The sequence below is a fragment of the Prinia subflava genome, chromosome 10, assembly GCF_021018805.1.
Source record: "Prinia subflava isolate CZ2003 ecotype Zambia chromosome 10, Cam_Psub_1.2, whole genome shotgun sequence".
NCBI lineage: Eukaryota > Metazoa > Chordata > Aves > Passeriformes > Cisticolidae > Prinia > Prinia subflava.
In genome coordinates this window covers 4305745-4594102 of record NC_086256.1, presented here as the reverse complement: position 1 = coordinate 4594102, position 288358 = coordinate 4305745, and positions in this window count along the sequence as shown.

Below are 288358 nucleotides of genomic sequence, written 5' to 3'. Positions count from 1 at the left end.
TTTGTGTGTAGAGGCTGAGAGGGCTGCTGCAGAGGCAATTGTCTCAGAATGAGGAGGCACCTTGTGCTGGGAATTACAATACAGGTGGAGGACGAGTTAAATGACATGTCAGGTAATAAAACACAATAGAGATGAGAGGGGAGAAGAGAGGTATTAATCATGTGAATGCACTTTACAAGAATATCCATGTGTGGAGAAATGAGTGAGCAGGACTAAGGATGAAAGTGGAAATTACAGGGTAACTTTAAAGAAATAGAGCAAATACTGTGATCTCTTCAACACTGAGGTGGAAAAAAGAGATACTGGCTGTAATCCAGACAGCTCAGCTGTTTTGTAGAAACACCACATTTTGAGGAGCTTTGAGAGACAATTACAATTCTCAGGACCAATAAAGCACCAGGGGCTGATAGTGTTCCTGCTGCATTATTGAAAACAGGAGGACCTACACAGACTCAAAGGCTTTTGAAACTGATTTGGTTTGGAAGCTCGAAAAAATTCCGAGTGAATATGCCCAGTTCTCTAGAAGGGAAAAACCAGAATGGAAGAAATGTTGCAGCATTTTCCCTTCTTTGTACAGCCTAATATGTCCAAACTGCTTTATAAAAACCCTGTTTTTGTTCACGGAGAGAAGAGAATTCATCCATTAAGAGCTCAGAAAAAGACAGAAATGTGATCAGGATTTATTTATTTATCTGTATGCTTGCTCTCTAGCTTTTAGGGACGTATAAGAAATCTTGTGCATTTGTCACAAATTGACTTCCAGCAGAAAAGGAGTCTGGCACATCTTGGAAAATGAAATAGAAATATGAATTGATTGTAATGGCAAACATTGCACATTCTGCTCTGTTTGGCCTCAGTAAAGGGTTAAGCCAGAGATGCTTAAGTATCATTCCTGTAACTTCTAATATGACTGGGTGGGATTAATACACTCATTGTGAAATTCTCAGAATGGTGTGAATTTGAATGGTTTACATTTCCTTTTTGACCATTGTGGTGAGTTAAGTGTCATGAGAGAGAAGAAATGCAGCTGAGAAGAGAGTTGTAGACCAGAAGGTACTGCAAATGAAAAAACAAACTCCAAACAGTGTTTAAATTTGAAGGAAATAAAGCCCAGTTGTTAGCTTAAGATCATTTTAGGAATGCTTTTCTGGGAGTCAATAAATGCTCTAGATTATGTTGATGTTAAAGGATTTGAACACCTCAGAAGGAACTAAGGCTTGTGAAAAGTGATAATGATATTACTTTTTCTGCAGGTAATATTTGAGTCCAAAAGAGTGAGAGAGACCAAGCTGCAGAGCTTCCAATTGTTGGATCTCTACTTAGATGGAAGAAATCTTAAATAACTTGAACAAAGCCCTGGGACAAGTTTTTGGAGAATGTAGGGGAAAAAGTGTGGAGAAGATTTAATAAAGATTAGCTTGAAGTCTGTAAAGAACCTAATATAGTAAAGGTAATGAAATCCCTGGCCAGTGTGTTGGCAGAGCCAGCATTTAGGGTGATGGAAGACAGAACAGCCAAGCATTTCTTGAAAGGCTGTTCTCATGGTATTTGACCTGGGTGCTGATCAAAGACACAGCATGACTGAGCATGACCAAGGGCCCTTGATGTGAATTAGTAACAATAGAGTAACTGCATTTTTTTATGCCCTAATGGAAAAAAAAAAAAGCCCTTGACAATCTTAACAAACTATGGGAAGAGCCAGGGAATTTTTGGGCCTGTAGAGCTAGTAAATCAGTAACTAGCTAACACTGCATTAAAAGCTGGATGTCATAACAGGGTTTCTGTAATGGCAGATATGATGCAGTTAAAGTGCAATGGGAATTTTGCATGGAGTAGGTCAGAAGGTAGACCTGACCCAAATATTATACATCAATGGAGATGAGAAAATGAGGGCAAATCTGCTTGGGAAGATTTGAAAGAGTTAAAATTATTGAACCAGGAAGTGTGAAAGGAAGCAGTTTGGCTGGAAGTGTGGTTGGTGATTATTAGAAGGGTTCTGATGGCTGCAGCTTTGGCTTTCATGTGAATTCTTACATAAAAAATTGTCTCAGCTGGAGATGAGGAGCTGTAAATGCACCACACTGGGGTAATTCTGATATGACTGTTTGACCTTAATCTGTTTCTTCACTTGCATTTGTATCCTAACCTTCTCAACTGCTAGCACAATATTTTTATGACTTGGACTTACTCTTTATGCAGTTCAGTTGTAGGAGCACTTCTGTCCTTAGCTAGCCTGAAAATTGCAGGGGTTCTGGGATGTGAGCCAAAGTTCTCTGAAGCTCCTGGAAACACTTGTGGATGAGGCTCTGTCACAGGGCTGCTTGTCAGGCCTGAAGGTATTCACGATTCTCTGACCTAGATTGGTAGAACCAACCCCTTTATATTTTCAACTTCTCAAACCTTTTTATTCTACACTGATGTGATATCAAATCAACATTAAATGACTGTTTGGTGTCCTGAGAATATGTGTGACTACATCCTGGGGAAGATAATGGAGACATTTTCTAACTCCAGAAATACTTTGGGTTAAATTCCTTGATGTACTGTGATTGAGTGGGTAAATCTTCCTTTCCAGCACCCTTGCCTGGCAAAACAAACAAACAAACAACTCCTTATCAGATGTATTTATGTATTTATCACATATATATGTATTATGTACATATACAAACATTTTCATACCTATGTACCTGCACAACAAGCTCAGCTCGTTGCTTTGTGATTCCCCTCTCAGCTCACCCTGGCTCTTTGCTCCAGCTCTGTCACAGCCCCTCTTGCAGTGGCTTTTCAACTCAGAACTTTTCTCCACATCCCTCTTCCTCACCACGGATCCAAAGGACAAGCTGTTCTCCCTCCAGTGGCTTTTGTTCCCATGACTCTTTCTCAGACTTTCGCATTAGCCATTAGTGTCCTGCTGCCCCTAATAGCTCACTGAACTTGGTCTTGAGTCAATGGTCTTGTTTTGAGCTGATTAGAAAAGATTTCCTTTCCTTTATCAAAGCTAAACAAAAACAAGGAAATTAAATTAAGTACAGAACTATGTTTGAATAACAGTAGGGCTGTGACATGAGGCAGGAAGCTCAAAGATAAGGCTGATGATCTGCCCAGAAGTGCTGCAGGAATGAAGGCCAGAATGTCAGCCACCAACCAGCATTTTTGTGGGGTTCCATCAGTTGTATGTGACTGCCTGGAGTAAGAAAACAGCATCTCTGGGCTGGGCTGGGAGGGAGGGGATGTGTGATCTCCCCCTGTGCCATTCACCACCCCTCTCTGCAGGCTGAGAGCTGATACCTGAATGTGGAGTGTTGCTCTGGGAGCAAAGGTGCAGGAGCCACAGACAGGAGGTGTAAAGGGACCTCTAATCACTGTCCTCATACTGTCCATCCCTCATGAATTGATGAGATAATTCCTTTTGAGCATTTCAGGCTACTTCTAGTGTAAGAAACATTTCTTAACTGGGCATCCTTTGCTGATGTTGTTCAGCAGCTTTATTGCTCATCCTTCTCTGACATTTCTTTATACAGCCTTGTACAGAGGGAAAATATCTATTTATTCTATCCTTCCTTCAGTTCCCGTGATGAGAACTGAAAACTGTCTTTACACCTGATGCTAAAGGAGTTGGATTATTGCTCTGCTGGAAAACACCATGTTAGTAACTCGAGGATATCTGCTGCAGTGACTTCAGCTGGAACTCAGAGTTATGAAGTGTCCATTCATCCTGCTCCTTGTGGAGACTGCTCACACTTCCCCTCCATGCTGGTGTCAGATAAAATGATAGAGAAATAACTGGGTGTGATAGTTTTAAATAGATTGAGCTGTCCTGTAGCTTCACTTGCTACAATTTCTGTCCTAAGTAGGAGTTTTGATGCTCATATTCTCACCAGCAGACTGAGAGCCAAGGTCAAAGCTGAAGAAGGTCCCAAGAAAGCTCTTCACTCTGCTAGCAAGTACTTGGGCATAGAAACTTGGGGAAGGCAGGGGGGAGTGAGAAATGTAGAGTAAGAACTGCAGGTCCTTTGGCTTCCATCTATTTTCTAAGGCATGTGGTAAACCTTCCCTTTTACAACAGTCTCTCCCATCATCCTTACTTTATGTGAGCTCATTTCAATTGCACTGACTCTAAATATTTCTTTAGGTATTTATTTTTAAGTAGTGTATTTCAAACTCTCTCAAGAAACAGAATATTCAATTGAAATTCAAGGGAGGGCCCTCTGTTGGAACACTGCTGACAGACAGCTTGTAAGGACAAAGAAGCCACAGCTCTGGTAATAAAGATAAAAGGAGCTCAAAACATGAACTAACTTCCCCACTTGCTGTAATTCAGTGTCGTTTGTTTCTTTCAGATTAATTGAACATTGGCAACTTCCAGTCATTTTTGTTAGGAGGCAGATATTGTGGCTGGAAAATCTTTTTCCCAATTAACCATTTTAACCTGAGGGGGACTATGGACAGCTTCAAACCTCTTATAAATGATACATAACGATTTAAAATGTATAATGTGTTGCTGGACTGCTGGACTGCTGGCTGGTGAGAATATGCTGGGGTAAGTTTGGTAAATAAACATCCCCATCCAGCAAAGTTCAGCACCCTGGAAGTGGTCAGAGGACTCCAAACTTCTGCAGCTGGCAGCAGTGTCAGGGCTGAGCCCTGCAGGTGCTGACAGTGCCCAAAGACAGCCCTGCTTGGAGCTCTGGCTGCTCCCTGTGCAGAGCAGGTGTTGGCAGGAACTGGAGCCTCTCTGCCCGTGTTATCTGTGGCTGTTATCAGGTGAAGCCCCTGCCAGAAGGATGGAGAGTGTAAAAGAACACATACCAGGGACCCTTAAATTATAAAGCTGCCTAAAGCTCAGGACCACCTGGAAGATGGTGTTAGGAGGGAAACAGAGATGACTGATGGCTTTCTCCTTTTTTAGTGTCCTGATTGCTGCTGTCACTCCAAATGCCAGCCCTTCACAGCCTTATCCTGCTCCATCTCAGCACAGTTTAACATCACGGATGGCTTCCTCTGCCTGTGGCCATTTAGGGCTCATCCATCTGGGAAAAACCTGTCACAAAGCACTGTGAGAACTCACCTGGGCAGGAAGGAGCAGCAGATTCTTTGCTTTAATGATTGACAGAGTCCCTGTGATCACAGCCACACCGGCTGGTATCCTGTGTGCTTTTTTGTCCTGCCCCCCCGGGATACATCCTGTGTGTTTGTGTTTGCTGTTTTCTGCCTTCACTGGAACAGGGGAGAGAGTTGTTAAAACCCTGGTTTGATTCACCCCCTCCCTGTGCAAACCACTGTCTTTTCCTGTGTGGTGTTTGTTAACCAAAGATCTTCTGAAGCTGAAGGATAGGTGTGTTTTTCAGAAGATAAGGACACCTTGCTTTTCTTTGCTTAGCTGTTTTCCCTGATTCCAGTGCTGGAAGAGAGGTCCCTGACCCCTCTCCCTGATCTCTCTCTCTCCCTGGTGCTTCTTCTCTCAAGATCAGATTTTCTTGTCATAACTTTAAATTCCCCCGTTATGCTTTTTTTAGTTTTTATTCATTTTTTGGGCACATGATGTAAAGAAGGGACCAACCATGCAAAGAGGGGACCGGCAGCAGAACTACCCAGTGGAGAAGTGGAGATCACTGACCCAAGGAAAAATTGTGCTCCTTCCTCTGGCACAGGGAAAAAAAAAAGGGAAAAAAAGAAAAAGGGAATCACATGGGAAGCATCTCAAAGCAAAACCAATGAGAATTTATGAATTAGATTCTCCAGAATACTCTTGCTGTGAGTTGGTGACCAAAAAAGCTTTTTAAACAGCAGTGTCATGTGACAAGTGCAGAGCCTGAGATTGTTCCCCATTTGGTTTTGGTTATTTAATACAACTCAGATTAACAGAAAGCTCTTCAATGAAAGGCCTTAAGGAAGAACATATTGTTGATCTGGAAAAGCTGATAAACAACTGGCAGCCATGCATGGTATTTTCATGCTAAACCAAGATAAAAAGATTCCCTCCCCATTCTCCCCCATGCCCCCTTGTTTCTTCTTGGGATAATGTGAACATGTGTTTTTGTCCCCACTAAAGGGACATCATTTTGATCAAGGCTTTGGCATGCCCAGTGAGCATAAAGCCATTTTTGCTTTGCAAATAACAAAAATTATCTTTTTAAGATTGGCAGCCTCTCACCCTTGCATGGAACAAAGCAACTTTGACTGTGACACAGGCCAGAGAATGTGCACAGCACTGCTGGAACCTGATTGTCCCCTCAACATGAATTTTGTACCCAAAGCAATGGCTCCCCTTCTCCACAGTCACATCCAGGCAGCTCCCATGCTTTACACCAAAGAATAATTAGCCTGCCAAGGCCTGTGTGACACTTGAAAATGTCTGTACCAGTACCTAAAAACCCATCACGGACTTTCCTTTATTTCCAATTAAAATAAACGTCTATTAAACAAATATTCACTGTCAAGTTCTAAATGCGAATTACTGCTGTGTGCTGTTTGTCAGGCCTTGTTCTGGGACATGTTGCTTATGATCTGCCAGGGTGTTTGTTACATTTTCCCCTGCAAGAGTGTTTGGATATTTCATCAATCATGCGTGCAAGTTCCTTTGTCGTCTTTTGAAGGAGTGATGTGGTTTCATTTATGAAAACCATGCTGAGAACATGTTTCCTTTTAAAAAGTGAAACCTCTCCTTAGCAGTGCTTCATCTGGAAGTGGCAGGGACAGAAAACAACTTTAGCTGGTTTTGAGGAGGGTTTCTCTGCTCCAGGAAGTTTTTCAGCTCTCCATGCAGGCAGCCAAGGCAGCCTTCTTGAAGGGGTCATGGTAGTAATTGGGTCACTCCACGTGGATGCCACAAACTGTGACCAGTTCTGACAAAATCCAGCTCTAAACATATGCTTGGACATTTTCCACTGTGCAGAGATGGAAAGAAGGGTTTCAGCGATCTAGAACATTCCCAAAGATACACAAGATAGTTTTAGGGAAGATGTGAAGGAATTCTGGTGTTAGTTGATCATCCCCACACAGTCTCTGTGTGCCTGCCCTCAGGTATTGAGGGGACAGGGTGTTTTTCTGCTTTTAGCCTCAGGTAATTTAATTTCTTCACAGAAAGCGTGGTGAGGCATTGGAACGGGCTTCCCTGGGAGGTGATGGAGTCATCATCCCTGGAAGTGTTCGAGAAACACTTTTTACTTCTTTGGTGAGTGGATTGCAAAGAATGGCTCACAGAGAAATTCTTGATTGAAAAATGAGTTAATGAGTTCATTTGAGCTCACCATGAGTTTATGAACTATCCCAAGCAGTGGCCGTGAAGCTTCTCTGATTGCCCTTCCACCTTGACTGATATTTCAATCCAGAAGTTGATGGAACTCTGGGCAGGACAGAAATAGAAAATGAAAGGTGCTGTGAGATGCCATGTGTCTTGGCACAGGCCTTTGGCACTGAGGCTGGGAGGCTGTGCCTCAGCACAGCTACATGAGCTCACGTCTGTGCAGTTCACATGTTCCCCCTTTCCAGTGAAACAGGAGAGGGTGCCTTGGCATCACATGAAGAAGCTTTTTGGTCCCTTTCAAATGTCAGCTCTCCCCCTGGAGACTTGTTAAGCACAAGATGACAGTGTCCCCTGGGTCATGCATTACTCAGCAGCAACATGAGGCCCCCAGATGTGCTGTGCCTCCAGCCCACAGGATGTTCTTTGTCCAGGGGACACGGTTCCAGTTTTTGGGTTGGTTTTGTTTTAGTGCATCTGGCTAAAAAGGGCAGGAGCCAACGCACTGACTGGACTTAAACTTGAGGCATCACTCTCAAACACAAAGGTCCTCCCATTTCTCATTCCAGCTTGAGCTCTTGAGGAGAATAAGATCTTCCTTCAGTTCAGTTTGAAATTTTTGTAGCATATGGACACGTTTAGGGATCGCAAGAAGGATCACCACGCTTTGTAATAAGTGAAGATTTAAAAACTGAGTGTTCTTCCAGCTGTACATGTGTGAGAGGCAGATCCACTTACAGATTTATCAGGCATGAGAACACACAAAGAGGTGCTTGTACTCCATCCAAAGCTCCTCATAAAGCAGTTTAGTTTGCACAGCTCTGAGTCTTCACTGCGAGTTCATCTTCCTAGAGTGCTCCACAGCTTCACACAGTGCTGTATTCCACTTAACTCCATTGATTTCATCACAGTTTGGTTGCTTTTTCCTGCCCCAATGCATCCATATGGCATAAGTGCTTTTTTTTTTTTTGCTGTCACATAAATATAAAATAGTGAAGTAAGGCTCAGGGATATGACAGAGAAAATACAGTATGCCTCATATGAACTCAAGATGTCAGCTGGCTCTGTGGAAAGAGGAAGAGGGATTTTGGCCCAGATAAAGGCACTCCATTAAGGAACAGATGAGGGATGTTGCAGGTTTACTCTGGGATACCATCAGCAGTAAGAAGAGATATTGATTGTCTTCTGGACAAATGGAGAGAATGAATCCTGAATTCTGAAATATCTTTGAATTGCTTAGAACTTCCTGGGAAGTATTGGTATTGCCATCCCTTCTCCCAAGGCAGGTGCTGTGGTGTCACCTGGTTTGGGGGCTCTGCAGTCACCTCTCATCACTTCTGCTGATCAGATTTTATGATCAAACCTTGGTCTGTGCTGCTGCTCACAGAGGATCTCAGTAACTGCCCGTGGCCAAGGAGAGGGGTAGAGTTACTTGGTTTGTGGAAAAGAACATGGCACCAGGAAGGAGATCCAAAGGTAAGAGGAAAGGACTCAGAATACAGTTAAGTTTACCAAGAATTTGTGATTCTGGAACAATTAACAGAGCCAGCAGGATTTATATTAAATGTATGAAGAAATATATCCCCAATCCAGGTGAACGTTGTTAATTCTCTGGTAGAAAGAGACACGGCGAGGCCTCTTCTAATAAACATGACTGATTTGGATAAAACAAACCATCTGTGGGGCTACAGTCAGTACAACTGGCCTGGTTTAAGAGAGCTCACTGCAACATCGACCCAATGAACTGTGCATCAGGGCAGGAGTCAGGCCCTCCATCATCAACAGGCTCCCAAGACCCAGCATTTGGAAATGTTCAGCTTTCTCAGTGTTCTTGTCTAGGTGACAGGCTTGACTTGTGTGAGCAGAAATTTAGAAATCATCTTAAAATCCTCTGAGAAACCCCAAAATTTTTCAAGGCGTGTCTTCATAGAGACATACATCAGGGATTATGTCTTTGTCTTCCACATAATCTCTGCAGAATGTTATAATGAATCAGCTTTTATCTTTCTTTACACACCCCAAATTTGGGGATTAGCATCCAAATCTAGACTTAGGAAATAAAATGGGCTCTTTCCTGTTGAAATTAATTATTGCAACAAAAACCTCCAAACACATTAACTTCTCAGCTGTTTTGTGTCAGGTCATTAGCTGCTCAAAATCTCGTGGTATTGTCATAGAATTAATGATTGCTCTTGCAGAACACCCGGTCTCAGTGGAATTGCTGTGCTAGAAGAACCCACTGGTTTGAGTTCTTTTATTTTCATCCAGAGCCATCTGTCCCAGTGCTGCAGCATCAGATCTTTTGAGCTATGAAACACTCACTTGGCACAAGCTTTTCCCATTTTTATCAGGTTGATTGATGGCACTCACATCCAAGGGGAAGGTGGTAAGTGCCACCTGATGTGCCTGACATAGGGATCTCCACCAGGAAATCCCAGTGAGGTGACTTTTCAGTCCTTTCAGAGGATATGAAGCCTACAGGAGCAGGAGCTGTGTTAGAGATGGGACATTAATAAAGATTTCCTCTTGGAGAAATTGGCAGTAAGAATTCAGAATGAACTGATCAAGTAAATCCCAGAGGCCACTGGTACAGCCCCAAGGAACATTAAAATAGATGTCCTCCACATGGAAGATGGCTAAAACAGAAGGGGCTGGCTCCTCTATTTATAATGAGTTTAATTCTGAATTTAACCACTATTAGGATTTCCTTGTTTTTAAATTAATCCCATCCCCTTTCCAGATTTTTTAAAAAACTTGTTCACTGTGTCACAGGAGCTTGCTGGAGGTCCATGATTTCATTGCTCCTAGAAGTGGACTAGGGATGGAAATTGAGAGTCAAGGATGAAAACCAGTGCATTTCAAAATCTTTTTGAGCCTGAGCTTTGGCACTGGTGAAGTCATACACAGAGATTTCTATGAAATAACTCCTCTGTGAATGTTGGTTATGCAAAGAAACTCTGATGTTATGTACCAGGAGAAACATACTCAAGCTTCAGTACAGACACAGAAGTTTAGTCTGAAATATATGCTGATATTTTTTTAAAAACCCTCTCCAAAACCTACAGAAAAAGTTAGGTATTTTAAGCAATATTTTAAAACATTTTAAAGGGAAGAAAAGAGCTTATAATTAACATCTCTCTTAGTCTTCTGTTTTTTCTTTTAATTTAAAAACATCTGGAATGCAGTGTTGACAGATAAACCCCTTAATCTCTTTACTTATGTTAAATGTGCTCTCCAAGCCCTATTTTTCACTTCTCATTTAGTGGCATTTGGAGGGGGTGTGTGGGGAGAGTGAGCCAAAGGCTGCAATAATTGCAGGAGGGTTGGTGCAGTGACCTCATTGTTGGAAACACACTTGAAAAAGGAAGGGATGCCCACAGACCAACCTCTTCTGGGAGGAGGTAAAACACACCTGCCTCAGCAGCTGCTGGTGGGTTAAATCTTCTCCACGTACAGAAGCCAGGCTGCAAGAGGCTCTATAACTAAGCTGTGTTCAGTTCATGCTCCTTTTATAGGTTCCTGTGCAAAATTAGAGCTGTGTGGAGGATTCCTCGCTGGCCTTTGGTGGGTTGGAGCTGCTGTGGATGAGCTCAGGGCAGCCCCATTCCCTTGGGAATCACTTGTGAGGCTGCCAGGAAAAGCAAACTGGTTTGCTCAGTGGCAGTTCCCTTTCCAAGGGGTCGTGGGAGGTCGCTTGGCATCTGACACTGTTAATATCTGAGCTTTCAGGGAAGGTTGGGTGACAAAAACCTGGCGTAAAATTGCATTTTGGGCTGTGAAATCCAAGATTACTTGCTAAGCATGAGCCTGTTGTCTGATGTTCCTCCCAAGACAGCAGGTTGTCCTGTTAGGAACCATCTCCTGAGATGGTTTTGTTGACTCATCTTTGCTTTGTGGCAAATGGCTGTCAGAGGTGACTTTGTACAAAGTAAATCTGCTTTTTCCCTTCATTGGAGAGGGGCACATAAATCCCAGATGATGCTGTGAAATGTAAAAGACACACCCCAGTGCTGGTGGGAATGGTTTGGGTCTCCCTGCTGCTGCTGGAGTTTTTTCCTTAAAGCACCATCTCCTGGAACAGAGGGATCCCGTGGTGCTTTTGGAATTAAAAGTTTGTGGAACTGCGAGTTACAGGAAAACTCTTAAAACCTTGTGAGCCACATGTAACAAAAGGCAAGGATTGGGAATATGGAGGTTATTAGTTTTGGTTGGTCTGTACACAGAATAATTTCTTTGGGAGTTGCAGAAGGATTCAATGTCCTGACACTTGGAGTTTCCAAGGCTGAGGGAGCAGCCCTCCATGGAGTGTAGGGAGAGCAAACCCCTGTTCCTGGGGCACGTGGCAGAGAATGGAGAATGTCAAGACACCTGCACTGACATTTTTAAGGCAACAATCTCAATTTTCAGTGTTCTGTCCCACACTTCATAAATGAATAATTGTGGGACATTTTAAAGAGTCTTCACTTCTACTTCAAGTCAGAAGCTATGTCAGTAAGAAGCGGTGACTAGAACTGAACAAATAGGAAAAAATCCTTATGGATGTTATTTCAAATTCCAAAATTAATTTGTTTGGCCTGTGTTCAAAAGCCTCCCATGTCAGCTTTGTGGAAACACTTGGGTGCCAGTGTTTTACTACCAAATGAAGATTTTAAAGCTCCAATACTTCCAGTGAGTCACTGGAAGTGAATTTCATAATTTGGAATATCTAATTCAGATTTTGCACTGTGTTAAGCACTGCAGTCATTCAGGTGGCAGCATCATAAACCTGAGGTTTTTTTCCATTTCCCTTAGAGAACAGTTGAATATTAGTTAATAAACAGACTCTGGCATTCAGAGGAAAAAAACCCTCAGAATTCTCTAACTCGAAACAGTGGAAATTTCAGATACTGAAGCTATTCCAGGAAACAGTGAGCTACTGTGTTTGTAATAATCATAATTTGGAAGGATCCAGAAGGATACTGCTGGTGCATCTAAAGCTGTTCCCAGGGAGCTGACAGAGAGAATGTTAGAGAAGCTACAGGCAGTTCTTGTTTTTAATAGAAATTTTATGTGTGCAAACATTCATCTCTTGCTGGTATCTCTGCAGCTAAGATGTTAAGAACAAAGCTTTGCTCATCCAAAGGCATCCTTCTCAAATATTTAGCTCTGGATGGCAGCAGATTCAGTGGGGAAGTTGGAAGTTCTGACAACTCCAGGTTTATCAAGCAACTAACACTTAATCCATGCCAGCTGCCTGTGGTTTCCTTCCCACCACTGCCAAACCAATACTAAATATGGGTTTCATATTAGAAATAAATCTTCTAGTATGTTACAGCATGGCCATGTTTCCTAAAGTATGTAAAAGAGTGGGGAATCAGACTAAATTGTGGATTGTGGGCAGTTTTCTTTCAGAATAGAATATTGTTTTTCTTAATTTGGGCTATTTTTATAGCTATTGTCACCAGCCATGACTTAATGGGACACAAACTGCGAGGGAAGAAGACTGGAGCAGGGCCTGGAGTGGGGGTAAGGATGTGTATGGATGGGAGGGAGAGCAGGCACACAAGGATTAGGTGTCCAGGAATTTGCTGATGTGGGGATGAACACAGGTGGCTGTTGAGGCCATACTCAAGAATTGCCCTGCCCACTCTCATTCCTTTCACTTCCTGCTCACCTGTGTGCCTGGTGGCCCTAACAATTATTTTGTCTCTATTTTCCATGAGGCATTTCCCCCCTTGCTGTCTCAGGCTGAGCTGAGCTGACCCCAGAGAGCCAGAGCTGACTGCTCTTCCCAAACCCTGCAGCTCCATGCTGGCCAGCAGGGATGAGCAGGCACGAGGTGAGGAGCTGGAAAGAGCAAGAGCCAAGCCTGCTTCATTTTGGGGTTGTTTATGTGAATTCTGCACTGCCCTTTCTGCCAGGAGACAGAGTGTCCATGTGAAACTCCAGCAACAACCCCACCTGTGCTCAGCGAGGGCAGACCTGACACAGGATCTGTGTGATGGCACAGAGAGAGCCATGGAGACCAGAGCCTTTTGCAAAGCCCTCTTCAAGCAGCAGCAGCAGGTTACATAATGGCTGTGAGCAGCCCTGGTGTTTACTCCATCCATTACGGAGCTCTTTGGCAAGTGCCCACCTGCCACAGCTCAGCCAGCACAGCCAGCCAAGGCTGATCTCACATCCCCACAGCCCCACTGACACGGCTGTGCATTTATCTGGGTCTCAATGAGGTCAGGGCCTGGCCCAGCATCCAGGGGAATGGTCAAAGCTGGTGTGTGGAGCTGCTCACAAATCCCTGCCCCTCTGCTGCCCTTGCAGGCTCTGAATCCTTTTAAAGCTGCTTTGCCACAGCTTTTGGGTTGATCTAGCAATTGAAAAATATTATTCCTAGTTATGAAAACAGAAAAAAAAAAGCGCAAAGAAATATGGATTTCACATCCCTGCACAGAGTTTCTGGCAGCTAGTGTTCTTTCTGCACTTGTAATGACAAATAACACTGACCTTAGCCATTTCGCTTGGCACTTGGGATTGTGTTTTCTGCGGCCATTATTCTGCCCAGAACAGGGAAGAGATTTTTAATCACAGTTTTGGTTCTTCACCTGCCTCATGTCCAAAACCAAGGCTAAGAGAGGATTAAAGGGTTTATCTGCATGAGAACAAAAGCCACATCAGTCACAGGATCCTGGAGATCAGAAAACACCTTGTTTTGGAAGGCAGTAGAAAGCATCTCTGTTATCTTGCAGAGTATTGTGAGCTGTGGGAGGGTTCTTGGTCAGCCAAGCACTATTTTTTTTTTTCCAAATTGATTTCTCTTACGTTGTGTCTTTTTTTCACATCCAACCATACAAACTTGGTTCCCCAGAATTTGTTTTGCTAAGGGCCTGAAGGCAAATAAGAGAGAAAAAATGAAAAAAATAGAAAAGAGGAGTTCCTGAGTTCAGGTTCTGCCTGGGCGATACATCAGTGATATCAACACCACAAAGGTTTTAAAATCAGACCAAAGAGATGGTCACAAGGCCAGGGAGGTGGTCCTATGATGACAGCAATAGGTTATCTGCTGCTCTGTCATTTGTCACCTTCCAGAGAGGCTGAGTGGCCTGCTCACCTCAGATCTGTTGGTGTGAAATTTCCAGAGACACACCAGCACTGGCTGAGCCCTGGGGTGTGATTCTGGATGAACTCAGTGAGCAGGTAAATAAATGTGCAGTGCTTACAGAGAGGGGCCTCCTTCTCTGCACACTTCAGCATGGACAGCCACGCTCTGTAATTTCATTCATAAATTCTTCAAACCCAAGCCAGCTTGCACAGTCCAGTGATATCCTGCAATTTCAGCACGGGGTGGTCCTTTTAGTTTTCAGAACAATACTCCAGAGTGTCTTTTAACAAAATGGATGTGATATAAGCAATTGCTGCACTGCATATTTCACTGCTAGACTTGTAAATACTCACACCCATCTGGTTGGACCATATTTTAATAGTATGGATGCTAACTTATGTTATTACGAGGAATGAGAACATTATGATGTGTGTTAAATCAAACAGCAACATCCTGCACAAAGAACTTTCCATCCTGACCACACTGGAGGCCATTTCTAAGAACAGTTTCTTCTGTTTCAAGGAGAAAATGGTACAAAAGCTAAACCTAGAAAATCTTCACAGAGACTGACCCAGCTATCACCCTTCCAGCTCTGTGATTTTGCAATAAAGCAGAAGCTGATCAAACCCCGTGGAGCTGTTCAGGGTGCAGGGAAGTCTCCCACGTACCACAGATATTTACTGAACAACTTCAATATCTTGAATCAAAACAAATGGGGCAGCTTTATCAGTAGACTTTCCCTGCTTTTCTAATCCTGTTTCTCATGCAAGCTCATTGTAATAATCCAGGCTGGATGTTGTCCAGGCAGCTGGTAGATGTTGTCATTCTTCCATTGACTTGACAATGGAGGTGTGGGCCAAGAGTGAGAACCTGGAAGAGTAATTGCCTTGACCAAGACTGCTGGGAAAAGGCATTGCTGTGAGTTTTGGAGGTAATAATTACTAAGAGCCATGCAAGATCCTCTCCATCTCTTTCTGGATGATTGAAAGGATTCAGCTCTGCATGCCATCACTGGGGTTTTTGGCTTGGAGAGGTATTTGGAAGTTCATTCATTACTTGTTATAATCCCTCCCAGTTCAGCTGTGCTGAAAGCGAAATATTTGCATTAGAAATAACATCCTCACTGCCAGTAACTGAGCTGCTCATTGTAGAACCTGTGAGGGAAATGAAGTCTTTATAGTGCTCTTTGCTCTGCCATCCTGTTGATCACTCAGATTTTGCTCCCTCGGTACTCTAATGCATGTGTGACCTTCAAAGCAAACCCCAAGTGTGGCAGCAGAGCCAGCTTTTTGCTATATAGAATTAGAGTTCCAAATACTTCCCTTTTGAACTACCCACCACTTGAATTTGTGACCAGTTTTGGACCTTGGCTACGTCCACTCTATTCAGACTTTCTTGCTTTCTGCAGATTTATTTTGCCCTGTTAACATGATTTGAGTCCAAACACTACATCACAAATGTGGGCTTTTCGGCAGCTCTCCAGCACTGTGTTGAATCTTTCTCTTTTGCCCTGCTTTTAATAATTCCAGTCTATGTGGACAGAGCTGCTGCTGCTTTTAAGGCATGTCTTGTTGAAGCTTTGCAGGCTCCCTCAGATTTGCCCAGGACTCTGTTATAAAAGGAGAAACTAAATCTCTTATCCATTCCACTTCCAAATCTGTGTGTTTCTCTTCTTTCCAAACACTTCATTTAGAAAGCTGGCCAGAGAAGCCTGAGCTAATGCCACGTGCCTCATGCAGTTCTGTTGTTTAGTCCAGGCAAGCTTTGCTATTGTAAACTTTTTTAGAGATCTAGAATTAAATGTGAAACATGAGTCAAACAGTTTTTGAATGTGTTTAACTTGGAACACTTCTTAGTTATGATGTCCTGATTCAATGCAGGAGAATGTACTTTTTTGCCCTCGGACAGCTTTGTAAGATGGTTATCAACTGGATAGATATGGACTTACTCATCTTGCTCCTGATTCATTTGCTTTGGTTACTCCAACTCCAGCAAGGCAAACCAGGAAACTCTGCCAAAGAGACTCATGTTTCTGTGACTTCAAAATGGAAAGAAAGCCTGGATCTGCAGGAAATATTCTCTTTTTTGAAGGAGTTTAGGGCAGACAGGCACAGAAATCACTTTGGCCCACCAATGCAGCAGAAATGTTTTATGCAGACCAGGTATGAGGGAATTGAGCACAGCCATATTCTGGAACCCTTGTTTAACCCATAAACCTATAGACAAACTCCATCACTGTTTGATATCTGAAGGCCACATGGTAATTTGAAAGACCCTTTTGGACCAGGTTTCTTTAGCCTGGTTCTTTCACCTCAAGGGCGTTTTTGTACCAAAGATCTCCCATTCCTACTCAATTATCTGATCTACTCTGTTGACAATTTCTGCCTTTTTACCCCTCTGGCTTCATCAGGGTGAACTTATGTTTTGTCTTCCAGTGTCAGAGCTGTCATGCAGACCAGCAGCAGGTGAACATCAACAGAGTTTACCTCTGGTCAACCCTGCCCTGCAGAGCAGGAGGATGTGCTGACTTTTAGGGAGGTTGGTTTAGGCAAGCTCCACCAAGGGGTGCATTACATCCCTCAGGGAAAATTGCCTTGTGATGGCCTCTCCAGCACCTCTGGAACTGGTCTGTGCTGGGTCAGACAGTGGTGCCAGTCCCTCACGTGAAAGAGATTTGCACCACACGTAAACATTTCTTATCATAACTTCCCCTCTTCCGAGAGCGGCATGGAGAACTCGTTCTGGCATGGAAAAAAGAAAAGGCAATCTGCAGCCACCCTATCTGTCCTGTATCAAGGTCAGAGCATTCCTGACCCAGGTTCTGGCTCTGATGCCTTGGACCTCTGTGTGCTCTCTGGTTTAAAGGTTTTTTGCAACAAAAAGCTATTCAAGACTCGGAATGAAAACACAGAGAAAGCAGGGCATGGTCTGTTATCCGAGGTCAGCTCGTGGAAAATTGATGCTAATTGACCAATATTTTCCACTCATCTGAGATAGTGATGGAAGTCAGTGTTCATTTATTACCTCAGCTGGCCTGAAATGTCACCAGTGGTTGTTTATCTCAGCTATGCACCTCATGCAGCTACAAGCTGAAGCCTTGGCCGCTTGACAGTGCAAAACCAAGAGGGACTCTGTCTGAAGTCATGTTTTATTCAGTTGCCTCTGGCCAGATTCGTTCTGTTACCCTTGTACAGCCACGTTATTTGTAACACTTGGCCAAAGATGGACCCATGTACATCAGGAATGACTCAGAAAGCCACGGTGGAAGCAGGAAGATTAGCAGGGACCTGGTGTCCCCACCAGGAGAGAAGAGGTTGTGTCCATGTGAATGGCTCTGTGTTGGCTACCTGCAGGTGCTGGGTCCTCTTGTGAATATTTCAGGCCTTATCTGTGGTCTGCACTCTCTGTGTGAAAAGAACAGCACTAATCTGATCAGCTTTGACAAGTTATTAAGTGAGACCTCCTGTCATAATCCAGACTTTTGGTTTGGTACTTGCTTGGCTTTCAACAAACTGGTTCTTTTCTGTGGGAACAGAGCTCATGTGCAAAAGCTCTGATTAAACAGTTTTGTTGCTCTTTTTAAAACAACAACCCTGTGTTTGGTTGTTAGAGTAGTTTGTTGACATTCATGTTTCAGCCTAAAAGCAAGTTAAAAAAATCACATTTTGGAATTTCATACTTTTTCTCCTACTGACAAACATTCATATCCCATTCCCCCAGCTTGGACACAGAGAGGTTTTCTCCTCATTTCTGGAGCTGTGGACACACTCTGGACACTGAAAATGCAGGGTTTTTTCTGTCCTGGAGATTTTGTCTGTTCAGAGATGGACAAAAGTTAAGTATGTGGCTCCACCACATTTTGTTGAAGTTTGGATTTATGTACAGACAGAAGAACTGGAATTCTACTCTTGTGATTGGGTACTGCTCTGCATTTGACCTATGCATGTTTTTGAAATGGATCTAATATTAAGGCAAGCAGAAACAGAGACTCTACAGGCTGGGCTGCCCTGAAGACCTGGTTTGAGGTGGAGAGGTTCAAATGTTCTCTTGGGGAGGAGTCCAACGTGTTTCCTGCCTAAGAAGCCTTCACTCTTCAAGCTATGAGCATGGCTTAGTTATTTCCATATATATTTTTTTAGAAATTTGAATGTATGGGAGTAAATTTCCCATTTTGGCTCGGAGAGTTCAGGGTTTTTGCCACTGCTTCTATTATTACTTCATTAAGTTCTTCCTCCTCATGATTCTTTTGCATCATATTGTTGAGTTATGACCCCCCATGTCTGTTCTACAAGATCATTGCTTTGCATTTGTGACCAGCACTCTCCAAATTTCAGGTCTTTGGTTTTAGCAGCCCTTAAATCTCCAGTAGTTCATTACCATGATAATTTTAATGTCTTTCTTGGTTGCTCTATTCTTAATCCCTTCAGAGATTTTCCTTTTTGCTCATGGGAGTGTCACATCATTTTGTGGTCAGCACAGGAGCAGATGAAGCCACCACCAAACCAACCTGTGGTTCTGGATTGGTGAGGTACCTTCACTGTGGAAGGTAAAGATCTGCTGAGCAAGATGCTGAAGGGATTGATGGCTGTTTACCAGATCATTCTCACCCCATAATTATGAAAGGATGTTTTCTTAACCTTGGGGATGGAGTTCTGCAGGGGTCACTGGTGAGGTGCTTGTCACCCATGATGTTTATCATCCAAGGTTTTTCAAAACAGAGTGAGAATTTCCATCATGGGAGAGTTACAATAGTGTGTTTGTCACTCTGTGCTGGCATCTAGGGCATGAACAGGACAGGACATCATGGAAGGGGCTGGGGGGATTTTTCTCTTGCAATATTTGCTGTCTTAGTCTTGTGTGGTCCTTGCCAATGTGTGTTTATTTCCCTCTTCACAGCCAGTGTGGTTTTATTCGTCATTCAGAGAAATTTCTGGCTGTTCTAAAAGTGCCTTTTCACCTGCATGAAGTCAAAGAACAGAAACAATGTTAATTTGAGACAGAAGCAGAAATTTTGGCTCCTCTACCTTTGCTTTCTTCCAACAATCCTGAAATTATTTAATGAATTCTTCCAGCACAGTGAGAAAGAAGACATGAGGCTTAGATTCATGCACACATGGCAAGCATAGATGTGACATTAAGTCATGTAATCTTTTATGGACAACCCCTGATTGTTGGCTGGAATATTTCAAAATCCTGTTATCACAGAATGGGTAAGATCAGAAGGGGCCACAGTGGGTCCTCTGGTCCAACCCCCCTGTTCAGTGGAACTCCATTATCAACATTCAGTCAAAATCATAACTATTTATTTATTTATTTGTGTATTTATTTATTTGTGTATTTATTTATTTGTGTGTTTATTTATTTATTTTTATTTATTAGTTGGTTAGTTAGTTAGTTGGTTAGTTAGAGAGTCAGTTATTGGGGCACAGAAGAGGCAATGATGGAAGAAACCAGAACAGATGCCTCCTGCATTACCTGGTGACCTGGAAAAATGCTTAAGATGTTGTATGGACTCAGGAAATTTCAGGTCAGGGCTGTAGTGCTCCATCATTGTCCTTCCTCATCATTCCAGATTTATCTGCTCCCTCTAACTCCAGCAACAGTCAGAATAACAATTCCTTGGTGACAGCGTAATTTTTCTCCTTTCTTGCTTTCACTTCTTCATTCCCCTGTGTATCTGGACAAACACAACTTGCAACCACGGCCCCAGGGAGCCAGCAAAATGTAAAACATTGAGTGGTGGCTGTGCTTGGGGAACCACAGGTTTGTCTCAGAGCCCTTTGTCCACACCTGTCCTCTAAGATCAGGATTTGTAGCAACACATCCCTCTCCCTAAAACTGTACCTGCCTGGCTAATGTTTGGGACATGGGTGCAAAATGAAAGGGTGGATCTCTCCTGGGAAGCAGAGCTGTATCTGGTAAAGAATGGTAAAGAAAATCTGGGTAAACTGACCCAAATTCAAAGTGGAGCAAACCCCACATTTTCTTTCAATTTACACTGCTGGTATTGAAGTGTGGTCTGCCTCTGCTGTGGTAGTTTTACTGGTGAGGAACTGGGGAAGTAGGAAACTGCAAACCCATTTGGTTCAGATAATCTGTTACATGAACTCCGTTGTTGAAGAGAAGGAAAAAAGATCCATAAAATATTTATTTAGAAAGTGCAGCTTGTTCCCATTTGTGACCAAACATATTAAGAAGACTGAGCTTTGTGGGGGCATTTTTGAATGGAGGAGGGGAGAACCTTGTAATCACAAAAGCCTGTGAAAAGAGATTTTTTTTCCTGAGGAAAAGGGCCCTTTAAGAGATCTTAATGTACAAGCCAGGTAGCACCATAATATTGACATCTCTACTGTCAGCCTGTTCAGCTCCCCTTCTCCTGCAGAGCTTTTTCCTTCAGTGTTTATAGCTCTCCTTTCATGGATTCTCCTCTGTTTTTATCTCTCACCTCCTCTGCCTTTCCTCCATTTGAAGCACGAGGGAAAGGAGGAGTTCTCCTTTAAAATCCAGCTCCCAAAAAACCTGATGCAGGCTCTTACTTCAGGCTGGAAAATAGGCAGCTGTCACTTCAGGCAGTGGGAAGGGATCAGCAGCTGAGTACAGGGCAGGATGGGCTGGCCCTCTGCACCAACAAGAGAAGTCTTAGTCACCCCAAATGTTTGTTGAAGACTTGTGACAGAACAACCCAAATCCCAAAGTTTACAGTAGGAAATGCTAGGTAAAAAATTTATGGTCTGGCTTGTAGAGGAAAATAGAGTTTGACAGACAAAGTGTTTCCTTGGGTCTTAAAAGCTACAAAACTTTTCATTTATTGGAGGAGAATTAGTGTGAGGTAATATAAAAATGCTAACTGCAGAGGCTTTCAGAGGAACCTAAAAGTAGCAACTTAGCTGTCAAATAGCCTGTCATATATACAGCAGGAAAATGCAATGGAAGAATTTATTTTCTGCTGCTAAATGTCACTCTTGCACTTCTGGGAGGGGTTAACATTTTTTATGCTGGATTAAGGTGTTCCATATCTTAGAGAAAAAATTCAAGGACCACATTTTTGGGAAATGCACTCCCCTGTGGCAGTTGTCTTGTACTAAGAGTACAAAAGGGCCCTTGGGTGACTTAAACCCACCACTCAGCAGGAATATGGGATCGCAAGGAGTAAATGTCATATTGAGTAATCACTGCTCAAAGAGAGGGCTCTGTTCTTAACCTAGTTAGGAAAAATTGCTGGTACATTATGGAAGGGGGAAGAGGACATTTCATGAGATACTCCTGGAATAGTTTTGTGTTGGGATGGCTTTTCAAAGGAGCTGATTTAACCAATTCCTTCATCCCCACAAATGTTACATAAGAACCGTTGGCAAAACTAACACACACACAAGCTTCTCGTACAAAGGACTAAAAACCCAACCCAGATGTTTACAAAGCAACCACAAAAGACCGGAAGAAAAACAAACATACAGAGATGTTTTAAATGCAGAGCAACCAACAAACACAGGAAAAAAATATCCATGTTCCTGGCAGTAGCTTTTGAACATACTGAAGCCATTTGGGACAACCCTTCTTTAAACTTCCCCATGGCAGGTTTGAATTATCAGTTATGTTTTCATTCATCACTTAAGGTCAGAGACTCCATCTTTCAATATAGGCCCACTCTTCTCTAAAAAGACAGATAGAAAAGGTGTAGCAAATCTTCATCCATTGCTTGATGATTAGACTGATTTGTTTACCCTGCTTTCCCCCACTTCCCTTCTCCTGACAGAAGCTTTCCAGTGAGGACACAAAAGGGGAAGCTCTCGTCTCCCTCGTGTTCCTCTGTGAGCAGACTGGCACTGCTCCTGCTTCCCTTTGGCCTCCAAGCTCCCTGGGAATGGTTGGAGTTGGAATCTTTGCACGTCCAAAACCCAACTGGACCACAGTGCAGATTGTGTTATGACCACTCACTTCAGGCTGACCTTTTGGGCTCTTTCCTGGGGACTTCTCAGTGCTTTAAAAGGTGAGAGAAGATCTGAGGGGATCTTTCCTCCCAGGCTGAAATGCCTTTTCTGTGACACTGACAAAAAGAAGAGGATTGTTCTGCCAACAACATGGACCCTTGCAAAGCTGCTCCTTTAGTATGGATTGCACTGAGTCAGGAGTCTGGTTTCTGCACCACCTTCTTGGTCTTCTTTGATGAAAGCCACTACTCTTGTGATTTTTAGGTCAGAAAAAAGAGCTTTTTTTTCCCCCTCTGAGGTATTTCTATGTCTCCTTTGTTTCCTCGGTGTGAATAGCTTGGAAGAATGCATTGCATTTGGACAATTCATGCAGTCACTCCTAAAATGCAGCTTACATTTTCCAGATGGCTTCATAACAAACTGATTGAATATCCTTTGCACTTATATAAAAGTGTTAAAGGATCTCACAGATTCTTGAGCCTGGATGAGGAGGTCCTGAATTGAGGATTACCAAATGCAAGGCTAATTTGGATCCATATAAGAACTTCATGGATTTGCTGCAATTAATGTGTTTATTAACTTATAGTGAAGGTATCAGAATTAATCCTGTTTTTTCTCGAAGAAAACTGTGCCTGTTACTCCTAAGCATAAGAAAACACAGTAAAAGCTTTTACTTTGGCTTCTGGTGTACTGGATTTGCTGAAGAAGGTCGTGGCTTTTGTCCTCATCTACCTACAAGGCAAAGTGCTTGAAGAGGAAAAATGCTCCTTCCAGGCTGGAATGTTGAGGTTGCAATTTATCGTATGGGACTTGAAAGAGGAATTTTCAGCTCTAACTTGTTTTAAGAGGAATGGGCTGGTGAAAGAATTTAAGGGCACTTCTGAAATGAATGTTGCCTGTCTATGGAATGGCCCAGAAAGGAAACATCCGAGAGGATCTGTAGCTCAGCTATTCCACACTGCCTGAACAGAATAATGAAACACTTCTCTTGAGATTTACGAGCCTGGAAAATACACTGCAGATTTCCATCAAGGCCTGAAAATACTTCAGTCTGTTGTCGTAGTCTCTAGTACATCTCTTTTTCTACCAACAATACAAGCTGGGAGTATTGGGAAGGAATCAGAAATGAAGTGCAAATGCAAACACAGAAAATAAATATATTCTTTACTGTTGTGAGACTCCCAAGTTGCAATTGTCAAAGAAGTTTTATCTTTCTAGTGCAAATTCCCTGCTCTTTTTTGTTGTTGTTGTTGTTTTTGTAACTAAATATTGACTCCAAATCACCAGCAGGGCAAGGGGTGGTGGGGGAAGCACAAATTGTGTTGAAATGCTCTTTCTTTGGAAAACGCACAAGCAAAGGAAGTGGTGAGTCCCAGCTGCTTCACTTTCCTCCCTGAATGGCAGGGGCTCTCAGGAGTGAGCTGGGAATGCTGTTCCATCATCTGATGGGAATGCTCATCCATCCCTTCCTGCCCAGGAAAGGATGAGTGGGGCAGTGAGTTGTGCAATTCACAATTTTCTGTTAGAGAGTGGAATTCACAGAATCTTAGAAAGCAGGATCACGAGATTGTCCAGAGCAAGGTCAGAGCTGAGAGGTGTGTGACAGTGGTTACTCTTTCCCATTCCAAACAAATTGCAGTGCTTGAGATTCCAACCCTCTATTTGTTCTAACTGCACAGTGGAATTTTTTCCTTGGCTGTAATGCCAATCTCTTTCTGCAAGTGTTTTCTATCACGGTTTGTGTCATAAACTATAAAGCAGATAATGTTCCTTGGCAGCCACATCTGCTGGCAACATTGTTGGTATTACTATTTTATCACTGCTGTGTTTTTAAAATGTCCAACCCACAGGTCTGAGAACGACTTTGGATGTGAGAAAAGCTTTGTCACATGATTAGATGCATCAACTCAAGGAATGAAATCTTACCCACCAGTCCTGGATCTCAGGGCTGGGAATGGGGACCAAACCCTCTGTGTACACACTTAAAGAAGGACTAATTTGTGCTGTCACCTCTCAGCCACCTTTCTCAGTGCCAGACTCTCAGCAGAGCATCAGAGGACCAGCTCTGAGCTCTGCTGAAAGCCCAGCTTGCAACCTGGGTGTCACAGTGGAGCTGAACTCATTCAAAAATCGAGAGATGAAACCCTCTAATAAAAGAACCTTCTCTGGAAGGTTTCCCCAAAGGCATCCCAAAAGAGCCTAAGCAAAGAAAACAAGTCCATCCTGATCCATGGCCCTGCATCCTGATAGGAATTGCCTGTTACAAGCACGTGGTCTTGGCCAGTGATTTCCTTGCAAGGTGATTTCCTTGCAAGGTGCCATGGGCAAGCACAACCCCAGCTGCATCTGCAAGGAGCAATTTTGTGGGCAGAGAGTTGGAACAAGTGCCTTGTGTGTGATGATTGATACTGCCAGGCGGACAATAATTATGATTTACACGTGATTTCTTTATTCTTGAGGGGAAATCCCAGTTGCCAAGTATGTTAACGAGGTATGTAATGGTGTGTTAACGGACACCATTAGTGTGCTGGACAAAACCGAGCCCCCTGCCAAAACAAACCTTCTCCAAGGGTACGTTTTATGGATCAGCAGATTCTGAAAATGCTTCAGAGCGGGACTGGGTGGTGGGGCACATGCTCTGGGAATGGCTAACAGTTTCCTAACCACAAGTTTAAAGGTATCTGTTAGTAATTAAACGCACTCGAGCAGTTGTTAATTCCAGTGTTGTGCAATTTCTCTACGAGGTGCAATAATTGTGGTCCGGAAATAGTTTGTTTTAATGTTATGACCAGATTAGGATGGAAAGGAGTCCCAGCTTGCAGCAGTTTGTGTTAACTCCCATCACCAGGGTCGAGGTGCTTGTCTGTGCTGGGGAATGTGCTCATGGCCCAGGGCATGCGGGGAGCTGTGTCTCCCAAATCCCTCCTGGCATGGACAGCACCCGATGCTGAGCTGGGCAGGCTCTTGGGATGTTAGTGTAGGAAAACATATAACCACACGAAGGCAATCATATGCGGTTCTTTATTCAAGCGTGTGGGGACACAGGGGCATACACTGCCCAAATCTTGTGCCCAAGAATACAGAGTTGATTTGTGATTTTTATAGTTTCAAATTATACATATGTTAACTAACCTCCACCCCTAGATATTGGCTATCCTATTTCTTAGTTACTATCTTAAATCATACCTGCGCTCTACCCTGTGTTATACTTGATTTGGTTAAAACAATGCTTCTCAATTATCTCCCAGGCTGGAGTCATACTTAAACAATAGTATGCAGCTAGTTGCAGAAGCTGACGTTTGTTCTGAGCTATCTGTAAAGTTCAGATTGTGCGTCTTCTACCTTCCCCCAACTACCCGCAGTTATCTTAAACAGAAATTATTATTTTAACCCTCCACCATCAGGGAGATGACTCTGCTGCTACAGAGAAGGGTCTGGCAGAGCCTCGTGGCTCAGGGGGATTGCTGAGCCCTGAGGAAGCTCTTGGTTCTGCTGCTTTTGGATGCAGGAGCAGCTGAAAAACTCTTGCACAGAGGGGACTGAGGTGGCTCCAAGCCTTTGTGAGGAGTGACAAGGTCTGGGCCAGTCTAGGGAGCCTTGGACTGAACCTGAGTCAAAAATACTCATGGATGGAGGGAGTGCCTGCAGCTTGGCAAGAAGAACTTGTCCTGTGGGGGGAAGGTGGTATCACACCCTGCACCCTGCAGTGCTTTCCCTGAGAAAGCCTGATCTCAGTTTTCAGATCGGGTTATTTTGTATAATCCATGCTTCGCGAAAAAAAAAAAAAAAACAACCAAAAAAATTGTGGACCTGGACTTTGGGATTTCCAACAAAATATTCAAATTGTGGGGACTTCTGCAGTACCAGATGTGTTGGACAGCAGGGGACAGGAACATCCTGGAAGTGTTGTGCCATAGTATTTGCCCCAGGGCTTGGATCAATGGGCAGATGTGAATATCCTGAAATCTCAGAAACCTCCGAAGCACATTTTATAAAAACCAAACTTTGTGACCCATTTACTCCAGAGCAGAACTTCTACAGCCTCCCTGTACTTCTTTCTGCTCAACTGTTCAGCAGAGATGTACTCAATAAAACTGCTTAAAGCAGATTATGGCTTCTGTTATGAACTTTCATGTATTAATACAAGAATTTTGGAGCACAAATATAAATTAAATAGGCTGACAAGGCTGGAGCAATCCAGGAGAAATTGTGCTTCTTCCTCTGAAAGGCTTACATTCATCTCAGACATGATAGTCTAATCTTTGACAGAGACAAGAGTGTTACCTGGATAGTTTCCAGTTTTGTTAAAGGGAGCTGTGAAAATCCTGTGCATATCAGCAGGAGAAATGCACCCCCCTTTCCAAAGAGGATGGTTTTGGTTGTCCTTAGTGCATTACAATAACCAGCCACCACACTTAATTGCTTTTTGCACCACTTTCCCTCCCCTCCTCATCTCTTTATCTCTTCATGCCATAAAAATATTGCATTTTAAAATGAAATTAAGGAGACAGAAAACAGAGGAGAAATGTTTTGCATAAAAGAAGGAACATGTGTTAGGAATAAAGGCCTGAAATGGGCAAACATATTGAAGACATCCACGCCTTCCCTCTCCCCCTCTGCCCCTCGCAGGGAAGCAGGAGGGAAGCACCTCTCCTGTCTCTCCTTGCTGGGATGGGGGCTTGGTTTTCCTGCAAAATCAACCAGTTGTCCTTGCAGGAGAGGGGTCAGGTGGGCTCAGAGCAAAGTGTGGAGCTTTTCCAGCTTGTGCTGTTCCCTGTGGATGTGAGCATGTTCTGGTACTTGTACTAGAGCTGAGCACGCTGCTGGCACAGGCAGGTGAAATTCCTCTGGCAGAGCCAGAGATGACTCTGGATGGTTTTTGAAGGGAGTGAGTTGTTCTCAGTGCTCCTGGGAAGGACAGAGAGCACGGATTAATCACGTTCATCCTCCGTGACAGCCCTGCTTAGGACATTCAGGGTATGCTTGTACTGAAATCAGATGTGGGTCAATTTAAGTGAACTGTAGTTGGCACGGCTAATCCAGCATGGATTGCACAACTTTCCCATGAAAATGTTCCAGTGACTCACTCACAAAAACCTTCCTGCTGCTGCTGACCTGCTCCCTTCTCCTGAGCTGGGTCCCAAGCAGTGCTTGTGCTGTCCTGCAGTGATGCCTGGTCAGGCAGAGCTAAAGAATGAAGGGCTTTCAGGGAGTCTGACTCCACCTGGGCTGCTCCTTCTTTTCTTCTTTGCCAAGAAAAATAAAAATATATTCTCCCCACCAACTCCTTAAAAAGGCTGAGGGGGGAAACTGCAGAAATATTTTAAGTGCTCGTTGTTTTTCCTAAGGGGACAAAAATGCAATGTGGTTTTATTCTGGCCATGCAAATATTTATGTGAGCAAGAGAGAAGCAAGATCAGAGAGAATCACTGGGTTTGGTTGTGACACAGGCTTTGGTGCCAGAGATGTGGATTTACTCCAGGCTCTGCCAGAGCTTGCCTGTGTGACCTTGAACCAGTCACATTCACCTCTGTGCCCACAGCTCCTGTCTCTACAGCTGATTTGAACCCTTTTTTGGTATTAACTGCATGATGTTGGGACAGATTTTGGGGGAAAAAGGAGCTTTTCAGCTCAACATGAAGATCTGAGTGCTTAGGTGATGTAGTAATCGTGGAAAATTATGGCAATTTGAGCTCAGGAGGGCACCTCCAAAATTTGTACTGCGCCCTGCACACTGTGCTTGGTTTGCTGGAGTCTGCCCTGAGCTGCTGCAATGCAAACAATGGTCTGCATTCAGTAAGTAGCTCCTCAAATTTCCTGTGGATATCCCCAGCAAATCTGTATTTAAATAAGCAATAGTTTCTTAATCCTGGACTGCAAGTTGCTGGGGCAATTTGTACTCAAGGTGAACGCTGAGGTTAGGGAGATGTTGAGATGTATAAAAGAAGCTTGCCATCGAAATTGTTTCCAGCTGTTTTCATTATGCCCCACTTCTGCAGAATAAACTAAACATTTTAGCTTTCAGCTATTTCCTTCTGGACTCTGTAAAGCTACCTGTTCTCAAAAGCATTATTTGGTGTCTTTAAGTGCTTTAGTCCCATGTTTTTACAGTTGTGTTCAGCCAGTCAAGAAAAATGCCTCTAAATAGATAGGAAAGGCAGCTGAAAAGATGGAAAAGCAGTTTGATTAAATGAAAATATCCATTCAGTTTGACTTGTTGAAAGCATAAAAATATTTTGGTAATACATTTTGGATATGCTAGAATTTCTCAACAGTCTTTTATTCTAGTCTTTCCCTGCCAAACTGGCTAAGGCCATAGAATTTAGTAAATAACATGAGCTGGTGTCCCCTTTCCTCCACACTTCTTGTCATATCTAAGTGGACATTGCAGCCCAAATGACTCAGAGCAGGGTTCAAACCTGTGTTGCCAGGGCCACTGCCAGTCCTAGCAGAAATGGGTACAAATTTGGAATCTTTTGCTAAGATAAATATCCATCTCAAAGAAATCAACATTTTGCTAAGTATTTTTATCCAAATGAGTGGATAAGTTATGTCAAAAGAGTTTGAAAGACATTTTCTTGACTTTTGCACCAAAACCTAAAGCAGTTAAGTGTCTGCTACAACCATCTGCCTTACCAAGATCTTAAAGAACAGATCTTTCATCCAGCAAGATGCCTCTCTGGTAACTGAAAAATATATTCCCAGAAGTGAAAATATAGTCTGTCCTTTTTTTTAAGTGAACCCATTTCTGTCTATATCTGAAGAGTGATTCTTACTTGCTGGTGGCCCACTTGCCCAATATGAATATGCTACCTTAAAAGAAAAGTGCTTGATTTTTGGCCAAACGGACAAGAGAAAGGTTAGGAATGTGCAACAAGGTTTCTCATAACTTTGGAGGAGGCAGATGTTTCTCTTCTGTTTCCAACCTTCATTTTCTTTGCATGAAGAACGAGTTCTTTAAAACCAAATAAATATCCCTTTGAGAAGAGCATGAGTCCCACTGTTATTCTTTACATTAACTCTTTTGCAGCTAAGGCAGAGTTTAGCTTGTTGATTTTTATTGCAAAAAAATGTGAAGAAGAGAGACTACAGTGTGATTTCTTTTTTTTTCTATAAATGGCTTCAATTATGGCTTAAGAACTGGTCAAAAGAGTAACAACAACAATAACAAACGCTCTGACATCTGACATAATATGGATTGTCATTGCTCATTCTAGGTAGTGTAAATATGACTAAAAATGCTTTCTTCTTGCAATTAAGATTTCATTTAAACATCCGTAATTGCAAACATAGCAGCACATATTTCATATTTATACGGATAGCAGAGGGGACTTTTGGAAGCAGTAACCAAGAGCAGACTTCTTGTGGGGCAGGCAGAGAGGAGAGCCAAGGAAAGGTGGTTATTCCTGGTAGAAGTGCACAGGGTGATGCCCCCTGTCCCTGACTGGCTCTTCTGTAGGACATTTCCTACCTGTCTTGGTGATGGAGACCATGGGATGCCCTTCTCCTCCTTGGACACTGAGACCAAAGTGTCTTGGAAAAGTCTACAGCCTAGAGAAAAGGTGAAAAATATCTAATTTCAGGTTAATATCATCCCCTTGGGTATGCCCCTGAGGCTAATGCTGCTAATTCCATGCTCTGCAGCCCCCATTTCCAGGGAAAAGAACTGAAATGTTTCCCAGGACAGAAAGCCTGGCGGGGGAGAGCATCTGTGTGTGGCTGGGAATGGACACTGGGACCTCTGGGGACTACTGAGGCAGGGCCAGAGGCTGGGGGTCACTGATAAGGTAACCTTGGCCACAGTTTGTCTTCCTAGAGTCTGCCTGATGGGAAATGTGGACAAAAGCCTTTGTGGAGGTCTGCTTGCCATATGGAGCTCTAGAGGGCTGCTGGGGAGGCTGGGCCTGTTTACCCACCAGGCCTGGGAGAGGCTTTTGGTTCCTAAGTTTATAAATCAACACGGTGACCCCTTTTCCAGAGGATGGAGGCAAGGCTGAGGAGTTACAGAAGCTGCTGTCTGAAGTCTGGCCATGATGGGACCAGTGAACTCCACAGTCCTTGCTCTGTGTTGTGTATTTAGAATTTTCAGGAGTCCCCACTGGGAAATCTCAGGAGGAAAGAGAAATGTGAAATGCAGAGGCAGGTAAAAAGTGCCAGGACAGAGTGAGACTGTCTCAAAGGAAGCCTGTTGTGGTCAGTGAAGCAGAATTAGGGTGCTGAAAGGTGTGACATCCCTTGCATGGGCTGAGTGTCATGGGGATCTGGGACAGCCAAAGCAGGGTGCAGTGGTGTAATAGTCAGGGGACAAAGTCTATGTGGAGTCAAGACTAAATCCACTAAAACCAAGACAGGACCTGAGGGGTTCTGAGTTATCTCAGACCAATGGGCTTCCCTGCCCAGTGGGCTGTGAGACTCTTCCCAAGAAATCTGTGCTGGGTTGGGAATAGGATGGAAGGCAGAATGACAGAATCAGGAGAAAGAGGGTTTTTCACACGTGAAAATCACAGGTGGCTCTCCAGGGCTTCCTGTGATTTATTGTTTCCACATTGTGTGAGTGGGGGACTCTCAGCCCACCCACACTCAGCTTTTTTTTCCTATAACAAACACAAGAACACTGAACATGTGAGTGAGTTCCACATGTTCACACTGAGCTGACTTCTTCCTTGCCCCTTGCCCCTATTACTGTCCATAGAATCATGGAATAGTTTGGGTTGGGAGGGACCTTAATGATTATCTTGTTTCAGCCCCCCGTTTTCAGCTGCAAGAGCATTTCGTAGCCACATCCTGGGTCTACTGGGACACCTGGGGACGTTTATGTGAATTTGCAGAGATATGTGGCACAATCACACAACGTTCCCCATCCAAATGCACCTTTATCCAATCTTCTTATAGAAAGGGTTTTCATGCTGGTTGTAGCTCTGGAAGTTTTAAGGTGAACACTTGCAGTGTTTTTCGTTGTCCTCTCATTTTTTCCTTCTGGACTCTCCTAAATGCCCAGAATTTGGTACCTCTGGAAGATCCTAGCAGCTGGATATCAGCTGTGCTGATCCAGGGGAACCTGAACTCGGTTGCCCCACTCTGCTCAGTGTCAATATTTTGCCTCTGGGGCTCTCGTGTGCTCTCACCTGAATTTCTGGCATCCTCTGGCTGCATGTGAGCAGAGGCATTACTGTCACTTAAGGATGATATTTTTCATTGAGCCACTTGAGAGTGAAGAACCTGTTTCCTGTTTAGATCTCAGAGAGCTCAGCCCAGCCATTTCCTTGCCAGGCCTTTTGGAAAGGAACACTCTTCATGTCCTTCCAAGCACTCTGAAGAGGTCTGAGTTCACATGTGACAAACGGGTTCAGATGGATCTGCCTGTTCCTGCCCGCGTTCTGCCCGAGTGCGGCCGGGGATTGTGGCCACATCCAGGCTGGGTTGACACATGCATGATTTCACCCCACCAAGGAATGTGGCCTGGAGCTGCTGTTCCTCCATGGAGCAGACATCAGGCCTCTGTTGGTTTACACTAGCCCTGAGAAAAACCAGTTTGGAGTCCTTGCACTCCAGCTCCTCACATGATTAGCAGTAACCCAAGCACAAAGTTTGGGTTCCTGCTCCGTTTGTTTCCGTGCATTTCCCATGCTTGAATTCTTGCTGCTCTGGCAGGGAGGAGAGGGGATGGTCACACCTGAGGATTCTGCACAGGGATGTGCCTGGGTCTGTTTAAGCCTGGGTAATTTCTGGCAGAAAGCCCTGATCTTTTAGCCAGTGTGAGGCATCTCTGCATGTGTTAAAGCAGAGCTGAGCAGCTCATCCAGGGAGGTGTCCCAAGTGCTTTGTAAGGCAACTGGTGCAATAGAGAGAAATGAAAAAGTGCCCAGCTTTGGGCTTGTTTTCCACACTGAGTCTTTCCAGATCACATACTCCTAAGGCCGAGTGCAATATAATGAGATTACCCATTCTGAAAGAGGGAAGGATGTTCTGGCTTCTCCAAGCTGCTGTCTAGAGGTTGTACGCTATAATCTTACCATCAAAAGCTCTCCATCTGCTGTTTGATCACATTATCAGGCAGTGACCACTTCCATTCTCCCTCAGACCCCAGGAAAATCTCTGTGGAATTTAGTTGGACATCTAAATGTGACATTATCACAATTTATTACATCTAATAGGATAAACTTCTGGGTGTTGCCACAACCTAGCTGAAGCAGGGCATCTTTCCTGCTCCAACAACAAAGAGGAACTTTTAAGGTATTTTTTTAGATGTCACTTCTATACAACTCCACCAGTCTGGCTCAATTTCATCCTAAGGGATATTTCTATTTAGGAGAATACTGCTGATGCTCAAGACAGGAACAGGAGGAAGCTCTTTAGCATATAAATACCTTATTAAACCTCAGCACACATCTCTTAGCAGGCAAAAAGCCCATGCCCTAAGATCTGAAAAATCACTCTGTTATGGAGGGAAGGATATTATATTCGATAAATCATATGGAACTATTTATCAGCAATCACTTCTTTAACTTTTCCACAGTCTTCAGTTTCAAAGCGCATTTTGAAGTGACTGAAGTTTGTACAGAGCAGTTTATTTAAAAAAATTATTTTAGGAAAATTACCTCAGGCTTGATTGTGTATTTACGAATGGTTTCTCTTTTTTTTTAAAATATTAACATAATGTAAGAAAATGACTTTATTAAGATCAGTGGAAAAATGTGTAGAGAAACAGAAAAGATTTTGTAGCAGACAGTCTGTAATGGGAAAAGTTTTGCTTGTCATGCAGTCACAAAGGACAAAGTCAGTGGAAAGACCTTGATTTTGATGGGCTCTGGATTAGGCTCGTTACCAGTGTGGGATTGTTCATCACAGGACCTTGAGCTCTTTCTGGTTATATCTACATCCTCCTCAGTAAATGTATTTTGATTTCTCTGTTTTTCTCCCTTGCTATTATGAGTGATTATTTTAATAACTTCATTTACCTACCTCATCCTTCTTGCTGCCTTCTTCTTAACCTGAATCCTGTCTTGATCTTTAGCTAAAAATGAAATCAACATGCTCATAATTCAAACAAATCAATGTTTTTTTGCCCAGCAACCTTTGTTGCACAATCTCTTGCAAATCCACATTGGCCACTTTGTGCTCCTGACATTGTTCATTCCTGGAACAATTCTGGTCTGCTGCAGTTTAATTATGATGTGTTTCAGTACACAGCTCAGCGTGGTGCTCATAGTGATGACTTAGTGATTTTCTAAACCATGAAATAAATCTGATTGTGAGTATTTGGTATGTGCTTTACAATCAGCCGGATTATGACTTCTCCCAGTGGGGTCAGCCTTTCTGTGATGAGCCCACAGGTTGGAGCAGAACTGGAATTTTGCTGTGGATTGTTGTGGACTTTATGGTTTATAAAGAAACACAGAATTACACAGAATTAGTAGGTTGGAAGAGACCTTCAAGATCATCGGGTCCAACCCATGCCCTAACACCTAAACTAAACCATGGCACTGATTTTTATTTAAATGAAACTCATTATTTTTTTCATTACTTGGCATGCTGATACTCCAGGGGTTTAGACTGGGAGCTTCAGAGATGAGCTGAAATGTAAAATTTGCATGAGCTGTATGGGCAGGGGCCACACTCCTGGAAGGTAGACTTCATTTCATGGCTTTGGAAAAGTGCTCTGTGAATCCTGCTGATTGCCCTTGGAGCTGGGAAGGGAGCAGGAAAGAGGTGACTGCTCAGGTCAGTGCACATGCAGGGCTGGAGGGGCAGGTTGGAGCCCTGGACATGCTGGGAATGTCAAGGTGCAGCTTGGATTCCATAGAGACAGACAGGATCCTTTCCCAGGCATCCCTGGCTGATGAAATTGTTTGCAGTGACTTGGAATGGATTAAGTAGACAAAATATGGATGTTTGAATAAAGTAGTAGCCACAGCTCTTGTGTAGACAGTAAACAATGGTTTATTGACAGTAAACTCTTGCTCTTATGGTAAAATGTCTTAAATCACTTATTTCCTGAAAGGCTCAGGCAGGGTGTCTTTGGTCACTCACACATGTTTTGTACTTTATCTCAAATCAAAACATCCTGATTTCCAGTCTCTGGAACACATTACTGGTCCATGCTTCCCCTGTTTGAATAAAAGGTGGCAAACCCAGCTGTGCACTCATCGAGGCTGTTTTGAATAGCATCTATGAGTTAAGAAAAGGCTGTGGATAGATGAGACCTAGGATTTGTGCAGAAACATCCTCAGACTTGGCTTGACTAATGTTGTGTTGTTGGACAACTCCTCTTAATCCCTTTCTGCTTGGACTTTGCTGTGATTGCTCTGAAGGAACAGAGTGTTTTGTGTCTCCACCTGATCTCTCCCTGCTCCAGCCTCCAGCATGCAGATGTAGCTGTGCCAGTACTCACTCTCTACTCTGATACTGTCAAAATGAGTCAGAAAAAAAATCATCCTGCTAGAAGTAGTTGAGGGTCCTGTTTGTTTTGACAGCATTGGCTGTAAGGGTGGTTGCACAAGGAGTTGAGCTGGCCAGTGTGGTGGGAGGGCAGGGGAGTAACCAGGGGTGTACTGAGAGTAAACCCAGGCACGCACAACTCGCTTCTACCCATGCAGAGACAGATGTGACAGATGTGTGAAGGGGACAGGGCTGTGGACACCCTGGACCCTCCCTGGAGTGGGTGACAATTGCTCTGTGGTGTGCTGACTCCTCTCACCTGTGCACAGGTGGGGCATCCATCTTCCACAGCAGGCTGAAATGACCCAAATTACTTCCCAGAGTAAGCAGAGGTGCACATCAGCCCTTCTTGCAGTGAGGGTCATTGAGGGCAGTGTGCTCCTCTGTGAGGCAGTGCTGGCTGCCCAAACACGGTTCTGTGCAGGAGTCCATGCACTGATGGAGCTCCAGCCTGAGCCCATTTGTTGGGAGGAGAGCACAAGACAGAGAGGGGCAGTTGGAGGGCTATACTGGGCAGGCAGAAGGAGATGTGCAGTGGGCATGGCAGAAGGAAGAGGACAGAGTGTGGGGGCTGCCTTGGCTCTTCCTCTCTAGAATGAATCCCTTCATCAGGGCCAGGCTTGGTGGGGCTCTGAGCAGCCTGATCCTAGTGCAGAGTTGGAACTGAATAGTCCTTAAGGTCCCTTCCAACCCAAACCATTCTGGGATTCAATGTCTGAGCTCTTGCCTATGGTCCTGAGTAGCCCAAAGTCTGCACTGGTCATTTCCAAAGTCTCTCTTGCAGCCCTCAGCATCCAAAGGATTCAAATCTGTGATGCTTCCAGGCTTCTTTTCCAGTGGGGGACTGGCTGTGACCCTCTGCCTCAGGCCCTGGCCTCGGGAGGTGAAGATTGCTGAGCACTGTGTCAGCTGTATCCAAAGTGGTTTTTGTTTAATGGTCTCCACTGCTGTTTATATTTTCTAATGCACCACGGCTGGTGTTTGTTGCCATTAAAACTTCATTTGTTTGGAGGATCTTTTCAACAAACTGAAATCCAATAAATCATGAGTAAAATATTTATTATTTCAACTGGATAAGAAGGGCAGGGGGAGTGGACAAATTAGTATTCCTTCAGCACCATGTTAAATGGGAGGGCACTGGGGTGTGTTTGCTATGGGACTTTGTCTCCAGCATAACAATTATTTGGCTAGACAGGACCAGCTGAGTGACAGATTCAAATTTAGGAGCAGAAGTGGAGCAGAAATACTCTGAGTACTCCAGCTTTATCCTGTCTGCCCATGTAATCACACCCACAGATGATGGTAGTGAGCTCAGGGCTTCTGGATTAAAACTGTCAAAAATACAAGCCTCTAATGCCTGAGTTAGAAATCCTGGGCTGATAAACTGGTCCCAGTTCTGCTGGTGGCAAAGCTGCTATTGTCTGAGGTCAGGATTTCATCCCAGGTCTGTTTTAGTTCACAGACAGTAGCAGACTCCAAACTCTTCATCCTGCTGGAGGGCATATTACACCAGCTTGTGGTGGGATAAATGACATAGAGATCTGGAGCAGAATGTGGAAAATATCATCACAAGCATCATTACATTGGAGCTGCATGGCTTTATTTATTTGTTGAATAGTAAACTCAATTAGGAATAGGGTGGGATTTAGGGCTGCTCATGTGCTTTTGCGTTCAGCCAGTGGTTTTGGCTGAAAATGCAGAAGGAAATATGGGAAAGTCGGACTGTGATTTCAGCATTTCACATAGAAGATACATTGCCTATTCACTTGGAAATGATATCTAATTTTTCAACATGACATATTTTTTAATGCCAGAAATAAAAAAATAAAAAATTGCTTTTGGACTGACTCGAACAGAAATAATTCTGAAATCTGTCCATGGGACTAAGGCAAAATCTCTGCACTGTCCAGTTAAGCTCAGGACAGGTGTGAAGTGTGGATCCAAATGACTGGGAGATGTAGCAGGCTCTATAACAAATGTGAAATATATATATAGCATTTCAATGGATAATTTGTATTGCATGTATGACTATGGCAAAATCTGTCTTTCCAGCAAGGAGGATGCTCTTCAGCACCTGTAAACCAGGCCCTGGATGTAAGCAGCTCCAAAATAGTCATGCAAGGATTTGGCCTCAAAGTTTTACATTAAATCCAGTTTCCTCATCCTGCATGATAATTTCTACCCCACAAAGCCCCAAAAGTCATCACCTTCACTCTAAAGGCCTCTTGGTGCTACTATAATGCCATTAAGATCCTAAAAACAATAAATCAGTGTCCCATCTGCCAAAAACAGGACGTGTGGCAACCCTTCCCAGTGAGTCATCTGTTCAGCATTCCCAAGTCTTTGAGATCTCTGCACTCACCAGGGAGCTCTGACATTTACCAATGTTATCTTTCTTATTTCAGTTTTGGCACCTTCTTCCTTTCCTCAGAGACCGTACTGGGCAAAAAACACATGAAACGAGCAGCAGACATCATCTGTCATCTTTCTGAGAGGTTACTGGGCCTGAGTGTGTTGTTTGGCCACAGATGGTGATAACTTCACCAGAAAAACAAAAACCCTCACCATGCAGTGATGAAATCGTTAAATGGGCAGAGTTTTATACGAGAGATCAATTTGTCGAAAAGGAAGAGTAATCCTTATTCCTAGTGACTTTTGGGATGACTAAAACCCTCAAGAAGCAGATTAGAAAGTGCAATGAAATGCTTCTCTTGCTATCATTTGCTGTGAATCAGCAATAAAGTAGTGGCCCCCTTGGCAGCATTCCCACTGGGGTCAAGGGAGCTGGGGTTTCACCCCTGGAAGTCCTGCTCTGCAGGAGGGGCTTGCCATTAGTCTGTGTCCACTTTCCACTTCTGTGAGCCCTTGTGAGTCTACTTACAGTGTTTCATAATACAGGAACAAAGGGGTTATTCAAGGAAAATGAAGGAGGCAGAGATCTAAAGCAGATGAGAGTGAATGCTCGCAGCACAATAATGTCAACACCTGGCTTTTTATGGCTGGTAGATGTCAAAGTGCTTTACAAGAGTCATCAGTGCCAGTGTCTCTGTTTAACAAAGAGATGAAGGAAGATAACACTACCTGTTCAAGGTCACCAAGCAGACAATGCCAGAGCCAGAGTGGGAAATATCCTCCTCCAGTATGCACTGGCTTCTGGTTAAAATCAAATCACTTCTATGCTGCAGGGCTCGCTGCTCCAGGTCAGAACGACACCAGGAATTCAGTGGCATGGACTGTTTGTGTGGAGAAACAGCACATGGCACTGGGAAGATGTAAGAAAGAATTCAGGTCAGACAGCAGCCTTTGTTTCTGTAGTGATTTGTCTGATGCCAGAGGATAGGGGACTCTGGCTGGATGACATGTTTCATTTTAACTCCACTGCAGAGTGCAGAGCCTGCTGCTGGCAGCCAGGGTTGTCCTGAAAACCCTGCAGACTGCCCCAAGTGTTTGCTGGTCCATGTAGAAAGGGAGCTGTCATTTTGGAAATCTACCCTGTCTGAGGGGAGCAAAGGCTGATTGTCACCAGAGATACTCTGCACCAGAGATAAGGGTAAAAAATGACCTGGTTTTCCTGGAGTTATCCAAGAATGGGCAGTGAAGCCTAAGCTAAACATTCTTGTGAGGCTTCAGGGTTTACCCAAAATACCAGGCTGGACTTGTGGGTTCTTGTGCCTCCACACCAGGTGGGATGCTGTGCTTTCAAATGCATTCCTGGAGGCTTTTGCCACAGCCACAGGGAGTGCAGCTGGCTCAGCTGAAGGTGACAGGGCCCTCCACCCTCCCAGACAGCTCATCTTGCCATGCCCATGGCTAGTCCCACAGTGAAACATGTTCTCCATCTGAGCCACTGTCCCTCCTTTACTCTGTGCAGGAAGAGAGCCCCCAGCAGCCCATTAACCCTTTCCAGACTCACATGTGCTCACACATGTGCTTTTTAGTGGCATGATTCTTGGCAAGAGAGACAACCTTAATATTGCTGTTGGACCTATGTGCATGTCTGTTGTTCATCATGTGTGAATTAAATGAACGACCCTGAACTGGAGAGAGAGAAACTAATGATTGCCATATTGTTTCCAGCAGTCTTCAAGCAAAAGAAGCTGTTTGAACTTTCCCCTAAAGATGCTTCTCCCTCTTGCAGTGGTTTTAAAATCTTGGGTTTCTACCCTTTTCAAGGTGATTAATATTGTAATGATCCCTTCTCTACCTTCCCCTTCCCAGGGGAATGGGCAAGCAGGGGGAGGGAAACAGGACAGGGAGAAGAAACTTTCCAAAACTGACTCCATGTGCAGCAGTAAAAGGCGTGATAGCTGCTTCTTTCCCTCTCTCCTCTAGTTTCCAGCAAATTCCCTTGTGCTTTCAGGTATTTCATTATGTTTTGTTTTTCATTCCTCTTCAATGCACATATTGACATGTTTCTTTCTGTCTATTTCTGTCTTCCTTTACCCAGTAAAACGATCCCACTGGGAAGGTGAAGGTCTGAATAGAAGGTGGAAGGAAGGAAAGCATCTTTCCTCATTACTGAGAGCCAGACTGATTGATAGTGTGTGACTGAGGCAAAGACCCTCTTTGGGGTGGAGATCGCAGCCTCATCCTTAACATCAGGACAGGCATGGGGCTGAAACTAAGAGTGGAGACTGCATTTGGAATGTATGACTAATTGTGGTGATTGTCTGGCCCTCTTCCCAAAAATTAGGGGAGAAATGTTGTAGCTGGCATTGTTTTCATCCTACAGGATATTTCAAGGGCTGTGCTATGAGATTAAGGAAGAGACTGCATCCTTCTGCCACTGGCAATTAAAGCTGCCTGTGACCAGAGATGACCTTTCTTAATATTGCTTTTGACATCTGCACCTGGGTGGATATTGCTCCACAACCTTGAAATGGACAGCAGGAAAAAGCAGCAGAAAAATGAGACAATCCCTCACATTGCCTGGATTGTCAGTAATAAATCCTAGGGAGTGGAAAAGGACTTCCTTGTTGGCAGGGTTATCCCATCATCTTGATACAAGGAAGGAATATTATAGAGTAAGAAGAAAAAAATCATGAGGATAATCAGTCTAACTTCACCAGGGGGGTGTTTGATGTGCTACATAGTCTGGTCTGGGCTCCCTTTCCCATCAAAGCTTGAACCAGATGATCTTTTGGGGTCTTTTCCAACCTGTTCTGTGATTTTGTGATCATCATGTTTTTGGCTAGGTGTCACTGCCCTTCAGTTCCTGCTGAGTGAATCTCTGCTGTTTGCACATCATTCCTCCTTTATCTCGTGTCCTTGAAACCCTACATTGCAGTTTTTGGGAGTCCCTTAGGATTACCTGTGTGGCTGCTGTCTGCTAGTCTTTCCTCTGAGCTGTCCCATTTGACCAGAGATGAGGCTCTGGAACCTGCAGAGAGTGGAAAACCTTCACTCCTGACTGAGAACAGACTGTGCAAGCTGAGCTTTGCAAGGAATTTCCCTCTGGTCAATAGTCCTGCTCAGCCTGGTGGCTTCCTGGAGCAAGGACAGCAAGTACAGAGATCTGAACTGTACCTCCAGTGCTGCTGTACTCTGTCCCTCAGCTTAATCACATGCAGAATGTGGGTCTGGGACCACTCTGCTGTTTTCAGTCTGATAATCCAGAATACGCCATCAGAAGTTCCTATGGCAGTTTGGTTCAAAGAAGAAAATTATGAACTAACACACCCACACCCCTCTTTGATTTGAATCCAGTTCCCAGTGGGAAGGTCCCTTAATTTGCTCAATATGCAAAGCACCCCCAGGAAATAAATGTTGGAGAAGGGGGTCATGAAAGCTGAGACAAGATGTAAGGGTGTCACAAACAGAGGCTGAAGTGGAACAGAATAGAGAATTGGCCAAGAAAATGTCATCATTGTGACCCTTGTGATCATTGTTTTGTTGGAATGGGGAGGATGGAAATCAGCTTGGAGAGGATCCAAGATGCTGGAGACAGGGAATACACCTGCTGTGCTTATCTTGCCCCAAACCACAGATGAATCCAGTTCCTCCAGAAGCTTCTGAAACAATGTCAGTCCCAGAAGGCACACCACTGTGAACATTTCAACAAGGACCTTTGTTCTGTAATTGCAAAGAATTTTGAAATCTAACACAGGCAATAAGTCAGCTGCCTTTGTGGGTTTCCAGGGTTTTTTTTGGTGTAGTTATTTGATTTGCTAATACGTATTGTAAAGATAAAACAGGCCTAGTCTCAAATACTGGGAATCCAAGAGAAGGCAGAAATGACAAGGGAGAGCTGACAAACATCATGGGAAGAACCAGATCAGTGCAAAACTGATGGCAACTATAATATGGTCTGATAGCTTAGGTGGGCAAAGTTTGGGCTTGGAAAGGGTCGTGAATTTCCTGGCTTCACAGGAGACTGAAGACAACATCACTCAAAACCCTCTCTGCTCCAGGATGCAATTTCCTCCCGGTTCTACTGACGGATCATTTTCTGCTGTGTATATTTTTCTTTCAACCAGCTCAGCAAAAGTACTGAAAACTGGCAAGGCAGCTCAGAGCAGTAAGAGATCTTGTACAAATTCTTTCTTCCTTCACAGGTTGTTGAGACAAAGTGTAACAGAAGATTACAGATAAAAATGGCATTTTCTGTCAAAGATAGTGAAGTATATCCACAGCTGACCAGCTGCAGTGCATGTGTCCTGGCAGGTCCTGAAACCAGATTTCTGTAGATCTCTCTAGAAAACCAATTAATTTGACTTCTGGCATAAGCAGCACAATAACCTCAATGGTTGCTGTAAATGAAAGAAAGGCTTCAATAAAAACAAAGGGTCAAATTGTCCATCCTGGTGGCTGTATGGTACAAACCTCCTGTTACTTAACAAAATATCCAGACTTTCTGTGTATGAACCCTTGTTTACCCCTGCAGATAACACAGACCCTCCAAAGTGTACCCTACTGATGGTAGGAACAACAACTGTGCTTGAAGGGTGCAGTGCATGGTTGTGGAGAGGTGATTGCTTCAAGAACCACTTTGCTGGCTGTGGACACACCACCCCCGTAGCTCTTTTGAGGGAGGAATCATTGGAATTCTCTCCTGAGTGCTGTGCACAGCAGAGGTTCGATGTAATCTCGAAAAGTGAGCCATGTATAACTCCCCAAAGTCAGGGACTTTGGAACCTAAGGCTCCTGGACACATGGGGTTCCTTTTACCACTTCATGTGGGCAGGTGGCTCATGCCAAATGTCCCTGACTTCCCCCAGAAGCTCTGAGCAGGGGAAGCTCTGCTGCCATCTCTGCTTTGGGTAATTTGTGAGGGAGGCTGTGGTTTCTCCACAGGAACCCGTGGGGTGGTTGTAGGGTCTCTCTCCTGGCCTGGTGTAACCTGTCTCAGGTTTGGAAGAGTCTGTCATGGCGAGCTCATCTAAAAGTGTCAGGCTGTCCTTGTGGAAGGCTGGTTCAGCTGACCTCCAGGGGTCTCTCCTGACCTACATTTTCCTGTGATTCCAGGATGGGATGGTAACGAGCTCAGGACCTCTGCAGCACAGGCTACTTTTATTTTTACTGAATGTGAATAGGAGCATTGTGTGGATCCCCAAGGGCCCTGACAGACAGGCCCTGGCAGTGACTGGAGCTGTCACTGGCCTCAGCTCTTGGTCACTCTCTGACAGAGGATCTGGTGCTTGCAGCAGCAGGGAAGGTGTGACCTGGAGCAGCTGAGGATGCTCAAACTGCGTGTTCCTACGAGCTGCTTGTCATGGGCTACTCATGTTTCAGGCTGTGGCAGCCAAATGCTCAGATAATGGGAGACAGAGCTCTAGCTTTACACAGCCAAGCTTGGAAAGTGAAGCCAAAGTGACTTGGGCTTGATTTGAGTGTGGAAAAGGGATGCTGCAGTCCTCTACACTGTCTGAATGCTAAACAAAGCACAGCATGGCCCAGGACCCAAATGCTTATGCAGTCTCCCACCTCTGAATACCAGCTTGGAATTGGCTTCGATTTTTATTGCATATTTCTCCACAGCAGCTGTCAGAAAGTTTAAATGCTAGAATTGCTGCTGGGATAAATTCATCCTTCCAAAGCATTGCTATGGCTGTCCCCTTTGGGAGTTTATGTAATGCACTGAGTGGTACGAAAAGAATGCAGAGAGAACATTCTGGAGGCTCCAGCTTGGTTTGACAGCTCCGTGCTGACTCACTGGCAGGACCTGTGTTTAAGCTCTGTAGTGAAGCACAGCCATGGACATTGCCACAAATGGATGTGAAATCAGGCTGTTACCATCCTACTAGATGACTTTTTGCCATGGCACTGCAAATGTCATGGCATTCAGCCAGATGCCAGCTTAGAGTAAGGGCTGCTTTAGGTGGAGAACCAGAGAAGGCCCCAAAGTGGCCTCAAAATGCTGGAGAAAGATGAACATTTCTTTTAGTGCTATTTTTGTCCAATATTCTAATTTTGTCTTGTTCCCTTACATAACTTTCAAAGTTACAGCTGAATAAACTTTCAGGGAAGAGAAATATTCCTAACAGAGCTCTAACTTTCTCCAGACTGAGTCTCTGAAATCATCCACAAAAGGTTTCCAGTCCATGTATGTGGCATTGGACCTTTGTCTAAGAAGGAAAGAGTAGAAAAAGATTTAAGCCCTGTAACAGTTGGGTTTACTCCTCCACGGCAAAAGGTGATTATTTTGTTTGGGCTGGATGGAGTTTGATGAGATGGGGTCAGCACAAAAAAAGCCCTTCTGCCCTCCAAGGTGTGCTCCTGGCCTGGTCCTGCTCACACCTCCCTGAGCTCTGAGCACACACAGAGGAGGTTGGGGTGCATCCAGCTCTGACCACCTCCCCTGCAGTCAGTTCAAGCTCCAGCACTGGAGTAAAGGAGATCTGGTTCTGTTCCCTGCCCCAGAGCTGATGGATGCCCTGGGCAGCTTCTCTGCTTGCACTTGGAGCTGTGAGAATTAAGGAGCAGCTAACTGGAGTTAACTGTGCCCTGGCTCCTCCCTGCTGTTCAGGGGCCGTGTGAGGCAGCTCAACATTTGGCAAAACACTGAGGATTTTCTAAGCCTCTCCAGGGACCAGGTGGGTCCCTGGCTGCTGCAGGATATGGCCTGAGAAGGGCCACCTTTTCCCAATTCTCTTTTCATGTTAAATCTGCAGGAAGAAAATCACTAGATGTCTTCTCCAGCCCCTCCCTGTGTCTAAATGGAGAATGCTCAGTGCAGCATCCCAGAAAAGTCAGTCTGGTGGCCAGCCAAACGTGAGGAGTGGGGAAAACAAGGGCTTGAAGAAATGTGAAATCAGGAAAAATTGCTGTAAAGGCAATGCACCTGTACCCCAGCAATTCTTTTCTATAAAAAACGAAGAGGAAACTTCAGTGGACCATTTGTTCAATCTTTTTTTTTAATAACCGAGAACATTTGTTAACAAAAATATAAAGCAAAATCATAGGACTGGTGAATTAGAATGTTTCTTAGCTGTCTGTCTTTTCCCAAAACACAGCCTGTGCTAGGGTGGTAGTTTAAATTTGTCTAATGTTCTCAAGGCAGATGCAAAGCCCAGTGAATCCAGCAGGAGGTTTTTCACTGGTTTCTTTAGACTTTGGATCGCTCCTAACTCTGTAGGCAAAACAACACGCACGAGTAATCAACATTTGCCCCTTTTTGGAAACCCATCAGCCCAAAAGGGCTGTGGCCATGTGTTTGTTATGTGTTTGCTGTTGCATCTTCCTCTGATGCTCTGTGAGGAAAGTGCAGCTCATCAGGACACGATGCAGCAGCGCTTGAGGTCTTGGCCGTGGAATTGTTTATTGAACAGTGACAGACTGCAGCACATCCCTTTCAGGAATGATAAGGAAAGGTTTATGCAAGCCCACATCTGCACTTGGCTGGGCACAGTCATGTCATGTTCCTGATTAGCCATAAATTTCTCTGGAGCACTCACTGAAGTAGGAGTGCCCGTGGTGACTGATCTCTGCTGCACAGCTTGTGTCGTTTCCAGTGCTCCCATCTCAGTGTGCAGCAAGGAAATACAGCCCTGTAGAAGTGCTGGGCCTGGTTATTTCCTGCTCTGTTTCTGCTGCTTGCACTCTGCAAGCATGATGATTTTAGGCCCTGTTAAAGGTAAGTGTTCAAGGCCAGGCTGGATGGGCTTTGAAACCACCTGGCTATGGCAGATCTCTCCCAACCCAAACCATCCTATGAGTGAGTGAGAAATGTTTTCTACAATCTTCTCATCTAGCTCACCTGTGGACAGTTAAATCATCTTTAACCCAGTGATAAAAGATTCCTTTTCTCCTTGAGAAACATTCCTTTCCTGAGCCACACTGCACAGAATTAACACACTGAGGCTCAATCTGGACCAGCTGTGTGGTTTTCCTTGGACACTCTGATCCCATCCACAAAGCCCTGGGTCTTCTGCTTCTGTCATGACCTGCTGCATCTCTGGCTATTGCAGACTAACAATATTTAGGACTTAGGCATCAAAGAAAGGCAGGTTTTTGTCACTGTCCCTGTTTACTCCTCCCATAGTTGCAACAGAGATTTCCAAAGCTCTTGGGACATGTAATCCACAGGGGGTTTTCTGTGTAATGCATGTCCCTGAAGATGAGTAGTGATTTCCTCAGGGTGAGAGGTTAACAAAGGCTTCCTGCTCATTGAAAGCCTTTTTCTGGCTTTGGTATTACGTATTGCCTTATCAATGTAATTGCAAAATACATTGCTAGACATTTACTGATGTGTCTTTAGATTATGTCACTATTCACCTTTTTTTTCATGGTCTCCTAGTCTCTCATTACTGCCCAGGTTTTTTGGGATGTTTAAAAGATGGCCAGGTCTGGAGACAGCAGGAAATAGTGAGCAAAGTGCAGTAGAGGGCTGAGAATAGTGCTTCTTTCCATAAAGTCTGTCTACTTGCCCTGAATCCAGGGATAACAGCTAGTCTGACACAACAATAATATAAACTGGCTTTCTGCCTTTTCCAGAGTTAACTTTGGATCCCAGATGTGAAGGCTGGACAGAGAAAAGACAATTGTCATGTCTGTCCTGGTGTTTTCTGTCATTTATTGAAGCTCATCTGATACAGCTGCAGCTTGGTCTGATATTAATCTTTGATATCTGAAGAGAAATCCCCAAAGAGTCCTTCTGGATGGGAAATGCAGCTTGAGCAGAACCAGCTTCCATCTGGAGAGGGGACACTGAGGCACCAGGACACCGATTATTGGAAGCAAGGAGCAAACTCACATATTCTATGTCAGCACCATCATCCTTGCAAATGGCTCAGGAAACAGCGAGAGGGATGTGCAACCTTTTCTGCATTTGCAAGTAAAACCTGCAACTCCTCTCTATGAATTAGGGCAGCCAGAGAGAAACTATCAGCTAAATCTGAGAATGAACTGAGGATCAGAGGGGTCCTCCCATGACTCCTGTTCAGCAGCTCTGTATATTGTTTTAAAGGACCCTTATGCAAGGAGTATGTTGACTTCTGAAAGAGGAGATTGTTTTGCTTACTTCTTGTGGGAAGGTCTTCAAATTACAGCCCTTCCTGCCTATATTGTGGCATTCTAGGGTTCATCCTGCTGCAGCTGCCCTGTGCTGTGTGGGATGCAGGATCCATGGCAGATAAATCCACAGCCAAAGCCTGTTGGAACAACAGAAGTCTCCCTCTGCCAGAGAGCCTGAGTTATTTCAGAGCTTCTCATTACAGCTGAATGCAGCTAATACTGGTGTGTGCTCTGGAAAGTGTGTGGGAGACAGGTCAGAGTGTCCTGGAGCACAAAGTCACCCTGTGGCTCCACAGCAGGTACAGATGGGATGGAGACTGCTGTGACAGGCGACAGCTCCAAACTAACGTTGGACAAAACCCTCCTACCCACACTCTGCCTGGAAGGCTCAGTTTTGGCTAATTCCACCATCACAGATTGAGCCATTTTCCTGGGAAATTAAGGGGAAAGAGGCAAATTCAATCCAGGAAATGGGCTGATCCCATTGCAAACTATGACAGCAATCTTGACTGGGATGAAACATTTGTGTCTTGGAATTCCCATTCATGGTCCTTCCAGTCTTGACTGCACATGTCTCTGTTCCCAGCAGTGGCCAGGCTGCCTGGGCAGATTCCCAGCCATTCCTGTCACTGGTGCATCACCCTTTTCACTGCTTGGGGAGATCACAGTGTGTCAGAGGAAGTGTAGTTTACTCCTCACCCACTGCAAAAACCGGGATGTGATGCAGAGCTGCATCTCCCACGAGGCATGAACAGCACTTGGGCTTTGAAACAGTTTTGCCCCCAAAAATGGAGTTATTTTGAGAAGAAGAAGTTTCTGACCCACTTTCTAACCTGCTGCATTTGAACATGAAGGTTCATGATCTCAGCAAGGTGGGGGGGTTCAGGCAAACATAACTTCACAGAGCTCTGGTTGTCCAAGAAATAACAGAGAGAAATTATTCCTAGCTGAGAGCAGTCTTAAGAAAGCACTGCAAGGAGGATGAGGCTGGAGCTTTTAAAATCTCCTGGAATCATCTCCTTTGATGATTCAAAGCACAGAGAGAGCCTGGTGATCCTAGGGTGAGGGGCAGAGGAGGTGGGTGCTTCATATCCTGGATCTGGTTTGAAGTTGGCTGGCAGCATCTTTCAGTGGATAAAGGCTTTTGCATGCCTGCTTTGACTGCTTAGCTGCACAAACAAAAAATTAGGCAGTGTGTGCAAATTAAAATGTAATAAATCATATTCAAACCTTTTGAAGCAGCAACTTGAAGATGCAGCTCTTAGGTCTGATTGCAGATCCTGGGCCCTTGTCAGGGCAAGGGGCACGAGCCTGAAGCCTGGCACCCTCTGGCCCTGGCTGCGGAGTGGTTTTTTTGCTGTGTACATGGCATTTCTCAGGCTGTGCTCTGGGCAGACCATGCTATATTTAAATACATTTTGCTGGTGAGGGACTAAAGGGCCTCTAGAGCTGCAACTTCCTAAGGGCTATTCTGCAGATTCCTTTGTTTTCCTTTAAAGGAAACTCTCAATCTTCTTAGGAAATAATCTTTTGTTTATGTCATGAAAAAACCTGTGCTCTCCTGGCTGGGAGGGTGGAAGGGCCAATAGGAAGAAGTGCCACTTGTGCATTTCGACACAACCAAGCGTGTCTTAAATAAACATATGTTTATTTTTCTACCTTTCTGTTGAATTGCAGCCTTGCCAACATAGAAGGTAAAAGTATCCAGTTCAAAGGAGGCAACTGCAAGCGCAGGCTGACATCCTGTTGTAAATATAGAACTGGCCCCACGACAATGCCCTGCTTGGAAACAATGGGAGCTGGGAGACAGAAATGTGTGAATCAACACAGTCGAGGCAAATGATGAACAGCTGATGGAGGAAAAGAGCCGTGGGCCAGGCTGCCAGCTCTCAGGCCTGCCTCTGAGCTGGCCTTTGTCCCCTTCACAGAGCTGTGTGATATCTGCTGGGCTCATGTGCCAGCTGTGATGACACCCTGGGGACACCAAGGACACGGGACACCCTTCTGTGCCAAAAACCTTCCCTGCCCCCTTGCTCAGACTGGGGCAGAGCAGGAGCTTTCATCTGCTTTTGCCTCTGAGCCACCTTGCTGACAGGACAGGTGGCCTTGGGGCGAGGGCAGGTTCCTGCCCTGTCCAGTGCTGAGATCAGGACTGGCAGTGCAGGGGAGCTGCAGCCAGCCTGGTTCCCTGCCCTCAGGACAGTTCTGGACAAATCTCTGTGGCCAGGTTATATCCTCCCTCCATCATGCCTTGGAATGGGCAGTGGACACCCATTTCCAGCAGCAGGAGAGAGCCCCAGGCACTGCTGAGACAGAGATTTATCCAAATGGGGCTTTGCCATGAGAAAACCGAGTTCCAGGGTGATTTTCCCCTCTGGTGACTCCCTCATTATAAATTGTATTGAGTTTAAAAACATCAGCAGAGAGAAGCTTAGTTTAGCTCATGTTCATCCTTGTTTTTCTTTGATTAATTACAGTTTTCTTGTGACTGTCATGTTGAAAATGATGGCTTGGCCTGGTAAGTATTCACCTCACTTTTGTCCTAAGCCACCTTCAGCTCCCAGGCTGAGCCAGCAGGGAAGCAGCCACAGCAACAGCAAGTGACTGTCACCAGTTTATCTTATCTTGCACACAGAGTGTGGCATCCAAGAGCTAAAGACCTGGGTTTTCTTCCCTTCTCTTTCTGTGCAGCACAGGGTGTGCCCCATTTGACCTAAATATTTGTGAAGTTACATCCTTGGGACAGGCTGACAAAAGGTTATAAACTCATTTGTTCTCATCTTTTCCTAAGGCGGGCAGGCTGCAGCGAGCTGTGGGTGCCTCACACCTTCCCCTGACCCAGCTGGTGCTGGCCAGCATCTGAGATGGGGCTGTGGGCCTGATCCACACTAAAATTTCCTGTTTCCTTATCCTGAGAGACTGTGGCAGCAGCTGCCTCATCACCTTCTGCAGTCTTTGCCCTGGAGGTACCACTGGGGATAGGAAGCCAATGGTGTCATGGGGGATCAGGTGTCACGTCACTGTCAGAGGGCTCTGTGTGCTCTTGGGTGTGAGAGAGAGAGCTCAGAGAACCAGCAGAGTGTTGTGAGGGCCAGGGTTTTCCCACTGACATTGGCTTCTTTTGTACCTGCACCATCAGCTGTGCTTATCTTTGGAGGAAAATGGGAAGGAGTGAGTTCTGCATGTTAGTGAAAGGAAACCAGGCAGCTTAATCCCAAAGGTGGAGTATGTGTTCATAGTAACACCAGTTTTTACATCTCCCCAGCATGTTCAACAGCAGCTGCACTGAATTATGGTTGTGGCACTGCTGTTTCTTTTTGGAACGGAGAGGAGTGAGGTGCAGCTTCGGAATTTAAACATAAGGCAGAGCAGAAGGCGTTTTTCCTCTCCACTCTTGGCTTCAGCAGTGGTCAAATTCCACAGCAGCTTCAAGAGCCTCTCCTAATGTGGGTGCCAGCTGTGCCCAACATCTGGGCTCCCCTGGGTGTGAGGCTGGTCCTGGCTGTGCAGAGATGCTTTCGCAGGGAGCAGCCCCAGGTGTGCATGGGGAACAGCGCGGTGCCTCAAGGCAGTGCTGCATTACAGACCCATGGAGTGGGGCAGGAAACAGTGAGGATAAAAGAGAGACAATGGCCTAGAATTGTATGAGTCTGTGAGTGTCTTGTCTTTCACACTGTATTCTAGATTTTAGGCTACAGCATCTTATACTATAATTAGAGAGCTCACTCGTGCTGTCCTTCCAAGCAATCGCTCTTCTCAAAAAGCTGAACAAATCCACAGCCAAAGTGTTTCAGAGTCAGTGCACAGTTTCCACCAAACCTCCTCACTGCTGGAGTTTGGGGTGCCTGCTCTGAAGCAGCCGCTTCCCCTTTTTGTGTGGCATCAGTGGGCAGAGGTCTGGGGGGACAGGGGTGCAGATCTGTCAGGGGGTGGGTGGAAGAGGATCCCAAAGCATTCTCAGGAGTGCTGGGTGAGTTATTGCAGGAGCCAGTGCAGCCCAGAAGCAGAGACATGCAGGGTATGAGGCTGGTACTGCCTGTGATTTGCAATGTGTGACCAGCAGTGCTGTGGGCTTGATCCCACTGTTTGCTATACTCTGTTATCAGAGCTGCTCAAATGTTTTCCATTAGCCAATCCTTAACCCTTTGCAGGTACAGATCAACCCTGCACTGGAACCAAGAGCCAGATCAGAAATAAATTCTTTATATCTTTTCTTTGGAGGATTTTTGCAATCACTGTTTCCCCACACCACTAAAAACCATGTGAAAATCATTTAGAAAGAAACAGCAACCAACAACCCTCTCCTCTCCCACAGGTGATATTTAAGAAGGACAAAATATCTGTGGAACAAAATTATTTGAAAACCTCTAGGAGAGGGGTAGAATCCAAAATTAGAGGTGACTTTCTTTGAAAACTGACCAGGGGGTTCATTCAGTGGCAGAAGTGCCATTTGAAAAAAAACCAAGCAGATTTCCTGGAGCAGGCCATTCACACCTAGGCAGGTCAAAGAGAGTGGAGTGCTTGATGGGTGCAGAGGACCTTTCCTACATAACTGATAAAGTTTCTCTGAAAGAATACAAGGATATAAGATTTCTGAGTCCTTGTCCAAGTGTTTTACCATTCTTAGGGTAAAATTGTCTTTTCTTTGTACCTGATCTGAATCTCCTGTGCTACAACTTCTCTTTAGCTGTGTGCTTTTGAGTGAGCAGGTTTGATGTTCTCTGTTAGTTCACAGTCCCCTGGAAGTTACAATTCCCCATTGCTGTCTCATGCCATGTGCTTTGGCCTCACTGGCTGCCTCCTTTTCCTCAGGGTTGTGCCCTGGGAATTCCAAAGCTGGGTGCAATATCAAGACTTGGGCTCCCCAGTGCTGAATACAGGGGCAGAACCACTTCCCCCAACCTGCTGCTTACACTCTCTCTGTTGTGGCCCAGCACAAAGCTGAATTTTGTCCCTGGAAGGGCACACTGAGTGAAGCCTAGTTGCAATGTAATAAATATCCCTCTCTCCCTCTGGCAGGCAGATCTGCAAAATGTCCCTGCCTGACCTCCTGGGAGTCTATAGAAGCACCAGGGCCACATAAGGACTTGAGCAATCCTGTATAGCTTCTATTTTTTTGTGCAGTTGTGTGTTGCATCCAGCCTCTGATTGACCCTGTCATCAAAGCCTGGATTTAAGTGTTTGTAAGCTCGAACCAAAACCAGCAGCAAAAGTAAAAAATCGTCTGCTCCTTGAAATTTCTGTCCCAGGAACTCCTGTTCCCTGAACACTGGTTCAGGTCTCTGAGAAATGCAGAGGTCTGGGAGAGGTCTCAAGGGAAGCAAGGTCCTGCATGTGTAGTCTGATTTCACTGATCTTAGAAATCTGGCTGTTCTTGATCACTGACTACTCACAATGGTTGCAAATGAATAAATAAACAGGAATGTAGCTGGAGCAAGGACCAAACAGACTGGACAAACTCCTGTGTTCAAGCTTTCCACCCCTGCGCATTGATAACTGATTGACAAATGTATTATTTGTGTTTCCTATGGGGGTGAAGAGCTGAAGTCCTAGGAGGAAAGAGGAATGTGTGGAAGCTCCCAGAGTGACATTGTTATGTCCTGAATTTACAACTGCTGAGCACCAGTGGGACTCCACTGACACACGTTTTGCTCTGTGCTTGGGAAAGTCCATTTTGGGTTGTCCCAAGGCCATCCCTGTCGTTCCTCCTGCTTCTGCCCAGCTGCTCTGCCCTAATCCTGTGCCTGGGGTACACAAGTCGTGCTTTGCTCTTTGGCCTGAGCCTTGTGGGTGCTTCCAGCTGTGCTCTGCCACCACATCTGGAGGCACTGGAAGTCCCACCAGGCACTCCCACCAATGCTACAGAGCCCAGGCTGACCTTGACTCACCTGTGCCAGCAGGAGGGTGAGGTTCTGAGTGTGTGTGAGCCCACCAGGTGTCTCAGCCCAAGCCCTGAACTTTTGCACCATGCTGAGGGCAAGGTGGATCATTTGGGGGTGGTGGGAAGCCTGAGAATACAGCAGCATTCCTGTATCCAGACTAGGTGGGGCAGCAACAAGGGGATATCAGCTCTCCTTAGCAGTCAGTGTCTGAAACTTCCTTGTATTGTTTGTCCAATGTTAAGAGCTTCCCCCCAACACTAAAAATAGCTTTTTGTTTGTAAGTTCACTTTGCATTCATGTTTCCTCTCTTGGTTTTCTCAAGAGGTTCCTTGATATCTTTAAATTTGCTTGACCAACAGGAACAAAAGGCAGCAAAAGTCTCCCTGTGTGAAGATGGGGAGGTTTTCACCTCAGAAAGAGAGAGGGGGAGGCAGCTTTTAATATCTTTTTATATTTAGTGCAGGTTTGACGGGTGAGAGCAAACACCATGTTCAGCCTTTATTCCGTTTACCCAGGGAGAGCAGAAAGGGAATGCATTGTCCTCCTGGGATCCCAGGGAATAGTTGGCAGTGATACCACATAGTGAAAAAAATGCTGCTCTCAAAAATATTCCAGCAACCACCAAGCAACAGCAATCACGGTGACTCTTAGCTCTACCCTTGGCAGCTGTTATCTGGACCAGATGTTGTCTTAAGTAAAAGGGAGATGCTGTTTTCTGGAACAGAGGGATATATATTATTTTCTGACATTATTGCTCGATTGATTTCTTTTAAAAATAATGCATTGTAGAATGTTAATAAATAGTTGTTTATTTTGACAGCAGTGTCAAGAGCATGCTAATGTGTTATTGTTTGGACTGTGGACACTTAAGATGTATAAAGGGAGTTTGTGTTGCTGGTTCCAGGGAAGCAGGAGGGTTTTGCTCATGGTGGACCCAGTCCAGAGAATGTGCTTTACATATGGGTGTTTATATCTTGCTCCGTCTGTAAGAGTTCATTTGCCTGATGAAAGATTGTTTGCTAGCACTCTAGGAGCTGGCAGGGAGGTATTTATACCATTGTCAACTCTGATAAAAGTTTCAGATGTTACAAAAGCTCTTGGATTATATCGGAGGGGGAAAGAGAATTAATTAAATCAGAATTTATTCTTAATTTGTTAGTGCTCGAAAGTGATCTGAAATGGAATCTGGAATGATCTACTTGTTTTCTATTGCAGTGAACCTGACTTGAAGGCAGCAGCTGTGTCTGATGCCAGGAGTGTGGGGCTCCCTGTGGCACAGGAAACCAGGCTGTGCACAGGGCAAGGCAGCTCAGGCAGTGGTTGCTGTCGATGTGCAGCAGGGGAGATGTGTCTGATAACTCACCCTGTCTGCAGGCAGATCCCAAACCTCAGATCCTGGCTGTGAGTGTAAAGTCACAGGGCTAGAAAAGCCTCTCAAAGCGTCAGCTCCTTTCCTTGCTCTCTCAGAAGTGGAGCAAAAGCAGCTGGTGATGGAGATTCTTAGGTAACCCTGTCCTATGCTCACTGCCTGGACAGTGTCCCCCAGGGTACAGGCACAGCCTTTCTGGCTTCAGTTTGCTTCTTGAAAGTGCAGTGGATGTGGTGGTGCTGCAGCACGAATACTCAGTCCTTCTGGAAATACTGCAGCTCTTCCAAATGCCTTCAGGGAGCAAATATTGCAACCACTGCTAGGCTATTTCAGCATCTAGAATCCACATGGGAAGAGAAAACAGATCTATGAGACAGAGGCCTTTATTCATACAAAAAGAAGCCCTGGAGACGGGTGAATATCAGTTCTTTGGGAAGGAACATATTCTCAAATCAACATTTGTGCTGGGGCAAGTACACAGTGCGTGTTTGAAGCAACTCCACCTCTCTGAGGATGAGCCCCAAAGATAGCACGAGTTACAGCAGCAGGAAAAGTCACAGTGCTTTGCCTTTGTGACATATTATGCACTGAAACAATACTTCCTCTGCAAAGGTTATGGCACTGAGCTGTGCAACAAGCCTTATCAACAAGTGGGCACATTATATATGAAATGTGGGCCCTCGTACGTGTGAGAATGTTCCTTGACACAGCATCTGAATTTATGTGGTGCTGGCAATAGGTAGATACATTTTCCACCAGGAATAAGTATAAAAAAAAATCAGATTGCAACTGAAACTAAACACTAAATTGAGTCATAAAATTCAAATAAAAATGAAGTGCTGTTCGACTCCCATCTAAATCGGATTCAATTAGAGAAACTGTTGAGGTCAAAATTGCTTTTGACACAATTGTGAAGGACAGCCCAATAACGAGTCAACATTTGAATGAATTACTGTCCCTTGAAGTCCCTTGAATTCACACAAAGGAATGGCCTTTTCAGCTGGTGTTTCTGAATTATTCTGCCTGTCCACATGCACAGACCCAGGTGATTTTGGGCTGTTTGGGGCTGGAGCAAGGCTGTGTCCAGGGAGGGTGGGCAGCAGTGCCTGATGAGATCACTGGAGCCCCTCCAAGTCTGGGTGCTCTGCTCACTTCCAGGACAAAGCTCCACACAGCAGAGCTTTTTTTCCTCAAGATAATAATGATAAAAAAAGAGGTTGCTGGAGACCAAATGATCTTTAGTCCATCTGGCACATGCAGCTTAGGGATGTGGAAATTTCTTCACTGGGTGCTGTTACCCCTGAACACATTTTTGCCTGGGCTCCTACCAGTGCCTTGAGATGAGTGATCTCTGACTTCCACAGGAGCAGTGTCTTAATGAACTACTGGTTCAAAACATTATTTTTTATTCAGGTGGGAACCTGCCAAGATTTTTAAAATTTATTCTTTCTTTTGGCATTTTTTTGAGGCTGTAATTATGTAAAGTGTTTGGTAAGGAATTTTCTGACTAGGTTTTGTAATCAGAATATGTTAATCTAAGATAACCTGCCTGTGTTTGTATGTACAAGGGCCAGTTCAGTAAATCTCCCAGTCCCGAAAACATTTCCAAGTGGTTTCAAATATGGAAAGCATGAGATCTGGTCTTTTTTTTTTTTTTTTTTTTTTTTTTTTTTTTTTTTTTTTTTTACGGTTTTATCTTGCTTTGCTGTTGCCTGTAGCATTAAAAACAGAATGAACATTTCAGCTGATCCACACCATTTACCCTCCTGAGGTGATCCCTTTGCAAGTATTTTGGAGCTCTGGTTTTCCATTCCATCTCAGGGCAGTAAAGCACTCCCCTGGCTCTGGTCTGGTGTGAGAAGGAAGATTTACTGGAGTTTCCTGACAACTCAATCTGACTTCCAGTTAGGTGGAAGAAATCCTCACTTCAGGGACATCTCAGCTGACTCCAGTGCCATTTACCCTCTGTTTTTAATGCATTTCTGGTTGTCAGAACAGTCACACTGTTCTGCACACTTTCAGACTCTCCTTGTTCCCAGAGGGGAGCAGTGGAGAACTGACCAGTAGAGAACTGACCCTTTTCCCTTTGTCATGAAGCCTAAAACTGGTTTTGATGGACCAGATTTGTTGGGAGGCCATGAGAGCAGAACCAGGAAGAAATAAAAAAGGTAAAATGCGATGTGCTGGGATACCTGGCTTTACCTGTCCCATGAGATCTTTGAACACTGCTTAGTTACCAGGGGACAGAAACAGATATAGAGTAAATAGCAGAGCCCTTGCAAATAACTGGAGTTTGGGGGGACAGGGTTAGAAGGGCAGTGAATGGAGGAGGGAGAAGAAACCCTATATGAAAAAGATTTTGCCAACCAAGACAGGTTTGAATTAAGCCTCAGAGCCGGGTGTTTTCCGGAGAAGCACAACTCCTCTATGCACCTGAGTGACAGATGCCAGCTGAAGTGACTGTCCTATGGAGGAAATGGTTTGCTTTCTGTAAAGGCCTGGGCATTTTCTGCTCTGCTCTGAGTGCCAGCACATGCTGATGATTAAAGCAGTGGGCAACACAAAGCTTTTCTGGGCAGAAACCCTTCCCTGAGTCCACAGAGCCCACAGGCTGTCCCAGAGGGTGGCACAGCTCGCCGCAGCCAGCAGCTCCGGGTGTGCATTCAGGCTTAACCAAGAGGAAAAAAACCCATCACATCTTGCAAAGGGAATTCAGCCCTGGGAGCTTTGTGGGTTGCATCTGCACCCTGCTGAAGCTGGTGGCCATGAGGTCAAGCACGTCTGCGTGTGCTGGTGTGCAGGGGAAGGACAACGCCGCGCTATCCAGCAGGGATAATCACTCGGGTCATGCGGACCATCCCCGGGAAGAAAGATGAACTTGCATTTTTCTCCAGTGATGATGGTGATGTCATGATATGGTAAACAAAGCATTTCATCTTTTCTCCTTTTCTTCACTCAGTTCCAGGAGCTATGCAGGGTTTTCTGCCAGAAAGCTGACTTTTCTCCTGGCTCAGGCTCGAGGGCCCATCAGTGCTGAAACATCGCTGGAATGTTCTGTCCTGCAGACACAGGGGAACAAAAACCTCTCTTGAGGGAGAAACACTAGCCTTAGAGCTACAGGCTTTGTTTCTGTACCTGTCACAGTTATTTATTATTTCAGGCAACTTCTGAATTTATATAGTGCTCCTGAAAAGTGGTGCTGAGCCCTGAATAAGTAGATGAATGGACTCTCAGCACCTCAGTGTTCATTTTGGCCAGAAAATGGAAAGCACTGTGATGGAACAGAAGGTACAGCATCTGAAATTACTGGGTCGTGTAACAACAGCTAGTGATGCTTTTATTTCCCACTGGTACAGCCTTGAAAGCAGCTGGTTTGGGGGCTGAAAAAAAGTGCAGTTTTGTTTGCAATTTGTTGTTATTAACTTTGCTGAAACGTGGCTCGTCCAAACAAAACTGTGGAGCGTGTGCATGTGCACACAGTGCTTGCACACATGTGCACACATGCACTCTAACACACACACACACATTCTGGCACAGGGCCGCTCTGAAATACAATCTCAGTTCGGTACAATATTGTTGCTTTCCGAGAATCCTGCTTGGGTTTGGGTACCAACATCCTTCTCTCTCCTGTCACTGCCTGAGCCTCATGAAAGCTGTGTTCCCAGAGTACTTTTCCCACCAGGAACAGACGTCAGAGGAGCTGGGATGAGGTCCAGCCTGGTGCCCTCTGCTCCTGTTGCTTTACCCTCTGCTGGCTCTGCTCCCTCCTTCTCCTTGCTCTCCTCTTGCTGCTGATGCTTTGGGATAAAGTGACTCAGCAGAGAATGGCAGAGAACAAGGTGACTCAAACACATCTGTCAGCACTCAGGAAAAGGATCAGACTTCTTGGAACCTTCTTCTAGTGTCTCTAAGTATGCCTAATATGGCCTTGAATCTATTTTTTGGTTTTATGGGAAATGTGGGTGGCATCAGGCTCTGTGAGGCTGGAGTTTCGGGGCATCAGTTGAGTTAGTCTTGGGACAGATGTGTGAATGGAGAAGGGATATGAAACTTCTGCTCTGCAGGGCTGTGGAGGTCTCAAGACCCAAAAAATATTCCCAGTATTCTCTATCCCATCTAGAGAGCCAGGCTTTCTGTCCTCCCTGCAGTTCCCAGTTACAAGGGGCATTTGTAAGTGGGGGATCAGGCACAGAAATATTGGTGCTCTGGTGCTGCCTGTGGGTTGTGGGGTGCATGAGGAAGCCAGGGGTTGCTGAGGGATGAATCCCAAATATGTGCACATTTCCTCACTGTGTTTGCTGGCAGCTGTGGAGGTGCTGCTCTCCATCAGGGAGGTGTGAGAATATCAGAAACCAGCTCCTCTTCTGAGTCAGGCAATTGTGAGATGGGAAACCTTGTTTTCATAAAATTCTCTGAAACTGGCTCTTGACGGCTTCAGTTTGGCCAAGAAAACTACATCTACTCACACACCTTCACATCTTCTGCTTCTGACTGTGGAACAGGCAGGTTAAAGATGGAGGTTTTGGTCAAAGCCTCTGTATGTTTGTGCTTTGGGTGGAGAAGCTGAAGCTGTTGACATCTCAAAAGAGTTTTTCATGTTATATAGCTGCAAAGCAGCAAAAAGAAATATATTTCTCTATCATGCATAGAAGACAGTGCTAATTCATCCTTGGGTACCTTCTCAGTTTTGTGCTGGGTCAGTGGCTGGATTTTTGCTATCAAATTCAGACCTGTTCAAAGCACATATCTTGGAGAGAAAAAGTTAATTTACTGGGAAATATGATTTGCCCTAGATTTTCCAGAAAACTCTGATAGTCAGCACAGATTCAACCCTCTCCCCTCGACAACTTGAGGTAAATGTCACACAAATCTACAGGGCCCACTCAGCCAAAAAGCAACAGTGTCTTGTGTAACACAAGAAGCTGTGTGGCCAAGAAAGGAGACCTATTTGTTTTGAATAATATCATATAAAAGTAACCCTTCCCTTTTGACAATTTTAAATTATATAACAGAAAACTAAAGTTGAAAAGTCAAGGGGAATGAGAAAAACCTCTTGAGAATATTTTGAGTGGGCTGGGCCTTTCAAATTTAAGCTGAAACGTGGCCAGGGCGGGGAGTCTGAAGAACTCCGATTTGAAAAAAAAGCCTGGAATTTATTAATCAAAGCCCTCCCCGCCCCCCCTTCTTTTTTTTAGGAAAAACACAGTTAAAAACATGAAGCTGTAGTGAATAAGAACATCTAAGTCAGCCAAAAGCATGAAATGAACCCTGTGATGTTATTTGAAGTATGTCGGTGGCATGCATAGAACTATTTACCTTTCTACTCCAGTGAGTTTATAAAACAATTAAGAGGTGTGCTGGAAGTCATGAGATGAAACATGGGCAATAGATAAAAAGGTTGAAATTGTTTAAAAGAAGAAGAAGAAGAAGAAGAAAAAAAGGAAAGATATGTAAGGAAAGGAATAGGTCCCTATTGAAAACTGATGGAAGCTCCATCATTTGGATCATTTGAAACTGGGCTGCACACTTCACTAAAATATACGCTAAGCTAAGGGAAACAGCTGTAGGTTTGTTCCCCCAGGGAGGGGCAAGACGACCTAATATATCTTCTTAATTTCATTTCTAATTTCTATGCTTCAAATCATGTAGACAAACCTTGAAATATAACCTACAGCCTGCTAATTCCTTCCTTTCTTCCTGTCTAGAGAGAGATGTTGAGTTGAAGGCAATTACCCAAGATTTTTGACTATTATTTTTAGCCTGGTTTCCTAAGGAAATGAAGTTGATGTGAACATAGTGTCACCCTGTCTGCCTGCCAGTCCCTTCTTTTTTTTCCTCTTCCCCCAGGAAGTTCTTGGGAACATTTCAACAAAACTTAGGATAGGGCTGGGGACTAAAAAGATATTTGAGTTCATCAAGATTTAAGGGTAGAGGAAGCTGTAGAGTGAAGGAAGTGACGTGTCACATCATCAGACAGAGACTGCTTTGAATAAACCTGGGTTTAACACGCAAAAATCCACTGTGAGTCCCAGGAAGCTGTTGGCCTTCTAGCAAAGCAGGTCCATGGATTAGCTGAGGTGTTGGTGGAGATGGGGCAGTGCTGGGACCATTTTTCTGGAGCAGCAGCTTCTCACTGGTGGCGGTGTGTGGCTTCCTCTGCTGCGCTCAAGTTTTCCTGTCCTTTTTGTGGCCTCTCTGGGAGTGCTGGGGTGAACCACTGGCAATGAGACTCTGCCTGATGGCCTTCAGGCCAGGAATCAAACCCTCTCTATTCTCCCAGGAGGGCTTTTTCCCCTTAACTCCTCCTTTGAAGTCCCCTCACCCCAGGCCCGAGGAAGCTGATGTCATCAGAGGATGGGAGGCCGTGGCTCCTCTCGGGCAGTTCCCACCTTTGGAGGAAGGAAATTCCTCGGGGCAGTGCTGTTTATCTGTTGTCCCCCAGAGAGGTGGGCTGAGAAAGGGTGTGCCTTTCTAAAATGTGTGTGTTTTAGATTCCCCCCTTGCTGTGCTCTCATTGTTCAGGTGGCTGCCGGGGCACCTCTGGCTGGTGGCAGTGGCGGAGCCCTGGGGCCTGGCGCCTTTAATTACTTTTACACCTTGCTGGTGGAATTCTGGAATTCGCTCTGCAGGAACACAAAGACTCATGCAAGCCCTGTTTCTGGGGGTTGATTGAGGAAGAAAAACCCAACTAAACAGCCTCCCTCCGGATTAGTGAGGGCGACGGGCCAGCGCAGCCCTGCAAGAAGGAAAAGGTGGGACTTGCTGCTCAGAGGATGCGAAGGAAGGGGCCCAGGCTGGAAGCCCTGCTGCAGAGCTCTGACTTTGCCTGTGTATTACACAGGAGATCAATGGAGAACCGGGCCAGGAAGGATGGAGAGCTCCTCACACCATCCTGCCTGAGTTTACCACGCGCTGCTGACACAACCCTGCTGAAAAGGGCAGGGCGGGGGGGTGCCACTGGCCCAGCAGGTGCCCGTTTGCAGTGAGGGGTGGCACAGGGGTTGTGCAGGTGAAGCTTCCCCGTGAGGCAGCTCTGGCTCTGCTCAGCATTGCAGGCAGCCCCACGATGACAGCAGGTCAGCCAGTCCGTGTGAGTACTGCAGGCAAACACTGGGCTCAGCAGCACTGGAAGGGAAAGGTAAATTGCCTAAATATACCCTAAATATACCTTGCCTGCAGCCTCCAGGTAAACCCAGGGAGTTTTTTAGGTTAACAGAAACATTTTCTGCCATCACATCCCCCAGAGTGTGGTACAGCTACAACCTTGGGTATCCATCTCACAGCCTGCTGGGCCCACAACAGGCAGGACCAAAACCCTTGAGATCCAACTATAAACCCCCACAAGAGGCAGGAACCTGCCATGGATGTAGGAAACCCCCACACGAAGCAGGAACCTGCCATGGATGTGGGCAGCAGGTCATGCCAGAGTCCCAGGAATGGCTGCCTGTCTGGCTGGGGATCATCTCTGACAAGAAATTCACTTTGCAGCCGAGAGGACGAGTGCCAGGCAGGAATGTGGTTTTGGAGGGGCTCAGAGCTGGCAGAGCTTTCCCCTCACCACACTGTGTCTTGGCCTCCTTTTAGATATTGGATATTCTGATCCTTCTCGTAGCTTTCCTCTATCCCAGGTAAAGACTTCAGGGAATTCGGTGTGAGGTCTCTCCTCCCCAGCAGGAGGAATGTGCTGACACACAGATATCACTGACTTGCAGCCTACTCTGGAAACACAGTTGTTCAAGCCAAGAGGTTTCTTTTGCTGGTGTAGTTTATCAGAGCTACCCAAACAAAATTAACTATACTAGGAAGAAAAAAATAAATCCCTCCTTTTGTAGTGCTGCATCCACACCAGGGGCTTTTTGTTGGCGCAGCTCTCTCTCTTGTAGGGCCGATGTCTTTGTTTTTTCACACTCCTAGCTGGCATAATTAAGCTTACAAAACTTCCTGGTGCAGACTAGCCCTAGCAGAAAAAAAAATCAGCTTGCTTTAGGAGCATTTCCATGCACCAGTGAGAATTGCTGTTGTCTTGAGGTAGTGCAGCTGGTATGTATGTGTATACATATGTATATATATATGTATATATATGTATGTATATATATGTGAATATATATATATGTATATGTGTGTATATATATGTGTATATATATATATATAATGCCGGTGTGTACCATTGTAAAAGATTTCCCACAGCACACAGAAAAAAAGCAATCCTAAAATCTCTGTTTTGTCCAGTTATTTTTGTTGACCCATTATACCTTTAGTGTGTGTGTGTAGGACTTGTTCACAAATTGCCACAGCACTGAGATTTGGGCATTGGTGATATTTACTTGCAGTTATTCAGGTGGATGAAGAAGTGTGGAAAGAACATCCCAATGTGGTGATTGTTCTTGTCTCAATCTGTTAATTGGATATGCATTGTAAATAAATCTGGAGCAGTTTGTTGTTCTATGGAGCGTTGAATCAATCTGCTAAAATTAGGAGCTCCCCTTCATCCTGAGAAGTTGTACAAGTGGGGGTTTTTAGTCCTTTTGCTGAAAACACAACAGTGGATGGTGAAGATGTGTGATGTTTCACATTAGGCAGGGAAGAATATCAATGTCTGGGATGGGTTTGTTTGGGAAATGGGGTTGTCACTTTGTGTATGGCACAGAAAGTACCACAGGCTGGTAAAAGGGGTTGTTTCCAGAGCCCTCCGACCACCTCACAGGATGTCCCAGGTTGTCCTTCCCATTCCTTCTGTCCTTCTTTCCTTTTGTGTGTCCAAGCAGCCCCTTGAAGGCCACCAGGCAGGGCTCTGAGGACCACCACAGGCACTCTGTGGTGAGCAGCATCAAGTCTAAAAGGTACTGCCTGCCTTTGAAACTGAGTGTATGCTGAGACAGAGGAGTTATTTAGATAACATGCTACTGGATGAAAAAAAAGTGTATCTCCCCCTTTGCAGACAAAGTTTCAGACTCACTAAATTATGCTCAGTGTGGGTATTTAGGCTCAGTTCTGCAATACAGCATTGCACCCTGAGGAGAGGTGCCTCCCATTTTGTTGTGATATTAATCTTGGGAGCAAAACAAAATCCCTGACAAAAGATCAATTTAGTGCATCTCCTTTGTCTTGGCAGAAGACAAATTGGAGCTGCAACATCTGTTTTTCTGGAGGGATAGTGCTTTTTCCACTCTTGGTTTTCTCTGGCAGCTGCATGCCGCCTGAAAGGCTGAAGTCAAGTACTTGTCAGTGGTACCTCTGACACTGAGCAGGATAATGGGACTTAGAGATGGGCTTAATATTTCAAAGCACAGGGCAGATTTTAATTATCTTTGCCATTATTGCCCTCGGCCCACCAACGAGTGCGGGTAAGCCATGGGGAGAAAAACCACGTCGGGCAAACACTTTCATTTAGCAGAAAAAAGCATTGTTAGAAATAGTGGCTGAAAGAAAAATCCCCAAAAATTCGAATGGGAAATGAAACTTGAATGCTCAGTAGGGATGGGAATTAATCACAGGGGGAAAAATACCAAGGGAAGTGCTGGCTTTTCTCCATCTCTTGATGTCTCAGATGAAGATAAGTTGTTCTTCTGTAAGAGATGGAGAGATATATATTGGTCAGACATAGGCAATTGGCCTTGATTCAGGCACAACTGAGAGAAATTAAAGGTTTTTTTGATATAGAGAAGCCAGACCAGACTCTTCTTTGTAGAGCTTTAAGCTCCATAAATCCACGATGTTAACTGTTCTCCCTACTTTATCTGAGGAAAAACCCAAACTGGCAGGTGATACAAGTTGCCCAAGGCCATATAAGAAATTAATGGCAGCATCAGGAATATAACTCAAGCTTTCCTGGCTTTCTGCCTGGCTCTCTACTTGTGCAGCCCTGTGAGATGCTGATGCTGCAGGGGAGAGGCTGAAGCCCTCTCTGCCTGCTCCTTGTCACAGCAGCCACAGCCAGGCTCCTGCTGAGGCAGCCTGCTCTCCTTCCTTGGTGCTGTCACTGCATCCCATAACCTGAACAGGCATTCTCCACCAGAATTTGGGCATGTTTTAGTGTCCTGTCTCCAAAGGCTGGAGCAGGGACCTCAGGCTCTTCATGCTTGACATTAACGTCAGACCTTCTCCTCCCTGTGGGGTCGCTGCCCAGCATCCTTGGGACACTCCTGTGTTTGCCTTCAGGAATTTCAGGAACAGGCAGAGCTCAGAGCCAGGGTGAGGGGCTGCTGCTGGAGGAAGTGAAAAGTTCAAGGAGGGTCTCCTCATGCAGGTTCAGGTGTGACCAAACTGGAGCCATGATGCAAAATAACAAAACAAAGCTGAGAGTGGAACTGCTAAAAGCTCTGACCCCATGTCAGCAAATTGGTTGAGAATATCCTTAAAAACACATCCTGCTGAACCCTGTTAAACACACTCTTCATGCCCCTCATGGACTAAGGACTTAGCTGAACCCAGGCTTGCGTAAATGGAGGTTTGTGCATCATTAGAGGTGTTATTTTTGAAGTCACCTATAATAGGGGAGATAAGATCAGCTATTTCCTCAGTACATCTAGAAATATAATATTTTTTTTTCCAAGAGAAATAAAGTTCCAAACATAAGGAAAAAGTCCAGCAGGAAACTGTACCAGGAAATCTGACAGACAGAATATTTTTGTGCTTGTTGGGTGATTTGAGCCATTAATAGCAATTTGCCAGCCTGAATGTATCTTGGTGCTGCCAGGCCTGGTGACTTCTGTGTAGTGATGCTACTGCCAGGAAAGTGGATATTTAGGACAAGAGGGGAGGACTGGGTGCCCTCAGGGAGCAGCACTAAGTTGAGCTGTGCCCAAGGTTTGCCCCTGTTTGAGGTGCAGTTCAGGATGGCCATGGAATTCAGCTGCTGTGCTGGCTGGGAGGTGGCTGATATGTTTTAGTCAGGTGGAAACAGTGCAGCAGTAAGGGATGTAAATTCTGGCTGTGGATTTGCACTGGGATATCTGATATACAGCCAGCACAACAAACATTTAACTCTCTTTGTGCTACCTAAAAGCTCAGGGGCACAAGCTCAGGTCTTCTTCCGGAAGTTATTCATGAACAGCTCAGAGCAGGCCTTACCTTAATATGTTACCTTTGGACTTTTAGTTGAAAGCCATTTCAGATGTTATCACATGGATTTCATCTCCTGTGTTGTGCTGGGACTGTGTTCCTACAAAGAAGGCAGCTTTTCTGTCCTGCTGGGATAGGAGCCAATCTCAAACCCAAACAGGAATTTATGTCTTTTTAAAACGGTTCTATCAAGTAATGAACCTTTGAATAGGGTCCTTCAAAGGTTTCTTTCAAGCATTTTCTTTGAAATGCAATTACCCTATTCCCTTTTTCCTTGAAGTTTCTATTCCAAGGTGCCTCTAATCTTCAGCAGCTGATAAAAGCAATCACAGGGAAGTTGCTGGAGGGGTCTCCTGTCACACAGGCACCTGTGGAAGCAGCAGGTGTGACAAGCCAGGGTCACAACCTGGGGGTGGAAAGTCCTCATCTGTCCCCCTTGCACAAAGGAAAGGTAAAGGCTTGCAGCTCTCAACGGGGTGAGCAGGCTCCTGGTGCTCTCTCCTGCTCACTCATCAACACTGTCCACCAAATGTTCAAATTCCTGGTGGAGCCTCATAGATGACAACATTTTAGTACAAGACAGCTGTAAATTTTCTTGGTTTTTGTAGGTTATGTGCTGTGTAGAAGTAGATCTCCTTCCTGGACGATGGGGAAGGTGAGGAGAGGGGTCAGGGAGAAGTGTGTGGTGGTGGAGGGACTCAGCAATGCAGCCTGGGCAGGAGTGAGGACAGATGGGGACGTGAGGACAGGACGAGCCTGCTTCAACACCATCCTACCCCTTACACTTCAATAAATGCTGCCCAACCCTCTACCTAACAGAGAAGCTGTCCCTGTGGAAGTGGAGGGTTGCTGATTCTCTGGGTTAATCCTGCAGATCCATGGGGATGTGTTTCCACAGCACTGCTGAGCTGCAGTGTCCCAGGCGGGAAGAGGGCAGCATATCCTCACAGGTCAGGGAACGCTGTCCTGCGCTGGGAGCTGCAGAATGAAACTGCACAAAGAAGCTATTGAAGGCCCCTGCTTCTCAGTGCTTTCAGAGAAAAAGCGACAGCTTTCTGTGAGTCAGTTATTCAGCAAGAGGGTGGTCGGGCATTTTTATTTATTTTAAAATTTTTTTTGGCTTTTTAAATTTAAAAATCAGGCAGAAAACTCTGGTGAGGTACTATTGAAACTGCTGCAATGAAAATGGGGAGCTGGTTTCTGTGGTGTGCTGTTCTCTCCCTGCAGCCTCTGTGAAGTCATTTGTCAAGCCATTTGTCTTCTCCCTCCCATCCCTACACGTGGTAACAAACCAGGCTGGAAGGGCAAGACGTAAAATCCTTCTATAAAATGATAACCAGACACAGCACTGCAGCGTGGATGTGGTGGAATTCCAGCAGACACAGAGTGAGGAAGGCTACATGGCTAAGAACCATGGTGGGAATGGTACCATGGAAATCTGTGGCTACCCAGGGTCCACAGCATATGGATCCAAAAACTGAAATGCTGGGGAAATGTCTTTCTTGGCAGCACCTTGAAACAGCAGCATGTGAACAGGAGGGACAGGGACTGTCCCCTGCAGCTGGATGGTGCCATGCTGTGGTGGCTCCAGCACCAGCTGTTCCCTGCCTCTGCTCCCATCAGCTCTTTGGGACACAGCACTGTCAGCCACAGCAGTGATATATTCTGATATAACCCCCCAGCCCTCCTGAGGGAATTTCCTGGCTCAAATTGCCCACATCTCACTGATGTGAGGTGGGTGAGGCCTCCAAAAGAGCCCAAAAAGAAATGTCAGAAACCCCCAGGGTGGATCCAGGGAGGGCATGAGAGAGCAGAGAGCTCTAAAAGGAGAGCTCACAGTTTGGAGCTGTTGCCTTTCCAAGGGAAAGCTATTCATTCAAGCAATAAATTAATGGATCTGATAGAAGAGATTGTCTGTCAGTGCTGACAGTGAAGTATAAATGGAAAAGTAAGTGGCATAAGTTGGCAAGGGCCAACTTCCAAATCTAGACCTGCAATCTCAGAACTTTCTATGCTTCAGAAAAAGGCTTTACTCCAGTTGTTTTTTGAAAATAAACAGGCATTGCCCCTTCTAGAAGGATGCTCTTCACTTCATGTGCAAGGAAATTTGGATTTTGCCACAACAGGAAATGGAAAATACTCTCTGATTATGGATTTTCTCATAGAAATGATGTGAGCACTTGTGCTTTTCCTTGTGGCTCAGATGACAGCCCCTGGAGGGGGGCACACAACCAGGAATGCTGAGAAAGGGGAGCAGGCATTGCTTGAGAGGGAGGTATGGGGGTCTCTGCAGCCAGCCCTGCCTCACTCTTCCAAGGGACCTGTCTTATTTTAGCAAGCAGGGTGCTGGAATCACACTTCCATGGTGAAAAGTAAAGGAAGAATGGCAGAGAGGTCAGGTGTCATTTTAATGCTGATGCTGTGCCTATAACTTGGATTTTCATTTGTTGATGGTTTACAAGTTAAACTTGTGGTTTTCTAATTTTTCTAAAATCAGGATTTGCCAAATTGCTTGAAAAATTGCATGAGCTTTTCTGATCTTGTGTTGTTTCTGTGTGAATCCACTGCCTGTTGAGTATCTGGAGACAAAAGAAAAGGAGTGGCGTGGAGTGCGGGGAAGTTGCATTTCCCATTCTTGTGTGCCACTGAAGCTTGAAATGAATTGTATTATTTGATGATAAAATACCTTGTTTTGCTTTCCCCATCCCAAGCCACACTTCCACAACTTGTGGTGGGATAACCAGACATGTCATGGGCCAAATAAGGGTCAAAGCATTACCTTTCCTTTCAAACAACTCTGCTCCGACCCCGTTGTGCTCGGTGTTTTCATTTATTGCTCTGGAAGCTGAAACACATTCCAGATGTGATTTGCCAGGGCTCCCGCAAGGTCACAGCCAAGTGGAGGTGCTGTGGTTGGCCTGTGGTGACCCCAAGGTGTCCAGGGGTGGGGGGCTGTCACTATGGATAAATCCCAACTTCTCCTTGGCTGAGAGGGGCCTCTCCCTCCACTGTGCAGGGAGGAGTGTGGGGGTTTGCAGGCGCCTCTGCTGTCACCTGGTTCATCTCCTGGCAAGTGTGGTGAAGGGACAGCACAAGAAGGGAACTTTGTGCCTTGGGGAAGGGCCAGCAGACAAGAGGAGCTAGGTCTGCAGTGCTGGAAAGCAGTGTTTGCATGCTGCAGCCTGGCCTTTGTATTCCTGTGCGGGATTTTCCTTCCTCAGATGAGTGAAAAAAAAAAAAAGCGAAGGAAGAAATTGTTTCCTTGATGATATCATTCACCTCTCAATCCTTTAAGCTCACCAGACCTAAGTAACGATGCTGGTGTCTATTAAAAATAAATGGCTGTTTTTTCTGCTACTGTTCCCTCAGGACAAATTCAGGCTTAAAGCATAAAGACAACATAAATTCCTTTCTTCAATGTGAGCATACTAATAGGCTGATTTTCAAAGGTCCAAGTGCAAATAGGAGTGGGTGCCATGGAAAGCCCAGCTGCAAATTCCAGTTCCCAGAAACACTCACAGATGTCATTCCAGCCAGGCTCCTGGTATGCTCAGAGCTGTCACATCCCTGGCTCTTTGTGGGACTCAGATTTAATCCCTCCACAGCAGCTCCAAGGGGAACGTGGATTTTGGCTGCTGGGTGGATCAGCAGGTCCCTGGTGCAGGCTGAGGTTTTGGAGACCAGCAGGACAGGGCCCACGCTTGGCAGGCAGGGCTGAGGTGCACTGAGCTGTGCAGGCTGTCAGCCTCTTCCCACAGGACCTTCCACAAAAACTCTTTCTGAAGCCCTGGTGTCTAAATTATGCCGTGGCCTTGCAAGAACACCAAACATAATGTGATTACTTAGGTGTTTAAGATGATTTGAAGGATTTTTTCTTCCAAGAATTTGTCCACTTCCCTCTTGAACCAATGTAAACATATTTTTTCCATTGCATCCCATGGAATGAGTTCCACTGCTTCCCTGTAAGTTGTGTGCAAATGTCTCTTTTTCAGCCTGATCTGAATCTGCCATATGGAAGCCCCCTTAATATCCCTGTTTTCAAACAGGAAGACGATCAGAAGTTTCCAAGTTTTGGCCAGTTCACAAAATCTGGAGTGAATTCTCCACACGTAAGCCATAGCTGGAGTTTTTTCCTGATGGCCATGCTGCACAATTAGGGAAGAGCAGAGGAATCCACAGGTTCCTCTTGTGACCCAGCAGTGTTCATCTCCCAATATAATTTTCATTTCTTTAGTCTCACAGTGATCTCCAGCTGAACAAAGCCCTACAGGCCAAAGAAGCAGCTCTGCTTGCTCTGTGTAAGCCATATTCAGAGCCCAGGAGAACATCTCACCACAGCAGACAACTGTGGGCAAATCCAAATATCTGGCCATTCCAACCTGGGGTTTCTCTTTTGCCAATTAATTCGTTCTTCATTCCCATGAAACTGCTTTTTATTTTTTTTCCTCCACCTTTTTTTCCCAGCAGGCCTGGCTGTGCTGCACTGAGGTGTGACACAGCCATGCAGCACTGCTGGGGCTGCAGGAGGCTCCCAGATGGTTCCATGGCAGTCTGGCACTGGTCAGTGCTGTGGCTGTGGTCACTGCTGTGGCTGTTTCAGTGCTGTGGCTGTGTCAGTGCTGTGGCTGTGGTCAGTGCTGTGGCTGTGGTCAGTGCTGTGGCTGTGTCAGTGCTGTGGCTGGGTCAGTGCTGTGGTCAGTGCTGTGGTCAGTGCTGTGGTCAGTGCTGTGGCTGTGTCAGTGCTGTGGCTGTGGTCAGTGCTGTGGCTGTGTCAGTGCTGTGGCTGTGTCAGTGCTGTGGCTGTGGTCAGTGCTGTGGCTGTGTCAGTGCTGTGGCTGTGTCAGTGCTGTGGCTGTGGTCAGTGCTGTGGCTGTGTCAGTGCTGTGGCTGTGGTCAGTGCTGTGGCTGTGTCAGTGCTGTGGCTGTGTCAGTGCTGTGGCTGTGGTCAGTGCTGTGGCTGTGGTCAGTTCTGTGGCTATGTCAGTGCTGAGGCTGTGGTCATTTCTGTGGTCAGTGCTGTGGTCAGTGCTGTGGCTGTGGTCAGTGCTGTGGCTGTGTCAGTGCTGTGGCTGTGGTCAGTGCTGTGGTCAGTGCTGTGGCTGTGGTCAGTGCTGTGGCTGTGGTCAGTGCTGTGGCTGTGTCAGTGCTGTGGCTGTGTCAGTGCTGGGGTCAGTGCTGTGGCTGTGTCAGTGCCGTGGCTGTGTCAGTGCTGTGGTCAGTGCTGTGGTCAGTTCTGTGGCTGTGTCAGTGCTGTGGCTGTGGTCAGTGCTGTGGCTGCCAGCTCTGGACTCCTCCTTGGACACTCCTGGGCTTTGCTGGCAGTCAGCCTCTGCTGGGTTTTACCCTCCTGGCTCTCTTCCCTCTCTGTCCCCTCCTCCTCAGGGCTGCTCCCTGTGACACCTTGGTGATCTCCCTGCACAGTCAAGGGCTGAACTGACCCAAGTGATGGGAGAGGGAAATGTGGCTTTGTGTCTGCAAAGAGGGTAAAGCTGCTCCCCAGCAAGAGCAGCGGAAGGAAATGCCCTGCAGCTAAGTTTCATTTTGGTGTACACTATGAGAACATGTGCAACCCATTACAATAAAGCCCTTGCTGGAAAACGCCTAACCTATGCACTGTAAAACCTAATTAAGGGATTCCTTGAAAAACACTGTTACCAACCAGTATCAAGGAGTGGATAATGAGAGGCTGCTTTGTGTAATCCAACCCTTTATCTTTAGGCCTTCGGGGTGTCCGTGGCCAGGCTCTGTCCCCTGGTTGTTGCTGAGGCCTTTATTGCAGCAGTAAGGAATATTCCATCATAAAGCTGAGTGGCTCCACTGCAGCTCCCCAGTGGATGCAGTGCCAGCTCCTCAGGCACAGCAGCTTGCTCTGACCTTGGGGATGGGGTTTCTAAAAGCACTGGGGGGATCTGAGTCCAGCCCAACCCAAGATGAGGTACCCAGGCTCGGAGGGAGATAAGGAAGGACAGGGAGAAATGTAAATGCTGGAGGTTGTCTTTCTCCAAAACCTCCCCCAGGCCCAGAGCCATCTTCCTGCTACTTTTGCCAGGTGACATTAGCTTTTCTAGCATGGAGGGAAAGGATGCAAGGCTTTTCCTCAACCCCTCAGTGCTGGAATGGTGGAGCCTGCTCTGAGCAGTGTCACACTCCAGCCAGGACATGCAGAGTGTGCATCATCCCTGCTGCCATGCAGAAATTGTTGTTTGCAATAACTACACTTCTCCATATGTGTACAAAAATTAACTACCCCGTGCATGACAGCATGGGCACTCCTGTCATCTAATCTCCATTTATTTTTGGCCATTTTTTTTCAGTGAAGCCAGCCCCAGTGCAGCAACTACCTAATCCCCATGTGTTCTCATGGGGACAGACTCTATCCAGGCAGCTCCCACCTCCTCACCTCATCCCTCTGCTACTCTTCAGAGCCCTGAGAGACCTCCTTCCACTCTCACAAACCAGATAAAACCCCTTAGAGAGTCTGGAGGCTTGGTATAAGGTCTAACACATCCTCAAAGCCCATCTGAATTAGACAGGTGAGGTCTACCAAGCTGGAACATGGGTGGACTTGTTGCAGGCAGTGAAGAAGGGCAGGATTTCTGCAGGCAGATAACCTGCAAACACTCTTCTTGCCATTAAACTCACAACATTATTAAATGCATTTCCTGTTGTGGTCATGGCCATTTATTTGACCCCTCATTAGGGTGAAAACAAGAAGCTGCCTGTCTGTGTATAGGAAAATCCAGCAGGAGCAGAGGCCAAACCCTCTGTTATCACTGTCTGCATCTCCCTGTCGAGCTCAGCAGCTGGGCCTGAGAGCTGAGTTTTACAATAACTGTAATTAGTCATTTTTATGGTGTGCTCATTTGCAATATCCTAGGTAAGGATCTGTCAATGTTTTCATTATGTACCCTTCTGTTTCCAGGGGTTTACAGCCAGCCCATAAAAACACACTCTGTGGCAAAGCTTGCCACGTAAATTCTCAGCAGAGCACCTATTTTCGTTTTTGTTTTGGTTTGGTTTTGCTCTGTCACTTATAAAGATGACTTTTAAATGTGTGGTAAATATAGAGAAAATCAGGTGGCTTTTTCAAGCATGTGTTTAACCAGGTCTTAGTTTGGCAGAGACACACTGCAAAGCAGAATAATTTCTGTGGCTTTTGGGTAGCCTGAAAATGAGAAGCTGGGTGTAATTGAACAGGAAGAATATCTGTGAACTGGCATCTGGATTTAGGGCTGTGTTCACTGCACAAGCTGTGCTGGAATTGCTGACTCTTTGTAGCTGCAGGAGGGAAGTTACATCTCTACATTCAGACTCACATCCAGAAGCTTTGTCCAACACTCAGTTTTTGTACCTGCACATCCAAGCAAGGGGTCAATTTGAGATGAAATTAGGATAGAAAGAGAAGGCTCAGTAGATAAAGGGAAGAATGAGGTTTCAGAAGGGATTTTGGGTGGATGAGGGCTTGACCATGTTAAAGTGCCTACAGGCCTTATGCTCTTATTCATTTTTAGTGTGATTGGAAGCAAAATTTCATGTCAATGTTTAAGGTTTCCTGTAAAAACCAGGATATGACACAGTGCTTATTCCATAAGCAATTCAGTGCAAGGAGCTTTATGACATAAAAACATTAAATTGTACCCGTCAGGCAACACAAGCAGTTCTCTCACTCAGTGATATCACTGCCTCATAAAAGCTTTCTCTGCTTCCAGCAATTAGTGGTGGCTGAGCTGCAGCATCTGCTGCTTGTCACCGTGCTGGTGGTGTCCCAAAATTCACCCTGGCACATCCAGGGTGACAAGAGAGAAACCTCTGTTTGGGGCAGCTGTCCTGCCACCAGAGACTCCTCATAAGGGAGACAACAAAGGATGAACAGGCTTCAAGGACTCAGGATCAGTTAAGATTTTCTGTGTATCAAAGGCCAAGTTTTTCAACTCTTTCCTTACATGAATTATAAAGAACTGATTTATCTCCCTCAAGAGCAAGGGCTACAAAATCTGCTCCTCATCTTCTTTTGATGATTTTGCGGTATGTTTCTGTGATCCTCGGTCTGATCCTTTTAATTTCAAAAGCTTTAATCAAAACCTCTTAACAATACATCCACTCACTGGTTTCGTGGTTTACATTCAGTTCTGATTGGTTTTTTAAAAGGATGGTTGCACTGAGATGCTTCTGCTGGAGTGATTCATTAATATATGCCTGGGATGGCACAACCCCAGCCAGGCTGGAGCTTTGTGTTGACAGACCACTAAAATAATACCCTGTGTGGGACTTCCCCGGGGGAAAATACAGCTTTTACCAGGGAGACCTGGAGCTCTTCTAGCATCCTGCATGCTCAAGGAAGGCCTGGAGGCACAGGTATGACACAGAACATGTCACAGGGCTGTGGAGCTCTTGCCCTGTGTGTGTTTCTGGTTTCAGCTCCGAGGTGCAGTTTGGGTTCCTTTTGTCTGTGATGAAGTGGCATCAATTAGTCCTGGTGTGCAATGAGAGTGGGGGGAGCTACTGCCATAGGAATTAAATTAATATTAAAATAATAGGATCTGGTGTTCAGGTTTAATGACAGGATTAGTGATTTATTGACAGGAGAGCCCCTTTTTCAGGAATGCTGCCTTGTCAGAGGGAGGAGAGTGGCTGCATGTGATTGCATTTAACTGGAGGCACTTGGCTGGTGTCTCCCAGGGTCTGCTTGCTGCCCTGAATATAAAAAATGTTGAGTAACTGCCCTATTTTTATTAACTGGAATACAGATCTGATTGCAAAAGTCCAAACAATGCAAAAGATCGAGAGTTTGTGCAGCTTAAAATCACAGCTTCTTCCTTTCTTTGGGGCTCTGTGGAGCCACAGCATCTTGACAAACATATGAGTCAGTTGAAGCTGTATTATCTTTTCAAGATTGACTTTTGACATTTGTTTCTCTAGAATCAAAAATACTATTCATTTCCTCTCTCCAGCATCTTTGCCAAGAGCCACGTCTAGCATGGAGGAGAAAGTAGATTTACATAGGAAAGAAAAAATAGTCTTTGTCTTGGTTAATCTAAGTGCAATGATTTGATACAAGGGAGGGGTTAGCCTAGGCCCAAATGAATGTCACATTTGAACAGAGAAATGAAACAGGTGGTAAACAAATTTTAAATGGAATAATAAAAATGGTCATGAAAGTTTATTTTCTTTCAGCTGCATAATGATAGGAAGGGCTGTTTCAGGAGCTAGGAGAGAATTTAGGGAGCAGGTTTCTGTGGGGTAAAAGAGCTTTAGGGTGAAGGTTCTGCAGGGGTTAATGCAGAAGGGCAGGTGCTGCCTGCACCCTGATGCCTGGGCTGGTGTGTGCTCAGGTGAGTGGGTCTGTCCCTCAGGACATCACTGATGGGCAGTCAGGGCAGAGCTGAGTGGAGAGGCAGGGATTAAAGCATGCAGGGAGCTGGGAAAGCTCCCCAGATGTGCTGCTGGGGCACAGAGGGGTCATCAGGAATAAAACTGGGATGGGAAGGGTTGTGCAGCCGGGTTGTGAAGCAGCACAGGGCTGCATTTCCCTCCTTGATACTCACAGGGCCTGGTGACAGCAGTGAGAGGCTGGGTGCTCACAGGGGAGGTGGTTGTGCCTTTCATTTTCCTGCCTGTGTCAGATTGCAGCGTGTCCTACAGCCCTGTGTGCCCTACAGGGGAAGAGCCTGACTGTGCTCAAAGACTCCTCCCATTTCCATGTGCCATGTCACAGCAATACAACAAAATATATGTTCATGGTACAGCTCTGGTCCCTGCAGAAACCCTCAGCTGTGCCATTTTATCTCAGCTGGCTCCTCCAGGGCTCCTTACAGCTCCCTGGCAAAGCACAGTGTTATTTAAATATTTCTCTGGGTTAATCAAGGAGGGGGGGGGGGGGTTTGCATTAAAGGTTTTCGAGTGATTTTGGAAGAGGAACCCTTGGGTTGCTCAGGAAAGTTTCATTTTGCATTTGCTTTCCATCTCTTGGTCCAGGTCTCTCAGCACCTTCACACCTGAGTGCCCCTGACAATCCCACACCAGAGCTGCTTGGACACTGCTGCCAGAGGGCTTTGGCCATTAAGAACCCAGAGTGTTCATGAGGAACTCTCTGTTTCTGCCAAATGTAATGTTTTTTGGTGTTCTTTTTAAGGAAAAAAATTATTTTCTTTTACTTTGAAGGGAGATCTGAACATTTTCTACAAAAGGGTTGGAAACCTGAGGCCAGGAGACATTCCCACGCAGCCATAGCTGAATGACAAGCAATTTTTTAAAATAGCATTTCTGAACAGAAGTGCTCTTTTTAAAAGCCTTTAGTGCCTTAAGTTCATGTGAGAAAGGATTTGGCTGTCTTGGAGTGGGGCAGATTTGGAAACTCTTCTCCAAGTGACCACTTTGAAGCCTCTTAAAAGTCCTGTAAATTAAGCCAATTTCAGTTCAAAACCCAGAAACATTTTGCCTGCATCAGAAGAAAGTGATCAAACTCAGTGCTCCTGCTGGCTGTCCCTGAAGAAAAGTCCCTGACTAAATGAGCCATGAAAACTGAGCTCTCACCGTGCTCCATCCAGCCAAGCACTGCACCATATTTTTTTAGCAAAGCACTGGGAAAGGTTTTTCTGAGTCTATACAGGGTGTTTACATCTTCATAACTGTCCAGCCAGCCCCTTTCAGGAGGCCTAAACTCTGCATATGAAACAAAATAACTCCCTCCAGTCCTATGCCAAATGCCATGGACCTGAAAGAGTGAGGGAGCATTGTGCCCTGGAAGAAAATAAAAGAGTGAAAAAGCTCTGAAAGTGCATTTGTGAAGGAACTTCCCAGGTATTTCTGTCTTCATCACATATATTCATGACTTGTCACTGCAAAATTATTCACCATGCTCCTGTTAAAATACTGCTTCATATTCCCTTTTCCCCAAGGAGTTTCCATCTCTTTTCAGCTCAGTTACTTGAATTAGTATTTAGATAATATATGTATTAACTAGTATGGGATTTTCTTTCTTCTCCATCAATATTAATGAAATTCACTCCTGGTCCTTTGATAGACCAACTTGCTGCATTGGTGAAGTTTAAGGAAACCTGAACTTCCTTGCTGAGCTCTGATGGGGAACACAGACTCAAAGCAGCAAGCTGAGCTTTGGATCCTCTTTCTTCCTAAAACATGAAACCACTTTCAGCTGGGGCTGCCCAGCTCCACCAGCTGAAGCCACTCTAGGAAAAGCACCAACACACAGCTGCATCCTGGAGGGGCAGCTCTCCCTGGGCTCAGCTGTCTGGCCACAAAATTTAACCCAATTAGCAGCCCTGGAGGCCGGGGAGCTGCCAGGTGGCTGACAGGAAACTTCAGGTGTAATAAAAAATTAGTCTGGGGAAACACCGTGCCAGAAAGGTTCCGTGAGGTTCTGGGAGAGGCAGGAGGAAGCTGCTGGGTGCAGGAGGTGAGAAGTGATGTCCTTTTTCCTCGGTGACAGGCGGGTGGCTGTGGCAGCACCAGGCAGCTGGAGCAGCATCGCGTGCTCCCGGTAGGAGCGAGACAATGAAACTTCCTCCTGCCCCCCAGGCTCCGCAGCTTTCTGATGTCAACAGCAGCAGCAGGAGGCTTCAGGCACGTTCCCAGCAGCTGATCGTATTTATCAAGTTCATGTTCCTTGCTTTTTTATATTTTTTTTAAAATTTTTTTTTTATAATTTTGATTTTTTAGGGGTTTTTTCCCTTAACTATTAAGGTCCGGGAGCCACGAGATGGCCCTGTTCCAACTCCAGCCCCTTTGAGGATACAGAAATGTGTGCTGGGGGCTGGAGCAGGGACATGCTTTCTCCATGTGAGCCAAAGAACAAACAGCAGAGCCCTCCACAGGGACTGATTGTTGACATGTTTATGATGATGAAGTGGGGTAGAACTCTCAAAGGGGGATGCTAGAAATGAAGAAGTGAAGTGTGGCACTGCTGAGGGCCTATATAATGTTAAATATTGTAAGAAACTGCAGTTTCTTCCTATTTGTGACCACTTCATGGAGCAGTTAGGGAAGTCCCTTCCCAGCCCTACATCACACATTCCCTGTTTGGAGCTGGGACAACAGCAACCCCCCAGCAGGCGCCAGGAGCACGGAGTGAGCAGGCTAAAGCTCCTCTGCCATAATTTAAAGCCCTGCTCCAAAAGTGTGAAAGATATGACCCTGTGTGCCTGGAAATCCTACCCAGGGGACAGCTTGCAGGCCCAGAGTGGGTATTGGGATCCCCAGGCTGGCTGGGGATTGCCACTTTGCTTGGGGTCACCTGCAAAAGCACTTCATCTTCCTCTGCTGTGTGCACTTGTGTGTCTGTGCCGTGGGACGTGCCCTGAGTCTGCTGCCCAAGGTCAAACCTCCCACCTGGTGTCTGGAGGATGAGGGTGGGTTAAATTCTCCTTCGTGGGGATGCATATTCTTCTGTCTTTGTGGCTCTGTGGGCTGGGCTTCCCCTGGGACCGAGCTGCAGAGCACAGGGATTTAACAGGGACATCCATGCACACCCCACTGCCCAGCACGGTGGTGGCTCCTCGTTAGAGCCCCTAAACTGGTCAGGGTAATTATTTCAGCCTCTCCTGGTCTCAACCTTGCTCCGTGCAAGGTCTCCAGCTGAAAAGACTGTAAAGGGGACAGCAGCTCTCCCATATTTCCAGGACTCATTGGGACTCTGAAATTGGGGATCAGCACAATTTTAGCCAGGGAATGAGTACCTGTCCATAGCCAGGTCTGGCCAGGGATGGTCAGCTGGGACAGTGTCCAAGGCATGATGGATATTAAAGTTTTAGATTATTCAGGCAGTGTTTGGCCAACCCAAAAAGTGAGAGGGGGCAATTTGCTCTTGCCAGTGCAGACTAAGCAAGGACTATCTCCAAGATACTGCAATTCCTTCTCTAGGGTGTGTAATCCCTGCCTCTGAGCCTGCTTGAAAGCAAAACAGAAAAAGAAATGTTCACAGGCTGTGTTCTTCAGGGTCAATGGTGCTGTTATCTTCCATGAATCCTGCTGGCTGACTCTGAGCACACCTAGTCTGGGGGCAGAGCAGCTTTCACCATGAAGAAAAGAAAACCCTCATCTTTTTCAGACAGTATTTCAGTGTCTTAAACTGCTCTGGGTTCCCCTCTGGGCCTCCTGAATGTATGAGGTGGGAGTTGATGGCTATGCCTCAGCCTGAATTCTGCTGCTACTGTACTGGAGCTGTGTATCCCTTGCTGAAATGATGGGCTTTGGACAGCCACTTTCCCCCAAAATTTAGTGAGTTTTTTTTTCCCAAAAACACGAGTTTGGGTTTTTTGTCCCTATTAGAAAATGTATCTTCTCAACAATTAAATGGGATTGTCTGTAGGAAAGGGACAGCTGGAGTGTGTGGTGGTGTCTCTCAAAATCATCTTTACCAGGAGGACTTGTAATGTTAAAACATCACAAATTGATGCATTTTCCCTGGAAAGCAGAACAAATATTGGCATTTAATCTTTATTGTAGTGTGGTAGCCCCTGTGTTTCTGTACCTGTCTTTTGGCCCACCGATGTGCTATTTTTCCTCGCTAAGAGCATGTCAGCCTTGCTGGAAGCCTCTGTTTGCATTCCCACTTCCCATCTCCCAGCTTACAGCCCCACTGCAGGGCTTCTGATTTTCCCATCTCTGGCCTCTTCCACAGCTCGAATATTCCTGAGCTCTATTGAGGCTCCCAAACCCCACCTGATATCAACAGCTACCACACTGACATTCCAGTCCAGCTCTATTTCCAGACCTGTGCATGGGAAGGACCACCTGAAAAGCACATTAAACTGTTTTCTTTTCCTCCTTTTCAGTGCTTTTCACAGCATCTCCAGTTTCACGATCCTCTGAACTGTAGCATTTCTCCTAGATCTTTTAAGTGGATGTTAGGGGAGTTAGACCTGGATTATTTCAGTGGTTCCTTCACCTTTTAAGAAACATGACAGCTGAGAACTCTGCACCCTCTGTTTATAGTCCTGTCAGGCTGAAATCCTCCCACACTTGCCTGTATGAATGAGTTTTTCTGCTGCATTTTGATGCCATGGGAGGCACCTCCGAGTCCCAGAGGTGCAGAAGTATCATTTGCCACGTGTCCAGCATCTCCCAGGAGTGTGATACTAGCAGGAATGTGAACCTCCCATTTGGAATATCTGTGTATCAGGCCAAGAATCTAAATCCAGGAAACGTGGGGCTGCAGGATTCCTGTCTCACTGTGCTTTCCCTGGACCCAGCAGTGCTGGTGGCTCCACGCTACTTCCCGACACGTTTTGCATTTCAGACCCCGTTTGCCAGAAGAAAGTCACCAAAAGTCAGCAAATCTGACAAACAAACCACAGAGAACATCTGATCTGATCAGAAAATACGTAAGCCTGTTAGGGACTGTAGGCACAGCAAGGGCCAGGATTGATGGGGAACATATTTGTTATTAAATCCCATCCACAGAAAGCGATCGGAAACAGATGTGAGCCTTGGGGATATTAATAAGTGGGCAGACTCCAGGGATCCTGAGGGTCCTGCTGCACGGGGGGAGAAGGGGAAGTGGCACATCTTTGCTATCACGTGGGTTTTGTAAGGAGGGGCTGTATTTTTACACTGTACCTTGCTTTGTATTCTCTGCTGGAACTGGAAAGTGCAGGGATGCAGAGGGAGATGTGGCGGGTTAAAGCAAGGATGGCTGCCTTTGGGAAGGGAGGGATGGTGGCTAATGGGAGGGCTGGGATGAAGGAAAATCAGGTTCTCTGGCCCTAATCTGAGTGCTGCTGGTCTGTGATGGAGTGGTCAAACTGTCCTGCCATAGCCAGCAAGGCAAAAAGCTAAAATGTGCCCAGGAAAGATGGAATTGCAGAGATGTAAGAGGTGTTGCTTGGGTATAAAAAGGGTTTTCAGAGCAATTTTGCTGTTTCAGATTTGAAAACATTTTTCAATACTTCAGATTTCCAGTCCTTTCTACACAACAGGAAGACACCAGAATTTTGCAAGACAAGTTTCATATGATATTTCTGTGTTGGAAGCCCCTGTATTTTCCCCAGCCATCTTCTTTGAAACAGCTAAATCTTTTTATTGGCTGACAGCTTAAAAAAAAAAAAAAAAAAAAAAAAAGGATAACAAAAAATTCAGCCCAAGGCAGACACTTGGCATGGAAAATTGAAGCCCAAGTGGTTTAAGTTTAACAAAGTTATTAGCAATTGAAAACAGGGCTTTGTAATTGGAAATGTTTGGCAAGTTGAGTAAGAGGTTGTGCTACCAGCCCTGCCTCTTAGATGTGTTCATGTTCAGGGATGTGCAAACACCCGGCACAAAGACAGGCATTTGTTAAAAATGCTTACAACTGGAGACAGGCACAAATGCCACGACACCACTTTTTGTTCACCTCTTTCTTCTCAGCCTTAATTCTTCAAGTTTTCGGTTGTCTTTCTACCTCCAATTATTATTAAAACCAGAGTGCAAATGCTTCTTGTCCTCACTGGAGCAAAACACCAACTCTCCTGACACTCTGAGAACTCCAAGAGGAGAATTCAGACTGGTTTGGGGTCACAAAAAGCCAGCTTGCAGGTACTGGGAGTGTAGTACAGACATTTTGTACCTCTGCTTTCTTCTTGCCCACTGCAGTGGGAGTGGAGTTGGTGTTTTCAGCCTCTGTGCATGTGCCTGTGGCCCTTTGCATGTTTGCATCTCATCGGGTGGAGATGGCAGATTTTTGGGAGGCTCACCTGGCCCGAGGGCACCAGCCTGGGGTACAAAGTGTCCTTGCTGGGCTGAGCTGACCAGCCTGGCCACTGTCTGCCTTCTTCAGGGCTCTCTGTGATGCTGGCTGCTGCTCCATCAGGCGCCCCAATAAAGTTTAAACTCTGGCTTACCACGAGCCCTGCTGCAGCCAGGAAACGGCGTCGAGTTGAGCCATCATATTGTTTGAATTACACCAATATGAAAATCCATGAAAGCCACAGGGAGCCAGCATTTCTCCTTCTACATAAAATGGGGTTATGGCCATATTAAAAAACACAACAAAACCGAGTAGCTTTTAACAGGAGATGGTGGAACTGAAGGCTTGAGAAAGGCTGAAAAAGCCAAGCATAAAAATAATTACATTTGAAACAAGGCCCTGCTCTTTCTTCTGCTCAGCCTCATGGTGACCTGTGCTCCTGTCACTTCTACATCTCCTGCACTGCCTTTCCTTTTGGAGAGGGGAGAGGAGCAGCTTTTTGCTGGGGTTGCTGAGTGGCAATCAAGGTCACCCCAGGAGATGGAGATGCCTGCCTGTTTGGTGTCTCCCTGGGGTGCACTGAACAGCTCTGCTCTGTTCAGAAAACCTCTTTGCCTTGACCCAGCAAGCTGTGGTCATTCACAAAAGGAAAACAAAGCTGAGGCTCAGGTACAAAAGAAAAAATGTCTGGAAAGGAGACTGTTCTCCAGCTCTCCAGCTTTTTCCTTGACCATTTTACCAAACTCTCTTGTACACTGCAGAGCCATTTCTCTGACATTAAATAAAGGGAACATTTCCAAACTTGGGCAGCACAAACCTTTCTTTTTTTTGATGGTAACATAAAGACTTCATCCTGCTTTATGAGACAATGAGACCTTAGGCTATGCTGTAGAAGACCATCCCTCCCCCAGAGAATGGTCAGTGAGGCCAGCTGAGGCCAAGGGGCAGAAGACTCAATTGCTTTCCTGTTTTACAGGCAAAGAGGAAGCAGGGATATTCTGATATTCATATTTTCTCTCAGGACTACAAAAGTTGCCACTACAAGGCTGGACATTACCACCCTCAGTGTGCCAGTGAGCAAAGTTCACTGCAAGATGAGTGTTGTGTCCTTCCCAAACACTTGGCTAGTTCTCTGTTGGCTTCCAGTTAAATCTCACTGTTGCTAAATCTGAATCAATTTTTGCTTTCAGATGCTGCTGAAATCCCCTGAGAGTCTTCCTACTTCTTCTTCTTCTTCAGAAGAGCCATTTGTGTACTGAGGCTCATTTTGGATATAAATAATTTGGTTTTCTTGCTCTGTCCCCAAGGCTCCGATACTGTCACAGCTCCACACCCAAGGCAAACCAGCCCTGATGAAATCCAGAGTGAAGCCTTCACTCCTTTTAGGTTTCTTGTTTGTTTTGGTGCTGTGAGTGGTGTTTGCACAATTTTTAATCACCTCACCTCAAGGAGTCTGAGTCCCTTGCTGTTGGTAATTTTGATATATAGCTACCATGTTACACACCAAAAGTATTTCTACTTTCCTACCTCCACATATGTGTGCAGTCAGGAACAATTACCACTGTCAATCCTGTCTGCCTTCTAACTTGCCTTTTTTTTCCCCTGTTGGTCATGCTGTAAATCATTTTCACATTTACAACATTAAGAAGGTGCTCCGAGCAATCATTCTTGTGGTCAACAAACTGTTACTGCTTCTCAAGTGTCATGGGTCACTACTTAATTACTAGATTTCACTCCCAGTTAAAACCATTAATCTTGTCTCCACCACCTTTCTCTGGGCCTCTCAGTCCAGCATGTTTTATGTTAGGCACATAAGTGGTGGGGTTATTTTTTTTTTTCATGCCAGCAGAGGTTGTGTAGCTGGAATTTCTGGGCTTGATAAGCAAGGTCACCCAACAGAGCCTTTCTTTGGCCTGGGTCACTCTAAGCTGAGCCTTTCTCCAGAGAACTGAGTTTTTCAAACAGATGCAGAGATACTGAATACAGAAGAAAAGTAATAATTGATCTCTGTGGTTGTGATGCCACCTCAGCCACGGGAATTCCCCAAGCTTCATCCCATAGGGTTATCACTACCTCAGCTGCTGCATGAAAACACAAGGGTATGAGCACAACAAGAAATTCAGAGTAATCTGGGAAAGCAGACAGTAATCTGTGAGTCCTACAGGTCCATCAGGAGTTGGTCTCACCTGTGGAAGATCCCACGTGCCTTTATGAGGGTTGGTTCTGCTCTCCCTTACTGTGCCCTGTGGCAGGATGGAAGCACAGAGCCCACATGGGTGACAGGGCAGCATCCTCCCATCTGTTATTGCTCTGGTGGGAATTCAGAGGTGTTATGCTGGACAGAGAAAGGCTCCCCTGTTGTTCCCTAGATGAAACTGCAGCAAAAAAGTATTCAGAATTACAAGCAGAAAAAAAAAATGGAACATAAGGGCTACAGAATTCCAACAAAGCTTGTTTCATAGGCCACGTCCACAGTGCACTCGTACGAAATGCCACGTGAATCACACTTAATTTGCTGCAGAATATACTTTGCTATTTCAGAAAAAAAAAACCCCAAAAAGGCAAGCCTGTGAAGGGCAAGAGCTTTGCTGCATGCTAGTTGTAAAAGTTCCACAAGTATGGAATCTATTAAAACCATTATTTGTTTATGATGTGAAAGTGATTAGTCTGTTCCAAAAACAAAGACATGAAAACCCTAAGTGCTGGGACTTTTCAGGAGAATAGCCACTGCTTCTTCATTATAATAATTTATATAGTATGGCTCTATTTCTGTGATATCTATAATTACTGTAGCACTTGGTTGCCTTAGCCAAAATCAGGCTCCTCTTGCATATTCACCTAGAAAACATGTTTTTTACCCTGATGAGCTCTAAGAGGTGAGAGTTGGATGATCACCCCAGGCTGGCAGATGGGGAACTGAGCTAAAGGCTCAGCAGGACTTGCCCAGGGTCACGGTGAAGCAACCTGGGCACCTTGGTTCATCTGTCACCTGGAGCCACATGGCTGGGCTGGTGGAGCCAGGACATTCCAGCCTGAGCACAGGGACATCCATGTGGCCCCAATTACAGACCCAGGGCCTTGGTTTCACTTCCTGGACTGGATACAACAACAGGATGCTGGAATATTTAGGCTGTGTTCACTGCAGGGAACGTTTTTACTTAAAAAGCAGAGAAAAAGTCTGTTTCTCTCTGAGATGTCAGATCACAGAAAGATGGGAATTTTGTAGAAACCTCACCCAATCTTGGCTTCTCACCACCTCTTTTATGACACTGATCATTTGATTTTGACCTCCTGCTGGTGCTGAAGTGCTCCATGGCTTTTGGGGGCACCTTGTGCTGGCTGTCACCCCCTCCTGAATGTTCAGTGGATGTTTGGGTGCTTCCCAACACACACCCCCAGAGTGTTCCCTGTTGCCACATCTCACAAACCATTTGCAAACTCTTCTAAAACCCAGGTCTGCAACCCTTCCCACCTGCCAGGCTGCACCTCCTCCCCACATGCTGCGAGTGCCAGCCCAGAGCTGCCTCTCACCTTTGGAGCTGGGGCATTTCTGGCTGACAGGGCACGTGTCATACAGAGAATGCCATCAGTGAAAGCTGATGTCAGGGGGAGGAGATCCTGGCCCTTCACTGATGGCTGATGAGAAAAACAGGTATCTTTAGGTTTAGCAGCCCGTTGGAGCTTTTGCCTTGTTATTCTCAGGCATGGCATGAGGCTCTACAAGGTTTTCTTGCCTGTGTGCTTTGAGCCCCTTGTTTCATTTAAACCAGATTTGATTTGGGGTACAAATTAGGCCATCCTCTTCTGGTTTCTGCTCCTGAAAATGGTTTCCTTTTCTGCTAATCTCAGAGTCCTTCCTTTCAGATGTTGTTATCCAGTGCTCCCAGTCTTTCCACCTCAGAGGGGTTGCAGTGATATGGAGCCTCACAGCTTGCACCACAAATTTCTGTCTGTTTTCTGTGACTTCTTGCCTCAAGATCATCCAGTTAGTGTTAATCTTCTTGTCTTCTCTGGGGCATTTCTGAACCTGGGGTCTTCAGCAATCTTCATTAGCACATTTCTTGCATTACATGCCATGGTCACTAATGAGAATTCCCAGCAACATTCCCCAATACCCAGCACTGAAGAGCTCCACGAGTAATTCCCTTCAGTCAAAGAATTTCCTTTTCACATAATGTGTTTCCTTTCATACAAATCAACACTTCATGTACTTTTTCAGAACTTGTACAAATTCCTATTTTTTCCTGTAAAGAGCCATTTTCCATGTGGCCCTGTGTGACATACTTTACTGAAGTCCAGATCAATTGGATTCACTGTGTGTCCTCTGGGAAATCTCTAGCAAAGAAGCCAGAGGAAATGAGTATCTGTCTAGCAAATCCCAAAGTTGTACTCCATCCCAGTTCCTATATATACTTATGTCTTTAATTACTCTTTCCTTTGACTGCTGTTTTAAAGCCTTGGGTGCTATTAGAAATGATTAATGGCAACTGATTTGCCTGCTGCTATTTATAATCTTTGACCAAAAGGGAATCTTGGTGTCCAAGATGCAGCTGACACTTTGCTGGAGTGAAGCTTGCAAGCCTTTGGAGAGCAGGTAACCAACCTTCCTACTGAATCCTGCCCGTGGTGAGGAGAACCTGCAGGTTTCCAGAGGCATCTGGATATTTAAGGGTCAGGTCCCAGCATTCCAAGTGGGATCCTGGGCCACAGAAGGCATTAGAAGAGCTGTCATTCCTCTAAGTGGTTTGTGAATTTCTCAGACAAGTAATGGTGTGTGGGTCACGTTTCTCCACGGCATTTTCTGCCCAGATTTTATTTGTCCCCTTTCCCCACTTGCTCATCATGAGAAGAAACTGGAATTGGTTCATGCATTGGCTCCCTAAATTATTGTTCTTTAAATAGAGTTTCTTCTGAAAAGGGGAAATTTATTGTCATGTTTTGCTCCTGCTTGGAAACACAAGTTTTGGCTTGTATCTACATCATTATTAATTTAAACTCGGGCAGATGCCCACAGCTTTATCTAAAACATGCAAAATGCCTGCCTGTGCTTGCAATAAAAGAAAGGGGTACTTTGTCCAACCTGAAAAACACCAGCCAAAAGAGAGGAGGAGGGACAATATGGATAAAGAAGAAAAAGAGCCTAAATAAGTTCACAGAAATGAGAGACTGGGAGATGAAAATCTGAATGCAACAGAAGGGGAATGGGAACGTGCATGGAGAGTGGCAACAGAATGGTAATTAGTACATCCAACAGGAAGATGTGGATTTGACCTGGGAAAGTAAGCAAGGAGGAAAGAAGAGAGAAATCCAGCTCTTTACTAAGAAAGGAGAATTCTTCCCCAAGAATCTGGCATGGAAAGAGGCCTGGAACGGATGAGAATCTGGATTTTCAAGGGAAGGAATGTATGAGATGAGTCAAGGGAGAGAGAAAGATTTAAGGAAGATTTACTTCTATGTCACAGATGGGGGAAGAGATAGCAAAATAAGTTCTTAATATCTTGAAAATTTCTAGTCAGAAAGAAGACATGTCTTTCCACCTTTAAAAATCAATACCTTGAATTGAAATGGATGGTGAATTATTGCTAGGGTGAATATGGTGATGTGGCTTGGCTTGGGCTCTGGTGTTTGGCAGAGAAGGGTTTGTCAGCAAATCTGAGTTGTCCCTATCTTTGTTTTGGGTGTGCCAAACAGGAACAGGGAGCTGTGTCAGGCTGGGAGAGCTGAGGGTGCATCACTGCCAGGGATAGGGAGCAGCTCTGCTCTCCCAGCCCTGGGCAGGGGGTTTGGCTGCCCTGGCCTCCCTTGCCTCCCTCTCAGCAGCACAAAGATGCAGGATTTAGGAACAACAGGATGGTAAAAGGGCTCTGCCTCCGAGCAGCTCTGCAGCCTCTGAATGGGGGATGTGTGTCCCTGTCTGTGGTGCAGTTGTGGGATTGTGGCACATTCCCTGTATGTCCCCCTTTGTCCCAAACTGTTCATCAGTCTAGGAATGACTAACAAAGGGCATTCTGTTAAATGCAGATAGTATCTGGAACACAGTCACTATAAATGCAGTTCATTTAGCCATTAATTTTATATTGTTGAAGCAATTAACAGAGCATAAAGAGGACTTCCTCCTATGCAAGTGTCATCTTTGGTTGAATGGACCCTTGTAATGATCTCTAAGACAATGGCACAAAATGGAACTGGAATTTCATCTTCCCTTTATTGCCTTATTTGGGTATTTTTAACAATTTCTAAAATTGTTTTTCTTTTTAGTATGCTGACTTTTCATGGTTTAACTTGTTTAGTTTTGTGGGTCAGTACAAATAATTCTAAAATTAATAAATTAGTGTCCTTTAGGCAAATTATTTAAATACTCAAGTATATGAACAAATGCTGCCTTACACAGAAAGGCTGTTATTTCTTTCACAGCTGGACAGGATCTGCAGCATGAACAGGGTATTTTTGGGGTGATTTCCACTTAATTTGTTTTGTTCCCTCTCCTCGAACATGCCGTTTTCTTTTGGTTCCCTGTGTGTCTCATCTGCAGCTAAAAGCCATTTAGCACTGCAGCAGAAATGAAGATCTCCATTTATTTTTGCTGTCTAAAAGTTATATTCTCCCAGTGGGAAACCATCCAAAGAACAGAACCTCCTCTCCTACATTGCTGCTGCTGTTTGATTTCTCTCCTTCATCTGTAGGCTCTTCTACCATTTGTATCTATACAGATCTTTTGCAATTTTTAACCTTTCTATGGATGGAAACCCTTTCTGCCTTTCTTCTTGGAGATTTTGGTCCTTCCTCTGCTAAGAAAAGGTTTTATTTTGAGAGTGTGGGAAAGATGATGACTACAGAAAAGACAGCACAAGGAAATAAGGTTAATTTAGCCTCACTGGGCATAACCTCACTTACCCAAAGATGCAGGGAGACATGCAACAAATTCTCAGTCTTGCTTTTCTGCTGTTTGGCCTTATTGAAATCAGTTTGCATCCTTTAGTTCCCAGGATGTTCTTACAGTGTCCACATCTGTTTTGGTGAAGATTTGTTTGGTAGGTAGCTAAAGCTCAAAGACTTTGCTGTGATAATATCCTTGCTCTTAAAGAAATTAAGAGGTGCCCATTTGGTGTTTATTACAAGAACTCTCCCTTCCTCATGTGAAGGAAATGATATCTTATTTCTCTCATTAGAGTAAAATATAACCCTTTAAATATGTTGGTATATCATTGCATAAATTATGAGGACTTCTCTGTTGATATGGAATGCAGATTTTTCAGAACTGGAGCACAGAGATGCTGGGCTGTGAATATAAAAAGCAGATGTCTTTCTCCCTCTCACTCAGGAGGCTAAAGCTTATCAGGGTATTTTAACTCCTGAGGTTCTGTGACAGGCAGCTTCTGTTGGATAGAGGGAGGTGGCATTTCAGGTGCAGGGTTGGGCATCCAGTTAATCCTGGTTTGTTCTTGGGATTTGTCACAGGGTGAAACAATGTGAGACAAATGTGGAGGGGAAGTTTTGCCAGTGTTGAGGTTTTTTAATGTAAATGAAAGGTAAAAGGCGGCCTGTAAATACCTACCTGGCTGGGTCATTTTCACTTTCTGAAGCCCCCATAGCAGACAATCTTAATGGAGTTGCTTGCTTGGTTTGCTTATCAAAGTAAAGGGTATTTCCCACTCTGCACCCATCACTATGGGCCATTTGTATATCACCCACAGCATCTGAACAAATAGCAGGGATCTCCCCATGTGAGGGCTGAGACATTCAGGCTGCACAGGGAGGCTGAACATGGAGGGAAAGAGAACAAAACACTTTACCCATACCCTCTATGCAGAGCAGCAGGTGACACAAAGCCATCTGTGCCACGTTTGGGGGACCCCTGGGCAGTGGGAATCCAGACATGTTCCTGTAGGTGCCGTTTCCAGACAGCTGGAGGCATTGGGATTGCACCTGCAGCCTGAGGATGTGGTGGCTGAAAAGGGTGATGACTTCACCATGAGAAAATGAACTTTGAGCCATGTGTGGAAAAAAAACTTCATTAAAAAAAAACCTGCAGAAAACAGATATTTGTCATGAAACACTGATTTAAACAAACTGTGAGAGCCAGGCAGATGACTCTAAAATGTGAGGCTGGCCTGTGCTTCATGGTGTTGCCACAGCGGTTTATAGTGTTTGGAGGGAGAGTTATGACGCAGAACAAATGAGATAAAAAGCTTGTTTAAGTGTGATTAAATGACTCTAAAAGCTGCCCATTTTACAGGAAGGAGCTGCAGGCACGATGCCAAGCTGCAGCATGCTGTATGCTTCACCAGCTCGTCACATCCATATGGGCTGACTCAGAGGAATCTGTTTTAAGGTAATCCAAACTATTAATTTATGGATGTTCTCATTGCCGGGCCTGAGTGCGTGAAGGGAAGATACACCCAGCGAGGTCATAAAGTGGTGCCAGCATCTTCCTTCAGCTCTTAAAGGCAGCAGTTTAGATGTTTGGGATCATCTTCCTCTGACATCACCCCAGCAACCATTAGCACCGGTGGGGTGGTCATGGTCTTGTCATTTCCACATGGAGTTGTATTTGTTGGCAGCCAGCTCCAACAAGAAAGGATCACTGGGACTGGATGCTCCTGAGAGGGAAGTCAGGTTGCAGATGGATCAGATATCCCTGCAAAGAAAATGCTCCTTCAGCCAACAAGCTCCTTCTTTGATGGTTTATCCCAGAGAATTGAGCGGGTCAGAAACGTTCCCATGAAACATCATTCCTTAAGCCTGGCTTATTTTGCTGGAACTGCGCTGAGCACGGTTGACTTTCCCCCATGCCTGAGGAGGAGAGCTTAAGGAAACCCACCTGTACTCCTGGCAGATAGATCTCTTCCAGGACAGGAGGAGCACAGTGTGCACAAGCCCCTGGCTCCCGAGCGGATGCACCTGGTGGATTTGCCCCAAGGGCAGGGATGCTGGGAGCTCGGCAGCTGCCCGCTGAGGCTGACAAGCTCTGACATGAGTTTCACTGGGAGGCTGCAGCAGGGTCTGGGGAGCTTCTGGCTTCCTGGAAACTGCTCCCCTTTAAAAAAAACCCAACAACCTGAAAAAGGTTTCTGTTCAAATTGGATAAGACCCAAATGTTATGTATATATATATGTTTAAATCCGTATATTTTCAAGGCACTGGAAACACTGTTTTTCGGCCAGTTCTACTTGATAGTTTTATAGGGCTTTGCCATAATAAAAGCAAAGTGAGACGAAACAGAAAAGTCCTGCTTAGTAACAAGGTGGGGTGGGGGAGTGGGAGGGGAGGCCTTAACCAGAGCCAGGCCCCCTGAGCCACCTCTCTGCCAGCAGAGGACAAAACACAAGCGCCAGGAGGGGGACTGGAATCACATGGGTACAAAGCTCTGCACCTCAGGGGCCCCTCAGAGCAAACCAAGGTGCTCTTTGGGTGCTCTGAGTGGTCACTCTTCTGCTCCAGGAGAGCACTGGGTTATTTCTCAGGCATATCCCAGCAGATGCTTTCAGCCTCTTATGGCTGTCTCCCCACATATGGAGCTTTGCTTTGTCACCAGACCGTGCCAAGGATCCAGTTCTCCTTTTGACAACAAAGAGCTGTTTTTATTTACTATGAAAGCTGGTCTGGCCTTGGCTCTCCTCTTTGTAAATTATTCATCCTGTGTCAGTAGCAGCAGAGCTCCTCTTGCCTGTTTCTTTCCAGCAAATGATCAAGTCCAGGTTTGGAGGGAGGAAGAGGTCAAGGGGAGGAGTAGTGAGGCAGAATGGACTCAGTAGCTCGGTGTCTTCATCAGCATTAACCAGGCAGGTGACCATCCCTGGATAATGTCCCACCCTCCCCTGGTGCTGGGAGCAGCTGTGGCCTGTCCTGTTTCTGTGTGGGGGACTGAGCCATAGATCAGAGATTAGAGCCAGGATCTGTCCTGGCAAAGTTTTACCTTCTTGCTTCCTAACTCATCTCCCTTCTCAGTGAGGTGCTTGTCTGAATCACACAGTTATTAAAAAAGAACTGGTTGCAGGAGATCTCTCAGCTAGATCAGGACTATAATCAAGTTTAGATCAGATGAGCCATGGCTTGGAAACAACCATGGAGGCAGATGCAAGATCACCCCTAGATAACACCTTCCAGAGCTGAATTACCCAGCTACATAAAAAGCTTTTGCACTATACACTTCTCATCTTGCAATCTGTGTTGCACCTTTTATTAACCTTCTCACCTGGGGTGTTTCTCTGCATGAGCACTGTGACCTCCCTGCACACAGCTGTTGGACATGAGGGCTTCCCCTTTTGCCTCCTCTCCACCAGGCTGTACAAACCCTGCTGCTGTGCCTTGGCTTTTCCCCCAGCTGGCAGTGAACTGCTGCATCATCGATTGCCACGCTCTGGGTCCAGCTGTCCAGCCCCTTTTACACCCATACAATGATCCATTTGTCCAGCCCATGCTTCCTCAGATTACAAACCCACAACCACGAGAAATAGGGTCAGAAGCCTTCCTAAAAGCTAAATATGGCACTGCTCCTCACCTTGTCTCCACAGCCAGTCATTTCATCAAACAAGGCAGTCAAAATCATCTGCTCTAAGTAGATCTGTGTTGGCCATTCCCTATTTATCTTCCAGAACTTCCCTGTGTGAAAATGGACTCCAGCACATATGTTCTGTGGTTCTTCCAGGGATGGAGGGAACCCAGCTGCCTCAGACCCTTTTTCCACCTTTCTGATAGATGGGTCAGCTTTTTCCTGTCATTAAGGACTTGCCTTGATCACTGTGACCATTTTTGGTATTAAACACTGGTCTTCCAGATCATTCAGCTCCTTCAGTACCCTGAGGTGAAACCCATCCATCTCCATGGATTTAAATCCTGTGTTGTCTCTAACTTGTTGCTCCTCCACTGTTCCTTTCTTTCCTAAGCAATTCTGGTTTGTGCTGAGGTCTAGCAGGAAGATTTACTGGTGAAGACAGAGGGGAAAAAAAGGATATTTAGTACTTTGGATTTTTTCAGACTGAAAGTGGTGGCTGTCAGGAGGCTGTCTGCCACACAAATGACAATTTTTCTATTTGAACTGGTTAATGGGACTGCAGGGTAAGATGTTGTAATCATCCAGAGCTCAGCGTGAGACAGGGATTTGCTTTGCTCAATATCTGAGTTCTGGCAGATCAGTCTCATATAATGGGAACCCAAGGGAGGATGAATTCTCCATGCAGCTTTGATATGCTTGTATCTGCTCTTACTTTCATGGGTATTTTGGGCAGTAAGCCCCTTATCTCCAGCCATGTGAACAGTTTTCTAAACATCTGTCAGTAGCACCCGTGCCCATCTTGCTAATTTGGGGTGCCAACCCTACCCAATCTGTATCTCACTACTGAAAACGTGATGCAATTTAAATTGCGGCGTGCCTCGCTTTGTTCTGTAAACTTTATTTGCAAGGCAATCTTGAGCCATAGGAAGAAACCCATTTCCAGAAGGAAGACATTAGTGATGGGTGCAGTTGTGAGGGGTGGGAGTCGGGGTTGTGACTGAGTTGGGCCCTGGAGGTCAGATGGTTATCGGAACCAGCTGAACTTGAAAAACCCAGAGAACAAATAGGTCTCTGGCATTTAGGCACTACATTAAATAGGATTTGTGGTACTTTCTGCTTCAAGCTGTGCCAAGAATAGCATGAGTAGCCTTTCTTGTTGAAAACTGGCACATCTGGTCCCAGTCCTGGCTGGAACCACTGGGGCACAAAAAAATACGCTGCATTGCTATTATTTGTTTTGAAACCTTTACTGGAGGATTCAACCCAGGCTGGATATTCACAGTGTTACGTGATCACCCTTGTCTTTCTCAAGCTCTGCACTCAGCAGCAGAGCAGCTCAAGTGTCAGAAAGCCCTGATCATCAGGGGAAAATGGGACCTGCTGCTGCTCTTATCCTGTGCTCTGTTCCCCCAGAGTTCCTGGGACACCAATCTTTCTAAAGCAACACAACATCCTTGCACAGAGGAGGAGTTTATTTAGTGAACCTACAGAAGGAAAAAGGGCAGAAAAATGAATTTATTTGGTGGGGCAACCTGATGACAGCAATGGGAGGGAACTTGGGTCTGTACTGGCACTTTTTGGGTCCTTATTTCTAGGCCAGCTTCCCCCTTACTGGCTCATACCACCCACCACACTGGGAGGGAAGGCAGAAACAAGAGAAGTGGGTGGATTTAATCCTCTCTTTCAAAGATGTTGCTGCTGGGTTTGCAGATGGTGGCAGCAGATGACAGAAACGAGCTCATTTTTCCTCTGATCATTTCTTTCATCCCTATTAAGAAAAAAAAAATCTTAAAACAAAGAACTCCTACTAGAAATGTGGAGTTTTCCCCCTCTCTGTTGTGTTTTTTTTCCCGATGAGAAGTAGGTAACCAGGGAAAAAGAGAATAAATTCTTGCAATAATCTCAGGAGCATATTTTTGAGATATCTCAGTGATGGCCCATTTCACAAAACCCCTGTAGTTCCTCTTGCTATAGGCTGATGCAAGGCATGACATGGAGTGATGGCTTTTCTCATCCCTGTCTGCAGCTTTCTCCTCTTGGTAGCTTTTTCCAGAGCTTGGATTTGCCAGTGGCTCCTGCTCCTTTCTTCCATGGGGACAGAGAAAGTGGCATGGATTCCCCAGCCAAGAGCAGGCTGGTTAATCCAGACAACACCCTGGCAGGAAGGCACAGTGTGGCACTAAGGACAGTTGGGAATGCTGGACCCAAACAAGATTTCCATCCTGGGCTGACCTGAGAGCACAGACTGAGCTCCTGGTGCCAAGTGAACCATGCACTGTCTTGGAAAACTTCCTGACGTTCCAATCCCGTCCTGTTCAGCAGGACATGCTTGGAGTTCAGAGAAGGAACTTCAGGACCTGCTTCCAAGAATTTCAGCATGACATTTATTTCCCTGAGCTCTGATTAAACAGTGAAAAGGCAAAGGAAAATTTGGCCATCAGTTATTTTCTTGTCTTGTTGCTCTTTGAGCTCGGTTTTCTTTTAGACTCTGCACTCCTGAATTCGACAGCTGTACTGCCAGTAAGAAAGAACCACCTTCTCTTTTTTTGTTGTTTCTTAAAGGAAGGATACAACAGGTGTGATTCCCAGAAGTAGCTCTCCTTGCATGATTCATACACTTCAGCAACACCTCGTCCTCCTGCATTCTCAGTTTTCCACTGTGTGTTCCTGGTGGGATGATTTGTGCTGATCTTAGCTCAACAGGCTTTATAGGTCCCCTGGTTACAGCCTAATAAGTGGGGTGTAATTATTAAAGGAAAAAACAAAACCATACCAAACCCATCAGGACATTTCTTAAAATAATAAGAATTGCCCATTCAGCTGTTCACACACTGCAAAGTAGAACCCAGACCCCTTCTTGAGCTGAAATCCTTCTTGAAGCCTGGATCCCATTGAGGATTTAGGACTGGATTCTCATTTATGCTGAGGTCTCTTGAGCCAACAAGTACAGGATGTAAATTATTTTTACTCTCACTTTCACATGAGCATTAGGCCTTTAGAGTCAACTTGAGTTACCTTGTGCTGGCTGCAGCAGTCATCCATGGCCACCTGTTGTTTCTTGGTTGAGCTCAGCAGTATTTAGGGTTTTTTTGGCAGGAATTCCTCCTTTTTCTGTGTGTTTTCATAGCCCTGGCCACTAGGTGCTACTGCAACACAGATGCAGTGATGGTTAAGTGGAGCCAGCCAAAATCGTGGCCCTGGGAGCTCAGGGTGTTTCTGTACCTCTGGTGGTGCCCATGCTGAGCTGCTGAGGGGGTGGCCTGGAGAGCCTTGGGAGTGGTAAGAGGAGTATTGGGTGTTGTGGTGAGGCTCAAACAAGCTCTCCCAGGAGCTCAACCCCAGAGAAAAGGGCTTGGAGGAGGAACTCCACTTCCTGCAGCTCAGGATGAAAAATGGGAGAGCACTGACTGCACATGGGGATGATGCTTTTGGCCCCCAGCTCTCAGTGGAAGACCTAAAACTAAAGGAAAGTTGTAAAGTACTGCTGCATTGAAAGAAGCATTGATTGAAAGGAACATCAAAGATCATCTCATTCTGGGCAGGGACACCTTCCACTAGACCTGGTTCTTCCAAGCCCTGTCCAGCCTTGAACACCTCCAGGGATGGGGCACCCACAGCTTCTCTAGTGAGGCACTGGAACTGTGAGTTCACATCTCACTGCCCTCAAATGGTTCCTGCATAGGTCATAGAATCATAGAATTTAGTACTAAAATGAAAGCCTGGACCTTCTAGGGTGACATCCCCAGTATAGTAAAAACCAGATTTCAGTGGTGAACCTGGTATGGAGGCCAGCTGATGGTGTGTTGGTAAAAGAATCATTTCCAAAAAAGCTTCTTTTCAATCTTATATCATTAGAGGAATATCATCTCTATTCCATGGTTATTTGAGCTCTATGTCTAACCCTGGAGTATGGAAGAGGTTCTCCTCAAATACACACAACCAGGAATCAAATAGGGAACATAAATATGTGTGTTAGATCTGGGAACAAAAATATATGTGATAGATCTGCTCTGTATTCTTTTACTGCATTTTCTTTCTGATTTATATTTTGGGTGCTTTTTTCCCCTGGAAGAAAAGGAATCCTTAAATAAAATGGATTTGTAATTAAAGCAACAAAACAAAAATTGCTCTTTCAAAACTCAAAAGTGAAAAATCTGGTTTTAGGAAACCCGTGTTTCTTCGGCTGGCTTCATTTGATATCTTCAATCCTCAGCATGATGCTGTCTTTCATAATACTTAATTTGTGTAATAAAAACCAGCAATAAAGGCAGCAAATGTTCCCTTTGCCCTGTTGTTGCTAACTTTGATTCATCTGGGCTGACTTCAGCACCTCCAAGGAGGCAGCAGAGGGACAGTTTGTACAGCTCAGCCTTAGAACAAACACATTAAATGGAGACAGAGGCTCCTCATCCTCAGGGGGCTCTGATTTGTCCCCTGAGCAGTTTTCCTGCTGCAGCACAGCCCAGGGAGCCCCAGATCTCAGGGGTCTCTGTCCCAGCTCAGCCCCGGTGTTTCCCCGCTTCACACCATCGCAGTCTGGGCTCTGGACACTGAGATCTTTGTGTGATTTCTTTTTTTTTTCAGGGTGAATGGGCCATCTGCCAAGAGAGGTCGGGCAGAGCTCTGTGTGTTTGGAAGTTCTGAATAATTCTGCTGCTTTCTTCTGCAAAAGAAGTGGGAATGCAGAGGTTTTTGTTGGTATCCTCTAACGCTCTGGTAGTCTTACTCCCGGCTTCTAGGAAAACAACAAACAATCTTTATCTACTGAGCTTGTAAATTTTGATTGCTCTTGACATGGTCTACTGTTCTATGCTGTTTTAATTACTCCCCTGCCTTGTATCCAGTTGGAGCTGGAATTCAGAGCTGATTTGGTTTTTCATGCATGTAATGCAACTTAAAGAAAAGCATTTCACCAGAGAGCTGTGGCATTGTTTGTGCCTTGTTTTACTGCTAAACTTTGTCTTTCTTTAGTAAAATGCAGGACACAGGCTAGAGCAGACCTTTGTGAACAGTGTCTTAGTAGTTATTATTTTTCAGCTGCTGCCTGAGAAGCTTGGCCATGGTGAAGCTTCCATGTTGAGCCCTTGCAGAACGGGAGCGTCGTTGCTCTGTCTGGTGCCCTCTTCCAAGAGGATGCATTCCAAAAAAAAATGATATGACCAGTCAGGGGCCACTGCAGATCTGCACGAGGTGATCTGTCCTGTGCTGCCAGTGGGGTTTGAGAGCCAAATCCAAAAACCCAGCTCACACCTCTTCCAAAAAAGCTGTGCTGGCTGCTGAATGCAAGTAATGCTGGGCCATGAGGGGGATAGGCATGGCTGGCACTTAGCTGCCCTTCTAGTAAGGTTGCTGCTCCTTGATTTGATCTATTTTAAGGCAAAAGGAGCAATTTTCCCGCCCTTTATGCTGTCTTTCAAGGACTTGCAGATTCTCCAGTTCACTGGATGGCCTTTGGTGCTGGTAATCACTCCAGGACAGAAATCAGTGTCTTTTCAGGCATATATCCAAAGTTCCAGCTCAGCAGCATATGTTCAAATGAGAGTTTGCAAAGTAACAAACTCTCCATCCAAGCAATAAATTCCTGAGGTGCTGCTGTGTTTGCTTCAATCAAATTGTGAACCTCAAATCTCATCCCAACCTGGCCTTTAGAGCAGCTCTCAGACCTGGCATTTTCATACTGGTTGGAGGGAGCTATTAAGAAAGCTCAAAGAAACAGGTCCTTGGAAGTTCTTTTAATAGAGATTGAGGGAGGAGAGAAGTTTGGCAATGCAAGATAAGCAGTGATATTACGAAATTGTAAAGCTGTCTCCTACTGAAACCATGCTAAATGTTTTGGAACACACTGAGAATAAAAATGTGCACCATCAGCAGCAATGAGCTTGAGAGAGAGTTTGGCCAACACCAAAAATTTTAGATTTGGATTGGGACTAAATTGCCTTCCAATTTTCCAAGTTTTCCCTGTACTCAGATTGTGCTCTTTTGAAGGCACTAAACCAGACCATTTAGTTCCCATTGCACCAGTAAAACCCTGCCTGGACATTTCCCCACACACAGCTAAGTGCCCTCTTTGTAGTCCAGTGTCACCTTTTGGCCACACAGAATGATTCTGTTGTAAATAATTATATCAGGATAGAATTTGTCAGAGTGCCACATTGCTGTTGTTGCTTGAATACTACTTTCTGAGGAAATAGTTTAGAAGAACCATTCAACTGGGGCTCTTTCAGTCTTGGACACTTGAAAAACATCAAGAGTTAGAGCACTTTGTCAGACTGTTTGCTATATTGCAGTAGACTGGCTGGTGAGTGTGTTTGTCACCATCTTCTCTAAGACAGGATGGGACATGAATCTTGTAGTGCCAACCCTCACAAGATATTTTTCTTCAACTCAAGTGATGGATCATGCTTTTAGGATCTGACTGCAGGGCTTAGTGTACTGACAACATGTCATTTTTCATGGTCATACAGTGGTTACAATAGATCTGAAGTGCTGTGAGCCACAAATAGTTAGGAACAAATTTTATCTGCTACTCCAAGTTCCATGTAGATTGCTACATCTTTCCTTTAGACAATTGTTATTGTGCTTTTTGTGCAAACATTTGCTTATGGGCTGAGCCTGGAGGTTACAAGTTCAGAGTTTTCCTTGGTCTTGATTGATGGTTGACATTGGGTCCTCCAAACCTTTGGGAATGTAGATCTCCAAGAGCTGTTTCTTTACATGATCACATCCTTTCCATCTCCTTGTCTTTACTCTGTGTCAGAGCACAGAGTATTTTGCTTCCGTGGTGGTGATGTACTCCTTGAGGCTCCTGCTGTGGGCCAAACCAGCCCCTCACACCCACCTTGTCCCCAGTCCAGGCCTTCTGTCATGAAGGTGGCACAACCATCACAGGCACCCCATCAGGAGATGCCAAACCTGAGCAAATACATCCACTGGGATTACATTCATTGCCACGACAGACAGGCACTGAACACAGACCCCTTTAAAGAATATTTACTGAGAAAACTGCTCAAAAATATATTTATCTACAGACAAAAATGTCTTACTGAAACAGTGACCTTAATTCTATAGAATTTATCAGCCCACCTGCAGCTCCACTGCTTCCAGAGGTGTCCAGGAGCATCCAGGAGCATCTCTGAGTTGTGTAGTTTGAAATCTTCTACCAAAGGAAATAAACCTCCCTGGAACCACCAGAGCTGTGAGTTGCAGAGAGGTGATTGCCTCTGTGGGATGCCAGGGGGATGGTCCAGAATGAGTAAGCATCACTTGCATTTTTAATTCTTTTGGATAATCGTTAATCCTCGCTGCCTCCAATAAGGGAAGGCTGAATTTCTCCTGCAAGTGCATGGGGGACCGTGCTGCAGACCAGCCTCTACAAAAGTTGGTGCTTCTATTTGGCCTTTGATGTTTATCAGTAGGAGTAAAAACATCAACATGTGTGCTCTCTTTTTGTATCCACTGCTTTGAGGTAGGGCTGCCTCGGTCACAATGTTCTTTTTTGTTCCCCTTGGTTCTTTATTTTCTTCTTTGCTTTGACACCTCAGTCTTTGTCTGCTAATTTGTTATATTTCTGGCACTGGATAGCTCTCTGGGACAATGACTTTTAAGAGTCTCTGGAGCAGGAAAAGAGCCAGAGCTGGAGAAAGGCTTGGAAGACAAACTCAGCAAAGCACACAGGTGCAGCCATGGGCAAGAGCTGGTCCAAAGGAATAGGAGTCAGCTTTCATCCTGAAGGCAATGATACATCTGCACTCACTGCCTCTGCTGCTGAGTAATTCCAGTTCAGGCTGGGAAGGCTGGGGTCAGTTGTCCTGCAGGAGCTGTGCTGGGCAGTGTCTGCTCCCTTCCACCACCCAGCTTATAACTGTGGTGAAACTGTGGCTGGACTCAGTGACCTCAGAGCTCTTTTCTAACCTAAATGGTCCCATGGTTCTGAATGTTGATGGGATAGTCAACAAGCTGTGCAGGTTGATTAGGAAGTTGCTTAGGGTTCAATCACTTTCCCTTCCTCAGATCCCTGAAATATGGAAATACATGATGTTAAAAACCTCATTCACCATCATTTAGTTTTCTTAGGTGGTCTGTTCTTCCTCTGAGAGCCGTAGGGATTGTCCTACACAAAACTGCCTGGCTTCTTGTGATGACAGCACTCAAACATGGTCATTCCTTGCTTCATTGCCCGGTGTAGAAACATCTCTTTACAGAAAGGGTTAAGGATGTTCCATGTTTAGCATGATTCCAGCACACTGGAAGTGTTAAAATTCATACATCCTCCTGACCCAGTGAGGACAGCTCTGAAGTGACCTCGTGGAAAACTCTGAGGAGTTTCTGTATGATTTCACACAGGCTTATCCCCATCGTAGATGCCTTAAATTCGTCCAGCTCGTGCCTTTTATGAGTCCTCAACAGATGAGTGAACCTGGAGCTTATGCAAAAGAAGAGCTTATTTGTTTTACCCCCACGTTTCAGAGATTTCATCATGCTTCACATAATTTTGATGATTTCTCCTTCCCCATCCCAAGCTGCTCTCCAAGCATTCTGTGTAGCTCAACACTGCTCATCAGGGAGAAGGAAAGAAACTTGAGCAAGGCTTTTACAGGCCAAGACAGAGTGATGAAAAACTGTAATGTGACAGTGTTGTATCAGCTCAATTTGAAGTGATTTAGAGTTCCTTCTCTCCTAGGGAACTCACAGAGGGCTTGGGCAGACCACCACCCCTACATGGCAGCTCCTAAATATCAGCTGGAGGCCTCTGTGTGTTGCCAGCCAAATTTATGGGCATGTACCTGAATCCCAAAGTGGCCTGTCCATTCAAAACTGGTAAGAGAAAAAAGCCCCTCTACTTGTGCTGTGCTTGGGGTTTATCTAAAAGCTCCTTCAAAACCATTGGCAAGTGGCCTTTGCATGAGGGCCATTGTAAAAAACAAAGTTTGTGACTGGATCAGAAAATTGTTTTGAATCTCTTCTGCTCTTTTAGAGCCAAATTCTGCAATATCCTCAACCATTTGCATTGCACAAACCCAGATACTGAGAAAAATGAACAAATTAGAAGACACAGTGTTTGTATAGTAGCAGAGAGAAACCTGAATTAATTTTAGGATCTGAATGTTCTTATCCTGCATCCAACAAACAGGAAATATATTCCCTCTGTGTGATTCATTGCTAAGAGAGATTTTCCCAATCACAGTATCCCTATCTTCCAAACTTTAAATACCCCAGGTTTTACCCAAAAGTGTTGAGTAAAACTGAGCTGTGCAGCCTCTTTGGTGGGAAATGTGAATATCCCTACTCGTCCCTTTCAGCTGTGACACCATATAAATGACACAAATATTGCAAAATTGCTCTCCCCTCTCCCTACTGCTCTCCCCCACCTACCTACCCCCTTGGCATGTGCAAAGTTTGCTCTGCATGCACACACAGCCAGCTGGTTTGGGTCCCAATAGCAGTCTGTGGGGGAACAAGGCAAAACTTTCAAAAGCAAAGATTCTTGGGCATTGTGCAGCCAGCTGAAAGGAGCAGTTATTTTCAACCTGCCTGAAAAAGCCCAGGGTGTAGGAGCAGTAGGGTGAATTACCCCTTATTGTGGGCAGGAGTAATGAGCTTTCATTTTTCCTTTGGTAGGGAAGGCAGCAACTGCAGCAGCCTTTCTTCTACTTGTGACAAGAAGTGAAATACACATGTGATGGGGAAACAAATTAATTGTGAGGGTCCTAATTAAAATCACCGGGAGAGGTATTGCGTTACAGTGCAAAGAAACAGATGAATATGACCTTTCTGTGAACTTCTCAACCCTACTAGAAGCATAAATTTGAAGTCTCCTAGCGGAAAAGTGTTCTGGCACTGAGCTGGTGTCTACAATCAGGATTTTGTCTGCAGGTATCAATGCACAAAATCTCTGCCTCGTGGAGCTCTCAGTCCCCTGAGGCTCCTTGTGTTTTGCCTTCGTTTGTTATAGCCCATGTCAGAGGGTTTCAGTGGCCTGGCTGGGCTCTGGCTGCTCCCCTCTCCTCCAGCATTTCCTTCAGACACAAGGAACAGCTCTGCAAGGAGGTGGTGAGAAAGGCCACGGTAACCGGAGCAGAACGGAAAGCTGTGTGCTGCAGAAACATTTGCTGGAGATATATAACTTTTGTCTGCTACCAATTGTCACAAACAGTTAAGGCAAGCAATTTATGGCTGCGTGGCTCACATTTACTCTGCTAGATTTCCATCTCTGACTCCTACCTGGCACATTGCACCGATTCCTCCTGATTTTTAACTTAGGGCAGGGCAAGATGAGCAGGATAAAACAGATACACTCCTTTTCTTAAAAGGACTGTTTTGGGTTTTTTTTATTGGCCTCCTCATCATTAAGCAAAAGCTTTTGCTGAGTGGCAGCTGTTTCTGCTCAGAAACGGGACACAAAGTTTGGCTTTGGTTTAATCCTGGGATGTTTATCACAGCACTTTGAAGCGTACACCCTTCATTTTCCCCTTCTCTATCTCTCCAAAGCTTTGGGGTTGAGAAGAAGGAGGAAGAGGAAGGGTTTTCAAAGGGATGTTTTGCTGTTAAAAGTTCAGCTTTGCTCTCATATGTGATCTTCCTGGCTGGCAGCTTTATGGCTAAAACCCCTGTTTTAAAACTGGTGCACACTGGTGATATCATGAACACGCCACATGGTGTCTGATGGCTTTCAGTGACAGCAGATTTATAGCATTTTCCCTCATAAAAATCCTCTCCTCTGCCAAAAGAGGTCCAGCTGGAGTTACAAAATCACTAAATGGACCCTCCTCCAGTGAGGAAGTTTGGCCTTTCCAGTGCCCTCTGTCTGTGGTGTGCAGTGCACATCACAGCCTGGTGCTCTGGGAATCACACAGCATCCACGGGGTACCCTAGGGAAGGCTCCTTATTCCTGTGGAGACATGAGATCTGACACCATGTGGGGTCTGGGTGTGCAGCTTTGCAATTAATAGGAAGTTCATCCTACTCTATTGCTACCAAGTTTTATTAAAGTCAGCTCTTAAGATACTGGTAGAAGGGCCTAACCCCCCCCAGCTGCAAGATATTTCACCCCTGAAATCTGAGTGGCTCCAAACAGAACTAATCCCTTCCTGAGTGTTGGGGAAGCGGTTAGTGGGGCTTGGATGTCACCCCAAAGAGATCTTAGTTAATAATTCTTTCACTAGGAAATGTGTTCTGAATCTGCTGCGACTCTCTGACCACTAATGGCTTTGGTGTTGCTCACTGTGAAATTCATAGGCAATTAGGGGAATGGAGACAGATCTGATAGCTAATTGCTGCAAAAGTCGTCCTCTGGATGGCTGAAAACCAGAATTCCTCAGCTGAAGTCCACAAATGTCTTCATGCAAACTGAAGAGTCCCCCAGTGGCGCCTCTGTGGTGAGGATTTGGGGATACTGGAGCAGTGTGGGGGGTTTGGAGGAACAGAGCTGGAAGTAGCAGAGGCAGCGTTGATTTCTCATCACTCCAGAGACCCTGCACTACCCATCCAAAGGGCTCTGCTGGCACGGGGCATTTGCAGAGTTTGTGGGAGGTTTTCTCCTCAGCCCTATTGCCTTTGGGGAACAACTGTGCCATGAACAGAGTGTAAGGGACATCCCTGCACAAGACTAGAGAACAATTTCATATCCATCTCCCTAGGAATTCCCACTCTTTGTATCAGTTTAAGACTGGAAAGTCCAGATCCTTGCTAGCTTTAGTTTTTTGGACTGGAAGGACAGTACTGTTTGAAAGGCATCACTGAAAAGATATATAGATTGATCTTAATATATATATACACACACATGTTATATACATTTTATATATATATATATGCACATGCGTTATATAAATTTAAAATATATATATATAATTTGTAGCTGACATCCTGGCTGGAGTCAAGGGAGTGAAAAGAAAAATGGAAAAGAGAATGAAAAAAGAAGAGTGAAGAAATGAATGTCTCTGTGAATATGGGTAAGAAATCGCTATGTGTCTTATAGTCTGGAATAAAAATCAGGGTGTCAGGGTGAGGGAGTCAGCATTTTTCCTTATGATTTTAGCAACACATTGGACTAATTAAATGAGAGGACTGTCCTAGCTGGCTTTGCTTGTGCACAGACTCATCACACCTGGCTCTGCACTGTGTGTGCTGACCCCTGTCAGCCCTGTGAAGTGAGAGTTTAGGGACCAGAGAAAAAGGGGATTAAAGGGCAGGTTGGCATTTGGGCTGTGGTGGCAGAGGCCTGGCACAGAGCTGGGACAGGGAGGACACAGAGGGGCTGTGTCAGGTTCTGCATTGCTGAGCGTTTGTTTTTATTCATGCACCACCTTTAATTCTTTATTTATTCTGCATGTGAGCGTGGATTTAATGCTCGGCTCCAGGCAGTCCTGTGTTTATCCACGGGGCTGCAAAGGTTCAGACTGACAGGAGATTTTAGCCCCGAGTGACAAGGCCACCTCCAAGCCCGCCTGTCTGCTCGCTGGGACACCGAGGAGCTGCTGGTGCTTTGGCTGACAGGGTATTTACCCCCAGAAGCAACACGGAGGTCACTGAGCCCATGCCCAGGGGCCAGGACCATCCTCTGCTCGGTTGTGGCTCCCAAAGCACGAGCTGCAGAGGCTGAGATGCTGCAGGGAGTGGCTCTGAGCTGCTGTTTGTCAGCAGAAGGGAGTTGGCCGTGTGGGATGGAGTTAATGGGACATGTGCACGTCGCTCTCTTCCCTGGCCTCTGCTTAGAGCTCCTTCTATTCTCAGCGACAGAACAGCCCCTGAGGGGCAGATGCCACCAAGAGCAGTAAGGGAATACCCCTGTGGATGCTCTGGCTCCTGCTCTGCGCCGGACAAAAAAGGCAGGAAACCAAAATACCCTGTCCCAGTGCCACGTCCATGCCCTTGGCCCCGTTCTCACACCACACGGAGCCCAGAAGCCACGGGGAGCCAGTGTGTCACCATTGTCCATTGTTAGATCTGAAGCAGTGAGTGGAGAGCCAACATCCCACTCCAGCTTGCAGAAACCATCCAGTTCCCTCTTTGTTTGTGGGGGGATAACAAAGGGCGCTGCTGAAATCCAGCAGTGTGGCAAGATCTGCGTGTGATAGTTGCAGAGCCGGTTGAAAAGGAGGAAAATAGGGTTTTATGAAGAAAAATTGCAGATCCTCAAGTTGCTTCTGTTTCCCAGGGTGGTGCAATGGTTGAAGGTATGTCCTGGAGGGGTTCTCATGGCTGCCCTGAGTATTGCAGAAGTCGGAGGAATACTGGGAAGTTGTCAGAGGAAAAGGAAAAAGAGAACCCCACAGACAAACAGCCTGTCAGTGCATTCAGTGGTGAAAGGAAGATGGGGCAGGGATGAAAGGGGAACAACCATCGATTAAGGAAATGAGGAAAAAGCTTGTAACACTTCAATTTTCCCAAACCCAAAGCTTATGTAAACCATAGTTTGTTTCTGGTTTAAAAATCCTTCTCTGTGAAAGAAAAGATCCAATGATTGGAACTGAGGCTTTTGGACTGGATCTTTTAGTTCTGGGAAACTTGACTTTTCAGTAACAAAACCACATAAAATGTTCCAAGAGGCTGGAGGTGTATTTGTAACTGGTGAAGGTGATTCTCAGATCAGACAGATGTTTCTGCAGGATTTCACCTGCTCTGAGGGCAGCCTGATGCCTCCTTTCCTTAGAAACCCCATCCCGTGAAAGGCTGGCACATTTTGCCTGGGATGGCCACCAAATCCCAGCCCTGTCACACCAAGGAGGTGCTCAGCAGGAGGTGACAGCTGAAATATGGGACTTCTGCACATATGGCACCACATCTTTCCATGTGAGCAGCCAGGAACTCCAGCTGTGGCAGGGAGCAGCACCTTCTGGAGGACACAAAAACCACATGGCTGTGCCCACCCCTGCTCCACAGGGAACCACCGGGGCCACAGCCAAACGTGAGCCTGTGGATGTCACATTCCAGCTGCAGGACTGATGGGCAGGGCACAAACATCACCTCTGGGGGTGTGGTCCTCCACCAAGGCGTGCAGAAAAAATCTCCTTGCTTCCATTCCAGTGCACGCCTGTCCCTTCTCATCCCTCAGATCCAGATGCTCCTTTTCATGCTGCTGCTGGAGGTTAATATTGCTGACAGGAATCGATAATCTGAGACGTGGAGCTCATTTCTTGGCAAATCAGCACAGAGGAAGTAAACAGTGCCTGTTTGTTTTGACTTTCTTCCCTCGTTAAATCTGGTTTATTTTACTAGATGGTCTTTTGATTTCATTAATTAAAATACGGCTGGATAGGGAGTGAGAAGGAAGACAAAGGACTTAGGATTGATATATATATATAAAAAGGGAGGAATATCCTTTGGATTCCTGTTGCCACTAAGGAAGTTGTAAGAGGTAATGCAGATCTTCATCTCTTGGCCCTGTAGCTGAAGGGAGGAGAGGATGGTAATTTTAGCTCTCTGTGGTGCTTTGCTAGCATTCAGGGTTGATATCCAAGGTCTTTGAAAAAGCTGGGTTAATTAATGGTAAATAAAACATGGTGAAGATAAGTGATAGCAAAATAAAGCGGACTAAAGCAAAAAATATATATTCCAAATCAATTGTTACAAAAGCATCCACAATGTTTTAGTGTATCCCCTGTTTTTTAGCTAAACATCTGGGGATAGAGGTTTTTTGCCTGTTTGTATTTCAGCAAATATTAATAAGCAGTCATTCCTATCAGTGTGTGGACTCTTTTCAAATTGGTTGCACAGATTTTCCTTAATGCTTTCACCAAATTTTCTCCTCTGTGCTGTTGCACTGTCAAGACAATTCACCCAACTCATACCCCACTTGCTATGCTGAAATGAGATCAAGTAGCTGTGACACTTGCAGCTGGAATAGTAAATGTATTAAAATTTGCAGCTTGAGAAAGACAAATGTTACTTCAAAATCAAGTCTTGGACCTCAAAACGATGGATGGTGGCCATTGGAAAGAATGTAAAAGGCAAGAGACAATATTTCATGATTTTGAAAAATGAAACACTTGGGAAGTGTCAAAGTATTTATTCAGAACTTTGCATAGGAATTATTTTAACTTTCGTTGATGTGTTTAGTCTCGAAATTCACATTTATTTTAAAACAGGTGCTAAATAACTGTCTTTTCTTTGTAGGTTTCCTTTTGGGCTGAAAAACATGTGTCATTCAATGTAAATCTACACTTTTTTAAGGCAGTCAAATGCTCTCAGTTGACTCAGGTTTATTGCTGGGCAAAAGCAAAATCTCCCTTTTGGTTTGACTCAAACCAAATTTCAGATTATTTCTTGTGTTGCTGCTGACAGGAAAACCAGCTGGCTCACCCTGGGCTGGCACCCATGATTGAAGGAGTAATTAAGCCCTTTGCAGTAATTGGATTATGAGGGAATTAGGCTGGTGGCTGCCAGGCTTCCACCAGAGCCTCTGCAAGGGCAGCCCAGCCATGGCACAGCACCCAAAAACCAGGGATGTCCCCAGGTGGCATGGCTAGGAGACTAAACCCATTTCTGCTGGCTTCAACACTGGAAAACATTCGATTTTCTGCCCACAATCTCTGATTTTCCCAATCCATTGGAAAGCTTTATTTTTTGCTCCAGGAAGGAAATTGTTTCCCGCCCTCCCCAAAATACTAATTCTGCTTTTTACTGGCTTTCCTCAACAGGACTGGCCCTCAGCATGTCCACGGGCTTGCCTGAACTTGAGGAGAAACCTTGTCAAGGGCTTATGAGCACCATGCAGCTCACTAGAGCCAGCCCTCCCAAGGGCAAGAAAGGGTTTTTATCACCTCCAGTCACCTGGGGAGCCAGCTGAATCCGCAAATCTCTATTTTTTTTTTCCTCCCCCCTGCACGTTGAGATTGCTAGGCAGGCAGGCAGACTTTTGGAGTGTTTTTCCAGCTCGAGGTTTCCTGCTGGGTGCCCTTAAGTGGCAGGTAAAATGTGGTGGTGGTTGGGCGATGCACAGCACGATGTTTGGTTTTGCTACCTCGCTGTCATAATTTATGCTTTGCTGGGACGCTCTGTGAAACTCAGGGCTGTAAACATGTGTTGTAAATTGCTTGAGAATGAGAGGAAACTTAACTTTCCTTATAAAAAGACTAAGGGCTGTAATTTATTACTGTAAACAAGAATGAGAGGACAAAAAAAAAAAAAAAGGAATTCAATTAAAAAAGAAAACGTCAAGCTCTTTTTACTCAGAATTTGAAAGGACCTGAAGTCGATTGTTTCCTCCCGTGGACGGTCTGGTTTCTATCAGCCAGGCAGAAGGGCTTTTATTTCTAGCAGTCAAATCAACAGGCCAGTGAGAGTAGCTTTGAACTGCAATTTGTCTTTACGTATTTTGAAAATGTTCTTTCGATGTGTTTACACGTTGGCTGGGGCACTTCTGCTGCAGTCAGCTCTTTCTGGGACAATTAATCAAACCATCAAGTCTCTGATTAATCAAAGCCCCTCCTGACAACTCCTTTCTTTCAATCACCTGCTGAGCCTCTACTAAAACCCAAACAAGCAAATTATTAAATTTTTTTTTTTTTTTTTAATGGGGAAGAATGAAAGAAAGAAATTAAGAAGAAGGCGGCGTGTCTTGCAGATTTGGCACTTTTCGAGGTACATACCTCGAGGAGAGAGAGATCTTGGACTGCATTTGTGATGCAAACTGGAACCTTTGGCTACCAAATGCAGGATGTGGTGTATCCTGTTCAAAGAGGCACATATTTTGCATGTTTTTGTTGGCTCCTCTCAATCAAAGCATGCTGTGATTCAGCTACACTAAAAATTAACAATCTATGTTATAGCCATGTATTACATTACGGTCTCCGTTCCCCCCCTTTTTTTCTGGAAAAATCTTTTCCAGAAAGACATCTCCTAAAGAGGAGGGAAGGTAGGTAACAAAAACCTTGCAAATGTTTTCATAGAAATTATTCCACGGCAATCAAATCATGCCACTTAAAAAGATCAGCTGAGCTATCTGTAAATATTTCCTCATCTCTGCAGAGCAGCGCAAACTCCTAATAAAATGCATCTGTTTCCATTTCTGGAGTAAATTTGAGGTGGATTTTTATGTCAGTGGCTCTTCAGTGTCAGTGCAAACAGCAAAGAAGAGGAGAAAGAGTTAAAATAGGAGATGCTGGCCCACAGCAATGTGGTATTTGTGTGAAACTGGTTTCAGGGATTTTCTTAAGGAGAGAAAACAGATTGCATTGGATGAGTTGATTGAGTAGTGCTGTCAAAAATTAAAGACTGAAATCTGAGTGATTCGCGACGTCATCTGAGTCTGCTGGCAGCTTAATTAAGGCTCTGAGCACTATCTTCGTTTTGTCTTCTAGACTTTTATACTCTTTATTAGCAGCCACTCTTCACATCTTTCCTTCAGAGGTGTTTCATAAACCAGTGAGGTGCTGCAGAGCTGACACCCAAATACAATTCACTTTCTTTACAGAGAAAACCAAACTGAGCTACCAAGGAACGAAATAATTCAGCTATGCCCAAGATCCAAGGAGGGAGAGATTCCTGGGTGCTGCCAAGACTGGTCACATCCCCAGGCTGCTCCTCTGACCAGGGAATCATGTTGTTCCCTTCAAGCCAATCCCACCTGCTTCTGAAAATTGGATTAGAGGGTTGCCCTGCTGTGAGCTCACATAAAACACCTCTGGGTTAACTGGCAGACCAGGAACACAACCATTTTTTGAGCTCTCTGTTTCAGCATCACTGGTAAATCTCCAGAGTTCCTGCTATTCCATATTCCTGATGTACAAATCCTTCTGTCACCCCACAGTTTTGTTCCCCTGCCACACCTATTTCTAACTCACTAATTACTCTTGTTACATGCTGATGAGCCAAATAGTTCTTTTTCCTTTCCCCAAGGTGGCAAATAACCCAAGATTGCCTTTATTAGCTGAAGTGGCCTTGGGAAAAGATTTTGTCCAACACATCTAATGACACCTCCTTAGCATTTCATTTTCAGCAGTTTCCAAAGAAACTCCATTTTGTTTCAGGCAACTTTTATTTCAGATAACACTGTTTGCAGGCTTCATAAAAAATCAACATTGTCTTCATTCTTCCAGTTGCAACACCCCCCCTCAAAAACAACCCCAAGCAAACATTTTTTTTCTCCCTGCTTGTATTTATTTTGCTCATTTTCAATAACCTGTGCCTGGCATATTGGGTATTTATCACCCTAGAGAGGACTGGACATGAAAATCCCAGCACAGCACCTCAAAAAAAAAATCTTCAAGAAATGAAGTTCTGAGGAGTGAAATGGCGTAAAGGAGTTGGTTGTACTGGTGAAAGAAGCAGTTGCATGTTGAGTTGTGGACAGAGAAGTACAATAATGTCTTAAAAAATAACACATCTCTTCTGAAATTCATCATGGAGAAGAATTCTCCATGTTGATGGTTGACAGATTCATGAAAATAGTTTAAATTGTCATCTAGATGAATGTTTCTGGCTGTACACCTAAACCTTCATTTTAACAAGAGATGAGATCTCACTCAACTATACTGAACTCAGAAAAAATATGGAGAGATAAAGACATATAAACTAATGCCACTAACAACCTGCCACATTTAAAATATTGAGCAGCCCTTTCTCATTTTGTAAAGTTTAAATATTTAAACAAATGGGGAAAATTCATCTTATTCTTGGCACAAGTCTTATCCATTTTATTACTCAGTATCTCCAAATATGCTGAGATGCCAAGTAATTTCCAGTTTTTATCAAATTTTAACTTTGGAGCATGACTCTGGGATATTATGTTCAGAAGTGTGTGGAGCTTTTGAAGCCGAATTTCCTTGGATTTAATATATCCCTTTCAGGACTTTTCCTTTAGATGGAAATTCATTCTGAGCCAGTAATATTATATGTTATTTCTAAAACTCTGAAGTTTATAGAGCACATAATGAAATTTAAGTCTCCAGCCCAGGTGGAATCACGAATTAGCATTGAGTTCTCTGCAAACAGCAGGGCTGGTTTGCCTTTTTTGTGCCTTTGCATCATTTTGGATAAACCATAGACTGTGGTATAAAACAGCTGCAGAGCCGTGACGGTCACTGGGGCAGTCACCCCTTTCCCGGGAAACAATCCTTCCTTGGCAGGGGGAAGATGCTTGTGCTGAAGGTGTGGGAGAAAGCTGGCTGTGACCTGGAGATATTTCCTCAGAACCTTCATGGGTCATGCCTATCTGTACGTGAATAAAGGGTTCCTTTTGGTGTGGTTATTATCTGGACCGTAGCAATGGCACAACATTCATCACAGCAAGTGACAGAGAAGGGTTTTTAAACCATTGAGATCGCCATTCTTTAGTTATGAATTTTGCCATCTGAAATCCTCGGGCCAGTTTCATACTCAGCCAAATTTATCTGATTCCAAATCACCAAATAGCTTAAATAAACTCAGCATGCTGAAACAGTCACTCCTGTTGTTTTCCCTGATGCAGGACAGCGTGAGTTTTCCTATTGTTTCTTTTGCAACATATTTATTCTGCAGGATATTTTAATCACCAGCTCAATGCTTGAAAAAGCTGCTGAACACAAAAACATAAATTGAACTAACTCCATCCTGGGTGATAAGGACAATAGCAGGAAAAAAGTCGCAGTGGGGAGAACTAATCTGTTATTACTGCCTTGTTTTGCCTGTATTATCTCAAAGAAGCAGTGCTGGGGAACATCATCTGAACATTCAGAAATCAGAGCAGGTGCATGATCACAGCTTGTGTCAACCTCTGCTTTTCCACATGGACTTTTCTGGTTGTTAGAGCAGGTGAGGGAGCCACTGGAGTACAGGCTTTGCCTACTGGGCAGTCCCCAGTAGCTCCATCACCTCTTAAGTGTGTTTTCTCAGCCCTGCTCCTCTGTATTTCAGGTGGGTCTTGCTTGCCAGAAGGAAAATTCTGTTTATGTAGTATGTTATGGAGGTGACACGCTCTTTGCCCCATGAGGAAAGGTTTGCTTTTCCCCCTGAATCTAAACCAAAAGTCACACCCAGTGAAAGAATACAAATGCTCTTTTTATTTGGGAAAGCACATAAGCAGGAGTCAGTCACTTTTCTGGGCTGGTTGCAGGTAGGACTGGGGTCCAAATTGGCACAGCAGGAAAGCAAGCAGGAATTTCAGCTAAACTGTAACTAATGGACACTGTGCCATGGGACACCTCAGCTGCTGAGCCCCAGAGCGTGTTTTGATCAGGGAGATGAATTTGAGCAGGGCAAGGTGTGACTGCTCAGGAGCAAAAGGCTTTTCAATAGTCAGCACTTTCTAGTTTATCTGACAGGCAGACACTTGGCCTTGGTGCTTATTGGTACAAGCAAAGTGTGTTTCATACCTATTAGCTGCTTTTCCTTCCAGGAATTGACTTGTCCTGGAAGCTCTGCCAAGTGGTTTATATGCAAGCCCATCACTGATGAGCAGCTCATGCTGCCTGCTAAGCCACAGCTGAGTCCAGCCTGCTTTATATTCCCTTTTCATACCCGAGAGAGCAAGCACCAGGATTCTGTGAGCCCAGAGCCAAAAAAGCTTTAAACAATGGAAGTGTTCAGTGCTGTTTCCTTTGGAGATGCTGGGAGCTGATTAGATCTCCTGCACAGCAGGTACCCACCTAGCAGAGAGCTCAGCAAGGGCTGCCTTGGAGCACCGGGGCGGCCGTGCAACGTGAAGGGATTCTTAATTCCATCTGTCACACACAGCCCCTTGCAAGGCTTCCAAAAATCACATAACCCCGTGCACAGCCCCGGCTCTGAGAGTGAAGGCTTTTTGTTTATTGTCTCTTGGGCTTCGTGTGCCTGCAGCTGTGCTGGTGGCAGCACCAGACCCTCTGACAGACCCTGTCTGCCAGGGAGTGGGGATGGGGATCTTCCCATGTCCAGAGCTTCATTTTTCAGAGGGATGGTGGCCGAAGGTCACGGGCATCTTGTCCCTTTGCCTGAAGTGTCCTCTTGGAGCCTGCTGGTGGCCACGCCCTGGTAAATGTCCCCTGGATGGGTTTTCCCCACACTGTCACCACCAAAGGGATGGCTTGTCCTCCATGTTGGACTATGTTGGACATTTCTCAGGGCCAAGGTCTTTCCTAAATCCCACAAACGCTTTCTGGGAATCAAGGAAGATTCTGTATCACCTCTGAGAGGTTTCTTTCAATGTCTCAGGCTGGTACCATCTTTTCCTGGTATGTGCCTGTTGCACATCTGCTGCTCCTCATTCCAGAACTTCTGCACTGCAGCAATGCAGGGGCTTTCAGGTGGCAGGAGGGGTGAGAGGGAGGTAGAAAGCTGTACATGACATTTGTGGACCTCCACACAGCCCCTTTGTTGGGGTATCAGCACAAATTAAACCTACAGTGCATAAAATAATATCAGAAATCCAACTGGAGTCACACCTTTCCTTCAGTCATAGATGAAAATATGAAGCTGAGAGTTTCTCTGAAGTCTATACACGCTCTCAGAGATGTGAAAACAGCAGAGGGGAAAAGATTCTCTTTCCACCAGCCTGCTGGATCTGCAGCCCACGTCCCCTCGGTGAGCAGCTGGCGGTGGCACACACGCCCTGGAATGTCTCTGGCACAGGGGCCTTGTTCAGCCCATGTTTTCCTAGAAGGCCATGCCAGGAGACATATTTGTGTTTATTGCCAGGGCTGGGAGTTGCCTACAGGTGCTAATTATTGCCCGTTCCTCCTCCACAAGGGAGCCAGTGTGTGAGGCACCCCGTGCCCCGCCCGGGAGTCACTATCACATTCCCAGCCCTTCCCTGCAGCTGGGAATGAGCTGTTTGGGTTGGACTTGGTGGCACAGATGGTGCCACCTGTGGCAGGCTGTGCCAGCAGGACGGATCCCAGCCAGCTGGGAGGTCATGCGTGGCAGGGGAAAGCCAAAATCCATTTGCACTTACACCAGACTCCCCAGGCTGACAAATACCTTTGGCTGCTCCCACGCCCTGCCTGGGGGCTGGTGGATTTGCAGACCACTGAGGAGGGCTGTTCAGCCCTGAACGTGGCCCAGTCTAAGAGTGGAAGAAAAAAAATCATTCAGCATCCCCCTGAAAAACAGAGCAGCCTGATTTCCAGGGTTTCACAGTGCCTGCAGATCTGCTTGCCTGACCCATAACAGCATCTCCTGTCCCACAAGAGGGTCACCAGAGAGGCTGAGCCCTCCCCAGATGAACATTTATTGCCTGCAGGGATTTGCTCTGGCAGCACCCAGCGTGCCAGGCTTGGTGATGGCAGGTTGGTTTTACACACACGTGATGAAATCCAGAGTATAATCTGGGATTTTTCACTCCTGATGCCTATCGGATAAAGAAAAACAACTTCTGGCTTTCTTCTGCCCTCTCTGTTCCCAAACAAGAAGCATTTATTATCCATTTTTTAATTAAGATTTAGGCTGATAAAGCAAAATTGCTGCCTCACCCTGTACTGCTTTTTTTGAAAAGACAGCTGAACACGATTACTAAAGGAAAAGTTTTGCCTTCATTTTTTAACCATGTTCTTTGCTGATGTCCAATAAAATAATACAATGTAAATCACAGCAGCCTAAAGGCTCAGGATGAGAGTCCCTGACAGGTGGCCTTGGAGCAGGCAAGGGATTTGGGAAGGTTCTTGCAGTGTGACTAAAATTGTCACATTCTGACTTTGTCAAATTTATGTGAAAAAAGAAAATCACGGAGTCTTTGCACCTGAAGCTATAAAGTGGCTCATGCTCCCTTGAAGCAGAGCCAGCACTTATTTGAAATTTGGTCCACCTCAGGGGATCATCCTTTGAACTGAATAATAAAAGCCAAATTGAGGCAAATTCACCACGTGTCGGGGTAGATGTGAAAGGCTTGTGTTGAGCTTTTTCATATATTTGGTGTGGTTATTTCTACCCTGTGTTGGTATGACCCTGACCCCAGTCAGGAGATCCACAGCCATATATTTGTGTTTAAAGAAATGGCAAACCCATGTATTTTCCAAGAAAATTCCCTAATTTGCTGGATTTTTATCTGGGTTCCTTTGGGAAGAGGAGATTTTTATGGGTTCCTTTGGGAACAGGAGTTGAGTTCTGTAGGAAATCTAAATTTGAAAGCTTGTGTAAAGCGTATTTAAGGGCTTTTTGTTTTCAAACAATAACATTCCCAAGAAATATTAAAAAGAAATACATATCTTTCTTCCTTGTTTATTTTTTTTGTAATTTTTAGATCAACACCCGTCATTTTCATTAGTGCTCTATGACCCAGTTCATCACTAACATGATGAAAATTAAACATCCACTGAAGTACTTCACTAAATCAGGGGTTGGAGCTCCCTAATGACAAGTACATGCACACTCCACCAGCCAGCCAGCCATAAGATTTTTTTTTTTGCATCTATTTATGTCCTTTCTTTCCTCCAGTGCAGAAAACGATGCCAAGATGCATTTTGCACCGGCCTACCGCACACTGAGATTTCCCCTGCTCCCAGACCCCTGACAGAGAGGACTTTTGCTTTCATTTATTACTTTAATATAACTTTTTTTTTTCTTCTGTGTTTCACAACACTTAGCAACTTCCCGCTGGCTGTGATGGCCAGGGCCCGTTTGGCACGGAGGTGGAGGAATGCCAGGCATGCTCCAGCAGCCCCCTCCTGACCTGTGGGCAGGCTTCAGGCAGCCACTCTCACCTCTTCCCTTCAGTTTTTTGGGGAGCAGAGCAGGGTGAAGCCCAGTTTTCCCATCTCACAATGGCACTCTATGATGGCAGGGCTGTTTTCCCCCCTCCATCTCACTGTGAACTGACGGGTTTCATCCAAAATGAATGGGAGAAAGAAAGGAGAAGAACAAACACCTGACAGTCACCTGTTGAGAGGAGTGCTGGGGCTCCCTGGGCTCCATTCCCAGCTCCAAGGGCTGTGCCTTTCTATCCCAGCTGGCCTCCCCACCCCAGGCTGCAGGATGAGCTGGGGTGAGCACACACTCCCTTTCCATGAACCACCAAAAAATCCCTCTTTGCAAAGAAGAAGTGGGAGCAAACCCACCGTGTTCCTCCAAACAGTTTCCATCTCAGTGCATTGGTATTTTTCCACCTCCAAAGGCATTTAATGAGATATTTCCAGCCCATTCCCTCCCGTGGCCTTTAAAAGCCATGTCAGTCACCCAGAGTTGTTTCAGTAGCTGGTCCCATCGGAGTGGGTTCAACTCTGTTGATTCCAATGGCACCTAATTTGTATGGATGAGTGTTTTCATGTCTACAGATATGTGTAATGGTTTGGAAGACATTTATGTGCCTGATATAATTAAACCCAGTGGTTTTATATTCCTTCATATTGGCATAGTGGAGATGTTATGAGAATACCAGCTCTTTCCTTATGGAAAACTCTTACAGAATTTAATAAGAAAACAATAACCATTCTTAGGCATTGGAGGTTTTTGAATAGAATTTAAAACCGAATTACATCATTGCAATTCTATAGAATGTCTTAAAAAGTCTTTGCAAGAGGGGATCATTCTCTATCAAATTTTAGAGATTACACAGCCATTCCCATAGATTATTTCATTTCTCTCCAATTCTACTGGTTGCACTCCTATTAATTTCTGTGAGGTTTTCCCATATGGCACGTATTATTTTGGCCATAAAACTACTCCCTGAGGCAAAACAGCCCATGAAAGACACACAGCCTCAGTTCAGCCCGATGAAATCCCATTAGCTTCCAAAAAGACTGAGTCAGGTTTGCAAAATCATTTTGTGTCCTTGTTCCATTCATGTGCACATGGATGTTTCCTGCCCTGTGGAGGGCACAGTCTTCAGTCCTCAGTCCCAAATCTGAGATGTTTGAGTTCCTGTGTGTGGTTTGGGAGGCGTGCCAGAGCCCATCACACTTAGTGGCATATTGCAGAGATCAGTGGTGTGATCAATTAAAATGTTTTAAATTTTAATCAGCTTTTTCTTCCAAGCTTCCCCTCCTTCTCTCTGTCCCCCTGCCCCCTCCCTCCAGCAGTGTTTATGATATGTTGTGAGCCCCCATGTTCTCCCCCTCTCCTGCCTCCAGGGCCAGTGCTGGATCAGCCTTGTGGCCATTTGGGCTCCTTGGGGTGTTCCCTGTGTCCCTGTGGCTGTGGGGAGCACCCTCCCACCACACTGGTGTCCTGTGGAGCCCACGAGGTCAAAGGAGCCCCCCTGAACACCAGCCTTGGCCAGGAGGAGCTGCTCTCCAAAGAGCTGCAATCAGCACTAGCCAGGACTGACCCTCACAGGCTCACACACTTTCCCTGAGCTTTGGGATACCAGGAGTGCACTTTCCTGCTTGCTGCTGATGTGCTGTGGTGGGTGAGTGGGTGGGATGCCTTTCAGCTTTCACCTTACCATTGACCTTATGATTTATTTTGATTAACCTAAGCCTACTGAATTCTTGTAGAGAATTGTTGCAACCTGCAGCATAACCCCGGGCCTAATTCGGGTAAGCACAACGCAGGGCTTCACTTACGTTCGTTCTGCAGTGATTTATTTTTTCTTCTCATACCCTTATGAAAGTGGACACCACCCGTGGATGGTGGGGTCAGAATTCACCTTCTCTTGCAAGTGCTTAAGTAAGCAAATGTCTTTGGGGGAACTTCAAAGCAGGGCAGATTTTTTTTAGCCCTGGAATGAACAGCTTGGCATGTTGAGATTGAACCCCAGCACGGTGCTGGATGTGTGGGTGTCTTGGACGTAGCAGAGTGTAATATTAGACCAGAAGAAAGCAGGATTCTGGCATAGGTTGGTACAGCTACACTTTTGCCAGGGGACTGATTTTGATTTCCAGAGGAGGAGACCTAGTCCTTAATCTGTCATTTGAGATTTTAAAGTTATCCAGTGTGGGGTGTGGAGGGTCTCAACTTGATTACACTGCACAAAGAGTGGCCAGGCCCTTCATTCCAAGGAAGCTACACCATTTTCTTCCAGGAGAGCATCTGATCCCTTGAAGCCCAACTAGAAATCACTTAACAGTGGGAGTTCACTCCTATAACAGCACAAATAATTCACAGCGAGGCTTTTGCCATTATTATTCTGCTGCATTTCTTCGAGATATAAAATTATTTTATATTGCATATTTTCCCATGCCCTTTCCCTGCTTACACTGTCTGCCTGGACTCGTTGCTAATGACGTTTGTTGACAAGCTCAGCGCATTTTGATAAGTCTTCTGCCAAAGTGTCTCTAATAAAAATAAGAAGAATGACAAGTGGAACAGCGCAAAGAGTATTCCAACAGCAACAACCGAAGGTTAAAGCAGCACAAAACGGGGGAAAACATAACAAAAACAGAACACAGTGAGCCCAGATCGCTTTTGCTAAGAATATTTAATGCTTAATTTTGTTTTATAACCCTGGCTTCTCAAGCTATCTGTGCAACTTAGATTCCCTTGTTTTGTAGGAATTTGCCTTCAATTCCTGTTGGGGCAGGGGGAGCTCTGTGTATGTATTTTGCACCTTCAGTCTTTGGCCTCGTTGGTTTTTGGTCTTCTGAGAGTCAGAGCAAGGATGTGCCTCCTGTGCATGTGGCTGGAGAAGGCTGGTGGCTCATGGCCCCTCAGCACAGCTTCCTGCCAAAGGGCAGAGATCCCACAGCGCTGAGGTGGGGCAAACATAATGGGGAGTGTGTGGCCAAGCATTTGGGACATTTCCTGGCTTGGCACATCCAGTTCTGCAGCAGCTGGGGGTCCATATCTGGCCCTCTGCACAGCTGGGGAGAAGGGCTGAGAAGCTGCTTAGAGGGGGAAGTTCCCAGGCGTGGCACCAGCTGTTCCTGGCTGGGCATTGAAGCAGGGAGGGGGAACAACCCTCAGCCCTTACTCCTCAACCCACAGGCCCCTTCCCTGACTCCTCCACCATCACTGGTCAGTCTTGGAAGGCACCTGTGATTTCTCAGCTCTGTTCCTCTCCCTGCTCCACGTGGAAGAAGAAAGCAGTTCCTGAGTGAGCAGCTTTGCCTCTGCTTGGGTTTCACCAGATGGTGATGTCTCAGTTGTTAGGTGATGATCTCTTCAGGACAGTCAGGGTGGTTGGCTGGGGTTTGTGTGTAAGGGATGTAAGGAGAAATAAATGTACAGCTGAACCAGCAATGGCTGATTTGATGGGAGAAGTCAGTGCAGGCAGTAAATGCATCTCCTCATGTTAGACCTCGCTGCCGTCAGCTGGGATTGAGCGCAGGGAAAATCGGTGACAGAACCATTTAATACACATGAAACAGCCCTGCTTGAAATTCTGGAGCTTTCTGCTGAATTTAATAAATCTTTTCAGCTGTTTTACAGAAAGCTTTGACAACCTTTTCAAAGATGCAGGAAGGCCAGTGTATCCAAAGAGCTTTAAAGCCCTTGGCCCAAGATCCGGGCCGAGCACAGCTGTGCCTGACCCCGCCGTGAGAACCAGAGAGGGGCTGAATTCTCCATTTGTTAGCCCTGGGAAGGTCCTGCTTTGGCTCTTCTCCACTGTGAAAAGTCTCTCTTTAAAGCAATGAGGCCTGAGGTTCCAGGTGTCCAGAGGCTGGGATCAGGGAGAGCAGCAGCTGCAGGGAAGGGTGGCCCCACTGCTGTGTCCCTGGTGTCACCTATGGACCCTCACTGGGGCTCTTATCCAGGACAGTTTTAGCAGCTCCTGGGAACCACCATTTGAAAATATGCTATAATGTAATGCCTTTTAGTCAGGAGCAAAGGATTAGATCTGGATTCCTCTCCTCGTGCCACAAAGGGTATTTTTAGTGCCCTTGAAGCCAGCTGGGTTTTCTGCAAAAGGGAGGACTCTGCTCTCTCCTGTAAGGTTTTTCCAGCACTGCCCACATCAGTGCTGTGAATTACTCCTTCTGCTTGTTCAATTTTGCACCATTGGAACTTTTAGAACTTGTTCAAGCAAATTCAGGTTTTTTAAGGGAATTTAGGCACCATTTTTCCTTGGAATTAAGCTCTTAGGCTCTTTACCTGCCTGACACCAAGCTATCAGCTCCCATGGAGTCTGTGTATGAAAGTCCCTCAAGTCTTAGCCCTACAATAAAGTACAGGTGTGTGGGTCCAGGGCACTTGGACATCATCTGGAGGATGTTATAAAAGACTTTGGGGGTTAAATGTTTTGGGGATGCCCCTGCCTTTCCATGGGGCTACAGGGACACTTGGGATGGTGCTAAACTGTGCTCCCAAGGGATGAGAGCATCAAGGATTCAGACTGTGAGTCCTTCCTGACCAGATTCTGTGCTCAATTACACATTGATTACAACTAGTCTAGATTAAACTCCTATTTCTTTTGGATACCTGACCCCTCAACAGGACAATCCTGTCCTACAGGGAGCCAATACTAGAAGGATAAAGCCCAGTCCCAAACCACTTCTGAGCAATACTCTTGGAGCCAGGATGGTGTAGAAGGGTTTTATAGTTTAAATGTGCCTGGGTACCCAAATTAGGAGTGCAGGCATCCATCAACTCAGCAGGTAGCAAATCTCCTTGCTTTCAGAGGTGGATGTTGTCATTGCTTGGCTTCATGGCACCAGCACCTGGATTGATGGAATGGGATTGTGTCTGCCTTTCCTCTCCTGGAAAGCTCTTTGGAGGGATCCAGTGGCTGATCTCACTCAGGTCTCTTCCCCACCCCACAAATCCTACATTTCTCACCACCTGCAGCTCCCTATGGATGTTTACTTTCTCCTGCTTTGGGCTGCTGGCATTGCACTCCAGCTGGCACAGACCTTGGATCCCACCTTGGCAGGTGGAAGTGGGTCTAAGCCCTGGGACTGATCCTGGTTCCAGGAAAGATCTGGGTAGAGAGGCTCTGCCACGACGTGCTGGGGCTCAGACCCCATTCTGTGCCCCAAGCACGACACGATATGGTGCTTTCTCTTTTCTTCCCTTCATAAAATGTTAGTTTATGGTTAATTTGCAAATTTATAAACAAAGTTTATGTTTTGCAAATTTATATCGAACACCTTCATTTTTACCCTGAGAAAACAGAATTGTAAAAAAAAAAAAAAAAAAGACCAGCTGAATTTCAACAAGTTTGAATCAGAAAGCTTTCTCTTCTTTTTTATTTGAGACATCTCTTTAAAAAATCCTCTGAAAAAATCTGCTTTTCAATCCAAACTTTTTGTTTGGTTTTGTTATATTTCTTTTCCTGGAATATACTTCAATTTTCCTAATACAACCAAGAGTATCTTTCCTGCCTCCCCTCTAAAAACAGTCTGTAAAGAAAATATATAATCTAATTTTGAGCTGAGCAAAGCCATTGATTCATCTCAGCAGAACAAGCTGCATGCTTCTCAGTTGTCCAAAGAAAATCTTTCCTTTTTTTCTGTCTCTTTTTCTCTTTGTCCCACGGTTTTCCCCCTTTGTTCCATAAGGTCGACTTGGGACAATTCCTCCCCTCCCCGGTTCTCAGTATTACACAAGTGGACCAGAAAAAACAGCCATTAAGCTGCTCCAACCACAGTCTAAATGAGAATGAGAAGATATTTCAGCTGTTCCTCTTGGTTTCCATTTTTTCCCAGTTTCTGGCTCAGTAGCTCCCAGAACCTATTACACTAATTGTTCTTTTCCAAAATCCGGCTGTCAACAAAAGGCAGGGAATCAGTCTAACAATTTCAAATGGAGTTTCCACCACTTTGGTTCGTTCCTGGTTTTGATTTTCACAAACTTGTTTGCCCCCTGAGAAATTTGACATTTTGAGATATTTCCCAAACTCAAATTTGGTCCCATAAACTCTTCTTGTAACAAACACGAAATTCATTATCACAAGTGACACTTCATGGTGGGACAGATACAAATGTCTCCCTCATTATACGACTTCCAGTCTGTGCTGGGAGAATTAAAGTGTTTGTGTGGAATTATATGGAATCAGGATGAGGTTGAGCCAATGGGGTGAGCTCCTCAGTGCAAACCCAGCTCCTCGGGTTTCCAGAGGAACTTTTTGTCCACATATATACTTAATTTCTGGCCAAAATGCCCCTTTTCCAGTCAAAATGCCCCCTTTCCAACCAAAATTTGTCTTACAAATGCAATGCACATTGTCATAAAGAATGCCTGGGCTTTGTTCAAGACAATTGTTTGTCAATATGTTTTTCCAGTGTTCCCCTAATGGGAAAGGCCTCTCCCAGCAGCACTTTTACTGCTTGGTTGTGCCCAGGATGCTGAAACCTGTGGCAGAAACAACGAACTGATGCAATGACATCTTTGTATTATGGGCACTGAATTGTTTAAATTATTGAGTAAAGTCAGGTCAGAGTTTGTCCACATTTTGTGTCACCCACAGGCACACTCAGCTTGCAGTAAATAGAACAAATCAAGTGCTTAAAATTAGGCACTTGCTTAAGGGCTCTGTTGAAATACAGCCTAAATGCTACTGCAGATTTAGGAGGGACTTGAATTTTCCCTAGCAGGGAGATGTGGGAGTGAGATACAGGAACCTCTCCTCGGACAACCCCAAAGAGACCAAACCAAACCCAAGCAAAGCCCTTCTTAACCATTTTGTTCTCATTTCCATCCAAATTTCTCCTTTCCTCTCTTTTGTCTCCTCCAGCCTGGAGCCTCTGATAAAATGGAGCAAACAAGAGCCCAGGGTAATTGTTTGCAGCACTGGGGAGTTTTTCTGTGACGTGTCCCAGAGCTTCTGCCGCGAGCCAGGCGCTGGCAGCTGGTTTCACTTTGGAGCCGCGTACGAGCTCGCGGCTCAGAGAGTTGTTACACATTTACAAACCTCTGTCACTCTGGGGCTCTGCCTTTGCTCCCAGTTTGTTGAGTTCTGCTTTGGTTTTCTTTTTTTTTTTTTTAACCCCCCCCTCTCTTTTTCATTATTTTTTTTTGTTTGCAGAATGAATAAACTTCTTTTCACAAGCAGGAATAAGGCCCGGGACACTCCTGGCTGCTGCTCTCTCTGCTACCACTCCTTCATGTGTATAAATTTAGCAGGGGGTCCAGGAGCTGAAATAGGAAGCACATGGTTTTGTAACTTTACAATTGAAATAACGAAATCTAATATGACAGAAGAAGCATTTTGTTTGTGGAACTACAGATTTCAATGAAGGCCATCCCTACCAAATCGTAATTAAAATTACCATAATGACCCCTGAGTTTCATTTGTTGGGCTGGGAGGAAGGAAAATACGGATATTTTCAGTGGGTTCTGCTGAAACAATTTATCGAGAGCCACAGCTGGTTTTAATGTGCTGATGAGCTGGGAAAATAGTCAAAATTGTACTCCAGTCAAGTGACTGTGTAATATCTGAGGGCAGAACCAGACCAAAATCTCTGTCATTTTATTTAATCTAATGAATAGTGTTTTGTAACTGCTAAACATAATTGCTCTGCACATATGTTACACGCACACTTCACTAACAACATCCACAGTGCCACCAGTGGAACAAATGAAAACACTTTCAGTCTGATTTATTTAACCATTCTAGATTTTTTTAAGGCTTCTCTGGAATAAACCAAATATTTGGTATGGAGATCTTCAGCAACATGCACGCAGGCTATGGGAAGGAAACTTGTGTTCTTTGAAATAAAAGTAATGGAATTTTTCGCAAGAAATATATTTTTACAAAATTATTTCTACCTTTTTAAGTAGATTTCAGGTTTTACACTGGATTTGTCTTTGAAGTCAGAGACACAAAACTAATCAACTTTAAAATTAGCACATAAAATTAATGATTGCTGGAGTTGGCAGGCTGGTTGGAAAACCAGGACTCTTCTGGCATTTTCATTTGGAAAAAGCTTCAAAGCTACTGCCTGTGCTTGACATTAGAACTAAGAGCTGAAGAGTGAGGGAGAAAAAGAAAAATGCCTCCCAAATATCAGGTGCACAGCAAATTTCACGGGACAGAAAACCCCACGCTGTGTTTGAAGCCTCAGATTTGGAGAAATCACTTGAAGCAAATCTTTTTGCAAACCTCTGAGTCCAAGATTTGGTTGATTGTTCATTTGTTGGGGTTTTGTTTGGGTTTGTTTTGTGGTTGTTGATGTTGTTGATGTTGTTTTTCTTTAACATTTGTATGTGAAAGCAAACAAGGGAATGGTTTGGGGGGAGCAATAGAAGAAGCCACATCATAATTTCCTAATAAATCCATAGCTGTGCCTTCCCTAGAAAAACCACACATCTGCAGGAATGACCAGCTTGTGTTATGAAGACACTGTTTGATTTGGCTAAACTTGCTTAAAAATCTGAAATCTGCTCCTTCCCCGAAGAGGCTCAGACTTGCTCACCCACCTTATGACCAAAACCAGCAGCTCAAGCATTTTATTGCACTTTCTGTTTTCCCAGTGAAACAAAGCAAAATTTTCTGGGGTGTAGGGGGGCACCAAAGGACAAAAAAAAAAAAAATTATCTGCTTTATACCTTCATTAGTGGAAAATTAAGTTCTCCCTCTGCTATGAGGAGCCAGCTGGGTGTGGGGCTGGTGATGGAAGACAGCTGCAAACAAATGTGTTGAGTGAATTAATGTACTGTGTGATGGTGGAAAAAGAGCTCAGCACTGCGGGACGGATTTGGTTATCACGGGTTGAGCAAGGCTGAGAGAGGGGCAGCAGAGGCTGTCTGCAAGTTCAGCTGCAAACTGTGCAGCAGTACTTTAAAAAAAGAAGGAAAAGATGTCACGAGAGAGAGGAAAAACGGAAGAGAATATGAGTTTGGAGCAGAAAAACTGGCAAAAATATGAGTTGCTATAAGTTGGATTCTTGTTTTCTCCAGTGGATTTGGCTTCAAAAGCAATTAGCTTCTTGTCACATGCTGGGGCAGCTGTGCCAAACAGTTCAACAACACATTATTTTTGTCATTGCACAAAAGGTGATATTGAGCCCAGAATAACTGTTTCCATTTATGACTTTGGCTTTTGGCCTAAGCTCAAAGGAAGTGAAGGTAAAAAAAAAAAGAAAAAAGTGATATCCTTTTCTGAAGGTCTTGGGGCACTTGAGTCTCAGATGTTGGTGTACAAGAAAGTTTACCAGGGTCCCAACGTCAACAGAAAAGCCAGATCCCCCATAGCTTTATTTGGGTTGTTTGGCTGTTCACTGGGGAGAAAACCCAGCTCAGGAGCTGTGTGGGATCAGGAACTGAGGCCACACTGGTGCCTCAGTCCTACACCTACCAAAGCCTTTTCTAAGGTGTCAGCAACTTCAGGAGGAAGAGGAAGAATGACTGGCCAAGATTTGTGTGTGTGCTACCAACCCAGCAGCTCTAAGCATTATTCCAGTCCCCACTGAGGCACAGCCTCAGAAATGTTCCTTAAACACTCCAGGAAAATGTTCTGGTCCCTAAATATGCTCGTATGACACACTGAGAAGGGTGACAGGGTTCCTGCCTGCTAAAAGAAATTAGTGTTTAACCAGAATATTGATTAAGCCAACAAATCATGCTGAGCAGGCTGCAATAGCCAGAGGTACCCACAGGGATAAATGCCAGGTAAAAGAGGAGTTTTGCTTGCAGGGGAAGGGAGAGCACACTCAGGCTGGAGGTATATGTGGAAATGGATTTAATAAACACCTACTGAGTTCCCCTTCTATTTCCCTGCCTGTAAATATCCACCATGGTATTTTAATCATGATGTTTTCAATAGTACAAGAAAATCTTATTAATAATTCCATTTTGGAATGTTTCTGCTTAGTCAACTCCAGGGCAACAGTTAAACTTGACACAACAGTGTTTGCTTTAAAATTGTGTGGACCATGCCAGTCCATGGGGGTGATTCATTTGCTGGCTAATTAACAAATGTCTAATGTAAATTTAACATTCACTTTGACTTACATTCCTGCAACCCAAACTTCTTTTTGATTGGGGTAGCTGTAAGTGGAAGCCAAATATTTTCCTTGGTGGAGCCAAGGGGATGGCATATGCTACTCGTTTAGATTTCCATTTCCTTTGCATCTTTTCAGGGGCTGAAATTCAGGCGTTAACATTTCCGAACACAAAGTCATTTTTGTATGAAAATTTGCAAATAAACCCCCCTCAAGGTTTTGCAGCACTACTGGAAACCGAGTTCTTTCACTGGAAAAAAAAGAATGTGCCCTACGAGGGTCAGCCTGTTCCTTCTTCCCAAATTCCTGGTAAATATGTAATTACCCAATTTGGCTTTGAGAGGACTTTTTGCCTTTCCTGTGCTGAGCATCCCTGTGAGCTGGAGAACCAAGCCAAGCCATTGCTCAATGAAGAGGAGCTTTGGCTCCTGGTCACCTCTCAGCTTCAACAATGTCCCCATTCTCCCAGATGGTGCCTTTTTTCTTTTTTTTCCCCAGGCATTAAAGTTTCTGGAACATGGTAACACTGACCGTGACATAAACAGGATCATAGCTTTCCCAAAGGCCTGTGTAAGAAAATAAACAACTTAATCCTGGAAAGAGACAGCAGGCTCCTGCAGCTGACCAGGAATATACTCCCTAATGCTGGGTAAATGATGGCAAAAGAAAAATGAGACGCTTGGTGGCGGGTTTGGAGGTGTAAGGATGAGGTTTGGGGCATCAAAGAGTCTGGACTTGGATGCCTTTTGTCACCATGAGCCCTGTCTGCTGCTCAGGGAGCAGCTTCTGGCCATTTGCCTCTCCTTCTGGAAGGTTCTCTGAGTGGGCAGGACAGCACAGCTCCATAGGAAGGGGACATGCCCACATTCACCAGTGTTCCCTGGCAAGCTCTGGTGCAGGTTTGGATCCTCTCAGGAGATGTCCAGATCTGCCAAACATGTCCACACACACAACTGGTGTAAGGCTGGGTGTGGGAAACCTGCACCTCTTCCAGAATCTTCCAACCTCTTCCTCAATTCCCCCCCCTTATCATCAGGTTGGACTCCTAGGGCTGAAGGAGAAGAGTTTCTGGCCAGGACACCCATCCCATGTGTTGCAGCAAAAAAAACTTCTTCAGCTTAAATGCTGGGAAAACCCGTGGTAAGCATCCATCATTTCATTTTCTAATTTTTTTATAAGGGAAGGATTTCAATTTTATGGAACATCTTGACTTTAATGTCCTACTCCAACTGGCTAGCTTTTCCTGTCTCCCTTGTGGGGAAATACTTTCTGAATGGATTTTGGGAAGCCTGTCCCAGGAAGTGTGAGACAAGGAGCTCAGGCCTCTCAATGGCATTTCTAGCACTTCTGCTGTTTCACATTGGAAGTTTGGAAAGGTGATAGAGACCCTTTCTCTCAGTTTCCAGCTCATCAAGGCAGAGCAAAAGCTGCTAAATCCCATCAGGGGCTGCTGTGAAGGGCAATTAAGTCACGTTCCTGAAGAGCATGGGAATCACCTGATGAAAGCCATATGCTGATGTTGGGCTCATCTAAGACAGGTTTGATTTCAGGATTGTTTGGAAATGACCCAACGGAGAGAGGAAAGGCTTGTGAGGACTCCTGAGAAATGCCTGTGCAGGATCAACCATCATCCTTTTTCACCAGGAGAGAGATGCAGGCGTATCTGAGGGGATTTAGTTTGGAAATGGCTCTGCAATGCCTCGATAACATCATTCCGGTGTGATTCCCAGCACCTCCTGCCTCCAGCTCTGTCTCAATGAGCTGCAGAGATCTCTGAAAATGTTGAGGGGGGTTATCAAATTTTGAAATCTCCTGGTGATGTAAATGCACTTTTCACTTAGTTTTGTTGGAGGTTTGGGCCAGGTCTGTGAGCTGAGCTTGGGAAATCCAAGTTTATCTCTGAATTTTGCAGCTCAGTGCTGCTGGTGAGACACCCGACAAGAAGGGCACAGAATATCCCCAGGGGCTTTCTGTGGTGAGGGATGGATGCAGAACCATGAAACACCACCTTGTTTTGTCAGCCAGCAAGGGAGCTGGGCTCTACCTGTGTGTATTTATGTTTGGGCTGGACGTATATATAAAATATTTTTGCCCCTGCTGCACGTTCTTCCACCTCGGTGGGGCCGGACCTGAGGAAACGCAAGCAAAAATTTCTTTTTGCAGCTTCCAAAGAAACAGAGTGCCTTTCTCAGATGAAAAATTCACGCCATCATTAGTGCTGACTGGTGTCTCCCTGACTCCTGTGCTCCCTCATGGCACAGGGAGACCTATATAAAGAAATTTGGCTGGCTCTTGAAAAGCATAAATGAGAGGAACTGGCGGCGGGGAGAGGTTTCTGAGGGCTCGAGGAGGAGTTCAAACGCTTCGTTCTTCAGCTGCTGGAGATAAAAGTCCTGGTACATTCAATTCCCACTTTCTCCTGCTGCCAATAAGAAGGGGGGCTTCTTCCTCAGCCTCTTGCCACCGCAGAAATAACAGAGATAAAGCTAGCAAAATAAATAAACGCTTTGTGGCTGGAATAGATAATAATTTCACCAGCTGAATATTAAAATATCAAAGCTCAAGGAGAGGATATATAATTATGGGCCTTTGAAGTTCAATAAAGGTCTGTTTCATCAGCATGGTAGCTGGTATTTCAAATGCAAAGACAGAATGATAATATTGCACTGGCATTTCTGACCCACTGAGAATATGCCAGGAGGAGAAGGAAGCCCTTTAAGACAGAAGCCATTTAGACAGGGGCTGATTAATTATCCCACCCCAAAATGATCCCTGACAGGAGAATGTTGCTCAGCATCATTTCTCTCCCTTTTACTGCTGCTATATTTTGATTTAAGAAGGTTTGTTTGGCCCAGTACGAGCAGGTGATATGAAACACTGAAATGAAGGGGCTCTTCTCTACCAGTTATGTTCCAGTTGTAAATATTCCCATATTAAACAGAAGATCTAAATCCTTCCATCCACCAAACTGTGGCTGAACTTTACTTGTTTGATGCCCATTTCTAAACCAGGATTAAAAAGCTCAGCTGTGTTTCTTTGTGGTCTCAATTTTTTGACTCCACCCTACGGCAGGTAAATAAAAATCAACGTTGGGGCAGGACATACAGTTCTGATACAAATTTTGTTCAGGGATATCTCCTTCTTCTCCCCAGACTCACTCCAGAGGCACTGTCTGCTGCCTCCAGGCCTGTAGGAGCTGCAGCAGTGATTCAGCTGTTTCTCACCTCGTTTCCCAGGATGCAGGACAGCATCTGGCATTGTTGGAGATGAGTCTTGGCCTATGCAGAGGCTGAGGGGAAGATTTTTGGGCTTCAGAAGGCTCCATATCACCTTGGGTAGGGGGAGTTTTTGAAGGAATGTTATAAGATACTTTTTATATAGTTTTAATTTTTAATTTTAAGAAATATTAAAGGAAGATGTTTCACTGTGATCACAATGAACTAAAAAAAATCCCTTTGCTGAGGGTAAACTAGGCTGGAAGAAAAGCTGTTAAAACCAACTGAAGGTTTATAAGTGCCCACAGTGTTTATACCATGTGGTTCTTGCACTCAGAAAGAGTTTACTACATTAGGTTGTTTTATTTTTTAATAGACTGTCGTCACATTTGGGTACATTTTCCATTTCCAATTAACATCCAGGCCAGTTTTGTGGTTTGGGAAAGACAAGCAAGAGCCCTCAGCTACACCTCAGTGGAAGAGGGGCTTTTATTTGAGGGTAGGGATGCTGAATGACCCCACAGCTTCCTGTTAGTGTTTTAATAGCAGGACTTTCCCACCTGGTCTTGGCTGGAAAGTCAAGCTTGCATGCTCATGTGGAGACCCAGTAAATGTGTGAGCAGAGTGTCCAGATCCCATTTCCTAGGTAAAGTGTGCTACATTTTGTTTTTGGTTCAGAGTGGGAATCAGCCTGTGGGGAAGAAATGGTCTTTCTCAGCATAACTCACACTGATGGGAGGTCTTGAACATGATGTTTCAAAGTTCCCAGTGCAGTTTAAAACAAAGGAAAGTTTCTGAGTGAGGCAGCTTTTCAGCACTTGGTGGTGCTCAGGAGGTCTGAGGGTCTCGTGCTGATTGGAAAATGCCAATAAATTTTTGCCCTGACTCTGGTGAATGTTTGCATCAATGGCTTCCAGGCTGGCGTTCCCTGCTGATCAAACCATGATCTCTTCAAGGCTGGGGGGCTCCATTACTCCCCATGCAAAAGGGCTCTGGTGCTTCTCAGCATTTCTCAGAGCACCTTGGTACAAAGTGTGTCTGACTTTGGAATGATTTAGTGCAGCTAAAAAGCTGGGTTGGATGGAGGTCTGAGTGACTTGATCTAGTGGAAGGTGTCTCTGCTCATGGCAGGGGGGTGGAATGAGATGACTTTTAAGGTCCCTTCCAACCCAAACCACTTTATGACCCTTGCTGCCACCCAGATTCAACAAGGGTTTGAAGATGATAAATATCTTGTTGTAAGCCAGGGTGGACAACCTGGGGTCTAGAATTACACTTTAATCAAAAAGGTTCTAGGTGAGCTTTTGCAGGTCATTTTTTCTCTCTGCAGAAGGGAGGGTTGGGAATGTGTGAGTAAACATCAGTCCTTGCTTGGACTTGATTTCTCTTGAGACACATTGCTCTGGTTCCCTCCCTCCCTCCCTCTCATGCTGCTGAGTTTGAGGAGTCCTCTGTAGTGCCCTTGGATGGGGATGACAAATGGGGCCACCCCAATTTTGAGACTGGCAGCCTGCCTCCCCCTGCACCAGCCAGGTTTATCCATCAAGGATGCAAGATGCTGGGGGATGTGGGTCCCCTGGAAAAGCCTCTGGATCCCCACACCCTGAGCTCCTCAGCCCTGACTGCACTCTGGGGGCTTTCAAAGAAGACAAAGAATTCATTCAGGAAGTGCCTCGAATCAAAACCCAAATTATTGTAATGAAATCTAAATGAAACCCTAATAGGAGAGAAATAGCAAACAGGGATTTCCTCCCTTTTATGGTAGAACTGGCAATTTAAATTTAAAAAGTCGAAATCAGTGAGTGATACATAGTTCAAAGGACAGTCAGGGGGTCCTGGTTCTGCCAGAGAGGCATCCAGCTGCAGATTCAGCCCTGTAGGCTTTTCTCTGCATGTAGACCTTTTTTTTTTTTTCATCTGTCAGCTGCTTCTACTAAACCATTTTAAATTAAGTCTTGGTCAATGTCAGAGTTGAGATCTATTTTATAGGGATGTATTTGTGGAAAAGCATCCAAATACCTGCCTCAGAACTTGTCAGTTATAACTATATTCTCAGCAGACGTTGAAAGCCATAAACCTCATGCTGAGGGCTTTGAGTATCACTTAAGAGCTTAAGCCATGTTCTTGGAATGAATTTATGAGAAAAACCCAGAGGGACTCAGCAGCAGGCAGGGGAAACTGCAGCTCTCATTCCTTTTTTCTAGCTGGGGGGAAGGAATCCCAGTGGATAGCAATGGCAAACCTTTCCCAAACAGGGCAGCACTAACCTAGCAGGAAAAGTGCAGAAAACACTGAAAGTCAAATGTCTTGTGTTAAGATGCACGTGATGGAGGGAGAGGTGGGATGGGCTGGTCAGAATGAAGGAAGCTTGCACTTCCTACAAGCTAAAAGAGCTTGTTAAAAACAAATTAATTGCTTGGCCCTCAAATTATCTGATAGCTGGTTGTCCTCGTTCAGCTGGCCCTGATCCCTTTCTGACACCACAGACAAGAGCAAGCAAGCAGCTCTGATTTAGAAATGTCAACGTGGTTTAGGTTAGGGAATGTTTGTAATAATTATGAATTGCCTTCATGGTTTGTTTGCTTTCCATAGCAATTGGGAGAAGACAGCAGCTGACAGCTGTGGAAATTCCTGGTGTTGTTCCCCTCGTATAGGACAAGATGGATCTAATTAGAGTGTGCCAGCAGCACTGTATTATTAAATTAATAACAATTAGGAAGCTATTTGCACCTGTGCTAATGTAACACTATTTATCCCAAAGCGTGTTAAGGCATTAAGCCTTTCAAGTCTCTAATAACACCAGCTTTACAAATGGGCAAACTGTGACGAGAGGCAGAGGCTTTCCCAGATGTACAAAAAATAGTGAGGATCACTGTGTCAAATAACTATTTTTAATTTATTTTTTTTTTAAGTGCATGTGGAGGGAATCAGAGTTATTGAAAATAAAGCAGAGACTGTCTGGGCTATGAACAGATTCTGCTAGTGCTGTGCAAGACAAACACTGGGATTTTTAACAGATTGGCTCTCAAAAATCCCTTGCAGACCTAGTAGGATTCCTTTTGCCCCCTAAGCAACAGAGGAATGGAGATGTTTGTTGAACTGCTATTCTGTGTTAGGCTTAGCTGGAGTGATTGTAGTTGATATTTTTAGAGGAAGTAGATAGACCATAAGGAAACATGCTGGAGTCTAAACTACAGTGCATCCATACAAAATATTTGCTGTGGTTGAATTTGTACCTCTTGAAACGTGACTCTTTAACTTAATTTCTGTTTATTTTTGGCATTGTTGATGGTAGGAGACAGCAACATCCTTCCTTGAAGGTTGTGTACTGTTCTTGGAAACACAAAAGAAATAAATTTTTACCAGGGTGACAGCGTTTATTATTATTACTCCCAGATATTTATTTTTATTTTAGTGGGGTAGATAAGGCCAACTGGGGTCAAATTGTCTGTGTGAGGCATCTTAGGGGGAAAGATGGTCCATACCTCAGAACAACTGCAGTTCAATGAATGCCTGGGTTCAGCAAAGTGTTTAAGCATGGATTTAATTGTAACCACATGCACGAGCCCCTTTGATGCTGCATCATATCGGAAGCTGTGCTAGAAGACAACAATTAGGAATATTGAGCAATCCTAAGGGCCATGGATAGAGAGGGGAGCAAGGAGCTGGGAGGACATTACACAGGCCAAAGGGATGAAAGATGATGCCCTTTCTCCTTGTTGCTTTGCCTGTGAGGAGGCAGGAGTTTGGGTGATGAAAAGTAGAACATTTAATCCCATCAGAGCCATTCAATCCCAGGGTGGTCAAAGGAAGCTGACACACAGGTGTGGATGGCAGTGGGGTCAGCACTGCACACTGAGAGCAGCCTGGCCACGTGTGAGTGCTGGTGGAGCTGGTGGTGCCATTCTTGACCCCCAAAGCAGAGGTGATGGTGGAATGTCTCCCACTGAAATAATTCTCCAGCAGAGGTGCAACTGCTCCACAGGTCAGCACCTCTGGCCAGCTTTAACTGTGTGAGTTTGTGGCCATGCCAGCAAATTGCTGGTGCTCCCTTTGTCACCATCTTCAGCTGTATTCTGTTAAAAGGGACAACTTGCCCACAGGAACCCTCTCCACCCCCTTCTGAGGTGGCAAGCAGCAGTGACCATCCGGCATGTCCCTGCATCGGGCAGAACTGGGAGAGATTGTTAACATCTTCCCTGTGTGGAGCTGGGTTTTGCAACTGTCTGCTTTTCCTGTGGCGTCAGGTTCTGCTGGAGAAAGTTGTTCTGATCCTGTGTGTTTTGTACCAGACATTGCTGTGCTGGTGAATCTCTGCTGAGGGGTGCCTGCTTGTGTGTGAGGTGGAATTGCTGTCGCTGCACTTGGTGCATCCACTTTTACCTGATCAGTGCTGAGGGCTGGCTGAAGCCTCAGACAGCATCTGCCCAGAATCATTTTGAATCCCTTTTTTCTTTTCCTGCCTTTCTCATGTTAGGAAGGCCAGAGGAAATGGTGATTTTTGCAGAAGTTATTTGTCCTTTGTGAACCCTCTTCAAGTGAACTGACGTGCACAATGAAACATCAGCACGGTGCCATCAAAGGGACAAGTTCTGCCCTCAAATGAGTGAGTGGGCAAGGAATTCTGAGCTGTGCACATGTGTCTGATGGCCTTATGTGTCTCATCTGCTCAGCACTGAACTCAGGGGCCTAAATCTACAGGCTCAGTGTTGAGGATCTGTCCTGCAGTATTTACGGCTCTTGTTTAACTTTCATCTCAGCCGTTCATTTGCTTCCTGGTTCTCATATAATTAGAACGCATTAAACAGGAGCCAACCACAAGAAATATAAAAGGTTAACGCAGTTAGGAAATGTCAGTGGAATGAATGCAGCTTGCTAATTCACGGGTTCTTTCCATAAATATTTCCACCAGCCAAAATATTGACTTTAACCTTTTCCATCTCCTGCGTGTAAAGCTTTGTATTCCCCTGTCGCGGCAACAAATACCTCGGAGCGTGGGGATGGTGCTCGGCACAGGGCAGGCAGTTACAGCCTGCAGTTGTGGTATTAATTAAGTGGCAGAGTCAGATTTCACCATGGTAAGGCACGCCCAGAGATGGAAAACCAGGATGTAATGAAAATGAGCAACATGTTATAGCGGGGATCGCGGAAAATTGTTTAGGATGACAGCTTGCAGCTGGTCCAGCGAATGTGTGACTCTAAAATATTTTGTTGTGAGCAGCACAAATGTTTGGATTGAGAGATGTGATGGGTCAGTGTCCTGTGCTGCTGGAGAAGTCCACATCTCAGATCTTTTTTCACAAATTGGTCAAGACCCATCTTAAAAGCTGTTTAGGTCCTCTTAGCTCCAATTCCCAGAGTGGAAGGTGTCTCCATCACTTCCTGACACCAGTGACACAAAATCTTCTTGGTTCTGGTGTCCCAGGATTCCTGAGCACTCTGAGCTGGTTTGTGCTATGGAGGGGGTGACAGGCAAGGTTTGGCATTGACCTCCCATGGTCTGGGCTCCATTCAAGAAATTAGCAGCTCCTACCTGTGGCTGTTTCATGCTGAAACTCGTGCTCTGCCCAGACTTCCTCAGGATGCTAAATGAAAGGGGATCCACTACTGTTTTCCTTGAATCCCTACCAAACTCCTGCCTGTTTGAGAGTTAGAGATAAATCTTTCCCTGGGTCTGTGGTACTAAACCCGACAGACTCAGGGTTAACTGTCCCCTGGGCTTTCCATGCGTGCATGGAGCACGGCTGCCTGTGGAAAACATGTTATTCCCTTACTCTGCTTCCCTGTGTGCTACCTGTGGTTTCAGCTGATAAGTGTTCTGGATGTTTTCCTCTGGACCATCTCATAAAAGCAGCAAGTGCTGTTAGAAAGCAGTGGGCTGCATCCTGGAAATTAAATCAGTCCTTTAAACGACTGAGCACTGGAATGCAATTTTCTCCACTCAGTATTCCTTGATAGATTTTTGTACCTCACAGCCACTGGGATGCCTGCACATCCTGGGAGCAGCTGCTGGGGGTATTTGTATCACAAGATACAAACAATAAATCACAGAATGGTTTGGGTTAGAAGGGACATTAAAGATGATCCAGTTCTACCCTCTGCCATTGGCAGGGACACCTTCCACTGTCCCAGGTTGCTCCAAGCCCTTCCCAGCCTGGCCTTGGACACTTCCAGGGATGGGGCAGCCACAGCTTCCCTGGGCACCCTGTGCCAGGGCCTCACCAGCCTCACAGGGCAGATATTTCCCCAGTAACAATCTACCCCTGCCCTATGAAGCCATTCCCCCTTGTCCTGTCACTCTGTGCCCTTGTTCAAGTCCTTCTCCAGCTGTCCTTGAGCCACTTTAGGCACTGGAAGAGGCTCTAAGGTCTCCCTGGAGCCTTCTCTTCTCCAGGCTCTATAAATCTGGGTCCATTCTACCTGTGGGTGTACATAGACTTAGTGTACCTTTAATGCCAATTCACACCACTTTGTGTAATACTGGGCTCATGGCAGAAACCAAGATTTGCCTTTAAATGAGTATATCTCTTGTAGAAGGAGCCACAGTGAGCAGCCCAATGAGGCATGCAGTTGGATTTTTAAAATAAGGTTTTATACTGCTTTCATTCTCCTGGGATGTGTGTGCTTCCCATTAGTGCATTCCCCACCAACCTTGTTATCTGTCACATGTGATTTGCTCTTTCTCATCTTATCTCTCCCAGAGGAGAACTGGTTCTGAACAGAAACCAGTTAAGTTTGGGGAGGTTTTTTGTTTTCTAAATTTCTGTGCAAGTGCCCCCTGCTCATTGCTTATGCTGGGAAAACAGAGCTAAAGGTGCATCCCTTTCTCTGCCTTTGGGGGCAGGTGACTTGTGTGGTTGCATCAGCACCTGGGGCTTTTTGCACATGACAAAAAAGCATTCCCAGATCTTGCCAGGACCTTTTTAAGCCTCTGGTCCTGCTGTCCTTTACCAGTTTAACAGGTCAGAGGTGATCAAGTCACCAGAGGGGAAATGCATCGTTCCCTGCCCCATACCTTGGGGCATGGCTGGAAAGGGCTGGTGCTGAAGGAGCTCTGGATTCTCAGACTCAAACCATCTGAGAAACAGCAGCAGTGAGATTTTTGAGGCTGAGGTGGTTCTGTTTTGTTGCACATCCTCTCTCCAGTGTTCTTTGGCAGCGCTCTGGTTGAAACCTCCACCTGTCATCTTGTGGGTGCCAGTGACAAAACCACCACTCTGAATTATATGGAAAATATTATTTCTTTTCCCTTGAAAAGAGCCAGTTCAGGCCTGGGCATGAGGGTAGGTGCATGGAAAGTCACCTGGGACTGCCTGGACACCTGCATTTGCCTGGAGTTTCACCACCACATCTATTCCCTGTCACATTAATTAAGAATTATTTTTCCCCCCTCTAAAAACCTTCCTGTGAAGTCGGCTCTGCTAAAAGCTACAAGGGCTGAGTCACTGCACAGACCCTCATAGCACATAATCACCTGGGGGATTATTTCCTCTGTGGAATAGCTGGAAAATCAAGGATGTCTGGCCACTGGAAAGGAGAAGGAATTCCTCCCTGTATCCAAAACCACGGGGAGGTGAGCCATGGCTGGTGGCCAGCTGCAGAGATGAGCCAGCAAGGCCAGGTGTTCTGTTTCGTTGAACACCTCTGGTGTGGGGCAAGGCACCACTCAAGGCTTTGTCATCATCTGCTCCCTGGAAGAGGTTTTCTCCTGAGGCAGCCTGCGTTTTGGCTCTGAGCTAAATCATGTCAGAAAGGTGTTTCTCATTGTGCCAATTATCATCAAGGAGCAGGGATTAACTTCCTTTCTTGTGTTGCATGGGGATAATTTGGCATTGGCATGACTTCTGAGTCGTTCTGATTGAAATGATTTAAAAGCTGAGGTCATGGCAGGGCTCCTTGCAAATATCCCCTTCAGCAGCACTTGCTGTTCTGTATTTTCAAGGCATCCCAGAGTGTTTTGACTTTTCTCAGGCAAAAAAAAGAAGGGAAAAAAAAAAAAGGGAAGAGGCCCCAGCTAAGCTTGGAAATGCTCATGCTTCTTTCTGGAGAGCAGGTTATTTACTGTTGTTCTTGGCATGGGAGCGTTTCCAAGGCCATGAGCCTGGATTTGGCTGTGTTCTCTTGTGTCCTTGGCACCACAAAGATTCCTGTTTCACCAGAGGGGGACAGATCCCCCCAGCCCCACATCAGCACTGAGCCATGTTGGAGAGATGATTTAATCGTTTGTGATAACTGGGCAACCAACCAGATAGATGCCCTCAACATTCAAGGAGTAAACTCATCCTCCATGTGCTCAGAAAGGCTTGCATATCTACTAAAGTCAAGACTAAGATGCAAAAGTGCATGTCAGCCCTATTTTTAGCTGGGCTGCCAGCATGGGGACCGTGGCTTTGATCTCTGAAGTAGGGAACAGCTCCTTATAGAGATATTTCAGACTCTATGTGGGTGGGAAATCTGGGAAATCTCCTGGTGGAAGAATGCTAGTCTTGGTATCTTTCATAATGATATGAAATAACTTAAATATGAAAACTCCTACTTTTGCTACAACTGGCATAGTATTTCCTTAAATTACGATCCTCTGGATCTGTTTTTTTTGTACAGGCCTTTTCATCTTCAGATGTCTTTCCAAATTTTATGTGACTGAACTGCCTTAGAAACTTCGAAAATAAAATTGAGGGCAAAATATTACCTTTCTTTGTTTCCTCCTAGGTAACATGTCACTCTTTCATCCTCATTTTGGATGAAAGACTCTAGTTCTTTATATAATTTCTTTTAGCATCCTGGTAAGAATTCCCTCTGGAATAGTTTATCATGTGCTGTAACACGAATATGGGGATAAGATTGACTGCCTTGCAAATTCTAACCTCAAAATTTTCATCTGCCTTGGAGCCTTCCCTTGGCAGTCGCCATCAAAGACCCTGTTAGTGCCTCTGTCGGGCTAGAGGCGAGGGTTTTGTTACAGCAGGAGGGGTCTGGGAGCCAATGTTAATCCTTCAGCTTCCCTTCAGAGCGGGATTTGGATGTGTGCTGGTGTTGTGGAGTGAAACCTGTGTAACAGATTTTGGGCCCTGCTCTGTTCTCCACCACCCCATCGACGCTTCCTGAGGAATGCAGAGGCTTTGCTCGCCTCCAAGACCAGGCAGCTTTTAAAATTGCTGTTGGCACTCTGTTGGTTTCCTCATTTATCAGGGAAAAAAGGCAGCAAGAGGGGCTGCAGGTCCCTGCTCCGCTTGGCTGTACCTGGAGGAACACAGGACCTGTAAGGTACATAACAGAGAAGCTGTAGCACGTCAGGAGTGCATCTGGTGCCAGCTCAAGTGGAAGCCACAGGGCTTGATGTAGAAATTATCAGCTGAGACTCTTTGGTCTGTGTTTCACAGGGAGCTGGATGGGACCATAACATTCCCTCCTGGATCTAAAAATCTGTCAAAGGGGAAAATGTGCAATTTAGGCCAAACACCTCAGGTGTTCCTGGGCAGCTGGGATGGAAGCCTGATCGATGAAAGAAATGCACTGGAGGTGCTGTGCCTGAAGCATCAGCCCTGACTTATTTCTTCTGCAGTACATGAACTCGCAAAATATTTATTTGGCTGAGATTTCCATGGGAACAAGAGGGCCGTTTCGTACTGGGAGACACATTTGTCTCTGGGAGTCCTTGAAAACTGGCACAATGTGTGATACATAAATGTTCCAGTGCTGCCTGTCATGAGTAGGAGTATTGTGAACCAGCACCTGGGGCTGGAATGTGAAGTAATTTCATTTAACCATCATGTTTGTGGAGTTGCCCAGTTGTACCTGTTGCATCTACTGTCATTGTAAATAAAATTGTCACACTGCTGCTGGGTCAGCTGGAAGGCAAAAGTCTGGAGCCATTGCAAACAGGGCTCGCAGCATCTTCCAGAAGATGCAGCATGCATTCCTGTGTCAGCTCTGGGAGAATGGGAATCCTCTGGCCCTGAAGAAGGGAGTGTGGACCGAGATGGAGGAGCTGCACCAGGCACCCAGGAGCGTTCGGTGTGTTTTGTGTGAGGCTGTGCAAACGTGAGCCCACAGGAGGGATGTCTCTGCACCTCTGGACAGCCCAGATGTGCACAGGAAACATGCACATGTGAACTGTGTGGGTGTTATTTGTGTAGCATCACAGCCGAGTGAGCAAACTCGTAACCCAACCTCATCACTGGCTGGGCCAAGCTGTGAGAAAATGGTTGAAGCCATGGAGAAAGAGGATACACAGCCCGACTTGGAGGTGAAGTTTTTCCATCTGACTTCAGCTGGAGTTTGAACCATGTCCTAAGCTAATAACATTTACACCCATGGCAGGGAGGAGGCCTCAGCTCTGTAATGAGTCTGCAGTTTGTTCCCCGATACCTTTTCACTTTCTGCCATCCGAGCTGCTCATGCTCTGGACAGCCTTGGATGGGTATTTATAGAGAGAGAATGTGTGAAGCCTTCACCTTTCAAACATGTGCTCAGCCTGAGGAGCTGCAGTGATTCATGTCCTCGTCCTATGGCCATTGATTGGATGCGAAAAACTTGGATAAATCTTCTGAGGGGCTTAAAACACGATATATATCTGGATTCCAAGACAGCCATATGGGTTGTGAGTCATTACTTCAGATGCTGTTCATAAAAATCAATTATATGGTCACTTTGGCTACCAGAAGGGATCTTTTCCGTTGCCCATTTGTTTCCTAATACTGTATTTTATGACTCCTAGAAAATCATAAAATGCTTACAAATTAGAAAATATTTCTGGCAAGAAACATCTTCCATGGAGACAGATCTGTGGCAGTTCAGTTAAAAGGAATCCTCGGACACACTGAAATTCTTAGCACCGATGTGCTAAAAACACCTGGCAGAAGAAAGGGGGAAATGCAAAGCATCTGGGAAAAGAAGGGAAGCTGTGGAAGGAGGGAGGGAAGGAGGCAGCTGTTTGGTGGTTGGAGCACAGTGGCTCTCTCAACTCCCTCATTCCTTGCCCAGCTCATGGAGCCTGATGTTTCCACATCTGATGACTGCAATTGAAAGTTCAAATCATTGCACTGGGATTACCCACCAGCTCCTGCTGTCTGAGCATGGCTTGAACACCAGGTGATGGGAAGGGTCAGGGGGTTTGGCTCCCTGTGGGAAGATGTCGGTGGCTGTAGCAGAAGCAGCTCAGTTGGCTTCTGTAGATAAAGTGTTAGAATAATTAAGGGATGCAGAGAATCTGGTTTGTGATACAAAATGCGACTGAGGTGCACAAAGTCTTGATAAAAATGATGTGCTGACTGTCACTGTCACCTGATACTGTGGTCACCCCCAGGGGGTTTTATGAAAAGCTGGGAGTTGCTATTTCTTCTCTAGGCTAACCCATTTGAGAGACTGGCAGTGTCTTCTTCCCACCCATAAACCATGCAGATTTTCTTCTGTCTTCTCTGTGAGTAGATTCTGCCTTTGTGTCACAACATCCCAGGCCAGAAGTAGCAGTGTTTGCCTTCTGAGGGAGGCAGGGTGGGACAGCACCCCTGAACCTCCAGTTCAGGATGGGTTTTGGTGGTGCCCTCAGGATTGTGACTCTGGGCTGAAAGTATTAATGAAAAACATTAATTTAAAAGGAGAAAATCTGAAATGTATCTTTGTCAGAGAACATTGCAGCTACTTTAGATAACACTTTGTCTTCTGAATAAAGCAAGATTGATTATCTCAGATTATCTCATGCTCACTGAGTGTTTGCTCTGAATAAAACACAACTTAGCAACCGGTTGCCTGTGCCTGTGTATATCAGACAGAGCCACCAACCTTTCCTGAAAGCCTTTGATGTCCTCTGGCTGGTAGATTAGGAGTCCCTCAGGAGATCCAGGACTGCTCTTCAGATAAATCTCTTCCCATGCCCTGCCCTCGTATTTCCCCTGCCTGTCCCACGTGTGGGACATCCACTGACAGAAACCCACTCCAGAGCAAAAGTTACCCTAACATAAACACACTGCTGCATTTCCTAGTTTTGTTTTTCTGGGGCAGTACATATAAATTGTTGTTTGCCCTTGGCTCGGCTCTTTGAAATATTGCTCAGCCACTCGCCCCCCGATCTTATCTTGCACAAATATTTACACACATTTGTACTTAGTAAAGCATGATTTAAGTGGCCTTTGCTGGATAATTGAGGTGGTGCCTCTTTGGTCCTGGGGTTACGAGGCAGCCAGGCCAGTCCCATGCAGGATTCCTGCTGATTCAGCCAGAAGGCTGCCAGCATCTCCCAGAAATCACCCACATTCCCATCAAAGTTTCTGCCACCTCTCTGAGTAGCTTGATCTGCTGTCCACTCAACGAGCACAGAGTAGCTCTTACAAGGACTTGTAGTGACAGGATAAGGGGGGATGGCTTGAAATTGTATGGGATATTAGGAAGAAATTCTTCCCTGAGAGGGTGGGGACGCCCCGGCACAGGTTGCCCAGAGAAGCTGTGGATGACCCAGCCCTGGCAGTGTCCAAGGCTGGATTGGATGGGGCTTGGAGAAACCTGGGATGGTGGAAAGTGTCCCTGCCCATGGGAGAGGGTGGAACAGGATGACCTTTAAGGTCCCTTCCAACCCAAACCATTCTGTGATTCTTTGATTCTCTTTTTCCCTCCTGACAAATATTAGGAGAAAGCATTTCAAGCATTCCCCTGTGGGTGCTTTCACTCCAACGGAAGCCGTGCATTTTGGGCAGGAGCTGCTGGGTGAGGCTGCACTCTCCTGAGACCCCGACTGAACATTTGTGACGGCTCCTCTGGCCTTAAAACGTACGAATTTGTGCATTTCCGTGTTAAATGCATTTTTCTGTGCGTAAATCACCAGGCACTATTTACAGTGAGTCATCTGGAGGGAAAGATGCATCACTGCTTTGAGCTTGCTGGCGGCTCAGAGCTCACACTTGGTCAGAAAGGATGGGAGGTCTTTGGGTTTGAATTTCTCCTGTTCAACCCTTTCTAAGATGTCCCAGTGTCAGCCCTGCTGCTCCAGTAATCAGCCATTATCTGTCCTGAGCCAAGATTCAGCTTGTGCTTCTTCTTTTAAATACCCAAACATAGACAGAAGTGGGAAAAAACTGGATCCAAATGATGGTAAAAACAGCTCAAAGTCAACCCAGTGATGGGTGATTCTGTTTTCACAGAAGCCAGCAAAGTTCACCAGAGCCCACTAAGGCTTCTGAGCCAGGTCAACGCCTCGTCAGGACGGCTGCGTGGTGAACTGTGCACCTAATGCACTTTTAATGAAAATGTTATCCCCTGGAGCCAGGCCAGGCACAGCTAGACCAGAAGCAAAGACCCTCCTTTCCCTAGAAATCATGGGAAAAGATATTACAGCTATTTCATAAGCTTGTATGTTTTAAAATCCAAGAAATCCAGCCCACATCAACAGCAGAGAGAGCAGGCTTCTACACGGACACGTCATTCAATCACAGTTTAATAAGGCTCCTGTATCAGACTTTCGTAATGAAACTTTTGGGCAGATCTAAACAAAGGGGTCACTGTGGGAGAGAAGAATGCAGCCTTTGATTCGGGGTTTCTTTTTAGGGTTCACGATGGTTGGTTTTCAGCGAGCTGCTGCCGAAATGAAATGCTTTCCGCATGCCAACTGTTACCTCATAAATGGACCTAGTGAAAAGTAATTTGTGATCACAAGATGATTATCAGCCTCCTCAGCCCAGCTCCTGTGAGAAGGGAAGAGTTCTTCTTCCCTTGAAGAAGCCCTTGGGTGTTCAGTCCTTTCTCTAGTGCTCCAGAGAGATGTTTAGGGCCTGGATGACAAAAGGGTGTTATTTTAATAATACAGCAAAGCTGCTGGGAGCCAAAAAGCCAGACTGGTACAAATATGCTCAGCATGGTGGGCTTGGAGGTTTTGGGAGGACATGAAGGTAATGATGGATCAGGCAGGGATGAGCTGCCTGCACTGAGGAACAAAATCTGCTATGCCAAAGATGCCAGAGAATCTTCATCCCCACTGGTGTTAATGATCCCCTCCACCCCATGTTTTGGGGATTGTTGTGTGAGCTGGTAACTCACTGAGAGGTGAAGAAGGCCATGAATGATCTGGAAAACATCAATGAAGGTGGCATGAGGAGGAGAAAGGTGTCTTTGCTGCCAGTCTGAGACTCTTGGTGTTACTATTCCTGTTGCTCACCAGCCTTGTGATTATAGCGTGGTCCCCCTTGATCTGCAGAGCTGGGGTGAGGGCCCAGCACCCATGAAGGAGGGACATCCACCATCCATTACTGCTGTGATGGACAACACCATCTGAAGATCCATCTTCCATCCCTGGAGGAAATAAAATGCAACCCCTGAGCATTTTCAAGGCATAAATTCAGTTGGCTCATGCAGTGCCTGGAAAGCTTTGGCCGAAAAGGACAAGCTGGAAAATGCAGACTGGTTTTGTTTGTTTTTTTTTTAATCCACAACCTCTTGACTCTTTACCAGAGTCTTTTAGTTTTTTAGTCCCACTCTTTCTGTTGTCTCAAAAAAGTCGTGCTTGCCTGTTTTAGGGTGTCAATAACTTGTTTTTAGCCAGCCCTTGAGGTATGGTGTGTACTGAACATAGCCCTGACACTGAAGTGGTGGAGTCTTCGGTATTTTGTCACGGATGGTTTTCCTTGTTTTTTCACTAGCAGGGTTCTCCTGGTGTGCCCTGTGTGGCAGCATGTTGCTCCCAAGAATTCCTGGAGCCCATTCCTGGGGCTGCTCAGCCTTAATTTCGTCCCTCATTTGTTTTGTTCTTGTAAATATTACACAGACACTGGGCTGGGCAGTCGTGGTTTGCGTATTGGAAAAAATAACCAAACTCTCCAGTGATTCTCACTGCAAGGAAAGATTTACTGGAGGAAAAAAGAATTTAGAGTTGCTTTTTTTCCTGGGAGGCTCTTTGAGGCTGAGCTTCACATTGCTGTCATCTCTGGTGTGGTGTTGGGAGGCTGAAGGCAGCCTCTGCTCTGTCAGGGTGTGGGTCTCCAGGTGACTCCAAGCTGCTTTTGGCAGCTCAGTGAGCACAAGTTCCTTAATGTCCCTCTACAAGTCCCTCCTTGAAGCTCTTTGCTCATGTGATGGAGGCACAAAATTGTCAGAAGTGATATGAGATGATCAAGGCTCACCCAGTGTGTGCTCCTGTTCACCTGGAGCTCCCTGTCCAGCTGGGTTGGGCTGGGTTTCTGACATTTTCTGTGGTTCTGACATTTTCTGTGTTTCTGACGGTTTCTCTGTTTCTGACAGTTTCTGTGTTTCTGGCTGGGCTTGCTGACAAATGCCAAATGTTGTCTTGCTTTTCCTTGCCACAAGGGACATGGTGACCCTCGTCAGGATGGCTGCCTCAGTTCCTTTGCTTGGAAGAGCCATAGATGGATGAAGGTGATGACTTCTCTTTAATACATCACATTTGAAGCTCAGGAAGCCTCCAGCAGTGTTCATGTAAATTCCATGATGGCACAATGGGCAGGCAGCTGTCCTGGCTCCTAAATGTCTCTACAACTGTTATCTCTTAAATATTAAACAAGGACAACTTAGATTTTCTTTCTCTCACTCTAATGCTGCATTAGAGTAATATTTATCTTGCCACAATGCTGCATTATAATATTTAAATTATGAAACCAGCCCTGTTGCTATTTTTTTTTCTGTTCACCAATCTGTTTTTCTTAGTGGTGCAAGGTGGATTAAGATCCTGCCTGAAGAGAACACCTTCCTTTCCCTTTAGGAAAAAAGCAATAGGGTAAAGCACAAAAATTGTCAGTATTTTTTCTGCATCCTGGGGCTTTCTGGCTCTAAACTCTTCTCAACAATATGCTTTAATTGCAATAGTAAATGTAGGAGTGCTGCACCTAAAGCCAGCGAGCTTTCCTTGCCACTTTTCCTGTGTTATGTTATGTGAACAGTTAGAAAAACTGCTGCCTCCCTGGTTAAAAATACAAAACTGGCAAACAAGCAAAGAATGCTCTCGGCTTCTTCCCAAAGTTTGTTAAAAGACACAATGCTACATGCACTCGACATCTAAACATGAGAATTACTTATGAATACCAGGGGGGCAAAAATATGTCTTCCTGAGGGGAGAGACAGTGGGTGACAGGTGAGGGCACAGGGATTTTGTGCCTGTCTGCTGCTGGTTAAATGCAGGATGTGGTATCCTCCTCATCACTCGCTCATCTTTCATAGCCATCCTTTCTAGCAAAGCTCTGCCTGTTATCCTTGGCTGCTCTGAGGTAGGGTATTATATCCCTGGCTGCATCTGATACCAACAAAATGTGGCTGAAACAAAATATAAAGTTCTCAAAGCAGCCCTTGCTTTCATATTTTTACATCAGAAGCAGGGCACTTGTCCATCGGTGGCTCCGATGTGATTGTGGGGAGTAAAGACAGCCCATTTGCAGGCTCTCCATAAATAAGCCTTGCTGCTCCCCAACCTAGTTTTCCTGGCAAAATCTTTTGCTTTCTCATGTGTCAGAAGACCTTCCCAAAGCTGCTGCTGAAGCGCCAAATGCCTCTGTAAAGACTTTTGCAGAAGCTGAGGTTACATAGCGTCTCCTTAAATCAGAGCTGAACAGTTTGGAGTGTGTCTACCTTCCCACATGATGCTGTTCCCAAAAATCAGGCCCTTTCTGCCTGCTGCAGGTCCTCCTGCCAGGCCACCAGAGCACCCAAATGCTGAGTCACATGGGCCTTAATGTCCCACCATAGCCCTGGTGTTGGGCTGACTCCCAGCACGGATGAACACTGCTCTGCCAGCCCCAGTCTGTGCCCACCAGACCAAAAAATGAGTCCTGGGAGTTCATGAGTGAGGGGGATGAGAGGCACAAGAAGCTGGGAGGAGGCACAGCCAGGGCAGCTGACCCCAGCTGACCAGAGGGATATGACATCAGGAAAAGTTTCTTCCCCAAACAGGTCGTCAAACACTGCTGTCCACGACAACGGTGGAGTCCCATCCCTGGAGGGATTTAAAAGAAATGTAGATGTGGCACTTGGGGACATGGTTTGGTGCTGGGTTAGAGGTTGGACTCGGTGGTCTTTTCCAGCCTAAGTGATTCCATGATTCTCTGCCTTCTGCAGTGGAGGACATGCCACTCTCTGTTTTGCTCACTCCACACTCCTCACATCTCCACAAAGCTCTGTACACAGTTGGAGTTCTGAGGAGATCCTGTGTCACTGAGTGCCACAATGAAAAGCTGAAAAAGGGCAATGATACGATAGGGCGTGGGTGCTCTCCACCAGTGCCTAAAGGTCTTCAGGGGAGGAAGAAGCAGCATGAAGGTTGCACCTTACCTGGCTGGCAGCAGCATGTCCCAAAGAAGCACATCCCTGTGTCCACCTGGCTGGCTCTCCAGGAAACTCTTCTGTTAGGAAACCTTGTGTGGTCAACACAAACATCCCTTGCCTCCAGCTGGCTGTGGCTTGAGCTCGGGGAGTTCCCAGCAGAGGTGATCCAAGGACAGTGCCTGTGGCTGGGAAGGAGTGCTCCTTTTGGAGAGCAGGGTGGCTGCCACCTCCTACCAGGGGACAGTCCCATTCCTCATGTGCCCCCACTGATGTGGGGCTGGGAAGACCCTCACAGCACAGCAGCAACCCCCAGAACCACATCAGCTCCCTCTGGGTGCGATGCCCTTCCCAGCCTAAATTGGGGAGCAATAAGTCCTTCCACCACTGTTGCTACCTTTTGTAAGGCAGCTGTTGGGTAACCCTGGTGTGGAGAGACCTGCACTCACCACTTAGCAGGGAAGGAATAAAAATGTCTGGAGCATTCCAGTACCTGGCACAGGAAAGGTGGATTTTCATTTATTGCTGAGGTATCAAGGATAGGGGAAGCATAGAAGCAGCTCTGGAGGAGCCAGGTGGAAGGGCTCGAAGCGTAGGAAGTGTTGGCCAAATAAAAGTGGAGGATGTTTATGGTGTGGAATTGGGAAGTGTCTTCAGGAAGCTGGTAGTAAAATTCAGCTGAGATAGGAGAGGGGAAAACAATAATGCTGAGAGGGAGAGGAGGGGCACCCTGCCTTCTTCAGCTGTGTTTATAGAAAATTGGAGCATCCTCAATTCTTGTTGGGTTCTAAGCTGCCCAGATTGCTCAGCCCATCCCTGCGATTCCCGCTCAGGAAGTGGTGCTGGTGGGTGTGCAGGGTTATTTTGGGGCTGGAGGCTATTTCAAGAAGCATCAGCAAGGTCAAGCTCATCAGCGCTGTCACACACAGACTTTGAGGGGGTGAACTTGGCTCAACAAAAAAAAATGCACAAAAAACTTGGCAAATCAAAATAAAAAGGTGTCTAAAAGCAAAGAACAGTGGAAGAAAATGGGCTCTTTTTTGGGGGTTTGGTTTGTTTTTTTCCTGTTTCTTCTTTTTCCACAACTGCCACTGAAGGTCTCACTGTGTTGCAGGAGGCACCTCTGTTTTGTACAACTTAATGAAAGATTCATTTTTCTCTTATTTTATCAAAAATAAAATGAGCTTGTAAGACCTCCCAGAATGATAGCAGGCATCATTTAAACCTGAAGGAAGAGCACAGATTTCCATGATCCTTGGGGGTCCCTCCCAACTCAGGATGCTCTGTGATTCACTGATTCACTGGCTTGCTCTCTTGCATAGAAGTGGTGGCACTAAAAGTTCTCAGTTTTATTTCTCTAAGTCACCTTGAACTTCTGGTGTGGTACAGATTAGTGAAAATGTTTTTGTTAAACAACAACAAATTCTTGGGATGTGATCCCAAGGCAGAGCTTAAAAGCTACAAATGATTAAATACGTGGGGCAAATTAAAGGTAATAATCTTTATAGTCCTTCATGTCCAATCCATCATTAACTGGGCACGCTGTGGTCACTCTAAAATTCACTGCTGCAGGAAATCATCCAAGCCAAGTGTCCTGGCTGCTATAACTTTATTTTTTGAGGAATGTTTTAATTTCACACTCATCAATGGCATGTCTAGGTTAGCCAGGCAGCACAAGAAGTGTCTTTATTCACCTTTCAAGACATCATATGGTTCATGGGGAGGAATTATTTCTCATTTGTGAGCAATAATAACAGAATGTGGCCATTGCTGAAGGGGAAGGAATCACTTGTTTCTGCACTACACTTCACTCACACTGAGGGCAAGAGGCCCCACAGGAGAGATGTAAGACCTGGTGGTAAGCAAGGCTGATATTACCATATATTTGATTTAAATTTTAATCAAATGGAATTGTTTTTCAAATGCAGATAACGCAGCAATGGCTCCAAAAATAAAACACGGACAAGCAATCTATCAGGCATGTCTGTCAGCAAAACAGACTCCATCTCATAAACCTGCCAAAACAACTCTTTGCTTCAAACAATAAAAACTGGGGGGAATGGAAAACCTCGGCTTTAAAAAGCTTTGTAAGTTAAAAAAAAAGAAAAAATTTAAAAACTTCCTAGCTCTCAATTGGTGTGATTTGGAAAAGGTTAATGTAAAAACGAAAGCCATTCAATAAATCTTTTAGTGGAGATCAAAAGCAATGAGTGCAGGAAACCAGAAAATTGATGATATGACATTTTCCGACACTCCATAACATTCATATTATTCAGGGAGCTGCCAACCACAATTGTTCGAGTGCTCTTTTAACCAATGTTGTTACTTGAACTCATAAGCCAGCCACTGGTCTCCCCAAGGAAAACCATATGGGAAGACAGTAGCTCAATTAAAAGTAATGTGGTGTGTGGCTCTCAATCCTTGCTTGAGCCCTTGTGCCAGCAAGCTCTTAAGCATGTGCTTAAATTTAAGCCTGTGCTGAATTTTTGTCTGTTGTGTCTGCATCTCTTGAGTGAAATCCTCAAAATAATGTCAAAATAATGTCAAATCCCCTTTTGCAAAGGGTCTGCTCTGCACATGGCCTGTGCTGGGAGTTGGCACCTACCTTCTCCTGGGTGCACCAGGCTCTGCGAGGATTTTGGGAGGGTTTCTGTCATGGCTAAATATGGATTTGTGATTGCAAAGCCTGGTTTGAATCCTGTCTCCCTCTAGTGTTGTGAAATCACTTGGAAAAGGAATTAAAGGGGGGTCAGTGATTCAGTGCCCAAGGTGCTCTCCCAGCTGAGTGAGCAGCAAAGAGATGCCAGAAAGATCCGTGGACAGCCAGAGGAGAGGGCTTGGAGGAACTCTGCATGGGGAGCGTGGTGCTGTGAGCAGAGCTGCTGCTGCTGGCTGGTTTGGCTGATAGATCAGGCCCATTTTGGCTGGGTTGTGCTGGATCTCCTGCTCTGCTGCAGGGATGGCTGCTCCGTTGCGTGCCGGCGTCTGCACTGGCTGCGAGTCTGGCATGCTCCCGCCTGTCCTGGAAATTAGTGACATCTGAAGGGAGGGAATGATGAAAACAAGATATAGGGAGCTCGTTTGCATGTGGAAGGAAAAAAAAATGTGGGTGTTTGAGGCTTCTTGTGGGTGACACAGGTTGGGTTGTGTCCCTCTCATGGTGTGCCAGCCAGTGTCCACGGGGCTCAGGACCTGCTCCACAGAGAGGTGGTGACATGGCATTGTTCTCCCCTGGTCAGGGCCCCATGGCTGATCCCAGCAGATGGGAACAGCGTGTGGAATGGAGCTGCAAACGTGCTTATTTCCCTTGCCTTGTCCTTTGCCTCCCCTTTGATGGGGGCAGTGCTGCCTGCACCTTGGCTGTGTGCTCACAAGGGACAATGTCCCATGGAAGATGTGCCAGCTTCACTCCTTTTCCCATGGTATTGTACCACTCATTAATCCTTTTGATTTTTAGCCTCTTTGAAGCCCAGGATTTGGACGCCTTTCAGCTCCCGCTGAAATCGGACAAGAAAACACTTCCACCAGTGCAAAAGTTTAAACTCCTTATTCATCCACCCTGCAAAGGCTTCAGCTTGATATGCTGACAATGACTGACTTTATTATGTTTATCTTTTGGCAATATCTCCTTGTGCAATTGATAGCGCCTCGGATTTTCCCGGTGCCAGGTTGAATTTCCAGCCTCAGTGAATGAACCAGGCTGTGGTGTTCCCCTGCCAGGCTGAGCCATGTGCAGGCCGTGATTTCTGTGGTAAACACACAGAAAGGAGGAGTAAAATAAACATGTAACCCAACAGCACATGCAGACACACACATATGATAAAAAGTCTGGTCTTTCACCTAATTTAGACCAGAAAATTGGCATCTGATTTTATTGTTCAGGCAGACTCCAAGAACACAAACATATTTTTTCCTTCAAAACGAGAGCTGCCAAAATATAAAGGATGATATCTGCTGGTTTGAGCTAATTGAGATTAACTGTTTCCTGGCTGCTTTTTGTGGAACAAGTGCTATTTTGCTCTGTTGTTAACAGCAACTCTTCCAAGGCTGGCTTAGGGAAATGGCTGTACCCCAGCCATCAGACTCATGCAGGAGGCACTTTCTGACCTGTCTTTGAAAACGGAAGGAAAGGGAAGAAAATGGAATAGCCTCTCTTCCCAAAATCTCACCCTTAGGATGCTGCCAGCCCAGCTCCTGCTGCAGCATGGAGAGGTGAATTTAGAACAGCCAAGCCAGACAGGAAAGCATGGCATGGAAAATGCTGAGCTTTCCGCAGTTTGGTTCCGTTTTAATTAGCATTTTCTGCACACTTTTGATTTCCGATTTTCCTGCCCAGCTGTTGAGGCTATTCATATTTCTGGAAATGTTTCCAAAAGGCAGGGGGGAAAAAGCACAATCCTATCGCCAGTCCAAGTGCTTAATTAAAATAGTTGGAATTAGAATAACCTTGCAATTAGAGTTGTGTCTATTGGCCTTCCGGGGTTTAGGATCTGTGCTTTCAAGCCTTTTGCTGTAAACATGGGTCTGGAAATTTATCTTGGTTTCAAAACAGCCAAATGTTGCAAAACCCACCAGAAGGAGTGAGAGAGCTGGGAACACTGGCCTTGCAGGAGGATAGGGGAGAACTCACCCATTGCCTGTGGCTCTGTTTAAGATGTTGAAAATAGGTGCAGGGGAGAAAAAAAAAAACCCCATGTTTTGTAAGGGCTGATTTGAAGAACCCCACTGAAAAAGCTGTGTGGATAGTGTGGCATGCTCTACAGAGCAAACATGCAGCATACTTTTATCCCTATTTCCTGGCACCTTGTGCATTAACTGCTTCCAGACCCGGAGCATGGGACAGGGACGGTCTGAGCCTCTGGAATTCATGTGCTGATGGTGCACAAGCCTGTGTGTGACAGGGTGGCTGCTGCAGCTGCAGCATTTTGGGATGCAGCTCCCAGGGGATTTCTCGAGGCAGGGATGCCTGAGTGCTGGGGTGTGCCCCTCACCCAGATGTTGGTGCTGTGCTGGGAGCAGAGCACACCTGCACACAAGCTGTTCCTGGGAGTGGGGACATGGGCAGGCACGCGAGGCTGTCCCCAGGGATGCCGTGTGGGGCCACCCGCTCCACCAGTCCTCTGTCCCCTCAGCTGGCACGCTGCCCTGTCTGCAGGGACAGAGGCTCATGCTTTGTGCCCAGGGAGTCACAGCAGTGGGTAATATTTTATGCATGAATGATTAAACTCTTTGGCAAGATGTCCCTGGGATGCCCCCCAAAAATATATGCCAGAGATCTGAGCTGGCCCCGGAGAAAACAGAACCCCAAAGATCTGAGCTGACCTCCAAGAAAACAGCTGAGACAGATGCCATAAGAAGTGGGGATGTCCTGGCTTTCCTTGCTCTCAAAGAAGTTTTCAGTAATGCCACACAGGGATGATCCTCTTGCTCCTTTTCCCACTGTCCCTGGCTGACCAGGCATGCCAAGGGCCTCAGACAATCATTTCCTTACACACTGGTCATGTTTTATTTATTCAGTGTTATGCCAAGCTGTGTAAAGGTTGTGAGAGGAGTTGTAAAGCCCTGGGGGAGGGAGGAAGAACTTTCTAGGAATGACATCTCCTTGGATGACCTTTAGGAATACATTGAAGGATATACACAAGCAGCAGGGAGAAGGATAAGGGAAATCTCTTTACCAAGGAAAAGGGATGCTTTCCTGGAGCTGTGGGCATTTAAACTTCCCAACAGAGCCCACTTTGGTGGGTACAACTGGGAGGTCTCCCTACCCCTGCCAGTCTGTTTTTTGCTGCTGGCTCATTGAGGAAACCACTAAACCAGTTGAGGGAACACTGATTTTGATTTTGAATGATTTCACAGGACCACAGAATATTCTGATTTGGAAGGGACCCACAAGAATCATTGTGTCCAACTCTTCAGTAAATGGCCCAAACAGGGATCAAACCCACACTCTTGGAGTTATTAGCACCATCAGCACCATGCTCTAACTAACTGAGCTCATCTCACTGGTTTGTTTGTTTAGTGCTGGACTCTGATGTGAAAGTTTGGGGAAAATTAAGAAAAAGCAAAGGAAAGACCTTTCTTGGGAAGAAAGAAAATCAGCCTCAGAAACCCACCCTGTATTTCATAACTCTGTGGAGAGGAAGAAGACAGCACATGGACAGCCTTCCCCACCACCTGCTTGAGACTAATTCTGAGTCTAGAAAATAAGTGATCCTGCAAAAAGACCCCACGGCAAAGTAACAGGACCTCCCAGGCCATGAAAGAAATTATGGATTTTCTCTCCTCTTTGCTGCTTTTGCCTCCCAGAATGTGTCACTGGATTCACCTTCACTGATGTGATTTTCCCCTCCAAAGGAAGGGGGAGAGAAGCCCAGACCCCAATATCATCACTCCGGGCTCTGATTCCCAATTGGAGCCCTAGAATTGATGATGTGCCAAGTGACAAGGCTCTGACTTCAGTTTGGGTGTCAGAGCATGGCTGCCATGGCTTTTGTGGCTGTAGCATCTTATCTTCAAAGAGAAATATAAGGATTTTGGTATCTTGCATCAATCCTGAGAGCCGCACACTTGCAGCAGCTTTCCATCTCATTTCTATCCCTGCTTCTGATTTACTCTGTCACCTCAGGCAAATCATTTAACCCTGGCTTCAACCTATTTTACGGGGATGTTGCAAGGCTTAATTAGGGCTTGTAAAAGATCTTGAGTTCCTGAGAGGTGCCTGCTGGATTAGGGTGATTAATCACATGTTGATGGGAGAGATATTGTGGGGGTAAATCCAAGCAGTCAACAATAGGGCAGATGATATTTTTCCCCTGGGAAATGAGACAAGGGGGTTGTGAAAGCAAGTACAGATCAGGTTTATTAATTCTGGATATCAAGCTGTTGAAACTGTAGGGAGGCTCTGTGGTCAAAACCACAGAAATCTGACTGTATGGTTGAGATAAAGACATTCTGCATTTCCACAAAAATCAATCAAAGGCACATAAATAAGGGTGTTTCCCCCCCAAGACTTCAAAGCCACAGAGGCGAACAATTTGCAAAACTTCAAGTTTTGGAAATAAACGTTTGGCACTTGCTCTGAACACCACCGGAAAACACTCTGGAATCACCTTGTTAGTATTCATTGCTGTGCGGCAAAAGCGGAGATTATTCAGAGAAGGAGGAGGAGGGGAAGAACCCCCCCACATTTTGCTGAACTTTATGCAGTTTTTCGCATGATTGCCCAATTGCCTTTCCCTATAGGAGAGGAGGGGGGGGAAATGCCAGGCTTTGTACAGTGATTTTCACGATGACCCAGTTCTCCTTCTCTGCGGAAGAAACAGAGAGAGAACAGTCGCCTGCTGAACTCCGATTTTGGTTTATTTTTTTGGCCCAGCTATTCTCTGCTACAGCTTCATCTCCTTCAATAGGTTGCTCCCTAATTTGCACCAGCACGATGAAAAGGAGCTGGGGCTTGGGAAGCAAAGCAGGCAAAGGCCGAGCAGCCTTTGATGGGCTTCAGACCCCGGCGGGCTGTGCCGCAGGAGCTGATGGTGACAAAGGGAGGGACCCGGAGCTGCGCTGGGTGTGCAGGATTTGCCTTTGAATAGCGAGGAGGGCCGGGGTGGCTGCGAGGAACGCAGAGAGTCCTGGCTCCGGCAAAGCGGGGTGATTTCATCCGCTTTTCAGAGACACAGCATAAATCAATATTGTTTTGTAGATCGCTTGGCTTGTCACTTTTTTTTTTTTTTTTTTTTTTTTTTTTCTTCATTTTTCCCGGTGGGAACATCCAGTATCCGTGTACTATGGGAAGGATGTTGCAGGGGAGAGGGGGAGGCTGTGCCCTCTCGATGTGCAGCTCGGTGAAAACTGGATTTTTAGTCTTCCAGGGACCAAACAGAGCCGGCCAAACCCAGAGATTATCATCACTAAGGAATCCTGCCTGGGGAGCTCCCACCAACCAAGAGAGCAGTTAGTTTGGGATATTTTAAAGCGTTTTTTTATGGCAAGGCAGTTTTAGTTGAGCTAAATGAAGCTTATTGCAGTGGGGAATTCAGCGTGCACATGCTTAAAAATCTTTAAAGATTGGATATTTAACTCCAGCAAATAATCAAGTCCCAGGAACAATTTAGATGAGTAATATATTAAAAACAGGCTTACACAGATCCAAGAAAAACGTTGGAGGATCCATAGGGGTCATTGTTATGCACCGCAGGCTTAAATATATTGACTTTTACAACTGCAAATGGATGGTTGCAGAGTGGTTTCCACAGAAGAGCAGTTTCAGTTGTGATAACTCATACAAAGTGAAATTCAGTCTTGTGCTCGGAGCCGGCATGAGGTCTAGGAACCGAGCGAACTTAATCTTTATCTCTCTTCAAACATTACATCTCTTTAATCCTTGAGGCATGCCATTCCTGGGAGGATCCTGCATAAAGGATGCAGTAGAACAGAGCAGGAATCAGCCTTGTTATTTATGGAAAAAAAATTCTGAAATTAGAGAAAACACGTTATGAAATTACAGGAAAGAAAACATTTTTCCAGAGGGGAAGAAAATCTCAAACCCAAAAATAAACTGGGTTTTTTTTCACCAACAAAAGTGTTTTTTCCTTCTCTAAGGTTACACCATAGTATTGCAAATGAAAGAGAAGGATGAGATGTGGCAGCCAGTGTTATATCAACCCTTCTGCTGCAGGAAAATCAGAATGCATTTTGTGAATGGGGGCTTTTTTTTGATATAAGTTTTGTGAAGTTAATATATTTTTCTAGAATATTGTCCTTTTTCTGGGGAAAACCCACCAAAACAGCAGAATAACAAGCAAAGAGCTTTCTTTTGGAAAATGTACCAGCCGCTCTTCTAAAACCAAAACATCATGGAAGTCTGGAGTTTAAAAGTGCACAGATAAGAAATATTTAATGGATATGGGTAAGATGTGGCCATAAATACTGAGGCTTCTCTGTGGCACTGTGAGCTGTTCTTCTGGACTACCAGAGAAGATGTATCAGTGAAATCAGCTGTCATGGACAATGCTTTGGGATCGCTGGGATTTTCCTGGCTGGGATTGCTGCCTGAACCAAGACAAGCTGTTTGCATGCAGCACGTGCACAGAACTATCCCATCCACTGAGAAGTGTTGGTTTGCACTTGTCAGAGTCGTACAAAACTCTACAATGCTACCGAGGTGACTTGAATTCATTTTTAATCTAATTTATGCTCTCATGCCATTAAACAAAAAACCACAGTTGGTGAAACTGGGTTTCCATTGGCACCAAGACCTAAACACTCAGCAAATAAAGCAGCATGGGAGCCATAATCAGCCTGGGAGGAGCAGCCCCTGGCACTGCCAGATCCCCCAAGAGTGTTGAATAGCTGCATTTCTGTAATGCTTCCTCCTATGACGCGGTGTGACAGCAGATATTTCCTCCCTGAAGATGAATTTGTCACTAACAAAAACCAGGAGAGGTGGCAGTGGCAGAAGCAGGGCTTGTAATCACCGTCAGCAGCAGGGTATTTTGCATCTGAAGGCAAATATTTTGTTTTATTCCAAAAAGACTCATTTCTGCTCCATTGGAGGAGCTATGCCATTTGCTAATTAGGGAATTGGGAGCTGGGGGTCCATGGGTTGTAATCCTTGGCTGAGTGAAGCAGTGTGTTCATTACAGCTGTCACTCATCTCCCTCCTCTCTCATTTTCCTGATCTGGAAATTGAGGTTAATACCCTCTGTACACCAAGGGTGCAAGGAGGATTAATCAGAGGGCATCCAGAGCACTGCAGCCTTTTCCTTGGGTGGTGGCTGGAGCTCCTGGAGAAACTGAAATGTCTCACTGGGAAATTTTGTTTTTTGTTGAGAGCCTGAATAAGGGCACTGCAGTTGTGAATTGCTGAGATGTTACAGTTTTCACCTCAAAATCAACAAAATATGAAGCAATCCTTTCTGGCACAAGGAGGAGGAATACCTGACCTTTGAAAAGTGTTTAATAGGTTTACCTGTGAAGAGGGTTGGGGGGATTTTTCTTGTTGAAAAAGAAATCCCAACTCAAACACCCCGAATACTTGGCAGCTGCGTAACCACGACTTTAATAGAGCCCTCGGTTTTCCTGTTACAATAAATGAAGTCTGCTCTGCATTAGAAACAAAGCAAAGGGGAAGCAAACAACCCAAAACCCCAGCCCTCACGGCAGTCCAGGGAATGGTGTCACTACTGAGCACATCTCAAAACCTGTCCAGGAACTGTGTGTTCTCAAGCCGATTGCATTAACCCACCAGCCTCTTGCTGGGCTACATTAGCAAACAAAACAAACTGGGGTGACACTTTGTGCTGCACTGAAAGCACCACTCACGATGGCTTTTCCAGCTCCAGGGATGGAGCAGGCAGCTTAACTACTTATTTACTCGAGCCTGCTCACCCAGAAAGGACCCAACCTGATGGATGGCCCCTGACCTCCCTGCTCTGCATGGCCACCAGCCAGACTGCCACTTGGGTGTCTCCAGCAAGCCTCCCATCTGGCAAGAGTCCAGCCTATTTTTGCTGCCTACCAGGGTAAGAAATACTACACTTCCCCAAATGGGTGACCCCGAAGTCATGCACGGGTTAAAGACAAGCATAAGTTATCTGGACTTACAGCCATGGAACCATTCTCTGGGAGGAAAGGGTAAATAAACAAATCATTTATTAGCAAGTAAAATTGTTTTTTCTTTGAAATGCAAAAATGTGCTCTCTGGTGAGTTATGTTTTTAGCTTCACCCTTCCATCTCACCAGGCATGTCAGGAGCAAAGCTGCTTTCGAGTCACCCGTCCAGCTGGTCCTCTGTAGGGTGGTGTAGGGTGGTTAATCACTCAGGGCAGCACTGGATTAGGGGGAATTCAGCCACTGGGGACAGCAGGATGTGACTGAAGATATGGGGCAGCACCAGTGAAGAGACCCTGATGTCCTGCAGCTGGGGCTTTGGTGAGGGGAGGATGATCTTGGGCACCACCACGGAGAGTGGGGAGGGTGTTCACACAGAGCTAATGAGGGAGCAAGGGAACAGCTCTGTGGCATCTGTGGACATGAGATGTGTCTGGAGAACCTGCTGGTTTTTCCTGTGGTGCCCATTCCCCTGGGAATGGGGGTCTGCCATGGGAAGTAGCCTCTGCTCCCTGCTCTGGTGCTGATGGCGTGGGGCAGGCTCTGGAGAGGGGAAAGTGTCAGAGTTGTGGTGTGATGCCCCTCCTGCTCAGGCCACACATCAGGGGGACATCTCCCAACACTCAGCCTCAGTCAGTTGTTTCTACTGGTGCTGTTTCATTTTCCACACTGGGGAGAAGGGGAAAGGCCAATAGCCCAGCCTGCAGAACCTTTGACTTCATGGCCAGCACATGCCCTCCTCCAGGAAGGAGATGGAGCTCCCAAGGCCACCTCCCTTCACACTGGCATGCCCAGGGGACAGTCAGCATGTTAATGATTCCATCCACCCTCAGGAAGGCCCCGTGTCACATCTCTGCCCTGTGTGACAGGCACATAACAAACAGAGGCTCACGTCTGGGGTTCCCTCTGGATGTCTCTTTTCATGACTTGCTGACACAGCTGATCTCTGGGCTGGGGGAGTTCACACAGGTAGGAGATGCCTTTGCACCTCTGCCTCTCGGTGCTGCCAATTAGGGGGTGCCAGGGGAAATTGGGCTGAATTCCTGCAGTTTCTGCACTCCCCTGGCTGTCAGCAATGCTGGTGGTGGGGGGGCCCTGCTCACTGCTGCCCCACGGGACCGTGGCCATGAGCCAGGGAGGAAAAGCAGCGATTTTGTGTGCTGGGGAGGAAAACTCAGCGGGGGATGAAGGTAGGAAGGAAAGCCAGGGGAGAAATCATTACTGGGTCATGTCAGCTTAGCAGATGAGAGCTCCTAATTCCCTCAGGAGGGTGCAGGTCAGGGACAAACCTCCCACCTTCCTCGCCTTCAGAAATGGCTTTCAAGCACACAAAGCATCTTAGAAATGCCAGTTCAACACAGGAACTGCTGCTGCTGAGGACACTGGCAAGTCTCAAATCACTCTTATCACCATGAGCAGGTCATTTGTGCTGGAAGTAAATGTTTTTTCACACTGGGTGTAAATAAGTTAGAGTTGTTACCACAAAAATGTTATTTTTCTCTCATTTCTGGTGCACCAGCCAAATGAACCCACAGACATACAAGCTCAGCACAAACACCTTCCTCCTGTTAGTTGGATGAGCTAAGATACTCATAAAGCACTTGGGTTTTGGAACAAACTTTCATGTAAGAGACACAAATCCAAAGCAACAGATGAATGTACATCCCTTGCCATGGCTCTGGAGCTCCAAAGAAGCTGTTTGCTGGGCTGAGGCAGTTGTGATTTATAGAACTGTTTTCAGGATCATATCATCAAGTGTGTCCTAAAAACTGCCTTCTCCCCAAAGATTGGTCTCTAGAAATCAGATTCCTGGCATTCCTCATATTGTCCAGCTGAGACCTGTGGTACAAACAGCATTTTTGTAAGGCTGTTTTGAAAAGAGAGCTGTGGTTGTTATTGAACCCTCTCTCCATCTCATTTAAACTTTTCTTCTTTCTCTACTGTTATTATTTATGAGCATGAAGTTGGGGCTGCTGTTTGGAGAGGGATTGTTTCTTCAGTAAAATTGTGGGTTTCAGTGGACTGAAGCTTCTGAGAGAATACTCTGAGTCAATAAATGTGCTACCACAATTCCATAACTATCCACATGAGGATTAAAATAAGCTGAGGAAGAAAACAAAACAAATCTGTTATTTTTGCTGTGACTGCTCGAACCTGCAGGGTGAGAGAAAAAGCACATCTTGCTTTCTGATTTAAACACCACTGATTTATTTTTAGCCCTGTGGCCAGTGTGGGAGCCTGTGGCTGAAGCAGAGACAGGGATGCAATGGCTGGATAAAGTCTCCTGGGCTGCTAAATCCTTTCTCTGGCAGTTTAAATACCTGTGTCAGGCAGCAGCTCAGAGCTCCAGCATGGGACAGTGGGGAAAAATGGGAAAAGTGGGATTGGCATCAACTGCCTCAGGTTCAAACCCTAATTTTGAGAATCATGAAATGCATGCAACTGGAAGCTTTTGCAGTAGGCTTTGGAGGAAATGGGAAAGCAACTTTTCACTTAGTGTTGTCATCTTCCTGTTGTTGACCCTATTTCTCCTGGACCTGACCCACGTGAGGACAAATTTCACCTTGCAGTGCTTGTCTTCCCTTTTCTGTGACCTGGCCGGGGCAAAAGCAGTCCCAGCAAACACAGCACTTGCTCCTAAGAGGAAAGGTGTGTTCTCAGACCTGATACTAAACAGGAAGGGTAACTGTCCTGTTTGGGGAACCTCGGTGTTTCCAGAGGAGGAGAGTGAAATAGCACCCATGCCACCAAGGCCACAGCTTTGAGGGAAGTTTTTCTTGGTGTTTTCAGGATTAAAGACAAGTCCTGCCATGAGCTCTGAGGGGATTGGCCCTTGCCTCTGCATGGGGTCCTGTTTTGGAAAGGCACTGAGGTCCCAAAAGATGCAGAAGCAACTGAGGACCTTGTAAAGGGTGAGGCTGATGCAGGCTGCAAATCCAGGGAAAATAAAGGATTGTTCCAGATGAACACAAGCATCTAATATTGCTTAAAGTCTCTAATGGTACCCAAACCTTTCTCATGGGACTGAAGGGTGGAACTTGGGAAGGAAGGGAGACCTGCACTGCATGCAGGGGGCAGCCCCTCACGAGGTGTAGCACTTCTGCAAGCCAGGGTGGCCTTTTTTTCTCCAGCCTCTGCTGCTTCTTGGAAATCATATTTTCCATCATCCAGGCTGTGGATGCTCCACAGAATGCATAGTCCTGAGTCCCAAGCTTGCCTGGGGCTTGGCTGAAGCCTGCACATGGCAGCATTTCTGCATCCCCAGCTGGAGCGACGCAGAGGCCAAAACATCAGCACTGGAGTTCCAAATGAACTGCTGAGGAATTTTCTGGATTTCAAGCACTCTAATCCACGGAGCTCTACTTGAACCTCAGAGCCACCCTTAGCATGGGACTCTGAACACTTCCAGAAGAGCCAGCACTGCAGCCAGAGCAGTCTGGGCTGTGTCTTTGTACTCCATTCCTCAGCATCAACTAAAATGGAAAGGCCACGGAGACATTATCATTTATAAAATGATACAAACAAACACTTGCATCTGGAAAAGCAAATGTCACATCATTGATCTAGAGCTGAGTTGTTTACAGTGAAGAGGGGTTGATATTTAATGGAAGGTTAACTCCTTTTCTTCCTTTTTTTTTTTTTTTTTAAGGTGTCTAAAATTACCAAACTTTGCATAAAATCTGGTTCTGATTAAGAAACATCTGACTTAACAAAAGCAAAGTCAAAGTTAATATGTGCACGGTTCTGTATTAGCCTGCCTTTAATTTTGAAGGAAAACTCTAATGACTACAGTAAATTTGCTCATTTATGAAACAGATAGGAAAGGCAATACACAGAAGAGATTAGGGGCAAGAAAAACAATCCTTTTGCTGCAAGTGAGACAAGCCATGCTACTGCCCAGTCCTCAGAACTGCTTCCTCTAGGCTCTCTCAGAAACAGGGACATGGATTTTCAAGGATACATAAACTTCCACATCACAGGAGAAAAAAACGCAGGATACAAAGAGAGATTTGAGTGCTGTCCTGGGCAGAATAATGTTTTAATAGAGGCTATATGTGTGTGAAATTGGGCCTTGCTGCTGGTCTGAAGTTACCAAAGGGAGAAGGCAAGGCGGGGGGAAAGAAAAGAAACCTAAACCGTGCAGGTTTTTGGAGACAGAGTGAGCCCAGAGAGGGCAGGGTCGGCTCTGTGAGCCCTTTTTTGGCCATCCAAAGATGGACCACAGAGCAAGATCTCTTCCTGCAGGAGCACAGAGCAGCAGTCAGAGCCCCCCAAATGCAGGGTGAGGGAGGTAGAGTGGGAAAAGCTTTGCTGGAGGAATGTCTGGGAAGAGAACAGGGTGATGTGGTCACTGTCTCTCAGTGCCAGCAAGCAGCAGGGTCCCTTTTCTGGTCCCTTCAGCGCCATCCCCCCCTGCACTGCTCAGCCACGTGCGACCCCAGCATCTGCTGCTGCCCAAACAGAGCTCAGCCCAGGCTCACCAAGGTCACCAGCTAAAATAAAAGGGTTTTTTTCAAAACATAAATCATGTAGACTTTGTTCCTTTTCTGCCAGTACACAGACATCTTCCATTAACCATTCTACCCCTTCAGAACGAGCATTCCAGTGGGACTGTGCCATGCTGGGGTGGCAGGAACATGGGACCTGTGCCGCGTGCCTGCAGAGCTCATCCTGGCCTCACCAAGGTCACAAGCTAAAATAAAAGGGGTTTTTTTTCAAAACATAAATCATATAGATGTTGCTTTTTTTCTACCAGGACACAGACATCTTCCATTCTATCTCTTCAGAATGAACATTCCCGTGGGATTGTGCCATGCTGGGGTGGCAGGAGGATGGGGCTTCTGCTGTATGCCTGCAGAGCTCACCCCAGGTTCACCAAGGTCACAAGCTAAAATAAAAGGGTTTTTTTTCAAAACGCAAATCATTTAAACGTTGCTTCTTTTCTGCCAGTACACAGACATCTTCCATTAACCATTCTACCCCTTCAGAACGACCATGCCAGTGGGACTGTGCCAGGCCGGAGGATGGGGCCTGGGCCGTGTGCCTGCCCTGGGTGTCCCTCAGGACTAGAGGCACGGGATGGCCGCTTTGTTTCCCAGCCAGGTCTTTATTTGCCGGCAGGAGGGAGCGTTTGATCTCAGTGACGGGAAAAGCCGCTGCCTTTGGACACCTCTGGGAAGCACCGCTCCGGCGGTGGCGCTGATAATGCCGGCGGTGGCTTTGAAGGTGACAGGGAGGGCCCGAGGGGAGCGCGGGTGTGTGGGGCAGGGGACACCCCCGGCAGATACCAGCCCGGGCACGGAGCTCAGGTTATCGAAACAGCACATCAATCACTGCCGCTTCCTCCGGCAAGGCATTCGTAACACCCTAACAGTGGTACTCTGTGGAACCGCAGGAAATTTTATTGTAACTTCCTTCCACCTGATGAGCGCTTCCACGGGGGCAGAGCCGGGCCCTCCCCACACCCCAGCAGCCCCTTCCCCACCAGCTGCAAGCCGTGGAAGGCGTTTTGTGTTTTGTTTTGTTTTGTTTTGTTTTGTTTTGTTTTGTTTTGTTTTGTTTTGTTTTGTTTTGTTTTGTTTTGTTTTGTTTTGTTTTGTTTTGTTTTGTTTTGTTTTGTTTTGCTCCCTTTGGCTGGATGGAGCCTCTCATCCCCACTGGCTGACCCCAGGTTGCACCTTGCACACCTGCTGTTTAAAAGTCCTGTAAAGTGTCAGGCGAAGCCCAAAGTCCCCACATCACAAGAATAAAGCAAGAATAAACCCTCCTTGCAGGAAAGACATGGAGAAAGACCATAACTGCTCGTGTTTGGGGTTTGGAAGGCAGTGAGAACCATTGCTGACGCTCTCACTGCTTTGCCCTGCTCTCTTGAGGATTCACATGTTCTCCAAATATTTACAGAGAAACATGTGGATGTGGATGTGGATGTGGAATGCTGCTTTTTCTCCTTGGTGTTGTGCTGCTCTGTTCGAGTGGGAGTGGATGTTGCTGGGAGATGAAGGACAGTGTGTGGCAGCAGTAAGCCCAGAGCAGGAATGGGATAAATGCTCATGGGTCTGCAGCATTGCTGCTTGGTTTTTCTCACAGTGGGGATGTAAATTTTGTATTGCTTTTTTGTCACTTTTATCCAGTGGTTTATGTGCTGATGGGAAGAGGGTGGGAATCCCTGCCCTGCTCCCCACTTTCTGGTGCTGGGCTGCACAGACAACTTCGTTTGTGGGGTGATCTACACATAGGGTGATTTATAGTCTAAATCACAAAATCCTAGAATGGTTTTGGTCAGAAGGGAACTTAAAGATCATCTTGTTCCAAGGCCCCTCCTGCAGTCAGACACCTGAAGATGCAAGGGGCCAAAATGACCGGCCCAGCCATGGATGGGATGTGTCATCAAGCTCTCGGCTTTGGTTTGTTGTTTGTTTTTCTCCCAAAATTATTTATAAATCATGATGGGTTTGTTTTCTAGGTTTTCATGCACCACACGAGGGATGGGAGCAAGATGCAAGTCATAGAACAGGAGAAGGCAGGTGCTGGGAAAAGCTGAGCCAGATTTGGTTTCTCTGTAGACACCCAAACCCAGAAATTTGGTTTTGCAACTGGAAAAGGCACTTGTGTATGTAGCAGGGGATGTTTTGGGACAGCTGGGGGGAACCACAGGACAGGTTTGAGTTAAATCAGATGGCCCATAGGCTTCTGAGGTTTGAAGAAGACCCTGAGCAGGCACCCAGGACAGATACAGCCCTTGCACCCCCACTGAACACAGTGCAGACTAGGAAGGAACATTTTCCTCTCCCTTTTTTGAGCAAGTTTCTTGCTGTGGTGTGTGCAGACTTCCAATCCCAGCTGGCACGGTGCCACGGGGATGCATTGCAATAAACCTGGATTTTATATGAAGGGAAAAGCCCCTGGAGGAACAAAGCTTTGAACCATTCAGTTTGTAACGGTGCAAGGCTGGCAGGGAAAGCTGTGAATGAAAACTTGTGGGACCCGGGGTGAGCCAGTTAATCTAGATGGGTTTCCTTATTTTTCTTTCCTCATAGGCACTGAGTGTAGGTTGAATTTTATCCTGACAGCCAAATGCTGGGCTGCCTGTGAGCAGCTCCTGCTTGCCCACACTTCTGAGCGCCGGGAAATCTGAGCTGGGAATGGAAAAAACTGCAGAGTAGCAAAATATTTTTGCTATTCCTAGAGCAAATCCACTGTCCACTCTCATATTTATCAGCAAAAGGGAGGATTTCAGGGTGTTGTTACTGATGTTTTCCAAACTGAGCTTCCCAAGAATCCTGCTTTATTTTGTTTTATTTTACTTTTCTTTTTCTCTTTTTATTTTTTCCCTGAGGCTGATTAAGTGTGAAAGAAATTTGGAATTAAAAAAATCTTTCCATCTCAGCCTCAGAGATCTTATATATCAAAGAAACGCGGGTGGAATAGCAAGAGAGGGGGTTGGGAGGATGGTGACAAGGTCAGGAAAATGGCAAATAGATGTGTGGGATGCACACTTGGGATAAGGGACTTGAAATAAAAAATTGAGAAGAAGTAAGACTTATCTGGAGGTGCAAATTTAGGGTAGAATCCCCACATTTGCAACAAGAAGAAAATATGGGGGAGGATCATGGAATCACAGAATGGTTTGTGTTGGAAGGGACCTTAAAGATCATTTTGTTCCAACCTCCCTGCCCCAGGCAGCACCTTCCACTAGATCAGCTTTTATGAGATTTCATCCTGTTGCCCCCACATAAGTAGAATTATGGATGCTCAGACAAAAAATATTTTGCAAGAGGGATTTTTATCACAGTCCAAGACACAAATATATTTCGGGGAAAAAGAGGAACATTGGTTTTTTTTTTTTAAGTAATAATTTCCCAGAAAATACAGGGAATTTTCAGTAACTTTTCTAAATGCTTTTGTGAAAGCTTCAAAATTTTTGTGGGTTTTTATCCTCCCATCCTAATCTTCACCCAACTTAAGAGACACCAGAATTTTTGATGGAGCTGCCACTCAAGTATGTTTGCAGGAACTCAACCCACGAAGAACTATTACAAAGAAAAATTCCTTGGACAGTTTTATGCACAGAATTACTCAAAACCCCACCGCAAAATATTGAAAAATCTGCTGAAATTTGGGAAAAAAAAAAAAAAGTCTAAAGGATCATGAACAAATGAAAGCATGAAGAAAAGACTGCAAGCCAGAAAAGATTTGTATCATAATATATTCTGACACATAATAAAGAAAATAAATGAAAAAAGTCACCGGATCCATTTTCTGCACATCCACATGGAAATTCATCTCTTCTTTTGGGATTTATTTTTGTTTTCCATGTTCTGCTGTGGGTCTCAGGGGCTTTTGCCAACGTGGCCATGGGAAAATCTCTTCTCCAAGGATGTGGCCCCTGGCATGTGCCACCTCCAGTGCAGCTCCCACCCAGCCACAGGGATGGGCAGAAAAAGATCAGGGGATTCTCCCAGCAGGGACGGGATTGGAAAGCCTCTGTGTGTGAGGAATGCATGACCTGCCCCCAGCTCTTGGCCAGTGCATCCCCCACACTTTGGGGTTTAAAATGAAACCTCTTCACCTTTTCGCTTTCCACAGACACTCTTTTATATTGCACTGCATCACTTATATCAAAACCAGAGCAGAAAAATTTCTCCTTGGTCCATTCTTTTTTTTTTTTCTCTCTTTTATGACTCTGTGTGAATTTCAAAGCACTTCAGGATTAGGCAGGGGTAAAAGAAAAAGGTACTTGCAGGCTTCATCTAAAACGGATTAATTTCTGTCACCAAAGTGCATTAAAAATATAAATAAATGAAACAAAACTAGATCCAGGCAAGACATATGGATGTTATGGTTGAATTTTGGGTGATGCTGGCCATACTGAGCCATTGTGATGTATCCTGAGTGTGTGAAACACACACAATGCTGAATAAAATGTGATTTTCACACAGATGCAATGTTTGTATATTTACATGGAACCCATGAAACATTAAAGTGTCTCTTCTAAGACAAAATACTCAAGTATCCAGTCAAGTCTTCATGTAGGCCTGTATTTACTGGACATCCTGATTATCTGCTCTGCAAAGCTGCCTTGTGCAGGATAAACAGGGGAAGAAAAGAAATGGAAACCCTTGCAAGGGCTGCCCATCTCTGTTTCTTAGGATTAGCACTCCTACCTGGAAGCATCTGAGTTTTGTGTGTCTTTAACTGAACCAGGGGCTTTAGAACTGTAGAATATTTCAAGTTAGATGGGGCCCATCAGGATCATAAAGCCCAACTCCATCAAGCCTCAGCAGGAGAAACCATTGTCCTCGAGCCATTGGAAAACACCCAGGAAAACTGCTTTTAGTCAGTGTCACAGCCTGTCTGAGTTGCAGCCATCAGTGTTTGTGTCAGAAAAATCTGGAAGCAGTTCCAAATATATATTTTACCATTGAAATGCCAAAAAGATTTGGAAAAATCATAAAGGGAAAAAAAAAAAGAATTTAACTTGAATTTTGTTTTACCTGAATCTCTGAAATCTGAGCAGTGACTCAAACCCCCAGGTAGTGCCAATCATGAATGAGCAGAGAACAACCATGCTAATGAACCATGCTAATGAGTCATGATAATTAACCATGCTAAGTTACGTCTCTGCCAACACAGCCACCTTTTTTGCTCACCAGTAACTCTGACTCAGGAACTCTTCCAGGAGACCACCAAGGCTGAGTCTGCTTAGGACACAGCACAGAATTCCAGGTAAAGCTGTTGCTCCTCCTGTTTTCTGACCCAGAGGCTGCTCATGTCTGCTCACAATATTCACAGAACATTTTGCTGGGATATTTGTGTCTTCCCAAATTGTTGGGTGTTATCTCTCATGACTTTTTTTTTGTTTGTTTTTTTGGTGATCATGGCAGCATGTTCTGCAAGGCATTCTGGAGCATTGACTCCTTTCTTCAGCACCTTTGGAGGGATGTCTGGAGATGGTAAATGAGCACCATGTGCAGTGTGAGGCTCAGGTGTGAGGAGGGAACCTTGGTTTTGGAAAGCCCTGGCACAGCCCGGTCTGTTTGGACAGACCCGGTGGTTTGGACACTCCTACGACATCCATATGCAATGATTTTTTCTTGATTCACAATGCTGAAACTAAAAACCACTTGGCTTTAAACTTTAAGCCTCTGCCTGCACTCCCCTGAGAATGAGCGTTTCTGGCAAACTCTAAGTTCTTAAATATCACTTCTCCAATTACATTCTCACAGGTTAGTATTTATGCAGGCCTGGCTTTTCCAATCCACGGAGCTGGTACTGGGCTGAGGCTTAATGCATTACAGGTGGCTGGTGGTGCTTTGGGCTCTCTGGCCAAACTGGTTCCAGATGGCCACACAGTATGAGTAATAACATCAGCTCATTAAGTTGCAGGGTTTCAACTACAATCACAGAATTATCAATGAAATAAAAGCTAACGGCGTATCAGCTGCACTCTAAGCCATAAATAGGATTTACAGCGAAACAAAAACCTTTTTTGAACCCAGATCTCTCATCGTTTCAGTGCTGAGTGTCCACAGAATGGGTTTATTCACTAGCAAAAAAAGCAAAAATAAAATCTGCCCCACCCTCTCCAAAACGTATTCCTGAAGGCTACTGCACTGCTGCCCTGAGAGCCTCTGATTTTGGAAAAGCTTTGGATTGGGGTCACTGGGAATGCAAAGCAGTATTTATCTGTGATGCCTTAGAACACAAGTGGAATGAGCCTAATTCTTGGATCAGAGATAAGCATCAGGAAGCCTCATTACCTTGAGTTTAATCACGGTGGCAAATGTTCTCCTTTGTGCAAATTGCTGTCTGTGCTGGTACAGACCGTGCCTCCTGCAGGGTGTTCAGGTGGCTCCTGCTATTTTATAGCCTGTGGCAGCAGTGGGTTGTTGGTCTGGATGTCTTCTCCGTTCAGAATCACCGTGGGGAAACATTTCCTCCAGGTGCCAGGGTAGCTGGGGTGCTCGAGGTCCCTGATCTTGGCTATTGAAGTGGGAATTTCACATTCCAAAAAATGTAAAAGTAATAGAAAAATAAACATAAATTAAATAATGCCTCTTTGAAATTTTGTCATCCTGGAGCCATGCAGGAGGTGTCAGTACACAAATAGAGCAGCTGAAGTAATAATTTTGTAAATTCTCCTGGCTTCTCTGACTTTTGGTTGACTTGATAAAACTCCTATCACTCATCCCAGCCTCTTCAGAGCCTGGTCAGCCTCACAAAGGGGAATCACAGGGAGGACTCACACTCCCTCTTGCCCTCTCCTCCATTCTGCTAAATCTGACCCCACTGCCAAGAAATTGGGACTTTGCTAGTAGTGAAAACCTAAATGACTTAAGAAACCAAACCAAAATAAACAAAAACCCCAAATAAACATTAAATATGGTGTCACGTGGCTTGGAGAAAGGTATCTTGTATGTTGAGGTATAAATGAGGCCAGAATTCTAAACAGGGAATGTTTCCAGCAAAACCACAATGTATCCTGTGCTTCCCCATAGCAGATATCCAGAGAACCATGTGTTGGAAGAAGGTATCTTGCTGGGTATGGTAGAAAAGCCTTGCAAAGTCTGAGGGGAAAATGTGTTCCACAAGTTTGTGGGAAGCCTGAAGAAGCTTTGTATGATCTTGGTTTGGTCCTAGAGGTCCTGGTTCTGTTTAAAGCATTGATTTAGTCCCCTGAGTCCCACTGACAACAGGTGCAACAATCTGTTTTTTTATTCTCCGTGTGAATAAGAGTCAAAATCACTCCCTTGATAATTAGAGATGTTTTCTTCAGATTTATCCTATCTGTTCAGCCTCCCCAGCTGCACTTCTGTTCCAAGAAAAAGTCCATCTACTTCTCCTCCTGTTTACAGCAGCAACATCATCGTGTAGGAGTCAGTTCAAGCATTACGGTGTTAGGGAAGGTGAGTACATCTAGTGCCCTCCTATTTAGGATTTAATTATCAACAGAACTGATCCTGTAGGTAGTTCTCTCTCCATCCTGCAACTCTGATGCAGATGTGCAGTGCCACTTCTTCCAGATGTTGACAGCCCTTTCAGAGCACTGGGCACCAGCCCAAGCAGGGATTTGGTATCAAGGAATTCTGGCACCGGCTGCGTTTCCAGGGATGTGCATGCTGAGGAAATTATTGTGTGTGAGTGTGATGCAGAGACACCACTGCAAGCTGAGCTTAAGGCCCTGGGCAGGCACAGTATTGATCAAAATCAGGACTGTGAGCAAGCGTGGACAAAGTAATGTGGTGACATAGTGGGGTGGGTTTTCTCTGTCTCAGGCCGCTCTCATCCTTTGTGTTTTTTGCATTATGGGCCTCCAACCCCCTATCCCACAAGGAGCAGGTTTTCAGCAGTGTTCCTAGAGTTACTGTGAGTTTTGAGGGTGTTACTTGCACCATCTGCTTCAAACACACACAGCTTGGGTGATGCAATGATGATGTCTCAGCAGGGTCATCCTGCCTGGAGTCAGACCTGTGTTCCCTGTACAAACAGCATCAGTGGAGAGAGTAGATAGCCAGACAGGAGCTCTGATCTTGGGTGCTTCCACGGGGGCTTGGGTGATGGATGTGCTGAGCTGGGACTTGTCTGGCACCAATCAGTGCTAAACAGGGCACAAACCCATATCCAGGCAGGGCTTGGTAGCAGGAACCTCCATCCCGGTTTTTGTCTTGTTTTGGGGGCTGTTGAAGGTAGGATGTGCCCTAACAGAGGAATAACAAGCTCTGAATGCAGCTCACCTCCTGACCAAAGGGTCTGCTGGCCACATCTCTGGGAGAGCAGAATCTCCCAGCATTTTGGGGGAGAGGTTTCTACCCCACCTCTCCTACCAGTGCTCACCGCAAGGTCCTGCAGGGAATCCTTAGGTGACACGACTGCCTCTCCTGCAGGGGCAGCATCCCAGTTTGGGACTTTGCTTTGCCTAACCAAGGGTCTGTGGGTCCAAGTGGGCAGTGTCCAGCCTGTCCTTCTGGTGCCTGCTTGCTGTAAATGGTGGGCACAGGAGCTGGGTCCTGGCACTTGGGACCAAAGCTCACGTGCCAAACAGTGATGCGAAAGAGAGCCTTGTGTGCAACGTGAGGAATGCCAGACCTACCCGCTGTCTCCAGACCCGTCTCCCCAGCCCGGCTCTGGTTCTTATTTGGATGCAGAGAGATTTATAAGGCATTCTCTTAATTAGGGGCCCCTGTTTTGACTGAGAGGGGATGGGGAATGAGGAGACCTAACAGGGGAGAGGGTAAACAGTGGCCTGAAAGGGAAGGCTGGGGAGACCTGTGGCGTGTGCTGTAAAGAAGCGGGGGCAATAAAAGACACCAATAAAAATGATGTGTACGTCTGCAGCCTCATCTAGGAAGGGGGAACAACAGCCTGTTGCTTCTCAGGGCAAACAAAAGAAACCCCTCCATGTGTAAGCAATTATTGGAAAGACATGGGAGAGGTGGACAGGGCAGGCAAATCCAAAAGCCATGTGATATTGCACAGAAGAGTGAGGCTCATGTGAAGCCTGGGAGTTCACATATATTTCACAACCCACAATGTACAGAGTTTGGCCTCCTCCAAAAGCTGCAACTGGGAAGGCTCCTTTTATTTTGGTCTCGAGGCCCGTGGGCAGATGGCTGAAGCTTGGGAAGAAGTGCTGGGATGAAGGAGTTGGCATGCTGCTCGGGAGAGCTGGAGCTCTGCTTGGCTTTGCCCTTCATTGAATTTACAGCTGGTCAGTGGCACAGCAGCACTTTGCTGGGGTATAGGAAGGAGTACAGCTGTGTGTTGCTGAGCTGGATGTGCTTTTTGTTTGATTTCAAGGGTGGACTTGTGATTATCACCTTTAAATTTTCCATTGGTGTAGTGGCAGGATGATTTTCGGGGGTGGGAGTCCCAGAAACTTTGCAATCAGTCTTCTGTGCTTGTATGAAGAGCAAACAGCATCAGGGTTAATGGTTAGACATGATGATCTTGGAGATCTTTTGCAGTCCTAATGATTCTATGGTTCCACAAGGACTGTGGTGTGATCTAGATGTTCCTGGGGTGCTTTTACACTCCCTGGCCATGCACTGTTGCTCTGAAGGCCACAGCAGGCTGGAACCCAAGGTGTTACCCAGCTCCTGTGCAGAGCTGGAATGCCTCTGACCATACAATGCTCTGAAGTCACAGAGAGATTCTCTTTGGTGAGACCCAGCCCTGTCGAGTGCCAGATCAGCTCAGCTGAGAACATTTAATCTTGGCAACTGATCTGAACCACTTTTATGAGCTGCTTCATGTCCACTTGCAAAGAACACACTGAGAACTCCATGCATGTTGTCAGTTCAGTGTCTCCACTGCTCCAGTGTCAGGTCAGGCACTTTTCTTACAGGTACCAAAGCTCCAGTCTGCCTAACAGTGCTCCCAGTCAGGATAAATGTGCAAGTTGCTGCTTCCCCATGCCACATGTCACAAGTTCAGGAATGCTTTCCCCAGGTTATGTGGAGAAGCACCTTGCAGAAGATAAACTTGTTCCCTTTGTCTTTCCCATTTTAGCCCAGGCTGCAGTCCCTACAGATCATAGCACTGACTTTGTTTTCCCTGAAGGAACCAGACAACTTTCTTCTCTTTAGTCTTAATAGTAGGAGCAAAGATTGGGAGAAACAGAGTTTTTAAACTGCAAATACCCTCCCTGTGCCAGTTTGCTGTGAAGTCTTGGACAGCTCTGGGCTGCTATAGATGCTTTGCATCCACTGTAATACAAGTGCTTTGCTTGTCTGTAGCCTGGCAGTCGGCAGCTGGATTGGGAAAAAAGAGATTCAAATGGGGCTTTAAGCCTGGTGTGAAGGCTGCTTCATTTCTAATGGACAACTTCAGATTTCTTCAGGAAAGGAGCTGCTCTGGCTGTGAAATGCATCACTCCTGTATGTTCTGTCAGCTACAGAAAATGATTCTGCCTTGTAAGAAACAACAGGGAGGAAAGGAAGTTCCCTTAACTCCTGAATATGCCACGTTCATGAATGTTAACATGATTGTGAGGTTGTTTTTCCACCAAGCAAGCAGATGTTTTAGTGCTCTGAGGATCACCTTTGCTGCAAAGGGTGGTGCTTACACCTCTGAGGGCAATGGTATGTTCAGGCTCAATAAACATGTTCTGCTCCATCTCACTGAGCACTGAAAGCAGAAACTGCTCTTGGGTTTTGTCGCAGAAGGGGCAGCTTTGCCAATATAAAGAAGAACTTGTTCAGGGGTTGCTTTCATCTCTGCGCATTATCAGAGCTGCTAAAATAAGGAAGGAGCCCTTTAAGCCTCACTGGACAGTGACACTAAAAATACCCCCACCAGCTCTCTCAATCCCAAGCCCCAAACAACTGAAAAACAAAAGCCAGCCCCAAACCCTAAGCCCCCGAAAACCCTGTGGTATCCATCACTGCCATGTATAATCACAGTTAGAAACCCAAATGAAGTCTGCAGCCTGTCAGCTCCGCAGACAGATTTGGTGGTGATATGAGCAAAGCCAACATTTAAAAATGACTGAATTCTCATTATAAAGATACATGATCCTCCTTCTCATTGAGAACAGTTGGGCTTTGCTTCCAGTGGAGAGCCAAACCATTTATTTTATAGCTCCATTGTATGCTGCACTGGGAATTGTTCCCGCAGATAGGGGTTTCTAACATGCTTTCCCTATGTACTTTGTTCCACATGCACTGTGCCCTTTGCACATGCTGAGGGCTCTCACATGAATTACACTTTGCCTGATTTGGTTGGATGGGTTTCCTACGTTTGTGTCCTATAAATTGGCGTGGCAATGTATTTATTTTGGTAATCAACCAGTTCTTTGTAAATCTGTGAGCTTAATCCTCCAAGAGAGGGAAATAAAAGGCTCAGCCTTTTTTTTTCCAACAATGAAGATAAATACCTTTATTTTCATAACTTTTGGACATGTGTTTTTTTCATGGCACCCAGCCAAATCACAAGGTGCTTGCTCAGGCAAGAACATACAGATGTCATTAAGTTCCTCACCAGGCTTGTTAGGGCATGGAAAACTCTTAAGAGGAGGAATGGTCTCATGGTTTTGCCATTGAGTGAGAATTCAGTTCAACTGGGCTAAGCTTTTGCTTCTGCCATATATTTCCAATGTAACCTTGTTTGACCCTCTCTCTCTACATCTGCTCCCCCAAAATCTCCTGCTGTTGAGCTTATAAATCTCCTTGGTTCAGAGGCCCTCTCGCTGTGGGTTGGTTCGTGCAGGAATTTTGGCCGTGAGGCAGACACTGGAGCAGCAACGGGCTTTTGGCTCTGCCTGCAGATCTGAGACTGACTCCACCCTGCTCCAAGGTGATGGGATGTGAGCCAGGATCACCAGAGCTTTTTAATGCTCAGCTTTGCCCACAATAATAGACATCAGCTCTCACCCTGTTAGTGCAGGCGCTGCAGCAATCAGATTTGGACATGGTGGTCTTGGTGCTCCTTGCACTGAAGGTGGCAGCCCAAGGAATAAGGATGGCTGTTGTGGGATCTGCCCTCCTTTTCTGGCAGCCCATCCCTTTCCAAGAACTCCAACCTCATCCTTCATCCTCTGATCGTTAGTGCTTCAGTCACTTCTTGGTCAGACTGGCTGTGGAAGCATCCAGGTTTCATTCCCATCTGGAGGTGCTGGAAAGATCTCCCTGCAGGATTTTAAATAACACTGGGAATGCAAGCGTTAGGGCTGAGTGAGGGAGACAGTGGCTGAGCATGAAGGAGCAGGGTGGCAGGGTAAGGACTGCTCCCTGCAGTCACTGAGTGACACTCTGCAGGGAGCTGGCTCAGGCAAGCACAGGCTTGGCTCAGGGGGCTCATCTCAGGAGGGTGGCACAACACATCAGGCACGCTCCTGACGTGGTGCTGCTGACTGCAGCCTGGTAAGGACTGCTTCTCCTAAGATACCCTTGTGTGGTTATTTTTTTTAAATCAGGAAAAAAGCAAAACTGGGAAAAGGATGTTTATAGAAAGCAGAGATTTCCTAAGTTTCTCTGTTTCCATAGTTAAAAAATCCCTTTTACAATATTGGTCCATTTTGGCCATTTCATACCAGCCTTTACAGTGAAAGCAATATGTTGGCAATAAATCTTCAAATTGGTTGATTTCTATGAAATTCTGCCAGCAGAATCAAATGATTTTACTACCTCATGTCAAATTAATGGTTGGGTGTCAACCTGTGTCACTTCCTGCTTGAAAAATGACTATGACATTAGGAGGATTTTATTCACGCTTTCCTGCCTGATGATCAAAAATAGTAAAGTGCTACAGTAAGGGTGGGGAGAAACCAATTTCATAAATAGCATTACCAACACATCTCTTTGGAGCAGGCCCATGGTGATGCCCACACATCGGGAGTTGGGTGCCATGCCTGGGTGTTTGACTCTGTTTTTCATTTTATGACTGGTTGCCATGGGAAGAGAATTAGGATTCAAGGCCCTAAAATCAGCTCTGGTCCTTCTTCAGTTGATTTGTTGAGTTGACGAGATGTGTAGGATGTGCCCCGTTTGTAATAAGTTGTCTGAAATTCATCTTTCTGGCCCATATTTAGATATGGCAAAGGCCAGAAAGAAAGGATCAGGCTGTCTTCTGGCTGCTGCCTGGATTAAATTCCCAAACACTGAAGGAATAATTTCTGGAGTCTCATGCTACAAGTCTCACATGTGTACATTTCTGAGAAGGTGCCTGGTCTTGGTGCCCAGGAAGTTGGTGGCACCTTGATGAGATGCCGACTGTAATCTATTAGTTTAACTGATTATTACTTGCTAATAATTTGGGTTTTTGTGGCTAATGGTTTTATGGTGATACCTGAAATGCACATGCAGGGATGCATGGTCAGCTGCAGACCAGCCTGGAAGCAGTTCACTGTCTTTGGTCAGTTTTGGAACAGAACACAAAGAAATCCCGTATCACAGTTTGGGAAGAACAGAATAAGCCTATGAAAATAGAAACTTCTCTGTCCTGTGATTTCACAGAATCACAGAATCATTAGGTTGGAAGAGATCTTCAGGATCATCAATTCCAACCCTACCCTAACCTCAACTAAACCATGGCACCAAGTGCCACATCCAGTCCTCTTGTAAACACATCCAGAGATGGAGAATCCACCACCTCCCCAGGTAGACCATTCCCATACGTTATTACACTTTCTGTAAAAAACTTTTTCCTAATATCCAGCCTATATTTCCTTTGGTGCAGCAGAGGACTGTGTCCTCTCGTTTTGTCAGTTGTTGCCTGAAGAACGAGACCAACTCACATATGACCAAAACCACCTTTCAGGAAGTTGTAGAGAGTGATAAGGTCACTCTGAGTTTCCTTTTCTCCAGGATAAAAAACTCCAGCTCCCTCAGTCATTCCCTCTCCATTCTGGGAGAAACACAGTCTGGGTTTTCGCTCCAACCAGGTGACTCCAGTCTGGACTCCAGCCGGAATCCGGTTCAGGTTTTTGCTCCAACTGGCCAACTCTGGTCTGGACTCCAGCCAGAATCCGGTCCGGGTTTTCACTCAAACCAGCTGACTCCATTCTGGACTCCATTCTGGACCATAATCTGGTCCGAGTTTTTGCTCCAACCAACTGACTCTGATCCTGACTCCAACCCTCTGACTCCATTCCAGACTCCAGCTCAATCCGGTCCAGGTTTTTGCTCTGAGTGGCTAACTCCAGTTCGGACTCCAGGCATAATCCGATCCGGGTTTTTGCTCCAACTGGGCAACTCCGATCCGGATTCCAGCCGGAATCTGCTCTGGGTTTTTGCTCCAACTGGCCAACTCCAGTCCAGACTCTGGCTTGTATCCGCTCCAGGTTTTCGCTCCAACCAGCTGAGTCCGGTCCGGACTCCAGCCTACTCCATTCTGTACTCCGGCAGAAGTCTGCTCCGGGTTTTCTCTCTAATTGCCCGGCTCCATTCCGGATTAATTTTGGGTGAACCACAAGTTTTTCTGTTCTCCTATATGTTAACATGGTCAAACTTTGCTTGAAGGATTGTCTCATTCGCTTTATCTTTCATTTGTGGGGTTGTACTCTCCCTGTGGGAAATATTCCATCAGTGACTGGTGATCTTTTCAGTAAAGGGACAATGAACCAGGTAAGACTGTCCCCCTGTGAGGGGTTTTTTTGTTTAGATGGCCAGGATCCTCGACAGGCCCACGGGCAGCCGGAGAGAGTGGCGTGGATGGATTCACATCCCTGCTTTCCCCTATCCAGCCCATGCAGGCAGAGGGAAGGAGCAGCTGCCAAGCTCACCACACCTCTGCAATAACCATCAGGGATCAGCTCACCTCTGGCCCTCAAGCAGTGTCTGGAGAAACTCTCCTGGTGCCAGCTGCCCCACGTTCAGGGCCATCCTTTGGCTGGAATCCCCAGGGATTTGGCTTTCAGAGCACGGGTGAGGTGCAGCCCCAAAGGCCAGGCGAGGACGTTGCCATCGGCAGCATGAAAGACAATCCTCCTTCTGAGTCAGCTCTCAGCTCCTCCAGCGCTGCCAGGACTGTTTCTCCTGCTGCCCTGGCTGTAGCTGTTCTCTCTGAGCCCAAATATTTCCACTGTATATTTTGGGAAGAGCTGGAACGTTCCGCTCTGTCTTCCAAAATCTGAGTATCGTTCCTCATGGCCCTCCCTAACACCTAAGAGTCAGCTCTGGACACGCTGCAGATTATTTTTATCTATCCTAACTTGCTGCAGTACGCCCAGTTTTGCAGTGTTGAGGCCACCCCCAGTGAGATGTCCCAAGAGATGTAACAGGGAGGGTCTTTACTTGTGTAGTGTCTCCTGTCTCAGGATCAGCTGGGCCTGAATCAAAAGGGAAACAGCCAGTGTACATCACATCATCCAGAATTTGGAGCTCTCCTGTGACCACTTCTGAATCTCTTTACAAAAACCCCAAACTCTGTGGAGGGATGGCACAGAGTCAGCACATGTACAAGGTTTTTACCTGGGGAGCAGAACTGGGACCTGTTGCCTGCCCCCACAGTCAGACCCATTCCATCTCCTCCTTATTTGGGTGGGACAGCACAACCTTTCTGTTCTTTTCTCCACTCCATCTCTTGGTTCCCGGGTTCACAGTCCCCTGAGAATTCAAGATGTGATTTCATCACAATTGTAGACCATGAGTCCTGAGGGGGAACTGTGCTCTGCTTGCATAATCCCATCCACAGAGCCAGAAAGAGGAGAAAGAAATAGGGAGGACATGGTGTCCTTATGGTGCAGGATGGTGTAATCCATACTCCAAACACCTTCTATGCTTCTTTTGTAAAGGTCTAGGCTCATAACTGGAGAGATTTTTGACTGGCAAGACCCCTGTGGTTTAACCCCAGCTGGCAACTAAACCCACACAGCTCCTTGCCCACTCCCCACGGTGGGATGGTTGAGAGGAACAGAAAAATGAGAACTCATGGGCTAAAATAAAGATGGTTTAATAGGTAAAGCTAAAGTCATGTGTGCAAGCAAACCAAACCAAAGAATTCATTCCTATGGGCAGGAAAGTGTTCAGGAATCCCCAGGAAAGAAGGGCTTCATTATGTGTAACAGTGACTTGGGATGACAAACAACAATCACTCCAAATTTTCTGTCTTTTGTCTTCAGCACAAATCAAAAACACAGCCCCACACCAGCCACCACGAATAAAATTAACTCTACCTGAGCCAAAACCAGCACAGCACTTCTTGCAAACTGTGAATCAATCATTCAGTCAAGGAACCTTTACCATGTCTAGAACTTCCTGTAGCTTGTTTTGATTTACTTCACAAACCTCTCCAGCCCAGATGTTCCAAGATGCACGAGCCTTTGAGCCAAGGAGTAACCAATTTCCAACCAGTGGCCATGAGGTGCTAATATCCCTTTGCCACAGGGCTGGGCCAAGCTCACATGGGAGCCACAGCTGCAGGGTATGGACACCTGAAAGCACTGGCAGGACAGAAGAAAAAGAAATCAGTTCACATAACCTCAGGGCTAACATTTTGTTAAAGAATATTTATATATATATGAATGCTGTTCCCTCTGATAAAGCAGTTATTAAGTCTCTGCTAAAAAGAACCTCCTCACCTATTGCTTTATCATCCTACACAAGGGTTCATTTTGTCACCAGGCTGAATAAAGTCGTGTAGTGAGAGCCCTTTGGCACCTGCGTGCACGTTTGCATCTGGGAAGAAAATGTTTCTGACCGCTCTCTTTCCCTGTGTGCAGCCAGTTTAGAGAGCCAAAGCTACCCCTGGGGCTCACTTCTACTGCTCCTGGAGCAATCCCTATCCAAGCCAGCAAGTGTCAGGATGGTTGGAGGGAATGGAGCCTGACCAACCACTCCTGGCCACGTTCCCCAAAAATCAAAGTGCGACAAAGCGTTCGGGAGGACGCCTAATTATGTTACAAGGTGTGAGGAACTTGGAACCATAATATTGAGGCTGCTATAGAGAAGATTATTGTGCCTCAAATTTTCCAGTGTGGCGAGCTTATAAAAAGTAGGCTTTTTATTTTATAATGTTTTTATATTATAATTATATTTTAACTCTCACTTTTAAATACATAAAAAGCTGTAATGTTCTATAACCCTGCTGAACTGGAAAATCTGAGGCATGCACATTTGGTGATGATGACAGTTTGATGCATGGATTTTTTGGGGTTGGTCAAATGCCCTTGTCAAAGTTCCATAATTGCATCTCACCCATGTGTAGTTTTTTACACTCAGTCCCATCAAAGTCTTATTCAAGACCTTAAAATAGAGTTTAACTTATTCACAGAGGTTGTGTTGGTCTCACTGAGTTGATTCACATAAGCTCACAGTGATAATAACGGTAATAAATGATTCCTAACAACATCATTGTGTTATTTCTGATTGCTCCCCCTGGGATTCATGTATGTTACAAAGGAAGCTGCAATCACTCTGCTTTAAAGATAAAACACACCCAGCTTACCAGGAGGGATGTTAATTAGACTTTGAGCATCCATGTTTTAATCTTCTTGCTTTTATCGTTTTCCTACACGTGAAATGTTTAAAAAAGTGTGGACTCAAATGAGATAAACATCTGCTCCACGTTGGAATCATCCATCCAGCCCATAATTCGGCATGTGGCAGGGTTTCAGCGGTGAATGTGGCTCTGAAAAGGGCAGACAAAAATAGCATCATCTTCCCAGGGAGCCAGGCCAGGCTGCTGGTGGGTGTTAATCAGTTTCTCCTCTCCTGCTCTGCCTGCTCAAGGTGTGGTTCATCTTCACCAAACCTTACTGGCTTGCTCTGAGATGTTCCAAGCTGATTTTCCAGCTCATTTCTCCCATCCAAGTAGGTCTCACTGTGGGGTTCCTCCTGGAGGAGCCAAACAATTCATGGATTGATTCTTGACCATCTGATCCAAGCTCAGTGATGCACCAAGTGCAAGTGGGCACCCACAAGGCATCAGAATGGGGTGCTGAGCTGCACCATGCTCAGAGTGCACCCCTGGGTGCTGCCAGTGGAGGAGTTAACGTTCCCTTACAGTCCCTCCTGGGTGGTGAACCCATTCTCAAATGTTTTCTGTGCAACCTTTTCCTAAAATTAGCTTTAAAGGTACCCCTGGGCACAAGGCTTCCCAGGAATGCTGCAGCATGCCCAGTTTGTGGTACAGTGGTGCTGTGCAGCTGATGGGTGAACAGGAGCAGTGCTGAGGTTACATTTACCCAAAAAATGGGGCTGCCTTTCCTGTATAAGGAGCTAACAGCGGTCCCCTCTGGATTTGAAATCTGAAAGGTACCTGTGTTTGGCAAGTGCTTGCAGGAATGGAAAAGCAGCCCCTCGGCCTGGACCAGACTTCTGAAACTCCAGTACTGGCTGGAGAATCGGGCCAGGTGGGATTTACCCCTTGCTCTCGCCAATGTGGAACCTGGCAGGGCTGATGCTATTGGATACAAATTCCTGCTCCTCTCCTCTGGTGAAAGCAGGGAGCCAGAGAGCAGCAGCTCTCCCAGCAGCTCTCCAAGGCATCTGTTACCCCAGGGCGACTCGCATTCCCCTCTGTGAAAAGCTGTAAATTACACACCAATAACTGCATGGAAATGGCTGAGCAAATATTTTGAAAGATGGGAGGAACTCTGTAGAAACCACTGCTTTGTGAGTCACCTATGGATGGAAAAAGGGGAACCCAAAAGATATCCCTGGCTAAAGATTTGCTGGACATTATCCATTATCCTCACAGCACTGCTCCTTCTCCTCTTCCCCCCCTTCTTTATCTCCTCTCCTTTTTACACTTGCTGTTCAAAGCCTGATGAAACCATGGTTTCCAAATCGTAGGGGTTTTTTTTCCCTTCCAAATTTCTACTGTCAATAAACACTTCAAAGGTAGAGTATTCTCTTGCCAACTCCTAGCCTAGAGCTGACTTTTACAGCTCTGTAATAAACCCCTTTAAAAAAATGTTTATAATGGCCATGGCACTTGACTATTGCAGTGCTTTCTGTCACCCCCATAATGTTAAGTGCCAATAAATCACCTGCACTGTCGTGGTGCCCTGTATTTATTTACAAAGCTGTTAGAGGAGTATTTTTTTCGTTTTATTGACCAGGTGGAACAAGAGCTAAGATTCTTCATTCTGTGGATTTCTTGGGAATTTTGGGGGGTTTCCATTGCTCAGGAGAGTAGATAAATGCCACCTAAACCTCCAGCTGGCCTCTTGTACCTGAGGAATGTAATGCTGCTATTTTTGGAGGTGCTTCACAGGGCATCAAGCCCAGCGCAGAGGTGAGGGGGTGCAGTGGTGGCTTGGCAGAAAAAGCCACATGTATCCCCCAACCTGTGCTGGAGCTGAGCCTGCAGCCAAAAATAGGAGAGAGGGGAGGCACCAGCCTGCACTGAGGTGTGGGGCACGAGGAAAAGGGCTTTTTTCTGTTTGTAGGCACTGCTCAGAAACCTCCCTGCCCCTGCCTATGGCAGAAGGGGATTTCTGGGCTCAGATTTCCTGGCCCCTGTCAGGCTGGGCAGGGCACAGAACTCAATTATTTCTCTTATCAGCCTGTTCTGACCCTGCTTTGGTCTCTCAGGGTGTTGTACTGGGGCTTACAGACTCCACATCCCCTTTTGCAGTGGGCATTTTTTGCTCTTTAGTCTGTTGAGTCTTCCTCAAATTTCACTCCCTGATAAGCAGAAGTATTAAAACCATAAACCCACAAAATAAAGCTTCTTCTTCATCCTTGTTTCCTGCATGTTTTCATCTCTGCATTAGAGGTTTCTGAAGACAACTCCCTGCTAATGATAGAGGATGCAGAAGAGCAGAATTAGAGATTGCACTATGAGCATGGACACAGCCTTGGTTAGAAATCAATGCATAAAAAACAAACTGCTTTCTCCAAAAGAGTAAACACAGTAAATTTTCCAACTGTGTCAATAACCCCAGGACAGAACGGATTTTGAGACAGCAGTGGATCATATAGAGGAAAACAAGGTTTAGCTGTTGGAAATTAAAAGTTAATATTAGAAGTAGAAGGGCAATCAGCCCCAAAAGCCACCTGCCTCCTCTTAAGGAGTGTGTTTTGAAGATCCTTCCCACATACTGTGCTAGGAGCTGCTGCCTTTGAGTGTATCACCTGGTTGGAATTTTTCACGGAGCTTGAATTTATTAGAAAACAGCCCCAGTCAAGCAGAACTGTGCAAATTAAATTGGATTTACATGACAAGGTGGAGCCCAAGCACAGCAGCTAGGAAATGCCTGAGAAGCTAAAGACAAACCAGAGGGGATCAGGGAGGAGGGCTGCTCTGTGTAAACAGTGTTTAAACAAAAAAAAAAAAAAAAGGAAAAAACGTTTGACAAATAGTGCAATAAAATTAAAATTCCCGCTTTGGCTGCCCTGGGGGTTTCAAAAGGAGACACTGAGAGAGACTTGGACACTAGAGGAAATAAACAGATTTGAGCATCTAATAAGTGGGAGGCTGGAATATTATTGTAGGATAAAGTGTTCTGGGATGGGACGAGGTGACCCAGAACATGTTCCTGTTGTGAGGAGGGTGAAGACTTGATCTTCAACCCCACTGAAGCCTGGAGGACTCAGTCCACTGGCTTCAATAAGCTTTGGGAGCAGCCTGACTTCCTTGTAGGCATTAGAAACTTCATATTTTCTTCCCTGTCGGCTCACACCGCTGCCTATTATCTTATCAAAACATGGTTTCTTCATCAGTAATGCGTAGGTTTCATCTGAATCTGTAAAAACTGAATTGCTTCCATATGCCAGATATTTCACTGGAGAGACCCTCCACTTTGGGAATGTCATTACTGCCCAAAATAATCTTCTGCAAGTCATAATGTAAACTCAAAGTTATTGCAATTTATTAGCAATCACAATTTGCCAGGAAAATAGAATCAAGAGAGTATCAGGGCAAGTAACTCGATTGCAAAATGAACATGACCTCTGCTGCAGTCTGAGCCCATTAATATTGGCTTTTCAAATCCAGAGAGTGATTTCCTCCTGTGCCTGTACAATAAGGCAGTGCAGCATGTTTTCTCCTGAGGAAGCAACAGGATTTTGTTGAATATATGGAAGGGGATTGGTTTTCTGGTTTGTTACTTAAAGCTGATCCTTACTGTCAACATTTGTGATGAGTAAACCTCACGAAATAACACGGCTAAAGGCTTAATCTGGTGCCACTGCGATTTGCAGGGCTAAATTGGGGAGACACGGCTGTGGCCAGGGATCAGCCTGGCTGCTCTGGCAGGAGTGCTGCTCTGGCAGGAGTGCTGCTCTTAAAAATGAAGGGATCTGCTCCCAGAGATTGTGTGCTGCCATGGTCAGAGCTTGGGAGGGGGCACGGAGGAAACGTGGTGGAGAGAAAGTCACGAAAGAAGCGCTAAATGTGCCATTTCCTGCTGGAGCCGCTCAGCTCGTGAGAAATCCTCCCTCTCGCATCCTACTGTTCGGAGTGTGGATTTGGGAGGGTGAGAAAAGGCTCTTTATTAGCAACACTTTGATTCCCCTGATCCCGGTGGGCTCGTGGCTGGGATTTCCTCCAGCTGATCATTGATGTGAGAGGCTTCCAAGCCTGTTTGTACAGAAATATCCACGTGTAGGAGTTCCAGGGGCTGGCTGTGGTGTGGGGACGCCCCATCTCAGAGCCCTGATCCTGGGGTGAGTCCCCACACAAAGGGCAGTGCTGTACCCCTTAGAGGGAGGTGGCCTTTGGAGCTTCTGGGGTCCTTCAGCATCGCCCAGAGGTGTCCCCTGGATTGTCCCCGTGGAAGGGACAGGCCTGGCCTTGCTCTGGTGCACACTCACCCTGGGTGACCTCGTGAGCCCTAGGTGACACCAAGGGAAAATTTGGAGGGTCCAGCACTTGGGATCGTGTCAGATGTCTGGGAGTGGTTTTGTAGCCACACTGAGAGGTGTCAGCTCTGAATTTTAGACGTTAGAATTCTAAAATTCTAATGTCTAAAATTCCCCTACCCACCCCCGTGCAAAGAACAGCCTCTGGCTGATGTCAGCACCATAAAACAGCCCTAAATTGTTTCTCCCTTCACGGCACTCCTTTCCCTGCCAGGGACACCCCTCCTCACATGGTACAGGCATTTCTGAGCCCCTTGCCTGGTGTGAAGCTGCAGCTGGGGGTGACAGAATCAGAGAGGGAGGATGGAACAAGAGGGTCTCAAACAGGGGCTGCCTCTGGGAAACACAAGGGTTGTCATTCCCTGGGTGTCCTCTGGGCTGGTGGTGACAGATGCAAACTGGGTGTGGGACAGGGCATTCCCTGGCCACGGTCACAGCAGATGGAAACAGAGCACTGCCTCTCCCTGTAAAGCCCACTCAGAGACGTCAGCAGCTGGACTATTTTGGTAGGAGAATAAAAATCTGAGAGCACCCCACCCCTGGAGAGTTTGCGTGGTGGATGTTGTGCCCACCCGCCCTGAGCTTGCTTTAGCAGCAAACCCAGGCTCTACCTGTGGCCAGCTCCGTGTTTACACCTCTGCAGCAGCAGTGCAGGAGGAGCAGCTTGAGAGCCTTAACCTAGAGCTGATTGCATCCTTACACCTCTTACACTGTGGTGGAGCAGCAGCTCACTGCTGTGGCATGTACATGTCCTCCACAGGGAATATGAGCGCCGTCAGGATTTGCTTCAACATGGACTAAAGCTGGGTTTCAACAGATCTTTTCATTCCTTTTTTGATTTCTTTCTTTTTTTGTTTACCTTCCTGGGAAAAAAAATGCTGTAAAATTTTGTTCCCATCTCTTTGAATTTAACAGCAGGTTTTCTTCCATTAATTTCAGTGGGGTTGCAGGTATTTGTGTGGGTTTCCACCAGCCAAGTGCTCAAGTGTAACAGCTGAGCTAGCCTGAAGGAAAAGGGTTTCTTACAGGGAAAAGGAAAATGGAGTTCTGCTGGAAAAGCTTTTGTTTGGCAGTGGCTGGAAAAGGTTGTTCTGGGACTGATTTAAGGAGCACTGGGTAAACTTATGCACATGCCCTCAGGGCAGCCATAAGTTTAGTGATGAAAACCTCTGCATGTTTTACACAGCTCTGCTCAGGGACTGGCGCAGAGGCAGCAGTGCTGGAGGAGCACACAGAGATGTCACTGCTGAGAGGACAGGATGCTCCAGGGGGAGCACAGACAAGCCCTGTGGGTCCTCGAGGATGAAGCATCAGTGCAAAGCACAGTCCTAACCCTATCCCTGTGCCCCAGAGAACTTCCCGATGGGAGATGCAGTCCTTCCTATCCCAGTGCCAGGGAGAGCAACTTCCCCTCTGTGCTCAGATTTGCATAATTTGTGTATTAATTTACAGAAGAGCAGAAGGAAGGAGGTCTTGGAAGAGAGGGTGGCTGCTTTTTTTGTGATGTAGTGCCTGATGTGGCTGCCTGCTCCTGCTGGAGTTTTGCATGTGTGTGTGTGTGACATCAGTGGCCTTAAAAGTACAAGGGGTTGGGTGGGAGGAGGAGAGTGGAAACTCTCTTTTACTAACTGAGATACCATAATAATCCTGGCAGTGAGCTAAGGGAGAGCTCCAGAGATGGGTTTTTTTCCTACCATACATTTGTTTTCAGTATAACCAAGAGAGGAGAGACCTTCCCACTTGCTGAGCAGCAGCCATGCCCGAGGGGACTTGGTTATAACTAATTCCAGAACAGGGTGTCCCTTTTGGGGTCTCTGTGTGCTTTGCACATAAAACTTGCACCCCACCTCTAGGACTGGCATTAAAAAAGGGAAAATGAACTCTTGCTTCAGTCTAGTTCCAAACAGGCTTCACCCTCTGGAAGAGTTTTCTTACATTTTGTTAATTTTTGTTAATTCTCTAGAATGCAGGAAGGCAGGTTTATGGCTTGTGCTCACTCTACAGTGCTAATGAATTTGAGTAATTAATCAATTTAGTGTGAGTTCTTCTAAGTTAAAAAAAAACCAAAACAACCAAACCCAAAACCATATACATATATATATAAAACCATCCAATTTCTGCTTACTCCTTGCAGAATGTTTTCTGTCTTGTCAGTCTAAACACTGGGAAGTATTTTAAACAGATGTAGGCCATCAGTTTCTGTAAACATCCTAATTGCTTGGCACCACCAACGCTTACATCAAAAGATGCAGATTGCCAGGATCTGCGCAGACACCAGCCACAGGCTTTCTGCTGTGCCCAGAAATGCAGTTTACATCCCGTTGGAGGCCTGTAGAATTCCTCCTCACTTCAGCCTGGAGCCTGGCACTGGCCAAGGGCTGCTGTCCCTGCAGCTTTGTGTAGCTCCAAGCTGCAGGCTCAGCTGTTTCAGCACCCTGGCTCAGCAGGGTTGGATGGAAGGATGTGATTTGGATTCTACCCCAAAAGCTCTTCGTTCTTATTACCCTGCTGCAAAATAGATGCAATGGTACTTGCCACCTTGAGTTGCTCAGGGTGAAAACAATGCAATTGGCCTCCCTGTGCTCACATTCAGTCATTTTCCAGCTTTCTGTGAACTCATCCTGTTTGATTTTTGGGAGATGGTGAAGCCGATGTCCACAGTGCTGTCCCTGGGAAGCAGAGGAGGTGTGGTCCTCAACTTGCCCTCTCGTAAAAATGATGAATTGAGCTGGAGGGGGTGGACTGAAAGGATGGATAATATCCCTGCTAATAAATCTAGTGTGGCAATTAAGATCGCCTTTAAAAATGTGTATTATCGGCACAAATAGAAATACAGACAAGAGCAGCAGCCAAGGGCTGCTCTGTGTCTGTAACAAGCAGCAGGGACTCATCATTTAGCCAGGGACTGCTGGCCAAGCCCATGGCTCTCCAGGACTGGGGTGAACAGCTCTCCCCAATCCATCCTGAGGTCATGTGCAGCTCAGTCCTTTTTATTCCATTTTTGCCTGCAACAAGGTGGCGGGTGATTTGGCAGCATCTTGGGTCCTTGCAGTGTTTTTTGCTGCTGCTGATTCTTTCCATTAGTCCATTAGGGGTGGGTCAGAATTGGACACCTCTGCACTGCAGACCAGTGGCAGCAAGTGGCCTGAAGGTGTAGAACCATCCAGGGCTTTGCCCTGCATCATTCCTGCCTCGAGACAGCTCCATGTGCATTCCCCTCCTGTTGAGAAATACCAAGTGGCAACAAAAAATGAGACACTGCTGATAGCATATGTTCAAAACACAGGCTCATTTCTTAATATGCTTTGGCTCCAGCCCCTAGCTGAGAAGCCAGATTGCTAAAGCACCAGAAGTGTGGATAAATGTGCAGTCAGGGCGTTGCGTAATTTTTGCCTCAGTGTGACACACAGAGAAAGCTGTGAATACCACCACAGACCAGGGAAAGCAACTGCTGCTCTTCTGGAACAAACATTTCAGGTCACCCTTCTATCCATGATTAATTCTTGGTCGGTTTAGTGCTGGGAAAGGTGTTGTCCAGATTTTGAAGCACACATGAAGCATTTCCCACTCCATGGAGGCACAGAGGGTAGAGTACCAGAAAAGTATTCATCTCCAGAAGGTGATGACACCTCCAGGTGTCTACTTAAGCTGTCTAAGTCTTTAAGTCTCTAAGTCAGTTTAGCTGCCTGGCTAAACTGCTCAACAGCTCCTCTGCACAGGGAAGAGACAAAGGTTACTCTGTAAGGCTCTTCCCTGCACAGGAGGTTAATTCCTTCTCTATACTCAAATAAATATCTCTGCAGAGATTACAAAGAGATCAAAGGCAGATCAGCCATCTAATTTAGTTTGCTTATGCGATTAAAGTTGTCTGGAGCAAATGTTCTTTTTCCTTTGGTCCCAGTGACAAAGGTTTCTAGGGCATCTGGTGAGCACCTCCATGGTGCAAGGAACAGGTTTCTGCAGCAATAAAAAAGGGGCCCCTTTCCCCCAAGAGCACTAAACTTTGCCCAGAAAGCTTCCAAGTCTCTGCAAAGAAACCTAATGCTGGAGCAAAAGGTTGGAGTTTATGGAAGTGGTTTGTGGTTGTGGTTAAAAGAGTTTGCTCTTCCATCTGCGCACAAGGGTCTTTTTCTAGGAATTTTTGCTCATGTCACTAGGAATTCAGCCCAAAATAGACTCATTGGGACAGAGAAGAAGTGAGAGCATGGCTCAGGAGTCAGAAATGCACAAAACTTGGCCTGAAACAGAGTTTAGTACTCTCAGAGGGCATAATCTGATGTCAAGCTTTTCCCAAGAGTCATGCTCCTGGATGGGAAGCAGCCCAAAATGATCACATGCTGAGTGCCTGTTTGCAGACAAGTGGCTCTTACTGCCAAACAAACTGCAGGCGAGGGCTGCTCTTGAAAAATTCTCTGCTGCCCACGTGCTGATCCTCCTCTGGAGAGCAGGCATTGCTCAATCACAGCCAGGCCAATTGCTCTTCTCATAACCAGCATTCCAGGAGTCATTGTCCCCGGCCTTATCTCCACCTGCACTGGGGTCAGGAGCTCAGCAGTGCTCTGCCACTCGGCTGTCCCTTCCCTTTCAACCCAGATGGGTGTCAGTAAATCTTTCTGGAGGTATGGGAATTTCCTCAGGTGGGTTCTGGCAGGAGGTCAACAGAGAAAAAGAAACCTGCCCTGAATATTTCTGTTTTGACTTTGGCCTGAGCATGCCTCTGGGTTTGGGGTAACATAACAAACAAGAACATGGGAAAAATGCTAGGGGAAAAAAGTATTCTTTGTTGAAAAAGTCCTCTGAAGAAAATGCTGTAAGGTCCCAGGCCTTTACATTACTTCAGTTATTCTTAATTTTATTAGGGTCCTTGCCTCTGTTTCTCAAGTGACATGTTTCTAGAGAAGTGCAGGTTTTGTCTCTTAGGTAGCAGGCCAGGGTAAATTCTGTAAGCTGAAATTTTTCACTCAGCAAACACATCAACAGGCAGTGACCCCTCCAGAGCAGACCTGAATTTCTTGGATTAGTCATATTTGGCTATGAAACTCCTTCATGGTCCAGAAGTCAGGGATCAGATCTTCTACTGGGGTGTGAGAACCATCCAACTCAGCATCTCAACAGTTACAAAACATTTTAAAATTAGGAAAACAAGATAATTCATCCATTCCTACCTTTTATGAAGGAAGGATTCATGGGTTTACAAGGATGTGATCTGACTTTCTTCTAAACTGATTTGCCTATTCCCCCCAGTGAGAGTGGCCCACCAGCCAGAGCAGCAGGGATTCCTCATTCCAGCATCATCAGAACTTGAGACACTCCACATTAAGACCTGAATCCCAAGATTGGCCTCTGCCAAGCTGTATCCTGGGGTCCAAACATCAGTAGCAACTAATTAGGAAAGGCTTATTCCAAGATATGGTTTAGAAATGCCTGCAGTGTTTCCACCTTGGGAGACAGGGACCAGAGCACATTCCCAGCTGCTGTTCTTCAGCACATTCCCAGCTCCTTGGAAGCCAACAGCTGAGCCCTTTGCAGCCTACCTGGGAGCTGAGAAAGGCTGAAGCCTTTCTTGAATTGTCTACAGGTCCCACTTGCCACCCTTGTACAGCAAAACAACGCCTCTTCCCCGCTGCCAAAAACTTCTCCAATGGCGATGGAGAAATCAGCTTCTGGCAATAATCCCCTCTTGGTATTTCCACCTGAAGAAGGGAAGGAAAATAAAACAAAGCAGCAGAAGTTGCTGTCTGTGGGGCTTTCAGGGTTGCAAAGTCCCTTTCCTGATGCTGCAAGGCCCTGGGAAGAAGGGCCCCTTTCAGGCCCTGGCATTTTGTTGGAAGTGGAGGGAGCGGTGGCCAAGCCCTTCTGTTCAGTGAGGGCTCTTGATCCATGACTCCTTCACCATTCCCACTAGCCCAAGGTCCAACAAGGGCTCCTTTGACATCATTTGGAGCTGAGCTGGGCAAAGTCTTTCCCTTCAAATGTGAGGAGGAAAGGTGTTTATGGGAACGCCCGGGTGCTCGTGGGCATCTCCAGCCTGCCGGGAAGTCACTGAGCAGTCAAGTCAATTATTTTTAATGAACTGGGCCAAAGCTGATTGTGTTATTTTGTAACATATTAGTTTGGAAAGCAGTGAAATTATTTGGCATCTTTCCATGGCCATCACAGGGACCCCTTTGTGCTTCCCTTTTCCCCACTTTTCTCTCGTGTGCATAGCTGGCTCCCACATCTCCACTTGCTGACGCTGATTGATTGCATTAATATCACTGTAAATATTACATAATCTCCGCTTACAATGCTAAAAGGAACTGATGAGTTTTACTCTGCCAAGAGTTTTCAGGCTGGAAAATAATAAGGAAAAAAATAATCTCAAAAAGTAAAATCTCTCTTACTCTTTCCCCCCATTTTTTCTTTTTTTGCCATGTGCATTTGCTATTTGGCCCCATTGGCTGCAGATCAAGACGAGGCTGTATGGACTGTGTGTGGCCATTGCTTCAAGGGGACAGTGAAAACGAAGTCACAGCATGACAGTAAACTGTGCCTGGCCTCAGGAGAGGTGATGGAGACAGGGAATATTGGAAGAGGACTAGCGAAAAAAATCAGTTTCAGAAAGCAGGGTTCAGCTGAGCTAAGGAGGATGAGGATGCAAAGGGATGTCTATACCCCATCCTGGGATATGGGCTGGTGGAAATACAGATTGTTGGAATGTGGTACCCTCCTCTCTCCATGAGTGGGTGATTAAACCCGTGCACTGTGTGTTTGAGCCCACCCCCTCCAGGATTTGAAGATTCTGAGCCCTGTGGGATGGTCCTTCCCACCCTGCTCAGGGAAGGTGGGAGGGGAGATGTGACTCCTCCTACCCCAGCACCAGTGCAGGGTTGTTTGACGTGGTGCATGTAACACATCCTCCACCCAGACCCCGGCTCTGTTTCTCTTCTCTGTCTCCCTGCCGGAGACAGCTCCGTATCAGGTTGCGTTCTGAAGCCGGCGCACTCCTCTCAGACTCGGCAGAAAATCCATTTATCATATCAGCCTTACATTAGCCAAAGTATCAGAGATAAAAATTATCTTGGAAATCTAAACACAGATTCTAATCTAAGGTACAGCAGCATCTGCTTCCCATTACTTTTTATTACCCGCAAGGTTCGAGCGGTATCGCTCCCGCGGTGAGATATTTGGGAAAGCAGAGGTCTGTGCTTCCCAGAACTCCAGGTCCCAGTGCTGCTTGCTGCTCATCTCCCAGGGCTCCTCTGCATGGGAATAGCTGATTACTCAGCGTGCAGCGCTGGGAAGCGTGGCCAGTGCACAGGCAGGCTCCCCGGGCAGCGCTCTTGCCTGGGCTCAGGGTTATGCTGACTTCAGCAGCACCAGCACTGGGCTTGGCCTCCTTTCAGGAGGCAGCTCGGGGATGCTTTTCAGAGGAATTTGCAATACCAGCCTGCCAGACTCCACTGGTCCAAGCTGGCTGGGGAAGAGCGGTGATGTGGACACACGGACACAAAGCCATGATTTCAGGCTCCTTTTCTAGCAGAGCTTTTTCTGGGCTGTGCTTTGGGCATGAGGAGCTCCACTCGTGTTGCTGCCAGAAGTGACTCAAACCTGCCACTGCTTCTCATCTCACGAGACCAAATCCTGCAGGGTTGTGTGCATGGGGCAGGCTTTGGCTGAGCCATGGGCAGGCCACTTGGCCCCGTGTAATTCAGCCACCCTTGCAATTCCTCAGGGAATTTTTTCAGGGCAGCCACATCTCAGGGACATCCATGGTCCAGCTGGAGGCCCTGAGGGCACTGACAGACCTTGATCTTATCAATACCTATCAGTGTCTGAAGGGAGAGTGCCAGCAGGATGGACCAGGCTCTGCCCTGTGGTGCTGAGCAATAGGACAAGAGACAATGGGCAGAAATGGATGCACAGGAAGCTCCACATGAACGTGAGGAAGAATTTCTTGATTGTGCAGTGACTGAGCACTGGAACAGGTTGCCCAGCAAGGGTCTCCCTCACTGGAGATATTCCAGAACCACCTGGACACAATCCTGTGCCATGTCCTCTGGGATGACCCTGCTTGAGCAGGGAGGTTGCACCAGATGACCCCACTGTGGTCCCTTCCAACCTGACCCATTCCCTCACCTTGGGCTTTTGAGGTCCCCACTTGAGCTCAGCCCAGCCTGAGCTGCACCACAGGCCTGCCTGCCCTTTGCCCTGTTCCTGTGCTGCTTGCTTGGTTTTCCTGGCTCTTCCTTTAGGGAGCAGCCCTGCTCCTGTGCTCCTCCCTGACGCCAGCACGCTTGCCGCGGTGTGCAGTGCCGTGGGCATGTGCTGTGAACTCAGCCTTGCCCCGCCGCGCAGAGACAAGTATGCAGCTCTGCAAACTACTGTTTGCCTCTGGAGACAAATTATGGCGTGCTGCAATAGCTGAGGAATAGCATAAGAGGAGTATGCAATGAATCATGATGCATATGCACACGAGGGGAAAAGTTCAACCTTCTGTTTGCCATTATCTGACTCTTGAAAGCTGAACTGCTCCACTCTTGCATTTTCCGTGCGGAGTTTATTTCTGTGGCATTCCCTAAGTCTTTCTGTCTGTCTCAAGGCAGGGGAAGGAGAGTGTGTCCCTCTGCAGAACATTGCATTTGCGCTGGCTTGCAAATAAAAATCAAATCAAAAATAAAATAGGATAAGGAACATGTAGTGTGTAACTCTAGATCTCTGTATTTGCAGAGTTGAGCCCTTTTCCTCAGCTTGCCCAGCTGTGCTGTGCCTGAAGGCTCTCATGCTGCTGCACACTCTGGCTGGGCTGGAAGGGGCTGCAGGCACAGGGGATTTGGAAACTACTGTGGCTGCAGGAGGACATGTACCCCGAAGTGCCAGTGGTGTTAAAACAAAAAATCTTGTGTTTTGATTAGAGTCAGAGATGTCAAGTCATGTTTTCTCACTACATCAGCTGAAATGGGTTTAAAAACTGAAGAGAGGAGATAGTTCCTCTCTACCAACTTACTCCAAGTTGACTTCACATCTCCAGGCACGTGTTTTTCCCTAATAATGATAGCAAGAAGTCCCCACTTGAGCTAAGCCCAGCCTGAGCTGCTGGATTGCCTGCCTTTTGCCCTGTTCCTGGGCTACTGCTTGGTTTTCCTGGCTTTTCCATTAGGAAGAGCAATCCTGCTCTCCCTGACTAATCTCCTAAACTAGCTCCTTTGGGGTGTTTGACTCTGGGCTTTTCAGGGCAGCCTGAAATTCCCCCAAATTTCTATGCCAATGTAGGAAAATTAGTTTTAATTCATTTCATGATCGCTGTGCATAAGCAGTCCCAAAGAATTGTAGTACCCAGGATGAGATACAAATCAGGGATTTGTTAGTCCCTGCTCAATACGTCAGATTTTGTCAAACTTCCAAACTGCGTAGTGGATATTTGTCCTTCCTCAGGCAAACATTTAATGCAAAGAGCAGGCCAAGGGGTTTCCAATCATCTCTTAATCATCTATGAACACACACATGGGAGAGGGTTTTTGTGGGGGGGAAACAAAAGCATCTCCTCAATCTAGCGGAAAAACGAGATCCCAAAATAATGAGGAAACAGAAGCTAAACACATTTAGAGTGGTGACAAGACGTGGGTTTTCAAGAATGACACTAATTATGCATTGAAACCCATTAACTTGGTGACTGGAAGAGCCTGCATTCCTTCCTTCCTCCCCTTGGCTGCCAGAGCTCCTCTGGAAGTGCAGGCTGAGCCGTGCAGGAGGTCAGCGCTGCCACTCCTGCTGTCCCTGACCTGGCAGGAGGAAGGGTGGGAATGCCTTACAATAAACTCACCCTGCTCCACAGCCTGGAGCCTTAACCCTGAAACCTTCACCCTGAAGTCCAAGGATGCCCATTTCTACTTGAGAAGTGACTTAGGTCCAATTTCTTGGGCAGCAATATGTGCTTGTGCTGGGATTAGGACCAGGGGGAACCAGTCATCTCATTCCATCCCAGATCCCATTCCTGAACCACCTTGCTCTGCTCCACACAGCTTGGGTGAATTGGTTTTGTCATGGCCCTGTGCTTGTCCTAGGGAGGCACATGTGGCTCATGTGTCCAAAACTCCAAGTTGTGTTACTTGGCAATGAGAGCAGTTAAATGAACAATTTCACTGGAACCTGACCTGCCAAATGAACCTGACCAAAATACACTCGTGATGTTTACACCAGTCTGATTTTTCTAGATAGTCTCTCAGGGAAAAAAAAAAAACACCCAACAAAATAAAGCCCTCCCCCTCAGTGATATTAATTAATCACAGTGATATTTGCTTTCTTATTGTGTGCTCAAGCTGGCAGTGCAGTTACCAAACTTAGAAAATTGTGCCATATCTTATCTATTATAAAAAAAAAAAAAAAAACCAGCTGTGACTGCCTGATCTGGCTGCAAGCAGCAGGGAAAGGTCATTCTGGAGAACAGGCTCTGGGACCAAGCAGTGTTTGGATATTAGCAGACCTCAAACAGTTTGGGATCAGAGATACTGGATAGGATTTTGCACAGTATCTGATACAGCAGAGCCTAGACCTCCAAGTGTTCCCAAAACACAGGGATGAGGACTGTCTGTGTGGGTTTATCCTGCCTGTCCATGCACTGGAGGAAACTCTGCAGCGTTCCCCCCGTGTCCACCCCCTTGGGAGCTGGAGGAGAATTTAGGTCAAAGTACAGAGAACTGCATTACAGTATTAGCACTTATTATCCAGTTTGATTCTATTAAGGGAAACCTGCAGTGAGGAATGAGAATGGAGTTGGCCTTTTCCACAAGTGCTTTAACAGCTGGTGGCCCAAGAGCTGTTTTGATGAAATAAATCACCTCGGTGGAAAAATCTCAAAAGCCGCAGACTGTGGAAAGTTGACCAGATCTTTACTGGCAATATTTAGGGATGCTCTAAACAATGAGACAGTTGTTTTCCTACTACTTTCAGTACTGTGCCTGGAAAAACATGATATCCCTGAAGCTTGCCTGCCCTGAAAGCTATGGGATGCGTGGCACTGCTAAACCTGACTGCAGGATTCCTGGAGGGGCTCCTGTGCTTGTAAAGGCTTTTAATGTATCCAATAATTAGCAGGATTGCCTTGACCTCAGTTGGAGACAGCAGGAGAGGAAGGGTTGGAGATTTTTTTTCCGCTGGAGCCTGGCTTATTCCTGCAAGTATCCTCCACAATCCTGCACCTGCTGTGAATTCCAGGGGAAAAAAAAGAAAAAGGAAAGGGTTGTTGCAATGCACAGCCTCTGCCATAAAACCTGTGAAAAGTAAACACAGAGGCAGGGCTGCATGAGCCCCTCAGATCCCAGTGGAGAGGCTGAAAGGCACCAACTCCCTTTGTGCCTGGGGCAGGATCCCCCCTTGGAGCTGTCTGGCCTCTGGATGGCATCACAGGGAGGCAAATCCAGAGTTTCCATCTGCTAACACTATTTTGGATTGTAACTCGAAGGAGATGTGCTGGAAAAAGCATCTCCCGGAGCAGACAGAGAGAGGCTTTGCCTGCTCAGCCAGGAGAAAAGAGCTGGGACAGGTCATCTTGTCAAAAAGAGATCTGATGTTCACCTTCTGCTCCTGGGAAGGTCGTCAGTCCAGCCTGCAGGGCTGGGACTAAGGACAGGAAAAAAAAAAATTAATCTGATCCAAGATGCTGAGCTTAGAAATCCTCCTGCAGCAGCAAAAGAGGTTAAGGCGTGCAAGAAAGGAGACCTTTCCTGTCTGGTTGTTGTTGGTGGCTGTTTCTGACGAGGCTTGACCTTTTCACAAATTCCTGAGTGCTGGTCTGGAGTGGTGAGGAAGCAGAATAGAAATGATCTGCCAAATGTAATCTGCCATCCTCTGTCCAACGAAGCCTTTCTCTTTAACTGTAAGCTTTTGGAAGTGGTGATGGTAGTTTAAATACGAGGTGCAGGGGTTGCTGGTTGGGCTCCCCTCCTCCAGGCAGGCTCTCAGAGAGATTTTTGGGTCACCCTGGTTGAAGGGCCCTCTGCGGCACCTTCCTGCTGCTATCAATGCTTTCCGTAAAGCTCTGATGAGTGAGAGCCACCAGTCTCTCTGCTCATTCTCCTGGAAGGAAAACCCGATGACCTCCCCAGAAGACATCACCGGCACCTTCCCACAATCAGCCAACACCGAACTTGGCACACATTTTCTTTCCCTGCCCCGTTGTTCCTCCTGTTTACACTGGTGTCCCATTTACACCTTTTAATGACACAAAGGATGGACCTGCCGTGTTTATGCAACAGCTTTTGGCCATGGTTCCTTTGTTGTGGGCAAAGCAGAGAGCCTCTGCTGAGATTCATTCCACCTTATGGAAGAGAAGCACGAAAATAAGTTATGACAGCCAGAAAGTCTTGTTTACAGGGGAAAAAATAGATCAAGCCCGGCATGTAATGCAGTGACTGTGGGCTGTGGGAGAAAAGATGTAATTGTTGTCTGTGCTAAACACAAATCTAAACAGGATCATAAGTAATTAGCTATTTAATAGGTGACTAAAGTAAACACTGCAATTAAAAATCCTATTAAAAAGAATATTAAAAAAAGAAACCTCTCAAGAAATGCAGCTTTGTCCTGGATTGCCAGTCAACAAAATCAACAAACCATTACAAAAAAAAATGTCCGTGCATGCCCAAATCAGTAAAACACATAGTAATTACTTGGCACATTTTATCTTCAAAGTCCTCTGCGTGAGCTGAGTAATTAATCCTCCCAACACCTCGGTGCGGTATGTGCGGCAGGCACCGGTACAAAGCGACTTTGTCTTGCAGCCAGGTACAAACACCTTGTTGTGGGGCTCGTTCTTGACAGAGGAAATGCCACTCTAAAGTCAACAACGGGGAGTGGAGGTGGTTATCTCTTCAATGGCACCCATTGTGAGCCACTGCTGCTTTTGTTTGGGGTGGGGGGACAGACACGAGGAGTGGAGGGGCTGCGGGAAGCTGTCCTTGGATTCCCCGCCGCATTCCAGGATGAGCGGAGCGGCTTTGGAGAAACGCCGGGAGCACACGCAGCTCTCGCCCTCACACCTGGGAATGAACCCCCGGTGCAGCCCGGGCTCAGGGGGCACCCTGCTTTATGGATGAGTCATAAGAATAATATTAAAAATATAATATATAACAATATATTATATTACTATATGTATTCATTATATTTATATATTAATTAATTTATATCTATTATACTATATTATATATACACTATAATATATAATATTATAGTATATATATAATAATAAAAATAATATAATAATTTAAAAAACAGAGGTCAGGTTTATGGGTGGAGGAGAACACAGCTTTGTGGATATGCAGCTGGCAGAGAAGAGTGCTTTCACCAAAACTGAGATTTTTGTGGTTGTAGTTGCAGGTGTGCTGGTGTGTACATGGAAGGGGAAGGTTGCTGTACAGCAGGTAGAGGTCGTGAACAACACCAAAATGTGGCTCCTCCTCCCTTCAAGGAAGGTCCTTTTTCCCTTTTTTCCCCCTTCTTTCTTTTTCTTTCCTTTTTTTTCTGCCAGGCCTGAGGACACCTCAGGACACAAGCTTTGGGTCTGCTGAGTTGATGGCTTTCAGTTCCATCAGCTGTCCCAGGGCAGAGGGAAAAGGGAGCTCCCCCTTCCCCGAGGTGATGCTCCAGCAGCAGCTGGGGAGGGCAGGCAGGACAGGGATGGTAAAACCTCGTGTGCCTGTGGTGTTCTGAGCCCACTTCTGTGCTGCTCTGCCAAACAGAAAGCAGTGTTCTGCTCTGATCCTGTTGCTCTGCATAAAGCCAAGAGGTGGGGAAAAGATAAATATGAGTGGTGGATCAGAGTGGAGTTACGTGGGGGAAGGAGAGGTGAGAATGCAGTGGAGGAGCATGGAAAATTCACATTAACATCAGGCTGTATCATGAACACATGCAAGCCAGAGCTCTGGGAGCACCAGCAGAAATAAAATACCTTACAGAGAGAAATCCAAGATGGTACCATCAGCTCCATCCGTCTCCTCCAAAGTGAAGCTTGGCCGGTGCCACAAGGAGCAAACCTTCCCACCTGGGAATGACTAATCCCACCCTGGCTGCCATTAAGAGCCCATTTGCAGCAGTGGCTAATTGGGCTGAGCAAAATAAACTTTCCCACAAAGAAGGCTGAGCTACAAATGGAAAATAATACCTGTGCAGAGATTAATTCTGCTGTGGGAAGGAAGGTGCTTCTGCAAAACGAAAGGGCACGTTGGAAAAAGGAGCTGCTTTCCCTTTGATCAGAGGGGCACCTGGGCAGCAAGGAGGAAAACAGAGGTTTATGGATGGAGGAAAACACAAGTTTATGGATATGCAGCTGGCAGAGAAGAGTGCTTTCACCAAAACTGAGATTTTTGTGGTTGTAGTTGCAGGTGTGCTGGTGTGTACGTGGAAGGGGAAGGTTGCTGTACAGCAGGTACAGGTTGGGATGTGAACAACACCAAAATGTGGCTCCTCCTCCCTTCAAGGAAGGTCCTTTTTCCCCTTTTTTTCATTTTTTTTTCCCTTTTTATTTTGTCCAGACTCCTCTCTGCCTTTCAGCTCTCAGAGGAGCCCCATACCTGTCTTTACTCTCCAGCCTGCTGTTGATGAGGGAAAATGATGATCTCTAGGACGAATCCCCAAGAACAGGTACTCATCAGCATCATTAGCCCGGTCATCTCCCTGTGGATTCTCCATTTGCCTACGAATTGAAACGAAAACAAAGGAGGCAGAGTCCAGAATCTCAACTGGGTTTAGTAACCCGTGGCACATTTCCCAAACCCTCTCGTCGTGCAGGCAAAAGTCATGCAGTGTTTTCCAGGTGCTCACAAGTCCTATCTCAAATGCAGGGTGAGCTGCCAAGTTGTTTCCCTGTAGGCCACGCTCTGTGACGTGCATCAGCTGGGTCATCAGGAGAGCCCAGTCCTGCAAAACAGCATCTAAACACATGCTGGGGCTTAGACCAGGAACTCCAGCACGTGCTTTAGGATTACGTGCTATCCTGGTTTATAAATAATTCCCACAACTCTGATTAGAGGCACGGATTGAGGCTGGTCTCTGTGCTGAGATATATTGAGCTGTCTGTTCAGAGGTCTCCAGGGAGTGTCACCTTCTCAGCTCTCTCCTTTTGTGCCATTAGGATGTCAGGCTTGGCTGGAAGAGCTGTGTAGGTGACTCCTCTTTCAAGCTTGATTTGACAGCACCGTGTGGAAAAGCTCCCATCAACAAAGCCCAAACTCTTACTCCAGCAAATATTTAACAGCAAATGCCTACTTATTTCTGCTCTTCCCAAATAATTTTATTTCTGCTCTTCCCAAATAATTTTATTTCTGCTCTTCCCAAATAATTCACTGGAAGGCATTGAGTTATTTCTTCGGTGTCACTTTCTCAAGAGAAAATCTTCTTTGCCACCCCAGTTGCTTCTGAAAGGACACAAAGAATGTGAGGAGTGGGGACACTTAGGATCCATCCTTTCCAGAATTTGATGGATTCCGTGGCTCATCCAGGAGCTGCTGGATGCTCATTGGCAGCCCAGACCCCAGGATGAAAAGGGGATCCAAACTGGATCAGGGACACCAGCAAATAACCTTGTGCCTCTCAGCATTTTTCAGAGCAAATGTCCCAAGCACATGACTTTCCTTTCTGCCTTCCAGGGAGTGGGAAGCAGCATTCCCAGACAACACACATGACTTTCCCCTGTTTATCCCACAGTGTCTCTCAGATTAGACCCCTCTGCCATCCATCATCTGTTCAGAGATACAGATTTCACTAATGGCCACAGTGTAAATATTTACAATAAACAGTTTTAACAGCTGACTTTTAGTAGCCACTGTGCATATGGAACTGCATAAACAGGAAGGACGATTATGGGAATGGAAAAATTGGCACAGGAAGGAAGGAAAATAAGAGACTACAATGCTGAAGTCCTACAGAATTAATTAATATAATAATTTTTTTAAAATTACCCTTCTCTTCTGAAGACCTACAATAGAGGCATGAAGTGTACACGTGGAATTATTTGGCCCTACAAAATAATGTATAGCGCTGAAATTCATGTGATGTTACCTTTTTGACCCAAAATATTAGCCAGGATGTGGGGTCTCAGGGATTTTTTTTTTCACTAGAAGTAGATATTAATGATGGTCTCAAGTATTTCTTTAACACAATCCTGTTTATTTCAAAGCCTGGGCAAAATCCTTATTCCCTGAACTCATTAGGAATTAAATAGCAGGAGGCAGTTTCCTTGGGCAGTGGTCCAACTCCCCTTTTCCAGCCAGCACTCAACCCAAAAAACTCACTTCATCAGTCTCATTTCAAGGTCATGCTTCATGTGCTTCTTCAGTTATCCTTGACTTTTTCAGCTGCCTTCTCTCCTCGCTACTGTGATATTTCTCGTGATGTTTTTACTACCTATTTCTCCCCTTTTCCCCTGTTTCCTTTCCATTCCCACCCTCCCCTTCCCCTCAAAAAGACCCAAAAAGCTGTGCGAAATCTTTTGCTCCTTTACAAGAAATTCAAATCCTTAGCCCTTGGCACTTGCTAATTCGTACTTTAGCCAGCAGATCCTGATGTTTTGAGCACTAATTCTCCCCTCACCCCCCAAAAATAGCTATTTCTTCCATTTATTCTCATCAGAAAGTGACTATTTGGTATCTCCCTTCCACCTGACAGTGACTTTTTCTCTTCAGTCATTGTCGCTTGCCAGATGCCTGTGATTTTTATTTTATTTTATATTTTATTTTATTTTATTTTATTTTATTTTATTTTATTTTATTTTATTTTATTTTATTTTATTTTATTTTATTTTATTTTATTTTATTTTATTTTTTGTTTTTTCTTTTAATTTAATTTAATTTCATTTCTTTTTTTTATTTTATTTTTTTTTATTGTTTCCACAAGAATATTCCTGATTGAGAGACAGAATTTATTCTGGTCTTTTAGCCAGGCTTTGCCTCTGGTGGGGTTTTGTTTTTCCTTTCCCCTCGAGCTGGTAAATCCCTGTCACCATGTCACACACAGAGCAGTGACAAATTCCTGTGCACACTTTGCCTGTGGGTTCCCAGGCACACACTTTGGACCTCAGTAAGAAGAAATATTGGCTTCCATTCCCCCCCTGTGCCAGAATAACTCTTCCTTTCCGTGTGTTTATTTAACTAATCTGTGCTAAGGCCACCTGTTCTTCGAAAGGCAGCGGCAGCAGCAGAAAATAACAAAATACTTCAGTATTTCAGTGGGAATCGAAGTTCTGGGGCTTTTTTTGGGCACGACAGCAGGGTTTTTACAAGGCTAATTTCAGCTACTCGAAGCATTTCAGCAGGTTTTTAAAGGGGGGACCCACAAACCTGAACTGAGCGAGGCTTAAACTCGGGTTTATCCATCCCAGGAGCCAGGAGTGCTCAGATGCACACTCTGTGTTCCCTGGCTTGGATCTGCTGTATCCTGCAGAAGGCAGGAGGAGGAGGTTGTTTGACTTGGAGCTGGGCAGATGGCTGACAAAATAAAGTGACCAAATTAAGACAGATGAAAAGTGGGGACACAGGAAGGGAGAAAAGTGAATTTCTTTTCCTCTCGTGGAAAATCCAAGCAGGCCAATACCTGCTGCAATCCAGGTGGCATTCATTTCCCTCGTTTACCTTGCTGGGGAGACTGGGATTTTAATTTTATTTCATGTATTTTCTTTTTACGATCTTCTTGAAGATTTTTTTTTAAATCTGTACTTTGATTTTCTTTAGAACCACATGTCTTCCTGCTACATGGAAAAGAATCAGTAAGTCATCACCTCCACTTCCTAAAACACTCTTACCACTGATCTTTCCTTTTTTTTTTTTTTAAATTAAATGTAGTTTTGAAAACCTGCAGTTGCCAAAACAACAACAACAACAACAACAACAACAACAACAACAACAACAAAAAGCGCATAACCAAAAAGAAGTAGTAAAAGAATTAAAAATTCTAATAACTCTGTGGGGAAGATGTAGCCTGTGGTGATTGGCTGAGGGAAAATCCTGCTAGCTCCCTGCAGGTATTCCTTGGAGGAACATCAGAGGTGAATAATGGCAGCAGAGGGAAATGGATGTGTTCTTCAGTCCTTAGAAATTTGGACTCCTTATCCTAGGAAAGGATGGATTTCTTCAGCTCTGGTGGGTTCATCTTCCATGGGACACCAAGTGCACGCAGCCACAAACAGTCATCAATTAATGATCAGCTCATTAAATAATTTCAGTGCAAGGCCTGCTGCCAAGGGAGGAACACCACAGAGGTTGTGCTATCACAAACTGGTGAACAAACTGTGAAAAGAAAGACTTTTCCTGACACAGAGGAAAGATGGAAATATCTAAAGAGAGCAGGGCGGGCAATGTAATTATGAGGAATTTGAAGCTACAACATAAATACAGGAATATACCCCCTGAGCCAGCACTGTTCTAAGATATATGTAATTTTAAACTCATGAAATGCACCCATTAAATCACATATGTTAATTATGTGCTTAAAATTAGGCCTATGTGTGAGTCCCTCGCTGGGCTGGAGGACAGGTGGGGCACGGATATAAATGATATTGTACTCTTGGTATGTCACATGCAGTGAAAAGGAAAAGAAATTAACAAAGAAAAGAGGTAAGAAGATGTGAATCAAGGAAGAAAATTCCTGTTTTGATAGCTAATACGCAAGGATGAGGCCAGAAATATCACATCAGAAGAGGAAGAGGGATGTCCTTGGAACAACTGGACCAGTGAACCTTGAAGGAACCAGCAAGGATGAGGTTGCTGTCTTGGTGAAAGGAGACCTGATGTTCTCAGAAGAAATCAAAGGGCTGGACTTGAGACAGTTCCTTTTGTTTTCATAGCAGGCTTCCCCTCATTTCTTCCTTTCCTTAAAAAAAAAAGGCAGGAGATCTTCTGCCTTTGTTTAGGAGCTCCTGGAGTCCCATCACTGCTGCTCTGTTGCTGCAAAAGGCATCCCTCACCTCAAGTGGCAACTTCAAGGTCTCTGGAGAATGCACCACATTGTCTGGTTGTAAAACCCCTTTAATAAGTGCTCTGGTTCCTTATAACCTTATCAATAATTTAGTTCACAAAGACCGATTGCCAACAGAAAAATACTCTTGTGGGTCTGATCCAAAGTTCAGGTAAAGTTAATAAAAATATTCCTCAGGCACTCTCCATGTGGAGCCATATTTTGACCTGTCTTTCTAAAGCTTGCAGGGAAGGAGAACTGCTCAATTTGTCTAGTTGCTCTTTAACAAATGGTTTTAGTGTTTTTAAAATTCTGCCTTTGGGATGTTCATGCATCACTGAACACCGTTAAAATAGAATTTGACATCGGTATTCACAGCAATGCTAAGAAAACTGCCTTTCTTTAGAGGAAGGAAAAAACCTAACCCTAAAAGGAACATTAAGCACATAAATAACATGAAACATGCCTGTTTCCACAATAATTTCAATGATTCATTTATTTGTTTTTAGTCCAGGGCTTTTAAGATAAAGATTCATCATATGAATTATTTTTTTTAGGTAATGCACACCATAAACATTTTATTTTCCCCCTCCCTCAAGATCCGAGCCCTTCCCCTTTTTTTTCCCTGTGGAAAGCAAGGTTTTTCCAAACTTTTGGTGAATAAGTGATGACGACGGGAAGTTCTCTAATCTCTTGCCATTTGCAAGTGAGTCCACGTGGAGCTTTTGGATGGAAAGTTGCAGCAGAAGGTTCCAAGAGCTGCAGGGCTCTCTAGCCCCGAGCTGGGCTGAGTGTATGGAGATGTATCCCAGGCAGCAAAATCCACCTTTTCCAGAGTAAGCTCATTTTAAAGACGTGTGGATGTGGCACTTGGGGACAGGGGTTAGTGGTGGACTTGGCAGTGGTGGGCTAATGGTTGGACTCGATGATCTCAGAGGTCTTTTCCAAACTCAATGATGCTCTGATTCTGTTTTCTTTTTCTCATCCTCGCCCTCTAATGAGCCGTGGCAGCCTTTTCTTGCCTGCACATTCCTTAATACCTATGTATTCAGAACCCTCTGGGATAGGTAGGGAAGGATTTGGCTGCTGTGGGGGTGTCACAGGATCATTCTGGTCTGACCCTGGGGACCACGCTCTGATTTTCCCTTTTCCCACATCCAGAGGTGTTTGTTGGGAGGGAGTGTGAAATTCTCCTTTCAGCAGCCCAGACTTTAGTCCCTGGATTAACTCCTCCTGCTCCTCCCTTACAGAGAAGTTGTGTCATCTGGACAGGGGCTTAGGGTGAGGAATGAGTCTGCCCATGACTTCTGGTGATTTAACAGGGTGGTTTATTCCATTAATACATTATGTTTTGAGGCATGGCCCTTGGGAGTCAACAGGAATATTTCCAGTTGGTTTCCATTAACTAAATATAAAATAGAGTTGCAGCTTCAGAGGCATTTAACTGTGGAAAAACTCCAATAATCACAAACCCCAGGACACCAGACCCTACAGATCATGGCCCTGGGTGGTGGGTGACTATGACTTGTAGTGCAATCTCCTCTCTCAGGTTTAAGGCCAAGCCTTGGAAGGACCAGCTCGATCTTGGTTTAGCGAGTACAAGGTCAAGAACAAATCCCTTCACCCTTGCTAAAATTCCCTCACCAAACACACCAAGAAATGAAACAGCATTTTTTCCAAGGTTAAAACATTGCTCTCAAATATAAATATATATATAAAACATGAAATATATTAGGGACATCAGGCTTGTGCTTGTGGTGGTCTTCTCCAAATTCCACATGCTTCCTGCAAGGGGACATTGTTTCAGGTCTTGTGCTCCAAGTTTCCAGCTCTGTGGTGGTCACGGCTCTCCCTCACTGCTTCTCCTGTTGGTTTTTTTTTTCATTTTGTAAACTTTTCAGTTTACTGCAGCTCCTTTATCCATATGGGAAAAGTTTTTTTAATAGTCCTTACACCACTGGGGAGATACAAAAAATGTCAGCTGGGTTCAGGTCTCAGATTTGCTGTAATAAAAATGATACAGAGGCAAAAGTAATTAATGAATATTGAATATCTAATGTGAACTCAGTTCTAGAACATTTTGAGCCTTTTTGCTTTGGAGCAGATACTCTGCTTGGGCTAAAATGTGAAAGGCTTGCAGGATTTTTTTTCCAGAGAGAGGGTTGCTGCTATGTGGAAATACTGTCTCTTATGCCACATAGTAAAGTACATTTTTTTCCTCTTTTGCAAAAAAGTGGTGAGAAGCCAGCTTTCTTATTTATCCAACTTGTCATTCCAGAGGGAGAGGACTGGAGATTTAGTAACAACTTAGAAGAAAGGATTGCCAATACAAATGCAATTATTTCTCACAAAGGCACATTAGGAAGACAACATTCAGTGCTTCCAAAAACGCAAAACAAAGCAGGATGTAAAATAATTTCAAGAGGAATTTGTGGTATGTAACTAGGAATGAGTGCATGCCTGCTGGAAGGACAGATCATTTAAGTTCAACGGGATGTATTTCTCCACAAGTCAGATATTCCATGTAACATAACTCAGGAAGCCCCATGGGAGCAGCTGTAGGTGGGGAATGGACTCTTGGGTGATGTGTTTATTCACAAGCTCAACGGGAATCAAAGCTTTTCCAAATGGAGAGCTGCTTGCATGCTTAAGACATCGTCTAAAGTTGCCCAGCTGGGCTGGTGGGACACTCTATGTACAGCCAAGAAAACATGGATTGAACACTGGGACATTAACCCATAAACAAAGCAGGGATCCAGGAGTCCTGTGCATAGGACTTGGCAACTTCAGCTCTTTGATGATAGCAGGAGAGCACAACTCAGATCCTAGCTCAGCTACAAAATCTGACCACACCTCCACATTCCCAGCCCTGTAAAATTCTGGCTAAATTGCATTAATTTTAGTGTAAACAGGACGTCTTTCATATTTATGCAGGACTCTGGCTGGGGTTGCTGTCCTGAACCCGAGCCACGGCAGATGAACATCTCCACTTCAGCCTTGTTTTTGTTTTGCTGGTTCTGCTTACAGCAAACAACCGTGTCTGAGAAGCCTGGGGTCCGTGGGATCAACTGTTTAATCAGCTGTAGCAAGAATGTGATTGTCTTTGTTGTTAACCACTCAGCTATGAAAAGCGTGAATAGTATATGTACATTTGGAAGCACCACATGAGTGGTTTTGTCCCTGCTTTGCTCCCTCCTACTGGTCAAATGCTCAAAATAAGTTAAATATTTTGGAAGTCAAGCGTTTCGCTGTTTTTTCTCCAAAGTCTGTGTTTTCAGTTCAAACAGATAATTGCATCTGTAATGGAGAGATGTTTTCCTCACTTGGCTCTGTTAACATCATAAAACACCTGCTAGGGCTGAGCTGCTTTTAACTCTGAAATGTTTGTTTTTCACCACTTTTTCTCCAATATAAATGTACCACTGTAACTACAAAAGTTTTTTTAAAAAAACCCCTCCTTGGCACGGAAAAATTATACTCACTTCTGCTAGGTTTTGTTGGATTTTTTTTTTTTTTAATATGTTTTCCTTAGACCATAAACATTTTTCAGGCTTGCAAGAGAAAGGAAAAATCCCAGCCAAATCTAATGTAACTGTTGAAGTGTCAGAAATGCAAATCTCCTGTTGCTGCTGATTTGGTGTACATGGCGTGGAGGATGATGAGGTGGTTCCTCCTCCCGGGGCAGCAGTTTTGCATCCCTATAAAGGGAAGATTGAAATGCCTGTCTCTACCCACACAGCAGCCAGAGAGGGCTCTGTCTGCATTTTAGGGGTGCCCAGGACACAGCCCACTGCCCACAGGTGGACTGGGAGGGGTCCCTGGTGGTCACTCAGCACCCATAAACCACGGAGGAACAAACTCTGGTCCTGGGCACTACAGAGTGGCTGAAACGAGCTGAAGACCAGCTCATGGGAACGATTGATTCACTCTGTTGAGTGGCTGGGTGTTGCAAGACCACTCAAGGTTCCAGTTGTTTTCCTGGACACTGGAATGTGTCTCTGCTCCGAGTGCTGACTCATTTCTCCCAGGAGCGCTGGCTCTGGACGTCCCGAGCAGCTCCTGTGCACCCAGGGGAGCAGGCTGCAGGGGCAGCCCGTGGGTACACTCCCTCCCTGGCACACAGAAATGGGATGTTGCAATGCTCACATGTGCATTGCCAGGTTTTTAATGGAAAATTAGCAGATGGCTGACCTCAGAATGCTGGGAGCTACCTAAAGGCTTACGTCACTCTACCACCCACAAGCGTTTCTTGTGAACTTTTCCCGACTTTCCTTCCCGAACCTCTGGCCTGTCATCTCCTCTGGATTTGGACTGCAGCAGCATTTGGGTTTGGTTTTAAACTCCTAGGAAAGGCATTTCTGAGGTGCTGCTGAGTGTGGAGACAGGAGAGCTTTCCAATGATGCCAAGTGTGGCACAGGATCTGTTCCTGAACTGAGCCCTGACTCTGTCAGCGTTGATATCCAGGAGCCGTTGGGTGGAAGAGGGTCTATCCCCTTTTCCCTCATCACTGTCTCATCTGAATCTTCCTTGAAAGTTGTCAGAGAAGAGCAAACCAGAGGATCCTTTAAAATCTTTCCCAGTGTCATCACACCATGTCACGCTTTTGAGATGTCAGCCCAAGAAATGAAGTGTCCCTGTTTCCTCTCTCACACCCAGCAGCCCATTTTCTAACTCTCATCTTCAATTTTTGGGGGAAAAAAAAAAGTGAAAAAACCTTTTCAGAAACCTTTAACCAGAAGTGATAAACATCTTGCCACATTGCATAACTCCTGCCCTCAGCGTGTTTTCCGTGCTCCTGAGCCAGACAGGTTTTCCATTGTGAAAACTGAAAACTTCATAGTTATGTGTCACTCTTTGGAGCAACAGCTCTGTCACAAAAATCTCTGTCTCTTGTTTTCTAAATCTGCAGCTGTTTATGTTTTTCTAGCTTCCAAATTGCTCTTGGTCCCTGGCCACGCCGGGGTGTCCCGAAGACACCAGCGGGAGAACAAGCGCTGGCTGTGAGGAGGCGGTGGGTGGTCTGCAGGGGAGCTGTGCCTTAGCCCTCCACCTATGCTCAGGCAAAAAAAAAATGTCCTGCAAGACCCAGAAGTGTGTTTTCCTTTCGTGTGCAACCCCCAGCTAAAAGTGGAGCTCCCAGCCCGGAGGTTTTGCCAAAAGCAGGCAAGCTGCTCCTCGCCTGCTTGTGCTGCTGCGCCCGTCACAAACACTCGGTTGTTTCCAACAGCCCAGGATTGACAGGCAAAACTCGGATATTGCGGCGCTTTCCCCCCTTCATTTTAGCACAGAGCAAAGCTGAAAGGGTCCATTTGCCTGCCTGTGCCGTGGTGTGGGGGGTGGCACAGGGGTAGCGAGGACAGAGCCGTGTCCGTGCTGCCTCGGAGCCGCCGCTGCTGTGCCGGGGTTTGCCTCTCCCTGCCCGCGAAATGTAACCCGAGCCCACCTCCATGAAAACTTGCTCGGTTTAAAGTTTACACAAATCATCTCCTTACTTCCAGTTTTCCTTGGCTCTGGCAGGGTTTTGTTTGTTTTTCAGCGCTTTTCTCAGAGGTGGTTTCCCAGCTGCCCCCTAATTCCAGGGCAGGGGGAGCCTGCAGGGGTCAGGTTTCCCACCTGGATGATGCCCAGCAGCCCGCAGAGCCCCAGGGAAGGGAAGGACCAAGGGATGGGAAGGAACTGGGAGGTGCTGGCTTGGTTATCCAAGCGAAAGGGAGGTGGTGAGGGTATTGCAGTTCTGCAGCATCCTAAGGACAGTGTCAGGAGCTCACCTAAAGTCTGGGTGTAGCTTTACAATGAGGAAATTCAGGAGAAAAAGGAGAGATTTCTGACAATCATGTCTGTGTGATTCTGAGCACTTAAGGAGGCATAAAAATCCTTCAGTCTTATACTGATGTTAGGTGGATCTCTGGAAAGTGCTATGTGATGAGGGTAAGACTTGAGGATGCAGTTCCAATCCAAAATGTGCCTCTGCCTGGGGACAAGGCAGATTCACTTTTTCTGGGTTCTTTGCACTGCCAGGACCCCTTTAAACCCTAATCCTCCCTCAGGGTGCCTGACTTTAGATAGATGCACACCATAAGATAATCCTTGTCCTGCTTTTGTGGAGTTACTTTTCGTGCTACTCCACTCACACACTGTAATTTAAACCAATTTCTATTGGCTTAATATATACTGAAGATGACTTAATTTTATTTCTTTTTTTTTTTCCCCTCAACCCCCTGCTAATTCCTCCCCTCAATTTTCATCTCCCAAGGCCATAGCTAGAGCACTTTTCGTCATGATTATCACTCATCATAATTGAGGCAGCCTAACTCATGATGTCATAATAAGAAATCAACTCTCTGCAGCTATTTTGTAGACAACTCATCTCAGTAATTCCCCTGCCTTTACCCCGACAATAACCTTATATCTTTTTGGCCTGTTTTTTTTTAAACTAGCATAATTGATTTTGTCATGATGGTAGCAGTGCTTTGAGTGCCAAGAACATATTCCCAGAGCAGCTGTGATGAAAAACATAGTAGTGAATTTTGCAAGTCATTATTAGTCATTTGCCAAAAATGAATGGCAGCTCAGGCTCGAAATGTGTTACCCAAAGGATGCCCAGGAAGGAAAACTCTGTGTGCCAGGGACTTTCTTCTTTCCACCCAGGCAGGACAGGCTTTCACTGGGGGTGGTCAGAATGATTCATGTCCTGCCAGAAAAAAGCTGGGACCCATTTCTTGGAAAAAACAGGAATGGAAGCAAAGCCTGATTCACAGTGTCTTAATATTTCTTGAAAAGGAGCTTTTGAAAGCTTGTCTTGCTGTCAATTCAGATTCAGTGACCTGACAGTGCCTTAGCTGTCCTTTTCTCCTTGCTCCATTCTCTAAACGCAGTTATTGCACCTTCAGGGGTTACAAATCCGCGCTCCTGATGTGCAGTTTCTCAAACGATCCCCAAACTCCAGCAGGGAGATTTCCCCACCCCTCTCATGACTTCCCCATGTGATGCTGTGGCTGTGGCTCCCTCTCAGCTCCTTTCCACATCCTCTCCTCATTTTCCAGCCCAGGCTCTGCAGCAGCCCTTTGCTGATCACCGGGGAGGGGTGACAGGCTTGGAGCAACCCCCAGTTCTCTGATTTCTGCTCCATTTTCACTGCACCACAACACTTTTTCCCTCTCCGTGTTTGTGGCTGGAAAACATCTGAGACTGTTTTCCTCATCGAAACTTCCATCTGGGTTAATTTTGACAGTTCTTATTTTACCTCTTCTCTGCCCAGCCTCCACGATGCCCCTCTTTTTGTTGCTTTTGCATCCCTTTTTTGCACACTTGATGAGACTCCCTCGATTCTGCCACACTGAGATATCCATGTGGGACAGGGAGGAGACTTTTCTCTTTAGCAGGGTGCTAGATTTTACAGCATTTTTTTGTGTTTCCTAATAGAAATTCCAACGCCCTTGATCACAGCACTCACTGAGCCCTTCAAGCTCTGACTCCTCCAGCCCTACATCCTTTTTGATGCTGGAAGCCACGGTGTTACTTAGAGTGAGTCAGTGGTGATCACTCTGTTTGAAGCTCTTTGCCATGAGTTAGGAAGCATTTTTGCAGCTCTTAACCAAAAGCAGGGCAGAAACAGCAACTCCTGAGGAAGCCCAAGCAGGAACAGCCGGGCTCCACCAGATTTGCAGAATGATTTCTCCATTTTCCCTCCAAGGAAATCTCCACCAAGAGCACAGTTCCTGGCAGCTTCCCTCTCTCCAACACCCTGCAGAGGTCATTGCCAAGGTCCAGTCTTGGTCAGACAGAGATGTCTCAGCACAAATCTGTCCTGGGCAGATTCTGACTGGTCCCTGATGGATCTCCTTTCTATGCATCAGCAGCACAGCAGTGGCTTGTGATTTATCAGAGTCCCACACTGAGGCTCCTGCTGCTCTGCAGAAGTCCTGCCAGAGAGTCTGAACCAGCTCATGTGATAATTTTCAGGGCTTTTGTGGTCTTGATTGGGGAATTTGTCTCTTCAGGTAATATTTCTTCCATCCCTGAAGACCCTGTGGGAATTTCATGGACTTATTTGGCTCTTTAAGTCCTCCCTTGCTGGTGAGAAAGTTCCTGTGAGCTCGTGGATGGCTGTGCTCTGTCTGCCCTTCCACAGGAGCCTCTAAAATCCACCTTTTATCCTCTGCCACCAGAAGAAACTGGTGTTTCTTCTTCCACCAGTACTTTTCTCAAGCCTGGTTTTAAGTGCAAGGGAGGTTTACATATATTACATTGTTTATAGCAGACATTTCTACTTCAGTTTAGCTGGAAATGAGGGGTGGTCCTTGACTCACTTAAAATCATCTTTAATTTCCCATGAGCCAGGAATCACTGGCACTTTCCACTGAGTGCTGTGGAGCAGCTTGAGCCTGGCTTTGCTTGATGGCCAAGGGCCCAGGTAACCTGTCCTTCTCCAAATTCTCCTTCTAAAGAAATACATTTCTCCATTTCCAACTAGGGGGGAAAAAACAAAACACCTCCCCCCCAAAAAAACCCCACAAAACCCAAAAACAAACAAACAAAACCCCAACCAACCAAAAAACAACCAACCAAAAAAATCCAATAAAACCAAACAAATAAACACCAAGAAAAAACCCTCATGATCTCAGCAGGTCTGAGAAATTCCTCTGGGGCAGATATTTGGCACTGTCCTGTCAGCTGAATCCATGGACAGCCTGTTTTGATGAGCTCCAGTGAGACCTTGGACTTGGGCAGACTCCAGCAGATGATGAGCTGCTCACCAGAGCCCTTTCAAACCAGCTCAGCTCCAAAGAATTGTTTCACTTCCATCAGACGTGTCCTTACCCCCAGCCCTTTCTGTGAGGGATTTCTTCCTGCTGATGTTCTTTTTGCAGTGGACAGGGAGCTCAAAAGGATGGGAAAAATTGTTTTCCTGTGATGCTGTCATTAGATGTATACTCTGGGAACTGCCTTCTTGGCAGAAATGTGGATAAATCATACATTTCCTTTAGTTTTTACTTGGAAATACATTCAAAAATGACAGCAGTCACAAAGCTGTATTGTTACCAGTGAATGCTGTTTGGGGAAACCTTGTTTTGCTGTTTCTTTTCCATACATTTATTTGTTTTTTGGCTGCTTTTCTCTTCCATAGGCAATAAACTCCAAATTATTGTAGATTTTGGAGCTTCACTTACAAAAAAAAAGTCAAAATTTGACAAAATGCCCACTAATAGAAGTGGAAAGTCTCCCTCTGCCTTTGAGAAAGATTTGCTCGTGTCAGAGAACATCCAAGAAATGTTTTATTTTATGATGCTTTCAGAGTTCAGGAAATGGTGACTCTTTAAATCAGAAGAGTAGATGAATGCTGGCTCACACATTTGCAGAATTTTTATCCTGCTCCAGAATCACTCTTTCACCTTGGAATGGACGCTGCTGAGGACAAAGCACTAATTCCTATCTTTTACCCCTGTTGTCATCATAGGCTGCCCAATATTCTTAAATTTTACTTTAAAACAGTATTTGGCCAATCAACTTGAAATTTGAAGAAAACTGATTTAGGAATGAGATTTCCTTTGCATATCAAAAGGAGATATAACAAGATACAACATCCAGACAAATCTGGGCTGGGAACACAGTTCAAAATTTTGATGGTGGGAGTAGATAGCTATGAGATATCTCATGAAGTTTTGAGTTATGGATGAGAATTCTCCATCACTAGAAGCCAAAATTGGGTTGTTTTCTTCTGGGTGCTCAGCAGGACTCAGAGGCATCACTGGGTAGGGAAAAATTCGGGACAAGGGTCATCCTGAGTTGTGCAGGAGGTGACAAAAGATCATCATTACAACCCACCCTGAATTTATAATGCCCGAATTGCATGAAGTAGGTAATTACTGTCAACATGCACTTCAAATCTCAGTTCTCATGCAGGTGACAGAAGGTTTCACCTGCAGAGAAATGTTCTGGAAAACAGGGAAATCCTGCTGCAGCCTCTGGAAAGCAGCATGGTGTGGGAGGTGGAAAAGGGTTATAAAATGGTGAATAAATGAGGTGTTTAGTGCAGGTAAAAACAAGGTTCTGCTTTGTCTGGTCCTGCTCCAGTGGCAGCCAAACTGTCAGGATGCTTGGTGGATCCAATCCCTGAAGAAGGGGCATCCCAGTGTGCTGATGAGGACATTTTGGGGCCTTAGGCTCTGCTAAACCCCAAGTCATTTTGAAGTAACAAAAGCTGTGAAGTTGACACCAAGTAAAAGGAAAAAGAAGAAAGAAAAGGGGCCCGTGTTTTGTGGTTAACAATAAATGAGCGTCACATCTCTTTCCAAAGCAGAAACCTCTCAATTTTTGCTTCTGTCTCATTCAATTATGCTCAAAGGGCCACACTTAAGAACTGCAGGAAAAAGGAGTCAGACCTTTACAATAAAAGACACAAAGCTGAGTTTGGCAGTGCCAGCCTTTGCTTCCTGTAGTTCACATTCTGCAGAACAGTCAGGACGTGATGTCAGGGCTGGGCTGGAGCCAGGGCTGGCAGGTAACCCCTGACACCTGCCATGTCCTGGGTTGGCAGCTGTGTACCCACCCACGTTCACTGCCAGGACCTTCCAGAGCATCTTAATAAAGACATTTCTGATGGTAGATTGATCAGGTTGCCCATTTCCCTGTCTCAGATAGGAAATTTGGAAGAAATGCTACAAAAGAACAAACCCTTTTCTTAACCAAGACACAAACTCCCAGAGAGTTTGCATCTGAGGTGTTTAAATCCCTGAGGCTGGACATGGTGGGTCCACATACCTTGTTCTGGATCAGTGTAAATCTCCCTTCTTGAAGGTTTAAGACCCCCAGATAACCCATACATAGGGTCCCTGGGTCATACCCTTCCTGGGATTGCACTTGAAATTCTTTTCTCTCTCCCATGTTTATTCGTTAATATCCACATTTTTTATTATTTCCATGCTTGAGTTTGTTGTTGTGGATTGGATCTGCTGTTGGGAATCTTAGGGCAGCAGGGCACAGGCTCAGTGCTGCCCAGGCTTTCACAAACATTTTTTTTCACCAGGATGGAAGGAAATCACACAGATGCCTCTGTTCCCACTTTTATTCCAGCTACATAAAATGCTGAAAGCCTCTCCCACTTTTGTTGATTTGTTTCAAAATTTGGAAGCTAAGGAGAGACAAATGGGATATAACAGGGATGGTGCTGAGCCCGGATGGGTTACTGAACTGAAAAAGTTCTTGGATATGGGGATAGGTAAGGAAGTATGCTAGAGCATTAATACAAAATAAATCTTCCTCTATTGTTTTTCTTTTCCAAGTAAAATTCTAACAGATACTTATTTACGGTCTGGATAGCTGCCTTGAAATGTTTGACATACGGTTAACTTCATGCTGTTAATTATTGCAGGCTTTTCTGCAAGTCTCCTGAGGCATTTGGTGTGGCTCAGCAATTCCTGTGCAGGAGAGGTGGCACCTTCTCCTGCACCTCTTTGTTGTGGTGGCTGCTGCCAGGCTGCTGTGTCATCTTCCCAGATGTCAGCACCAGCTTGGAAAACTCCTTCCCGTTTGTAATTTAGCCCTGTGCAGTAGGCAGAGGACGTGCATCTTTTGGAGCAGGGATTGCATCAGGGCCAGCAGAAGGGACAGAGCTGCAGACACCCCCAGGTGGTTTGACTCAGAGCCTGTGAGAACCGGAGCTGCAGGGATCTGCCTTTCCCAGGAGCAGGGCTGGAGACTCTCCTCTGCTCAGCACCCAAACACTGGCATTCCTGACACCCAGGGGGTTCAGTGCTGAGTGCCAGCATGGCCCAGCACTCTGCAGAGCCTTTCTCTCCCCAGGTTCAAGCTTGGAGCACGCCACAGGCTGGTTTGTGTGTACACAGGAGCTGGGGCTGGGCAGGCAGGGACCCACAGCCAGTGGGAGCAGCAGAGCCGAGAGCTTCAAGCTCAGCTTTGTTCCCCACGAAGCCAGGGAACGTTAGATTCTCCTGCTTGCTGGGGAGGCAGGAAAGACAGGAATTTCAAAACTTCATTCCTTCAATTCGCCTTTCCCTCAAAAATGCTGCTCTTCCTTCAATTTCTTCTCTGGTCTCCAGCCTAAGCCAAGTTTTCATAACTCCTTTTGCCCCCCCCCACCCTCTGGTTTGAATTACTGCAGTGTCTATCAGTTTTAGCTGACGTTGTGAATAAACTCTCATAACGCAGAGAACATCTTGCTTTCTAAATCACTTAAGTGATAATCAAATTTAGCAGGATGATTTAGAGCCCAGGAAGTTTGGAGGGTGTGTTTATTTTACTAGAATTTTTTTGTACACAGAAGTGACCGTCCTGCTAACTGTCCATATGAAGAACTTTTAATTCAGAACTTTCCTTCACTACCCTGTTCCCACTTTTACTGTAATCCCCTGTTTTGGAGGATGCTAAAATCACAGCTTTTGTTGCCGGAGACGGACTAATGCTGAAAACTCCCCAGAGAGAAATGAGCTTTCATCCAAGTGTGGGCCAGACAGCCAATTATTTTTCCTTAATAAGAACAACTGCTTGATGCTGCATCATACTTGAAACTTATAGTAAGTTAAATAATAACAACAACTGGTGGAAAGTGAAAGAATAGCAGGAAATAGCTCCTCAGGCATCCTATAGTTAGCTTGTGGCCCTCATTGGCACAGGAGATGGTGGTGATGACTGCTATTGAACAAACCATGGCTCCTGCTCAAGAAAAACGAATCCTTATCTGCCTGAAAACTCTCTGTGGGAGGTTCCTGGAAAAGCACGGTACAGTGCTGAGGTGGGAATGACAGACAATGACTTAATGTGCAGGCAAGGTGACTGCTCACCACGGCTAGGAAACGCTGGCAGGGTTCCTTGGAGGCTTCCTGGGAAGCTTAGCTAGCCTGAAATAACTAGCATGGGAATTATTGTTCCTGGAATCATAATGCTTAATCATACAGAACATAGAACAGTTTGGATTTGAAGGGGCCTTCAAGATCATCTCATTCCACCCCCCTGCCATGGGCAGGGACACCTCCCACAGTCCCAGGTTGCTCCAAGCTCCATCCAACCCAGCCTTGGACACTTCCAGGGATGGGGCAGCCACAGCTTCTCTGGGCAACCTCATCACCCTTACAAGGAAGATTTTTTTCCTAATATCCCGTCTAAATCTACCCTGTTTCAGTTTAAATCCATGCTTCATTTTTCCTAAGCTCCCTGGAATCAGTGGTCAGCTGAACAGAAGGGGGTTTAGTGTACAGCAGTTGTCAGATTTCCATTGCAAAATCACTCCTCAGCCCTACCTGCCTCCAACCTGACTCTGCAGAAAAACTTTTCCAGCCTTATTTTGGATCCTAATGCCTGTGAATTAAATGCTGTAGAGCCATGGAAAAGCAGCCTGTGAGCTCTCAAGCAGTGTGAGGGCCAGCAGCCTGTCCCCAGTTTGATATTTCCATCCCTGCACTGACAGATTCTGCCTCAGGCAACTCTAATTAGAGGTAAGACTGTGTGAGGATCTGAGCAAATTTATTCAGTTATTCTGCATATCTTGACACCAGCAAGGTTTTCTCCAGAGTCTGCACATTAATTTTGACATTAAATTTCCTTTATAGGTTTCTAAGTTCATACTTCCAATAAACTTGGCCTGCACTTTTCCCACTGATGCCCACAATATGCTTCATTTTAAAACTGATGGAACAAGCTGAGATTTTTCTGGCTGTTTTATTTCCAGAACGCGGGCTGGAAATTGCACAAGGAGCTAAAACAGGCTTGAACCTCTTATCAGCATCATCAGATATATATCACAGTGTTACACAGGAAGGGCTGTCTGCACAACAACTGGGAAAAGGTGTGAGTCATCTCCAGTTACTCCATCTCGGTGAGGGGAACATCACACCACAGCTCATAAGATGCCATTGAACGTGAAAGGGAAGATTTCAGCTATCAAGGTTTATCTCTGGGATTTTGCAATAGAAAATGACCCGTGGTTCACTTCTAATTTTGGAAGGTTTGGCAGTTGTTGGGGTGGGTTTTTTTTTAGCAGTGAATGAAAAGCAGCAAGGAATGCACCCTGTGAGATCCAGAGCCCTCTGTTGTACAGAGGCATGGACGCTGCTTGGACACATAAAGGGCAAAGGACTTGCCAAACAATTGTGTCCTGACACTTCACTATTGGCTGAAAATCGACATCCACACAGGACTCCCCATCAGCTCAGCTGTCTCTTGTACTTGTTAGCCTGGCTCAGGAGCTGCTTTTTCTGCAGCCACGGATATGTGCATACCTTAAATGTGCCATTCCAGCTGTCTTGCTGCAGATCGGCCATCAGCCACGGAGGTCATGTTCATGTGATGGCCAAAGGGACAGATGAGTCTGAGAAAACCAATAAAAGCCCTACAGGGCAGCCCAGGAACAATCCAAGTGGGGATCTGCTGCAAACCCTGCCTTTTCAAGCATTTGGTGCGAATTTCAGAAAGCTCAGCCCTGGTGTGAACAACTTCTTTACTAAGTAAATTGGAGCATTTTGCAACTAGTGCCTCTGTTCTCTGGGCTGCTTATTTCCGACTGGACAAAATTTCATCCCAGTGCTCCTGTGCAGTCTCTTTTCCAAGAAATGAACAGCCAAGCTGTGGCCAGTGTGTGTGTCATGGGAACGTGAGCAGGAAGGGACACTTAGAAGCAAGGAGTACCCAAAACCTTGATAATTAACTTGATTGGAGTGATTAATATTAACTCCACAGAACAAAATGCGAAGTTTGGGATGTTTGGGGTGAAAGCAAACAGTGCTGTTTCCCACGACCTCCTCTGCTCCCTGGCTGAGTTCTGCTCTTACCCCAAATGTTCACATTGTTTACCCCTTCCAAGACCTGGATACTCACGTTGACCAAATATTGGGGTTATAGTTATGATTAATCTTTTGTTCTTCTTGCCAAGGACAAACAAAACGTAATGATGGAGGAAGAAGTTCAGCTGAAGTCTTCAGGCACTTTGAATGAAGGACAGACGTTGGTCTAGAGGACACTGACTAAGCCATGCACATCTGTATTACCTTTGGAAATACCACAGGGTTTTTGCAGGAGGGCAGCTGGGTAGTTATGAAAGCTCTTTCTGGCTTCCAGATCCACAACTCTATGTATCCTCTCATTTAAAAAAAGCATTTTTCTGAGGATTTTAAGAAGCTGAACATAAATTGCTGATTCCTGGATGGAATAACTCCCTTCAGCCACCATGAGCTGTGAAATGCCTCTTTTACCAATATCATTACAGTTCTTATTCAAAGTCCACTGGACTCTGCAGCTCTTCACTGACCCTTGCTGGCCTAAGTCCGATGCATTTATACACAGAAAAAGCTGTCTTGAGAACTTTTTGAGGTTAGGTTTTGCTGCCATTTTACACATGGAACATGACTGAGGTTTGGGTAATTGTTCCAATGGTGAAAAACGGCAGAAATTGAGCCCACCTGAACAGCTGCTCCTGTCTGACAATCTGGGGTCGATTAGGGCCCTTTGTAGATGTCTGAAAATCAGCTCATGCCCTTTGCCTGGTGGGCAAGCTGCACAAACCACGTGTAGTGTCCCACTGAGTGCTGCTCACACTGAATCCACCCCGTGTTTGTTTTTGGCCACGGGCTCAGCAGGGAGCTGGGCAAACAAATCTGCTGGGAGTGAACGCAGAGAGGCTGCCAAGCACACAGTGCCAACCTGGGCAAGCCTCGTGTAAACACCGAGCCCAGACAAAACCATCTGCAGACAGGAGCCAGCTCTGATGTCAGAGGAGATCAAGTGTTGATAAAACTGCCTGAACTGGGGAGCCAGAGGAGTTCTGTGTTAAACTGGGATGGTGCTAAGTGATGGTGTTTTTGTTCAGGTTGAGTTAATGGAGTTTTTGACTTAATCTGTTACTTCAGGCTTCCTAACTCTGCATCCAGGATCTGAGTTAGCAGGTCTGGAAAGCCTTTGCTCAGTCCTTAGGTGCCTTTCTGGACTGCAGAGTGCTGAGCCCATCTCTGAGTGAGGCCTCAGTGCTGTATCCTGAAATGTCCTTCTGATGGCCTGGAGTGGACAAGTGTGTGATCCCAGGGATAGACCACCCGGACCCCAAATCCCCTTTCCACATCTGCTCCCTCCCATAAACACAGTGGATCTGTGCACTGCAGCAGCTGTTCCCAAACAAGTGCCATCACTTTCAGTTCTCTGGATCCTCTGGAGTGTGTGATGTGGGGCTGGTGTGGGCAGTGGGTCAGAAACTTCTGCACATTTGTTTGCATTTCCAGGAAGGGCCTTGAGGTAGGGAATAGCTGAAGCCCAGCAGCTGAGCAACACTTGCCATCTGGAAGTTAATTCCCAGCAAAACTGCTGTGATGAAATAAAGCATAAGCTCCATCTGATCTGTGCCTCACTTTTGCCATTAGAGCTGTGAGATGTCTTCTTGAGGCTCTGGTCACTCTGCTTGTCATGTAAATCACAAAGAACCTGCTGACCCCGCCCAGAGCACTCAAAAATGCTTAACCAGCCCCTCTCTATGCTCCACTGCTCCTCTTAGGCCTTGCATGCCTTAGCTGAGATTTGAATAACATAATCTGCTTTTGTATCTCTGCAATTGTACCGATTGTTCTGGTTGCAGGAGTGGCTGATCAGATCCCAGTTTGTCTTGAGGTTGTCCTGCCAGCATCTGCACACACTCTGTTCTGGAAGGCAAACTTTCAGCCTGATTTCTGGAACACAGCGACAAAGTTTCCCCAAACCAGAATAACAAACAAACTAACAAACAGAAGTTATTCATGGGAAGCGATTTAGAGTGCAGAACAATCTGTCTCTCACTAATCAGGTTAGGGCCATAATAAGCACCATGAAAGAGAAAGCCTGACGTGTGGTTCGTGTGGTGGGACAGATGTCCCACAGTCTGTGTCCTGGGCTGTCTCTGTTCCCAAGGCACTGTCCTGCTCTGGTCTGCTCCAGGACTAGCTCCAACCTCTCCCAAAAGATGATTTCCTTTGCTTCCAGCTGGGCAGAGATTTGATCTGCTGGATGCTCCTCTGCCTATTGACACGTGAATGAACACTGGGACTGAACAATAGTGTAGTCCTGGAGAGCTGCTCTGAGGCACCCACGGGGACATCCCAGTCCTGACACTGCCAGAGCAAGGGCCACCGTCAGCTGTGTCCCCTCTGATGCCAGTGCCCCTCCCAGGCACGAGATTTGCAAAGATGAGGTGTGCCTGTGCCCCCCTCCCCTCGTTAGGAAAAGCTCTAGGGAAGATGCTCTTTCATATTTCCTCCAGCTGCCCCCAGAGGCACAGAAAAGCCCTGAAATGAGGGAAGTCATATAATCCATGTTTTGGATTTGGCTTAAAAGCGAGTTAACCCCCCTCCCTTTTTTCTTTTGGTGGAATTTCCTTTGTTTCACTGAACAGCTGCAGGCTGCAAGGTCCCAGAATTGTAATTTTGGCCACCATATACTGTCACAGTGTGTATTACATATCCAATAAAGCCTGACTATTACATCCTCTGGGCACACTTTAAAATAATTGCTTGTAAAAGCACATAGTCATCTCAGCTGCACTCATCTGAGGGACCAGTGACAAAAAAGGCTCCCTGACTTCCCAAAATGCAAGTTCTCCTTATTCTCCTTATACCTCTCATTGTCCCCAGCCTCAAACCCAAGATTTTCCAAGGGAGTCACACAATATTTTTCTCTAGCACTTCAGCCTTGCTCAAGGCTGCATGGAGGTGGCCCAACATGCAGCAGGAAAATCTTCTTGGAGATGAGGGGGTGGCAGAGAAAAGAGAGTGGGATTGTCCTGTCTATCCTGTAGGACATGAAGCACCAGACCACAGCAAAAGATGTTGGCTTGTCTGCAAGGACATGAAGTCACCCTGATGTCTGTCATCACTCTGGTGTTGGTCAAACTTCAAAACTCCTGTATAACACCAAGGAAAAACAACTTCTCCAGCCAACACGGCCTACAGCCCCCAGAGACTTTTAATTTCCTCCATCTCTTCAATCCTCTGTGCAAGCAAGGAGCCTGTAGCCCTTTCTTGGCTCTTCCACCTGGTCTCAGAGTGACTATTAGAGATTAGTGGCGAGTGAACATCCAGTGCTTTGCAGTTTGGGGTCACTCGACTTTAAATAAGCATCCAAACATTCGCAGAGGAACCAGCCAAAGCTCATTTGTCTTGAAATTTTCTCACGCCATTTCAGGCACAATTTCTTCTGGCCACAGCTGGGAGTATCAGGAGAATAGTCCTCTTTGCTGTGTTTTGGCATGGTTGGCTCTAGTGTTAGCCAGAACTGGAAGTTGGAAGAAAAATTATCTATCTATCTATCTATCTATCTATTTATCTATCTATCTATCTATCTATCTATCTATCTATCTATCTATCTATCTATCTATCTATCTATCTATCGAATGTATTTTTATGACTCTGTATGTGTCCCAAAACTTTAAACTCTCAGAATTCTCATGAAGTTTTATTCAAAATTTGGCTGAGTTGGACATAACATTTTGGGAAGTGGTTCCTCATTTCTAACCTAGCATATACAAATTTACTAGGAATCAGAATTTCAGTCCATTTGAAAAAAAAAGCAGTCAAGAGATCTGGCTCTGTGTGTGTGTGTTCTCAGCTTTATCCATTTACAGAAAGTTACGGGTGAAAGTTTATCTGCTGACAGCTCATTGTGAGAATTCCAGGTAGGAGCTTGCAGTATTTACCCAAGGTGTTTCATTGTGAGCTCTCAGAATGGGAAAGCATTAAAACTCCAGAAATACACCGAGTGGGTTGCATAAAATTAATTCTCTTGCTTTCATTTCGGTACTTGCAAGGAATCTTTGCCAGTCCTCTTTCCATTCCAGAGCACAGCAACGCCCATAAAAGAGCAGAAGAGTGTCTGCTCTGTGCAACATTTCTACTTGTTTATAACAGGAGGCTGGGGGGAGGAAAAGGGTTGAATTTATTGCAGCTGGTGGGGGAATCTGGTTTTGTCCATTTTACCTGATTGTCGCTGAAACCATATGCACAATATAAGTCTAAAGGAACATACCTGTAAAGAATTTCTGCTGTGGAGCTTTCTGCAGGGTTTTCCTGGAGCCTGACCTTCAGCAATCATGGTTTTGCCTTGTTTTACAGAGATCTAATTGTTCCTAATTTCCTGTCGATAAATGGTACAAGGTGTGGAGTTGCACTTTTAATGTTAAATTTCAATCATTTGTCTGACTTAATAGACGTGAATGGCTCTTTCAAGCCTAAGTGCTTTCGGTTCATGTAGGACATATTTATACTGAAAATCTATTTTGAGTGGGTAAAGCCATTTTTCAGGAGGTAGGAAAACATTTCCTACCTGCAGCTGCTGAGCTCAGGGGGAGCTGTGGGCACAGGGCTGGGATCCTCTGATCTCCAGAAATCAACTCCATAGGATGATTTTTCTTTCCTCCCAGTGCAAATCCCACTTGCTACAGGCAGGTCAGAGTTAAATTTAGCTCAGCTTTAGGGAAATCCTGGTGGCACAAGGACAGTGCTTCCTCCTGGAACATTGTTGGTCCTTAGGCATCTTTCTCCTCTTACCCAAGATTCCTAGTAAAGACCAACTGTTTTTAATGGCAGGGTTTCTGTGGAAATCACAAATATTTCTTGCAGTAATCTGCTTTTTGCCACCAGCTGCTCTTTCTGTCACTGATAAGAGCTTCCTTAGCCAAGGGTAGGCTGGAAGGAAATTGGTGCAATTTAGGGATTAAATTTTTGGGGATGAGCTCTTTTACCTCCTCCTCTTGTCTGCAGAGGCAGGTGAGGAAGCTCCATTCCTTCCTGCCGTGCCCATGGAGCACAGGAGCTTCAGCTTGGGATCCCTGAGCCACAGAGGGAGCAGCCAAGGACACTTCTGGCTCTGAGAAAGAGGTGCAAGGCTTGAAGCCTCTCCCAGAGCCCCCATCTGAGTGTCTGCATCCCAAATACACAGCGACATTTCTGCTGGACCTTGACCTTGCTAGGTGTGGTGCAAGGAGCAGTGTTTCCACCACTTAATGCTTCAAAGAGGCAATAACATCCCACAGAAAATTGCTCTTGAACTGAGATGATGCAATTAAATATTGGCAAAACTGTTTCAACAGGATGAAGGGGAAATTATAAGAGAATTATTAATGATTTCTGATAAACCAGCTCAGACAAAGCAGTTTGTGTACAGTGAGTACTCAACTCTGTTGTATACATGAGTAACGCTTCAGTAAATTGAAATTATTGAAATTTTTAAGTCAGCAGTCACTATCCTGTAGTGATTAATCTACAGATGAATTTAGGCCTGTGTTGCTAAACACTGTTTAGGAACAGATTAAAAAAAAAAATTACTCACCACATAATTTCCCAGCCAGTACGGATCCAGAGTAATTATTCCAGTTACAATGTCCTTGTGTTTGGTGTTTTTTATTCCATTTTGCACACTATTGTGAAATGATGTTAAATTTTGTCTGAGTATTTTTTCCTTTTCTAAAGCACTCAATTGCACCCAAAAATCTGTTTGCTTCTGAATATATGGAGCAAATCTTTTATTTGAAGTGCATGATATTGCATTTTGAGTTCTGAATCTCTGAGAAGTGACTGCTTTTGCTATGAAAAAAGATGTGTATCAGAACTTTTCCTTAGCATAGAGTGCTCTTTAATATAATTCAGCTCATAGCTAATCCCCTCCTGCACAGATAACATTTCATACTCAAATTTTGCTCTTTGAGCTTTCCAGCCTTTCAATTCCAGCTCTGGATCCAGATCAGATTTCCTCACTTAAATAGCTCCCCTGTCTGTTTTGTATAACTCCCAATGGTTTATAGGGTATCTTTGTTTCAAAATCTGGTTCTCTGCTCTGCTGGGACCACATATGTCTCTGTTGTGTTTAACTATCCCCTGCAACCTGTTAATACAGCATAATGGGTTTGCAAAGATAAAAAACCTCACCAACAAAATAATACTTCTTTCATTACAAAATGGAGGCTGGGGAAAAAAAGAAAAAAAGAAGTAGAGTCTTGAAATGAAAAATATTTGAAGAGAAGAAATATCTAGGTCACAGCTTTTCTCAATTTTTGTAATTTAATGCAGCCTGGAATAATTGCTGCTTGCATTCTTTTGAAATCAAGTCCTATAATGCACTTATTGCTCAATCTCTATTTTCAGATGTTGCTGGTAAGATACAACATTCTGTTTTCCAAATAACTACATTGTAAAAAATGTTAAAAAGTAGGTTGAATGCGAGTTTATCCAAATATTGAAAAGAAGTGTAGCCATCCACATCAGCCTGATAGTTGGTGGGTTCTTTGTGGGAAACTGACTCCACTTCTGAAGATGCCACAGCCACCAAGTCCCAAACTCTGGAGAAATAAATATTTTAGTGAGAGAGAAGTAAAAAAGGGGAAGGGCAAAATTTATGGCTCCAGTCTCAGGTAATCTCAGGGAAATCTAAGGAAATTAAGTAGTGCATAAATGATGCGGGACTTTCTGGGTTGATTCCCTTTGGAGAAAGCAGTGTAATCATGCATGAGCTCTTCTTCAAGATTGTGACCTTTTCCTCTTAGATTTTAAGGTCACTCTAAAGCAATATAAAAACATCAGGAGGTGATAAAAAGGTTAAAGGCTTTGTGTACAGTCCCTAGGCTGGGACCTGGCAGTCCCAGCTTTGCATCACAAAAATCACAGGAAAACCAGTTTTGTGAGGTTTGCATTGCTCAGGAATGCAGGAAGGGGGAGATTCTGGGCTGACAACAGCAGAAAAGCAACTGCACCTTCACTTGTCAGTCTCAGAAAATAAAAGGTGGGCATATAATACCTCTGGGCTGACACAAAATAGGTTTTAATTTCCCTCTAGCCTCACATTTTTCTACACCCCACTTCATGCGCCACCAGGTCAGGGGTAAGATGGAAGATAAAGACTGAACAAAAGCATCTCCTTATCTGCTGAGAGAGAAAATACTGGCATGTTTTCAGATCAGGCCTAAGTGTTTGAAAAGCCAGCCCGTTACATGGAAAGATTGTTTTCCACTCCACAGAGAAAAATGAAGCACTTGAAACATCTCAGCATGTTCCATGAAAAATTGTTGACTCTAAGTATGAAGTGGAGCTGACAAGGTGGTGTTAGGCATTTGTTGGAATTTCTGGCCACATTCCCTCTGAAATTAGTAGACTTAATCTCTCTCCACTTTTGTTGTGTCTGACGAGAAGCAGCTTTCAATTAGGAGAAGGGGGAGAGCTTCAGCTGCCTCGTGGATGGTGCCTTACCCTTCCTCCCCACAGTCAAGGCCTGTGCTGGGTTTTAGGTGGGGCTTGGAATTCAGATCTGGACCATCCCTGTGGCTGATCAGCCTGATGTGCTGCCCATGGAGTTCAACATCATCTAAAACAAGTCAGGAACATCCCCTGTTACTCATTGCCACATTTCTTGTCTTACCACTGCTGACCAGACAATTTTTCCTGTGGATAATTCCCATCTCCCCAGCTAAATTGCTAGGGCATTTTTAGCAACGAAAAGTATTGTCCTCTTTTTTTTTCTTTTCCCCATTGCCTATCGTTGATTTAATGCAGAGATCTGACCAGCCCTGCAAAAGAAAGCTTAAATCAGAAACACTTTAATTCAGATTTTTCCTATCAATTCAAGTAGGTGCCTTGCTTTTTACTCTTGCAGGACTAAGGGTTAAGCAGTTGAGCTCAGTGGCTTTTTGGCCAGATTTTTAATTACACTGCATAGATGGGGAAGATTTTAAAATACTTTTGCCCTGTTCAAATTTAATTATACAGTTTGGGGTTTGTTTTGTTTTGAGAAGTCATCACTGTGTTCATATTAACAAAATTGTCTGGATTGCCCTTTCCAAGGTGTCAAGTCTTCGTTTTTATTCTTTATGCTGATGGTGGTAATTGGATTGAACCAAGGGGGTTTTTTTTGCTTGGTCTAGTGGGATTTTTTTCCCCTAGTCACATGATTAGTCATAATGACCATAAACAGCCCTATTTCCATCTGAATAAGTGGAGACACTCTGACTAATGTAGGAGTCCTCATACAGCAGAAGCTGAAATTTCTTTATCTTTTCTGATGATGAAAGTTCATCTTTGAATGCACCATAACTGCTGTGGTACTGCTCCACATAGGCACAACACATTCTGCTCCTGCCCCTAGAAGTCTCTTCATCAGATACAAACAGCATCAGTCAAATCGTTCATCCACTGAATAATCCTTTTTTCTTTTTTTCCTTATCTGGAATAATCAAAGAACAACAATGCCCTTCTTAATCAGTATTCTATTAATCAAAATTTTATTCACAAATAGTGGTTCACCTGCTGATTTTTCTTATCAATATTGCAATACCATCTGAGGTTTTAGTTTTGTTTTTATTAGCCACCAGATTTACAGGAGAGCATAATACAACTTCATTCCATGATCAAAGGAACACGTCACTTAGTGCCAAGTTTCCAATATAAATACTTGCGTTATAAAAATATCTTTCCATTAATTTGTTGCTTCTGTAATTGTTCTTGTCAGTAAATGTGTTCATTACTGGAAAGAGAAACTTTAAAAGAACGTAAGACCAGTTGCAGTGCATTCAATAAGGCATTAAAATGAGTATTCCTGGGAACCTTTTTTGTAGTATTTTCCCAGCAGTACGCCTTCCAATGGACAGCTCTACAATAAGCTCAGGGAGAGAAGGAACCTAGGTCATTTTCCATGGAAATCCTTGTTCATTTAGCCCAGAGACTGCAAGACTGGACACTGTTTGGCAAGACATAATTCAATAACAACATCTTCCCTGCCTGGGAATATAACTCAGTTGCTTGGTTTATCTGAGAAACCTTGTCTGTGTTTGTAAGCACGGAAATCAGCAGCTGGTTAAGAGGAGGATTGGAAGCAATTTTGTTTGAAAATGGGACCCTTTTCAAACAGCAAAGCTCAACTATCTGTATTCTTTCAGTAACCTGAGATGAGTGATTATTTGAGAGAGCTTAAATGTACATCCATCCTTGGTGGCAAGCGTTGTATTTTCATATCCGTTCCTCAGATGGGAAAGAAACACAAGACAAATTGCAAAGCAAGGCCTTTTCCCTCCCTGTTTGCAGAGGAAAGTCAACAGGGAAAAGAGAGCTCAGGCATTTTATTGGAGGTATCACAACTTAGCTGCTGGACCATGGTATCCCTTCACCTTCCTGAGACAGAAAATTCCTCTTCTCTCTTCTCGTCATCGCCTGATGTCCATGAGTCACCTTTAGCAACTGTTCTGATAGGAAATGCAATTTAACTTTTCCATGCTGGAACAAAGATGCTGGAATCAGGAAATCATCACCAGTTGGGCCAACAAGAAACAATTAAATAGAACCTCAAACTGGATTAGAAGGCCGTGATTCCACCTTAAATTTCTCTGGTTTAGACCCATTTGGAGTGAAAAGCATCAAAGAACTGCAGGAGTAGAACAAAGGAACTTACTTACAGCGGGTAAAATGACATCTGAGACAATGAGAGGCTTCATCCTACTTTGGTGTCATAAATTTAAAGTTTTGTTACAGATTCATGCATTACATCAGTTCAGTCAGGGACCAATACATCTTGTGTCACCTGTGTGATCACACACACAGGTTATAGCTGCACACAAAAAAGAGCAGGACTTACTGCTCTGTTTTATTTGTATTAAATCCCAGACTTTGCTCTTTTTGCCATATTTTATGCTATCACTTCAGTCATCACAAAAAGATGCCACTCTGCCCTGGTATCATTTTCTGTGGTTTAAAAAAGAGGGGAACAATTTCTTCCAGCAAAATTTGTAGTGATGAGGCAGAAAGCTCTCCCCAGAACACAGCCTGCACCTCAACCTTAAACTCTGTGTCTCCCCTGACCCAGTGTGTGCTGATGTCAAAATGTGAGCTGACAACTCTTGGAGTCAGTAAAAGGGAAACAGGAACCTAAAAGACCTCAACAACTTTCTCTGCAGTAGCCACTGCACCTTAAATTCACCTGTTTCCTCCCATGGATTTAAGAGGGACACCACTCACCACGTGAAAGTCTTTCTCATGTATTGTTAAGGAGCAGGGAAGTGGATCCATGGACAAAGATCTCATTTATGACATCTGCCAATTTTATCTGTGTTTCCTTGACATATTTACTCTTCTGGTTCATAGTGGGTTAAAGAGAAATCCACACACTTCTAGAGCTGCATGTTAGTGCTCTGAGATTTGGAAGGATTTTGCTTTCTTGTCAGGTCATTCTGTAGAAATAACATCACTGTTTGCTGGAAAACAAAGCAAAACATCTGTTTTCCTCCTCACACCAGTAACTCCATTTGTCAAACCCTGCTATGGCTACTGAAGCAGGAGACCATCAAAACAGGAGAACCACTGTAGTGCCTGAGGGGAATTCACAACTCTGCCTTACCTGGGAAGAACATGAGTCACGGAGAATTTGGCAAGTACAGAGATGCTGGGGAATGTGTCTTTGCAAAAGGCAGCACAGGGATGTCAGGGGGAGCAGATGGATTGCGTTGAGCTCTGCAGGCTGCAGGATGTTCTGCTGTCCCCCAGAGCAGAGCAGTTGCTCTGGAATATGTCTCACATCACACTTTCTGCTGATGGAGTGGTCACTGTGCAGGAAGCAGCTGAACCCTTTCCAGCAGCCAAGGGTGAGCATCCTGGTGGTGTCATCCTCAGAAATGGTGTGTCTGAGGACAGGCAGTGACGAGTCAAGGTGCTTCACAAGTGCACATGGAAGTGTCAGATGAACAGTAGCAATTGATGCCTTGGGAAGGCTGACCTGAAATAGAGACTGGACAGAGCTAAGAGAATAAAGTAGATATTTATTGAAAGGCCTTTAGGGTACACCTTGGGCAGGACAGGAGCCTGACCAGGGCTACACCCAAGGCAGACTTGGAATGGTCACAAAATGGATGACTCGTCATGAGGCCTCACATTTTTATAAGTTTTGGTCCATTTCCATATTAGGGTTAATTGTCCAATTACAGCTTCAGGTTGTGAGGTCCCATCTTTCTTGTTTCTCCCTTCAGCCCACCCTTGTTTGTGCTTTCGGGCCTGAAAGTTGTCCTTGGTCTTCAGCAGGAAAAGGATTTGTTTTGTCTCCCTGCTCTGTGAAAAGAGCTGACTGACACTTGATATGAGGCTCAAAACTGCACCCCTAGGCAGCACAGAATCTGAAAATATGAAAGCTAAAGCTTAAGGCATCACAATGAGGGAGAAATCCAGGGGCAGAGATCCTACAGAAAGGCAGGAGATCCATAAATATTATTTTTTTTAGTGAGTACTATTTTTTTAATTGCACAGTTCTGAGAGAGAGGGAACTGAGTGGAACCCTTTGCGAAACAGAAGCCAACTGATCCATGGAGAGTAGCAAAGCAGCCTGGTTATAACTTGGATGAAATACATTGACTCTGGAATTCTTTGCCATCAATTCCCAAGGTAGATTGTAATGGTTCTGGCTTCTTTTTTCTCTGCTGAGGTCAGGATTAATACATGGGAAACGTAGGTTTTGTGTTTGGACTTGGATGTTTATTATTTCTTATATATGTACAGACTCACATGAACACTAACTAGCAAGTTAGAGAAATGAGGTAAAATGGATGCCTCTAACTCTTTCCAAGGTTATTTAAGTGATAATTACCTAATAACGAGGTGACACCAATATTATGTATACTTTTGACCCAATAATGACTACCCAAGGCCCACAATGCGGGCCTTTTTTCACCCAATTACAGAAGACCACCCAAACCCATGAAGAAGAAGGAAGAAGAAAGTGAAGAAGAAGGACTTAAACAATGCCCCAAATCCTCCATCTTGACTCACATGTATTACTATATACTCAAATCTTAAAACTAAGTTTTTCACCCTGTGATATCACCCAGTACTATTCAAACTACACACCCACAACTCCAGTGCTATCACTGAATCTTGGGAGCCTGTTCCAAGGCCTCAACTCAAATGTGGTGCTTGCTTGAGGGTCAGCACCTTTTAGCTCAGAGAGCCTGAAATTTTCAGCCTCCAGGGTTCCAACAGTAGATGGGCTCACGCCTTCCTAGCATGGTGCTGCTGGGTTCACTCCTCTGCACACACAAAGGTATTTAGATATTCACAGCCTGCCAGAAAAACTTCACCTCATCCCCTTGCTTGAGAGAGAAACGTTGTGCCCCCCAAAATCACGTGGGAAGATCGCAACCAGATTTTCACATGTTCTGTTTACAAATTGTAACCAAACTCTGTGGCTAAATCACAAGCCCTGATTAGAGGGGAAGGGCTGAGAGGATGAAGTGCCTGTGTGCTGTGTGGATGAGCTGGAACCACTCTGCTGTGCCTCAGCTAATTGGCACAGGACTCACTAACGTGGGTCGTTTCATACATAAAAGCTTGTAATTGTGTGAGTCTTTCCACTCACTCCCAGTTCGGCTGATGAAAAGGCACAGATGTGAGGGTGAAAGGTTGTGTGAGACTCAGGATGTCGCCAGCTCCTCTTAAATAGCCTCCCTGGGCTGCTCAAACGTCATTTCAATAATAGTAGTAGCTGTATTAATTTGTTGTAAATTGAAAAGGAGAGGTAAAGAGAAAGAAAGCTGTGCCAGGATCCTCCAAAAAGACAAACAAAACAAGACAAAATAAATATATACATGTATATATCAAGGGGAGACTCTTTTTTTCCAAAAGCCCCTCTGGGAGAGGTGAGGGCTGTGAATTTCTGCCACCCCACCCTGCCCACTCCATAACAATTTACACTGGGAGAATTTCCTTGAGCAGCTGGGCTTGCTCTTCCTACACACCATCCCCCCTTGGATGCATTGCATGGGCATTTGAACAACTACCCAACCATAAAATAAGCATAAATGTTTTCTCAGGGAGAAGATGAGGACTGTGTTTTCAATCCATTCCAAGATTTCCCTAAAATAAAGACTCCGTGTCCATGGACAATAATTGTATTAGCACACCAGGAAGTTAAAATAAAAAAAAAAAGGAGCTAAAAAGGGGCTGTGTTTGTCACATACTGCTGGCTTTGTCCCTTTCTGGACACATTTGATTGGACTTTTTACTGGTTTGTGGACAACCTGAATCTAACAGAGAAGGACTGCAGTACTGACATATGGTTAAGACAGTAAAACATCCAAAAACCTTTCCAAGCATTAGCTGAATGTAGTCCAAAATTCCATTAAAATACTCACTGAAATAATGTGGAAAAAGAGGAGGGATTTTAAAAATTATTTTAGCCATTTATGTGGGGTTTTGTGTGTCTTAGTGCCTTCGTGACTCTTGGTTCAAATTCCTCAAGTTCACACACCTCACACAAAGTGCTGCGTTTGACTTGGTGCCACAACTGAGGTCCATTTAGGGGGATTTAATCTCATGGACCCTAAAATCTAACACCTCCAAATTAACACCAATTGTGGTTAGCTTCTTCTTGTGCACTCTCTAGATATTCATTTCTGGCTGTGTGCAACTGCTGACAGGAAGAACGTGTTGGAAAGATTTAACTCGAGCCTCACGCGAGCAGATGATGTTCCAGAATATTGGTGCCTTGACAGGGATCTGGGTGCTGGAATGGAGACAATTTGGAGAACTGTTTCTGGTTGTTTTCATTCCTCAAATGCAGTCCCCTGGCTTCATAAAAGCCTGCCCTGCTTCCCCAAATCCTATTCTAACAGTTTAAAAATGTCCAGAGGGCTCATTCTTTCTCCTAAGCACCTTGATGGGGAGGGTATAGAATATTCCAGCCTGAGCTGTGATGTCTTGAGGGAAAAGTAAGAGGCATCTGGGGCATGGCTTGGGTCAGAGACCTCCAAGAAATCCTTCTTTGGCAAGCTGGAGTTGCGTACACACTATTATTTCATTTCAATGAGGCTCTATACCATTTTCCCCTTATTTTTCCCAAAGTGCACAGCTCAGACAACAGCAGGAAGAGCAAAAAGAGAAGCAGATGATCCTGCTGAGCTCCAAGTGTTGGAGTTCTTTGCAGTCAAGGTGGGCTGTGAATGTCCACTGCAGTCTCACACAGCTCCACACCTGAAAGATGAGGAGACGGGGCTGCATCTGTGACTGATTTGTGAGTGCCCCAAAAAGGAAATTGAATTGCAGAAAGGTTTTGCACTCTGGCTGTGTTTTTGTTTCAAGCTGGTGAGATTTTGCTGGAGGTTCACTACCCAGCCCTGAATGTGTGGTTTCAGTATTTTGACATCACTAGTTAAGGAAACAGTGAAAAATCGTTTTGTGTTATCCTATTAATTCTAAAATGGGACATTTATCTGGGAAACAACACTACATCCATCTTCTCATTATTGGAAATTTACTGGAGTTTTATCTCAGAAGAAAATTTGCTAAAATATTCTTTTCAGATGATGAATTAGTCAGGCAACTTCCAGATAGTTTCACCTGCAAATCAGGGAGGAAGTGGAATAACTTTCATATATTACATTTGCCTTGTTTAAATAGATTTTTCTCCCATTCTATTTGGAGATTTTTCTTTTCCACTGAACAAACAACGTCAACTCCTTTCCAAAGGCTAAGAGAATAACAATCCAAATGTGAAAATGAAACACAATCATTATTTTGCAGTCATACAAAGCAGATTAGTCAATCTGAAATGAACTGGTTTTCCATATTTGTCTGGTTTGTCAGCCAAATTTAAAAAAAATCCATTCTTTGCACAGCTCTAAATATTGTGTTCCAGAAATAGTCCAAAGAGATAAATTCACACAGAAATGGAGTCTCTTTCGTTTTCTAAGTCATCCAATAGAGCAGGGGGAAAAAGGGAACAGAAGCTCCTCCAATTTTCCTTCTGTTTCTCCTCTTAAAAGAGGGAAAACACATTTCTGACCACATTACATGTTTTAGTTGGACACCACGAAACACAAGGCTCCTTCTGAAATGCAAAACGCCACCCGACCCAAGTTAAAAGCTGGGCAACCAGCCATGATTATTTGCAAAATAAAATTAATCTGAAAGTTGTCATAAACAAAAATGCAGTGGTAAATGGGAGCATCCTCCTGGCTGTAAACACCCTCCCACGGTGGTCCCCAGCTCATTTATCCTAAGATTTACTCTCCCTTTGTGACACAGACAGAATTTAGGTCATGAGGACTTTGGCTTGGGATGCAGGGTTGTCCTGCCTTTCCTTCCTTCATCTTTCCTGCTGTGTTTTGGTTTGGGCAGCACTTGAAGGCAACACCTTGGTTTTCATGGAATGCACCAGGATCCGTGTCTGGGGAGAAGGAGAACAAATAAAGGCCCTGCTATTGGAAAGTAACAATGATTTCTCTGAGGGCTTTGCTGTAGCTCCTTCATCTTCCCCCTCAGTGGGAGGATCTTTCCCAATGGGAAGGCCTGTCCCAGTCTGGCATTCCATGCCAGCTTACCTGGCCTCCTTCCTCCACACATCCACTTAAAAATAAAGCTGTGGGGCAGAATGTGTCCCTGATGTCTCTTAATGCTTTTCTATTTTTCTAGACCTTTTACAGAATGTTGTGTTTTAATTCTTTTCTTTCTACTTTCTGGGGTTGTGTTCCAGTTCATTTGGATGTGTGAATTCAGGGTTTTCTGTATTCCTCTCTCTTTTGCCTCCTGGGGACTTTCCTGCCAAGCCAGCAGTGGATTCTGAGTGCTGTGAAGTACCTAATTGCCTTCACACTCCCTGGTTAGAGTATGTAGCAATAGGTGAACTTGCCAGATTCCCATATCTACCAACAATTAACTAGCAGAAGATCTGGGAGTGCACAAGGAGTGCCAGAACAGAGATTTTTCTGCTTCTCCCATCCCAAATCTCAATCCACTATTGAGATCTGTGGAACACATCCATGTACCTGGGCAGAAAAAAAAAATCCATATTAAAAAAAAAAAAAAAAAGGCAGCAAATATTTGAGTTGCTTTCCATGCCCAAGAGCTGGGCATTCCTGAACTCCACTCCATAAGAATGGTTTTGACAGCAGCAAGATCTTTGGGCTTGCTCTGTCAAATCAGCTTCTAAGACTGAGAGGATTTAAGAGAGCAGAGCAGAACCACACAAGATTCCCTGGATGTCTCTACATCAGCCACTGTGACTAAAGCTGGCCCAGCTCCTTCCCAGGCCCAGGGCCCTGAGGCGTGTGAGCTGCACCCTCAGAACGAGCCTTGTGAAAACCTCCCCGGGCCTGAACTCGCCCACGCTTCCAGCGGTGGTTTTTGCTGTAACCAGAGAGGCTTTTTAATTTTTTTTTTTTCTTTTGGCTGAAGCAGCTCGCCAAAACTCTGGGCTTAGCACTTCTTGTTTTCCCTGGGCTCTCCTCCTTTCTTTGCCTGTTTGGCTGGTGGGAGGGAGGAGTGTCTCCCTGGAAGCGGGGCACAGCCCTGTGAGGCTGTGAAGTCCTGCTTCCCTCCAGGAATCAAAGGGCAGGAAAGGCTCCTCTGCCTCCAGGAGCTGTTCCCAACCAGCTCTTGGCCCCAAAGCTTCCCTTTGGAGCTTCTCAGTTCCTGTGCTTATTCTGGCCTCGTCTTCTGCTGCTGCTGCTGCTCCTTCCAAGCTGCGGGCACACTCCAGGCGCTCATCCCAGCGCCACGTCCACCAGGAACTCATCCCCCCGTCCACAATGGAATAGAGTTCATGGTCCTGCCAGAGAAGCTCACCTCAGACAAACCCGTCCTCAGGGCTGAGGTAACCATTTTCCACCACAAGGGAAACCATTTTCCACCACAAGGGAAACCGTTTTCCACCACGTTGCCCCTTGACCATGGATGTCAGCAAGGAAAACCATCCCTGCAGCACTGCTGGAGGCCTGCAGGATTTCGGGGTGAGCAGGACTTGGTGTGTCCCACCTCCTGGTGCCAGCTCCTGGACTGGCAGCCAGGTTGGAAGATTGGTGTTTAAGGGTTAGACATGCCATATAATGCACCAAAGCAGTCGCAGCACTGAGATTTAAGTAGGACCTGTTTTGTTTTGATGGGTGAACCATGTGAGTTTCACTTGGAGCTTCCTCTCTGAAGAAAACAGAACCAACATAATTCCATGTATATACGGCTGCTTTAATAAATATACTTATGTGGGCTGTAAAAATAGAATATTTTCCTGGCCCTCAGGATATGGATTTGTCTGCAAGCATTGCTGTGACACGAAATTTCAGAATCCCTTGTGGCAGTGGAGAAGATTTTAAGTATTTGATTTAAAAGAAAAAAGAAAAACAGTCACTGGAGTTGTCTGCAGTACAAAACTTTGCAACAGTTATTATTCACATCATCAACAAACACACTAAAAGAAGTGGTGAGCAGGGGTGTGGGAAAAGAACTTTGTGGTTTTCTGTTTCAGCTCTGCCTGTGAATCACTTTGCAGTCTAGGGCAAGTGGTTTAACCTTGTGGGGGCTCGATGTATGCAGCCCTGCAGTGGCTGAACAGCATTCAGGGGACCTCAAATAAGGGGGTGTTTGAAATAGCCAGGAGATATGAGAAGATGCAGAGTCCCTGAAGAAAGATGGCATGTAAATGTAATATAGTATTATCATGGCTTTATCCCCCAGAAATCCAGATGTCTTAGATGAAAAGGGTGTTTTTGCTAGGTATGTATTGATTGAAGTTCCTTAGAGGCAAAAAAAGCAGCATCTTCCATACAGCGACCAAGATCCTGACATCCTCATCAGGCAGACTCCTACCTCAGCCAAGTATGGTTTTGCTTGAGTTAGAAATTGGCTCTTTGTGAATTATCCAACACAATCCATTGACTCTTTAACCCATAAATTGTCAAACTCAATTATTTCCAGCTAAGCAGATAGCTGAAAATGAATAATCTGTAAGATAAGGTACCCTGACTTTAGTTTTAAGTCAAACTCAAGTTTGCTCAACAATAACGTTATAGTTACATAAATAACAAGAGAAAAAAATCACCCCCAAATCCAAAAATCGTTTTTCTGCAAAAACATAGAGGATCAATTTCTCCAGTTTAGAATTACCAAACTTGGCAGTATTTCACATTTGAAATATAATGATGTCATCTGGTTGGCCTCTTCCCACTGCAAACAGTAAATCTTAAAATCTGGAGAGATCTTTTATTTGGTTATTCATATTGTACTGCATCAAGGGGTTACAACACATGTGCCTGGGCTTATTAAAATCATCTGGTAGAGAAGAAGTTATTATTTAAAGGCACAGTACTTGTGCTTGTGCTGCTTTCCTTGGAGGCTGCTCTGTTCTGATGTCAGCTGCACGTCCAGTTGTGCCACGTGTGTGACACCGAGAGGTCCCTTGGCTTGGAGTGTCTCTCTGTGGTGTCTGGAAATAGACAATTTATCCCAAGGATTTGCACCCATCACCCAAGGGACTGGGGGTGCACAGTGCCTCGTTTCTTCAGGAAGGACTTCCACCATCATGGTCAATCTCCCAGTTTTGCTTTCAAATGGAAAGTTCCTGCTGCCTGGTGATGAAGTCCACACCAACCCTCCCATTCTGGCAAACAGGACCATCGTTGTGCCAGCCAAATATCTTGCTCCTAGGGACAGTTTCATTGCATTGACTCTGGTGCAGGGAATAAATAGCAGACTGGACTTCTTCAAGTGCTGTGGTGCCTTCCCCTGGGTTGCCCCTCTCCCTGCTTTCCCCAAATTTCCGAAGGCTTCTTTCTCCTGCTTGTTTTTATTTACCTTCCTGAGGTCTACGTTGTTTGGCACTTGGTTTGGGCTGCTGGCTGCTTTTCTTGGAAAAAAAGAACGTGGTGGAGCCAGCGCAGGATGTCCTCACAACGCTGTTTCGTGGAAACTTCCCTTGCTGGAGATCACTCTGTGTTTCTGCAAGGCTTGGAGCCAGCCCAGCAGTACCAAGCAGTTTTTTTACAGTCAGTGGATCCCTGGCCATGGATCTATGCAGGACCTAATTGTGCCTCTGCATAGCTTTTCTTCCCTGTTTACTTAATATCCCTGCATGTGTGTTTGTGCCAGCACATTCTGCTGTGGTTCCCCCTTAAATCCCTCTTTGTTGGCTTCTTCCTCCAACCTGTGTGGTTAAAGGTTTCACTGGTTCATTAAATTCTCCTCATAGTAAAGGGGGAAAGCCCTTTTTGCAACTTAGACAGGTAGGAAAGTTTCTTGCTGGATTGAGACTTTGCTGAACTCTTTTCCTGCAAGAACAAAGAAAAGAAACCACCACAGTTTTTTTCATGTATTTGGAGGAGGAAACATTGGCTAACACCTGAAAAATTAAGATAAATCTGTTTGGGAACATCCTTTTACTTTTTTCTCCACAAGTATTCAGCAAGATGTGGCAATAGGAAAATCTCAGCTGTGAAATGAGCAGATGATCCCCCACATGGAATGCCACCACAAAAGCCACATTTCTGTGACAGGGATGGGTAAATTCAATGGACATGAACATCTTGGGGTGTCAGAAATGTGATTGTAAGATCTGCCAGCAAAAGTCTTATTCTGCCCATTTCCTCTCCTCCATCAGAGCAACCTGATTTTTAGAGCAGCTTTTGCTGCCTGCAGAAATGTTTCTCAAGTAATTCTTTGAATCCATTTTCACCATGGAAAAGCTTCCTACATCCTCCACACTCATGTATATAATTTTTGTCCATTTATCTATATAAATAGCAGAGTGAAAAAAGACAGATCCCTCTGCTTTCTTTAAAAAAAAATCTAGATTCTCAAGGCTTTAAAATTTCAAGGGCTGAATATCCTTTTAGCACAGCGCTGTCAGTGTTTTCTACACTTCCTGTGCCACCCCAAGGGTTGGTTTTGTGTGTCACTTTCCTGGCCATGAGTGTTAATTATTTTTCTGCTTAATTATGGTGACCACAGATTTGTTTTAGATGATATTAAATCCTGTCCCAAGAGATAGAACAGGCTCCTCACCTCTTGCAGTTTGTAGTCTCAGCCTTGTGTGATTGTGCAGGATAATATCATGCAAATGATGATGATGATGATGATGATGATGATGATGATGATGATGATGATGATGATGATGATAATGAAGAAAACCAGCATTTTTAGGCTTTCAGCTGCTCTGGATTTGTAGCAGTAGCTGCCAAAACTTAGTTGTGTCTCCATTTCTGCATCTCAGTTGTCACTGGGCCAATGATTGCTAGAGAACCCAGAAAGAACACGAATAAGAAATAGTCACAAATTTCCAGCCAGGCTTATAATGTAAATCATCCTTTTCTCTTTCTTTTTGATTTTTTTCTTTTCCAAAAATAAGACCTGATTTCTATGGAGGAAAAAAACCTGACATTTCCTGAAATCAACAGAAGTTTTCATCTGCCAATGAAAAATTTACTATTCCCAGTTGAAAGGTTTTTGATTTTTTTTTATGAAAACATAATAGTCTTAGAAAAGACAGATCTGCCTGGCTGATCCTGGTTGATTGTTTCTTTACCCTGTATCATACCTGATCACTTCTGCCTTGACTTTTTCTTAGCTTAGAAAAAGTGCTTTGATTAATAACATTGCAGAAGCCTGTGAAATGGCAGTGAATATTTCAGAGTTCTTGTACCTGCTTAGCCAAACAGAACGTGCTTCCAATTAGCGTCGATCTGCGCTGTTTCAAAATAAATGTGTAACTCATTATCAGCTGGTATCACAGGTTTGGAACCAAAATACATCCCAAAGGAAATGTATAACAAATATTTTGTATAAGTCACATAAATCATGAGAAAATGTGCCTTTTTTTTTTTCTCTCTCCTTCTGGAGGTGCTGTCCCTCTTAAACATGACCACCTTTGTGTGCATGTCCCTGTTTAAATGCAGGACTTGCCACCTCCACTGCTTTCCCTGGAGTGCTGGAGAAGGCAGTGGGCAAGTTCATAAAACCATGGAATCACCGAAGTTGGAAAAGACCTCCAAGATCATCAAGTCTAACCTTTGACCGAACACAAGTTACAACTTCATAGTGAATTAGGGTCAGATGGTATCAGCTGCAAATAACCCCAAATAATCCCTGCCTGCACTGGGGGCTCTGGGAGGCTGCAGGGCTGGGAGCTGCTGGATCTTCCACGGGAGACGAGTGGTGAAGGAGGTGAGGGCTGTGAAAAATGGATGTGAGAGGAAGGAGAGGCTTTCAAAAAAAAAAAAGGAATGCAGTGTTTACATATTTGATGGGGCTACACATGAGCTGATTGGAGCGATGCTGCTCAGACACGTGGTCCAGATTGGAGGGTGTTAAATGCTTGGATGACATTCAAACATGCACATTCACCGTGTCACCCGCTGGCTTCTAGCAGCAGCCCAAATCCCAGAGGAGCCCTGTGATTAATTTATCCTTGATTCTTAGATAGGCACAGACTATTTTGATAAAGGGAGGAGAGCTATTGTGACTTTCCTTCCTTTATTGCTCCACCCAAGATAAAGCAGACAGGATATTTTACGACATTGTACAGACAGCCAATCTGTCATCTAGCAAAAGGTGCTGGACCTCAGGGACCAGGCTCCCTTCTGTTCTAGGCTCTTTAGCTCATATATAAAACTGGAGAAATCTGATTTTTCAGGATTTTCTCCTTTCTCCTAAATTGCTCAGCCCAAACTTTTTTGCGTCAGATCACATTATAGAAGTGATGAAGACATATGTTTGGTCTTTACTTATCTTTAAATATAATTCAAAGGATAAAACCTCTGTTTGGATGAACATGATACTCATTTTTCTGGGTTTTTTTTGAGCTTTCTACTGTGAAGTTTGCACTGCCTAAAGTCTTGCTGTTTTGCAGCAAGAGGTTTCTGGCCAAACCATTGATTCTGGGGCCATAGCTGAGAAACACACCACGAAGCCTTCAGTCAAAACTCAGCCAAAATTCAGCCAGAATTCAGTCAAAATACAGCCTTGTCCCTGCAAAGGCTGTGCTCAGAAGTGTGTGCAAATGCTGCTGTGGGCTCATTATGACCCACACCTTTGGCAGCCCGGACTGTCAGTGACCCTTGTTTCTGTTTTATCACTGTTGTGTCTCTGCACAGACATTTGAGCTGGCTTTGCAGAACACCCCGGGAGATGTGCAGAGCCCTTGCTGCCCACCACCCATCTCTCAGCACCCTGCTTGGGAGGGTTGCACCAGGTAGGAAGAAGAGAGTTCCACTGACGAGGATTGCTGTTGGGCAATGTCACTAAGAAATCCAATTTATTATATGTTTTCTTTCTACAAGACCAGTTCTTTTGCCCTCCTAGGTAGGGACTTTATCAAGAAAAGCAGAAAGGACTCTATAGACCTGAAATACCCTTAAACTGCCTGAGATATAGGAAAAGACTGGACTGGTGATGAGGCCCTGGAGGTTGCCCAGAGAAGCTGTGGCTGCACCAGTTCTGGAAGTGTCCCAAGGCCAGGTTGGACAGGGCTTGGAGCACCCTGGGACGGTGGAAGGGATCACCTGGGATAAAGCCCCTGCCCATGGCAAGGGGTGGAATGAGATGAGCTTTAAGGCTCCTTTGAACACAAGCCGTTCCAGGATTCTGTGATTCTATGACTGACATTATTATTTATGCTATTGGTGACAAAACGTCGCTCTGCAGAGATGGGATGGGGGCTGGAGACTGGGCCAGGTGCAGTGGTCAGGTACCTGCCTGCACCCTGACAACAGGAGCCCATATTTATCCTTTTGATCCTTTTAGTGCCTTTTCAGTCCCATCCACATTGAAACATTGAGCCTCTTCTGGGAAAAAAAAAACAATACAGGGACATGAAACTGCTCCTGGGACAGTCCCTGTGCTGATTCAGAGCTAAGCCCAGACTGACACCATGGAAGTGACGTGTTCCATGTCTTTTCCAGTAACAAACAGATATCAGAGGGATACAAGTCTGCTACTATGTTTACCCACCTTCCTCCATCAATACAAATGACTCAGACAAAACAGATTAATGTCTAATAAAAGGAGCCATCTACTCTATTATCCTTTCAAAGAAAAGCAACCTTAAACATAAATGATTAAGCCACATTGCTTTAATGAGACGTGGAAATTAGCTGTCACTGCCAAAATGTAATTCCTTCTCTCAACCCCCTGTTCTGATTATAAGAATGGTAATTTGCCAGCTCCCAGCTTCCTGTTATTAAGCCAATTGTTATATTTTCATAAATATTTGAGACAGTCATTTAGAACCATGAGGTTGACATTCCCCCAGCAAGGATGATTATCACCTTTTCCTCCTCCTTCTCTTCCTCCTCCTTTCCTGGGTTTGCAGACCTTCCTGTCTTTGACCCCTGTGGAAATTCATGCAATGGAGAGCTGCAGGAGGCAACCAGAAGAAGAAGTCAGCCCAAATATTTCCTGGAGGAAATGATGCCACATCACAAACCTTGTTTTTCCTTAGGAAAAAACCCAACATTTTTTCTCTGAAAGAGATAATCTTTTTAAAGGAAAAACCTTGTTTTATTTGCAAAACAATGGACCTAGAATAAGTTGATTAAGAACATGGTGATAATAGCATCAAGGTTGTGGATTTGATCCCTATATGGGCCATTCCATTCAGACTGGGACTTGATGATTCCTGTGGGTCCCTTCCAACACAGGATATGCTCTGATTCTGTAAATAAATAAGATTCCTACGTGTTATGAAATCTATTGAAAGAAAGAATAACTACAATAAAAAAGGACTTTGCCTGCCTGGTTTCTCTAGGCCAGCGGGCAAAGTCACCCCTGCAAAGAGAAATACGGGTACCTGTTTTGGGGTGTTTTTATAAAAGGCTGTCACTATTCCATCTAAATATTACAGGAGAGGTTTTCAAACAGACAAATAGCAGTTCAGCTTCCAACTCCCACCAGCTCTCTGAGGGAGATGACCATGAAATTGCCCTTTGTACAGTGAAAATCATTCCTGCCCATACTGTGCTATTAGGTTACCCATATGGGCTTCTTCTGTTGACCTCAAACCCCCACGGAGCTCGTGTTCCCAGCTGCTGGCAGGGCTGGCACTTGGAAAAGAGATAACATCACCAGTGCCTTTGCACCCTGCGTGTTTCACTGTTTCTTTTGTATGACACGCATTTTTTCAGTGTCAAATGTCTGTATTTCTGTGGAGATATATATATAGAGAGAGATAGACAGATACAGATATATTTGTCCAACAGTCTTACAACAACATCGCGTTGGAAATTTGTGACAGGCAGGATCTATGTTTTAAACTCTCTCTTCTGTGGCTGATAGCAAAGTTAAGGTTTCCTAATGTATTTTATAAAGTCTTCCACATAAGAAATCTCACTGCCTCCTGCTTTGATTCCTCTGGCATTTAATTTCCTACCACAGCCCATATTCTGTCTCTTCATTCTAGGGAAATATGGATTATGTGCAATTTATTGTCCAGATGAAGTCCACTGAATATTTTCCTCCAGGTGAGGGAATTCCCTGTTGATTTGTTTCTGTGAGGAGGCTACACTTGCATACAGGCAGAGACACACACAGTTCCTTTCACAGCTATAAAACATTGTTGTTTACAGAGGTATATTTTTCCAGATCTCTGCTGTAATAATCATTGCTCCCGACCCAGAATGTTTATCCTGAAAAACAACCACCACTGACCACATCTCCCCTCTGGGATGCAATATTGAAGTATGAATGCAATGGAGAGGGCCAGGATTCAGTCTCAGGGAGGCTCTGCACGCTCCTCATCCTCTCAGTTGCTTTATAAGACACACCCCAGGAGCCAGGCTGGGCCTGTAATTGAAGCCCATCGATCACCTCCTTCCCCAAACCCATGGCTCAGCTATAACTGACGTGGCAGGGCTGTTTGTTTATTCTCCTGAACAGATGTTTGAGCAGAGACTCCCCAACCTCCAATAAAATATCTCAGACAACTGTGAAGTTTGCTAACCCCTCGTTAAAGCAATCTCCTTGAAGTCCTTAACTCACCAGAAGATAAACTGCACCAACATGGAGCACTCCCACTCTCAAGGACAGAGAGCCATTCCCACCAGCAAACGCAGATCATAAACTTCTGCACTGGAAATCGTGGCGTCTCTGCTTTAGATCAATGCCATTAAAACAAAGGCAGATGGAATATTTTACTCCTATCTGGGGCAGTGGTTAATTGCCTTTCTGATTGCTCACATCTCCAGCTCCTCTCTTCTCTTCCTGCCCTGTGGAGTGGCTGTCACAGAGTGGTGGCAAAGGGTCTTGGAGCACCCATCCGTACATCCACAGCCCAGAATTAACCCTGTGTGTGGCAGAACATCAGCACTGCAGGACCAGCACTCACAGCACAACCTGCAGAAGGTTCTCCTTGCAAAAGCAGCAAATTGATGCAGGGATAATGCTCCCATTCCCACCACACTGAGTTTGTCAGTATTTCCTCGCTCTCCATGGGCTCTCTGCCCACCATGGTTATGGTCAGCTTCAACTCATCCAAGAGGAGAGGGCACGAGGTGACAGACAGGAGTGAGACCCACAGGTCTCCCCCAGGAGTGAGAGGGCACAGAGCTGGGACACCACAGGGGACAAGAAGTGGGGAAGAGAACAGGCTGACCATGGCAGCATCACATGGAACATTAGCTGAGGACAGGGTGATCAAGTAGGACACTATTAGTGGCTGAGCAGCTCTTTTTTTTTTCCCCAAGGCACAATATTTCTCTAAATCTGCATAGTGCAATGTACAGCTCACATTTTATCCTTGACACTGTTCCCCCAGGTTTTCATCTCTCAGACCTTTCTCCCTCCAGCCGCACCCTTCCAGGAATTCACATTGCACACATTTCTGCAAAGGGAATTAATGGCTTCTCTTTAAAGCTATGGGAGAGGAATGCCCTTTCTATTAATGCTTATCGTTGTGTGCTGCTTCAATAAAATTCCTTGTAAACCCAAAAGAATGTCCTGAGCAGTGCTGTGGGCTGAATTGCCCAAGATGTTCGGTGGACAGGGCCAGACGCCTGAACATGCACAATTTCAAAAACAAAGAGAGCACTAAATATCAGCTCAAAATATTCAGTTGGCTCAGGGCAGTGTTTTTTCCATGCTGCCCATTGTACAGCACTGGGGTTGTGATTTCTTTTTGTTTTCTTTGTAAATAAATCCCTGTAATGACTTTCCCGTATCTGAATCCAGCAGAACCGATGACACGGGCGACAGCCATGATTCAGCATGGTGAGGTCCCTAGCCCGTGTCTGAAGCTTGTCTGTGCCAAGCCACCTCATGAAATGTCCCACAGGTCCCTTCTTTCCCAAGGAAATGGGAGAGACAGCCCGTGCTCAGGTCAGTTCCCAACAAGGAGCAGGGACAGAGCCAAGCTGAACATCCAGAGAGCAGAGGGTGAACACACACGAAGCCAGGGCCCACCTCTTCCATCACATCACTTTGCTGAAAGCCATCCCTTTTCCAAAGATGCCACCAGGCCAGCAGGCAGCATCACAACAGTGCATGGGATCCACACATCCCGAGCAGACATGGGGTCTCTGTCACCAAAATGTGTGAGCTGTTGTCACCTGAGCTCCCTCAGCTGGTGTCAGTAGCAGCTTTCTGTCCTCCACGTGCAAGAGGCCCTTGAGAGAGACACAAAGCCCAGTGCAGATGCTTCATAGTGTCTGGGTTGACTGGAGGAAGGTTTTTCTCTTTTGCAAAGCCAGTCTTCCATGCTTTGGACCGTGTTAATAGTGTTTGATAATATATAGTGTAGGAAAGATGGAGCTTCTATATCCCAGACAAGAGACTCCATAAATGCATTTCTAAAATAATTCAGTGAGAGATCATCTGTTATGCTTGTGCATGATGAGAGGGAAATTGTCCAAAATTTGTATTCTAATGGGGGAAAAGAATAATCCTTGGAAGCAGAGAGAGGGAATCTGCTGGCCAAGAGACCCCAGAAAGTTTTGAGTGTTTCACAGGCTGTAACTGATACTGAGACTTTTGGGCAAATGGACAAAGGGATTCCTGAAGGCAGACCTCTCTCAAGCCCTCAAATACACATTTTTTTTTTTTAATTTTTGGGAAGAGACATCTATAATGTTTTGGTGGAGGAGGTTGCTGGCCTGTCAAATCTTCAGGAGGTTATTTAACTTCTTCCAGTCACAGTCCTGGACTTCATGGTCTTCTGTCTTTATTTCTAATGAATTTCTGTCTCAGCTCTAAAATGTCTGGTTCCCATTCCAAGGATGTAATTTGACTTCTCCTGCAAGAGGTCTGACTATATCCATGGTTTTTCTGCAGCCAGAACTTACAGGCACTTCAACTTCTATTCAAAGCAAACTTTGGGCTGTATGTACATGTTGGGGCCAAACTCCAGCAAAGCCAAGTACCCTCAAGCCTTCACAAGGTCAGGCCCCTTGTAATTTTGATGCTTATAAAATACAGAAAATGAAGTGTTTTGCCTCTTTTATAAAATAAGAGCAAAATGAGAGAAAGCTCTTACTGCACAGAACTTCCTGAAATTATATGGAAATTTAAGTGTGCCTGTGCCCACAGTTTAGAGGTTGAAACCACTGGGCTGGCTGGGCATAAGGGGTGTCAAGGGATACCCACTATCAGGACGGATGATAAGGTCCAGGGTTGGTTTGAAACCTTACAAATAAACCCTATTCACATCTCTTTTCTCTACTTATTCCCCTAAGAGGAGTGAAGAGAATAATTTTCATCCTTTCTTTACTCCAGAATACTTCTCCCACAACAATGCTTCCCTCCAACACTTCTACACCCCAACACTGTGGCCGTGTCTCACTAGTGAAATGTTTTGATGAATTCCCATCCCTGAATCCCTCTAGCTCTTGGAGTCACTCTAGGTTTTCAAACTGCTGCATCCCTCTGGATGAAGCTCTGAGCACTGCAAATCCTCATTTCCCTTAGTAGCCAGGGTTCATTCATGTCAGTGGATCTTGTTCCATGAACAATCCTTATTAGACCAGAGCTGAGTTGCTGCTTAACAAAAAAAGGAGAGGAAGAAGGGACAGGACTAAATTCGTGCACTTAAGCAGCAGAGCTGGGCTGAGAGATAAATAAACTCTTAAATCACGGTGCTGCACCATTGCCAGAGTGATCCATCTCCCCTTTGAAAATTGTGTCTGCAAGGAAATGACGAATAATTTTCCACAGGCAGACACACCGGGGTGAGTAACTTGGAGGACGTCAGGATTTTCGGTATTCCCGTCCTTCCGGAATGCTGCGGCCAAATCCCCGCCGAGCACAAGGAAAGCCTCTCCCTCCTGGAAACCCGGCTGAGGACTCAGGAGAGCACCGTCAGTAAACCGTGAGCAAAGGCCCTGAGATGATGTGCAGGATTCCAGCAGGATTCCAGCAGGATTCCAGCAGGATTCTGGCAGGATTCCGGCAGGATTCCAGCAGGACGTGGGCTCGCGCCGGGCCCGCAGCCACGCAGAGGTCACCGAGGGAAATAAATCAGTGGCCAGCGAGCTGTGCCGGTGGATTTGGCTGCGATTCCCACCCCAGGCTCATTGTAGTGACTCCAGGAGCCGGGACTCCATTCATCAGAAATGCAAAATCCAGATCCTTGTAATGGAGACTGCGGGAAGGAGGCTCTCAGGAGAATCCCGGCAAAGGGAGCCATCAGCACTTTGCAGCTGCATGTGTGTTGTCTAGGACAAGGAGACACAGAGAAAGATAAATAAATACATCCAAATCCTGCTTGAAGGTCTCATACCAAATGAAGTCACTTCCAGAAAAACCTTGTAGAGCGCTGTGCTCATGGAGGGAATGGGTCTGTGCTGTGATCACAGCCCGCAGCAGACTCCTCAGCGATAGGAGAGCCTGGTGCCCTGCCCAGGGTGGGACACTCTGGGGAGCAATGGGGTGGCAGAGTCCCTGCATGGTGTCTTCTCAGATGCCCCCAGGCTGAGCAGGGCTGGGGGTGCTTGCTGAGGGCAGGGTTCTGCTGCACTTCCCTGCCTGGAAAATCTTTCTGACATGAGCCGAGGCATCTCTGGCTCTTGAAGGAAGTGCTCATTCCCTGTTGGATCAACCTGATCATTAGTCACAATTTTTTCACACTAAGCTTTCCCACTCTTCTCTTCTCCCACCTTTATTTTACTCTCCTTTCACACCCTGGCTTTTGCAGTCTAACTTCTTTTCACTGCTGCCATCACCCCAATGGCTGTTGCCTGTGAAGCTCTGCATTTCTAAGAGATTGTTGGTGAAACATTCTTCAAGGCAAGGAAGGTTTGTAGCAGCACCTTGCAAAATAAGAGCATCTCCATGATGCTCTTGACAGCTCCAAAATCCCCAGCGTGGTGGATTGGGAGATTTTATTATGTAATTATTGATGAATGCTAAACATAAGCTGTATTTTGGGGGCTTCGTGCTCATCCCAAGAGGTAAACCAGGGCCTGAGGTTGTACCTGGAGACCCAGCTACAAATTTAGACTTTAAGATGCTCTAAATAGAATAACCCAGGCAGTTCTATTTTTTAAAAAAACTGAGATCTGGCCATGGCTCTGTCAGCTCCTCGGTGCCTGAGGGGTTGTTTAACCTGGAGAAAAGGAAGCTCAAGGAGGTCCTTTTGACTCTCCAAAACTCCCTGGCAGGAGGGTGCAGCCAGGTGGGGGTCAGGCTCTGCTCCCAGGGAACAAGAGACTGAACAAGAGGGAATGGCCTCAAGCTGCCCTAGGGGAGGCACAGGTTGAACATCAGGAAGAATTTCTTCACTGGAAAGGTGGTCAGGCACTGGAAGGGGCTGCCCAGGTTGGTGTCGGAGTCCCCACCCCTGGAAGTGTTCATGGACATGGCACTCAATGCTCTGGTGTGGTTGGCAAGCTGGAGACCGGTCAAAGGTTGAACTCGATGATCTTGGAGGTCTTTTCCAGCCTGAAGGATTCTGTGATTCCATGATTCTGTGACCCAGGGAGCTGGCAGGATCTGCTTCAGTCAGATGCAGCCTGGGGAGGTGCTGGGCTCCCAGCACTGGCCCAGGCTGGGAAATAAAAGAATCACTTTTGTCAGGAATATTTCACAGGAAGGAGAGATGTTGGCTAAAAATCTATTATTTTCTTTTATGAGAACTGTTGTAAATTTCTGCAGAGACCATCGACATTGAGAATCCAATTTCCCCGAGATAAGCCCATTTTGGCAGTGGATTTTCTCTCTCTATTCTTAGCATCAACAGCCATTATTCAGCTTTTTGAAAGACTTTGACCATTTTCATCCTTCTTTAGCTTCAGTTCTGCAGCTAGACCAGACTTCCTTCTTCCCACAGCAAGAGAAATTCATGGGTGGGCTGAGAAGGACCATATAGTTCATCAAGTTACATCTTCCTTAAACCCTCTTTTCTAAAACTTCAGTGAACCATGAGCAGGTACCTCACACAGAGCTAAACTTTGCAGAAAGCAAATGAAAGCCAGGCAGGAGGAGGGAGGTTGTCCCAGGGGGGTCAGTCCTACCAGAGCCTACTCTGGCTTGGCAAGGAGCACATCCTTATTACTGCTGGTTGTAATAACATCCTTCAGCTGGTTCATGCCTGCAGCAGGTGAAGCCTGCTGGATGAAGGCTTTGCCTTGGAAAGCTTCCTCTGTTGTTCCTTTATTTCAGTTCCTATTTTCAGGAAGGATGCAAAGCCTGCCCTCCTTTGCCAGCTCTCCTTCGGTGTTTCTGTTTCCTTCCCAGTTTCTGTTTCCTTCCCATGGTTTGCCTTGGGCTCCTGCTTGATAGCAAGATGTTAAGAATCATCATCAACAGAAAAACAGTGTGCTCTTTTATTTTATTTACACAGCTGCCATGACTTTTGGTATGCCTAAATCCTCTGTCTCTTCCTCTCTCAGTGGGCCGGAGAGAGAAGAATGGGCTTTCTAGCATTTGTGTTTACTTTTATTGCTCTTTAAAATATTTTATGGCCTTTTAACAGAGTGACACAATAATATTAAAATAACTTTTAAAAAAAGAAATTTACAGAAAATGTATTAAAGCATCATAGAAATGGATTTAACACTTCAAATACCCTTTCAAAGTGGCACCATGTCCTTGCTTTGAAGCAAAGCAATAAATTCACTTTGTAATTCTTTACTGGAGGTTTTATTGGAAATTAGAGTGCATGTACTAAACAAAATGTCAGCTTATCTACACACAAATACTTGCCTACAAGCTGGATATAAGACAACATATTGTCCATTACAATGTGATTTAGATTACAGTAGCCAGCAGAGATTCAGTCATGGTCCAGCCCATGCTTAGTGTCTGTCAATCTGGATTAAAAGTCAGTTTTACTCTCAAAAATATGCAGACAGATGGTGTCAAAATGGAAAAACAGAGATTTGCTTCAGGTTGTGCAGCAAGGCTGTGGCTGATGAGCATCCCTTGGGTACCCCCAGCACCGCCCCCCTGGCGTGGCAGAGCATTCCTTTCACAAGAGCTCCAGCAGATTATCCCCAGCAAAAGTTGTGATACTGCTGATAGCCTTATCTGGCTGGTGGCTGGAATTAAAACAATGCAGTGCACTAATGCAGGCCTTTATCAGGGAGCAGACAAAACAAGGGGGATCGAGGAGCAAGCTGCAGGCACAGGGCTGGCGAAAGGGAGGCATCCACCTCAGGGCAAGCACAGCAAGGCAGAAGGTGGGTGCTTTGTTCTACAGACAGCCACAAATGCACTTTTTTACAGGTTTTATGGTGAATGATGTCCTGAGGAGCAGTGGGAGCCATCAGCATCCCAGGGGACAAGGCCAGGCTAGGTGCCCCATCAACACAGTGGGTAACACTGTGCAGACTCTACACAGAGACTCTCATTCTTCCTCATCAAGGAGCAGAACCCAGACAAACCCCTTGGCTTGCTCAGCACTGATCATTTTCCTTCCCATTCCCTTTGCTTTTGCAAAACTCAGTGAGAAGCTGGTGAATTAAAAAGGGGAGGGATGACTATGCCAGCATATGTTGTTTCCATGCCATAAATAGTCTCTGTTCCAAAGGTCACAGCCACGGAGGAGTCATGGGTGGGATGAGAACAAATAGTAATTGTGGCACTTCACAAACTCTCAGAGAGATAAATCTGCTGCCTGCTCCTACTTGAACTTACAGCATCCTGGATTTCAGGAGCTTCCACTCTCCTGCATGATCCAACAAACATCCTCTCAGGATCTCCGGTGAATAAATAACTCTTTGAAATGCGTCTTCCCTGTCGTGGCACCCGTCCCTTTGGCATTGTGTAAACACGCACAGCACAACCCAGAACTGCCTTTTTTTTCTCATCTAGCCACATAATTACTTCTTCAAAGGGCCAACTCCCCATGCCTGAGTTCATCAAGCTGTCACTCAAGAAAGTCAAATCTCCGGACGGGCGCTGCAGCCCTCTCATGGGCTCTGCAGCTTCCCGCAGTTTCTGGGCTCCAACAGGAGCTGTTTGACCCAGCTGGCTGCTGGGCTGCAGGAGGGCACCCTTTTGTGCCAATAAATAACCCCCTGTGCAAGGTCAGCTCCCTCCCAGCCGCCCCTCAGCTCCCTTTGAAGCCTGGGGTGTCGGCGAGCTCGGCATCGCTGTCGTGGGGTGTGAGGGAAAGGGGTTTATTGTGCTAAGGGGAGTTTCTCCTGGAACCTTTTCTTGTTTACTGCAAACCTGTGATCCCAGAGCCTGGCTCTCAGGACAGAACAGGGTTTTTTTTTAACTGGAACCAGGGGCAGGTTTCGCTTTGAAGGTGCCCTTTCCAGTACAGATTAGAGCCAGGCTCCTCAGTGGTGTAAATCAATGGCGCTTCTACAAAGTCATGTGTTAGCAGTCAAAATCTGTCTGGCTCACCTCTCCGAGCATCTGTCCCTCTGGCCAGAATCAGAAACACTCAAAAAACACTGGCTTCATCCTACCACGCTGGCAACAAGCAGATTAAGTTATAAATTTGGTACTAAAAACCCATTGTCATGTTCGAGCCATGCAGGGTGAACACAACCTCACACTACAAGGTAGCAGAGGGAGATTAAATATTATAACCAAATCAGTTGCAGATTTATTCCATAAACTTCTTCTGATTTCATTGTATTTTTCCCTCCTTTGATGAATGGATTTTCTGAAGTTTGACAGATTTATTTTTTGTGGCAGGTATTTTTTTTCTGTTGCCACGCTTTATACCAGTTTTCCATTAAATCCTGAGGAGCAAGATGAGGTGAGAAATAAATTTTTTTGTAGCTGCAATTTGATTTAGGTCCATGTACTTCTTATTTGAGAACTTCTTTTGAACAACACAAGGACTCTGTTTCCAAAGTCTTTGTATGCCTGTTTGGAAACACTGATGTTTTTAGCAAAGGGAAGAAATCCGAGAGAAATTATAGGATCTGCAAATGGCATTTAAAAAAATTACTAATAAAAAAAAAGAACCTGTTTTAAGAATCACCTTTAAATGGGAGATTTTCTGAAAGATTGTGGAATATTTACATGTAGTTAAAAAGGTGTTCTTGTAAAGACCTGTGAAGTATTTATTCATTACCAAGAAGAATTTCACTCAATGTACTCAGGCAGCCTTTAGGTTTCCTCAGATTTCTTTGGAGATTTCCAAACCTATAAATGCTGTAAATATGATCAGACATTGCTCTGTCTGAATTCTGTTACACTGACACTTTCTTTCCCCTTAAAAAAAAATACAATCCATGGTTTATTTTACTTGACCCATATTTGATATTTAAGGAAATTAAACAAATCTCACGTTTAGCCTCCCAAAATAATACAAGGTGTCCATTAACACGTGTTTAAATTAATGAAAGCTTGGTGTTGAACATATAAATAGCACAGCTGCCAGGCTGTTTTGTAAAACTAGACTTGAGCTCTCTGTGCTGTAAAGTGTTCAGAGCAAATTCTCAAATAATAATAATAATAATAATAATATAATTCCTGTTGCTTTTTCTATTGTTGTTCCTACTTTTTGGACTGCTTGTTGCACACTGGAGTAGTGCTCCATCAGTGCCCTACAACTCTGAAAAATTGTTTGCACAATTTTCTCAGTGTTTCCGCATTTATCCCTGTGAGGAAACACCAGGTCCTTGTGTCTCTGCACGTTTGCACAACGTGTTGGTGATCCTCCTTGTGAGTCCCTTCCAACTCAGGATATTTTATGGTTCTGTAAATATCTTGGTATAATTTCACTGTGTTGAGTAGGGAGAATTCCAGTAGACAGCTCAACTGGTGAATTTAGGCACAAAGTTAAAGGGAAAAAATAATGTAACACTTCTGAACATCCCTATCTGGGGTTTGGATCCTTGTTCCCTATCCCTCCTTTTTTTCCCCCTATTATTAGAGTTCCTAATTTCTTTTTCCCTAGGACAGCAGCTCTCTTCCATTCCCACCTCCACCAGTTTTTATGGGCCTGACCATAATTACATGACACCTCGCTGTGGTTCCCCAGCAGCAGGTTTCTTATTCCTTGGCTTATGCCTGGTTTTCCTAGCAAAAATGACATCAGGACCTGTCCCTCAGCTTTTGTATTGCTCTGTCCTTAAACAAAAAACCATGGCACCACCAACACGAGCTCAACAAAACCTTTGTAAAGCAACCAAATTACCCCTCATGCTCTGGCTCCAGATAAAGCCACCTTAAAGCAAAAAAAAAAAAGATTAAAAAAGTCTTGCAACCATGAGGTTCAGGACACCCAACTTCTCTCACCACCCTATGAAGTGAAAGCCAAAGTTTTGATTCGCTATCCAGATAAAAGATCCTTCTTCCCATCAGAAAGTTGCTGAGGAGATTAAAATATTAAATGTGATCTTACATCAGGCCAGGAAGTTAATAAATCCCCCTTTCCCCCAAAAAATTACACTTTATAAACAAACAGCCAGCAGCAGTAAGTGTGAGTTTTCTGCAGAAAGCATCAGTGGAGCTCAAGCAAGGACATGCATCCCCCACAACAGAGGTGTTCATCTAAAAACATTTTCCTAACCAGTCCCTCCCCACTCCAATTAAGCGTGGAGATTTTTTTCCATCAGCCCTTACCAGAAAGCATCAAAAGCTTATTCCAAAATCCACTGACATCATAGGAAGCCTTTCCAAAGGCTAATGGGCTTTGGGATCAGGCCCTCAGTTTTTATTCCAAGCCCTCACAACAGTGAGCTTAAATCAGTCCGTGCGCTTGTGAGCGCCGGAGAAGATTTTCCAACATGACGTTTGTTTGGGACCAGGTTCTCCCCATGTGGTGGGCTTGATGTGGAGCCCATTTAAATCCCATCAGTCACCACAAAGAGGATGGGAGAAGGGCCAGGCCGGCTGAGCAGAGGTGGAATTCACCTCACAGCTGCTCTTATCAGCAGGGCTTAGGGGAAGCTGCCAAAGAAGCGGTGCCAGTGGCACCACGCTAGGGTGGAAATAGTGGTGAGGCTGAGAATTTGCATGGAAAAGAGTGGGAAAACCATGGAAGAAACATCACAGAGGGTCTCTGCTCTGCACAGCAGCTTTGCCACTATTCACGTTGTGCAACAACAGTGCATCTGAATATTTCTGTGCCTGCCTTTTGGTGGTATTCATCTACCCAGTGTCAGACATTAATCTTTGCTTAATTGACCAGAAGGCAGCAGATCCATGGTATGTGAATATGATCCTAATTAGCTCACTTCAGGTTACACATTGATTTTCTGCGTGTTGCCTTTCGGAGCTGTGGAGCAGCTTGTTTTTTGAGGAGAACATGAAAGAGAGAGGGGCAGGGGGGGTGTTAGTTACAGCTATAAATTTTACAGTTCACTGGAAACCACATTAAATGGCAACATCAGTTTATAGATCAACTCTGCAACTGCTTGGTCGTTAAAGCGGCGGTGGCAGATTATTGTGTTGTAGCCTTATAAAATATGGGCACCGTATTTGCTGGGAGAGGGCTTAAAAAGAACAATAAAAGTCTCCAGTGTCTTTGATTCCTCATTTCTCTTGCATTGCAGTAGGCAACATGATCTGTTCTGTGTGTGCTTTTCTGGGGGGGAGCATTTTCCAGGCTTTTCTCTTATGCTCAAGAAGGCAAAGCTGGTCAATCTTCCTGATTTAAGGTTACACCAGCCCTGCATCGCTCTTGGAGTGGCCCAGACATAGAGGATATGGCCAAACCACTTTGAAGCTGCTTGCAGGGGCAGCAGTTTCCAAATTTGCAGCGCCACTGAGCAGTGCATCCAGCTCACAGCAGCGCCCATGCTTGGCTGACCCTTCTGAGACACAGAGCACCACGCGCCTCCTCCAGATCAGCCAGACCCGAGGACAAAATCCATGTGCAAAAATAAAACTTGGAAGTGATTTAAAAAAATGGAATCTCTTCCCAGACAGTGCCTAATCACTGCCTGTCTTCTGAAAATGTAGACATTTATTTTGGACTATGAAGAGCTTCTTTCAAATGTTTGGCCACTGCTTAAGACACTGAGCTCGTTGGAAAATTCCAGCCACAATATGCTGCCTGGTGACCAATAAATTTTGCATTGATATTTTCCTTCCTTACATATTGGAATTGGAGTGCTGTCTACAGGACTGGTGAGGTGTTTGGTGGAGGAATTGGGGTTAAGGATCACGTTTTTATCTGCACATGGCACAAAGTTTCTCCCAAGCAAGGAACAATAAGTGCTGCTTCACCACGGGCCTGGTTGATCAGAAAGCTTTTCTTTTAAAAAAAGGAGATTTCCAGCTTGAAAATGCAATATTGTCAGGGGAAATGAATTAGCCTTACTGCACAGTAGACAAATGGGAATTCTCTCACATACTCACTAAGAAGCTAATTGTGTGAAATGAAACATTTTACAGAGTGCTACTGCTACCACTCACCACACTGTGCAGAATTTCTCTGGATGAAATCCCGGCGGCTTTGTGGAGGATAACCCAGAGATGAGATGTGGCACATGGCTGTCATGAGCCACTGTGGTAGGTCCAGTTGCAGATAGGAAACCAAACAGAACTCCTCGTGTTTGCTGTTGATACAGGATTTAAGCTGTAAATACAGGGTGGCTGTAAGGCTTCTGGCTTTTTTTTTTTTCCCTATAAAGGCTGGATCACCAAAGCCACCGGTAAAATTCCCACTGCAGGAAGAAGGAGTGCTCAAATGAATCAAGCCCAGGTTGGGAGTGATGGCAGTCACCACCACAAGGCTGTCAACCACTTTTTGTGGAGTGAGTCAATGGGATTGACCTTCAGTCACTTTCTTGGAACCAGTCAATATTCTGGGCATGTTTTTGGTGATTTCTGCAGAACTTACATGTGAGACCTGACTGCACTTTTGGCTGTAGAGCCACAAGAGCAGCAGAGAGCTTTCAGGGATGCATGAAGGCCCTCTCCTGTTCCTTTCCTGTGAATAGCAAGAGCTTTTGTTGCCTTCATCTCAACAAGTGGTGCAGCCTGTGAATGCTAAATCCGCTTTAAAAATAACATAAACACGATTTAGTGGAAGTGACTGAGTACATGGCAGTCCTGTCAAGTTTGTTTGGTTGCTTCCTAGCTAACAGGATTGTGAAGGCTGTGGGTAACTCAGGCTCTAAGTAACAGAGCCTGTTTGACAGTTGTGATTTCCATCAGAAAGAAAAGGAAAAAGAAAAGCTGTTGTTTATCTAATGCAAAGGGAAAGGGCAGCGTGTCTCTGCTCAAGATGTGTGTACTAACATTACATAATCTGACTCCTCTGAAGTAAAGGACGGGGAGTTTTCATTATTTTTAGGGTTTTTTTAGGCCCAAGGGGACCATGACCACTGAAGATTTCCCTATTCCACCAGGCTGCGTGCTGTTTACAGCACTCTAACACATATTGCTGCCCTAACCCAGCCACAGAACCATTTTGATGCCACAGAAAATGCTGGTTTCTGTAAGATGTCACAACCGTGGTGCTGAGGAAGCTCATGGTGGGAAATTGAGTGTATCATGCTTTGATAATCCAACAGGGGATCCTCAGAGACCTTCTGTCAGTGGGACAAGGATGAAAGATGTGGCAGGGGCTTGTCTCATCCAGGGTGGTGGCACAGGTCAAGGCGTGCTCTGCTGTCCTGCTGCAAGGACAGCCATTCATGAGCAGGCCTCTGGAGAGGAGCAGCTCAGTGTCTCTTTCATGACAAATGTTTAAGATTATCTGTGCAGCTCAATCTTGTCATCATTTGGGTGTTGTTCTGTTTACTGCCCAGCTTTTAAAAATAAACACCTCCTCAGGAAAAGGTTGCAACACGCCCCAAGAAATACATTATTTTAAGCTTAAAATTTCCTATGTCCCCAGCTAAAAATGTGGATCGGAGATAAAGCCTGACACGTTCTCACCATTTGTCTCTTTGGCAGAAGGAAAAGAGGGGTCATCCAGCCCTGGGTCTGACGTACAGGATGCCACTTGAGCCGTCACACTCGATAACTTCAACTTGAACTTGTCCACTTGTGTAAGTGGGGCTGATTTATAACCTTGCCACACGGACCTTGTGTGATTTTCTGTGGGGTAAGGAGCTGCACTGCTGTCGTGGCATTAAACAGGTTTTTTTTCTTGCCAGTTGCTCAGCACCAGGGGCCAGGGTGCTCAGGTCTAGAGGGCCCTCAGGATGCACAAAGCGTGGTTCAGACATGGTATCCCTGTGACAGAAGGAGCTGGATGGGGTTTGGAACTGATTTGTAGTAAAACTCCTGATTCCTAGTATGGGAAAAATGCCTTCCAAATCCCAAAAGAAAGCTGTAAAGTCAGACACTCAATTTACCTCTTCCATTGAAGCCATCATAAAAAATTCTTTATTTTTAAAAAAACAATGAATTTTGCTAGTTGGTGGCATACCTGCCCGTGGCAGGAGGGTTGGAACTAAGTGACATTTAAGGTCTTTTCCAATCCAAACCATTAAGGAAAAAAATATTGTATAAAACCCCACAATTGCTACTAAAATCTGAGGGAGCGCTGTCTAAACTCCAGTGTCTTGGGATCTTCGTGTGCTTCCTCTGACAGGTTCAGCAATAGTTGGGCTACTCATGTCTCTGTGTAGCTTGGTGAGAGCAGAAATGAACAGGATAATCCAAGTCACACTATCCAGTGGCTGTTTGGGAGCCCAGACTGGATCTGAGTTCCAAGAAAAGGGAAGTTCTGGCCATGGAAAGGTGTATTGTGATAAATCTCTGTGATCTTCTGCTCCACTTGAAACCATCACCTGCCAGGAGTGAGAGAGAAATTTCCACCAAACCCTCATTCCACATCTCATGGCACGGAAGGCATCCAGGTTTTAGAAATACATGGCAGCAGGATTTCAAAGGCTGAGGCCATTTCTAGATGCTGGTGCTGGGAGTGCTCTGACAAAACCTTTTTGTATGAGTCAGAGGAGAAATGTGTTGCTCCAATTTGTGTTTGTTTGAGGTTTTTTTACTTCATATATTACACATAATTTTATATTACATGGCTGAAAAATGAAGCTCTTTCAACATTTATTTGCTGAAGATGTGATTGGCTGGGTTTGAGAGGGCAGGAGGGAAACCAGATGAGATAACTGGAAAAAGCAGAAATTAGCTCTCAGTCTTAAGAAGAATCCAGCAAAAATAACACATCCTGTGGGTTCCTGATATGTTTAAAGACTCAGGGTCAGTTCATGTCTTCAGTGCCATACAGAGCCCATCCCACAACACTCTTTCCATATGATAATGAAGACTGAGGCAGGGACAGCAACATGAGCTGGACAGTGAGTAGACAGCAGTGAGTTATTCTCTAGGATGGGTCCTCATGGGCTCTATCCTCCTCTGGCAGAGTGTGCCACACACCAATTCACTCTGGTACTGAAAAAAAACCCCAGAGTGCAGAGAAAGATCCACTGAAAAAAAAAAAAAGCAGCCACCAAACTTCCTGCCTCCCATGAATTCCCTGACCATCCCACCCTGGTGAGTTCTGCTGCAGCTGCTGAAGCTACAAAGTGCCTGTGTTTGTGATTGTTTGGGGTTTTTAGAGTGAAACAAGTGACTGGCTGCACCAGCTCATGCACACAGATGGCTCTGGGCAGCCTGACAGGTTGTACATCTAAATTTGCAGTGCCAAGAGCTTGGCACTTACTTTTTTGGGACTTTGATAAGTGGTTTGGAGCAGATAATGTTGTTCAGCACCACATCCTTCCACCCCACAGTTGCACATGCAGCTGAGATACTGTCAGAGGTACACTTGGACATCCTACCCATTTACTTTATAGGGAAAATATGTTCTGAATTGTTTGAGTAAGGAGGGGGAAAAAACCTCATCCATGCTTTCCTGGCTGGATTCTCCATCTCAGCTCCTTGTTTTGACTATATTTTTCCCCCATCTTTCATTTGCCCCTTTCAACTAAGAACACATGCAGAGGTTATTTGGAATTGTTATGTGTGTCTTATATCGGAGTGATTAATTATTCAGAAATGTTCTGTTTAAAATAAAACTCCCTTACAATGCTTGGACTGTATCAAGACAGCTTAGAGCTGGCACAAGTGAGAGTTATTCCCACTTTTAAAGGCTATTAATAGTGCCAAAGAAATACAAAGGAGACCCATAGCACCTATGTATTTATTATTCATCACATCCATGCTTATTATGTAGGTATGCATGAGATAAATAGACAGAGAGATTTGCTCAGTGCAATGCTGAGGCTGTGCCAAAGAAATAAAATTCCCTCCCTGGAGAGCCCAACTGAGAAGGCAAAGAGGGGCTAGCAATGAAATCACAGATTACAATCACAGCTAAATGGCTTCTTTGAGCAAGGAGATGAGTTGGCCTGTTTTCCCTGGGAGGCTGCTCCTGATATGCATGACCTTATAAATAAGGAGGCACGAACCAGATGCCAAGGATGTGAGCCAAAGCTGATAAAAGCCACTGGGAGTGCTGCAGTGTCCACGGGCTGTGATGCCACGAGCTGTTTGGAAGGAGCTGCTGCAGCCTGGCATCTCCAAACTCCTCTGGGCATGGCTGTGAACTCATCCCCACAGGATCTGGACACTTTGTGCATTGCCCTGAGCATCCTTCTGCAAGGAAGCAGTGTCATTTCTGTGGTACCAGCAGGCAGCACAGGTTAAGCAGGGTGGCTTCTTCTGGTCTGGGAGGAAAAAGTGACCTGGGATGATCAGCAGGAACTGTGAATGCCTGATTTCAGCTTGCTCTGGCCTGGGGACTCTGGGAGGAACCACTGTGTTAAAAAACCCTCTGTGCAGCGTGGCTGGAAGAAAGTCACGCAGTGATTTCATTTCATATTTGTGTTGTAACTCCTAATGGTACAACATGAGTATCTGAGGATCTGTTCTCCTCCTAAGTGTAAACCAGACCACGCCTAGTGAAGGCAAAAATACTCTTTAGCATTCACCAGGTGGCAGTTTATATTAACCAGATCCACCCTGAAATTCAACCGTATCCACCTCATCACTTCCCTGGAAATTGGTGAGCTATTAGATAAAGAGCTCATTTCAGAGACATATAAATTTTCAGTAGGGATTTTCTAATTCCTTCCATGAGAAAGGTATAGTTTGTTAGAGACTGCAGCTCAAAACACTACTTGTGGGAGTAGGTAGCATTTCTTTCCTACTCATCCATGGAGATTTCCAGCCAAAAAACAGGGACACAAATAGCCAAAGTAAGGAGCTCACCCAAATAAAGTAATGTGTCATTAGAAAACAGTGGAAAATGTTCTGGAAATACTCATGTCATGTATTCTCCAGCGGCAGAGATTTTCACAGAGGATGTTCCCACTGACAAAGAGCCCATGAAAAAGTCTTCTCTGCTGGTTCCACCTTTTCCCTTTCTGCTGTGACCCCCAGCTACCAAGGTGTGAGCTTCTGGAGTTAGAAAGGTGAGTAGAAATAGATCTCAATTCTTGGAGGGAAAAACAAACAAACAAGCAAATAATTATTGGCATTGCAATGACCTCCAACACATTGGGGTTAACCCATGACTGTTAAATCTGGCTGATCACTTTTTAGGCAGTGGAACTCCCTGTATGTTTATGTAATTATGGGCAGAGATTATATTCCATCCTTCTTGTGCCACATTTGGTCTTTAAATTAAAGCAGCATTTTCCTCCTTCCTGCCCTTCTCCTCCAATACATTTATAGACAGGTATTGTTTTCATCTTAGGTCATTTAGTGGGCTAGAGGTAGCACAGGTTTTGAGTTTCATTTTGTAAGAAGGTCACATATTCCCTGGTGTTTCTGGTTGTCCTTTCCCTGCCCTTTTTCTGGCTGGGATTTCCCTTTGCTGGAAAGTGCCCAGCAGTGCTGGGCTCCTGTCGATGCCTCATGTAAAGGCTTCCCTGCTCCCTCATGTCTGCTCAGTCCCCTTTCCCAGGATCAGATCTGCTCTTCCCAACAAAACCTGGTGCTCTGGAGTCACCCTGTGATTAATTAGCACAGCTGGGTCTTTTCCTCCTTTTTCATTTTCTTCTGGTGACCAAACTCCACCAGGCTGCGTGGCTCTCAGCTCCAATTTGGGCTCAGTTCTTGCCATCCTGGAGCCTCTGGGGACCTGGCACGACCCAGGCTGCCCCAGAACCCAGGCAGAAAGAAAATTTGGTTCCCATAGGCCTGGTAGTAAAGCAGGGGCTTGTCCTGCATTTCCCCAGAGCTCCCTGAAACAGATGCAGTTCTGGAAAACAGTTGAGCCTGACAGATCTCCAGGCTGAGACAAAAAGCCATTTGGTCAGAGTATGATCATCCAGCTGTATTCAGGACACAGCTTGCTGATTTTATGGATACACATATATCTTTTAGGACTAGAAATCAGCCTTGTTTTTCTCTTCGTGTGTAATGTTTGACATATGATGTAAATTTACTTTTACAACGTACAGACATAAAAGCTACTGTGGCTTGGACGTAGAATTTATTGATTGTAGAAAACTGACTACCAGGTTTGTTGATTAAGATTTTTTTATACAATGGGAAAGAGAGAAAGAATCAAAGTACATATGGGCAAATTTTGTATTAGGCAGAAGTTATTCAGTCTCTTAAAATTTCACTGCTGTAACTAAACAATAGATTTGCTTTAGCACAGGTTTCTCCTGTAATTTTTAAGGTGTCCTCAGTAACCATCTACCTATCCATAGGCTTTGTTCAATTAATGAAATTTCCTAACTAGATTTATACTTTCCCAAATGGTAAGTTATGAATTTAAAATTACAAAGCAAATTTTGCCCCTTCTCTAGGACAATAAGGCCATAAAATTTCTTCACAAGAACCTGTGCAAAAATGCAATGGCAAACTTTAGAATCAATGAGAGAACAGAGTGATCAGGAGCTACACCCTGATGCTTTTAGATGGGTTTGTGCTCTCACAAACTGCAGGTCTGCTTTGCTCTGTGTCCATCACTTTTGCAGGTAATGGCACTTATTTTGTTCTCAGGAGAGACAGGAACAACACAAAATCCCTTGCTTTCTTTGTCCTTTTGTTGGTGCTCATCTTTGGCTCAAACGTATCAATCTAGCAGAATTTCCTAATTGTTTTCTGTGTGTAAGATGTGCAATGGACAGAGTCTGGCCCCTGGTTGTTATCACGGCCTGGTTCATATAAAATTTTCTAGCCTGGCTTTGTAATTGAAACCATTTTCATGCTGCAAGCACACAAAGCCACGGAGCGAGCCACGCACGCAGCTGAGAGAACGTGTTCTGCTCCAAAGTATCATTAAAGCAATTTCCCATAATGTCTGGCAGGGAGCAGGTTTCTTTTAATGATTTTATTAAAAAGTGAATTAAAGGCCAAAGGTTGCCTTCCTACAGCCCTTAATTTCCTGTTGCAGTGCCAAGCGCCGCGCAGGAGCTGCTGGGAGCGGGGGACAAGGGAGCCTTCCCCCGGGACGAGCCCCAGAGCTTGGCTGTGGGCAGCTCTGCTCCCTCAGGGCCAGCAGAGAACAGGGTGGCACAAGCACACAGTGATCCATTACTGACGTGTAGAAGGGGAAAAATTGTTGGCTCCAGTCGCTGGTGATACGACAGGACCAGCTGGAGGTGGCAATTGAACAGGGACAGGTATGACAGAGGTTGTCCAAAAACTAATTTTAATGAAGGAGCCAACAAAAAAATAAACCATACAAAGACAATCTTCAAAGACTCAACAATAGGGTAAACATAACAATGTATAACCTTTGTATCAGAACCGGGAACCAGTGAACCACTGCATGACCATATACGTAAAACATTGCCCACCGATCATTGACAAGAACTCGAAACATTACCTTATGTGGATCAACTACATTAACATAACCATTCCCATGATCCCATTCTGGTCTCCACAATCTAACCAGATCTTTCCCTTCCTAGCATCCTTTCTCCTGTGGCCTTAGATTGATGCCCACTTCGTTGTCGACCAGGGCCAACCCACTCCTGGTCCCTGGCCACCCACAGGCTCCAGACAAGGCTCAGGAGATCCACATAACACCTGGAAGGCAAATTTCCATTGATGCGACATCAGCGTAATTCCAGGGAGGATAACCCACAGGAAAAGTGGATCCTGAATCCTCCCCTTTGGACTAATGGCACGAGTCTGCACCTTTATGGCACATTTATGCAGCCTGGATGTTGGCAGTCTTTTATTTCTGCTTTCCAGGTGGGTAAACCTGTGGAGCTCTTCCATTTGAGGAGCACCTGTGGAGAAACAGGGTCCTCTGCGAAGAAGCAAACAAACAAATGCAATAAGAATAAACTTATAAAATAATAAGGGCACCAACAGGCCCCAGCCTGCTTCTCCTTGGATCTAACCACCTCTCAGTGCTTGTGAGAGAGAAAATGCAACACCCCAACACAGATAATGGGGATTAAACACCAGAGGATTGGAGTCTGATGAGACTTGCTTCCTGTGGTATCCAGTTATTTGGAAAATGAAACCTAAATTCCCTCCTGGTGTGCAGAAGGACTCTGTGAGAAGCAACTTGCACTTCATAGTATACGTGGGTTTGGCCAACTATAGGAGCAAGATGTTGGTAAAGCTCCAGTCTTTAAAATACTTTAATAAAACAACTATAATTTACCCCACTGCAAGAGCTATAAACTGTAATTTAATAATGTGCTTGTCAGGGGACAGCTTTTATAAATAATAAAAAAAAGAGTTTTAGTATTATTAAAGAAACGTAGTATATAAAAAATGTCTAATTGCTGAGGAAACAGCATGATTATGATTTTCAGTTATTTAGAATGGGAAAATCATTCTAAGCAAGGGAGCTCTGTTTTTATTGTGGAGTCTTGCTGTACGAGTCTCATTAAGTTTTCAAGGAATATTGTTCCAAATCTTTATCGTGCTTCCAAATTATGTTAAACTGTTAAGCTTTCATCCTGCTCCAGCAGTGGGTTCTCAGGCACGGATGACATTTCTTGCTTGGGATTTAAACATCTTTCTAATAAAAGAAGTTTATTTCTTATAGGACAAAGCTTCAAGCTTTGGGCTCTTGGATTTCCAGGTTCAGTTCCCATAAGGATCCCCCAAAACATCAGTTTTAAGATCAGTACCTGGAGTGGTTTGAACTCTCTGAAAGCTCAGCTCAGGGCAAGTTTAGCCATGCAAAACCATGTGTAATTTCTGCTCCATCTTGGTTGCAGTCATCTGCTCTGACACAAAATAGGATTAAGATTCATATAACTGCTTCCAGCTAATAGATTTAGGCTGTGGTTCCAGGATTATTAATACCAGATCTGTGCACTGCCAGCTCACCCAGGACTATAAATCTAATGTGGATCAGGCATGGACACATGATTGTGTTTTGTCAAATTAGCCAAGGGACATGATATGGAATTTATACCAGCTTTATCCTCCTGTGCTAGCTGCACTCCTGCTGTGGAAAGGCAGGAGACTGCTGGTCCAACATGAAGTTAAAAAATACTGATACACCAAAAACCTGCTGTTGTAAAGGGGTTTTTTGGTTGTTATTGTTTTGACAAATGCGAGCCATTGACTGGAGATTTTTTTATGCTTTAGCAGTGTGTTGCTCATCTGGCACTGGTGGCATGATACCACAAATCTTACAGCTGGCTGCAAACCACAGCCTTAAGAATTAGCACTTGAGCTCTTGTCACGTAGCTGCCCTTGGAAATCTCTTTCCGGGGCAGTAACCATTGTTTCCTTATCACATCCTATTGAGAGCAAGAGGTTTTTATGATAGCCTCTTGTGTGCCTGTGACAGGCCTTTTCTCTTGAAAAGCCAACTTACAGAGGACTCTCACGCATGTTGGTGCAATGCAGACAATGCTGGTTTCAATAGTGAGCTTTAAAATCCTAGAAGGAGGAGTCCACATTTCCCCATTACTCTGGAGATAGGTTAAACATTAATTCTTGGTGTGGTTGAGGGGTTGGGATTGGAAACTTACCTTGCCAAAAGCAAAAAGTGGAGCTCTCCTTAGTTCCAAGATCATGCAACAGCAGTTAAGGGACTACAAATAATCCTATTTTTACCTTTCACGTGATTGTTGTTGTTGTTGTTGTTGTTGTTGTTGTTGTTGAGGTTTTTGTTGTTGGTTTTGGTTTTGTTTTTTGGTTTTTTGGGGGGCTTTTTTTTCTGGTTTATTTTGTGGCGGGAGATGAAGCTCTCAATAATAGCTCAGATTAGGACATTAGGTAAAGTCTGGAGGCTGGGAGGACAGGATGTCACCATGCATCCCATCTATGCTGATGGAGCAGATGTGGGAGCTTGGCCTGTACTATATCAACAGGAAAAAGGGCAAAAGAGTCTTCACTCTCCATTTTCTGGGTAAATCTCTTCTTGCAAAATAGATCCTGCTGAAGGGACCAATTTTTTTTTCTAGGCACTGAGCAATGAAGATGGGAGATGGGAGGTGTTCTGAAGAGGAACTGCCACAGTAAATGAACAAATTCAGCCTGGGATTTTTCAAAGGGATACAGCCCCACCCTACAAAACACCTTTTTCAGGACAAACCTCTGCAAGAAGATGCACAGCAGGTGAAGATCTGCTCCAGGGAAGCTGCAGCAATGTGCTTGAGAACCTCCATCATTCCCAAGAATTGCTGCTGAGCGTTTCACACTAACCCAACCCACCTCACTGCTCAGCCCTCCTCTCACCTTCACAAAAACCATTGGTCCTGAAGACTTCCACACTGTCCCACTTGAAAAGCACCAGGAGCACTTCTGAGCACTGCTTTGGATATTTGTTCACGTTGGAAATCAGGACAAAGTGAAGGCCCTACGTGCTGTACAAGGCCTGCAGGTCAGGACTGACACTGCAGTGTAACTGAAGTCAGGTTTTGACCCTCCACTTGGAAACACAAAGCTGAATTTTCCCCTCATTTTCCCCCTCCCGAATCCTCCCTGGTTCCCTACATGGCTGCTCTGTATTATGATCCCTTTAAATAAGCAGCCTGTCATTAGCTTTTATCCCAGTGCTTGCTCAGCCGGACTAAAGTCTAGATCTCTTTGTTTTTAAGACTTGCTTGGTGTGTAAGTGCCAGATGTTTCCCATCTCTTGGCTCTTGGTGAAATAAACACGAACTGCCATAACCTTCACCTTTCAACTCTTACATTACCTATTCCTAAAGTACAAAAAATGGATGTGTGTTTATGCAGCAAGGCTTTGAACTACCTTCCAGGCTTATGTCAAAAGTCCGATTCTCCAGGCAAAGATAACAGACGAGAAGGGGTTTTGGTGCTGCTATAAAATCCACCTCCTGCACCAATGGAGCAGTAGTCTTCATGGAGCAGAATAATCTGTGGGGATTAGAGACTCTGTAAAACTGATCTGACTTTCAGGCCAAATCACTCAGCTCTGGATTTGGCACTCCTGGAAAGCAGCTTGCTCTGTGGGTGACAATGCAGTTATTTGATACAAAAGCAGCAGAAACCTGCAGAGTCCATGGGGGTTTTTTTGATGTGTCACAGCTTTTAGCACAAACTGTGGAGTTCACCCCTTTAATGTATTTCCCTTATAGAGAGATGGAAAGGTTTGGGTTGGAAGGGATCTTAAAGATCATCCACTTCCAAATCCCACTGCCATGGGCAGTAGCACCTTTCTCTATCTTTACAACTTTCCCCTTCCTGCCACAGAAGCAGCAAAACTGGAGAAGGGTTAATAAAGGAATTTTCATCCTTAAGAACAGCTCATCTAAACTCTTCCTGGAGTTATTTTTCTTCCTGCCCTTCTTTTGCCTCTCATTTTGTAAAATCTTCCTTGAAGGCACTGGTGGGTGATTGGCTTCTGGTGATTTGGTTTTTGGTGGGGCACAGAGGGCTTCTCTAAGTTAATATTCTCATGTCCTAAGGAGGGAGAGTGGATACAGCCCCAGGAGGCTGGGACCAGCTGCCTGATGACACACACTCAAAGCTTCCCAGAAACAGCTCACTAAGGCTTAGGTGTCCCATAGGAAGGTCATACAGCAGCCTTTCCTTTTTAACTTACTCAATAAGTGGGGAACAAGTGGTGTAATTAAGATTGCAAAAGTATTTCAATTAGAATGCCAAGAGAATTTGGCAAATAGGCTTTTAATTTGTGCTAATTCCTCTCTTCCCAGGGAAATGAAGTCTTCCTCTGAGGATGGCTTTTGTTTGTCATAGAGTCCCCTGAAAGGTGAATTAGCGAGAACGAGCAGTGAAATACTCTAGCAGTGAAATACTTTAGCCACAATTCACTCATACATATTGCAAAGAATGTATTTTCCCCATTGTAAACACGTTGGTTTCTACATCTTTTCCCTCTGCAGACACCAGCTTCCCTACAAAAAAGGGCAATTCTTGCGGACAATAATTATTATCATCATCAAACTTCCTTTTGTGTTTGGAGATCATCAGAATATTCTCTGAGTTTTGTTGCACTCCAAACATTCAGAGAGCACCTGTTTTAAAGAGTAGCACCCACGTGCAGGGTGACTGTGCCATCCATGGAGATGGGAGAGAAAGGGTGGGAAGGCAGAGCCCCGGGATGGCTTTTCACAGGCACCGAGGAGTCTCCACAGAGCTGCAGAGGGCCTGGCCTCTTTTATGACCTCTCAGTGCATATTTCCTTAACCAAGCTGACTCAGGATGCTGGGGTCACTGAAACACAACTTGTTTCAAAGGTTGGACCAAAGTGTGCTTGCCATGATCTTCTATAAATCCAAATTAAACCACAGCCCTCAGATCAGGGGTGGTTACGGTGGTCCCTGGGGGCTCATGAGAAAACGGCACACGGTGACAGGAATGGATTTCTGGCCTCTCCATAACTTTTGCAGTTCAGCTCAGATTTATGCACACTCTGACACTGAGCATTTGCTCAGGCCATCCATCCATTCAAGCACTTTTTGATGATGCACTGAGGCAAACTCAGAGATTTCAGCCATGGCACACACCCAGGTGCCTTCACCATTTCCTTCTCCTTCACGGTGCCTCTCTGTCTAAGCTCCAACCTAGAAACCTCTATGTGGGTTTAGAAACTGAGGTTTTTCCATAAATTAGACTTGACCAAAGGCCAGCGCATTTTGGTGACATCTTAAAAATTAAAGGGAAAAAAATTAACAATGAAATGAAATGAAATGAAATGAAATGAAATGAAATGAAATGAAATGAAATGAAATGAATGCTAAACTGCTCATTGCTAAGCATGAACCTTATTAGAAGTTATTGTAATTTAGGAAATAAATCTGGTTTTCTATCTATCTGTATCTATATCTATATCTATCTATATCTATATCTATATCTATATCTATATCTATATCTATATCTATATCTATATCTATATCTATATCTATATCTATATCTATATCTATATCTATATCTATATCTATATCTATATCTATATCTATATCTATATCTATATAATCCATATCCATAATCTCCATATATATATCCATATATATCTCCATATATATATATATCCATATATATATATATATCTCCATGTATATTTCTGCATATCTCTACATATATATGTTTAAGGTACCTATACAATAGTTTTTACATATCCTTAGATTTTGATGACTCCACTCCTGTTAGACAGTGCTTCACTTTGCATGTGGTTTCTACTGAAGCTAAATGTTTCTAAATATCCTGCTATGTAAGTGTGTGTCTAAACATGTATTTTTTGGGTTTAAAGAGCCAGTGAGATGGTCTGGAAAATACATAGAGAAGGGTGCTCCCCAGACTTCTCTGGGCAACCTGGTCTAGTGTTCAACCACCCTCACTCTATGAAAAGCTCTTATTTTTTACATATAAATGGAATTGTCTGGTTTTTTGTATTGCCTCTGGCTTTGTCACTGGGTGTCACTGAGCTCAGCCTCCTTCAGGCTGCCCCATCAGGTGTTTATCCACATTCATAAGGTGAAAATGGTATTCAAATTCATTCTTGGCATCTTGCTGTCACACTGCAAGAGCAATGTACATTAAACCACATTCTAGGTTGCTTTTTCTGTTACCTGAAGGCAGTAAATCACAGGGTTACAGAGGTTACCTCAGTTAGGAATAAAGCCATCACCTTTAGCACTGGTTTCAGTAAAAACACAAACACTTCTGCAGTCAAATGGCAAAGTTTTATGGCTGTGGTTCTTTGAAACAACTAATAAATATTTGTTTGCCATTTCTCTCTGGGGCAACTGTCCACTTGCTAATTTACACATCACCAAGAGGCCACTGAACCTTTTCCTCTAGGTATTAACCCTATCCATTACTGTGCCACTGAAAGTATAAACTGCCTGGAGGCTGAGAGATGTTTGGAATAAGAGCAGCTCAGCCCACAGCAGGTCATCCTAAAGAGAGCCTGAGATCCCCCAGGAGCTCTGTGTTTCCTGATGTGATGGTAGTGTATTTTGTGTAGTCCTGTGCAGAGCTTTTCCACAGCTGTCACTGTCCTTTGGAGAGGATGGAGCTTCTTCTAGTTTGCCTTCAGCTTTTCTTTGCCCTTCCCTTCTGATGTCACACCAGCAGCAGGGACTTTCATGATATTATCTGCCTTCTCCAAATTTGTACATGCCCAAAATACCTCCCCAACCATTTACAGATTTTACTCATGTAGGCCAAACCTTCAGACTCTTTTTCCAGCTCATAACCCTCAGCCTGGGAATTGTGTGCCTAGCTCTTCCCTGGGCTTATTTATAAATGCACATCTCAGAGTTTTATGTGTTTGTGTTCTTTGAAAGCCTCATCTGTTTCCCTGAAGATTTCTGCTTCATCAGTTCCTGTCTGTGGGTCCCTGGTTGATAACCTGACTTCTAAAAGCCTGTGAATTCACTGACTGCAGTTGTTTATTTGTTTTCCTTCCTGTTTGGCTTGAAAAACCTGCTCTCCCTAACGTTTGCTATTAAAAACTTTAAGAGAAACGCTCTTGCGTAATTTATTTTTGTTGTTAATTACAGTTCTCCAGGTTTTTCCTCTCTGACCTGGTGCACCAGCACTGCACTGGAGTTAACAGATATTTCTGCTCCTTTGCACAGGGACAGGATGAGTGCCATGCTCACCACAGAGCTCCTGGACAGCTTGGACTGTGAACAACCTGGGGATATTTTCCTCTGCTTCACCCGTGGATTTCCTGAGCCTGTGGCTGCTACATGGAGCAAGATTTGGAGCAGGATTGGAGTGTGCACACTGGAGTGTCACACAGCTTAGAGCTGGCAATGGAACTGCCATTGCTTTTTCCATTCTTTATGTAAAAGGTAGCACAGCCTGGAGAACAAGCAGCACTTGGAAGCTGTCATCACAGAATCAGAGAATGGTTGGCTTGAAGGGGCCTCAAAAACCATCCAGTTCCACCCCTGTAATGGACAGGGACACTTTCCACTATCCCAGGTTGCTCCAAGCCCTGTCCAGCCTGGCCTTGGACACTTCCAGGGATCCAGGGACAGCCACAGCTTCTGTGGCCGCCCTGTGCCAGGACCTCACCACCCTCACAGGGGAGAATTTCTTTGTAATCCCTAATCTAAACCTGTCCTATCACTCCATGTCCTTGGGAACACTTTCTCTCCAGCTTTCTTGGAGAAACACTAATTAGGCAGTACAAAACAAACAAACCTCCCCCCCCCCCCCCCCCCAAACCAAATAAAACCTTAACAAACAAACAATTGTGTAGGTTTTAGCATAGCTGAAAGATTTCGTGAGTTCCCCTGGAAGTGAATAAAAATGAAAGGAAGCAACAAATCTAAAGCACCTGCATGACCTGCCCATGCTCTTGCCCTTGCTGACAGGAGTGTTTCTGTGGGAGGTGCAGGTTAGAAAGGTCTCCCCATGCCCCTTCCCCTGAGGAGCACCCTGAAGTCTCCAGTGATGCCAGTGGTAGTGACCAACACGTGAGGTGCATCCCTGTCCTCAGGAATGACTGTCTGGCCACAAGCAGAGCTGGAGATAAGCCTGGCTTAACAACATCACAGCCTGAAAGCGTTTTTCCCACCTCTCTCAAGGACTGCTGGACTCTGGCCTCTTGTTCTTGCTCAGCCATTGCAGAGCATTCACTGCAAAACACTTGAAAAGTGACATTATTTATGGCTTGTCAGACTGCCCCTTGTGCCAATGAGTTATGAATGCACCCAGAAGGACACAGGATGCATTTTTTCCAAAGGACAAAGCCTATTTGCACTTGAGGAGCCATCTCCTGAGCACCAGCCCTTTGCAAGTGAGCCATCTCCATCTCACCATTGCCCAACAACAGCCTGCGAGCTGCAGATTCAGCTTTTGTCAAAAACACCCACACGGAGCTGACCCTAAAATAAAGAAACCTTCATTGTGATATTTTTCTTTTACAGCTCCCAACTACTGTAAACTGTGGAGGAGCAGAGCTGCAAAGCTGGCCATTAAACTGTCTGCTCTTTCCTGTTTGAACAGGACCTCTCCAGGGTTTTAGCTGCCTCAGCCACCATGGGTCAACATCCAGGAAGGAAGACGTTTCTAAGGAAACCACGGAGGCTTTCCACCAAGGTGGTTGCATGAAAGCATTGAGACTGGTGAGAGTGACAAAAAGCAGTTCATTGGATATTGTAGAAAAAGGTAAAAAGTTATTGCATGCAGGCTGTTTTTATAATGAGGCCATTCAGGCATAAAATCACTTTAAATAGGTAGTTTGTTTCCACATTGCAGAATTATTTTCGTCCTACTCTTTCAAGGAGGAGTTTATCTAGGCACAGTGGTGTATAAATAATAAATAGCCCCGGGGGCAAGGCATTTTTACTTTTTTTTCCCCCTGCTTCGTATCCTGTTGCAGTTGGTCTCGGGCTGCAAAATGAATTTTGTTTTCTGAAATAATATTATTTACTCTGAGCACAGTCCTCTGTGAGAGACCACGAATTCTGTTCTGCAGCTGCAGTGTGCCAAAGCAGACAGGAGCTTTACAGTGCAGCATTTGCATTAAATGCCTTTTCTGTGGGTTGCAGGGCAGTTTCTCTGGGGACAGCTACACGCACACTGGCTCAGGGACCTCCAGGAAAGCTCTGTGTGTGCAGCCATGCTCGGACTGTGCACACGGCTTGGAATGGGAATGGCTTGGGGATAAGCCCTGGAGAGAAGTGCAGGATCACCCTGAAGGTGGTCAGAGAGGAGGAGGTGACAGTCAGCACGCTGGAGATGCACAGCTGTGAGGCTCTGGACAAGCACAGCAGGTTCATGGCTTGTTTTCTGCCACGCTGAGCATCCTTGGATGTATTTGGAATAAAAACCACATCCCACCTGCCAGCCAGCAGCACCAGGAGGCCACACCAGCACCAGCACTTCTCTCACAAGGTTCCACCCTGCCCAGGGAGCCTGTGAGTGTGGGCTGGGCTGGGGCTGCCATCAGCACTGCTGGCAGAAACTTTGATCGTTTTTATCCAGCAGCGCTTTTCTCTGCAGCCAACCAAATTTATGTCAGTGAGTCACATCCTTTCAAAGCAAAGAATGAAAAGTGCCCTGTAGGACAGGTGAGCTCCTGGCAGTTTAGGGTTTATCCCCCCAGCCTGGACCCCTGATGGGTGGAAGAGGTGACCAGCAGCCCTGCAGAGACCCCACAGCTGCTGCCAACCTAAGGGGCAGGAGGGAGGCTGGAGCAGCCGTGGGGCTTGCCCTGCTCACCACCGCTCCCGTGGAAGTTTTTTGGAGGCAGTTTGGGCACATCACCAATGACTGCCCACAGTCTAATCCCAAGGGCTCCTGGTCTGCATGCCAGGCTCTCTGAGCTTTGCCATTTCCTCCTGGCACAGCCCTGTGTGTTGCTGCCCTGCACTCCAGTCCCTGCAGGGAGCCCTTGTTCAGTAGGGCAAAACTGGACTGAGCAAACAACAAACATTTAGGAGCCTCAGGGCATGGGAAAAAAAAAAGGAAATTCCCTTCTCTATGTTGTTTGTAGCCTCAGGCTTTCCCTACAGATTTGATAGGAGAGAAAGGAAACAGGAGAGTGCTGCTGCTTCTCTTCCTTGGATTACCACCTGTGCATCATCAAGGATGAATGTTGATGGTGAAAGAGGCAAAAAAAAAAGAGGATTTTTGGTATGAGAGACACAGGGTTCAGCGGGGAGACCCCAGAAGGATGAAAACCACAGTAGGTGGTTCATGGAGGGGGATACCAGGGACCTGCAGCAGGGAAGGGCTGGGTGCAATGGGCTTGAGCAAAGAGCCTCCATCACACGTGCCAGAGAGGTCCAGAAGTTTGAACCTGGGGGAAATAAATGGAAAATGTTAAGGAAAGATCAGCCTGAAACGATCCAGACACACAACAAAGTCCCAGGTTGCTGGAGGGGGAGGGAGGGAAATGCCTGAATCTCTCCTCAGAGAGCCTGAATGATTAGCTCTAAAAGCCATGTGCCAAGCATTGTCTTCATGCAGAAACCATTTTATTCCTTCCCTAAGCCGTGCCTTCACCTGCACAGGTGGGTGACTTTTGTCCCAGCTAAAGATGCAGAATGTTTGCAGACAAGTGTAGATCTCAACAAGCTCTTCACCAACACACACACACACACATACCCCACCCCCCCCCAAAAAAAAAACAAAACAAAACAAAAAAAACCCAAACAAACAAACAAACAAAAAAAAAAAAAAAAAACAAAAAAAAAAAAAAAACAAAACCTCTCTTAAAAACGGAAACACTCATATTTGTGGTTTGAAAGGACCTTTCATTCTTTCATTTCAGCTGCTTGCCCCTGGTTTCCTGTCACTGGAACAGTACCAGTTAATCGAGTTTGGAAGGTGAAACAGCACCTGAAGCACAGCAAACACCCACTGGGTGCTGGGCATAGTGATGCCCCATCCTTGTTCTTATCCTTACTGGGACTGCCCTCAGCTGTACCTGGAGCTGGGCTGCTGGAGAGCTGTAGAAGTGAAAAAGTCACCTGCTGCTAGCCTAGAAAGCAGAATTCCCTTTTATTTATTTATTTATTTATTTATTATTTCTTTTCCCCAGACAGCATCGAAAAACGCAGTACAAAACACGGGTGAAATAAAATGAGAACCCCTTTACCAGACAGGTAGTACCATAGGGAAATCCTCTCCTCAGTCCAACACAGTGCTTGTGTTAGAGGGCCATTACATAAAAGGGCACTAGAAACTTCGGGAAAAATCAACTAACCAGCATGCCGATATATTATTGTAAATATATGCCAGTAACTCAGTCCACATTCCGCCTGAACCATGAATTTCCATCCCATCCCCTTCACTTAAACACGGCTCTGTTTTTTTTCCTGTAACAAATCCCGTATTTGCAGTCCTTTATTGCCCTCGGAAAAAACCCTGCCCTTCCAGAGAAAGAAATAACCCACAAACCCCAAGAATCGACTGCATCACAACTGCAACGCCAGAGCTCTCAGGGGCTGGCTGAGGTGCCCTGCAAGCCATTCTGGGTTTTAATGTTTATTCATTAGAAGCAGGGGCAGCTTTTTTCCATTGCAAAGTGATCTATTTCACAGCTTTCAGCCCGGAGTGACAAGCAATCAAGCAGCAGTTATGCCTTAACAATTGCTAATATATTTCAGCACCTAATGAATCTATGCAAAAAAAAAAGGCAGGTAAAGCCTAGAAACAGCCTACAGTTAACTCCTGCCCTCCCCCTGCAAGGATTTTTACCCCCTGCCTTCCCATCTTGTGTTTTTACTGCGTGGCAATTAATTAAAAAGATCAAGATATAAGAAAGATGGAAACCTTATTACTGGTGTTGTATTTCCATACTAGTTTTGCCCAGGGAAAACGTTTCCCAGGAGATTAGCTAATAGTTAAGCTATTAAAATCTTCTAAACTGGAAAGGTTATTTGCAAGGTCAGGCAACTTTACTAAGCTGGTAGTTTCAAAATTATCCCGGGTTCCTTTACTAATTCATCGATCAAAATAACACGTTTTAAATTACAGATGAAAATGGGACAGATTTAAGTTCCCGTCATGTAAGCCCTGCATGAAAACTGCACATTACAAGGCTCTGACCGTGGTAATTTTTAAGTGAGAATGAAACATTTGTTCTTATTACGAAGTGCTGATTTACTACAAATTCGCAAAGAGCTGAACCAGCCTTCACACTGAAAACAGGTTCATCTGACCGCCTTCTCCCAGGGGCTTCCAGCAGTTAACACGAGATTATTCCCCCACTAACATGAGCTATCCCTGCCATTCCCTGCTAAAGGCGGGGATGCACTTCACAGGAAGGAGAGATAAAGGAGGGCTCTTCTCATGGGTGAACTGATTTAACCCAAAATTTATGTGTAGGAGTCCAAGAGATCTGCAGGGGCCAGCTGAGCTCCTGTGACCTGTCTCAGGGCACCACTAAACCCCACAAGGCACACCATGGGATGTCCATGTAGGAGAGCTGTTTCCACTGCTGCAACAGGAGGAATTCTCTGGATCAGTGGCTAGGGTCAAAGCCTTGTCATTGCCCTTCTGCTCTGAATTTTGAAGTTCTCCATCCACATGAAGATTTGGATCATCCAGGTGCCACCTTGCTAGGGTGGAAGTATGGAGTTTCCAGGATAACTCTGTCATTGCAACTGCTCCTAACACTGGGAGCCCCCTTTGTGGGTAATTTCAGGTTGGGCACTGCAGAAGAAGCATTTGAAAAATCTTGCTCTGGAGAGATTGAGCATCTCGTTGTATCTGAAGTCAGGTGCAGAGAGGAACATTTGCTTCTTTTTTGAGAAAATGAAGTGGGGAAGGAGTTGGGGAGGGGTTAAATGAACCTGTAAAGCATTAGCAGGTCCAATCATCCAAAATCAGCACAGAGGACTGAGATGTCCAAGGCTTAAAAAGAACCAACTTCCAGCCTCACAGGGAATGCTGGGGAGGCCCAGACTGCCAGACTTTGAGGCTTCTGCATGCTGGGCACAGCCCTTGGTGCTCACAGGAGCCGTGTCCCCTCCTGAGCCATGCTTTTAAGGATGGTTTTGTGGTGTCAGTGGCTGTTCCACCACTCTCTGCCTCAAAACATCCACGTTAGGGCGCAGCAGTGGCAGTGGTGCTCTTCTCTCCATCTGGCCCCTCTGTGTCCTCCAGCAAAGGAGTCAGCACTTGTGGCTACAGCTGCAGCAAACCCCATATGTGGAAGCTTGGATCCTTTTCTCTCCCAGCCAAGGCATCTGGCTCTGTGGCTTGCTCAGCTAACAGCCTTGCTGGCAGTGCTGCGAGCAGCTCCAGAGCTGAATAGCCATGGAGAGGCTTGGGGAGGAGCTCACCTGTCCTACTGGGCACTTTTCATTCTTTGCTTTGAAAGGATGTGACTCACTGACATAAAGTTCTTGGGCTACAGAGGAAAACGCTACTGGATAACAACGATCGCCTTTCAAAGTCTCTGCTATTGGATCTCCTGTTACTCCAAGAATTGTTCCTGTCAAGGTAATGTGTTTATAAGTGGTTTTTTTTATTCATTGTGAACCAATTGCAATGTATTCCAGGCAGCAGGACATACGGAAATCATATGGAGTTTTAGTGCACTGCACTTGAAAGCGATCTCGTCAGGAGCAAGTCGCAGGGCATCGCTCAATGCCAGACTGCTGAGGCATCACCCAGAGCTGATGCATGGCAGGAAGGGAACCTGAAACTCCTCAGACTTTCATCTTTGGGGTGATCACAAAACCCTCTGGGTTGAAAATGTCTTCGATGCTGGTCAAAAGTCTCCCACTAAACTTTTTTTTTCAGGGAGAGCATGGTGTTTGTTTATGTCGACACCATCTGTGTTCTGAGAACGTTTGGGTTTTTTCTGCTGGAAACTGAAACCCCCGCTGGTGAGCAGCCCAGTTCTCCCATCCAACACCTGACAAGGGGATGTGGAACAGTGATGAGCACAGCATCACTCACCCTGTGATGTTTTCCTGAGCTGGCACCTCCCTGCTGCCACAGAGCTGGAAATGAGGCTGGAATGTAGTGCTGGGATAAAGGGGATGGATTTAAACTGGAACAGAGTAGGTTTAGGAAGGATATTAAGAAATTCTTTTCTGTGAGGGTGGCGAGCCCTGGCACAGGTTGCCCAGAGAAGCTGTGGCAGCCCCATCCCTGGAAGTGTCCAAGGCCAGGTTGGATGGATCTTTGAGCAGCCAGGTCTTGTGAAAGGTATCCCTGCTTGGAACTGGATGATCCTTAAGGTTCCCTCAAACCCAAACCATTCTCTGATTCTATGAAGGATGACATGATCAGATTTCAGGAGTGGGACTTTCTCACTGTGACAGTTTCCACCTCTTATTTCTTGCCTGGCACATCCCTGGCTCCACAAATTTCTTCTTATCAAGCTCCAGTCATGCTCTTTGCCACTTTTTTCCTACATGGACTACCCTCAGTTTCCTTATGGGGTAAGGGACCATAATTTCCTCATGAAGCAGCAGCTGCAGAACCTGCCCGTGGCTCTGGTCGTTGCTTACCTGGAGCTCCAAAGCAGTGTGCAAGAAGGCATTGCACAAGGCCACCTCACACTTGCTGTTTTAACTCTGCCTTTGCAGTCCCAAGGTGAATGAACCCTTGCAGCCCTGCAGAATTCCAGGGGTAGGAAACTGCAGCAGCTGAGCTGATAGAAAAGTGTCCAGATCTATGTGGGCAGGAAATAAATTTGCTTTGCAGAAGGCCTGGAGCAGACAACACACGGGCTGGCAATTACAGTGTGACCATCTTGTTTTGCCTCTTATTTAAGTCACTGTATCTTCAAAACTTTCCTTACTTGCAATTCTTTAAAAATTCTAAATTGCATATTTTTATATTTTAACAGGATGTGCTTTACACTGGCACCTCTCTCAATTTCATCTCTGGGACTGGCTGGTTCAGCTTCTGGAACAAGAAATGGCTGAGCTGACTTATGTATCCTAGCTGAACATCGTGAAGTCTGTAGTTTTCTTTAGGGGACAGCATGTGGGTTATTATTAAACCAGAAAACATATGTGAATAATTGAGGAAAGCAATCCAGCATTTAGGTTAGAAAATGTGAAGTCAGCTTGCTGTGAATAACATATCTCTGCATTTTGACCTGCTGCTGACAAAGAATATATTTCACTATTACCTGGATAGAAATGATTGGGGATTTTTTCTCCTCCAAATGAAAGCCAGTTGAGAGAAGCTGGCAACAGACAAATGATGCTCATTCTTCCCCTGCTTTTACTTAATGGCTGATACCGAGATGCTCGGCATTCACTGGTGACATGACTATTAAAAACATATTTCTTATCTGGCTCTTTTATTCCTACAAATCGAGCACGGAAATAAATCTGTGCTGATGGAGCGGTGAGCAAGCAGTTGTGGGAAGAGAAGAGAAGGGAAAGGAAGAGTGGCCTGGAGCTCAAGGCCACTGAGCTGTGCACCTGCCTGGGCTGAGCTTGCCATGCATCATTTTCACACAGGGAACCACAAAATCCTGATCCTCAACGAGCCAAAAATGTGCTGGACTCGAGAGAGGGGGTGTAAAACCCCAAAGGAGAGCCCAGTGCAGCCCCTCAGCCCAGCACTGGTGCTTTACTGGGAGGACTGGGACACCAGAGTGCTTGTGGAATTCTTCCTGTGGCAATCCCAGGTGGAGGGAGAGCAGCAGAACGTGCCAATCCACCGTGCAGTGCACTCTGCTTTTGGCAGCAGTTCATCCTATTAATCCCATAAATAAGTACATTAATATGTCAATATGTGGATGGGACACATTGCCAAGTGCAAAATAATCACTGGCAAGCGATGTGTGTGTGTGACACATGATATACAAACACCATCCTGCCCAGATCAGGTTTCCAGGCTTAAAAATACACCATGAATTAAAATTTCATGTGAAATTCTAGCTTTGGTGAGTACTGGAAAACATTACTTTCCCCCTTCAACCCCATAAAGGCTTTTTTATTGGGGAAGATGAGTACGTTTCACAGTCTTTTCCACAATGGGAAGGAGTGTTTTAATCACAAGTGTTGCTGGGAAGAAATGAAATTACCTTACCAGATTGCTTTAAGGCACTAAAAATCCCTGCAGTGGTCCTTCATGCCATGCAGGCAAGGTGGGACAGTACATGGACTCAATTGAAATGTAATGACAGTAAAAAATGTCACCTTTATTTGCATTAGCCAAACGTGAGTTTGAGGTGATGTTTTGCCCCCAGTTTATCTGAATTTCTCAGTTTATTTTATTGTCTGTCCTTGGGGAGTGGATAAAGCTTTACATGATTATCTGAAACCAGCAAAGACATAACTTCAGGCTTTTTAAGATCTACAGATGGGCTCCTTTGGAGTGTGCTGGCAGAGTGTGCAGACATGATCAGGTATCTGCCCTGAGGGATCCAGGTGTCTGGTGACAGGGAAAATCCCAACCTTTCCTTGTAGTGGCATCACCTACTGACCAAATGAAAAAAAAACAAAACCCTGTAGGGCTGGAAAAAAGGAGGACACTGGGTGCCTCCATAGCTCATGCCAATTCAGATTTGGCCATGTCTTGGTAATTTTCTTGCTGCAAAGTCCTTTTAAGAACATGCTCCATCCATTTTTTGGCTGCAGGAGGAGATACCATATATACAAAGAGGAATCCCATCTCTCCTCCTCTGAGAAGCCAAAACTCACCCAGGTCTCCTAGGGAGGCTCTGAGCTACCCTTCTCATTCTTGAATTTCGATGCAAAAGGGAAATCTTGGTGTCTCAGGATCTGACTGACGTGTGCCAGAGCCACGCTCACTGCAGTGACCTTCAAAGGCAAATCCTGAAATATTCCAGCCTGCACCCTGTGAACAGCCCGGATTAGCAGGGAGTAACATCCCTCCTCTGCCCTTGTAGGATTCCCTCAGGAATCACCTGGGATCAAAACAAACCCCTCTGTTGCTCCATTCTGCACTCAGCCCTGCCAGGACAACGTGGGACACATCGATCAAATAAGACTGATGAGGCAAAGCTTGGGTGCAAACCAGTTCCAGATTTAACACCAGCTTTGCCTTTGTATTCCCACTGAAATCACAATTTTACTGCATAAGTAACTCAGGAAGGAACCAACCCGTTTGGAGCCAGGCTCTTGGTGCAGTTTTTATTTGTGATATTTTTCCGTTGTGTCTGAACAGGGTTTTAATTTTGTGTCAGAACAAATCTGAGGCTGATAATTTTTATTATTGTTTTACTGAGAAAAGACAGTAAACTAGTTGCTTTGTCTACACTTCCTACCATGCAGAAATTATTTGTCCAAGCAAATAATGGCGAGGGATAGAATAAATGTACCAAACAATGATGAGAGCTGGTGAGGGGAGGAATAAAAAAAAAAAAAGCCCCTGCCCACAAAATTCTTTAATCCCTTGCAAAATTTGGATTAAGATTCAAGACATTGGGAAAAAAGTGCTTATCATGTTCCTCGTTTCAAAGAAAAGGTGTTAGCTCAGAAAGCAACCTGAAAAAGTTTGGGTAAAATCCCTCTCCCATGGTTTGTAGTGGCAGCCACAAAGCAGGTAGCAGAGAGGAGCAGTCAGGTATCAAAGCTGCTCTGCCTTTACCTCAAAGGCATGTGAATCCCAAAGAACCAGCTTCTTCCTTGACTCCATGAAAATAAAGCAGAGAAAACGCTTGGAAAATCTGGGTGAGCAGCAGCACCCACGGGGAGGATGGGAGGGGGAGCAGGGGGAACAAAAAGCTGGTTTTCTGTAGCTTGTGTCACTACTCTTTAGGATTAAGAGAAGAGCAGCATCTTTTCCCTGCTCTGAAGTGATGGAGGGCTTTGCTGAGCCCTAAAAAACGCACATGAGAAAAATAGAGAGTTCAAGCTGCAGAAAAAGAGTGAAACATAAGAAAATGTGTAGTCAGAGAGCTCCCTGTAGCTCCAGTTATGCTGCATCAACACCTTGGACTGACTTCTTCCTCCAGAAGTCGTCACTTTGGTGCAGCTGGGCAGACTGGAAAACATCCTGGTATGAAATGATATTTGCAGAGTAACCAGAGAAAGAAGAGGTCACACCATTTGTGAAAGCAATCTGAGCAGGGAAGCACAGGCAATGCTGGCAGGACCTAGCATTAATAAACCAGAAGTGGAGGAGATGAGCCCTGGCACAGCTGTAACATGGGGTTCCTTGCTTCACTGTGGAATCCAGCCATCCCCAAAAAACCAACCCATCTCCCCTTGCTTTAGGCAGTTAGCCCCCCAGTCTTAGCTCCAATAAACTCCCCTGGTGCTGTACACTGTTATTTATTTGTTATTTGTTTGTGCCTCGTGGTGCTGCCGAGCGACCCTCCAGGAACGTGAGCGAGCAGCAAGACATTTCCACCTCTGGTGCAGGCAGAGGAAGTGAGATCATCCTGGGGGAACCTGAGGACCAAGAGGATGAGGCAGATGGGATTTTCAGAGCCACTCGGAGCTGAACGAGGCCTGATCTCATGGAGGTTAATTGGAGGAACATCATTACTGGGGGCAGTCCCAGCCGGGGCTGTGCAGCGTCAGGCAGCGCTGCCTGGACGGATGTGATGGGAAGTGTTGTCTCCTGGATCACAGCCCTCTCCTCTGGGAATATGGCCTTGATTAAGCTGGAAAAGCAAGTTCTGAGCAGTGACATTGCTGGTGACCTCCACGGGCTACACAGGAGGTCAGAGCTGTGAGCAGCACTGCAGCTCTCCTCACCCTCGGGGAAAAGTCTCAGAGGACAAAACCTGCAAGTGGAAAAGCTGAGAAGTGCCTGAGAGGCACAGACCTCTGGTCAGGAAAGTGGGTGGCTTCTGGGATAAGAAGAACTGATATTTTGCACAATAAAATCCAAGAATAACTCCAGATTCCCCCGATGTACACTAGGTTTGTTCTGTTACTTCCATGTAAGTCAGTTTTTAGTTGCTTCTTTTTTTTGTGTGTTTCCACAGCTACTGAATGAAGCCTTCCCACTAACTCCTCTCTTGAAAAGTAGGAATTTAGACAAATTTGAATGATCTCTGGGGGAAAAAGAAATAAAAGCTGAGTGGACCTGGCATCTCCTCTGATCAAACACCATAGACATGCTGTTGGTTTCCACACCAAGAGGTGATTAGAACCAGAGGTGAAACCCATGGGTTAACTGGAAAATATTATTATGCTCATCCCCCCACGTGACCTTTCCTCACCAAAATGTTGGGAAACCAAGCTGTGAGAGATGGAACAGGCTCAGATTGCTGGCAGATGTCAGGATGAAGGGGAGAAGAAGTTCATTTCCGTCTGTGAAGGCAAGGTCACCGAGGAGCACAGCTGATGGCAGCGTGGATGTGCCACTGAACATGACAGCAGCCTGCTGCCAGGGACATTTTCTGTGCAGGCAGCACATTCCACAGCTCCAGCTCGAGTTGGGGTGAGGTTAGGTGTAAATCCAGGCTCAACCTCAGACACCCACAGCTGTCCAAGCTGTTTCCAAAGTCGTTTCCACCCTGGTATTTCCAAAGAGCAGCTCCTCGAGGTGGGCGATCTCCAAAGGGGCTGCTTGTACCAGTGAGTGGTGGCAGATGGTTGGACTGGGAAAACCTGCAGCTGGAGGAGTGGTGGGGCTGGATATTTTGCAGTGTTTGGACTGTTTGTGAGCACAGCCTGACTCAGCTGTCTGCGTTTTCTCCCACACAAGGATGGATATTTCATGCAAGCTTTGCCATCCTGTTCTTGTTTCCTGTGTATGACCCAAAGGCAGAGGAGGACATAGTGCAGAAAATCATGATGCATGAGGGGTACATATAAGCCAGAAGCATTTTAAAAGGAAACTTTTTAGTATCTGAATTATTTTGCAGCAGAGGAGTTGGAGGTGAGGAGGGAGTTGCTGGCTGATGGTAAAAACAGGCAGCTGCACTGTGGAGATGTAGTTGTCTCACACAGTGAGGAAGAGGAAGACAAAGACTTTCTGCCTGACAGGTTTTGGTGGGAACCACTCCAGGGATGGGAGGTGCTCTGGAGAAGGGTGAATAGCTGGTGAGTAGTTTAACTTGAGACATGTGAGGAGATGTTTCTGTCCCATCACCACAGCCCACACGTGTGCTGGGCACCTCTCCCATCTCCCCAGGCAGGACACCCCATCTCTGGGAGTGTCCAAGGCTGGATGGAGTTTTGAGCAACCTGGTGTAGTGTAAGGTGTCCCTGCCCATGGCAGGGGGTGGAACTGGATGAGCTTTAAGGTCCCTTTCCATTGTATGATTCCATGATTTTGTGATCTCTCTTTATAACACTGCTACTTCTGATATTGATCTTTCTACTCCTTCTCCTCCCATTACATGTATGAGCCTATGTGCAATGTACAACACTGAATTAATCTGCTTAAAGCTCTTCCCTGAAAATCAGCTCAGCTTTTTGAGGTCTGACTATTCACAAGCACAGGCTGAGCCCGAGCCAGTCAGAGCTCAACACCTCTGAAAAAGTCAGCCTGGGCTCCTCTGGGAACCAGGAGCTGAGCAGGCCACGTGAGAGCCACCAGAGTCCTCCTCTGCAGGGGATGCCAAGCTGGAATCTGGCTCACACATGGTCTGGGCCATCCTGATGGTCCTTGCAAAGCCTCACTGTCCACACTGAATTTCAGCTGGGGATTCGTGCAGATACAACTTCTGTGGTGGCTCAGAGAACTCTCCTCATCAGTGACACTCTCAGTACTTTTCCCCTTCCTGGTGTATCTGCCTCTTCTAAGACTGCCATGGATTGGGAATTCGTCTTCAGATGAGCTGCTGCTTGCCCAGAGTCTGTCACTGCTCTGTGGTCACCAGCAGAAAAACTGCCTGAAAACATTCATCATCATTATGATAGTTATGGCTGTGATTGCTGCTCATTCCCAGGAAAACAGCAGAGTTTTCTCACACAGGAGTCCCTGATAAACCAGCAGCAAATCTTTTTTATTTTACTCTTTATAATGGGAAAAACCCCTCACTTCTGTCTCCTTTAGGGCCACATCTGTGGGTACCAGCACCAGGCTCTGTTTATCCCAAGTGAAAACAGCAAAAGGTAAATGGGAAAGAGATGTCAGCAGTGCTTCTAATCATCTCAGGCCTCCTTTGACACATGTTTTTAATTGCTTAGGAAAAAAAAAAAACAGGGAAAAAAAAGAGAAATAAACCCAGTTATGAATAATGTAATAAGCTTCCCAACCACCTGTGAAACGTGGCTCCCCAGCTGCAGAGAATCAAATGCAGGAACAGAAAACAGAGCATTCCCCAACAACACACATCCACATTAGATGCACGTCGTTCCAAAGCCACAGGAGAAAAATTCATTAATGCCATTCTTGGGCTCCTGGCATTCATGCCACTCCATGAAAAAGTATTTCAGAGGAGTGTTTATTTAAGGAGCACCAAGAACCTGCTTTAAAGTCAAAAGGTAGAGGGGGAAGATGGAAGAGGGAGACCTGCTCCTTGGCATCCTTTCAAACGAAAAGAACAACATCATCAGGAAAATCCCACATAGCATTTATTTGAGGAACTGCAGTCCAGCAGGCAAAATTACTCAGGAATAATTAAGCATGTTTGCCTGATATAAAGATATTCAGGAGTGAGCATTCAAGCAAAGTTAAAATGCAGAGCTGTATAGGCACAGCTTTATTCCAGAAGCAATTTGTTTTCCTGGGATGAAAAGAGTGTTATTTTCACTGCATTTTGGAGCTACCCAGCAAATGTCCTCAAGAAACTGTTTTTTCATGGGAAAAAGCTGCCACACGGAAGGGAAAAAGGTAACATCCTGACATGGAGGAGGGAAAAAAGGGAGCTGCACTTTCAAGGCTGTTTTGACATGTTTTTCTTCTACACTGAACCAGACTTCAAATACAGCTTCTTAACCACGACAGCTCCACGACCCACCCAGAGAACTCTTTTTCCACAAACAATATAGCGTCAGGAGAAGGAGGCTGAGAGGAAAAGCAAACACTCCTTAAAGCAACTGCTTTATTTGGATAGTTCTGAACCACTGGCATTGGGGGCAGGTTTTAAGTCAGTGGGCGTGAGGAGAGGAAAGCTCATGGTTTTGATTTGAAGTAGCCACATCAAAACCTGTTTTAGAGAAGGGAATGGCAGTATTTTGAAAAATACATCCTTCTTAAGGGGATGTTAGGGAAAACAATTCCGTGGCCTGTTGAATGATAAAAGCCAACATGCTGGCTGAGGAAAAGGAAAAATTGCCTTTTAGTGCCTTGGATAAATGCATGATATACCTTGCCTGGCTGCAGCAGTGGCTTTAGGTGAAGGAAATTGTCATTCACACGCGTTGCTTGCGGGCACAGAAGGGTCAGCCAGCAGAATTGGTGTCAAAATGTTGTCCTCTCTTCCCTACCAACCTGCAAACATGCACACGGCGTCAGCAAGAAACTAAAAACTGCCTGTCCCACCCTAAAGGGACACACGTGGAGATAACCACCCATCCTAGCTGGGGATCTCCTATCAGCCAGGAGTGCCCAAGCCACTGCTGGTTCAGCCCTGAGGGGTGACACTCAAACCTGCACACTGGCAGCCGTGGGGTGGTGTTGGATACCAACACTGAGGGGGCTATTGGGAAATCAGGACATCCCTTGCAGACTTGTTATAAACCTACTGTGTTATAAACCAGCTATGTTATAAACCTACTCTCTGCTTTTATTTGGTATTTCACCTCTTGTGGTACCACAGCACTGCCTCTCCCCCAGACGGCCAAAGAACTCTTCCCACATTTTGTAAAGCACTTTGCACATTTCCACAGGTGAGGAAAAGCAGGGCAGCCTTTCTGCATTTCCAGAGGCTTCAGGGCAGATGGGGAGAAGCACAGACGGCAGCAGATGGGTGACTTGCCCACCCAAGTCCAAGGTGGGGTGGGGTGGCCATGCCATGGCTGGGCTAACAAAGGACTAACATGCCAGCCCCTTTCCTGATGGGCCAAGAGGTTTCTGGATGAGCAGCCAGAGATCTGCAGAGCACTTCCACAAAGGTCTTTGAGATCTGGAAATGTGTTTTCTTTCCAGTGTGGAAACAGAACCAAACTTTTCAAACTCTTCCCCAAAATGTTTTTTGTTGCTGTTGTTGTTGCCATTGAAACATCTGGTTTCACACTGGGATGATCAGGGTTCTTGTTTAGATTCTTCTCTGCTTATAAATTGACCCCAGAAAATCTGAACACTTTCCCATGAAAATGTTATTAATGGGACAATTTCACTGCAAGATGTTCTGGTTTGGATGAAGCAGCGTTTTCCAACAACAATGACAACAAATCTCATTAAAATGTTTGAGTAGCTCCAGTCTCCAAAAGCACCAAAGTGCTTTTTGAGCATCTTCAGATCCTGCAGCCTGAAACATGCAACAACAATGTAACATTATTGTCACCCATCAGATAGGCAATAATTCGGAATGCACTTTGCATATCTGTAATGGACCCACATCAATGGAGCTTTGTTTGCAAGAAATCTCTTGCAAAAATTGAAAAAGGAAAACGCCATGGAATACCTCCAGCCTCTCAATGCCATTCAGCAAGGATGCATTTTGGTCATTAATCATCCACATTTAGGCAAGCAGTTAGAAAAGCCCAGCTGTTCCAGACCACAATGCTTTCCTTTATTGCATTAACGCCTCCCTACTAACAAGACAACTTCAACACACGATCCCCAAGAAGGGCCAGAATGCCTTATTCCCAGCGTGGTCATTGTGGTCATTGTTTTAGATTGAAAAGTTCATGGAGTTAATGCCTTTTTGAAAAATCCCAGTTGAGCCTAATTACCCTGTGAGGAGTTTTGTGCAGGCACTATCTGATTTCAAACCAGCGCTGTGTTTACTCGACAGCTCCCAGGACAGCGTGGGGTCTCCAGGGATTCTGAATGTGAGCTCCTGTTTTCCCCTAAAAACCTTCACAGAAAGCACAGCCTGGCAGCAATTTTGGACACCACCCCTGCAGAGGTGAAGGTTTGGGATGGGGCTGGGTATGAAACAAGCTCTGGGTTTTCAACAGGTGGGAGCTGCCTGATGCATTTAGGCTGTGCTTAGGGCCACATCCTGCTGAAGGACTGACCAAGTGGCACCTCAATCCTCCCCCTTCCAGTGATGTGCCGAGCTGCAGCGTTCACCCTGCTCCTCTCCAGTTCAGGAGCTTTTTTTTCCCTCCCACAAATCAGACATCCTGCTTCCAGCCTTCCTTTCCCTGACACTCACACCCACTTCTCCAGCAATGTTGTCCCTTTGTTTCCCACCCCTTGCACTCCTCCTCAGCGCTGTCCAACCATTCCCAAAGCTCCCAAGCCTGGGCTTTCCCAGGGGATTTTGTGTCAGGAGAGATTCAGGCACTGCTGAGACACACCAGGAGCTGAGCACTTCCAGGTAGAGCTCAAGATGTATTTCCCTGCATCTCATTGCACATCCTCCTGCACAGGACCTTGACTCCTCATTTTCACCCCAGGGCTGGGACTGCTCGCAGCCACCCCCTCTTTTGGCAGTTCCTCTGCCCATCCACACTTTCCAGGGACTAAATCCACCACTGTTCAAACCCACAGCTTTGGAGTGGGTTTAGAATTTCCCAGGGCGCATTCCTACAGCCTCTGGTTTCCAAACTCTCAGGAATTTGCCACACAAACGTGTTCCTTCCCTTTATTTGTTTCTTCCAAGTAATTAGGGGGAGGTAGCTTGCTACCTGTCATACCTTGGTTTAAGCCATTTGGGAACTAAGTGAGAAAAGAAAAAAAAGAAAATAAGGAGAGACTAAGGAGAGACTTGCAGTGGATTAAGACTGCTGATTGTAGTAACAAGAGGAGGTATTTTAATGACAGGTTTAAGACTTGCTAAGTAACTGCCACGAGGATCATGAATACATTTTGTAACAGGGTAAGATTAAGAGATAATCCTTAAAAAAAATTAAATACTGCAAATGGATTTTTAGATGAAAAACAAACCACCAAAAACACCAGAAGCCTTTGGAAATTCCGCATAGGAAAAGTTTTGCCTAGAAATGTTGACTTTGTTAAACATTTTCAGGTCAGTGTCCTCGACAGGATTAAGTTGGTGTGTCTTAATGTGAGTGGAACGGCGTTGATTTATAACTCCTTTAACTTGGTTCATTTTTAAAATGAACTAACAAACTCCTTGCCTAGCAGCAGCCTGGCATCCCCAGCCACAGGGAGCAAGGAGCAAGCTGCCTTCCTCAGAAAATGAGCTCTTGCTCCTGCACAATGCCATTATTGATACCCAAATGTCATATGGAAATTTTGAGGACACTTGGGGCCTTTCTCTTTCCTGACTCCACAAGATTTGATCTTAACCCTCGCCCGGCTGAATCTCTGGCCAGCCACTGGCTTATGGATTTGACCCTTTCATTCTGCATTCATCACCAGGAAGAGAGGAAAGGCTGTATTTTCACTCTTTATCAGCAGTGGGAACACACTGGATGTGGCAGGTTCTTGGCTCTACGTGCCTGGTTTTGTATCCACAAATCCATGTAGATCCCTGCTGATAATGAAGCAGTTTCTGAGAAAGGTTTGGAGACCTGCAAGACCAGCTGAAGACTTCAATTCTTGTGTTTGGTGAGGGACAACATTTCCCAGCTGTAGCACAAACCCAGCATTTACAGGAAGAACTCTGTCTTTCCGCTGGCCAGAAGAAACTGGGACTCTTTTCCTCACTATCTTTTTAAAATGACACTTATTCCAGTACAAAGAGGAGTACAAATTTAGAAACAAGTTAAAAGTGTTTTCAGGAAGTGTGATAGGCTCTTTCAGTCAACTTGAAGCTGAGCTTCACCAGGTCTGTTTTCCAGCTGAAAAATCAGCTGCAGGACTTGGTGGGAATCACTGGTCTCAAGCATATTTGAGCTTTGTCTCTGCAAGTAACACAATCTTTTTTCCAAGAGGGATGCATTGATATTAATATTATTAATATTACCCACAAATGAGACACCTCAGGAGCCTTTCACTTAAAAGCAGTAGAGAAAAAAACAGTCCTTGGAAATAAAAATAAGAATTAATCCATCATTTTTGATTGAAAGCATCCTATTAGCTTTTTACTGTCTCTTAGGGGTAAGAGGTGATGATCACTGCCTGTCACACTGTGGGATAAATCCCAGCTGCCAAAGGCTGCACCCATGGATGGATCTTTGTCCCATTTCAGACTCAAACTATGTTACTGCTGTGACATCACACTGCATTTTGGGGCTGCAGAAGGGCTTTATGAGATCACAGAGAGAGAAATTACAGGAAACTGGTGTAAGTGAAGTATAATGTAGCTCAAAAGGACAAACGAGTCAGGACATAACCTTCCTCAAGACCCTCTGGAATCAGAGCATGCACGTATTGGGACAGGTTTTGCAGCAAGCTCGTGGTTAAGTGTCCAGTTAAGGTCTTTGTTTGGTCCATGGCCAGAGAGAAGCAAAAAACTGCTTTTTCTCCCAGAGAAACAGTTTCTTGCCAAGAATCCCCACACACAGAAAACAAACACATGAGAAGGCACCATCACAGATACCTAGGGAGATAAGCTGCAAAAACATGTGCTGTGGGCAAAAGTGCAAGGTGCAGAATGTGAGTTCATGGTCTACATGTGTTCTTCACTCGGCTCTGTTTGTTTTTGCTCAGTTTTGATGTGTTAAATTAAGGGATAGTTCATGGCCATAAGTCATCTTCTTGCTGTTGGAAGCCAAATAGTGGGAAGCAGGTATCTTGCACATCAGAGACCAGCTGTGTCACAGGGAAACTTCAAATGCTGGAGCAAGAACACGAGCGGTTGTTCTGTGGCTTTAGGACGTTGAAGGAACTCCAGAGTTTCAGGAGCCAAAAACTGCCCTAGGTCCCAACTGCAAATTAGAAAGGGGTGAAAATATTTGCTCCTCAAAGGGTTTCAGTTATTGAGATTGTTAGGCTAGCAGGGGTGAGACTGAGTTTCTGTGATCCTGCGTGGTGCAGTTGCTGCTCCAGAGGCTTTGCTTGGAGCAGGACCAGCCTGGGCAGCACACAGGGTGGTAAATCTGAAAATGTGATTCTGCCCCCACAGCTCAGGAGGAGGGAGGGAAAGATGATGCTCCTTCACCTGTCTCTTCCACACAGGGAGCAGGGACAGGCATGAGGCCAGCTGTGACCCCTCAGATGGCTGTGGTGGTCCTCTCTCCTTTTGCCACCAAAAAGGGAAGGCTCCTGTCTCCAAATCCTTTTCCTGCCTCCCTTATTCTATGCTTCCATCGGGAATAGCCCACATTTTTTTCCTACTCTGCTTTCATCTGCTCCTTCATCAGTTGTTTTTGTGATCAGACCGGGCTGGATGGGGCCTGAGCAGCCTGCTCTGGTTAAAGGTGTCCCTGCTCACAGTGACAGGGTTGTACCAGGTGATCTTTAAAACCCCTTCCAATCCAAACCACTCTATGGGCATATAAATTTCATCCAAGGTGGGGCCACGTATTTCCTGCTAAATGTGGTCTGGCTGCTGAACAACACAGAAGTGGAAAACCTTGTAAAGGCACAAGCAAAGAAATCACATAATTTAGAGATGAGATGAATGCTCTCAACAGGTACAAATAGACAGCTAAATATTTTTCTTCCTGTTGTCAGAGAATCACAGAGTCATTTGGGTTGGATCTTTAAGGGTCATCTAGTCCAAACCCCCTGCAATAAGAGGGACATCTTTAACTAGATCAGGTTTCTCAGTCCAAACTGGCTCCATCCAAACTGGCCTTGAATGTTTCCAGGGCTGGGGCAGCCACCACCTCTCTGGGCAACCTGTGCCAGGGTTTGACCTATCTCGTAAAAACTTTCTTCTTTATATCCAGTCTCAATTGACCCTCTTTTAGTTTAAAACCATCACTCTTTGTCCTGGTCACAACAGGCCCTGGTGAAAAATTTGTCCTCTAAAAAATTTGTTCCCTTTAAGTATTGAAAGGCTGTGACAACATTAACCTGGAGCCTTCACTTCTCCAGGCTGAAAAACCCCAACTCTCTCAGCCCATCTCCGTGGAAGAGATGCTCCATCCCTCTGACAAGAGGAACTTGGGCAGCAATACAAAGAAAAATCAAACTTTCTACAGAATTTTCTCCTTGCCAAAACCCTGACTTACAGCTGTTAACCTTTAGAGAACATCATCCTAAAAGTGTAGCGCAGCGGTAAAATCTCAGGGTTGTCACAACCTTGCTACTTGTGCATCTGGCAAGTGTGCTGTCAAGCACCAGGCTAAAAGCAGCAGCAATCAAAGCTGGAGGATGATCAAATATTTCTGGTTTGTGTTTCATTGTGGTCGCCATTTTTATCTTTTTGTTTCATAACAGAGCATTTCAGGAGACAGCAGGGAAACTGCTGGAAGCCAAAATCATGTCACTCTGCTGGGCTGCACAGACTGTGGCTGGGAACCCAAATATTGTCCAATGTCTGTGAGGCTGGGAGGGCTGGATCAAATAATCAAGAGAAATACAATTATTTCTTCCCCCCCACAAACAAACAGCAAACTCCTCAGTTTGTTATTTATGGGTTTCATAGCTTCAAATATTCCCTGGAAGTGTTTCCAAGAGGTCCACTGAAATTTTACCACGAAGATAGCTTTCCTCATAAAATTCCAGAAGTGAGATACTCGTTCCTGGTTGCTCAATATTCAGCTCCCCAAGCAGGAAACAGAGGGTTTAAATCATCAGTGGCACACTGGGGCTTCAGAGAAATTAAACTAAGCAGTTTTTTAACATGCCTCAGTCATCAGAAGAGTTTGCATAAAACACATACCAATAAAGAAGGCTTTCGTAGACTCATCCATCACTGCACACAGGGATTGGATACATCTGTTAATTTATTTCCAATGGATAACCCAATCTGTTCAGAACTAAAGGAAGGCCTGAGCCATTGAGTATCTCCCTTTTATATCCATCACAACTCATTGGTATCTGTGGTGCCAATGAAACCACCAACAAAAGCACAGCTTGGCATCAAGGTTGTAGCTCTCCTGTACATTTCCCTAAATCCAATTTAAAGTCATAATGTACTTTAGTAGAGGTAGACAGAATATTTAAATTCAAAATATTTTTTTTAAAAGTTTCATCTTTTGAAATGCCA